Here is a 288,358-nt window from a genome sequence, read left to right as displayed (position 1 = left end):
TATTATAAATATTATAAATAAATCTAATAAATCTCAACAGACCTGCAAAGTGCGCACAGGACAGGATCACAGCTGTCAGATCGTCTTTATCAGATTAGTCAGCATGACAGCTGGAGCTTGTGTCTGTATGTTTATCAGGATCCAGAAAAACAAGGATTAAACAATTCTGATCTATAACATACAAAAAACGCACAAGACCGGCCTGACACGGAGAGAAAAAGGTATGTGTGCTTCAGTCAGAGCTGGGTGGATACACCTGTGCGCAATTTTGTGCACTTCAAACTTCAGAAACACTTTCTGACTCTGTTTCCTACACACAGAGTAGTGTTAGTGGGACAGAGAAGTGAGTATGGGAGGATGAGATGAGGATGAGGAGAAAGAGGAAGAGGAGAAGAAGGAGGAGCACGTATAACTGCTCCTCAATCCGGCTCAAGTGGGCCACCTGATTGAGATGACATAATGATACAAAATCATTTCAAGGTGTTTCAGTGTAAAACATTTAAGGTTCATTTATTTTATGGCTTTTTGCAGGTGTTTACGTAAAATAAACTATTTACACATGAAGCTGCTTTGGAGACGTCCTGCTGTCTCCATATATTGCACACTCTTGCACTTGTGCAGGATATCCCTGCGTCCCTGGAGCAAGCTGACAAAGCTGGATTTGGACACACCTTGAATACATTAAATCCAATGTGCGTCATGTTTTCCACTTGTGTTTTAGATCAGTGTAAGATAGGGCCCTATGACACGGATTTGTTGTTCACAATGTAGCATTATCAGGGAAAAAGTGTGTCAGTGAGTTTACTGCGTCCATTCAGATTGTTATGTGTCCCACATACAGGACACGTACCAAGCTTTCTTTCCCTTACAACCACTAGTATGGCTACTTATAGCTGTCATATCAATTTATAGCTTTTATAGCTTTAATGACTTCATATTTCTCCATTCTATCAGTAGCCCATTACTCTGGAACCCCAATAGTCCAAAAATATGTGACAGAAAATATTGTCCCAATCCTGATGTCCACCCTTTCTGACTTTGAGCTGCATTCCTGGTAAATCTGTGAGGGCTTAGGGCTGTTCCACTGTTAAATCCCGACATCCATGAGGGCGGACGTCTCTCACGGATGTCTGCATTTCTGCAGACTTTACTTGAGGGAATTACCCACATTTTATAGTACTGTGACGTTAGACACGGGGTTACCAGAGGAACCCAGAAGCATTTTTTCTGTCAAAGGTCCTAAGATGACGTTTATTATTTTTATCATTCTATATGCATACTTTTTTATTCACAAGCAGAAATGTGTTAAATCACTACCCAAGATCTCACCTTTTCTCCTTGAACTGAATTATTCAACACTTTGTGTTTTTATGTAATTGACCCTTCACTAAGCCCTGCCTTAGTTACTGTTGCTATGTCTTCCAAGCTTTCCAGTCTTGCATTTGCACAAATGCTGTTTACAGTGATAATGGTGGCACACACTGATGAAGGCAGGGTGGCCTAAAACATTTGATGTGATTTTCTATCAGTAAATATCTTGCTGGATTATATTAGTTCTGAGTGTGACCCTCTTCTCTCTGTACAGTCTTCGATTCCATGCATAAGTAAACAAAAGCAGCTTCACATTTCTGGCTGATGACTGTAAATTTTGTCGTCTAAAATGTTGACTCACCCTAACAGATTTCATAAGTGAGACTGGCGAATGTGAGCTAATGCTAATGCTCAAACTCCTCAAGTGAGATGAAAAGTCCATCTCCAGTAGACTTTTTAAAGTTTCCATCTGAGACATTATAATAAGAAAACACTGTGATATAATATTAATACTAACAGGCTGAAGCTAAAGCTAGCTAACACCCCAGTAAACATCAGTGGGAAGCTTGAGGATAAGATTAAATGCAGCAGAGTTTAAGAGTCACCCAGCCAGACCAGCTGGACCACCGTCACCCCAGACAGCAGGGGTAAGAGCCGAGCTAAACCTCAGAGAGTGAGCCAGAGAGAGATGCTTCTGCAGAGGCTCACTTTGATTCTGCACCAGCCCGCATCCTCCTCCTAAAACCCCCCACATCATAATGTTACTCCTGTGATTAACTCATGCTCGTATGTTAGCCTTAGTTAGCCAGACATGCTAACATTTGCAACTTACATTAAAGCAGGTAAAGACAAACTTCAATCCATTCCTCACATGTGTGCCCTTGTGTTTTATGTTTTGACTATGATTGGACAGTTGCTGTTTGCCAGAGAGGCTTAGTGAAGGGTCAGTTGTTTTGTAACATTATCAAGTTATATTCTTCACATGTATTTGTGTTACTTTCATAGTTACAAAGTCCTGTCTCATTCCTATTTATTCCGACCCCTTGCAGGTGATGTCAGCTAAAGTCCAGAAGGGTTCAGGGCAAAAACACACACACACATACATACATACACTCTCCCTGTTTAGTGACTGCTGGCTCTCTCCATGGTGCTGAATTGGCCGGGTTTTTGCTCTTTCTGGTCAAAACATACACAGAATATGTGCACTTGATGACTTGTCAAACTGCATATTTTTTCTTGACTCGCTCTCTTTTTGTCCATGCAAACATCAACATGATGTCAAATGTTATTGATCAGCTGTATACTTCAGACTCAAACAAGCTTTTTTTTTTTTTTTTTTGCACTTTTATGATGACACTTTCTGTTGGCTGGTCTGTCTGTTCTTCACAACTACTGATCAGCACCCTGGAGGTTGATTCCTAATGATTTTGATGAAAGCTTGATTTTATTATCAAGAACCACAACCACGTAAACAATTCCTTTTTACCAATTTGATCAATTTAAATGCTACTGAGGAGACAGACAGTGAAATTTGCTGTGGATAACAGCTGGGTCATCTGGAAATAGATTGTGTAGCACAATCATCTAATGACATCTATGTCATGAATGGTATACATCCCTTTAATATCAAGCTATTGCTGGCTAAGTGGCAAATCAATGACCAGAACTGCTTTATGGTAATTTATAGCTCAATGTGATGAAGTGTCTGGATTTTCCTGGTATTTAATTCACAAGATTAACTGCAAATAGACGTTCACATCTGGTTATTTTATAGGCAAAATGTGTGTCAAATTAATTTTCAGAAAATGTATTATATCACAATATATATGGACATGGCCATAGAAAATTAAATAGGCAAAAAAGATGATTGTATTGCCCAAAATGAGAATCTACTCGGTTTGTGTGCTTGTTATCAAATTGTCTGTATAATTCTCAGAACTTAAGTGTCAGAGCTAAAATTGCATCCTATAAATAAAAGTCAAAATTATCTCTTACATGTCTATTCTATTTCATTTACAGAACACACACACAGAGATGGCACACAGTGTAGAAAATAGACCTCATCATTAGACACAGACCATTTCTTGCCAATTAGACCTCGTTTCTGCCATTTCATCTAATAGGAAACGAGCCAACCAATCATGATGCGAGCTTCAGTATGTCACATCCTGTTTGTGTGGAGTGTGTGCGTGTGTGCACATGTGTGTGAATGGTGGTTGGCCGTCTCGCCATGATGTTATACGATGTGAGTGGACAGCTGTGACAGAGTCAGGAGAGCAAGCATTTCCCACAATGCACATGAGGACAGAAGGGGGTACTCATGAACTCATCGAGGCTGCCAGAGCCACTCGTCGTCAAATATGGCTGCTGTTGTAGTGCTGTGGTTCTAAATTAACACTGCATGCACACACACACACACACACACACACACACACACACACACACACACACACACACAGAAACACTCACACATGCAGACTTCCTCCTTATTAGACTCATAAACAAGTCAGGGACTGAAAAAAACAAGCACATCCTCAGGGTAGGATGTAACGTAAGCTCTGATTTTCCTGATCACACTTGATCAGCTCAGGTCTGACAACTTCCTATTTTATTTACATCCAACATTATAGAAAAACAAGATGAAATCAAACTCTCCACACACCCAAACTACAGAAAAAGTGGCAGCCCATGTGTAGAAGGTAACTTGAACAACGTTTTAAATAACTCTTGTCTAATATTACTTTAAAAATTCCTCCACGGGGATAATAATTAGTGACATCAGCTTATATTCTGTCCCCACCCACAAGGGAAAAAAACTGTTAAACAATTAACATATATAATTCACAACTTTTATGATTTTTGAAGCATAAATGCAGTCACCAGAAGTAAAAAGCTAACATTGGGCTATAAATGAACTATGCAGGTGCATGATTCTATGTCACCCCTGTAGATGTGACTTGTGTTTGACGTGATGATGTTTAATGTCTGCATCAATCTCTGTACTCTCATGTAGTCACTTGTTAGTAATTACCTTTTTAAAAATGAATAAAAATTTAAAAACTCAGGAGTTGGGTATTCACTGACTGATTTTATGTTATAGCGCAGAATGTGAAACTCTCTTAAGCATTATTTCAAGCAAATATCCAAAAACCATTGAAAAAACTTACTGACTTCTAGATGAGGGAACAAAAAGTGCTAATGTGTTCATTCATTTTTGGGTTTTGGACTCATTCCTGCAACACTCTTTTTCTACATTATTTGATTAAATGGATATTATGAAATATAAAGCATTTTGCTGAGTAAAGTTTACAACATACAAATAATTCCTGGTCCATCTTTTCCAACAATGAATGTAAAGTAAAGGGCCATAGATATACCACCCGCTTTCCATCATCCATCTTTCAATCTTCTTTTCTAACTAGCTGATGTAACAGTGGGCATAAATTTGCCTGCTTTCTTATGGCTTATATCGGTGCGCCGCATGGTGAGTCTGAGTGTGCTGTGACATTTTGTGACAACCATACATTATTATTGCAATATACAACTATATAAAAAGTTAAGAATGGATTTTTTTGTACCGTATCATTACTTTGTACACACATACATCCCAGTACAGAAGCAAATTCTATACCCTAAAAAAATAACACGTCATCTAAACAACCCCCAGTTTTTGTCATCCATGCAGTTGCAGAATTGTAAGAATTATTAGAGTTAGACGCTCAAAGGCTCTAACTTATTGACACCTTGATTTTTATTATACACATACTGGTAGTAAACTAGCTAACAAGGTCAAGTATATAGACCAACTATGTCAAAAAAGTGACGTTGTTGCATGGTTCTCTCCACGGTTTGTAAATCTTAATGCTACAGCACACAATCATAGTTTAGACAACAGTGTGTTTCCAACTTTGTGTCCCTCTCCCATTCACACCACAGACTGCTGGTTCATCTCTCTGTGTGCATTTCGTTGTCAGCCCAGTTTGTGCACTGCTCAGGTGTAGGTCTGTGATGTGTTGTTGAGCCAAAGCTGGCACAGTCTTGCCTCAGTAAACATAGATAACACAGCAGGAATAGGTGTTCCCCCCTTTGACCTCTCCTCTCTACTCCCTTTCCCCCCGTCCCCTCCTCCCCCTCCTACACCTGAATGTTAATTAACCCCAGTAATGAATCCCAAGTTGTCAAACCTCAGAGCCACAGTCAGATTAGTTGTGTTTGAAGTGATATCATGACAGAGACCTCTGGTCTGTATTTTTCTTCACACATACTGAAGTGAGTAATGACAGGAACAGAAAGAGAAAATAGAGTGAGAGGGAAGGAGGGAGTGTGAGAGGGAAGAGAGAGAGGCTGTCACAGTGGTGTGCACAGGGGTGACTCTCTGGCCGGCCCATTTTTAATTTGCGCCAGTGCCCCTTTGAGAGTGTGTGCATATAACTGGGTAGCCATCTAACCTGAGCCTTCCACAGTGACCACAGAAAACACATTTTCACTCCGTCCCATTCAAAACAAACACATATAATCAACATAGTGAATAGTATAAAATGCCACAAAACAATATTCAAGCCATACAAGCAGAAAAAGACAGATGCCAGTTTCACAGAGAGGGCTTAGCTCAAGACAGGAGTAGGACTTAATCTTAACTAGTTAAACTAAGACATTTAAATAGGTTCCATGAACACGTCTTAAATTTGGCATCATTAGTCGGAAGCTATGGAGTCCTGGAGTAAGGTAAGTAACTAATGGTGCTAACAAAACCTGTAATGGAATAGTAAACAATCTTGAGACAAAACAACAGCAAAGCCAAAAAGAATTTGTTTGGAAAACTTGTGAGTATTAAAAAAATGCTACTAAAACAAAATGTGTCAAATTATCCATTTATTGGAAGTGGGAAAAAAGACTTGGGGGCCCGGTAGCTTGGTTGCAAGAGCATTTGTCCCATGTTCTGAGGTTGTGCCTCCTCCACAGCGCCCATGGGTTCGAATCCTGTCTGCAGCCATTTGTTGCATGTCTCAAAAATATATATACATATATAAAAAAACAGACTCATCAGGCTGGCCTCTGTCATGCATGTTGGGTCTTCATGTAGATCAGGGCTGCCAAAAGTGGAAGCTGCAGACCAAAGCTGGCCCACTGTAAAAATCAATTTGGCCCACTGGATGTTTGTAGCTAAAAACATTATGAATCCTGTCCTCTTTTTCCCACAACTCTTCTATCTTCACTTGTCCTGTCCAACAAAGAAAAAAAAGACAGGCCCACCATTAGTCTGACTTTTGGCCCTCCAAGTGAAAAAATCTGGGCACCCCTGGTTTGGATCTTCCTTATAGTGCATGCTTGTTCTGAGACAGAAACCTGCCCATTTGAATGATTAGTTTAGGGTTCCATTTAGTAAGAAGAGAAGCTCTAATTTTTCCCTTTTGCACTTATTTTAATCTAGAACAGGCTAAATCTGACTGTTTTAAGTCTGTGCTAGTTGCTTTGAGCTAAGACAACTTAAATAGACATTTTAGTCTGGGACTAAGCTTAAGACTTGTCAATGAAATCAAGCCTAGAGATCTGATTTAAAAATGGAAAACCCATCAGATGAGCATTAATGAATTTTCAGAAAAAGAGACCTGATCCAATAGGGACAGTGAATAAACCGAAAATGATTAGACCCAATCTAACATGTACTGGATCCAAACAGAAGAGCACTGACACTAGCAGGAGCATGATGCTCTACTAAATAACAACTACAAGTGGAAAAAATGAGCAGCAATACCTGTAATTTTCCCTGCACTTCAGTTAACATCCTCCATCTGCCTCAAGCATATTTTTCTCCTGTCATGTAATTTGGATGCAGCTCCACTTGGGTTACTAATGGACTGGACCCATGAAGACCTCATTCAGAGGCTCTCTGGTAGGAAGAGTTGTCATTAGAATTGGTATGGGAGTTTTCCTAATATCACATTTTTAAGGGCAACCTGACTATTTCACTGTGAAGGGTTTCCAAGAAATTATTGAGCCAATCATGTAATGTTTCCCAGTGCTAGTGTGCAATATCATTTGCTCCTTTAAAATACACTAAATACTAATCCTAGATAGGCAACACGTAGTGTGTTCACACTGGAAAAGTACTAACTTAAAGGTACCCTGTCAAGTTTTCGACCTCTAGTTGCACTTTGAAGCAGTTTCAAACTTTTGAGAAAAATAGCTTTTTCAAATGTTTTATGAACATTCAATACATGTCGACCACAAGGAAAGACTTTTTGGTAACACTGAATGTAAGCAGAAGCTTCGTTTGCACCTTTAATAACTGATTTTTTGACCAATATTGCCATATAATCACCTTGTAAGTTGATATGTCGACTTGTTAGTAAAAAAAAAAAAGTTGCTTATTTACACACTGCAACATTATCATTAGTCTTGAGTCATGTTTCTGGCCACCTGGTGAATCCAGTCCTCCTTCTTTGCTCTGTTTTTGGTTTCCACCAACTGCTGATGGATGTTGCACTGCAATGCTGCACTATGTTCACCAGCTGGGTGTTTTTTTCAGGCATTTTTTACTCAAAAGAGCTGCCTGCTGTAGCTGTTTAAGAAAACCTCAGGACATCGGGATGAATATTAAATGCTTGTGATGGACACTTTTGTCCTGCAATGCAATGCAAAAGAGAATAAGGAACTGCTTAAGGGTGCAAAAAAGAGAAAATACATTGTGGATGGTGGTGAGACATCCCCTGGAAGTTCTTCAAATTAATGTGTCAACTCTTAGAAACCATTTTGCAAGAGCATTTCAATGTCACAATTTGATGTCTGTCATAAGAAGTCTTAAATCATTTCTTGTTCGTGCAACACAGCGAACTGCACTGATTTCTTGTACCATAACTGTAAAAAAGGGAACACAGTGACAATTTGTATGCGGTCCATGTTAGTATGTAGAGCGGAACTGGGACACAGCTTTAGTCCTGGTTTACTTTGGTGTCCCAGGAGATTAGAGTGTTTGGGAAACTTAAAACACACAAAGTCCAGGTGTTCTACACTGCGGATCAGATAACACATCATCACACATGGATCCAAGCAAGAAGCATACGCACAACATGAAGGGAGTGCAGAGTTTGAGTAGCTGTCAAATTTGTCAAAAACAGATGCAAATAAAAGTTTTATGTTTTTTTAATGCAGCATTCAGCCGCACAAGTGATACATGTGGATTTACTGTCAGTTTTAAAGACCACAAATATAGTAGCAACAAGACTGGCAATCTGTGCAATACAGCCTCTGTGCAATAGTTTACAAAAACTGTAAGCTTTTCACTGCTTTTCATATTTATTGGTTCCATATTTATATCTTCCACCTGATATTTTATTTTTCTACTGTATATTTTATCTTGTAAATGCACACTTTATTCTCTTACTGCATGTTTTATTAATATTCTTCTAACTTCCATTACTTAATTTACTTGTTACTTTGTAATAGAGCAAAGATTTTCACATGATTGTACTTATAACTACTATAGTCGCTGTAGTGGTAACTGGTAATCCAGACACTGACTAACATGGAGGACCATATTGTCAGTGTAAGAACATTATTGTTAGAGGACACTTCCCCCCAAGGAGACATCCTGACAAGATGTGCTGTGATTTATGTGTGGGAATGTAATCAACCCCAGCCTCCTCAGCTGAATCCTTTCTGGAAAGCTACATGGACGTGACATTATGGCATACATCCATTGTATGGGTGGACTTCCATTACATCACTGGGATTGTAGCCTGGGGGGGTTTGATGAATCTGAACCTTCATATAGAACCATGGTTCCTGTCTGGCTCGCCTCTGTCTGTACAGCATGTAAGCACTGTACATTTCAAACAAAAAAACTTTTGTTTATAATATTTCTCAAAAGCAGGGTGCTACCAGAAAAGCTCATAAAGAACACCGCAGAGAGAGCAGAACGGCAGACACAAACACACACAAATTAATAAAAAAGTTAGATTAATATAAAGCCAGACAGTAAAGATACACATACAGACAGAATTTATTTATCTCAGCCAGAGGAAGACCTATATGACTGATGAAACGTACTGTAACTTAATACCTGCAGCTCTAAACAAAGACAAAACTTTGGCTGGAAATGTTTATTATGCACCTTTCCATGAAATGTAAATATGCTAGAAGTCTTGTGCATCTTTTGTCATACATTTTATCCTAACTCAGCCTGATATATTTGGTATGAAGACATGAAGATATTAGTACTTTAAATGTCTTTAAATGTACTTTAAATGTGTTTGAAGTAGTGTGTCCCTTCAGAATTGCCGTAAGTCATTAGTTGTTGGTGACGTTACATTTTTGATGTTTTGACTTTTTGGGAGAGAAAATAAAAAGAAGGTGCTGCTGCTGATCACTGCACTAATGTTACATCTCCATGTCACGTTTGTTATTGTACAGATCTTAACGTGTCTGGTTACCTTGGTGGCAGCAGTGACTGTTTATTATGAGTGGCTGTTAGTGTGATTCTTAGTTTAGGTTCGTCTGTATAGCTAGCTAGCTAACATAGTTTCAAGTTTCAGAAGGTGAACACAACTAAGTTACAGACATGCGGTGCAAAGACGAAGACCCTTTCACACCCGGCACAGGGATGTGAGCTGGATGCTCACCCGGCAGGGTTGTGAGAGTTGATCTCTCTGCTCCCTGTCGTTGGTGATGGGAACCAGAGTTTTTTTGGTTGAGTGACACAGTCAGAAGTTGCTGTCATGGCCTGCTCACACCACTGTGGTAACTTGCTGCCTCCAGTCATTTCAATGACGTGAAGGCGGCAGAGGGGAAGCAGTTCAGACTGCGGTGGTAGGCGTAAGAAGCGATTGCCAGCCACGTGAACGTGCAGATTTTGCTCAGAATTCACCATGCTGAACCTCTGCTGGTTGTCGCCTGGCTTTGGCCAGTCAAAAGGAAGGAGGCGGACATTGTGGAAATAGCAGACATCGCAACGCTGAAAGAAGCAAACATGAAGGAGCTGATAATGCTTGTGTCTGAAAAGCTGAAGCAGAAAAGCAGAAAAATGCGGCCTGAGCCACACTCTAATTCGAATCTCTGGCGGCGTGTGCTGTGCACTACAGTACATCAACTCAATACATTATCTCCATCAGTTTAATACAAAGTATTTTGACAGTATTGAAAATCATACCCTGGTATAATGTAACACCTTGATGCTGCCCAAGCCTATTCTGAAACAGAATTTTGAAAGCTATGTAAGTTTTAAGAATGTTTTACTGCACACAGCCAGTTTGTAATGGCTGACTCACTGGTGGGTTAGTGGGGTTTTAGAGGTTAATTAAACCTGGGCCTTCCTCTTGATTAACAGTAATAAACCATATTTCATTCACTTGTTCAGCATTAATCATCAAAAGAGCACAGATCCTCTTTCCTCTGCCATACCTGACTGAGCTACAAATGTCTACACAGTGCATGAGTTACAAACATATTTATATTTATTATATATGCACTTTTACAATTTAAGACCACTTGTATGATTTGTGAAACGCTAACAATACCAAGCAATAATAATATAATATAATAATTCAACTGAAAGGTATTTTACTGTTGTATCTGAATCATACTGTAAGTGGGTGCAGATGAGTATATGACCATGTGAATGCACAGAAATCATAAAACACTGAAGACATACATAATAGAATAACTTGCAGGACAGAATATCTTTTACCGTGATTATAAGCATGACCCTAATACTTGAAATATTATCCATTAGAGAATGAATAAATTACATTTTGTAAAGGCAGGCCCCATGATTAGAGCAATAGATTTTCTGTCTATTGTCACAGAAATATGACTTTGGATTCTGCTGTGAAACAGATGAAACTTGAGATTTTTAATTTTGCTTTTTGAGTGTTATGATTGCTATTGATTGCAATATACTTGTTTTTCTCCAATTTAATTTCTTTTTGGACTTAATTTGTTTTCATCACTCGCTGGCCCCTGTGGTCACAGAGGCTGTCATGACAACAGTCTCTTCCCGACGGCAGTCATCGTCTGTCTCAGCACAATTTCACTGACCAGACATCCAAAAACGCCACGCTGCCGCTTCAGATGATAACAGCATCGGCTAAGATGTTTACAGTACAAATGCTGGCTCTGTTTGAAACACCATCCCTCATTTTCACCACGTTAGTGTGAACAAACTGTCCTTTATTTTTATGTGTTTAGTCACAGACATTTGTGCTGAAGCCCCAGACCCGCAGACATGCGAACAGCCAGGCTGTCGTTCACATAAGTCTAATCAGTGGGGAGATCTGTCTCTGTCTGTCTTGGAAGAAAAGCTCCCTAATGCGCAGCCACAAGTGAATTTGGATTGCTGTCATACTCTGTCAAAAAACAGATTCCCAGACTCTTTTCATAAATTTTTACCAAACAACAGCATTTTGACAACACCAGTACTTTTATTACTTTTTATTTATAAGTTTATTGCTAAAAATTGTCCCATCATAATGATTTAAAATAGTATTTATATCTAATTTACGGGTAGAATCAGAAGGATTTGTCTGAGATGTTCATGAACACACCAGAAAGATAGTTGACTGTAGCGTCTCATTCCCAGGATGAGAAATATCTATGTTTAAGGTTGGTAAAGCACCCAGAGCACAGCAAAATAATGAGAAAATAAGGAAGTACAGGCCTCTAGGTCATAAGTGATGGTTGAAAAGGATTATAATTTGTTTTGTAAGGACCAAATTGCATATTATGCCTTTAATCAGGAATTGCCACAGGGATCAATCAAGAAAATGATTTTGAGGTAACAGAGAATTAAAACTCATTAAAAAACTAAGAATAGGAATCGTAAATATTTGGGTTCTTTAGTCATGCAGCTGGCAAGGTGTTAGCCACAGACAAATAAATAATGGCTGCCACTGAGCATTACAATAGTAATTGGAACAATTAAACCATGCAGCATTAATGTTTTTTGCAGCTGGGTACAAAAGCATTAAAAACAAATGACAGTAGTGATTGTTTTTCAAATGGAAGGAAGTGTTTGGAGCACAATAAATCAAGTGTCTCTTTCTAAGATTAGAAAGTGCAGCATATTATCAGTGTATTTCCTACAGCAGTCATGTATAGAGATGCACTGACTCCAATTTTCTGGGTTTCTGGATTCTGATTTTCAGTCTTTCTAAGAACTATAATTACCATTAACATTCACAAACATTTTTGCAACTTTTCTTGCTAAATTAAATTGGATGTTCATATTAAAACACAGACAATTAAATATTCATTAAATACTGTTTTTCATTTTCTCTTTACTACATATTAAGATTATCTAGTAGAGGGAACATGATGTTGCGAGATCTCATGGATGTTGCAGTACCACAGTTTGCTGTAGTAAAACTTTGCAGTGACAAAAACAGAAGGTGGTGGAGGTGAGATTTTAACTGTCAGTCTGTGAACAACAGTCTGCTGCTGGCTAACATTAGCCTGAAGAGCTAAAGGTTTACAGCTGTTCTGTGACACTGTCAGCTGCTGTGTCTCCTTGTAGACTGTCTATCTTCTCTTTATCATGTTTTTGGAATCTATCGCTAACACCGACTGCATACAAGCATGTGTCTGTGCGTGTGTGGCTGTGATCAGTGCTGTTGTGGGTGTGATGTTATGGTCAGCGTATCTGCTACACTCATGACTTGACCATTGTGCAGAACATGTGTGTGAATATGACCGACGCAGAATCGGACATGTGATGCTGACTGGCCGCTCACTCTGAAAACCGGCCCGCTCCGGTCTCTGGCCAGTCGATCGGCCAGTCATGTACAAACACTGAAGTAAACAATGATAAACAGTGAAATTAAATGGGTGGTGGATTGATTAAAACATCTTCAGACATGAAGATGGTGTATCACAAAACATGACAAATGTTTAACCAAATGAAGGTGAGGTATGTAAAAAATAATCTATCAAACAGCATAGATACTACATGAGAGCACCACCTAACTGCTGGTTTGCCCATTTTTGGATCGGGTGGAAGTCAGGCGGAGTGAGGCACTGCAAATATGACGAAGGGCAGCTCCTTTTATAAAGAGACTTATCAGATCCTAAATTATCCTGCCAATCATCTCCACCTGAAATTCCAAAGGAGCAGCAGGTCAAACGACAGAATCCTGCACCTGAACACTAGAACAACACAGTACAACAAATCACTGTGACTATAGCAATTATATTACTAAATGACAAACAGACAGTACATTAATAGGTCTGGGTATTTGGATTCTGTATACTGTATACTCAGACTGTATTTTAGTGAGTCTACAGACGTACAGACGTGTATGACAACATGAATTTGGGTGGGTATGAATGGGTACAAAAAAATCTAAAATGACTGCAGTGAAAATACATGCATGGTTTAAATGTTGACATCTTCTAGAGAGGAATGCAGAAGATGGAGAAGTTACATCAGTTTTTGTCATTTAGTCTATGGTTTAGATGTCAGATTCTTGAAATGGAGGATAGATCCTTTATTTAGCAATCCTGTATTTTGGGCCTATGAGTATTTGCATTCAACACCCTGACCACCTCACATCCCACATCAGTTTATATTTTATTATTTAACCATGACCGTGATCGTTCACTAAACCGTATTGTTTGTTGCTTTACCGTGTAAAAATGTTAACAGGTCTGACACATTAATTAAATGCATAATCCAGGCTGCAACATGCTACTGCAAAGAAGAGATAAGATTGTCCATTTGGGAAGGAAATCTTTCAAATACAGGTCCATCAATGTGTAAGATGCAGAGAAATGATGGATGGACAGATGCTGCCTTCATTTCAATTATAATATCATTACATGAGCAGCAAGAGGGGCTCTGTACATTTCCTTTCTGATAGCCCAGATTACAGGCATCAGTGATGTGATCCAGCGATGCAGGAGCTCTGAGTCTTAATAGGCTTCACATGATTCAACAGACAGAGCTACAGTCAGAAATGATCTCCTCAGTTTTGACTGAAAGGCAATGCAAATTTTGAGATTTTTTGCAGATAAGGTTTTTTTTTAAGCTACAATAAGGCACTTTCATAATTTGTTGATTTTGGAAGCGCCTTTAGACAAAAGCAGTAGTGTTTCCACCATCATAACCAAAAACTGTCTAAAGAAAAATCCTCCTCCTGCTTCTTTTAAACTGGCTAATATACTACACGCTCAAACTTTGCAAAGAAAAATGTGATCATAGGCTCATTTCATCTGATTTCACTGAGAATCAGACCCTGTAGCAGGCATCATGAATAACTATACAGAAACAGATGATCTTCTCACAGATGGTCTCGTTTGCTTATGTAGGTCATATGGAGGCATCAGTAATAAACTGAGACTGTTTCATAACCAGTTAAAAACTCCTTGAGTAGCTTAAAAAGTTAAATTCATTCAAAGGTTTGCGTTTGTTAGTTTTAAGCCATGTTTCAGTGAATCATTCAGTAATCAATTCATTTGTAAGGAATGCATGAGACAGGAGTGACCTTGTGTTTAAGGTCAGTGAAAACTAGTTTTCATATGGGATCTCATCTCTGAAAATAAACAGCTCGAAGGTCCAGTTACTGATCAGCTTTGTTTACACAGTCACCAGAAGGCATCAGAAACTCATGTTTCCTGGTAACCAGACGTTGGACGAACTCAGTCTCAATGGGATCAGACTGAGGGAAGAGAATTAAGTGGAGTGAAGCCAAATGAAATCTTCTGAGCTGCAGGCGCCCGGGGTTTTTATGGGTGACAGAGGATCTAATCTATGCTAATCAATTTACTCTCTGCTGACAAATTAAATGTTTAAGCAAACTTAACGATCAGTGCATCATGGCAAAGCAGAGCAGGTATAAAGTAATAAAATCTGAGTCAAGTAATGTTTAGTACTTTGCAAGTTAATCATCCTGTAAATATCACAAAAGAATGTCGTGTTGCACAACAACAGCGCTTCCCAAACTTTTTCTGTCACACCCTTCTTCAGAAAAATGTCAGGACTTCCTCACTGCAGACATTTTGACTCGTCATCGAGATCATCTGGGCATTTGAATCCAGGTTGAGCCCTCTTCCGCAACACAACTTTCACAGCCTCCACTTTACTGACATTAACTAAATCACTCGCATGCATTTGTGTCGGTGTTAACAGCTAATCTGTTAACTACATCACCCACTCACAGTCACATCGCAGAGAACAAATAGTGAGTCGTCTTTTGATGCAGGAAATGAGAGAGACACGTCGAGCCAGCTAAACACATGCTGTTCCTGTTCCACCCGTCTCTAATCTGTTTACATGCTTCAGACTGCTGATTTCATGTCCAAACCCCATCAGGGTGTTTACTGTATTTTAACAAACAACTATTATCCGCTGCCAGAGGAAAAAGACCAAATTTTAAATGGAGAGCTGTATTTTTTCTTCTTCTTCTCATGCAGGAAATCATTCCAGACCAGGATGGTTAATGTGTGGTGTTACTAAGTAGAGCCAGGAAAAGACGAAAAAATAATGGCAACTTCAAAAGACGAATTTGTGCAGTATCTGTGCTCGGCATACCTAAGCTTTGCAGTACATGTGCAAGCCTTTATTCCTCACATTAAAGCTCTCACACAAGGAAAAGTGAGATTTAAAATCATTGAATTATTGACTTCATGAAAGGATGGCTCACTCCTCTGTATCTGCTGCATATTAACCCTTAACAATCATGCCTGGATGCGGGAGATAGTTATTTTCTCCATTCCCTGTTGGATGGGAAGAATTTTTTAGGTCTAATTTCTCCTGACTGTCCAAATAAGAGACATGAATAAATTGTGTTACTTTGAAAGAATAACTTGTAACCATTTCCAAGGAAAGCCAATTAACACCAGTAGAAAGAAAAAAGTCAGTCCCAAGTGAATTCTTTCTACTCTGTTGGTAAAGTGATGTAAAAGTTGAAGGAAAATTATTTTAAGTCATGCCTTGTGTCTGCTGACTGGTGCTATGAAAACGGAGAAAGTTGTTATGACAAACTGGATAAACTGAGTTTTACAAGTTAATTTCAGCAATACTTAACAACAAGAATCTCACCATCCCTCTGTCTATTTATAATTGCTGTGTCTTTTCAAAGGTTTTCATCAAAGTAATACAGTAATTAAGTGGTAATAAAGTGGTAATGTCTAAGCCAGGTATTGCGGTCATACAAGGTTGGTGATATTCAAGTCCAATAGCGTCTCCACATCCCGACAGCATGATGCAGTGTAAAGTCATGCGTGAGTGCAGTAGCAGATCTGTCATTCATCATCACCATTTGTATTTACCGTGAGATGTCAATGTCCAGAGATCAGCGGGGAAGATTTTTCTATTGATTCCACAGGACACTGCGGTTTTGATCCACACGGCTGCATGCCACCCTCAGCGGTGTTTCACAGGCATTTGAGCAGCGGAGCGTTTTGTCCACCTGATTACGATGACTTGCTCAGACTTTGTTGATAACACGAAACAGCTGTCCCTGGTGGAATTAAGCCGTTACTCTGTCACATGTCACGCCACTACATCAGCACAGTGCACCTTGGACAAAGCTAGGAGCTAGCTGTGCCATTATTTTCACTTTTTACTTTTTCCCCCAATTTTTCAAAAATGAGTAAGCCAAATTAGTTATTTGAAAACACTTGGAAATTGTTTTATGGATGGATTTGTTTTAAAACGTCCTCAGACAGCTGAGGTGCTGAGAGTGTTGCAGAGAAACTTTTCAGCAACAACCGGCATATTGTGTTCTTTTGAAAACACCAGTGGCGAGTTGGTGACGGCTGTATTTGATGTGAGTGAAAAAAGCAGTCAGTGCAATCATCTAACTAGCCTCATGTGTGTTGGTTCTAGCTGCTGGGAGGTAGTGTTGGTCTATTGTGTTTGTGTTCACATTGAAATTCTGACATTGATTTGATGCCCCTCACTGCTCCACTGTAGTTCAGCCAAAAACAATACAGCTGACACAGATTTCTAAAATGTTCAAATTTGAGTTGCGTAAGTCGAAAATGCTAAACTGGACTGAGATTGAAGGGAAGCTGACAAGAAAAAACATCTGAAGCTGAATGCCCCTCCACTACCCCCCACCTTCAAAACTCATTCTGTCACAGACCAGAGCAATCAAATACAAAACCTGTTTCCCAAACTTACAATAACTTCACTAATCAGTAGCAAACACCGAAAGTTTATTGTTCACATTGTGAAGATTAGTTTTGACAAAATAATCTTAACTCAGCGCCCACTGTCAAGCTTCTTCCAGAAATGCATCTCGTGACTTTCAACTCATCTCGTAGCAACAGAACAAACTCCATAATGTGACGCACATAAAAGCTCTAGAAAAAAACAAGTGGATCTTGAGTTTTTACCTACACTAATTAATGACACAAGAGACTTTCATATAAATAGTATGAATATAATCTGTATTCTCGCATAAACACACACACACACACACACACACACACACACACACACACACACACACAGGGTAAAATAAACTTATGGATGTGGGCTATAGCTAATCAATGTTGAAAATGAACCTGTGTGGCCAGTTCTGTTCTGAACACCATCACCCATAAATCACCTTGTCTATACAAGGCCATTACTGCCAGCTATTAACTATGCAGTAATCAGCCTTCAACTCATTAGCAACAAGAAGATAAATCAACACAGTGGCTGTTGCATAATGGAGCCCTTATCACAGGAACTCCAGTCAGTGATGGAGGCAGCGAAGACGTAACAGAGCTAAAAACTGACACTTCTTTTCTGAGCAGTTGCTGCAAACAATTGTAACAGTCCCTCTGGTGTAGAAATGAAATACAGGGCTATAAATTACAAAGTGTTAAAACAAGTAAGAATGTCCCAAAAACTCACAATCTGAAAACTGAACTTAACAACTGAGCAATCATGTGGCATGTTAATGCATATGAAAAAGCATTTTACACGTGATGAATTCACATACAATCTCATGCGAACAGATTTGAATTTAGACTTTTCAAAATGAGAAAGAGAACAGTACATCTCGCTAAGATGAAAAGAGTATCTGTCTGTACTGTATGTATGTGCAGTTGCATGTCGATTTTCTCAACAACCATTCATCCAATCAACTTCACGTGGGTGTACTGCTGAAGACCCAAGGAAGTGCTGTGTCAAGTGCAGGCTCTTGACATCTACAGGACATATTTATTAGTAGTGTGTTACTACACAGCACAACAACATGCTTGGTATTCGCTATAGTACATTCAAGAACAGGTAAAGACATTGTAGTAAAATCTTGTAATTTTGCCATTTTGTTTAGTTTAACCGAAACATTTCAAGCATCAGCGAATGTGTACCATTTCTCCAGAGCTCAGAGGGTTTCTCATGATCAGGTTTGGTCCGCCTTGTTAGTCTAGAAATGGCAGTAATTGCACTCCATCAGACATTGTCTTATTTGGCGAGGTGGCCAGGTGGCCAGGTGGACAAGAGCAGCTGTTTTCTGTTTGTTTAAGTTGCCTGAGCTTCATGAATTAATGTTTCACATAATTATGTGCTACTACAATTGTTTATATAAATTGGGACAAAGACTGTAAATTAGCTAGGGCTACAAGTCCAATATATATTGCACTGCTTGCCTCTTTATTTTCCCTGTCAAATAAATAAATAAATTAATTAAGGATTAGTTGATTATGGATTATTAGTGTGTTCAACTATTGGTTATGGAAAATGCACAAAATTTCAACCATAGATGTAACACTTTTGCTCCTGGAAATAATCTGGTCCCATACAGCTAGCTGTTAGCAATAACAGCAGCCAGCTGATTATCTCATGTTCGCTATTTTTGCTTGAAACAACCATTTCTAATTGTGTCCTGGCCATCACCTTTCAATGCATTTCCATTGTTTTGTTTAATGTTTTGCACCCAAATGATGTGTAGATTGCTAGGGGATGCAACTACATCATGGCAGGTGTATCTCTCAGGACCCATGGAAGCGCAGTGTTTAATATGAAGCAACTGTCCTGTTCTGAACAGGCGTGTTTTGAATGGGCACTGCACTTGTTAGTCTAAACAGCTCAATTTTTAATGAGAAATAAAAATACTCTGGATTCATTTTTAAAGGAAACAGAGAATGTATGCTTTTCCCTCTACATCCTGTAAAACTAAAGGGTTCAAAAAGATGAAAAAATATTATTCACATATTAGTCAAACATTTCAACTGGAATGAGAGAGGTGGGTCCTGGTGGCGTCAGGTGGGTTGCAGATTGAAATTGTGATAAATGAGCTGGAAAATGAGCAGGTTGTGTTTGGGAGAGTCCTGGGAAGTTCACACATGTGCCACCTCTGCACTCAACCTGCAGGTCCACACAACTGCTGCCAAGCCAGGGGCCAGGGGACCAGCCACTGGAGCCAAACACACACACACGCACACACAAACACACACACACTGACTGCTGCATGTCATAATGTTTTCTCTACAAACTGACTGGACTCCCCTCATGATTAATTACATTCAATACCTCTCTATTATTTACACACCAGCGGCAGTCCTGTGGTAATACATCATCCATCTTCAGATAGCTGCAAGTGCTTTGTGTCATAAAAACAGTGAGGGAGGTGCCATGGAGGACGACATGCATACATGTGCATCAGCACATAAGAACATTACCCACACGTGCACAAAAACAACTTGTCAGTGACTACATCTCGTCTCCCTTTGCCACACCGACCACCCTCCCCCCCTCCCTCCCCTGCCTCCCCCTCTTACACCCTTCATGTCTCGCTGTTATGTTGGTGAATTGGAGCTGAAGAGAAAGCGGGACGCCTTGACACAGAGCTGCTAATGCAGAGCGGCTACACTAACACGTCGTGTGCACGGTCGGGGAGCACATCCACAGGACAGTGAGCGATAGACGGCACTGACACTCCATTCAACACATACTCTAATCCCCCTGAGTGGCCTTCAAATAGAACAACAATACAAACACAAGACAGTTCATTAAGTCCAATAAAATGAACTATCTAAGGGAAAAAAGTATTTAAGCCCATTAACTTCAAACTGATTACATTTTAGGCTTCACTCATGAATATGTTTTATATTTAAAGTGAATCAAATTACTTTAGACATTTCCCTCAATAGGTGGAGGAGACCAAACCAGAGCTACAAGGAGGGTGAATATTGTATATAAATTATTCTTTTGATTGGCTGCCAAACTTCAGGAATGTGGGTCTTATCTAATATGAGTGTGTGTCATATCTAATATAAGCCTGTCAGAGGACAGATGGCGAGGAGAAAAAGAGTAGAGATGATAACGCGTGAGAGTGGTATGCTGCTGATAAAATGCAATGCTTCGTTGAGATCGTGATGGGCTATTGGGTATTTTGATTCAGTTTCTGTCTGCGTCTGTTTGTCAGTCTAAATGAGCTGAAACCAACATCAAGCTCAGTGCCTGGTTGGTTGGCGACATGCACGGGTATAGATTTTAAGGAAGAAGGAGGGACAGGTCCCCCTCAATATATGTGTATTCGGCAATAAAAACAATGAAGCAGTGGATGTTTTTAGATATATTTTGAACAGTTACCTGGCAACTGAAGTTCGGGTTTTCCTTTACATAAATAAAGAAATTTTCGATGAATTGATGTAGAAAAGGCACAAATTAGTGCACAAGAAAATCACCAGAATGAAAAAATTAAACCTATGCCCCTGGTGACCAGAGACAAGGATTGGAGTGGGATGGTCCCAACCAGGGACAAGGGCAGTGATAGAGGAAATAAAAATAATAATAATAATAATAATAATAATAATAATAATAATAATATAAAACTTTATTTATATGGCACTTTTCTTAACAAGGTTAAAAAGTACTTCACACATAAAAAAAGAACAATAAAGCGAGTGAGTCAGATTCAAGGGGTTCATTGGGTTTCATGTAAGGCCTGCACCTGTCTTGTTGGCAACACATCCTTTGTATGTTGCCTGTTCTAGCAGGTACAGTCCGATTCTACACAGGTGTTTCAGCCACATTTTTCAGTCATCGATCTCATCCACATCTGCTTTGATCTTAATCAATACAGCTGTCCACACAGGGTCAAAAATGGCCCAAAATGTTATGTTATGTTATTCTTCAACTCTATTTTCTTCACTTTTTGTGCGTAAGTACAGTGACTGTGCCAAAACGTGGGTGACCTGCACTGAAAACTGTGCCTAAATGCATTCTCTACAGACCTATAATTTCGCTGATGCTCCGCTAACATGGTTCGAAAATAGATGAGGGGAGAGGTCAAACACGCCTTAAATGACCCACAAGGACTTGCAGACCTGTCCTGTGCTCTCAAAGACAGGGTAGTCTTGTAAGTGGAGAAGCTTCATTATTAGTACAGGGGCTGAAGGCAACAAGTTTCTTGCCTGAGCTCCAGTATACTTTGACTCTCCTGTTACATGCTTCAAAAATATATTTTCCACACTGTACTCTTGTCTGCTTGGCTCATTTGGCTGGTGGCTAAATGTTTGTCCACTTTATGTTCACTTTATGTACTGTATGCCGCAGGGATGGAGCTTTAGTCCAGGCCATGTACTGTAAATAGGCACTTCTGATATCTGTTATTACCAGGTGACTGATCTGACAAGGTACAGTGGGAATGGTGCATGGTATGGCTGTATAGCTACAGTATGTTCACTGAGCCTCAAGCTAAAATCTAAGTGTACTTTCACGACATCATGAAGCTCTCTAGATACATTGTTTTAAGTGCCATAGTTCAAGTTCAAAGGCCAATCGACCCATTACTTAGTTCTGATTCTTCTCCTATTTTTTCAAGACCAACTTCATGTGAGTTAAAACAGTATGGTCACAAGTTAAAGTAACTACGTTACTCATTTTACAGCCCTTAATTGCTTTTCATGAATGCTGGCTATCAATGGCAAGTCAAATATATGCAGTAAAATGCTGAAATCCATGTCTCTGATGAACTTTCAGAGAATCTTTATCATTAACGTTATCAATGACACAGGTGGCCGTGACAAGACTGAACATGACTAACCAGCATTATGTTGATGGATGTGGCAAATAAAATTAAGACCTGTAAAGTCCAGAGGCTGTTCTAAGCAAGTAAAAAACTAAGTAACATTACAATTCGTTCACACATTGGCAAAACAAAGCAATTAATACATGTTCATTTGTATATAAATCTTTATGGCACTTGCACTATAAACTTCTCCAGAGTGCATTATATCTGACATCAAGCAAAACAATTTACCAAACTAAATACGTTCTTATGATGGTTGTGACCATACACTCATGCATCCGATGCATAAGACTTTACTGTGTAAAATACGAGTGCATCGGTTCAGACGGCCTGTATCGGTAAAAAGCTGAACGTGAAAAAACAAAAAAATCAATGCAGCACTAGCATATCGATATATATCTTTAGGACGTGCATGTGTTTCATTTTTGGCATCAAGGAGCTGTTGCTGTAGCTTTCCTCCACTTTCTGTCTCCCGCTGCCTCTGCCTGCACCGCTCTCGCTGGACGCCTGCTGCCTCACTCGCACAAAACAAGCGCTCCCTCCTCCCTCTCCTGTCTCTCCTCTTCATTTCCTCAAAACAGACAGTGAAAGAACTGCCTTCGCTCTGCATCACACCCCCAAACTTTCATATTGTCAAGTGTGGAATAAGTTTGGGTTTTATAAGAAAGATGAGGAACACTGCTGTGAAACTATCAGGATTTATTTTTGCTATTAACAGTACCCTACACGTATGGCACAAATAGAATCAAAATGTAAAGATTAAGGCATTGCATTATCTCGTATTGCATCACATCGTGTTGTATTATGACGAGGTTGAATCATATCGGATCACATTGTTAGCTCTAAGATGCATCTTTATCATTAAACACGTATTGAGATGCATATCAAACCGTCTCAGTCAGTGAGATGCACACCCCTAGCTCTTGCAATAACATTTTGTTTCCCTTTAAATAAGAATTTCATTTGTTCCTATGTGAAATGATTTGGAGACAGTGCCATAAATTTAGTGAATATCCACAGAGATACCTCAAAACTGCTGCAGACTAACTGGAGTCTACTGCAGGCTTAGCAAAGACAGAGCAAAGTATATGAGTGGAGAAGGAAAACACAATCGTCAGAGACAAAGGTGAAGGAAGAAAAATATTTTTAAACAGTGATGGGATGAGTTCACGGGAATGAATAAAATCTATCAGCTGGACCTGTTTACCAGCTGGCACTGTGCCGGCAAGCTAACGTGCGTGAGTGAGTGAGTGTTTGTTTCAATCTGTTTGCCAGGCTGGAACGTCACACTGTTTGAAAACACACAGAGCCATAAAATATGAAATGTGCACAGGAAGACCTTCACTGCAGAATGAGATGTCATCATTAGGATGAAGAAAAAGTTATTTTACAAAATGAATATCACTTCGACTGGAAAAATGATAATATCTCTACAGACCTGATCCTCTATTTTCATCAAGGAATATCGACTGCGAATAATGACTTCATTTAATTACTTGGAAGTGAGCTTTCAATATCTGCAGTGATGTGCAGCTTATGGTTCTCAATACGTCTCTGCATTGTTCAAGCACATTTTTTACACTTGCCAATTTTCTTTTTCTCATTTCCATATGAGCATTGTTGCCTGATTTCTCTGTGGAGCTGTAAACCAAACAGGACCTGCGTTGTGGTACCAAAAAGGCTTTTTTGTGAGAAAAGCACTCGCCAGCTTCACGGTCACATCGTGTTGTGATTTACAGCATGCTGCCATAAATCAGATTAAGTGTCTTTTTCTAAATGAATCACAGGAGTTACAGGAAGGCATGTTTAGTTTGAAAAAACACCATCCTCCAACAATGTTGGCTGTTTAGCAGGGATGATAATGGACTCAGTAGCTTGTGTCTGTGCACTGAATTTTGTTCCTTAACTATACCAGGACACACACTGCTGTTGGACATTTCAAATCGGACATTTTTACGTCACAGATGATGATTACAGGGACACAAATGGGAGTCTTAAGACAGGTGTATACTGGAAACAAAGGAGTGCATATAACGTACAGTACATGTTGTCTGAAACATGCCTGAAGGGAAAGGTGCTGTTCTGAGCAGCCACTCTCAAAGGCTGAGTGAACAGTCTGTCGTCATAGTGACAAGACGCAATGAATCATATAAATAAGTTGTGTCCGGGTTTGGCGCTTGGTTGTAGACATGAAAAGTGACAGTTCCTAAAGAATGAAAAAAAAGGAGCTTGCGAGTGAAGTTCAAATCCTTCTTTCTTACCCTCCACATACCTGGCTAGGGATGGGAATTTCTAAGATTTACTGACAGCAGCATGGGAGAATAATTTGGACAATGATTTGGGCTTTGTCAGAACAGATGATCAGTGGGAAAGCACCTTAAAGAAAGTAAGTACAGCATCATTATGCATTAGGCTAGTACAGTTCAAGGTACTGCATCATCTTCATTATTATTATAAAGTAAATGTGTGTTTTAATGTAGATGCTGTCCTAAAATACTCAGTAACTGGAAATCTACTTTCAAGATCCTATCTGATGTTGTTGGACAAGTGATACAACCAATCTTAAGGGAGCTAATCGCACAGTTGAAGCCTTTATAATGTCATTATCATGCAGACTGGTTCTCCTGCAGGGATTGTGCAATAGTTTCATGGTGTTTTTTACCACAGGGTATGTGCAATATGTGTTATGTATTTGTATGTGCAATATTTGTAATGTGCAATGTGGATTATGTGAATTTTTTTTTATTATGTTGTTTGTTTTATCACACTGTGGAGGCATGTTGTGTACAGCATTCAAGTCCAAAACAAATTTCCCTTCGGGGACAATAAAGTATATCGTATCGTATCGTATCGTTAACTGGAAAGACCAACAGCCTCCCAGTTATATTTTATGGTTAAGAGATGTCATGCAGCACTTGAAACTAAAGAAACGTTTTGAGAAATGTGGTGTCTCGTCATGGTCTACGCTTAATCTAAGCTTTAAATCTCATTTCATGCCACTCTCAGTTCAAAAGTCACTGTCATTATCATTATCTTTATTTTATTTTTCAATATACCACATCAACAAATCTCATATTGAACTCCTAAGCGACTTGATCCCCTTCTTTCCTGTGTGTGTTTCTTTTTTGCTTTTTATCCTTTATTTATTCATGTTTCCCCTCTTGCTCATTTTGTAAAACTCCTGTACTTATCTGTAAAACTTACTTTTCTGTAGACCAATAAACACTATAATAAAAAGATTTTATTGACAGTTAATGCAATTATTGATTCTGTTTAACAGTCTGATTCTTTATTGATTCCCCTAATTCCTCATAAATTTTAGTTGAACTGACTAGCCTGAGAGCTAGATGTACATCAGTTTGTCTGTCATCATCTCAAGGTTGCATAGATGCTGGAATTGATAAAAAAAGAACTGATCAGCTCAGAGATATATGATTCTAATGTATCTTTATTCCTATAACTGGCCAAGCAGTGAATGAGCAGGATGTTGTCAGATTGTTGGTTTCAGAAAGTTGCAAAAATTGTCAGATGCAACGCTGAAAATGGGGCTGCAAGTGTGTTTGATGATGCAACAAGCACTTCAGCTGAAGCATACTGACCCTTCTACAGGTAGAAATGAGGATTGGCCTGTAAGCTATTTTAAATATGCATTCCTATGCACCTCGTGTTTTGCACTGAACTATAATGTAACAGGCCATGAATAGTAAAGTAGTCTCATGATTTTAGATGAGCTGTATTGATGAAAAAGCATCAGTAGCATTGCTGGGTAAAACAGCCTGCTCTAGTTCAGCCAGGGACCAAATGTGGCACACTTCAACGAGTGATTTTCACTACTTTCTTGTGAAGTACTGCACTTATTTGAATGGAAAAAAAAACTCACCATGTGTGTCCTGATCATGTCCAGATAGATTAAAAAATACCCAGAGTCGGCCTCACTTAGATAGAAGGAGTATCACAGCGCTCATGCAGTCGAAGAAGTGCTCTCTACTCACAAAATTAGTCCAATTAGTCCACTTTTATTAGCAAATGAGGACAGGACAGCAGCGTGATATATCATTCTGAAAAGGGATTTATTGTAATATGGCAGACTGAAAAGGATTTCAGACAGAAATGTATATTCAGTTCTCTGTTTTTAATAGCATCTCTTCTGGACCTCCTACTTGGTGGTGGTACGTATACATCCCTGTTGCCTTCAGAGAACTCATGTTATATCATCAATATACTGTTAGTAACACTCACATCCTCTCATCTACAAAGACATCTGGCCTTTAGCAGATGAAGTAGATGATGTGTCTGTGTATTAGCTGTGTCTGTGATGACTGAAGTGTGCATTTGTAACACAGCACATGCAATTTATCATGGTGCATTGCTTCCTGAGGCTCTGTCAGAGGCTTCGTGCATGCGTGTGTTTTCACGCTTGTTTGGTGGTATATATTAACATGTACGTATGTGCTTCTGCCAATCATGTCCGCTCGCTGCTGCCTGAGGTTCAGTACCAGCTGGCCGAGTGACAACTTAATGCGCTCCAAAGTCATTTCACAGCTTCCTGTCTAGGAGGGAGAGCAGGTGTGTGTTTGGCTTATACCTCCAGCTAAAGAGACGCCTGTTTGAACATGAGGTCCTATATGACATCTTTGTAATGGGCAGGGAGAGACAGACAGAGAGAGACAGACAGAAAGACAGGAAAAAAAACAGATATCAGGGAAATCCAAACTGACACTGCAGACTTAAAGGTAGAATATGCAGGATTTGTCGCTGCTGCTTGTAACCTCAAAAAAAAGGAAAAACTGAAAAAATGTGAGCCCGTCTTCCCTGGATCAATGAATGAAAGGAGGGAGACAAGACCCCTCGTCTTCTTGCACTTGATCAGGAAAATAAATAAATAAAGTTGCAAAATAAACAGTTAAAAAAAAACATTTGACCACTCAGAGCAATGAGTAACACATTGAGCATGGACATGTGGATGTTAAACTCCGAGGAGGGCAGACTGCTGGTGCTAGCACTGCTACTATTAGCCATGCTATGTGGCAGCCAACGTTATCAAATCTGATATGACACAGTTTACCCACAAGATATTGTGACTGTGTTCAGTCTGAAAATATATCTAATTTAGTGAGCTGTTGTTGTGCTTTGTTATCTATTAATAAATTGTGCTTATTTTTTTTTTTTTTAAGATTTTTTTTTTTTTTGGGCTTTTTTGCCTTTAATGATAGTGACAGCTGAAGGTATGACAGGAAAAGGGGGTGAAGAGACAGGGGATGACATGCAGCAAATGAGCCGCAGGCGGGATTCGAACCGGTGGCCGCTGCAGCGGACTGACAGCCTCAATACATGGTGCGCACACCCTACTGACTGAGATATAGGGGCACCCCAACTGTGCTTAATTTTGACTGTTTTCTGAGTGTTCTCATACTTTTAAACTAATCAACTAGTCTGAGAACATGCCTAGTGTGTGTGTGTCTATCTTTCCCTGCAGCTCTCACAGACAGAGAGCAGAGGAGCAAGACAGCAGTGTAATCGACCACACAATCTGCACACTGTTATGGCCATGGGCTACACACTAATGCCAAACAGGCTGAAGCCCAGAAAGGTTCCAAACACAGAAAAATATGAGCAAATTAAGGCAGAGGGCAGAGTCTCATCCACCACACATTTCTCATGGGTCATACATGACGATTTAGAGGGATTATTTTTCTGAGCCTGTATGTTTTTAAGGTAAATTCTGCATAATGTGACTTTGAATTTTACAAAAAAACATCCACAAAGACCACAGAAACACAACCTACATTTGGCTAATTCCAACATTCAACACCTTGAAGCCAATGAGCCCACTCCTACCATCAGAGCTCAATCTTATCTTGTGCTGAAAACAAGATAAGATGGAGAGACGTCCACTCAGACAGCTGGTCCCGAGCCACAGCCCTCACACAATCTGGACAAAACAAACTAAAGCCAAAGGAAAAGGAAAAGTGCCTCAACTGTTGGACGTCTGCTACTAGTTGCCGTTTGTTTGGGCTGGTGTGACAGCTGTCAATCAAACCCTGGTGAAGAATAAATAACTGGACCGAGACTGCTTGAAAAAGAGAGCGGCGAAAATCTGCTTTGCTTTGCCAGAACAGTTGCAACGAGAAAGCTGCTGTTCTCTGGGAATAAAGCAGTCTTACTCTATAAAGATTTTCTGAGCTACAGAGTGTATATCATTAACATTTCCATTTTTTTTCCGCTACCTTGTACAACCTGCTCTGGCATTACTATAGTTAATAATGGACGTGCTAATAAAGCAAAGTATGCGTGAGTATGTCTGTATATCTATGTGTGTGTGCAGAAGTGAAAGGGTCAGAGTGGAAGAGTGCGCAAGCCTCGTGGATCTGACTGTCATTTATGAGAAAGTGGACATGCTTGAAAGTCACTGGGGCAAGTGAGGAGCGCCGAGGCGAGAGACTCGCTGGCGACAGATCGCACCTCGTCACCATAGAAACAGGAAGGCGACATGACAATGGCTCTGTTGGGCTCGTGGAAGATGCGCGCCAGCAGTGTGGGGAACGAGTACAAGAGTCAGTGTTAGAAAGCAGTGTGGGTGGGAGAGGAGAGAGGAGAGGCGGGAGAGGAGGGCGGGGAGGGGAGGAATGAATCACATATTTATGTTTGTTTTGTTAATCTGACTCTCTGCCGTGGTGCCCGGACATATGGATTCATTTAATGACTATACTATAAGACATGTAAAAATAAACTGCACTCCAGGATGCTGTTTACATGCAGGCAGCCTCTGCCCAGATGTTGATTATGAAATTAAGAGGAAGGGAATCATTTCTAATACAGGAACTCATTCAGTGATTCAGTCATCCATATGTCAGCTTAAATATTTATAATCGTACTGGTAATAATAACAATAATTGGCCAAAAATGGTGGAATAAATCTGTAAACACAGAGAAACTCAGAGAGAGACCATTTTACATCACGATGATCGCAATCACAACCAAACCAGATTGAGGAAAGCATGCTTTCTCCAATTAGACAAGCTGTTCCCAATCAACTGGTTCAAGTCCAACATTTGTCCCCAAATGTGGCATAATTTAGTGAAACACACATACTCTCACTTTCTCTGAAAATCCCAGCATCGATGCTGCCATGGTTCCTGGTAACCATGTGTGTTGACAGCGATGGAGCAGAAAAAGATAATCCTCTAATGAAAGGGAGGGAAGGCAGAGGGAGAGACAGAAAGACGGAGAGAGGAACCAAGGACACGAGTAGCTGGTGAAAAAAAAAGGTTGGGGTGTGTGGCAATATATAATACATACATATAGGGAGAGGCAGTTGTATTTCATTGTATGTTTCTCAGTAGCTTACATCACAGTGCATGAGTCCTGGGTTGACATCAAGACATCAGGGATGAGCAGATTTTACGCATTAAAGGAATAAAAGAACATTTATGGAAATATGCTTATTTATGTACTTTCTTTCCAAGATGAGATCAATATGAATCTATGAATATTTGTGCAGAGCTGGAGTCAGGGTGTCTGCCTACCAACAACACTAAAGCAGCCTTAAAGGGATAGTTCGGATTATTTGAAACAGGGTTGTCTGAAGCAAAGCGAAGCCATGTACTGCTGTGGACAGGATTAGCAGAAAAATATATTTTTGCCACATACAAAAAATGCCCACTTAAAACAATCAATATCAATTTAGGTGTACGCTAGGATTAGAACATTTTTACTTCTCTATCTGCCATCAGAGAGCCTCTTCTGATAGGAAACTGACACAACATAAGCCAAATCTCACGCTCTCCAAAGCAACTAGACTCTATAAAGAGTTATAGTAGTAGTAGTTTGTTTGTGTTATTGTGTGACTTTGGTGAATCTGAGCTAATTTTCTGACACACCCAAATCAGCCAATGACACATAGAAACTAACAGATCGACAGAGTGGTAGACCAGGAAACTCCTGTGTTCTGCAAGGTCAAACTATTGCTGTTGACAAAAGGGTGGTTGCTTTGGAGAAAGTGATATTCGGCTTATATATTGGTGGTCAGGTAAAGCAGTGAAAATATTCAAATATTGTGTACACTTAAATAAAACAAATCAATATGAGTTTAAGGTGGCCTGCATACATTTTGCTGCTGACCCTGTCCATGGCAGTACATTGCTTAGCTTCCTACACCAGAACTCCTGCTGCTTTTCAAAACTGGGGGCGTGTTGACCACCATCTACTGTAGGTAATACACTGACTATTGCTAAGTACCTCAAACAACTCCACTTAGTAATCCTTTAAAAAGAATTCTTTAGATTATTTAGCCTACACATATACAGAAATGTAAAAATGTCAGTTTCAGGGACAGCTATGTGAAGGAGCTATTTCTTGACAAACCAATAAAAACTCTGCTCTCACGTACTGATGCAACAGGAAGAATAAAGATGTATGTACAGCACTACATTAACACACAGAGACCCTGACATGAGCCATAGAGGAGATGGTGGGAAGCATTGTGGGGGTTTAGGGACATCTGAGGCGGCGTTAACATTTAAATGTCATTTGCTGGGATGGGAGGACTTGTTGGCAGCGGGTGACCTCAGGGTGATCGTCAGAGGAAAGAAATGAGAGAGAAACAGAGAACCAGATGAAAAGATAAAGAGACCGACTGAAGGAAATAACCAGAAACACAGAGGAGAAACGTACAGCGGGAGTGAGAGGACGACTTAAAGACAAATAACAGAGTTTTATCTCACACACTGAGTGACACCAAAAAGTGTTTCATTATAACCACAGTCTCTACAGCAAGTAACCAGAAAGAGGCAACAATTTAACATTAATTTAACAAGACAAACATCCTACAGCCATGCTGGCAGCCATACGCTGTGAGCTAAATGCTCATGTCAGCAAGCTAACGTACTCGCAATGTCAACGTGGGAGAAGTTAGCTTTTCTGCCAGAAAGCCCTTCAAACACATGGTTATGTGGTTACCTGGTGTCAATTCTCCATGTGCTGAAAGAGATTCATGATATTTTTTGAGGTAGCTGAGTTAAAATATATGTAAAGTAATAATTTATCATGCAGCATAAACACAATTAGAGGAAAGTTAATTATTAGATTTGAGGCAAAATGGTTCAATGATAATTATGAACATATTCAAATCAAGTACAATTATGGCCCTGACTCTTGTTATAGCAAAATGATCAAGGAGTCAGAGGTGTTCAGCTGCACAGCTGAGAGCAGGAATCCTTCCTCTGAACCTTGAAGTTGGAAGATTTAAAAAGGGTCGACAGGTTGTGTGAATTATGTGAAAATTAGAGGTTGAGAAAGAACCACATTTTCTTCTGTATTGTCTTTTTTATGATGAGTTAAGAATACAAATGGTGTCTGTTCAAAATGCAGAAACGTTGTGGTGCACTGATGATGACAGACAGAGTAGAATGGTTGTTTAACTTTAACGTTTATAAGTTTGGTAACTTTGCCTCTACAGTTTGGAAAAAACATAAGGATGGTTTATTTGTTTAATATTACTTGTAATTTATGTTGATACTGGTTTCTGGTCTGTTTCTCTAAATAATGATGTCTTGTAAGGCTGCTTGGCCTGGCCACATTGTTTGTGCATGACACAATAATAAAAATTAAATTTTAACAATCAAAAAACATAAACATATATATATATATATATATATATATATATATATATATATATATATATATCACTGACATCTACAATTTTGTACAATCTGTCAGTTTTCAGAAAGCACAGTTCAATGGGACAGTTGTGTAGATCTCCTTTCTTTGACTTTCTTTGCACCAGTAAATGAGGTCAGGTAAAGTAAACTGTTACTACTTTATTGAACATTTCACTGTCTCAATTTTACTCTGCTGAACCAATTCACAGAAACATCGCAATCACCTTCTCTTACCAACTTTATTTTCAGAATTCGATTCGATACGGCTGCATGAACAGAGCAGAGCTGTTCCTGCTGGTCATGAAGAGAGAAAAGAATACAGACAGAAGCCGATGAAAAGAGAGACACTGGGTATATTGTATATAATCCAGCCTTTGAGTAAAATGGAAGACAATAACTTCAACGTAACAGAGCAATAAGGACTGATTCCCCACAGGAGCCATTCTGACAACGTGCTGTGATTTATGCCCCAGAATGTAATCAAGTCCTCAGCAGAAACATTTCTGCAAAACTACATGGACATCACAGTACAGCATTTATATATGATTTATACGTGATGGTCACTATATAGACTGCAGCATACAACAGCGACAAATATAGACAGCAATACAAAAACATGTTTGTCTTTATGAACAAATGAATCAAGATAAAAGGAAAATTTACTGTTCAGCTGTTTTATCTTTACACTGCAAACCTGCTCTGTTAAGACTTTTAGTTCCCTGCCTTGTTATACATCACACTTATACACAAAAAATGTTTTGTTTTTTTTATAACTTGTCAGTTTGCAAGAGTGGATGTCACGAAGAGAGGAAGTGCAATCAACTCTTGTCAAAAAAAACCTCAAAATATCAAACGTGAATTTGATGCATGTCATGATTAATCTGCAAACACACGCCTTGTTGTCAGTTGCCAGCTGTGAGCTGGCAGCATATCACACCACCTTGACACCTTTTTACTCTGAAAATGTTTTCATTTTCTGAAGCTATTAAATATTTTCACATCGGTCTGTTGAACGCTGTGAATTAATAACACTGTAATATGAATGAGTACATTATGTATGTCATCTACACTATGTTTATGAAATTCTACCTTTACTTTACTAAGTACGTACATTTGGTTAGAAGATGAACAGACTGGTGTTCATATCCTAAAGAAATGTCTGTCAAAAGATGGACGTAGAAAAGTATTTTGTCCTGCAGCATCCATGTGAAGCAGTAAAAGAATTCTAATTCACCAGATGCACACTGCAGGTATAAGTCCTGCCATTGGTTGCTTATTTCAAGCAGTGTCGACTATCCAAGCTTACAAATTCCCTGAAAAACAAGAACGACCCTCTGAGCTGAAACCTACACACTGAAAATTACTGCCTGGGATGCTAATGGTGCGATAATAAACAAGCTAACAACTGTTACCTTTTGTTTTGCAGTGGTGTAGTGATGTAGTTTATCCTGTTCTTGGAATCTAAAGTGGATATGTGATGCCAAAAAACATCGGGTTCCGGTCTTTGGGCGGTCGATCAGTGCATCCCGAATTCTTTGTGCAATTGTGCAATTTCAAATGTCATTGAAAACTGTTGTGGCTCCTTCCAATTTTCAACGACATTTGTTTTGCATACTGCAGTTTGTTTTTTGTTGACGACTGCATAGTGTTTTGTGCACAAACAAAATAATCTCTGGAATATTTTTTCCAGCTAGAGCTGAGTAATGTAAGATTAGTTCTTCATGGTTCTCTCCTGCAGCTTGATTGGATGCTGTCTGATTGGAAAAGAAAGTGGATCTGGGAAATTAGGTGACGACTCTTTAAGTAACATACTTCTTCATCTTTGGGTTTCAGGGAAGGTATCAAATATTTTCAAGTCAAAAGGCTCAAGTCCAATTCAAGTCATGAGTCATTTTGTGACTTGAGCTGACTTGGGAGTCAAAGTAATGTGTGTAAGCAGAGCCACAGTAAGAAGTGAGTGGTTATAACTGCTGCACTTGCATGAATATGATTGGATGGCGTTAGCCAGCTGGTAGCTAAATAGCTTAGAAATAAGCTACTGATGGTCAAGCAGCTGATGCCATTCAGCAAATGCAAGTGTTTTAGAAGATGATCTCACATGTTGTATGTAAAATTTGACTATGGCTATTAGATAAACACAGTATCAAGTAGTACAATAGTACCTCAAAACTGTACTTAAGCACAGTACATGTATAACTGTACCTTCCACGCATTCTGGGGCTCAACAACAACACTTGTTTGTTTTCCCATGGCAAATAAAATGCTTTGTTGGGCAAGTAAAATGTGGCAACTCAAAAAAAGAATGCAACTATTCTGACAATCAATTCATTGTTAAAGTAAGTAAGTAATTCATGCAAAAAGGTAGAAAATGCTGTCTTCGAACTCTCAAATATGGAGATTGAAACTGAATATCTTTGGGTTTTAGACTGAAAGAATGGACATTTAAAGACATCACAATGGACTTCAACAACCTGGGATGGACATTTGTCTGACATTTATAGATGTTGCAGCCCTAGATAAAACATGACAATTAGCTTTGCATTTGTTATTATTTAATAACCACTAATAAAACAATTTTTACACGAGAAAATAACAGTTGTCTTCAGGTAAGAATATTTGCCCGTCCGGACAAATGAAACAAAACAAAAGAAAGAGAGAAAGAAAGTGAACCATGCATGCCTGGAAGTTACTGCTACAGCATCAGTTCATGCATAATCAAAGAGAGCTCAGTGCAGCGTGGATAAATATCTCATGTGGAGATCTGTATGTAGAGAATCAGTATTATAGTAGAGTTTCATTGTATGGATGTGAAAGCCCTTCAGTAAGACTGCAGTCCTGAGTCTGTGCTAAATCTGACATTCTTTCTTACATGATGTTCTTGTCTATATCTGGCAACCCAGTCAGACCCATCTCCAACTAATTAGTGACCATTCTCCTTCTATCTACTGCTGATCACTGCCATAAGTGAAAATGATGCAGGGCTCTATTTGATCCATCCCTTCAGCTCCTCTCACACACTCTTCCTTCTCTTTCTCTCTCTGTCTGGATGTCTCTCTTTCTGCCTTGATGTCTCTCTCTTTCAATCTCTCTCATTACTGCCTCCCCCCTCGTCCATCTGTCTCTTTACAGCCTTTTCTTGTGTAGCGCTGATACACAGCAGTAAATGAGTCGTGGTGACTAAAAGCCCCCCTTACGACCTCAAATGTAATTCCTAAATATCTGCATTCACACAGTGCGAGGCAGATACTGTGGTGGAAGAGTGGGAGCTAGTGGAAATGGGAGGCAGAGGATAGAGGTATTGATTAAAAGGCACACACAGTGTGGTCAGCAGCACGCTGTGTGAGTGCCTTTATTTTCCAGGAAAGACTGCTTTTAAAAAAACACATTGCTCAAGAGGTAAATAAAACATAATATTCACACTGGTTGGCATGGAGACAAGGTAAATGCATCTCAATCATCACACGCCTACAGGAGTCTGTCTGTCTCACTCGCTGTTTTGGGGTTTTTAGATGATCTATCCAAATATCCAACACTCCTGTTGTCACACTGGGCTTTTGAAGTCCAATCTTTCTTTCACTTTATTCAAAAGCTGCTAATTTTTATTGCCTCTTTTTCACAAGATCTAAGGACAACACTGAGAGGAAAGAGCCCATGTTTATCAGTTCACTTACGGCCACACAGCAGGAGGAGATGGTGTTAATACAAGGAGAAAGGCTGTCTCTAATTTAAGATATTTGAAAGAAATTTATTATTGTCACGACTGCATACACCTACACGATCACACTTCTCACTGGTTTCTCAACCTGGGGGTCCCAACCCCAACTAGGGTTGCCTATATCTGAGCAATTCATTAAGTTCCACAGAAAATTATTTGATATAGATATTTTTAAAGTGTAGATTATCATGTAAGATATACATTCATATAAAAATATCTCACAGGATAGGGGCACAGTGAAGATATAAACACAAGCTATATTCAGAGCCCCCACTTTCTGCTAAACAGCCTCGTTTTGCAGTTGATAAGTATGCAGGTACGACAACTCAAGAGCTAATAGAACAATAGTCAGAGAGAAGAAAATAGTGAATTTCTAAAAAGAAGCCTATTAAGTATGTATGATCATTAAATATGAAAATATATATATACATGATACAGACAGAATTCTGTAAAAAGTTCAAAAAATATCAGAAAATATTACATATTTGATGTAATATTCACAGGATTTAATATACTAAAAACTCATTCAAGTTGCTTATTTTACACAAACTTACAGCAGTTTTTGTGTTTTGGGTTAATTGTACAGTTTATTAGTTTTTCTGTACTGCGTGTACTGTTGTTTAATGCATTAAATATAGCATGAAATAAACTTAGTCAGGTGTCATCAGTTTACTCAATGATAGAAAAAGGCTCCCTTATGAAAAAAAGAGGAGTCTAATTGCCAGTTTGTTGTTCAACCAACATACAGTTATTGGTATTTATATTAAGGCTTTTTACGCCACCAAGATTTAATATTTGTAAAACTTTGTGTGTTGTCATCCCAATGTGATGTCTACAGGATGAGCTGGCGGGTTCAGGGAAGCAGATAGTATAGTGCAGGGGGCTGAACAATGAAGAAGTCAACCGTGAAGAGAAAAAATGACAGGTTGTCACATGTCCACTTGGTTCTTTTGAACTGAGTTATCAGGTCCAAATTATATTCAGTATAGCGAGAAAATTGACCAGGAAGTCCAGTAAGTAACAGATCTGTAAATTTGAAGGCTTATCAGATGCCAAAATGCTGCACAGTGGTTTGTAGTACTCAGAAGAAACAACTATGGAAATGTCATCAAGGCAGCAACAATTTCATTTTTCATTGCAATGATCACAAATTAAACAGCAGAAAAACACCACTTATGTTATAAAGTTATCTACCACAAATGTGTGCTTGGCAAAAGTTGAGCCAGCTACGCCTTTTGCACGGCGCTGGGATTAGAAATTAAGAGACGGGTTGTCACCTGTCCACTTGGTTCCTCATATCTGGGGCACCGGGTCCAAATTAGATTCAGTCTGATCTCGTCGGGAAGGGTCCTCCTGTACTGCCACAGGTCTCAGCCCTGTGTGTCGTTATGACTAACACGCAAGTGAATTCAAGTCGACTGGCTATCAGCTCTGATCATGAGGTGCATCATAATCATGACAGAAGAAAAAGCTGATTAGTTGAAAGTAGTTTCTATGCCTTAACATTGCTTAACATGTATTATTGCTGTTCTTTTCAGGGCCATTAGTTGATTGGAGGCTCTTAATTCTGCTGCCAGCGTTACAATATGTTCATGTTGACAATGATGATTGTCCCTAGGTTTCTTTTTTCAAATTAATTAAATCATATATATCAGGTTAAGGTAAAGATTCAGGTTTAAAGTCAGGTCCAGAATTGTAGACCTTATATTTCTTCCTTACAGTGTACAAAGGGAGAGGTAAAAGCTCCCTCTTCCCACAAAGAGGATTCCTGTTTTAAACACTAGTTATACTTTAATATCCACGTCTCCCTTCACTGTGGTGTGTCTTGTTGTTACACTATGTTTAAGTGAGCTTGTGTGTGTTTGTCTTTTTATGTTTGCATTTGTCATCCTTGCAGGAAGCAACAGAAAGACCCTTCAGAGCATCTTTCTCCAGGACAAACACACTTATTGATCAGCACTACAAACAAGGCTATGGTTGAAGACAACCAAACATAGATAAATACATAAGTATTGATAATCATGACTGACTTTATATTTATAGTTAAGAAAACTGGTATTTAATAAGTTGTTTGAAAATATGTTGGGTAAGGATAAAGTGTATGTTCTGTGTGTCCCCTTTATATGCTAATTTATTAATGGTATTAGCAGCATCTTTTTAGCTTTAGCTAATATAGTGTTTTCAAGTGACTCAGTAAAGTTATTTTAAATGTGTCTCCTCCAGCATAGGGTAGACTGCAGTAATATTGATGCAGACAGTGGCGGTGTTGGTTCCTTGGTGGTTAGTACGAAACACCTTGACTGTGCTTCTTGAAGGACGAACATCCAGCTTGTCTTCATTGGGGGAGAGTGGGCCACTTCCTTTCCCATTTACACTCCAGTATTAGCAGGACTCTCCAGAGATCGGCTGGGAGTCGCACAACACACAGCTCACCTGCTCCTCTCGGGACTTTCAGTCTCAGCAGACAACAGCAAAGACTTTCAACTAGTTTTCTTCTCTTATTCAGTGTTCTATCTTTGGAACAGAGGCAGCAGAGGTCAGCGATGGTGGGGATTGGGAGAGAAAGGTGTTGGGATGGAGATAATAACAGTTAACATCTTGTGTGCTGGGGCACACGTCACATGTGCGCATTCACATACGTATGTGCAAGGATTGATTCGACGCTTGCTTGGATCATATACTATTTCGGTGTCCTCTGGATGTGCTCATGGCCACCAGAGGGTGATTTCTGATCCGCTCCTCTGACCTTTCATGTAGTGCCAACATTAGTTTTAAGTCCCTATGACTCTAATTGGCTGCCAAACTTCAAACTTCTTATCTAGGCCTATTAGAAGTACTAGTATATGCTAGGGAAAGACGAAAATAGAGGAAGGAAAGAGGAGAGGTGTGTTGCATGTAACATAACTTCTTGTTGAGACCATGAGGGACAATGTTGACCACCAACCGTTTACTTTCTGTCTGGACCTCTTTGTAAACTTAAACGAATTGAAACTACCACCAAACTCAGACCACAGCTGGTTAATGGGAAGGTTGTCTGAGATATGGACTAACATTAAGTAAAATGGGCTGTTTGTGTTGGGTTTTGTTTTGATAGCTAATGCAGCTAATCTGCTTTAGCTTCAGATTAGCATATTAGCTGTATTGCTTATTCAACTTCAGAGGCTAACATCTACCAGCAGAAATGTACACAGACACAGCATTTGTGAAATCCTATCAGATTCCATAATTTATCCTTACACTAACGGGCATTTATTGCAAATTTATATATATTTTGGGAGCTTTATGCCTTGAATTTACAGGACAGCTGAAGACATGACAGGAAAGAGGGAGAGAGAGTCAGGGACTGACACACAGCAAAGGGCTGTAAGCGGGAGTCAAACCCACGGCCACTGCAGAGGACCCCAATCACATGGGGTGAACGTTACCACGATGTATGTATACATTAGGAGCATAAAAATGATTGCAAATTTGGGAAAGCAGTTACAAATTCAGTAGGGGCTAGCAATAAGGATTGACCGATGGCCCTGTGCCAGAAAAAAGTTTCACAGGACCAGTAAATAAATCAGCAAGTTGCCAGATCCGGCCAATTCCTGAGTAGAGCACCGACTCTGGTAAGCTTGTTTACTTCATAGATAAAATGACCTTATGTGCTGAAAATGCAAAAAAAAAAAACATTCTTTGTGTCTAGGACAAAAACATATGACTGGATTGAGAATAATGACTCATGGGTACCAAAACTCCGGAAAGTCAGGACAGTTTTTTTTTTAAGAGACAGATAATTATCTGAAACAGCCACTTGAAAGCTACAAAAAAGTTGGCAACATTTGCTGCGTGGTGGTAATTAGGGGCCAGTGAAAATTTTGCTCAGGTCAGTAGATTCTTGACCCACTTGTCTGATTGGGGAAAATCAGACAAAAACATTATTGCCAAAAACATTGTTGTTGGAGCCTTTTCAGGCATTTTTTGGGGGGGCCTGCAATAATCACAAAAGATACTTTCTAAGATCTGAAGGACCTAATTTTTGGTGACCCATTGATCTTTTCTCTGGACATCAAATCAACAACAATCAAACAACATCAAATTAAAGCTTTTCATTGTGAGCTTTCCCCTTTTAACACCAACTTTGTACACAAGCTATCTCATAAACTAATGAGCAGATTACCATAAAACTTGCTGAGCACATTCAAAGGAATGAACCATTTCAACTTTAATTATCCCATGGCCTTTGTACCGCGCTGCCCTCTGAACAAAACATTTTAGCAACATTTTTGGGAAGGTTATTAGAATGACAAAATCAACTTTGTGCTTGAGAATTTAAAGTGACTCAGATATACATGTCTTCCATACAGCTTTGGCGATGGTCACAGTGTTTCAGTGGTTCCAGCTTTGTCAGGCCTTGAACTGTGAGGGACAAACAATGGCCAGGACCTGATCGATCCTTAACATCGCCACTCTCAGAGTGTTAACAGGCTTGTTCAGTCGCCCACGCTGCTGAGTAGACATTTAGCCTGAAGGCCTGCCTCATCATATGGAGCAATAAAGAGGAAGAGATACTCAGACAGCAGATTACTCAAGAGATATCGCTGATTTTCTGCTCCCACCTGGTTTAACCTCAGCGTCCTCATCCACCTAGAATCAATATTGACTTATTACAAATTGGTCAATTGTCGGATAACCACCAATGTTGTCAACAGGGCTTGGCTGCACGGCCAAAAGCTTGTGTTCGGCTAAAAAAAGATACCAGCTTTCCTTATTTGCTCAATTTGCTTAGATAAGAGATGGGATAATTATGGTGTTACAGAACATCGAATTAGCAGCAGGAAAACATTAGCACTCTAACTGCAATAATGGCCGTGCAAAGCTGAAAACGCCTACTGAATTAATGAGTCTAAGGAAGACATACTTGAGGGGATAATTTACACCTGTAACATCTGAAACAACAACTCCAGTTATTAATGGTAACACAGTTTGGAGGTTAGATTTGCACAAATAAGAGTGACAAAGCAAAAAAGGAAAAACAAGGACCAAACTGGGCTTCTCATAGTATAAAGTAATGTCTCATCCTTGACTTGACGGATTATCGAACACGCCTGCTGAAGTGCGTTATGTTCCTCAAACAACTGAAGAAGCCAAAGGAAACTAAACTAAATATTCACACACACATACACACACTGAGCACTGCCAGAGCCAGCGGTCCCTGAAGCCTGGATAACAAGGATTCTTCAGAGGAAGCTCAAGCTGGTCATCGTATCAATAGACTCCACTGCCAGGATCAATAGCTCAAAAGCACAACAAGTCAACACAGAAAGAAGGAGCAGAGGTCAGACCAGCAGAGGCAAAGACTCGCTATACACACTCTAAAGTTTACAGGCCCACATACACAGCCAGCTCAGATAGAAAGAAAGAGTTTGCACTGCAGCACTTCACGAAGACACCAACTGTCACAAGTTAGTCAGTCAGTCAGTCCTGGCTGGTCGTCACTGTGAGGTTACATTAAAACCTGTGCTCACCAACTGTTAGGCTGCCGACACTGATGGATACACTGTTGTGCGTCAACGCTTAGTTTCCTCTAAAACCACAAACTGTTGTTTTTACAAAAGCATGTCACAGTTCTGTTTTTCTACAGATTAAAGGCGGTTACATTTATTTTTAAACAAGTGAGCTTTAGAGGTATTGGTGTAGTCTTTATGCTAAGCTAGGCTAACAATGTCGTCACTTAGCTACTTAACGCGGCAACATAAGATTGATATACATCTTCTAATCTCACTCTTGGAAACTAAGCAAATACACTGATTTCCCAAACAGTTTATCTATTCCTTTAAGGGTAGTGGCAGAAATATGACCATTTGTATCAAGATAAAACAGTATGAAGATTTCATAACATGTTTATATTAACCAAAATTATTAGTATTACTGTGTTATTGTTAAAATGTGTTGAAAATGTTCAAAGGGTACTGATACACACATTGAAATAATTTCATCTTCAAAACCTCTCAATGATTTGAAATGGGATTATGTCTTCTGTGATGTCAGCGTTTTCATTGGTGCAAAACAAACCGATGTTGCTGCTGCATCTGCATCTGAGAGATGGCTGCTAATTTTAGTTTGCTGGACAGTATTTACTAGAGTTGTCACAATACCAGAAATTTAAAGTTCGATACAATACTGGAATGAAAAAATGATACTCTACACCTCTTTTGATGAAAAAAATAGGATCGTTTTTTCCATCTTTAAATGAACAACCTGCACACTGAGCTTGTACAGAAAAAGTCACTGAACACTGTCATGTTTTACTGGTGACTGAACTCAACTGAGGTCTTGAATAAGAACTTAGATCTTTTTTTTTATAGCTTTGGTAATTTTGATACTATCAAATGTTAGTACTGTATTGTTTTTAAACAGGTGGCATTGAAAAGGTATTGACACTTCGCCATATTTGACAACCTTAGTATTTACTGTGAATTTTTCGAAGCACGGTGATAAAAAGTGTTTTTAATGATGGGATATTGCTCTATTATGTCTTGTGATATTGTACTGGTTCTCAAAAACACTTTATTGTGATATTGTCATACATGAAATGATTCATGGCAACGATTCAATCTGTACTATGTTTAAACATCCAACTGGTAGATAACAGTGTTGTTATTTATCTTTACTGTTGTGACTGCATAAAAAGTAAACTTTTTAAACCTCAGAATTCATACATATGGTGGTGTGTTCTTTGTATTATGACAGTTTTCCTAAGGTTAAACAAAACAATTAGCAATATATTGCCTTGCTTACAGTATCACAATATATTGCAGTTTATTGAATTGTAACCTCTGTATTGTGATATATATCAGATTCTTGCCAGTATACAACCCTAATTGTCGGGAATTTTATGCTGGTAACTACTACAACTAGACGAGATCCAATCAATAATTAAGGGAATTAGGCATATACCACAAATGAAAAAATATCTATACATATAGTAACATTTCATAGTGTTTTCATAAATAAAGTGCTCAACATAGAACAAAAAAGTAAAAAATACATAAAGACACAACAATGGCCTATTAGTGACACACAGTATACTCACAGTACACAGTGTACATAGACTCATAGAGGGTACAGTAGAGTACATTCTGTTCCCTGCCTGCACCGTAGACCAGTACAGTGCACAGTGCGGCTGATTCTGCAGAGAGTTGTGTATTGAGTTCACTTTACTGTGAGACGGTTATACAAAAGATGCAGGAAATGGAAAATAAAAAAGTAGAACTGGTGCACATGGGCTCAAAAGTAATATCGTCAGCAAAGAATGAAGTACATAAGGTTATGTATACTGTTTATTGTGGTGGCTAATACTTGAGCACTTTGATCTCAGCCTCTCTTATCTCCCTCATTTTCTCTCCTCGCTGTTGTGCCCTACACCTCTCTGTGTGTGACTCCGTCAGTTATTCCACAGTGAGAGAGCTTACATGGGGGCTGGGGAGGGTGAACAAACAGAGCGCCTCTCCACTGAGGCGAGACGGAGAGAAGACGAGGTGGAGAGGAGGTGGAGAGGAGGAGGAGGCGACGGGTGTTACGGCAGCGGCAGCATCCTCCTGGTAGATCTAATGAGACAGAGGGGAAGAAAAACCGGAGGAGGAATGCTGTTTCTCTCACCACACAGTGCAAACAAAACTCTCCACGCCCTCTGCTCGGCCCGCAGCCGGAGGCAGCAGGCAGCGAGGAAGGGAGATGCTCTCAGTGCCAGAATTCGCTCCATTACGCAGATGTTTGGGAACAGGGGGGGACACCGCAAAAAGCCACTTTCCAGCACTGTTAGGGGCCGGTGATACGGCTCAGAAAACAAGGGGAGCCAATTCATCCATTACACCGGCAATATGACCAAGTGGAGCCCATTTTGTGGTGCAGCTGCTGCCCTTACAGGTGAACTCAGAGGGAATGAGGAGAGGGACGCCGACTGTCTGACTAGAGTGGGACTCAGCTGGATAATTCAATATTCATGCTGTTTCAGTTTCCTTGCACTTGGATTCAGAAGATCTGCAATAAAAAACAATTTGTGTTGTAACTGTAATAACACGGTGGGATGTGCTTGTATTCAACTGTACTCTGTTAGCCGGTCGCAACGCTCTCCTCACTGGTCTACTCACTGAATCTACAAACACCAGTTAAGACTCAACCATGCAAAGCAAAAGGCATATATCAAAAACAACCTCTCTGGGGCCCCATGTGAGATGGAATGATGGAAAGTGTGCTGTGGTCTGATGAGTCCAGATTTCAGACTGTTTTCAGAAATCATGGATGTCATGACCTCCAGGCTAAAGAGGAAAGGGACCATCACCACCAGATAGTTTCCAGTGCCAACTACAAGCATCAGCATCTGTGATGGTGTGGGGGTGTACTGGTGCCCATGGCATCATGGGTAACTGTCACTCAAAGGTACATACAGATTTTGAAGCAACATATGCTGCCATCCAGACATCTTTTTTCAGGCCTTGCTTATTTCAACAACGTTACAACAGCATGGCTGAAGAGCAAAATACGACAACAGAGACCCCGAACTGTTGAGCCCCTGAAGTTTATTTTAAGGAATTAGTACTTTTTCACTTTCTCTTTACTCTAGTATATTTTTGATCCAGTAATCTTCTTTTTAGTTCTCTATATTTGCCATTTATACCTTCATTACAACAAGCTGGCTCAAAATGTGAGGAGCTTCTCTATGAGGTGCTAGCTGCTACCTGCCCAGAAGAAAAATGAGCATCAACTGTCTTTTGACCACAATATGACACAACCAAGCGCAAGATACAGCTTCCAGCAACAATTCCTGGCCACAATTGCCAACAGCATGTCACAATTTTCCGAATCCACAATTTGATATGACTTTTGATTTTAAGATTGCAATTCAATTTGATTTTTTGATTTAAACTTTTTTTTCCCACCGGTGGTTAAGCTATTGTTAGACTATCGCGTTTTGATTTGTAAAGATCAACAGATTTATGGTTTTATGTCCTGACAACTGTCATTTAGTTGCCATAGTTGTCTACATGAATGTACGCACGTGTGTTTATGTTTAAAGGTCTTTCTTTCTGTGAAACACATTGAATCTGAACCAGCATCAGCTGCACAGTGAAAACAAGAACGCCGTCCTAACACTATCAAAATTCCTGTATTACCTCCTACTGAGATCAACAGGGTCTGTGGGATTGATGGAGGAAGTACAGTAAGTGTTGGCGGACACTTTTAAATATCAGTCAGTGTACAAGCAGAAATATGAAAGGGATACATATATATATATACACCAATGTATGTCAAACTATATACTGTCATGTCTTACTCCCACAAGATCTTGATGGACTACATTTCCTGCCTCTAGTGTACTATGAGTTCTTTATGTAAGATTCAGAATAGAAAAACTTAAATGATCATTGATATGGTTATTAAGTTAATAAAATAGTACAAAAACATACTGGAAAAAACTAGATGTATCTGGTAAATACTGCTGTCTGTAAAAACCTAACTGGTTGCAATACAAGAGTAGAAGAAGAGAGGCAATAAGAACTTTTACAAAAACTTCTCAATATTTTTACCTAATCGCAGAGTGAAAAAGAGGTTGTGCAGGATTACTAGTCACAATGGAAAAGTGTAATAAATATTCATTTAACAATGCTGACATTCAAAGCCAAATTACTTTATTCACGGTTGTAGTTTCCATGTAAATAAAAGTGTTGTTTTCACATTGTGGCTCTTCCTGAACCTGAGAATGCCTGCTTACAAAGCGGGGCGGCTTCTTCTTCAGTGACTGATGCTTTTAAGAAATATTCAAGACACCACAGTAAGTTGTGTGTGGGCCTGTGTCACAGGTGACAGTCTGGTAAACATCCTGCTGCTGACGTGTCATTCTGAGAACCTTTGAGGACCAACACGTTCAACATGATAAACGCTGACATTCTCTTCAGTGCTGCTGACTGCAGGCTGAAGGATCCAAAGGTCTCCTGTTATTTACCATGAGCTGCGTGAGCCTCGCTAACACAGCCTGCAGGTTGAAAGCTGACCCTCTGCCTGCCAGTGGGGCACGAACTGCGAAGCTTTCAGGCATGGTTTGGCTCCTCGCACACATCTTTTAACCATTTATGAGATGTGAATTTTCTACATTCAAGTGGATTGTACCACCAGGGCCTCTGGATGTTGGAATGCCCTGCCTTCTGACTGTCGAAACAGATTTACCATCTTTTAAATGACATTTTAGAGTCAGTTAATATATTGGTTGACATCTATTTTTATCATGCAGTAGGTTGTATGTGTGCATGTGTGAGTGACCAATGGGCTGGGGCTGCTGTCCATGTCCACAACTAATCTCACAAACTACTGGGCCCATCAGCCTTTTTGTGTACATTTATGACTGTATGATCGGGGATCTCTTGCGGTTGTGGTGATTCACAGTTTTTGAAAAACCTATTTTAATGAGTGCTGCATTTCATACAAACTGCTGACTCCTCACTCCTCTTATCAGTCGGTAGGGCCACAAGTCATCAACAACTGCTAGACTACAAAAAAGGCTACTAAGTCTGTTGCAGCCCACATTTTGGCCTTTCTCGTGGCTAAAAAACATAGAAAAGTTTTGTTTCATGTTGCAGATTAATTCCATATCTGATATGTTAGCTTCATCACCATCTCTGCTATGCGTCTGCGTGGTTGTAAACTGTTCAAGGTCCCATGGTAAACAAATCAACTGTGACTCACTTAATTCTGAATCAGTTTTCATGAAATATAGTTTGTTATAAACATGAGAAACTGCACATGATATCGGTCACTTGTTGGGATTAATTTCAGTTACTGTGGGAACGATCTAATCAACTCTATGCCACCACATTACCCTTCTGAATAGCCACACCTTCCACTGGGACATGCAGCTTCTGACCCATGAGTCGGCAACATCGAGTGAAAATGACTTTGAATTTCAGCACACTGAGTGCAATTTGTAGTTATCACTGTATTTGTCAAATGTTCAAATCCCAACGAAACCTCTGTCATCTTATTAGCTTAAAATGTTAATATGCAAGAAATTAGCACATTGAAGAAAGAACTACCGTAGAGACTGAGCATGAAAAAGTGTGACATGACATGTCTCCTTTTGTAATGATATTGTTAGACTGATTTGAAATTGCACTTTCAGTCACAGCTGGAGATATTTTTCCCTTGCTACCTCAAAAAAAAGTTCGGAGTATTATCATTGTTAACGTTCTGGTTTCTCTGCTATGTAGAATGGTGTTCTAAATATAAACAGAACATTCCTTATCTTTTTTAGATGTTTTGTGCAGTCAGAGTATCCAAATCCTTCATTCATTTTAAGGCACCATTTATTCCAATAAAAATGGTCTAAGTCTGCCATTCATAAAGTAACAAGGCCAAGGGCCTATTTTAATCTTGCAAGTGCAATGGAAAGTCAAAGCAGGAGGCCTTGGGTGCACGAACTGTGTGGGCATCTCCAAGCACACCTGCTATTTTGGTTCATGTAGGTGCAGCAGTGCAAGGTAGCCTACAAAAGGGCCGAGTTAAGTGCAATCCAGATCTGAGGGTGTGGTGATTAATAAAAATACACTCTGATGTCATTACGTTGAAACAGTTGAGACAATCATAGTGATGCACGATGAAACTTCTTAACAAATGAAGAATCAGCTTCTCTAGGAAATCAGATTGTTGTTTGGTGCAAAATGGCACGAATGAACACAGTGCCACAAATCTGAACCCAGAGGCAGATGATGTGGAGTTTTAACAGTTAGACAGAAACAAATACCAAAAAAATCAAAAAGCTGGTGAAGCTGTGATTATGATCAACCAATTTGATGCAAGAATAAGATATGAGCTGCTGACATCTTTCGACCAGTCTGATGTATGCAGAGGTGTATGTGGTTATTCTGTGGCAGCCTGTTGTCGTCTGCATGTGATTTAATAAAGGAAAACACAGTAGGACAGCTGTGCGTAACGGCACTGCACTCTGACGCAGCATATCAGCTCAAATCAGAGGCTGTAGATTTAACAGCATACGTGTCCTGCTGCCTTCAGATGTCTGCAGGGACTTAATGAAGTGATAGAGAAGCTTTGCATTCAGTATAAAGCAGCTGTGAGAAACACTGTAAGAATCAGTGTTAGTCTAAGATGGGTGCAGACTAATTTACTGACTATCCTGCTTCCACCACATTAAATGTTATTTTCTGATGCAGATCTGGCGAGGGAGAGTTTAATATAGCTGGTGTCTTTACACTAATTACTCAGTAGTCATTACTACATTATTATATTTATGTGCAGTAATCTGGGATCCAACCACACCTTTTTATGAACTCTGCCTTCATTCAACTCAACTATACACCTGTATAGTTTAATGACTGTATCTTGCACAGTGATCGCATAGACAAAAACTGCCTTTGTGGTAGGGATTGCTACACTAAAGTCTCCAAGGCCACATTTTACCATGATGACACACGCAATGACTCACTAGGTGAAAACAATACCAGCCACAAACTGTTGCTGCTGGTAATTACTGGCAGCAAATTGACAATGTGGCAGACACAGACCTCCGATATGTACAGTCTCATGTTTGGGACACAATTTCCACCAAAACAAGTTGCTTCGCACTGCCTCATTTGAGTGTACCTAACACCTGTTTGCGCCTCTCATCCCTCCTCAGCAAATATAGCAAGTCCACAGTCCACAGCCATTCTAGCAGCTCTGTGAGGCTGTAAATAAGCACAGCTGCTTTGACCTTAATGATATAAAGTGTTAATGCAAAAATGCACACAATGACAACACTAACATGCTGATCGTGAGCAAGTACTGAACAATGTTTGCTGTGTTCAGTGTCGTGTTGGAGGAGGAGAAAATAAGAGCCTGTCAATTCCACCTAAACACTTCTATTTTGTCTCATTATGAAATATGTTAAAATGTCCAATATTGTTTTGCTGTTGAGAGAAATTACAACATGAGATAACCTGTTAACTCAGCCTAAATGCAACTATTTCTCATTTATAAAGTATGATTTGTCATTTTTACAAAGTGGGTCCTCAGAAAAAGAAATTAGGGAACACTAACTGACAGACTGCTGTCCACAGAGACATGCCAAATCACATGGCCAAAATCATCAAGATCATAGCTTTGAAAACATTTTCAAATTAACATCTTTGGATGATGATCCAAATCAGGAAACACATCACCTTGGGGACTTGTGAACTGGTGGCAGTTGGAATTTTTTTTGGTATTTTTCACACAGCTGGATTACCTGTAAAATGGCTGATGTTTGCCAGGAAACGACATGTTGTTTGTAATTAGCTACGGACTGAATCGTGTGTGAAGAGGAAAACCTGACAGTCTGCCTCATCAGCTGTGGTGTAGTGCACTTCCTCTGCCTACAGGAAATGACAAGCATCAATTTCAGCCACGCTTGACTGGACCCCTGGCAGCTAAACCAACAGAGACACAAAGTTGTGTGTGTGTGTTTGTGTGTAAAGAGCGATTACTCACTTTTTTATTTTGTGTGTGTGGGGGTCGGGTTTTCAAGCGTCTAGCCATGTATAAGTGCTCGTGTACTTGACTTACATGTGTCTGTGTGTGTGTGCACATCAATTAGTCCATCAGATCTGTGATTAATGTGTGCTATAGTGTGTCTCTGTGTGCTCGCCAACTTCCCTCTCAGCGAAATGAAGTCACGTTATTCTTCGAAAGCTTTATATTATGAGCCATGCCTTTGTACCAGGGGCTGTCTGTCACAACTGGTGCAGATGATGCAAAATGTGACTGTCTCGCCAAGAACCTGCCAAATACATGTCATCATGATAATTGGCTGGGCCACCTCACGTGAAGCCATCTAGCTAACAGCCATTTTAGTCTACAGACATAAATAGTCATGATGGCAGAGGGACAGATGCAGGCTGGATTTGTTACATCCACAGTGTTAGACTGAGTCACCTTGGCTCACTGTATTTCTGTTGTCATAAATATTCATGAACTGGGGTTTGCCTGCTGGTTGGTGTGAGCTGTTATTAGTCAGTTTGTCAAGTCAGTTGTCATGTCCAAACATGCTAATGCTGATGTGACAAATGTCACATCCATGTCAAAATACAGGTTAGAACTGACAATAAGCCTCAGCTCCCTAGTGGTCTCGAGGGTTAAGGTGCCATAAACCACAACTCTCCTGTCTGTCCTATGCTGCATGTCTTTCAGGATCTTTATCTCCCATCCATTCCTGTCACCTCTCTATTGGAGGCTATGGAAAAGAAAAAGGCATAGGAAGGTGCTAAACCGGTGTCAGTATGGGTTCCTGACTAGTCAGTAACAAACAATAATGCTACCTGCACTTATTTATGACAGGGCAAAATGGGTGTGTGGCCTAAATTTAATGAAAATGAAGCTAAATTGTGAAAAATTATGGCGTGTACTATGAATAAGAGTATTGATAAGTATTGTATCAATAATCAGTATCACTATTGATGCCAGGGTCAATAAATTCCTAATGATACCATCTAACAATAAATCACTAGAGACCAATGTCATATTGAGTCGACACTGGTGCGTTGCCATGACAGCATACTTTGGTTTTGCCCCCACAGTCTATGGTTTTATTATGAGAGAATGAGTGTGTGAGGGGTGATTGTGTTACTTCAGTCAGTCATAAAGGGTGTAGTAACTCCTCACTGGTTGCAGTGCACATCTTAACCCTTGACATCAGCTTGACTTAATCCCTGGCAAATCATTAGACCCTCCACGGCACTAACTGGTCAGTTATCTGTTGATTTGAGAAACCGCTGTTACACGTCACAATGCCAGACCAGAGAAACAGCCAGCTCAGTGGAGTGGGTGGATGTGAAGGTCTGGACCCAGGTTGGGATCAATGAGTCAGGCAGATTAGGCTAACATATTCAACTAAACAACCCCTCTGCCCTTGTACTCTCTCTGCTAGTCGGGGATGGAGGGGGGGTGGTGGCAGAATAACAGGGGGGAAGCATTATGACCATTTTGCTAACAAGGGGCTTATCTTTTCATTATTTGCTCTTACAACTATCTTTATCTCTGCTGGGAATAAAATCTTTACACCCTCTCATCATATATCCTCTTATCCTCATGTTCATGACATTCTGAATGTCTGAAGATGGATGATTCACTTTTACTCTGTATTAGGTGCACAGATGATTATTACACTGACCGAAAATTAATTAACAACAATTTTGATAAGTGATTAAGTCATTAATCAAGTGGAACATGTAGACGTATTCCCTGGTTCTCTGATTTGCTGCTTTTCTCTGGTTGTAACTTAAATGTCTGGGGCTTTGGACAAAAAAAAAACAATCTAAAGAAGTTGCCTCAAGCTCTGGGATGTTTTTCACTACTTCTCAACATTTCATAAAATCATTGATCATAAGAATAATCCAATAAATGTTAGTGCTCAATCAGTAATGAAAGGAATCACTGGTTGCAGCTCTGCTTCAGTGCTGTATTCCTGGCCACATCCCTGTGTGAGCGTGCGCAGGAAGTGAAGAAGCTGACTGAGTTCTCACCCGCTGCTCAGAGCTCTTGTGTGGCTGCCAGCAGGCAGAGTGGAGCTGGTATCAGTCTGCTATGACATGAACAACACTGGATCAGGATCGGCAGCACTCAGCCGGCCTCACAGAGCATGCAGTGTTCACTCACTGAAGGGATCGCTAACTGGCCACAAGACACCAAGCAGAACAGCCCATACTGAGAAGACACGCACATATATACTAAAATCTGCACAACCTCAGAGCTGTCAGGTCCCGTAACACATCTGTGATTGCAACAAATATTGAGAAGACGATCAATAACATCAGTGAAAGGGAAGCTCAATGATCACACTGAAACACCCCCAAGGAAACAACTGAAGTTCCCTCTGGAAAAGGGAGTGAAAAGCAAATGAATGAGCAATGTCTGTAAATGTGTTACTGAGAGGATCATGAAACCCTTAAAAATTCAGAAAAAGTAGTTGGACAAATCTGGGTATGAAAATATTAACACTGAAAAAAGGCAGGTGCTACGGACCCAGATCTCAGTAATAAACTTGGTAATGCAATGTTATTACGATTGATAGAAATAATGACTAAAGCTGCAAAAATAAGACCACGTTTGTAATAATGTTGAATTATAAGTTCTGAGTTAACTAATTTCTTTTGTCTATCCTGTGCTGTAAAACTGCTGTCTGTAACGACTGATAAACAACAGGTGTGCAGAAACTCACACATCCAGATGTTTTCTCGACTGACTGAACATCACAGATTGCTTTTAATGTTCCAGACTGTAGGAGTACTTTAAAAAGCTCATCAAAAAGTCTGCAAAATGCAAGATTTGTGACAAGACATTCACAAAAAGATCAACAGATACTTGCTTTCAACAACTGTCCGCTGTAAAAAGTTCAGTAAAACTAAACACAGAGCATTGAAATAAGACAGCCATGGTAGTAGCTCTGTGAGGCTGAACTTTTTATTAATACAGCCATGCTATTTATGATTTAGCTCAAAGCATGACAGTGACTAACACTGACAATGTTGATGTTAAGCAGGTCTACTATGAAACATCTGGGGATCATGAAAGGACTGGCTGACTATTAACTTTTACATTTTCTCCAAAAGTGCTCCAGATTAAAACAAGGCCTAATTATACTATTATATTAAGATTATGTACTAGAGAGAACACGATCTGACAAGATTTTTGCGGAATCTCACAGGATCTCACAAGACATGTTGAAGCAGATGTAAACAAACTGGAGACTGATGGTGCAACAGTTTGCTGTAGTAAAACTTTGCAGTGAAAAAAAAACAGAAGCAGAAGTTACATGAGTCTGGATGAGAAAATGTTTGAGGAGATGCATCAACACAGGTTGTTTATTCTTGAGCCAGAACAGGAGGTGAGATTTTAACTGTCAGTCTGTGAATAGCAGTCTGCTGTTGGCTAACATTAGCCTGAAGAGCTAGAAAGTTTACCGCTGTTTGGTGACACTGTCAGCTGCTCTGTCTCGTTGTTGACTGTCTATCTTCTCTTTATCATGTTCTTGGAATCTATCACTAACACTGACTTCATGCAAGCATGTGTCTGTGTGTGTGGCTGTGATCGTTGTGGGTGTGACATTACAGTCAGTATCTGCTGTGCGCATGACGTGACTATCATACAGAATATGTGTTTGAATATGCCCGGCAGATATGTGACACTAAGCGTGGCTGCAAATTCTCCAAGTCAAACTGAATCAAGCAGCACATGTGGACGAAAAAGGAGCAAAAGAGACGATAAACCCTTATTGTCTTCCTCAAAAAGGGGTGAAAATAGCGTGTTCACCCTGGTGTTGTGTTTACACTACTGCCTATCGGAGCTGGAGACGAAAAGTACCCGTGTCTACTGTCATTTGACCTTTTCTATTACAGAAACAAGCCAGACATTAACAAGAATTAGTGGGTTCTTTTGTCTGATGTAAAAAGGGCTTTAGGGACCATGATTGTCTGTCAAAAATGCCACAGCAATCAATACAATCTTTGCTGAGATATTTCAGTGTGAACCTCAGTCGTGGACCTAGAGACCAAGCAACAGACTAAACAACAGACTGCCATTGCCATCCATAGAGTCACACATGCTCCATGGCTACAAAATACAGAAGCAGATTTGATGTGGGATTCAAAAGAAATTCATCTTAGATAAATCAATGTCACAACACTGAAGTCAAATATGATAAACTGCTGTTTAACCCGACCCTGACCTCAGCACTCGGGTGCAGTAATGCGCAGCACGCAGACAGACACACACACACAGACACAAACCCAGCCCATATCCAGCACACCTGTAACTTCAGCAAGGCCAGGTCTCCATGATCAGACAGACACATTCTGGCAGACGTTCAAAGGCAACATTTATTCATGCTGCCGGGTGCGAGCATAAGCTAAAGTGACCCAACCCCTCTGTAGTCTCTGCAACTATACTTTGAAGCCTCCTATTGTGTTGCGGCCTGTTGCCTGAGAGGCACATGAAAGGAAATCACAACTTTGAAGTCGACACAAGCACCGACTCTCGGCCCGACCACTTACGGCCGGGACTCGTAAATCAAACATACAGATAAATAAATAAAAACAACTGCACTGGCTTCTGTTTCCCTGGAGATGACAGTGGGATTATTGTTCTCAGTGACTTCACCCGGGAGCCTGAGATTGCGGTTGCCATAGAGTTTGCACGGGCAGTAAAAGGCCATTTGAGGCTTTGGTCAATAACAGCAACGACTGGCTATCAAAGGCTAAGAGGCAGAGGAGGTTAAATGGAGGACCACTGAACCACTCGGATGTTACAGACACACATCGACAACAAAAATCATGTGCATATATTTATTCACATCAATTTTTTGGTTAAGATTAATTGCAGGTTTTCTTCAATTATCCAGTTGCCTTGACTTCTGCTAAATATCTGACCCGAATGACTCAGACTCTCTAAATGTTCTCATTTGTATGAGCTATATTAAAGTACATAAATGGCCTTGCCTCAGGAGGAATCTCTCAATTGATCGAGGAGTTTAATAGCAAAGGAGCGACAAGCAGGCAAGCAATAACTGTAGCTTTCCAATGCACAATGCAAACCTTTGGTCAGTCATCTTTGTATGTAAAATTCTCAAGCTTCTTACCATCTCAATTAAAGGGCCATTTTAGTAGCATCTAGGTTCCTTGTATCTAGGTAGGTGAGGTTGTAGATTGCAAAGAGCTTAATACCTCTCGCCTCACTCTCCCCCATGAGAAACTACAGTGACTGTGAAAATACGTCAGGCTGTATTAAGAGCCAGTATTTGTCTGAAACATGGTGGTTCAACATGGTAGCCTCCCATTCCCTCTGTTGTATTTATCAATACTATATTCCATTTCTGCCATGTTCTGCCAATAAACCCCCATAAATCACAAGCAAAGATGTGAGTTGTGAATGGATTCAGTGGTCACATACATGCATACATGGCATTCATACTTACCCACACACAGGTCACATCTATATGTCAACGCATACACACTCAAATACAAAACTCAAACACATAGCACATACATTTGCACAAATGTCATTGCAACACATTCTCACATCCATCATCCAACAGAACAGGTCGATTGCTAGTGACCCCCAAAATAACATACATGACCACCATACCAATGACATGTGCAATCTGTTCTTTTCCTAAGATGGCAAAGGAATGACTGACTTTACTCCACTTCTGACTGGCTTAACTCTAATATTCTTACACTAAGCCTACCAAACTAAATCTTCATGTCTAAACCTACCCTAAAAGCAACAAGTACTCGTCAATCAGAAACAGAGAAGGACACGTCATTCCTTGAACAGTAAAGGCAAACTACACAAACAGCAAATGACAGATCTTACTTTTTCTACCTTTAGTATCTGAAGTAAGTCATGTGACAGTTTGGTTAGGATAAGGCATGCTAGGAAAAGCTTGTGGTGGTTTGGGATAAAAAAAAAAAAAAACTATGTTGCATATATCATGTGACAGAAGTGATATGACGGAACATACACATACGCAACAAAACTATAAATAACTTAACACTGACTGTAGGTTTTACAAAGGATGGGGTGAAAGTCAGGAGAGGTTGCCTCACAATAAATGAATATAGGTCATAATAAGCTGCTTGAACAGGCGACCTATACGCCTGTGACGAACGTGAGGACAGGCTGTTTGTGTGTTGAGCCTATTCTGTTTTTACCCTGAATCTGCTGTATCTATTTGTTTGTTTAGTTGTTTTACCCTGAATCAAAAAGCCTAACTAAGGACACAAATTAGTTTCAGCTGGACAACTTACATACATTACATCTGCTGCATTATTTCTCTTATGTAATAGTGTTTATCTGCACTGTCCCTGTTAAATAATTGAACAAATAAAACAAATATATACAAGTTGTTACTCCTACACACAAGAAGCCTAGTAACAGCCAATTAGTACAATGTTTCAAATGCTGATATCTTTAAAGAACAATGTGGCAATTTAGTGTTGTGCTTCTATGTCAAAGTTCAAAAAAAGTTGCACACAACACAGGCTTAGTGATAGGTGTGTTGGATCAAAAACTCTTTGCCTAATGAAAATCTGAGGACTAAAATCTTGTCAATGGACAATGTTCAGGATGTTTTCTTTGGAATTTACACCAGGGATTTTATGACCCGAAAGTGAATATAAAAAGACAAAAAAAAAAAAAAGACATACTGATATGCTTAAATCAATAATACTAACACTAATATGAATATAAACACCAATAAAAACAATAAAATGCTTAATAAATATGGAATTATGCAATTTAATACTTGAAAAATGGAAAATTAAATGAGACATAATAATAATTAGAATAATAATCATAATAACTATATATATACACACACACACACACACACACACACACACACATATTTATTTATTTATTTCTATATTTAGTTTTGGTCTCTAAAACCCTCACACTCACACTCCACACTCTCAGAGTTTCTGATTGCAATACCCAGGTGATGCCAGGTGATTTTTTTTTCTTCTCAGACTTCACAAAGCTCCTCCAGAACTACGGGAGATATTCAAAAAAGTCAATCATAAGTCCCTATGGTCATGATAGAAAGTATAATAGGTAAAATCACTTTCTTTCAGAATAATGGCAACATTTCAAAATGTAAGAAACCACTTTTCTACACTCTCTGTGGCTTTAAAAATTCTTTTTAAATGAATTGATTCTGCCAGTTTCTGTTCTAAAAAAGAAAAAAATAAAACCTGCTCATTACTGACTGTCGAATAAATGGACTCATTGAGCTCGGCCTCTGAAATTAGAGTAAGTGTGATTGTCATTTAATCCCCTTCTTCTTGGATTTTTTTAAATTTTTATTTTCAGCCGCTGAGTCATGATTCCCCAATTTCTATGAGCATGATGCTTCATACTGGCAAACATTAGAAATGCTCCAGAGAAGAAAATGATTTAGTAGAGCAGGCTTCTCACGCTTTCTCTTCCTGTCACAGACGCTGTCGTGCTCATCGTGTGATTGGCTGTGTCTGCCTCTCCATCAGGGTTCAGTGTTCCTGGGCCGGCCGGCTCAGTGTTCTATTGATTAGGCCTTTGGCAAATGGGGCAGATTTATTCTCTTATTAGGGGCTCCTAATGCCTGATCAGGACAGATTAAAGGTCTGCTGCTGCCTCCAGCTACACCATCATTTAGACCCTCTCATTAGGATTGGATGGCTGTATTGATATAATTATCCAAAGAACTAAGAATTGTACAAAAGGAAGAACTAATGCTGTTTCTTAGCAAATTGGAAAAAGGATAAGATACATTACTGACTTATGGAATTATGATGATTAATAGAGCAGAACTGAGAACCCTATGTACATGATCGATAGCACATGGTCTAAAACGCAAGGTGCTAGGGCAAGTCCCACTCCACTTTGATATTTACACGGTGCATAATATGGGCACAAGGTGGAAAGGGGTTGTATTTAGTCTCTTAATTAATCAGAGGTATGTTTTTGGTGTAACATGATTGAAACCAATCATAGTGTACATACAGCCTTTTTGAACGAACCCTCTAAATCACACATGTCAAACTCGAGGCCCGCAGGCCGGATACAATTATATACGGCCTGTGCCTGTGAGGTAATTTCATGTGTCTATTATGAAAGGCCTGCCAGTAAATAGCACTCCCACCACTCATGCTACAATCCCACAATGCACTGCAACAGCTGCCATGCAAGTCAAGACCTGTGCACCAACCCCTCCTCCCGCTGCTTTAATGGCACACTGATCAGTGGTCAGCAGATGAATGCATCAGTCAGCGCTTTTACAGTGACACAACCCCCAAAATAAATGGCCAAACAAAAAGTGGGTCTTTCAAAGCAGGTGGGAGGCAGAGTACCTGTTTGTTGATATCGGAGGTAAACCTGTGTGCCTTGTTTGTGGAGCTAATGTGGCCGTAATTAAAGAATATAACATAAGATGGTACTATGAGACATAACATCAGGACAAGTACAAAAACCTGGACACACAGCAGAAGCTACAGAAGGCAGAAGAGTTAAAAAAGAGTCTGGTGTCACAGCAGGCTATGTTCACAAAAGTAAAATCACAAAGTGAAGCTGCCGTGAAAGCTGGTTTTGTAGTGGCAGAAGAGATAGACAAATCAGCCAAATCAGCCCGGCCATTTACAGAGGGAGAGCTTTTGAAGCGCTGCTTGATTGAAGTGTGCGACATCTTGTGTCCAGACAAAAAGCAAGCATTTTCAAATGTAAGCCTCAGCAGAAATACTGTTGCTGATTGGACATGTGATCTTAAATATTCTGAGCTGAAATATTCTCATTTTGAGGAAAAAGTTGTTGCAGTCTGGCTGTTCAAATTCATATTTCTGAATAAAACATAGTCACTTTTAGACTGTGCAATAAATGTTAATCCTGTTTGGCCCACGACTTAGACTGTGTTTTAAATTTTGGCCCCTTCTTTTGACACCCCTGCTCTAAATGCATTTTGCTGCTGACCCTGTCCACAGCAGCACATTGCTTAACTTCCTGCATGTGTACTCCTGCTGTTTCTCCAAACCTCAGGGCCATCTACTGTAGGTAATACACAGAGTATGAATCGGTACCTCATTCAACAGCACTTCAAAAAATTAAACTCTGAATTTAATCTCAAACAAAGCAGGATTTTTTTGTTTCTCCTCTCATAGCAGAGCCACCATTAGAACTTCTCAGAACGTATCTTAAATTAGATTTCTGACCGGTAAGATCAATAAAAAACCCCCACCTGTCACTTTTGATTGATTACCCAGTAATATTTTTTTCATTATTCATTCATGCATTGATTGATAGCGTCCAACTGTCGTAGCCTCCAATGTTCATCTGTGGGTTTTTTCGCTTACTGATTGCTTTTTCTCTTGCTGCTCAAAATAGGTAATCATTTCATAATTTATACCATACTTAACTGTAATCATGATCACTAATTGTTGCCTGCAGGCTGTTCCTTCCCTCTCTGGACTACACAGGACAAAGTAGAAACTGATTTTAACACCCAGGTGTGCAGTAAAATCTGTTTAATCCTCTTAAGTTCACTTAGGGAGGCTGAATGTCTGAGGACATGGTTAAATGTCTTTTCCGTCTTTTACAATTTGCCCCTCGGGATCAGATTTTGCTTATACTGCAATCCGGTGAGCCACATACGCCACACCCAGAGGTGATCTGATTGATTTCCAATTGATGCAGGCTTGGTCCAGACACCTATGGCCCACCGATCCCGAGCACAGAGCAAACAGAGCGTCACACACACAGAAACCCCCGATCACGCAGAGGCACATTATCTACTGTGGTTGCCTGGCAACCAAATGGAGACAGACACATACACAACATCATGGTAATTTGTATCCAGCTGTGTCAGCAATGGGTAGCCAAATCTGAAAAGCTATTTCTATAGCTTTAGTCTCTGAAGCTGATTTTAGATATACGACACCCTGTCAACTATAAAACATTGACACACTCCTTTAAACTCATCATCTGATTAGATAGTCTTATTTTCTGACAATAACTTGGCATGCATCAGAACTTATTTCAGTCTTTTAAGTGCGATTAAGCCTCTTCTTTATATCTTGTAAGATAACTAGAATGTGAAGCAACATGCTAAGCACCTCTGCTGTTTTGGGCCTGATGTACAAGGTGTACTGCATGGCACTGAAAGCAGCTGGCGTCGTTCTACATGAAAATAGTGGAATTCAAGTGTTTCGCTCCAAGCAGCGTGCCTCTGTGTGATCTCAGCCGTACATTTAAAGAACGCCTCCTTTCATCTTCCAACACACATGAGCTCTTCCACTGTGTAGGTATTGCAGGGGAACACTAAATCCAATCACAGCTCCAAACACAATCTTCCCACTTATGTACCGTGTGAAAGAGAAAGAAAAGGCATCTCTAAACTGTTAATGTGCTGGCTGTGGCTTGAAACAGAGGAAGAAATGTTTTAATTCCAAACACCAGCTTTCTGAGTGTTGGCTTAACATGCATGAAGTGTAATTTCAAATTCTAATGTTTATTTACAAAAGAATCCGAAGACAATCATCCTTTTGTACCCTGTTACTTCTCTTCAATTCATTTTGTCTGTTTTTCTCATCACCTCAACCACTTGTGGTCACTGCCTGTCTGCAAGCTTTGTTCTGTTCCTCATTCAATATCCACCCTGATTCATTTGCTTATTGACTTTCCAAAAAAGCCATTATTTACAACAAAAACCCAATCTGGACCTCATAAAGCACAAAGGGAGGACAAAGGGTGTGTTCTAAGAGCAATACTATTAAGTATGCCAGAAAAAGATTTAGTATATTCCAAAATAAAGTATGTCAGATGTGGTATTTCCTACTGCAAGCCAGCATGCTTTTCTTGCTATTCTGAACTCTTCAATCCTCTGTACAGACACATGACAGCTCATTGAAAGATGAAAGCACATTTAGGTGTGCAAAAGTGAGTACGTACTGAAGCTGCCCTTACAAAATACACAAAGTAGAAAGAAAAAGTATGTGATTTGATGAAACAGGTGCATTTCTAATGTAGTATGACAAAGGATCATTTTAAAAGTGGATTCATAGACTATTTTTACTATGTTGGACTGCTACTTTTATTGAAGTAAAAATTTAAGGCTTCATCCAGCAGTGAGAGTTAGGGTATATCACCAAAGGTCACCACTATGAAATTGCGGCTCTTGTGGAAGCCACTCTTTGAACTTTTGTGCTGCATGCAGGGCTATGAACAGGCGTGTGGCAATTCAGGAGTCCCTTAAGTAGAAAAACACCTTTATGGGACATCAGAACAAAAATAGGTAGGGTCCCATCAGCATGTACTTTGCATACTGAAAAGGATACTGTCATGCTACTCAGGTGCCTGTATGGTAAAAAAAAAAAAACAGCAACATAATATTAAGAATATTTAATGTGTCACATGTGCCTTTTTGGTGCAATAATACAGCAGAAAATGGATGTGTCCCATTTGGACAGTGACAAGTTGTATTAATAATAATGGTTACTAGCTTTAAGCAGTGCCACAAAACAACATGATGCCTGTCTCTTTTCAAAAATAGGGAAATTGTACACAGTATCTAAAGCTAGAAGGATGCAGTAGGTTACCACAAAGAGGAGCAACTGAAAGTTTGCATGAACAGCAAATGTAAGCCGATGAAAAGCTCACTTGAAATAATATCTTGCATCCAACAACAGCAAAATAAACACCAGCTATCTGATACATTATTACTCTTTTATTTTATTACTCATTATTACTCTCCTCGTTTCTCTTCCTTTATGCTGACAAACTTCTGGTTGCTATCAATGGTTAAATGGTACCATACCACCTTCCAGACAAAGCTTCACTGGTGCCTAAGTTGAAATCCCAGCAGTAATTCCTCAGAACTATTGACCTGACATTGCTCTGTCATTGACTCCTTTCTGATAATAAGAAACACAGGCCATTGCACGTCTCCAAAGCCCCAGAGGGTGACTGCTTCCCTGCCAGGCAGGCAGCAACTCTTGTCCAAGCTCCACAAAAAGCTGCTCAAAAAAAAGGAAAAAAATTACAACTTTAATCCATAAAAGCATCTGTCGTAGAACTCCACTTAGCTAAGAACTTGCAACAACATGTACTTATGTCTGAAACACATAAATCAAATACAAAAAGATGACTTTCCATTTGCCATGTAGACGCTCAGGCAGTAAGGCTTTCAAGCAGGGCTGAGTTATCTGACGTGGTTGTTGAGACAAAAGTTTCTGAGTTTCTGAATCTCAAAATTAAATAGTAAATTATCATCAACCAAATGCATGCTGTACAGTCTATAACTAAAAGCATGTGGACACCCGAGCATAATACCTAAATGTGACTGCTGGATATTCCATGGTAGGGTTGAGCAATACGTTAAAATTTTCCAACTGACCACCACCCGGCCAACATGCCGTGAACGTGTGTCCCAGCTAGGAGATGTGTGTGAGCCATGTTACACTTGCTAAATTCATTAAATAATCAAAATAAACTCACAAAATGTCAAGAAAGGAAATATTCTTTCAAACGTTTTCCTTATTAAACAGAAAAATCAACTGTGAACCCCATGAATTCAAGTCTCTTTTCTTTTCCCATACTAAGCCAAGCTTAGTTGCCTTGTTAATAAGGTTGGATACTGAACTTGGTAATTTTAACGGTGCTGACTGAACTACGTCAGTCCTACTGAGTGGCTTGTTCAAGTCACAGAGCTGAGTGAGTGAGTCAGATCAATAGCATATTGAAAGCGGTCTTTTAAACTAAAAAGAAAAGCCTTAATTCACCAAGTTAGATGTTAGTCTGTTTTCCTCTCTCTTAAATTAGCTAAATTAAATGACATAAATCACCCAAATAAACAACTGGCTTAGCCAATCACAACAATATTCATCCTATTGCTTAACCCATTTCCTTACTGTAGGTGCTCTGCACCGTGCAGACCAGTCATGTTAAACCACATCAAACAGGGGAAACCATTTCTTTATGAACATGGCATTGTTTACGGGGGCACTGTCATGTTGAAACAGGACAGAGTCTTCACTAAACTATATGTGGATATGGTGTCCATATAGTGTAGTCGAGCAACAGAATTAAAATCAAAGACAGAATCTGAAAGACCAACGCAACAAATGTGACTCCTGTCACATCCTTTACAGGCTTGTGCTACTTGTTGAATAACTTATAGATGCTTGTAGGCAGATGGTCAAACTGGAAGAAGGTGATTCCACTACACTCGCTCTCAAGGCGCTCACAGATACACACAAAAGAAACCACTCTCTCACTTATGACTTCCATCTCCAGCTGACACCCAGCGGGCGAGGGACTCACCCCGTGAGGACGACCACGAAGTCCATTACATTCCAGCCGTTGCGGAGGTAGGAGCCTTTGTGAAATGCAAAGCCCAGGGCGATGATCTTAATGGCAGCCTCGAAACAGAATATTCCAATAAAGTAGGGCTCTGTGTCGTCCTACAGAAAGACAGAAAGAGAGAATCAGAGAGGGGGGGGGGGCGACGGGGGGAGATCTTTTTGTTGGAGGTAAGAGAGTGGTTAATGAAGCGTTAAGTGTAAGAGAGGGGGTAAGTAAAAGAGAGAAAGAAGGATGGCTCCTTTCACTCCCTGCACCAGTGTGAACAGAAATGCAGGAAGTGGAGCCTCTTCTTTGGAATGAAAAGAGAGTAAATACTGTGAAAACAAATATTCACACACACAGCATGATCTTAACGGCATTGGTAAATCAATGGAGCCTCAGGCCTGCTTTAATTAATGCATTCAAACATATCAAACAAACTATTTACCTGCAATTGACAGCAGAGCACTATGTGTGGAAAATAAAAAGTATTGCAAAAGAACTGTGTTCTGTCAAAAATGTCACCTTGGGCATATTAGGGGCAGAGGAAGGGGCCTGAATCAAAAGGGGCATCTCTCCTGACTGCATATTTTTAGGGTTTAGGTTTAGGATTTGTGTCCAATTTTCACACAGAGATGTTGTTGTAAGTGGGACCATGAATGTGCAAAAAAGCAAAGGGGTGACCAGAGGGAAACTTAAGTCAACCAAAGGGGTGCTTGTGCCAACCAGAAAGACATGTGGGCAAACTACTTAAGTACCTTGGTCAAAGAAATGGCTGCTTGGTCCAAGCAGAGAGGTACTTGAACTAACCAGAGGGGTATTGTAGCAAAAAACGGGTATGCTTGGGTTGGCAAGTGGGGCGTTTGGGGCAGCCAAAAAGGCACTTGCACATAAGGGCAATATCAAGTATGGAAGCAGAAAATACATGAAGCAAACAAGGCCAGTGGGGGGCTTTGAGGCCAACCATAAGGGCATTGGGACTGACCAGAAGGCTCTTTAGGCACTAGAGGGGACTTTGGACTTCCTAAGCATCAACCAAGAGAGGGTTGTTCAAATGCCTTTCTGGTGTGACATTTAGGCAAAAAAAAAAGTGGTAGGCACCTTAGGGCCACTATAAACAAGGGGGAATGAGGGCCAAAGAGGAGAATCTGGACCAATGAGAAGAGCATTTTGGGGTAACATAAATAGGTAGTTGGGGCTACCAAAGGGGTACTGGGGCCAATGATAGAGGTTCTTGGGCAGTCCAAGTGATCCTTTGGTGTGTTATTGTGACAAAAAGGAAGCATGGAATAGGGAGTCTCTTGGGGCAAAAAGTCATAACAGTTGGGCCAACCAGAAGGGCATATGGATGGAACAAAGTTGTACTTGGGTCAACATATTTCAGGCCAACCAGAGAGGCACTTGTGTGTGACATTAAGGCAAAAATTAAGCATGGAATAAGAGAATTGGGCAGGAACTGATCTGTTTGAGTGCTCCTCTAGCATGATTTGGGCAGGAAGTGGTCTGTTCAAGTGACCCTCTAACGTAACAAAAGCACATCATCCCAACAGAACAAAGACATTCCTGTTTGAAAGGGCACTTTGGCACTCAGAGCATATGCACAACACATGACTGGACATAATTGATTTGGACACTCTGCATTATTCCCTAAAAGTGTCAAACAATCAACACAGTGTCACAGTTTGATCATTCGCACCATGTGGCTAAGTTAACCCTGGGCCTTACTTTAACCAAGCCACTTGGATCAGGCGCGTATGACATGACACTTTTTTCTTTGCCTCCATTAATATCTGTAAGAGCCTGGGGCAATGTGCAGGGCATGAGCAGAGGATATCTCACGCCTGCACTAACCTCTCCCCCTCGATTTTCCTCTCTCGCTCCCAGCATACTACAACCTGACAGTCAGTGTCCCCCACCCCCAGCCTCTAACATAAATAATCACGTAAAAGCGGTGTGACAGGCCTGAGCGCTATAAGAAATGTGACCTTTTCTATAGCAAAGGCTGACTACAGTGAACATCCAGTGATAATAGATATGTTGGACGAGAGTCACTGTATCAAGCGTGAAGGCTGCGGTGGTAAAATAATGATAGTTTGTTGTTGTTATGGAGAAGCAGATAAGCTGTTCCTGGCCAATAAGGGAAGCCACAGAAGCCTGGAACATTTCAAGAATGACAGGCATTCAATGTGACATACAGTATATCCATTTTAGTATGCTGTAAAAAGACAGGATTCGTAGGCAAAACAATTGAATGTCTTATGTAACAACAGGGCCGATGGGCTGTCTGGATTAATGCCTGTACCGGTAGCATGTTAACATTTATTATACATACATTTAAATACTCCTGAATTATAAATATACTTGCAGAAGACTACTGGGGAAATCCCCAGGGATCATGGCGCTAAACACTTACAATGGATCTAAAATACTTTTACTGAATAGCTTCCATCATCGCCTCCACTTACAGCACGCCTCCTCCTCTGTTGACAGAGCTTCATAAATAATAGCTGATCCCCTTGTTCTAATTAAAAGGCTTCTTGTTGTATTACATCCTCGAGGTGGAGGAGGCAGGGAGAGGATGCTTGTTTTCTCCTTTGTGTAACCACTCTAATCACTTTCTCAGGTGCTGAATGCTACCTTTTTGTTTTCCTAGTTGTAACATCTTCACTGCTGAATTTGCATTACCGCTGCTGAGATAATTCGACACATGAGCAGGTGGTTGAATATGAAAGGAATTCATTGACTTTTTCCACATCAAGCTGTTGCTCTTTGTAATGCTCTCTGGCTCCCTATTTTAAGACAAACTCCCGTGAGCTCCAACACCCCCAAGACCACGCACAGCAAAGTGCTGAGGCATGAAGCTACATGCTACTCAGTTTTATTTTGTGTTTTTCTACTGGTACACAGGTCGGGATATGCCACTTCACCTCCCTGCACAGCAGTCTCTCTGGTTTCTCTCTGAGACTGGTTAGCCGTGCAACGTGACTGTCAGAGTTCAAATGTTGGTTTAAACTGAGTGCATATGTGAGCAGCTGTGGGAACAGGGAGCCGGCGCAAGGGATCAAAGCTAGCTCAGCGAGAGGCTCCGCTGACTTACAAGATAGGAGCTGGAGTGGAAAAAAACAGGGACAAACACACAGAGTGTCCCACAGCCTGGTGAATGAAAGGTGCTGCTGCAATTAAGCTGTTAGAAGTCGATCCTTTGTAACTCTGGGACCGTGGCACTACTGACAAGGGTTAGGAAATCAAAGCTGGGACCTGATTACTCTCAACATCTGCTGAAAAGTTCTTTGTCTAAAATGAAGTGAGCTCAAAGACAGGTGTATTGAAGCACTTACCAGACGTTCTGACATGGGTGTCTTGTCACTGGCAGGTAGATGCTGCTCCAGGGCCAGGACGATGCAGTTGGCAATAATTGTAGCCAGGATCATGTATTCAAATGGAGTGTGAGGGTTAAGGAGCAGTTGAAAGTGAAGGTGCAATTATTACATTTCACAGCAGAATCATACAATTTATTTTCTTGTAGGATGTTTAAAGGGAAAATTTGGCACTTTTCATGTGTGGGACTCAATAATAGCAATTGCCCAGGGCAAGTAAAATGCCATATTGGGCTAGTAAATCTCACAGCTCAGTTTCCCAGTTGGGCAAGAGGTAAAAAAGAATTTGACACTTTTTTTTTCGCAGAGCTGATGATGAAAGTAGCTAAGGAGTGAGCTGTCTTGCTTCATTTTCATCTTTGTTGAGAGTTGAACATGTGCATTACTGATCTGGCAATAACAAGAAAATAGCAGTGGGTAAAGACATGGTTCTCAAAGGCACATTAAGTTTCTGTAAAACATTGCTGGAGTGCCGTAACAAGAGCTGATCACATCTTGCTTGCATGGCAGCAAAGAAGGCTGTATGAAATGTGAACACCGAGTCAAATCAGGTAATCACAAACCTGATTACCACAGCAAATCGTGTTTCAAGAAATGCTAGTTACTCGATTCACTAGTTACTTTGTTGCTGTTTGCTAACTGCTAATAAATAAAACAACTACGACAAGTATAAGGGCAAATAAAAATTGACTTCAGGCAAGTAGGTTGCTGAACCCTTTGCCTGACTAAGCATGAAAAAAACATGAAAGAAACCCCAAACAATAATCCCCTGTGGATGTTCAGTCAGTGTTCATAGTTAATGCAGTAAATTGAAGAGATACATTTTCTGCTATATTGACCAAGAAAGCTGAACCGGCCCTGCCAGCAGTGCCTACATGCACCAGAATGCATTCTGTGCCAGCTTCTGACGCCTACATTGCCATGTATCACAACCGTTACTTATAGCTTTACTTTGTTAGCCAAAAATGGCATCAAGTGACAAAACTACTCATCTAGCATGCCCCCAGGCTACCCAGTGGTGGAGACTAAAACACTAAGCCTGTAGTTCTTCCTTCACATAAACTATTTCACTGTGACATCACTGGATGCAGATTTTGCAGCAGGAGGACTCTGCTTTCTCGGTCAATATAGCAGCACTGAGGAATTTATTGCTTCAAATGACTACATTTACTATCAACACTGACTGGACATCCAAATGAAAAGTGCAGAATTTTCCCTTTAAAAACCAAGATAAATGAGTTTACCAGGTGTATAATGAGTAACCAATCAAGGTAACCTAATAAAATAAAGGCAGACAACATAAATTGCACAGAAAAGCAACCCTACATTAACCCTACATTAATTACACTGTATTAAAAAATGCCATTAAAACTTAAATTTGAATGCATTCTGTCCACTAAAGCATAAACCATCCATCATGTTCTGGTTGAAGGCTTTCTAGAAAGAAAGCATCCTATACATGCGCTCATGATCCTTCCAGATGGTTGACCATTTCCAACCATTTTCAATGGTTGGCTCATTCTGCAATCCATTTTCACTGGGTCATTGCCCGCAGGTCAGGGCCTATTGAAGGCCTATGAATCGTAAGGGAATAGGCAGCTTATGACCATTAAAGCCAAGATGCAGAATTATTACCCATAAGACACCCAACTATGCTGATTATGCAACCAGAATACTGTTTTCCTGGCAGTAGAGTTAAAAAGGAAATGAGTATAAAGGTTTGTGTTACGATATTTGCTGAGATTTTAAATTTCTCCTGTGTTTGTCTTTTTTATTTCTGCCCTGTGGAGTGGAAAGTTCAACTTCTACTCATACAGGCCATGGACAAACTGATATCCATTATTGTTCCACAACAGCTAATGTTGTTCTCACTGTCATCCATAGAGCACAGAGCAGCAGAAGCTGTCTTCTTGTGTTTGTCACACAAGCTCTGGCTTCCCAGCCTTCACTGAAAACAAGATATTCGTTTAATCTTGTTTTTCTCATTAAAAATGTGGAAAAACACAACCTTTGCACTTTTTTCAGACCAAACAAGACTAAAATAGCATAAATGGCTTTCACAATGTTGCAATTTCATTGTAAAAGACAATGTTGCAACAGCAGGATTTTTTAGATAATCCAGTGGGCTTTTAAATGACTGAACAAGCAGAAGAAATGTCTATTTTAATCTACAACTGAGTCTCAGAACTCTTAGTTTTTTCTCAAAAAATGCTTATGATCTGAGATGATCTAACTTCTTTTCCAAAAAGATGGCAGATTTCAAGACTTTTCCTGTACTAAATGTCGCTGTCTTCATGGATCGAACATTACTTCAAAATTTAGACACTTTTCCATCTTGAAAAAAGTGAAAACGCCTCAGAAAAACGCTGAATAATGTCACCCTGGCAGAATCCTTCACTTATTCCAAGAGAGAAAATATTAAGATTTCGAGGGTGACCGTGACTCAACTCATTGGAGTGGGCTTTTTTTTTTTTTTTTTTTTTGTTGCAGCGTTGAAAGAGTGGTGGTGGTGTGGAGCGATGAGCGTGGGCGACTTCAGCACCATGGAGAGGGCTCCTAACTAAGACGACGAGGCGGTGCTGCAACCCTGAACCAGCAGTCCCTCTCTCTCTCTCTTTTTTTAACCAAAATAAACTGCGCTTTTTCTTAAGAATGACACGGCTGGAGGAGAGCATGGGGAGTGGAGCGCAGGCAGTGTGAGCGCTGGCTCTTTTACGCACGCAGCTTTTTATTGACTTCTAGTTGCGTCGATCGATAACGATGTTTGATCATTATTAACTAATGCTGGGCTGACTGTGTGCGTGCCCGGTGGACAGTTTACGGCTGACATTTTGACAAAATAACTTATCAGTCGATGTGCACGCCTACGGGCTCTATATAGAGGAGGGAACACAATGGGCGGGTGTGAAGTCTTTTCACTGCTCGCACCTATTGAGAAAACATCTTTGTGTCACGCTGGACAGAGATAAGAAGCGGAGCGACAGGTGCGGGCAGCGTTGCGCGGAGAGGAACAAAAGACGGAGCAGCTCCACAGGGGAAAATAACTGATCACTCAACAGCAACACAACTGAATATAATCCACATCGGCACCTAAACTTCACAGTTTTGACACATGGGCCTGTGGGCGGTGGTGTGTTTCTGCTTTCTACCCATTTCTGTGTGGTTGCCAAGCAGGCACAGCCAGGTTACAGCTCCCAGAAGCACCTGCTCTGGTCAGGAAGGATATGGCCACTCTGTTATTCGCTTTGCATACTTCCTGATGAGGTTGTCCTCCCTGAAGATGAAGAGGGAGCGGTTGACGGTGAAGCAGTTTTGTTTGACGGGGTTGGGGTTGTAAATGGCCATTGTCCGGGCTCTCTGGGCCATCGACTGCTTGTACACCCTCTGGCCGCCCGGAGCGCCACCACCACCACCCCGGGCTCCCCCTCTCCCGGCGCCCGGTCCGCCTCTCCCTCCGCCGCCTGCGCCTCCTCCATAGCGGGTGGGTAGATCTTCTGCGAAGCGAGCCATTCTGGAAACGCACAGATCCGACAGGGAAAATCCAAACTGGTGTCAGTGGGAATGGAGGGGAGACGCATCACAACAAACACACTTCATCCAAAACCAAAGCTTGGCGTTAGAGTGGACAGAAAAAGAAGGTGGCCTCATTTATTAAAACCATGTTCTCTTGATCCCCTCCACTCATTCATCTTCAGAGAAACCTAAAATATAAAAGTTAAAAGCAAAAACGCACTTCAGCCGGAAAATGATTCACTTCGCTGAGGCTGTTGCATCCATACCAGCCGGGCTGAGTGGGAAGAAAATCACGCTGATACAAGAGCAGATCAGCCCGTCTCTGTCCAAAATCCTGACAGCATCGTGTCAGCATCCAAACACCAGTTGAAACGTTCAGCGTGTCAGTCAGAGTAAAGCAGGAGCGCTAGAAAAAAACAAACTGAAATCCCTTTGGTTTCTTTTCCCAGCTGAAAGCAACAATAATACGAGCCAATCCAACAGGAGCGGTGGTCCTGTGATTTCTGTTTGATCGCTCGCTGTATGGGGGCTGAAGGCTATAAAGCAAGTCCCTCAGTGGAATAAGGAAGAGCGCATGTGACCAGAATGAGCCTATCGGTGACTGGAGCGTACCAGACGCGCTCACCGTCTGCTGGCTGCTTATAAAACTAATGAAGTTCAGAAAAAGCCCTGCGGGTCAAAACATGAGCGTTAATCAATACTTCTTTTACCAACGACGAGGCATAAACATGGTCTCTTTACAAAAGAGAGGAGCTTGTAGAAGATGGTGTGTTCCTTCAACATCTTGCACTCAAGTGTCTGCATTCAGATTGAGTTAAAAATCATGGCAACATGGATACTGAAGAAAAAACTTGCATACCTTGCAGACAAAATCAAACACTAGCCTTAGGAAAAAAAGAAGCAAAAAAGTAAATGAAAAATAAAAATGATTGTGTGTGAATCTAAATCAATAGTTTAAACATTGTCTTCATTTTGTTCATGTTTTCATAAATCTTTCAACTATGGAAGCGCATTTCTGCCAGTGTGATGAAAAAAAAAAAGTTATTATAATTAGAAACTTAGTAAATGAGTCATTATTTGGAGAAAGTTTCACATTATTTTGTGATATTAAATAATTATTTTGAGCTAAGTAAGTCATTATTTTGAGATACAAACTCTAGAGCTGCAACAATTAATTGATTCTTAAATTCTCACCAATTATTCTGATGATAAGTTATTCAGTTTGAGTCATTTTTTTGAAGGAAAAACAACTAAAAGTTCTCAAGATTCCAGCTTCATAAATTTTATGGTTTCTATGGTTTTTAAGAAGCTGGAACCAACAACTGTTTGACATTTTTGCTTGAAAACAGTTTATTGGTTATCAGTATAGTTGGCAACTAATTGTTTCATGTGTTATACAGGCTATGCATAAATAAATACATATTCATTGTATTGGCCAAAAGTCATTCACAGACAAAGAAATGTAAACACATTACTGATGTTCAAGGTCAGTTCAACCTCAGGGAGGCCTATTAATCTAGTAGGAAAACACGATCCATGTGTAATGTCATCCCGAAGGTGTCTAGAAAACATTTCCCAACTCGAAATACTGTATTGTCTCAAGGGTTTGGCATCCATCTTTGCGGCCATTTTGGATTTTCAAAGAAAACTGATTTTTTTTTTAAACAAGACGTCATACTAAAACATCATATAAGACTGTATAATTTGACCATGAGAAACTGATTGAGTGTTTGATGTACCTGACCTCAAAAATGAGTGATGAGTGGTCAGTAAAGCTAGAAGTGATGGATGATATTGAGGCATTTACGAGTCTGATGTATGACCAAGCTCATGCACAAGAAGAGGGACGTGGAGGATGAGTAACTGACAACTAAATCCAAGGTGGATCTATCCTTGCTCCTGGGCAGAGACAACATTGTCCTGCACATCAACCGTGTGAACCACTGCCTTGCTAGAAGCGAGCTAACAAATCTGTCTTCTGATGCCCCAAGATCCTGGACAACGCTGGGAGAAAACTGAAGACGGTATCTTGGAACCAGTGTGGTCTGATGGCCCTGTCCTCCCATCTTCACTCATTGAGTTCCTTAGGAAAACTCCTAAGTTATGCCAAGTCACATCAGCTTTACTTACATAGCATATTTCGTATGGTGGGTGTGAACACAATGTGCTAAAGAGGTGGAGGAGGGTGAAGAGGAGGACGAGGAGCAAGAGATTGACAATGAATTGCTTTTTAATAATGAGGACTAAATATTCTACAGCAGCATGATGAAAAATAAATAAATAATCAAACTGCTTACCGCCTCTGTAGCTTGTTGTCGTGCAAGATTAAACTTGTTGTGGAACAGTTTCCTTGCTATTTTGACTTGCTTAACCCATATACTGATGTTTTATCCTCATCACTGTCAATTATAGTTGAATCTCAGGGTTTGTATTGATCATATATTTTGGTATATGTTTAGAGATGTTTTTCTAAGACTCTGGGTGTAAATTACTTTTACATACCAGACTTGTTAAAAATCATTAAAATAACCCACTCAATCTATTCTTCATGTCAAAATTACATTTAAAACATGATTTGTCTCTGTAGGATGTCTAGTTCAGAAGTTAGGCAGATTTTAAATTTTTGTTATTGAGTTGAAAGTAAAATATTTTTTAACTAGACACCTCAAGGATTACAAAAAAATTAAGTTAGAAAATTATAGCAATGGGATGCATAGGGACCCTATGTTTCTAGCTGACTATAACTCCCTGTTCTATAAACCAACTGTTTATAAAACTTTAATAACAGATACAAATACACATATTCAGGATTTTACATGATTAAACCTGCTCTCACTGCACATTATGCCATGATGAAGACTCTCTGAGTTGAAATGCACTGGTTAATCCATGAGTTAAAGGATTTTTATATTCATAATCAGAGTGTCCTAGATTTCTTTCAGACTGCCAACCAATGCCATGGAATTTCATTAAGTGTAAGCTGGACAGTCATGTTTTATTCTTTTCTATTCAACAAGTGGCCATAGCCACGAAGAACACCTGATTTTGTACTTATATATTTCCAAAACTATTTTTACAGACCCAGTACAGTACTTCTTACTTTTTCTTCATTTTTTAGTGGTTTTTTTTTGAGCTGTTAAAGATGGCCCAGGCTTCCAGGATCCCAAACAGCACACAGGTAATTACTGCATTAGCTACCAGCACCAGTGTTCTCCAGCAGAATCTCTGCGCAGAACACTGTGTGTCTGAGAACTCATAATTAGCACAGAAGCTCCTCGGTGTTGTTTCATTTCCTCTTAACTTCTCTATATAACTACTGAAATTATGATGCAAGGCAAAAACTAATTACTTATACAAAAATAAAGATAAAATGATCCTTGAGGGCGTGGACCATGTAACTGCTCTCCAGCCTTGTCTGCTCAAGAAAGGCCAAAGAAAATACAGTCCTCGATAACAAACTCTGTTTCACTGTGAATGTTAGGTTTTAAAGAAATGTATGCAAGCAATGTTTCTATGTCCTTAACAGTTTTGAAAAAGTCAGAAAATTGAAAGTGTTAGGTCACACACAGCCCAGTCTCATTCCAAAGCATGTAACAGAGCCTCTGATCAACAAGACGATACCATGTCAGTGTCATGTTTTGGGTCATGTATGAAGTGTAGTACCATGATGATGATGGGAGCAAAGGACAATCAGTCCATCATCTCAACAGTATGCATGTGATGTCACAACAGGTGAAGTCACTGCGGTTACACAAAAACACTACTGAGTGACAGCATTAATATTCAGCTTGAATGCCACAAGAACATGTAAAACACATCTAATATGAGAAAGAGCTGTTGTGTGATTGTACAAAAAGTTTCAACAAGAAATCGGAGTGATGTTTTTACACATTGCTGAAAGTTTAGGAAAAGAAAAGCACATGGATTGCTACAGTTCAAAGGAACAACTGGAATCCAGGCATTGAAACATGGCTTTGCATTTGCCATTTTATGTCAAGTATTTTTTTTTAACATAAATCATGCTTTAAGTTATATACTGTTTTGATTGTTACTTATGAATTGAATATTTTGCATCTTTCATTCATATTCCATGCAACAATCGCAGATTGCATCGCTTATCCTCATTGCTGCTGCATGTGAACATGAACCACTGTGTCTTTGGTATGTTGTGAGAATCATTATCGAGTCCAACTGCCTTTAATTTATGCAGCTAATCAACAGTTTTATTCCTGGTTTTGCAGGGGCAGCCATGTTGCAGGATGTTTTGCCACTAAATCCGACTGAGAGGGCAAGTCCCGGTGGGAAAGTGACATCAGTGCATACCCACTATATTGGAGCAAGATGGCAATGGTTGTCAGTGTGGCCAGTAAACTAATTAAGAGGCCACAGCTGGGCGCTATGGAGGGTGAGAAGGAAGGTTCTGCATATCACAGAGGAATGTTCTCGGTTCTCCAAGTTTTAGAGGCTAAACTTTAGCAACAAAGAAAATACATAAGTCTTATTCCACAGGCAGTTGGCTTGCTCAGTTCTTGTAGGTTCAGTTTTAATTTGTTGTGTGTCTACTTAGTTTTTATGTACTGTATTTTATTACTTGGACTATTCAGACTGTCAGTGTTATTCATCATAGGAAAGAAACAAACAAGATGTGTTTACAGTGGCTACAGGGATTCACAGACGACTATAAATTTATTTTTAATAGCCTGTGTAGGCTAACGTTAATTACCGTTGGGAACGTTTTGCGTATGGTGTTTACTGGAGATGATGGTTATGCTTTTCAAATTAGATTTAGAAAATTAACTCAAATGCAACATAAAAACTTTTTACTTGGTCATTTGGATCTAAAGCTTGTATTTGTTTTCACTCAGCAGTTTCCATTTCCTGTATTTCTCGCAAGACAGTGTCCCTACTGCAGCTCATAACTTCAGATTCATCTAGTTGTGAGTCACCAATTTGTAATATTCAGAGATTCACAAAATGCTGCATTGGGCTCTTTGTTAGATTAACAGTCTTTTTTTTGTTTTTTTGTCTTTCAATCAGCATACACTGCATGTTCAAAAGTATGAGGAGACACAAACATCACACAGAAGTACACAAAGGTACACGCTAAAGGTACGTGTCCTCATACTTTTGGCCACATAGTGTAAACACTGATACTGTGGGGAGGTGTTGCCTTTTCACACTGAAGATGTTTCAATTTGGGGTAAAACCACACCATGCCATTTATTCATGAGCATGTATAAAGTGTGTGTGTGTGTGTGTGTGTGTGTGTGTGCGTGTGTGTGTGTGTGTGTGTGTGTGTGTGTGTGTGTGTGTGAGAGAGAGAGAGAGAGAGAGAGAGAGAGAGACTTTTTACTGAAATAAATTAGTAATACTACAGTGTAGACATACTCTGTTACAAGTAGTTGTCCTATTATCAAAATAAAACTTAAAGTACGTAAGTATTAGTATCAAAATATACTTAAAGTACCAAAAGTAAAAGTACTCAGTAAGCAGAATGGCTCATTTTCTGAATGTGTTAAGTTACTAAAGCTATCAAATAAATGTAGTGGAGTAAAACATAAAATGACATACCTCCGAAATAAAGTGGAGCATAAAGTATAAAGTTGCATGATGTTGATAGTGATGTGATGATGTGATAGTACTCAAGTAAATTACAAATACTTAAGCAAAGTATTTGAGTAACTGTACTTAGTTACTTCCTACTGAGCCTACTGTATGTTCAGTCTAATTAATTCATTGCACACCAGACTAAACCAGTTGTTATACACTGATCCAGTGTTGTGTTATGTTTGCTGATTATTCATTTAGCATATAAAAATCAAATGTGTAAACATTCAGCCATATCATTAACACGAATGCTCTGGATACAGCTGAGGAGCCATCTAGTGGTTCAGCTCATGTACTGCAGAAAGACTGCTGAACATTCACAGTATTATTGATATTATCTTGTGCTAATATTGCTGAAGAAACTGTGGAGGAAATTATTTTGTTTCCGTTTCCGATATAAATATCGCCAATGCAATATATCCAGAGAATAGTTGTGGGCAATGGGATCTTTTTAAGTATCAAATAATTTGCCAAAACACCAACATTATAATTTAAGAGGCCTGCAGCAAACACAGGTGTTGCCAGTAATACTAATTAAGGCATAATTAGTACTTATTTGTAACACCTGTGTTTATCCTACAGTATGGCTGCTGTCTAAAGGGGCCTGGTATTTAATTTTTGGCATTTATTTATTTATTCTGTATGAATCGTTTCCTTTAACTTCGACAATCCTTTCCAGCGTCTCTTTGTCAGTAAGATAATTTAAATTGAGTTAATAAAAAGCTGTTTGACTTGTTAAAGTTTTTTAAATGTTTGTGTTAAATGTGTGTCTGACCTGCGGGACCATGGCGTGCTGTTGAGCAGCTCGTGCTTCCTGACGAAGCGACGCACGCCGTCTCTCCTCCCCGCGCTGCTCTGCCCGTCCAGGTGCAAAACTGCGTCACACTCCTGCACGGCGTCGGTGTCCACGGGTCTCCATGACGGCTCCTCCGGATCTCCGGTGGCGGTCTCTGACCCCTCCGCGGGCCCCGGCTCCTCCCCATCTGCCTGCTGACCGGGACGGCGACTCTTGTCAGGTGACGGAGCCCAGGTGTCCTCGTACTCTGCCCCCAGGGTGAGCATCCTCCAGGAGCCCAGCGTGGCGGAGCGGACCGCTGGTGGGTAACAGATATTAATAAATAGGCAGAATGCATAGTTTAAGAAATTATGTTTTTTGTTTTTCAAAAAAAAATTGATAAAAAGTTACTGAATAGTATAACAATAACAATGTTTTGTGTATCTACACTCGTCACTAAGGCCTGAAAGGGGTGAGAAAAACGTTAATGGTTTATCTACTGTAGGAGCACTGAACCACATTTACAGCAGTACTTGAGGGTTCCACAGCGGGCTACGGAAGACAGTTAGGGCCAATAAAGATAACTGAACGGTCAGGAGTAGAGTTGAAAAACCATTGTGGCCTTAGTCTCTAAATTTTTCGACATTTTGACTTGATATAGATGTTATTATATGACTTGTTTTATATATTTATTTTCATCACTACTTTATTACATACTTATCTGGCTTACATTTAGACTCTTTTCTTCAAATTAAAAATGATTTATTTTTTCTTAATCCTGGGTGTAATGTGTAAAGTTTGACTTTATTCTCAACATTTTGACTTTTTTTTATGAGAATGCAAAGTAAAAAGATTCTTCCTCCCCTTTTTTCCTAGTATTCTTTGTACAACGGTGTCTCTGGTTCAACCCAGAAAATAAGTTTGCAACTTTGTTCTCAAACACAATCAGTTACCTACAGCTAACTATGAATTAATGCAATGTATTTAGCCATAATTCAGTTCAGCTGGAATCTGATGTAACACCTAAAATATCAGCTGCCAATTAGCTACAATCAATGAAGCATAGGTCCTTAAGTAGTACCTGGAATTACTGATCTGTTACTCCATGCAGGGCAGGTCCAGGTCTCACTTGGGAATGGCCAATCCACCAGTTTCCTACTATCCTCCATGATACGTATTTCAAATGAGGACAAATTAGTCCTCGAGTTAAGATTAAGTTAGGTGAAACACGTTATTTTAAAGAACTTCCATTTGACCTTTTTCATGGCAGCCACAACGACATGAAATATCATAATAGCACGAGAGAAAACGCAGGTGTTACCAATGATACTAATTAAGGTCCTGTTCTGTGCAGTGCAGCAGAGTCTTTCCAGTGAGCCAACATGTACAACAGCAGCACCCTGACTCAGTCTGACCTGAGTGGAGTGTAATGTTAATTAGTATCATAGGTGACACCTGTGTTTACTCTACTGTTTCATATCATGATGACTGCTATGGAAAAAGGGTGATAAAGCCTAAATCTCCCCTATATGTGGCTTGTCCAAGTACAGTACGCTTTCAAGGATTCTGTGGTTTTAAAGGTAGACGAAGCTGCGAAAGGCCTTTTGCACAGACATTTTGACAGATAACAGTAGGAAAAGCACAGGTGTAATTAATAAAATGAATGATGTCTGAATTCCACTGAGCTGCTGCACTTTCAGGACCCTGGAGCTGCACATACTGGGTCACTGTCACACTGCCTCAGCTTATTGAACACAACAGATCTATCATTAAAGTTATTGGTAACACCGGTGCTTGTTCTCCCATAAGAAGATAAAATGTCTTGTCTGAAAAAGGCTTTGTGCTTTTTGCTATCCAGAGTAAACAATTCTTATCAAAAAAGAGCAGTACAAAACTGTGGGGACTGTCTCTCTGTCCCTGTTGAAGGCCAAGCCGACACGTTCAGGTAAAATAAGGTAAACAATGAAGGACAGGGGTTGTTATTCAAACCACTGTAGACTTTTTCAGCAATTTCTCTTGATAATCCCAATTTATTTTTACTGCCAAGTCCCCCAAAAGAGATCCCACAGGCCTGACAACAACATGCATATGTTATTCTCAGCCTAGATACAGCCTTAAGTTCATATGAACACGGATGTGACAATGAACCTCTGAAGTGAACAAACTTATCCAAATGGTTTTCACATGTATTTCCCAGTAATTCACTTGAAAAAGGCAGAGAATCAAGTCGAAAAAAACATTTTGTATTTCGGAAATGTATTGTTTCATGCATTTTAAAGATTATGAGAATTCATATCACAATTCAAGTGACCAAAATGAACATGGTTGTCAATATTATTGTTAAAATGTGCTGAAAATGTTCAAAAAGTCCTGATACACTTGTTGAAATCATTTCAGAAGGTTTTATATAGACAACCTCTCAAAGCTCTCTTGGAGTGCCAGTGTTTTCACTGACTCAAAACAAACCCTGCTGTGCCTGCGTCTGGGAGCCTGTTGCTAACTTTGGCTGGAGCTGAGCAGTATTTTCTGTGAGTTTTTCAAACCGCAATAATCAAACACACTTATAAGGATAATTGAACTTTGAAATGTTAATACTAATAGTCAGGAATTTTATTGCCATTTATCATGAAACCGATCGTTTCATTCCTAATGCATTTTTATTATCTCAACCTTTGCTTTGAGCCCCCACCCTCTTTTTTTGAAGCACTGCTAAAGGATACCAGTTGTTCTAATGGTTATTAATACAATAAAGAAAGAAAGGTGGAAAGAACCAGAATGAACGTACCATAAACCACAGTAGATCGTCTCTCTGCCCATCTGGAGTTGACTGGAACTCTCTTCATGACTGCACTCCAGGGTTACTGAGATGAATCCAACTGAAAGGTGGAGAAAAGCAACAGTTTGGCCCTCACACAGTTCATGTACAGTATATCTGCCTGCAGGAGGATCCCCTGTGAGGCACCAGGGAGGGCAGGGGCACCAAAGACAAAAAAAAAAGTTTCTCCCATCATGGAATGCGGAAAGGCTGCTTCCTGTCCTGCCAGTTAAGAACTCTTGTTATCAGACCAGGAATCTTCAGGGCTCAAGGAGAAATTTCTGATTCAATTATCGACTGTTTTCGCTGCCCGCCCTCATAATCAGGAAGGGAGCAATTATCAGCCTGTTTATGAGACCTGAAAGGCCTGCAGATGAAATGTCACTTGTTTCCTGCTGCTTTTCTTCATGTTGGTGCTGCACGGGACATTTTGAATCCCTATCCACATAATGTTTGTTACTATACCAGCTGACTGCAGTTTTGTATTTACAACTTTCTTCCTTGATTGAGGTCAATTGCAGAGGCGGGAAGCAGCGATGTAAATTTGGTCAGGCAACCTCAAAAAGTTACTCTCAAATATTCCATGTAGGTAGCCCTCTGTTACGACCAAGTTATATCCCCATACTGCCAGCCATTGCCAACACATTACAGTTCCACAAACATTCTGATTCCTTTGCACCTTTTAGCTCAACATTCTTGGAAAAAAGCAAACGGTTCTTGGCACCAGCTCGTCACCGATATGTCAGGGATACTTAAGTAGTGGTTTACTAGACCTAGTAGCCTACTAATGTGTTCCTTAAAGAAGTAGATAACATACAAGACAGACTATGAAAAAACGAGACAGCAACAAAAATTTTGGAGTGAATGAAAGCAGGAAGCACCACATCACCATTCATGGGGAAAATGGACAACATACTGAAAGGGAGGCTGTGTTAAGTTGTATTAAATTGCCTTTTCCTTTTTCTTTTTAAGATATGTTTTTTTTTTTTTGCCTTTATTGGACAGGACAGCTGAAGAGCAGTCAGGAAACAGGGTGAAGAGAGGGGGGATGACATGCAGCAAAGGGCCGCAGGCGGGAGTTGAACCAGCGGCTGCTGCAGAGGACTAACAGCCTCAGTACATGGGGAGGACGCTCCACCAACTGAGCTATAGGGCTGCCCCTGAACTGCCTTTTCTGTATTTTCTTTCCATGTTTCATCTGGGCTACCAAATTTAGGGTGAGTGGTCAGTGCTTAAAAATATTAGATCTAACGTCTATCCCTGTCATGTAAATATAACCCACAGTTACTAGTGTGGCCACCAAGTCAGTTTAAGTACAACTTTGTGGATCTGTATTATTGATACAGTAACATGTAGTACACTTTGAAGGCTCTGCACACCCACGCACGTGTTTCTCCACGTGTTTCCTGCTGATTAGACCTGTGATCATGGTAGACCGCTTCAAGTTCAAGTTATCCTGCCTTAACAGGCAAATCAGGCACATTTTGTACAGGTCTGCACTATCCTGAAACCAAAGGTGTGAAGGACCTTTAATGATGAGTACTTTTATGATGTTTTACATTTAACTGAGAAATTTTAACCATTATGGTATTACTACTACTTCCATCACTCTCTACTTGTAGTTTCTATCTGTTTGAAATGAGCTCTTCAGCAGCTCTCTAAAACCACAGCACAAACGAGAAGCTTTGAAAGTCTAAACTCATTAAAGCAAAGAGTGTGGGAAGTGTCAGCAGCTCAGATGCCACAGCTGCTCAAGTATTTCAGCGCCGGGCCCTGGGCCCGTCTGTCAAAACTGAGCTGCTGCTCGGTTCGTGCAGGGTCAAAATGACTGCAGGCTCCGGTTTGAAGATCTTCCAGTAATGTGTTTGTGGTTGACAAGATAAGGAGCTAAAAAGCAATCTCTCCCTGGACCTGAAGAAAATCTGCAAAATGACAGAGCTGGAGAAAGTGATGTGTCAATTCTACACCAACATGTTTAAGTAACATTGTAGCAAACAGGCTTGACTTCCAAGAAAAACTGCAACAAGTAAAGCCTGTCAGAATAAATGCATTAGTAGTAAATTTATTGAAAAAGATACAACCAATTAGATGGATGGTTCACGGTCCAGAAATATGTAACAGAACATTATGGAAGTGCATTTTTATAACTTTTTTCATTTATACCTTTCAAGACTTTGCACAACAGTCACTGCTTTACTAACAACATTTAAAAAGACGGGTTGGCTTCTGTCGGCAAAATGAATCAAAATTAAAAACAGCCTACCTACAGTAACTACGATTAGAAAACTGGAGTTAAAATTAAACCATAAAAAAACTTAAAACATTCTCTTATTTTACAAACTATGTTCACTTCGGTAATAAAAATGAAAACAAAAGTAAAAACCTTTGTCAGCACCATTTTCATGTTTGTTTTCTACCTCAATTTCAGTTTAATCAATTTTCCAACAACTGTGGCAAAATATCTGACATGCTTAATAATAAGATCAGCAAATTTATTCAGGCTAGAAACACCTCATTTTTGAGGAATGGTACAGCATCTTTGTATCAGACAATCTTTACTCACTTGAGTAGCAAATTAAAAGAAACTGTTAAATTTTTGCACCGTTTCTTTGTCTTTCATATAATTTCGGTTACTTCATCAGTTAATAAACTATGGAAGCAAATGTTGGACATGTCTGTTCAAACACAGCAACAAAGATGGAAGTGACACAAAGAAGTGGCAAAATAATTCAATATTTATCAGCTAATTTTGCTGGAATGGTTGATGATAAATGACCGCAAAGGTCAAACAAGTTTAAACCCAGCTGAACGCTGAGGTTGTCTTTGCAAAAGACAACGATACCCTCATCCCCGACCCCAGGAAACCTTGATCATGACTTTTTAAGAAAAGCCATTTGACAATATCAACCGATCTTAAAAAAAGAGACAAAAAAACAAAACAAAATGCACGGTTCTCCTTCCCTGTAAAGTTATGTATGAAATGTGAAGACTGTTTTTTATTGTCCCTGTGACGTCGCTGCCCCCTGCTGTTCATGATACACAAGGTGAAATAATGGAGCAGTGAGTTCCTCCGGGATTTGATTGTGCATCTGGTTCTGTGTGACCGCCTTTTACGGGTTCTCAAGAAAGTCGATGGTCCATGGTTTTAATGTGAAGTGGAGATATAGTACAAGTCCATTGATAAAAGTTCGGGGTGGATGGAGACAGGCGTCCCTGTGTGTCCGTCAGCTGTGTACATGTAGCGAAGCTTAGTGTGAGGAGGGACTGGAAGGACTGTTGGAAGAGCTGGTGTCAGGTGACGCGCTGGGCTGCTGTTGGTCCTCTGGCGTGCTGTCTGCCTGCAACGACGCCATGGCCGCCGACGAGTACTTGCACAGGGAAGAGCCGCATTCACAGCTGAACAGTTTGCTTTTGACTTCCCAGAAGTGGTCACCGTAGTTAAATCTGAGAGGGGAGGATGAGAGGGCTAATGATTACAGAAAAGTACCGTTATTGAATCAAAACCTGCCTTGAAAAAGAAAGGTTTTCACCTACAGTCTTATATCATATGCCTGAATTTTACACTGTCAACAAAATATTACCTTTCATTGTGTCTATTCTCAAACTTAATTTTAAGCTTATCCCTGGTCACTATATCATTTTGAGGGGGAAAAAACTACAAAGGAATCCAAAATGTCAACCTATATGTTTTTAAAAGTCCAGTGTGTAAGATTTGTAAGTATTTATTGGCAGAATATAGCATAAATGGAATAAAAAAATAAGCCATGTATCACAACTATATTTTCAGTGGTGTATAATTAATTAGAAATAAGATTTGTTTTTATTCATTTAGAATGAGACACTTCTATCTACGTAGGGTACGGGTCCTCTTCCTCTGCCAGGCGAAACTGCAGCTTTATAAATCTGATGGAAAGAATGTGTCTGCATATTTCTGTCTTTGTGCGTATGCATATCCAGGTGTTTATGCTGGAATCACAAAGCAGATGTGGGATGGTATCCCAAACAAGCCTGTTCCATGTGAACCGATAGACGCACCAATCCCTATATCTCATTATTACATATAGGCAAAATAATAACACCCTGTGAGCCACACACTCACTAGAGTATTAGACATTATTTTATATAGCTAAACAAGGCACTGCAACAAATATTTCATAATTAAACCTAGCTAGCTAGCACTTGATGCTAAAGCAAGTGTGCATGTCACAGAGCGTAGAGTTAGTGCCAGTGCATCTCATATTTTTTTTTATTTTAACACCTAGCAGCATATAGCATATAGAGTTAAAATATTCAAGTGAAGCACAAAATGTTCACACTGTACACAACACTTGTATATCATATCATGGTTAATGGCATGGCACATCAACTCTGAAAATATTAATATCAGACTCAAAAATCTACTATCTGTCAGGCTCTATGTATTACACACAGGAATTCTCAACAACATGAGACATGAACAAGAAAAAACATAACATCTTTTTCTTTTTTGGTAAAAAGTCTCACCCAAGCTCCTCTCCAGCCATGATGTTTTTACTGGCAAAGAAGGCAATGTGTGGGAAACGAAGGTCCTGGTGTGTCGTGAACACTCGACAGGCAAACAGGTTGGGCTCGCACATGTGATTGAGGAAGCGGCTGATGTTTCCATAGAAACGGGCATCAATGCAGTACTGATCTTGTGGCTGGGAGGGAAGAAAAATAAAAGACTCAAACTAAAAAATAAGCTGTAAGTGCGCAGCTGAGGGGAATTCTGCATGAGAATACATCTCAAAACCCCAAGATACGAGTTGATATAAAAAAAAAACGTCATTTCAATGTCATGCCATCAAAGATTTAAATTATTTTTTCCATTCATGCCTTCCATTCAGTACTCATACTGTACCTTATCATCCAGGCTGAACAGGTAAGCGTCGTTCTGCCTCATCTCTGCTTCTGCCTCTGAGATGATCTCACCCACGTACCTGTTCAAAGGCAGGTGAGCCGTCAGTACCTGCAGACTGCGCTGAAACATTTTGATGCTGATGCTGTTTACAACATGTCAAGATTTCATGCATGTGGAATTAGACAGTTTCATTCGGGAAGACTGCAGTTCGGAGATACTAAGCTTCAAAGATTTCACAACCCTGCTGCAAAACCTGTGATGTTATTTTCTTTTAAAGTTAGTTCACCCAAAAGGTTACTTTTAATTAAATAAATAACACATACATTATTCAACAGTGGAGGATCACGAGTAGGCGGATGACTCAATTTCAATTTAAACATTTTATAATCCCAAACTAACTGTCTGATATTAACTTCATTGCTTTATTATCAAATTCAGTTTATCGAGCTGTCAATTTATTAATCAAGTTTAATAAATCTGATTTGTTGTACATGTTCCAAGAATCTTTTCAACAAGCAACAGTGAGAAATAATAGCACATCTATGTTGTTCCTTACACAGACGACATGAATGTCTATTCCTCTGTAATAACTTGACCAGCAGCAGACCAACAATACAAACAAACACACAAACAAAAATAGTTCAGCACACAAACCAACAGCAAGGTCAACACTAGAGAGTAGTAAACACACATCCTTCACATGGCTTCTCAGAGAAGAAGCCTTGGCATTCCAGAATAAGTGCACTTTTTTAGCCTAAATTTAAGGTTTTAAATCTGTGTTTAAATTCTGCATGAATTTTGTATTTGTCTCATTATGAATCCAATGAAATGTATTTAAAAAATAAAAAAATGAAGTGAACAATGAATTGATCACGTATTGTGCATGTAGTCAAAGTCTTGCTCCTCTAGGCCGTATACCTGAGCCTTTGTTAAAAAGGACATTGTACATAACCTAAACAAAACTGGTTTAAAAGATTTACATCTTTGACGGGAACAAATGGACTTGGGGCCAAGTGGTAGAGAATTCCACAAGCACCGAGAGGCAGACCAACACTCTAGTGGTTTTGGTCTTTTTTTATATATATATAATTTTTTTTTTCTTTTTGGGGGGGGGGGGCATTTTATGCCTTTAATGACAGAACAGCTGAAGACATGACAGGAAATGGGGAGAGAGAGTGAGTGGGGGAATGACACGCAGCAAAGGGCCGTGGGCAGGAGTCAAACCCACAGCTCACAGCCTCCATATATGGGGCGCACGCTCTACCAACTGAGCTATCCAAGCGCCGGTTTTGGTCTTTTAATGGACTGTACTGACTATTTGAAAAAGTCAGAGCAGGGATGTCAAATGTACAGCAGGCAAAAACCGGCCTGCCTAAGGGTCCAATCTGGCCGACTGGAAGGCTTTTCACATTGCAGGCGAAGAGAGTTTTCACACCACCACAATCCTGCTCCAGAGCAGAGTTAGTCCTGAGTTTGTGGGGTTATCCCCTGAAAATTGACTAAACCCAGGGCTTAAAAGTACCAGTGTGAAACGGGGCTAAAAGAGCAGAGTAGACAAGGATTATTCTAAAATGTCCAGTTGATGCACTAACAGACATGTAACCCAGGGCTAGTGTAAGTGTGAGTCATATGACCCTGAGCTTAACAAGCTTAAACACAGGATTTAACATGTGTATTAACCCAAGGTTAACTCTTAGCCCAGGGTTAAGGATAGCCCAGGGCTAAGATTATGCCGTGTGAAAACCAAAAAATATTCACATTTAAGAAGCTTGAATGAGAGAATTTTGACGGTTGCATTTTCCCCTCATATTTGGGACTCGCATAGGTGTTGGCTGTCAAAAATAGTCACAGCACATTAGCAGTATAGTGACTGGCACATCAGCGAAACACCTCAGTGACATCGACAGCACTTTGTCTCTACACTCACAGTATGAGCAGGTACCATCTGGCAGGAGATACAGAAGCTGCGTATGTGAGAGTAACAGGTTTATCAAATTGGGGGAAATGTGACACAACGTGCCTGTTCTGTCATGCTCAGATGACTAAATAAATTGAGAAAATACATTTTTCTAAAATCCATGACTGATCGGATACAGGCTAAGCTGCATTGCATTGTGGTCTTTTGAGGCTACAAACAGATACTGCCAATACAAACTGTGTTATATATGGAACTTACTCGCAGACAAAGGTCCCTTGTGGTACGTCCTCTAGTGCACGGACACCCCAGCCCTTCTTACTGGTCCTGAAGAGCTGAAGCCTGGACCTGAAAGATCCACAACATCTTAAACTTACAGTTTTAAACAGCCTTATTTATGCAAGATGGTTAAAGGACATTTGAAAAGTGGCTTCTTGTCCATTCCGTCAAGTGATTTCTGTTAATAAGACAACCACATAACCTTTATCTGAATATAGATGCTCTCTTTTCCCAGCAATGTTCAGCTGAAGATAGTTAAATGAAGTTTGGGTATTTTTGTATACATACTGAGATGAATTTTGTATACCTGAGTCCATTTTGCACTACTCGGTTCTTACAGGTCCTCCAACAGGAGCACGCATGGTTACACTCAAAGATGAGAGGAGGCTCCTCGTGGCAGAATTCAGGTAGAAGACGGCCGCTCTAAACATGACAAGAATACATAAAGTTAATGACATATATATAGCATATCCTTCATGGTTATCAAGACAGTATGATTTAAAGGGTTATTTTGGTATTTTTCGACCCCCGTTTTCACATTTTGCTGTGTCTAAGATAGGGCTGCACCAAATTATACATCAGATTGTAGGAAAAGTGAGGTGTGGCCGCCGAAGCAAGCGGACAAATGGTTTTGACTGGCCGTCCAACCAACTGCCCCATTCACCCCCATGTTAAGCGAGAGCCAAAATTTCTGGAAGAAAGCAGATGATCCCAGTTTTTTCCATCGCAGTGGTGGCCTCATTTTTCACACCACAGAAATAAAATTTGCACCATTGCGTTCGGCAACCTGTCCTCTCACTGGCCGTATGCGGTTTTTAGATGTAGAAATTACAGTGTTTCATTAAACAGCTGTAGTTTGAGAGGTACGTTGTCTCAACTTTTGCCTCTTTTTGGAGTATTTAAAATTGAATGTGCCGTTGCACACAGGTGATTGGTCAATTTCACCAGCCTGAGTTCTTTGCAATTAAAAAATCATACAGAGACAATTTAACCTGAAGCAGCTCAAGGTTTGAAATTATTAACAGTTTAAGATGACTGTCTGTCTGTCTGTCTGTCTCTCTCTGTCACTCTGTCTGCCTATCTGTCTGTTTCTGTCTTTCTGTGTCCAATTTTGACATTTTTGTCGGCGGTCTATTTCAACTGTTCATAAATTCAAACCTTGATCTGCTTCAGGTTAAATTATTTCTCTCTTTCAGTCCTTTCAGTATTCAAATTTCTCTGTGCTGTAACATACAGATGATTGGCCAGTTTCACCAACCTGAGGCTGGTCCTGTCTTCTGATTGGTGGATTGATCTAAAGCTGATTTTTGACAGTTAAAACCTCATACAGATAGAATTACACCTGAAACAGCTCAAAGTGTGAAGTTATTAACAGTTTAAAAACACTGCCTGTCTGTCTGTCTGTCTGTCTCTGTGTCTTTCTGTGTCCAACTTGTACATTTTAGACAGCAGTCTTTTTAACTGTTAATAAATTCAAAGTTTGAGCTGGTTAATGTTAAATTCATTCATTCATTCATGAAATGCACATCTTGCCTACACAGTGGATACATGTCCACTCACAGTTGCTGGGCAGAGATTGACAAGGCTGATTGTGATTGGCTTAATTAAATATCTAGCTCTAAGTCTAATATCAGTGGCTGCCTACTGACATTTTTAATGTCAGCCATATTGTTCTTCTGTCCCGCTTACTTACACAACTTCTCATACACACACACACACACACACACACACACACACACACACACACACACACACACACACAAAAGCTGTTCTGTAAGGGGACTTTTATTGACATACACTCTCACCCATATACATACAAACACGCATGATAACACATGCACAGACAGACAGACAGACAGACAGACAGACAGACAGACAGACAGACAGACAGACAGACAGACAGACAGACAGACAGACAGACAGACAGACAGACAGACACACACACACACACACACACACACACACACACACACACAGATACAGACATGCAACCTCAGTGATACATCTATTCCTATTAATACTTCTAGCAATATAGTGGGGATACGAGTCGACAGTGAGCGTCAGGCACAGTCAAATTTTCGTTTGAAATTTTCTAGTTTAAAATATTAATCTATCAATTAATCTATACATTAATCTAACATTTATTTTATTATTCAATTATATATCAATTTATCTTAAATACATATCAAAAACTTGTCTTATTAATATGTCACTATTTTATTCAATCATAATCCTGAAAAACAGACACATAAAGCACATTAGAATAATGATAATAGTGGCATATTTTAAAATTTGTCTAATTTCCACTCTCAGTAATAAACTACATGTCAGGTACCTGATCAGAAAAATACTGGGCCTGAAATTCAAAAGGAGCTGTGATGCATATTAATTTAATAATCACTTTCAACCCTTCATCGAACTGGACAGTATTTTGACTCAAACTTAAACTGGTTATGACATGAGGTTATTTCATCACTGGAGTCATATGCAGGGTAGGATGATCACTGGCAGTGTTTTTTTTACATTAGTGTGAGCCAAAGAAAATATTTTTTGTTTTTGTTTTCCTGTTGACTGATATGAATTACAGACAGTCTGTAACATTAGTTTTACCCATTTCTGATAAAGTGAACAAAAAGTACTAAATGGCAGAATAACACCGTGAGATAACACGTGACGTAAAGTTAACAGCAGTAGTGCGAGACTTGCTCTCTGCAGCTTGTTCTGCTCTGACCAGGCGTAGCAACACATGATATGCAAATTGACGTATTTTAACGATCGATGATGTCGATTACGTCAATGAAACGCCCCAGCTCTAGTCTAAGTGACTACCGGAAACAACAACTTTTAAAATGGGTCCGTCAGTGAGGGAGAGCGCTGCAGACGCGAAACTGAGCTGCAACATAATCCCTCTAGGCAACTGCACACTGTTAAATTACATCCACTAAAAGTGCTTGTTTGTGCCACTGACAGGCTCCAATTGTTATTTTCAGAGTCTAACAACATTTTGGATAAGGTTGCTACAGTGAGACAGACCTTTTTTAAAGGCTGAGATCCTTTTGATTTAACCAGCTACCTCTTTCTGTTCAAAGCAACCACACTCCATTCACAGAAAAACTAATTCTATAATTGTAAAACACACTTGACTGACGCTCAGCAGAAACAAAACAAAAGTCACCAAATGCATCTTGGCTCGTCTTTCCACTGTTCCAACAATCACCAAGTCTAGTTTGTTTGAAATAAGTCGCAGAGGTAGATGTGAAAATATTCTGGCTGTACATGCTATTTCTCAGATGTCCCAGGTCTCTGTTGCTCCTCTCCTGGTATTTTCACATCCAATGTTGTCAATGAAGGGTATATTTCAACCAAACCAGACTTGGTGACTGCTGGAGCAGTTGAAAGACAAGGCTTTTGTGAGTTTATTGCGTTTTAATGAAGATGACAACTGACAATGAGTAAAACTACTGGTTTTGTAAATCGAGCCTGATGGGTTTGGCAAGAACTGCCTTTTTCTGGTTGATAAAACGAATCTTGCTCTTTAACAAAAAGGTGTATTTCTACAGTGATCCTTTCCATAATTTAATTCCATATTTTTAAAATTTATTGTCCCGATTAGTCACTGAGACACATTAACGTGGGAAAATAGAGTCAAGGTTTAAAAATACCAAAGTTAATCGTTAATCTCAGATATTTTTGTGTGCTGTTGGTGTGTTGTTCTTGAAGGTTTGGGGCCCCTTTAGTCCCAATGAAATCTTACTTTGTTCAGGTGTCCACATACTTTTGGATATATCTTGTTAAGCGACGACAATGTGGTCTGTTGATAGATGTAACATCTCATCCTTACCTTGTCGTACCAGCAGCGCAGACTGAGCTGTCCACACATGCAGATACTCGCCGAACAATCTTCCTTACAAACACAGTACTGTTGGCCATGGACGAAGAGAAAGAAAAATGTTGGTCACGTAACATCGCAGAGCAGAGAGAGGTAAAAAAAAAAACTTTGTTTCTTTTCAAATACCCAAAGCAATGGTTTCCAGCTCACCTGTAAGTGTGTTATGTTCCTGTCGATGTTCATAGGGGAGGTGACACAGTTTTCGGGGATGTATTTGTAGTCGTCTGGATAAGGCTCACTGTCGACAGAGTTGACACAGGGAATGGGAACTCTCTCCTGCCCAAGAGCGATGTCACTGTGAACAGAGCAGACTCTGGTTACGAGCTGTCAAAGTTTTGAGAGTCAAGAAAATCTGATGCAGAGATTCTGGCAAAAATAAGGGGCCAAAAGTACAGTGTTTTGTCATCTGATTAGCCTCTAACTTACAGGTGTGTAACTCAGCCTGGCTTTTGTGGATAGCATTTATTTTTTTACCCCAACACAGCTCCTTATTTTTAACAGATATTTTGCAGAGGCAAACCACAGTATAATTTCAACCTGTGAAGGATTTTTTGTTGCTCTGCTCGGGCGTGCCTGCTGTTCCTCTCCCTCCTGTTGGCCTGCAGGGCCGCCCAGGCCTTCGAGTTGTGGCTGCAGCAGTCTGGAGGAGTCTCTCCCTCGCGGTTCTTCAGAAACACATCTGCTCCTCGAGTCAGGAAAAGCCTGAGGAGACCACATTTAACTGATCGTTAACAACAAGCCACTTTTAAATGGCTCTTTTGAGTCAATCCTTGTCTTTTTTTTTAACTACAGTTCTCCAAATATATAGGGGCTTTTTTTCTTCCTGGAGGCAGTGACTCACGTGACACAGTCCAGGCGGTTCTCCCGAGCAGCGATGTGTAGAGGAGAGTCTCCGTGGATGTTGACGGCCTGGAGATCACAGTTGGCGTCCAGGAGCAGCTCGGCGATGTCCACGCTGCCTGAGAACGCTGCCCAGTGAAGGCAGATGTTCTCCTCCTGCAAAACAACATAAATCGACTATTACATTATATTTGTTTCTTCTGTTAAGCATGTCAAACACAGAGCGGACAGAATCCTTAGCCAACCTTGTCCCTGATGCTGATGTCGGCTCCTTTGGACAGAAGCAGCTTCACCTGGTCCACATGCTTGTACTCTGTCGCCCAGATCATGGCTGTCCAACCTCCATCATCCTGAGGAAAAATAACTCGCATTATAAAAAGAACAACAAATCGAACACAGCTTTTTTCCAATCCTAAACGACAACTATATTCAAAAATGAAGCAGCATGGTTAGCCACATGGTGCAAACGTTCATCCGAGGACAGACTGTCGTTACATCACAGCTGTCCTAATGGCTACCTTCTTGCAGCAAGGTCAGACATTTCAAACAAAGACACATCAGACGCACTGCAGTCCTTTCTCTCTGTTTGCAAGTCCCACAGCTGTCTATACCTAATTTACAGGCATCAAAGTGCATCTGAAGGACGCATCCAAATGATACAGAACACTTACATTTAAATACTTATTGTACAATTTTAAAAAGCTATTATGTGCTTCAAAAAGAGCAGCTCTTCAATCAAATTAATTTCTTTTTATCTGTTCCATCTGTGCTCAGAGCCTGGTGTTCTGATGTGTGGTAACCTGAACATCTGCAGTACGCAGCGTTAACTGAATGTGAACTTACCTCCTGATGAGGATGTTTCCTTTTTTCTTTTGTTTTTAGAACACTAATTTTAACAGATCTCAGACCTAAGATCACTTCTTCAGTATAATCCAGTAAAATATTTAAACTAGGTTGGACTTAATTTATTTTTTTTTATCTTTCAGAGTGAAGAGACAAACCAAGACAGTTTTGGTGAATTTTATTTAGTGTCTGTCAAATTTGATGAAGTGTGTTTTAGAAGCTAAATATGAAGCCATTACCATCAACCTGTTCATCAACCAACTTAGCTCAGCTTATCGTAAAGACTGGAAGCTGGCCTGACTCCACCTACAGGCACTTCTAAAGCTCACTAAAAATCCCTGCACCCATCAAAGAAACAGTTTGAGCACAACCTCTGCGTAAAACCACAACTTCAGGATTTTACATTTGTTTGTGTACAGGTTAAACAAATGAGTGAGCTTTAGATGTGTTGGTAAGCAGATTTTGTTACATTCAAATAGAGCCAGGCTAACGGTTTCCCTTTTCTTCCAGTCTATGTATTAAAATATATATGCTTTATGGGTTTTTTTGGTTTTTTTTTTTTGTATTTTTGAGGTCTTAATCATTTTGTGAAATTTCTATTTAGGTAAAGGCTTCAAATAAGCCTGCTAGCTTCTTTTGTTTCTCCCTGCACTGTATATTATTTGTCTTCTTTGACTTTTCTGTGTATTTTTTAAATTGTGAAAATAAAACTAAACTAAGCTAATCAACTTCAAACTCTAGCTCCATAATTAACACACAAGAGTGGTATCAACCAAATACGTTTTCTTCCAAAAAAGTCAAACTGTTCTTTAAATATTGCAGTATTTCCCACAAACACAGACACTTAAGATATACTGTGTGCATACTTTATACTGTTGCCTGTATCATTTTTGTCAATCATTTTCATAGTAAAATAATTAAGTCTAATTATTTTAGCTCATCAAGCCTTGGTAGACAAATCAGGACTTAACTGAACTTTTTTAATTCAGTCAGCTGTGCTGTGGTGAGCCTGACAGAAGTGATTACTGAACTTTGCAGGGTCAATAGTAACAATCAGGTGAATGTTCTCCAATGTTCTCCAATCGTTTTCTCCTCCAGACCAGCTGGAGGAGAAAATGATTGGACAGCAGCATCAAACGCTACTGAATGATGACTAGTGCAAAACTGGATGGCAAAAAAACATTCACACACACAATAACTAATGTAAAAACCTTACAGTGAAATCTCTTTGGCACTGAAAACACTGAGAAGATGAAAACACTGAAAGGACAATGTGAGAATGTACCGACCTGACAGTTTATGTTGATCAGTCCTGTGGACAGAAGGTGCTCGACAATTTTGTAATGGCCAGACTTTGCCGCTAGGTGGAGACACGTGAACCCTTCAACATCCTGAGAGCAGCACAGAGTCTGATTATTGACAGTTTCTCATGTCTCAAGCTAAACTTCTAAATATATGTGCAGTTAAACACTGAAGAAAATAAATTCTTTCAGTTTTGCTTTCTCTTCTATGACAGCTGATGATTTTACTCACTGCAGTCAGCTCACAAAAAGCTGTGATACACTAGAGAAAACTGGATGCAGGTTTACTTTGTGCGTGGCGCTGGCTCCAGCTCTCAGCAGGTACAGGACCGTCTCCATGTGGTTATTCTCACAGGCCTCCATCAGTGGTGTTCGCTGATCTTCGTCACACATGTCCAAGTTTGCACCGGCCTGAAGAGGCAGACATTGGAGGGCTAATGTCAAATTCTGTCATTAAAGAACTTTTGCAAGTAACATTTTTTTTTTAAGCTTGAAATTAAAGATCTAAAGCGACTGTATTCATTACCACAGGAGTAGGGGTGAACAATATTGCCAAAATCATATATATATTAATTTCAAGTGTTACAGGTTTAAGGTTATCAGGTGCAAATAATTTCCAGCCTGGTTAGGCTGCCCCCAGCTCTGTGTTTACACTTCCATTATCATCCTCCATGTCTTCTTGCCCCTCTTGTCTTCTGTGGCAGTTTATAAACCAGCTTAGAGGTATAAAACCACCACTAACTCAGCTCAGCTTTATTTATATAGTAACTGTCATACAAACAATAAACATGCAGGCCAAAGTGCGTCACAGAAAAAAATCAAACAAGACAGACAGAAAATAAACAGAAACAAACAAACAAAAAAGGAATAATAATAATAATAACAATAATAATAATAATAATAATAATAATAATAATAATAATCAACAATATGTTGCTGTGGAAATAAAGACTTGATTGAGGGGTGAAAAATGTATTTGGTATTGTTTGGTATAAAGATTTTTTTTAACAATCTATTAATTGTTAATAATAACAAATTATACTTAAGTGCTTTCAATTAGCAACCCAAATAAAAAACAATGATTAAAGCTTAAAAGGCGAAGATTATGACATTGCTCCTACTTAAAAATGAAAAGCCAAATTAAAAAGATCCACAACAGATCAAATGTGAATTGCTGCCACACTGGAGAGGGTATTGTCAAATCTATACTGACAGACACGTTCCCTTCATCACATGGTATACACTGTCATATCGTCTGATCCTACTCTGGAGTTACTACAGGGCAGGACTGACAGACGGTCAGTAGAAGAGTCTTACTTGTACGAGCATATGGCAGATGTCTTTGTATCCTCCCTCTGCTGCAGCGTGGAGTGGTGTGCGCTTGTTCTGAGACTCCATCTTAAAGTTTGGGTCGATACCGTCCACTGGGAGGTAAATGATTAAAAAAAAAATTAAATGCATGTATACACACAAGATTGAAAGGCAAGATGATAACAGTGAGCTGAAATTTTTATCAATAAAAGGGCTGATGAGGCACAGAAGAAGCTAACATACCCAACATGAGCAAGACCTTCTTGAGCTCTCCCTGTTTGGCTGAGAGGTAAAGTTGTTTGGGGTGAAATCGCAGCTTCTTGGGCCTGATCAAAACATGCACAAGAAAAAAACAATTGAACAGTTGATCAAGTTTGTCTTGAAGTTTTTTGCTCATTCAGATAAATGAAGATGACACTCTGAACTTACTTCTCTGTGTCTAGAGCTACAAGGATGCTCTCCAGAGTCTCTCTGGACGGTCCGTGATGGACTGTAGGTGGCTCTGTTGTTCCCGTTCCAGCCTGCAGTGCTGTGGTCCTGGACGACCCGGGAACAGCAGAGGTGTCGAGGTGTGCAGAACGAACTGAGCTGTCGGCCCTGCCGCTGATTTCAGCCCCGACAGCCAGACGAGAAGAACTGGAAAACAAAAGGAGAAAAACGATTTTAGTTTTGCAGTGCAGGAATGATTTTTCTTTGGGGATCATTATTTCATGGTGTTTTTCAAGACATTTGTCTAAAAATGTTCATTTTTCTTGCATATTCACCAGTAAACTACCAACATAAACATCATACATCTTTTAATGATCATGTCAGGTAAGGTTCTGCCTATTTTGACCCCACAGTCGGTAGATTACCTGCCAGTGGTGGTGTCCGCTCGGCCCTCGTGGACCCCGGGCGTGGCAGGTCCGTGTGCGAGCACGGGGGGCACGGTGGAGGTGGTGTCGGCCTTGGCAATGGTGACCTCCTTGGCCTTGCTGGCCTCCTCTCCGCAGTGGGGGCAGAAGCTTTGACCTTTCAGCACCGAGGCACAAGCACGATGGAAACGGTGAGAGATGTTGACGTCTGGTTGGCACTCCATGAAGGTCCCCTGAACGAAGAAAAACAACAAGTCCGGGGATAAATGTGCTGCAATAGTCTGATTTCTTTTCAGTTCATGGCTGCAATTAATGATTAATTTTATTATCAAATATTTTATTAATGAAGCTCTTGAACTGGGACGTGCACAGCCTTGGCCAACGTTACGCTCTTTCAGTCAGTTTTAAAGCTAGAGTGAAGATAGTGGTATCACATGAAACAAGATGATATTGGGCATCCACTGGTATCAGGCATGTCATGTTGGCTTGTCAGGATGGGGGTAAATAATGCTGCTAAATTAAGCTAAATTTTTGGCAAAGTAAAACCTGTTTGACTGTGTACTCACGGCCCTGCAGAAGAAGCCACAGCCGGGGCAGCACTGGTGCTTCACCATGCCGTTGCGGTGGTCCTCGCAGAGAACCAGCAGCTGAACGGAGTTGGAGGGACGCATCATTTCATGTTTCAGTATGGCACCCTGGCAGCGGGTCAGCTGTCCGTCGACGCTCTCCGTGGCCATGCACTTCCTGTCTGCCAGGATGAGAATCTCTCGACTCTTTGGAGTCTCCATGCGGCAGCTGCAGAGCGGAAGCTCCTGAGCCTCCTCGATGGCTAACCCTGAAGTGACTGCAAAGAGACAAAGTCTGATTTACTTATCTCAATATCGGTTTAAATTTTTCAGTTAAATCAGCGGAGGAACTGACTCCTATCATAGGTTGACTGGAAAATACAGCAATGGCCTCTCCATAAGATATACAACAATGCCACGTTTTTAGTCGATACTTGCACTTCAAAACTAAAGACAGGTAGACAGACTGATGCTAGTGCTAGTATGATACCAGATTTTCTTGCACAGATACCAAAACAATTCTTTGCAGGATAAACATGTTTTACTACAAAGCGGCTTTTTAAAAAACAAAAACAAAGCCAAACTTCTTTTGTCCCAAATAGTGTCGAAACACAGTGGCAACTATTGCAGTTTGATATTCTACTCTTCTGCCTTACATAAAAAACACACAGTATGGTGCTCTGAGTAAGAAGTGCTGTGACATTAGGAGAAAAGCAACAAAGATCCTGAAAAAGAAAAGTTTGTTAGAATTGACAATGATCTGTACGATGTACCAGACATTGAAATATGGCCTGGGTTTCCCAGCATGTGGATTTGCTGTATATTTTCCCTTCTGAAAAATATTTTTTGGCCTTTTTGTCTGTATTCAATAGTTGACAGTCAAGAGAAAGGTGAAACACTGGAGGAGAGAGAGGATAGGTTGTGACAAGGACTTCATATGATATCCAGCATGATAAAATCTGTGGGCAGGTTTGAAAAAGATGTTTAGCACGTCCCATTCAGAGAACCATGTGCCTGATTGGTTAACATCATCTTGTCTTTCGTCTTTGTGTCTGAACTCTTTCTGACTCTATGGAGTCAACTGCATTACAGCTCCTTAAACCCACTATAGACATTTTCTCATAAGAACTCCTGACAAGATCCAAAGAATCCAGTTTGGACACTGAGGTTATCAGATTGGCCCAAGCGACTCAACTGAAGTAACCGCTATCATATTACATTTTTCAGGTTTATACCAGACCAAATTTCATGAAAATCATGTCAGAATTAAGCGAGTTACAGTCAATTTTGTAGTGAAGTCTGCATCACTGATTTGTTTACTAGATGCCCATGAATGCTCCAATATGACGACCACACAGATAGTGGAGATAGCAGCAAAGCTAACAAAAGAGGTATTCATCATTCTCACACATGCATTAGGAGATTGTCCACATCAGACATGTTCACAGGTTAGGAATAATCTGTATGGTTTAGGCGAGGGGTGGTGTCTGCAGCACAAGGAGGAGGAGGAGGAGGAGGACTCATCCGAAATGATATCTGTATTTGTACTGATATCAATACAGAGTCTCGAAACTAACAAACTGTGATAGAAGCTTAGAAAGATGATAGACTGACTGAGTCAGCTGAGTGCAGTGTGCTGAATCAGTAGTGATTATTTTTTCCTCAGGATGGTGAAAGCATGTCATGCCTTAGTCTGACATCCCTTTGGGGGGAAAAAATAGTTGCAAACTGGTTGGAGAGACACATCGTGGTGCGCTACTTTTTTTGACTGTATTCTGATATTTTCCCACCACAGATGATAAAGAGAGGCATTAAACAGTGAGCTCAAAAATACTGGACACACACACATGGCAGCTGTGCATCACACAGTGTCATCAACACTCCCCGCTCGCTCCGGACACTTAGCTGCTCCTGTTCACACATGCAGCTCACCCAGACTTAGCACTAGAGAGTTGGGAGGGTCAGATTTGGACATTTGTGTCCAGCTTCTCCAGGTAGCTTCTAGATGTTGCAGCATATGTGTAAACAGGGTTTCAGTGATGGTGGCTACAACACATGGGCTGAATTACTATGAACAAGTATAACAAGATTCTTCTTAGCTCACCTTTGTTCTGAGAGGGAGCCGCCAGCTCCTGGGGTTTGTTGAGGTTGACAGACTGATGTGAGGGGATCTGTGTGTACTCCTTCCCATCGCCTGCCCGGGCATGAGCTGAAGCCTGAGGCTGATCCGCTGCCTCTGGTTCTAAGCAGAATGACAGCGATCTTTAAGATCCATTTACCATTAAATTCAAGCAAGTGACAAAAAGAAAAAAAAAATAGACAATGCAACCTTGAGCAGCAATGCCATAATAACTGCTGCAGAAGCTTTTGTAAATGTGTCATTTGGGAAAGATGGGCTGCAGCTAAGTCTGACATTTCTTCATATAATGAAGATCTAAATAAAGTAAACCAATATAAAGCTTTAGATACCAGGAAACGTTGCTAGCTGCCTTACTTAAACACAGTTAGAATTAAGTTAGGATGCCTCTGTCTGTGCACAATTTAGTGTGACAAAATCTTAAAATTAAAACGATGCTAAATACATATATATAGTAAAATTTGTTTTTGATGCATTTCAACCAATAAAACTGATTTATTTTCAGATAAAAATTCTAAAAATATGAACATGATTTAGAATGCCAATTTAAATAAAAAAAAAAAACCAAAACATTTTCCTCTTCTAATTTCCTCCAACACAAGGACAAGTTTAGAGCAACCTGTAAACTTTCATATAAATAAAAGTAGCTAATAACAGAGGCAGTTTCCTCCTGACATGGACCACATGTGAGCAGGTGGATGATCCTGTACAGGCGCGAGTGTGACAGGATCACCTTTGGCCTTTATCCTCCTCTTTCGTTTCCTGGACGGCCTGAGCCACGCGCTGTCTGCTTTTGTTTTCTTTTTCAACTTCTTCTTCAGACCGGACTCTGTGCTCTGAAACAGACAGAGTTTATTTCAAAACGAGATATGGATTTCAGAAGAAGAGACAAAACATACACTCTAAGTGCACTGTGGAGTATTCAGGTGGAGTAATGATGATTGGTCTTACCAAGTCAGACTCCGTGCCCTCCTCCTCTCCTTCTTCTTCTACAGACTCCTCAGACTCCTGCTCATCTCCCACCTCCACCGCAAACACAAAAACAGACGTCGTCACCAGCATTCAACACACAACACAACAACAACAGGCTTCACACTCTGATATATCAGAGTCACACAGTGATAACTGGAGGGAAATTCAACCGCTGTCTCTGATGTTCTGTCTCAAGAACATGCAACTTTTTCAGCTGACAATAACTTCACACGGGAAATTAAAATCACGCATTTGACTGAGTGCTTGCACCTGACATGCTGGTTATCAATCCATCTTGTCAACACAGATATTAGTTAATCACCGACTGATTCATCGCTCCTTCCCAAAGGGCCACCCAACAGTTGCTACCTGACAATTATTAAAAGAAGCTCTGTCTACTTTCTGCACACAAAAAAACATTTTTAAACATTAGCACTGCCATCATGAGACCTTTAAGTTCAGTAGTTTGCATTAAACAGAAAAGATCACATGTGAGGAAAACACTGTTATATATCCAAACCTGAGAGATGGCTCCAGATGATGCTTCCTGGACAGCAGTGACAGGTTCACCTGCCGGCTGCTGTCGCTCCTCTTCCTCAGACTCCACCTCCTCAGATTCCTCCTCCTCCGACGCATTTTCCACCTTCTCCCCATTTATGTTTGCTGCCTCTTTGGTCTGTAAGACGAGAAAGGACTAGAGATGAATATAACAATCTCAACTTGAGATCTTCCAATACTAATTTTCCATCCCGTTTATTTTTTGATAGCTGTATACCACTAATTGTTGCATGACATGGCTCTGGTTAAATCCTTTGTAAAAATTGAAAAATACAGAGAGAAAGCATACCACAGAACAGGTCTATTCTACTGGCAGCCCCTGGGCCAAATCCGTCCAAATGACCCTGGTTTAAGTTTATGAGTGTTTACACTTTTTATTACAACATCATCATTATATTAGTGGGTTCATTTGCCCATTCAGTGGTTATGTCTACTGTTAAGCAAGAGGAGTTAAATGCAACATTGTGTTATTAAAACAACAAGCTACTTGTTGGCTGCAGAAAAAATAAAAAGGTACATTGTTTTTCATTCATTTAAATTCCTCACTTTACAGGCCAGACATGAGAAAAGTAAACGTCTGGACCCTGGCATTTTACTTTTTTCAAAACTGGCAGTGTTATCAGCAACAACAGAACAACCCTAATCTCAAAATATAAGATCTAAGACATAAAAAATGTGTCTGCAGCAGCTAGGAAAAAGGTGCCATCAACTGGCTGATTTTTTTACTCTGATGAGATAGTTCCTGGTTTTAGATATTGGATGGCTGCCCACTACTATAATCTGATAATTTCTCTCCATGTTCAGACTGTCTGGTCCTGACTGGATTGGTTTGGTTTGAGTATCAAATGTCTGATACCTCTGCTAGTATCCAAAAATTTTAAATGACACTGAGCCCCATGTGTGACACCTTTTTCTGACATTCAAGAACAGTTTTTAAAAATGTATTTGACATTACCTCAGAGACTCAATATTGAAAACAGAAAGGTAGTAGACTGTTAAAAATGAAAAAAATATGGTAATTTTATTAAATGTGAGGAGCATAGACCTGTGGACTCTTGGCAGACTGTTGTAGTTCCTTAAACATTTCCAGCACAGTTCTCTGCTTGAGCACTTTGGTTTTCTTCCTGGGAACCAGACTGTATGTTCCCATCCTCCTCTTCTTCTTACGGGATGACAACCCTCCTGAGTAAGAGCCTACAGCACAAGAAAATAACACACACATTTACAGTAATACTCTCAACAGAGACGACGCTCTGATGACTTTTCTCTGAAACCAAAAAACAAAGGCAGTTTTTCTGTAACTGGTCAGTTTTTGTCTTGTGTTACTGGAATCTGTCTGGACCTAAATGGAGTTTGGCCGGAGCTGAAGGAACCACAGGAGCCAGAGGAGCTGGAGAAGCTGGAGGAGCTGCAGGTGCTGCAGAAGTTGGGGGAGCTGGAGGATCCTCGTGTGCTGCAGGCCCAGGAGAACCTGCGGGTGCAGGAGAGGCCGCAGGAACCGGAGGAGCCAGCGGAGCTGGAGGAGCTGCAGGTGGAGGAGGTGCTGGCGAGGCTGATGAAGCCTTTTGTGCTGGAGCTGGCGTATCCGGTGGACTCTGAGGTAGATGGTTCTGAGTGGAGGAGGACTGCTGCGAGGATTTCTGAGCGTCAGGTGCAACGTGGGTCTCCATCTTCTCCATTTTGGCACTCTTTGCTTCTCTTAATTCCTTGTTAAGAAGCTGTAAGTGAAAAGAACCAAAAAGCTTTTATGATCACTGTCCAACCAAGTGAAGTTCTGGTTTGCTTTACTTTGAGCAACTACAAGGAGTTTTTAACTGGGTATGAAACAGTTTGCTTAATTGTGATGCCTCTATATGACCGACATAAGCAAATGACACAATCCATGAGAAGACTGGCTATTTTTATATTGTTTTTCTTAACGTCTGCCACCAGGTCGGATTCTCCATGAAATTAGATTAAATGATCCCGTGTTTCCCAGTTAAAACGAAGCAGGAGGAGGTTTTCATTTAGATCATTTTATTTTTTGACATTATAATTTAAAACATAAATGTTACTTGTGGTAGCTTTAAAAGCTATTTGTTAAAGGGACATTTTCTGTTTGTTTGTTTTTTTGTTTGTCTGTTTTTTCCAATTTACACAACAACCCAATTTGTTTCTTTTAGCCTTGCAATACCAGACAATCAAAGATCTCCCCCACCTACCCACTGTCTGGGGATTTCTGATTGCAAGGTAGTTACTTAACAAACCTACACCACTTACATTTTTTTCAAAGACACGCCTTACAGGTAATAATGCTCTCCCCTCAATCTCCTCAGGCTTCGACGACTTCTACACCTCATCCTCCCAACATGAGTTTAGATCGGTTCTGCAATGCAACCTTTTGTTTCCACACAGTTTTTGCAACGAAAGCTGAGAGATTATCTTTAGTCTCTTTTGACTGAAGCATTTAGAGCCTGACTTGTGAATCACTTTTCGGTAAACAAGGTCAAAAAAGCTCAGAACCCTCTCCTTTTCTACAGAGTATTGTGGGCTAACAATTCACATTCACACCACAACACTATGTGGCCAAAAGTATGTGGACACATTGTTTACTTCTGATAGGGCTTTCATGGTTTTGGACCCTTAGTTCCAGTTGTGGGAAGTCTTAATGCCACAGGATGCTTCCAACTTTGTGCAACATTTAGTGTTCGTCTCTCTCCTCTTTCAACAATTCCCTGTCCACATAATGGAAGAACATGACTGGCCTGCACACAGTCCTTATCTCAACCCCACACCAGTGGGATGAACTGGAATGTCAACTGCAAGCTGGAACCTCAGTCTTGAACCTCCCTAATACTCTAATGGGAGCAAATCCCTGCAGTCAGGCTCCAACGTCTTATGGGAAGTCCTCCCAGCAGGGTGGAGGCTGTTACAGCAGCAGATTACCACCCATGGTTTTGGTATGACACTACTCCATCACATATGGGCGCAATGTCACTGTATCCTCACACTTTATTTAACATTAAGTGTATACTGCTATTATTTTCATGTATTCAGTATTTTGTTAAAATGATTTCAACTGTATTACCCTCATAGAAAGTAATGATAGAAAGGGTCACAAAAATGCTAACATGCTGCTATTATTACACCAGATTCTGATGGTTTACCTTTTGTGCCGGGCTGACAGCAGGTCTGGACATGGTCTTGCGCGCTCTGTGTATCATGACAGGTGCTGGAGCTGGCGCAGGAGGTGTTGCTGTGCCATTTTTAGTGTCTGGCGTCCCTCGTCCCGACGTAGTCCCTGTGCTGGGGTCAGTCCTTAGTGCACCTGAACTCTGTGCACACCCAGATGCCGGGGCAGGGAGGGGTTTGGCCGTGTGTCCCCCTGTCGGTGAGCCCGAAGGCAACCAGTTAGTCCTGTGAGGGGAAACTCCCAAACCTGGCGTTGGTGCAGAGCCACCTTCCTGCTGCTGCTTAGTAAGAATGAATCCGTTGCTTCCAGTAACTGAACCGTGCGGCGGCTCCGTGTCCGACGTGCCATTTTCATTTACTAACAGTAAAGTCTTGTTGCTGCCTGTGGCAGAGCCGTGTGTCGGGCTCTTGTGCCTTTTGTCTTCACATTCTGTGCCGTTTAGCATTGCCTCTGTTGCAGGTGAAGAGGCCAGTCTGGCTGCTAGCTCTTTATCTCTATCTGTGGAAGAAAACAAACAAAGAATTAATGCAAATTACAATGTAAACAGCTGATTTTCATTTATTAAAGAGCTTTCAAGTTTAACTTAATTAATACCTGGCTTCTCCTCTCTGTTGCTTGCTGCATTGAGTTCTTCTTTCTTTGTGGAGGCACCCTTATCCACGCTGCCTTTGGCTAGACCAGCAGGCTGTTCAAAAAAAACCAAACAGAGATCAAATTAACAATTATTTTAATTTCAGTGCCATTTAAGGATAACTTCTACAATTAATCAGTTATTCTGAAAATAGTCTGAAATGCCTAAAGACATGTTCCCAAAGCCCAGAGCTGCTTTAAAGTGTTTGTTTTGTCAGACCAAAGATATTCAATTTATGATGTCAGCACAGACAGCAAAACTTGATTATTTAATTACTCAAGTGACAGAAAATTAATCAGCAACAATTTTCTCAATCGATTAACTGTTTACATCATTTATCAAGAAAAAATACCAAACATTCTCTGTGAGGATTTGCTGCTTTTGTACGTTTTATATCATTTGTTGATCATCTGTCAAAGTTGGCAGATTAGGCTAACTGACAATAAATAATATAAAATTTGAGAAAAGCAGCAGAATGTGTGACATTTTTTTTTGCTTGATTTTTAAAATTTCTGTTAATTCATTTTCTGCCAAATGACTAACCAACACAATTCACAAATTTATGATGTGTAAAAAGAATCCAGGTCCAAGAAGCAAAAGTATCTGGATACATCCATTTTCTATGGTATGTAAGAACCTCTTACTTTTTGCTTTTCAGTAATGTGTCTTCAAAGACTACAGAGTATGCCGAGAGAATGAGGGCAACCCCCATTCATGCACTCTCATTGTCTTTCTTCTCCCTTTCTATGCTATAGTCGACCAGTAGACGCACTGCCGGAGCTTCAAAAGAAATCCCAACCACCCACAGATTGCCTTTACATCTCACAGGAGGAAGCAGTCATAGAGGCAACACCAGAAAACATAAACCTCTCTCTTCAGCCTCGTGCTCACTCTGGGAAAACGGGCCTGAAGGAAATCAGAGGCCCAAGAGAAAAACATGACACTCTTCACATTTGGGGGGGCGTATTAGATCAAATGTCAAAGGGAAGAGGTCCTGGGTCAGCTTGTCATTGAGGAGCAGCATACGTAGGACTGAACAGGGAGGTTTACACCCCTTGTGGCCTTATGTGAGGCCCACACCAAGCAGAGTTGTGGTAGGTATACAGACAGATGTGCTGATTGGGGCCCAGGATCAAAAGCAGGTGCTGAATCTGACCTTTCCCCCAAACTAACCCAATCAAAAGATCTGCAAGAGGCAGAGGCCACAGAGACAGTGGAACCCTCAGGTTTAACAGACAGCGCGCGTCCTGAAACCTGCACACAACCTGAGTCCCCAACTAAACATGCCATCAGGACAGATCTCCCAAATCATTCTCCCAACACGTGCTCCGGAGTCCCTGAGCCGAACACGAACATGCACCTTATCAAACAGCAACAAGGTCAGGCCAAAGAGCCGGGCTGAGAGCACAAAGACTGAGGGTGCTTCCCAAAGAACATCTAGTCTGGGCCAATCCTCTGCTGTGTATGTTCTCAAGGAATCTAGGGAACACATGTGAGGGTGGAAAGAAGAAGACTCCTTCAGTTCCCTTTTTTTTTCATGGATTGAGGAAATCCAGTTACAAAAACACCAGCCTCATTTCTCCCCCTAGTGGTGGAAAGTGGAACGACCAGACTGGATACTGAAAGGAGAAGGGGGGGAAGGGAGGCACAGAAGGCTGTCTGCAGATCTCCGCCATTTCGCAACCAGATTGTTTACTGACACAACGTGGCCATTGCAGCACTTTTCCACTAGATGGAGAACGTAGGGGTCTGGAGGCTCGTGGATAGGGATATGGGTGCTGCTAAAAGAAGCTCCAAATGTGAAGCCAAGGCTCTGAAGGCTGATCAGGAACCTTACAAAGCACATTTAAAAAATGTATAGATGTTACAATAGACCAAAGCTTCAGACATTGTTGCAGTAATAAGTCTCTAGTGGTTCAGAGTTTATTATCTAGATTGGACCTTTTCTGAAATTGCAAATAAGCTTATTAATTAATAGAAATAAGCTCTTAATAGATTATATCTACTACCTCTATTTCTGTAAAATACTCTAATGCATCATCATTCATTGCCTCTACAACATAATGTGAACCTGGTGTGTGACAAGGCCTGGATGCTCGCACTAATGTGACTGATCCTAAAATCTACTTCAAGAGGCCTGAAAACAAGACCTACTTAAACATAAAGCACAATCACATTACACAATCAGCTGTTTCACGGCCAATGACAACCACAAGGCGCAGACATACGAATGAGATAAAACAGAGAGAACAGTGGATGAGTGAGTTGCCTTTCTGGCCTTCTAAGGCAGTGATTTCCCCATTGTTGTCATATGATTCCTTTAAATGAGGCAGCATCCACTCATCCTGCTGTGAGTGCTTTGACCGATGAGTGATTTTCTCCTCAGATTGATTCGAATGAATAGTCCGTTAAAGGTCTGGGGAGGTGAAACTACACAGTATTTCACAAGGGAAAAAAACAAGGACTGGAGAAAAGTTTTATGAAGCAGAAATCATTCTTTGGTTTTGCTATGTAATTAATCCTCTTGCAAAGATTTATAGAAATGTGGTCAAGAAAAAATAAAGATTCTTGGTTTTGCATGTTCTCAAACATGGAGCTCTCCCAGTGGCTTAATGATCTGGCACTGGGGCTGCAATTAACCATTATTTTCATCATCAATTAATCTGTTAATCATTTTATTGCTTAATTAATGACTTGTTTAGTGCATAAAATGTCAGAAATGTTGATGTCCTCAAATGTCTTATTTTGTTCACAACCCCAAAAAATTTATTTTACTCTCACAGAGGAATAAGGAAAACAAAAAATATTCACATTTGACAAGCTGAAATCAGATATTTTTTCTTAAAAGAAAAATAAATAAAAACAATCAACTATCAAAATAGTGATTGAAATTGATTTAATAGTTGACAATTAATAGATAAATCAACTAATCATTGCAGCTCTGACACACTGACCACGCATTCCCAACAACCCCAGTCTGCATCTGAGTTCTGACATCTGACTATGACTTTGTAAAAAGAGAAACACTACATACTTTGCACAAAATCTTAAATAAACTACAAGAATAGGCAAATAATTTATCTGCCCAGTTACTTTGCACAGGTTGACTAATCAAGACATGAAAAGTCTGACCCTCAGCCAGAAAGCTGCTCAGAAGATCAAATCCTGCAGGTGGTAAACAGGGAAGCTCACACCGCAGCCCTTTGGATTGATAAGCAGTCACCGCAGCTTTATGTTCCAGTGGATTCCTGGTCACACAGCCTTGACTGCACATACATCCAGTCCCCAGGGAACTCATTATACACTGACCATGAGGGATACAGTATATACAGTAGGGATAAAAGCAAAAGATGTTACAAAAGGAGGTTGGCTCTGAAAACAACTAGTCATTAGGGTAGTTTCCAGATGTTGAGGAGGTCAGATCTGCATCTTCATGTACTGAGTCACATCATATTTCCCTTGCTGTGGTTGCTCTACATGTAGCTGTTTAGCTAATCCACAAGGAGCTCTCTCCAACAACAGGATCCAACACGACACAATCAAATCTGTCTTTGATAAAACAGCACTCCTACCAGAAAAAAAAAAAAAAAACATTGCTCCACAAGATTAAGTCCTCGATTTCAGGAAACAGTTGCTGATAAAGCAGCTGTAACTGTCTCGAGAAGCAGCATCTTAAAAAGTGAGAAACCACCTCATCGAGAAGACAGCAAGAGCTTAAACCCATTGATTGTAACTTTACTCTGGCTAAAAGGAGCTCAGAGGCAAGACTGCATCTCCTCAGACCGTTCCAAACAAGGGTGAAGAGTATAAAGCTAACATGTCTTTTCCCTTGTGTGCCTCCAGGAAGCATCATACCTGCTTTCTTCTCATGGCCTCCATTGAGGAGAAGAAGGCGACAGAGAGGGAGTGTGTGTGAGGGAGAGAGTGTGTGTGTGAGAGAGAGGGAAGAGGGAGGACAGAGAGAGGGAGAGAGAGCGAGAATGTGTCGAACAGATTGTTCCTCTTTTCCTTTTCTTTCCCCGCATGCACATTCACCTCGTTGGTCATGTGACCTGGTGGCTCCCTCTGTCGGTCCTCCTCTTCAGAGGGTCTCCACAGAGCATGCTCAGTCAGTTCAAACTGTAACACCACTCCATGTCTTTAAACTGGAAGACCTCATTGCCACTGAAGACATCCACTGAAACAGACTCACCTTACAAATACTAAATAACCAATAAGACATTGAAAAAAAACCTGCTTGACACATACCCTGCTATGTTTTTTTATCTCACACTTCATGCTAATATTAGTGTAGTTTTATTTAAAAAATAGCTAGAATCACTCACTGATTTTCTTTTAATATCATCCCCATGTTCTTATTCTACTGCTGCTACTTCCTTCCTTGACGATTGCCACTCATTTTTTCTTGTTGTTGTTGCTGGGAGAAAAGGGCTTCATAGCCGGTGTGTTTGCACAGACACTTCAAGAGCTTCAACAGAAGAGAGAGGCGGGAAAAATGGTAGGTAAAAGAGTAAAAGCCCTGAAACAAACCGGATGTAAGGAGCCTGGGGAGCCAAAGGTTTTCAATCGTGGACATCAGGCCACATCCGATCGTCTCAACAGGAGAATTCTTTGTCTCCGCTGAGCCCGAGGCTGGTGAAGACAGCAAAATGCAACGCTGCCAGGCCATGCAACAGATATTAAGACACAGATGAAGTAACAGGCCGAGCTGCCATTGACAAGGACAAGTTCCAAAAGCAACCACAAAAGGAACAGAACAGATAAACACAAGTATTCTGTTGTGCTCAGAAAAAACTGAGTGAATACAAACATACAATACTAGAAGACTTTCTATTGTTGTCAGGTCTTTTATTTCATGAGGTCTCTTGCTGATTGTCTGATTGTTTACATTCAAGACTACACCTAATAATCATAATAATAATCATGTTTTGGTTTTCCCACATTAAAAAACAAATGAGAGAAAAAAGCAGCAAATTCTCACATTTGAGTTACTGTAACTAGTGAATGTCTGGCTTTTTTGGATAAACTGATAATCAGAAAATAGTAGAGGGCTGTCGCTTTGCAAAGTATGTATTTTCTCCTGAGGGAACATCTCAGACACGTAGGAATGTAGATGAAGAGATACTGGCTGCTTCTCCTGTTTCACAGCTGAGCAATGACATTTTTTATCAAAGGTTTATTAACTTTCAAGACTCAAGGCTAAAACAAAGTAGATAATAAAGTTCTCCTCTCCAATCATGGCAGAGTAGCGAGAAAGTAAAGATACAGAACGCTGTACAGATACTGTACACGGGATAGGTAGAAAGCGAGGTGTTACGTTAAGACATAATTAGGCTGCTGAGCAGTTACCTATGAGCACTGGAACATCCACAAAACAAAAGCAGGACACTCACTGACTGACAATGACAAAGCCTCACCCTGTATACAAGAATACCTGGGGCATTACTGTAATGTGAAACCCATTTTAACTACAGCATAACAAATGTTTGTGCCCATATGAGTTACAAAAAGGATTCAAAGTTGATGTCTATAATGTTGTGTGCTGTGATTATACACGATGAAGAGACAGATCAGAGGTCTTACTCAATGGCAACAAGACCACAATAATGAAGCCAAGCAGACGACAGACTGTAACAAGGCCTCCTCTGTAGTCATATCAACAGCCCTGCTGTGGAGTTGTTTGGCCATGGTCACAGCATGGCTCTATGGAGCACTTTGGTCCAGCCTGAAATAACAACTAGGCTGCTGGATGGACTGCCATGACATATTGCTACAGAAATTCATGGTCACCAGAGGATGAAGCCAACTGATTTTTGTGATCCCCAGACTCGTCCTCCAGCACCACCATGAGGTTAACTTTTTTGGTTTGGAATTAAATATGTTGACAACTACTGGATGGTAGTTGTGTCCTCTATGAGTTTGACATATTTGGTTTAGAGTGAAGTGTGTCAACTATTGGATGGACTGACAGTTAGATGCCATGATTGCATTTTTCTGCTGCTGATCCCAATTGCAAATCATGTATGAGCTATTTCGGACCATACGTGGCCGATCCCAATCATGTTTTGTTACAGGTTCTGGCATCTATATCTAGGCATTTGACTACAGACGCACCGATTGCAATTTTCTTGGCTGACTCCGATTTTTGACCTTATAAGGGTCTGACCTGTCAATTCTGCTTTTGGCGAATTCTGATTTTCAGTCTTTCTAATAACTATAATTGGCACAATACATGAACATTTTTGTAATGAAAAATAAAATAAATAAATAAAAAACGTATTTTATATTATTATATTGATATAATGTAGCAGAGGGGAGCATGATCTTGAGAGATCTCATGGGAAACATGAGTTCACGTGATCTTGTGGAAGCAGATGTAAACAAACCAGAGACAGACGTGGTGCAACAGTCTGTCTGCACGGTGAGAAAAACAAAAGAAGTTAAACAAATCTGAATGACAAAATGTTTGAGGAGACACATCAACACATGTTGTTTATTCTTCAGCCAGAACAGGAGGTGAGATTTTAACTGTCAGAATGTGTGCAGTAGTCTGCTGCTGGCTAACATTAGCCTGAATAGCTAGAAATTGGCAGTTGTTCTGCGAGACCATCAGCTGCTCCATCTCCTTGTATACTGTCTTTTCTTTATCCTGTTCTTTGAAACTGGCATTAACTCCGACTGCATGCACGCATGTGTCTGAGTGGCTGTGACATTTGTCTGTGCTGCTGTGTGCAAGATGTGACCATCATACAGCAAAGAGCTAGATATGCAACGCTGACCACCTGGTCACCAGACTGGGCCAGTCATACTGAAAACCAGCTCCTTCTCTAGTCAGTCAGTACATCCCTAATCATGCGACTGACAAGCACCACATTACCACCGGTCATACTGGTCATGTGATCCGTACCGCGGGGCTGAGCTCATTACCATCATTAGGGTTATTGCCATGATTGATGCCATCATCCATCATGGTGGCTGGTTATCAACCACTGAGCCCTCTACCATCGTAACATCCCGATTTAAAAAACATCTGTATTTGAGGTAGTGTGTCTCCTCAGAATGGCCATAAAGTTGTTGCCTAAGTTCATGACATGTGGGAGAGAAAATTAAAAGAAGCTGTTGTTGCTGGCCATTGCACTATGTGTCCATGACATGTTTATCATTTTCTCTTTTAAACACAACCAACTTACAGACATTTGGTGCCTAAATGAAAACTTTAAGACCCAGCAACTATATCATCATCCATCGCAATGTTTCACCATGGACGTCATCATATTCCAATGTGGTAGACATTACCCAACACTATTAGCCAACACACTGTAACCTATACTGTACATTTACTGCCAGACTTAGAGCATACTGCTCTGCTCTGCTAGCAGCACCATTACTCTCAGTCCACTGCTTGCTTCCTCTCCCTCACTTGCTTGCAGCACACAGCCCTATAAATCCAATAAAACATAATTATTTGGCCAGTTGTGGGAAACAGCCATCCTGCGGGAATATGTTGTTTTGTCACTGCATAAGAAAAAATACATATCATCACAGCCCTATCTATATCTACTGCCACTACAGATAAGTTTGACTGATTTGTAGGGTATTGGGAAGTCCACTAGGTTGCAACAAAACCTGGACTATAAATGCTCTGTGACTGCACAGCTCCACATGCATGTGTGTGTTTATCTACCTATCTTTCCACCAGAAATTATTTCACTAGCAAGGTGTTTTGGAAATATTGAGCATATGAATAGATAAATAGTTTAATCACAGGAGTACCATCAGCTTCCAACAAGTTTGGATCGTGTGTTTTCGATTCAGTCTATAGTCAGGTGGCAGCGCTGGTTTGCAAGGTTAAAAAAAAAAACTTCAGGGAGTCAAGGCAACACTGGGTAACTGATATTGAAATCCTTTTGGGGTGAAGTGCTACTTTAGGTTACTTAGCATGCAACGACATCAACTCAGCTAAGAAGTGTCTCAAGAGTTTTGTGACATCGATTGGTTCTCACAATCGGCAACTAGAAAGCACTCATCCCCATTGGTGATCAATCATTGTGGGGCCTACCTTTTGGGTATCTGTCAACAGCAATCTATACTAATAAATTTACTTAGTTGTTGCCTAATTAATCTGAGACACCTAATTTCTCACAAGCTTGTTGATCCCAATAGCCTACCGAAGGTCCTGATTCAAAACCATAGCTGATAAGCTGAAATCGCTGATGTGGTGCGAACAGCTTATCAATGTTGGAGTTGTTTGAACACCAGCAAAAACTTGATTGTTCAGTGGTGTTACAGAGAAAAGGTTTTCCCCTTACAAATTATCTTTGGCTGAGGACAGACACCAGCTTGCAGAAAGCACTTTAACCAGACAACAGCCAAGTTTCATTTTGGAATAACAAGGTACAATCAAAAAAAGGATCCAATCCATTCATATTCATTAATATCACCTCACAACATCTCTAATACGGACTTATTCCGTCATGGAAAAAGATCATACCAGTGTTTCGCACATTTTACTGAACTTGAGACTGTGATGCACTGTATACCACATCATTATATCCACCAGGTGTAGGAGGACATTTGATCGTGTTTGTGCATGTGTCCATCTGCAGCTAACCTCTACTAACCTATACTACTGGACCCATCAGCCTAATATTTTCTGTGCTACCTCTCATGGCTGCATTGACAGGGCTCAACAAGAAAGACTGCCCACTTGCCTGGGGGCAAGTAAAATGCTACGTCAGGCTATTAAACCTAGCAAATCACTTGCCCAATTAGGCAAGTCTTAAAAAAAAGAATTAAACACAACATGTCTAATGCAAGGGCTCGCACAGACATGCCCAGTCAAATTCAGCAAATACTCCTAACTTCAAATAACTGTAAACAGTCCACTTATGCTCAACTGAGAGCTTGTGCAGGCTCGTAAATTAGCATAATTAACCCCTCAATAACACCATATAAGGCCCCACTTCCTTATATGTTCGGAGTTTGACATTCTGGTTCAGGTGATAACATAAGGGTCATAAAGCAAAATCAGTCATTTTAATAGTGTCAGCAGTAAAATCAAGGGATCTGCTAAAACAAAGAATGGCAAAATGAGTGCTTTTAAGGCCATGTTACCTGAGGGTCAAACTAAAATAAAAGGGAAAAAATGTCTCGATATGAAAATGGCTTCAATGAAAAGAAAAAAACACCTCCTCAAAGCAAGGGGCGATCAATTACTGCAATGGGAGGAGGGAGCCAAGAAGAAGTTTCCATTGCTGAGACAGAGGACACAATAAGGGAGGATGTCCCCATGGACAGCAACTTCATAAATCTACATTTGAAGATATACGCCGATAAACCTGACAGTAGGCAATAATACATTATTAAATTACTGATGATAGGCTGACTTGAAATCAGTCAAACAGAATAACGTCAACATAACTATGAAGTGCGAGTTATTTTTCAGACTCAAAATGTCTTCAAACTAATGACATATAAGGTCATGAGTGAAAAACTTTGGTTTTGATAACAGCAGGCTAACTCCACGAGTCCTTCAACAGATCTGGATCCTCGTAAATTGTGTCTGCATCCGAAAGAAAATTCAAAATACGAGAAAACTGGTGAATGCAACAAGTCCATCTAAATCACTCATACACACAAGTTAAGAACAAATCTGTTTGTACGAATGGTTCTTGCATGAGGCCCATTGTTTTTTTCAGCAGATGATGATGGAAGTACCTTAGGGATGAGTAATCTTGCTTCCTCTCACCTGTATTGCACATGCGCAGTAACATCTGAGCACTTGCAAAAAAAATGTCGACAGGTAAAGACGATGTTAATGAGCTGAAGCACAAGCAAGAATTTCAACTATCCTGAAAAAGGACTTAAGTTGGGCAGCGTTAGAAGATTATGGGTGAAACTCCAACTACGTATTGCACAGTTTGCCGCAAATCTGAGCGCAAAGCAAATAAAATGGGGTCGTTTTTCAAAGGCACGTCAAGGGCCCTTTAAATGTTGCTAAAGTATCATGACAAGAACCAATAGCATCTCACTTGTACGGCAGTTAGGAGGGCTGGGTAAGAACTCCTCTTACGAGGTCTTGCCGGTGCTTGGACGAAACATGAGGCAGGCAGTTATTAGTTACTAGGTCCTATTTGTTGTTTTTTGATAATTGCTATCAAATAAAACAATTTGAATAGGGGCAATTAAAACTGACTTTGGGCAAATGGATTTCTGACCCATTTGCCTGACCAGGAGAGTGAAAGAAGAAGATGACATTGAAAGTTGAACCCTGAGTTGACATCCATAGAAAAATTTGGTCTCATCTTGATTTGGAGTATCTGAAGTCCATACCCAGTATGTTATGATCCACATAAGTAGCGCATGATACCAGATTTTAAAAAATCCCCATTTTTGTTATTTTCACCATTTTGACTATAAGGAAGCCAGAAGGAACAACTGAGGGGGATTCCGCTCTTCTTTGTTTGGCAGTAGTCTGGGATGTAGGGAGGGATCTTATTTTGTGTGGTCTGTTACAACATTGGACACTGTGTCTGAAGTTTGACTCCTGATAGCCTGTCTTCTCTGCTTTCACCTTGATAATGTAACATGCATATTGTCTCCTCCTCTCCCCATTACTCTCATCATAACACACTGGACACACAGTCTGGCCTGCAATCCCAGTTCCCCACCCATATGACCCCAGACACACCTGGCAGAGATCTCTACCAAGTGTGCTGTTCTAGTTCACTCATGCCTTTCAGTCCACTGAAGTGCATTTGAAACAATAACTGGCTGTTAAGATAACTGATTACAATGACAGTAATGACAGACACAACCCACAATGCAGGTCATTTAAGATGCAATAGTGTTTTCTTTGCCCTATCAGTGTTGGCTGGACATTTTATAAGGGTGAGCAGCACGTGCAGGTTGAGCAACACTTGTCTTCATTAAAGACAGGCAGGCTTACATCTAGTGGGTGCATGTAGTGCATTGCACTGGACCCTTTCCACTCAGTTACGCCCTATCTGTCAATATAGCACTGTAAAACTATAATCTTAATAATGACATACAAGGATCAATTTTGGAAACTGAACTGATTCAGAGTTGTTGAGGATAGAAATTGCAATTCTTATGCTAGTTGATTTTCTTCCAAAGCCCTTGCAATCAATCAAATTGCATCATATCAACTATACCTGATGATGTAGGGATCTGTTTAATGAATGGTACTGGTCTTACAAATTTTTTGCAATGTCTGAAAATATTTGTGATAATTTTTTGATTGTTACTAGGGATGTCTCGATCCGATCATTTGATCAGAAATCAGGGCCGATCACGTGATTTTCAAATGAGCAGAATCGGGTGGAAATTATCAGATTTAACCTTACAAAACAACAAGCATGGCCATGTTCACGTTTTAAATTCATCCTGAGGTACAAAGAGATTGTCAAATGGAATGACAATGGCTTAGTTTTAATTTTATTAAGTTCCACAACATCAATATTCATTGCTGCACAGACGGAAAAAACACCGTAAACATCGCAATTTATGGCAGGCAGGAATTCAGACAACATAATAGTAGTGAGCTGGTAGTTAGTAGGCTAACGCAGGGCAAACGTGTCACCTTGGGACAGCGAAAATGTCTGCAGTTTGGAGGTATTGTAAACTGGACAGCGAAGGCAGTGCAACAGCCACTTGTAATGTGTGCAAATTGGGCATTTCGCATGGTGGAAATGTGGATGTGTTCTCTTTTTTTCTTCTTCTTATTAATGCATTGCTGAAGTATCGGATCGGGACTCGGTATCGGCAGATACTCAAAATCAAATGACTTGGAATCAGGGGGCATCAGGACATCCCTAATTGTTACACATAGCCTTGTAGCAGCACCATTATATCCATATAATTCTTGGGAGATGTGTGAGAAGACCTGACATTAGCAGGCTGGTATCTGTCATATGGCCATTTCACCTCAAAAATGTTCATCAACTGCAGGAGTCCACAGCACTGCTTGACATTCAACCAAGCCTCTTCTGCTGCTGTGTCTCCTGTCTCAATGCACACATGAACTGAATGCTCAATGAAACCCATACATACACACTGTACACCAAGAAACCAGGAAATTAGAAACACCTGTGCAAAGTAATGCAAAGCTATACAGGCACCCTGTACTCAATACGACCTTACCTCAAACAGAACTCTATTGCATTTTGTTGATTATGATAATTATTGGTTTGCTGATTTGTGTCATCTGCATAATGGAGTATTGTAGACGCAGCTGAGGCTGGACCTGAACTTTTATTGTGAAACAACTTGTTGTTAATATCCTGCTAATCATTCTCTGGGTAGCCATCTGCTATCAGTGTGAACAATGCAAATGAAGTCTGTTGAAACTAGGGCTTCACACAGGAAGTAAAATGTTTTCCTCTTTCTTTGTCATTTCAAGTAGTGAAATTAACAATACAACCTCAATCACTAACACACATTTCAACTATCCTCAAAGACGAGCCTTAATTTGAATAAACTGACCTATCGGAATAAAGTCCTCGTCATAACATAACTTGTACATGGAATTTATGATGCTGTTAAACTGCTGCTAGACCACCTTAACCACCAGGCACCTGTCTCCCTTTGTGTGCAGCAAGTGGGAGAGCAAACAGTCTTTTGACAGCAGTGAAAATGTTGTGTTTGAAAGGCTAAACGCCAACAAATATGGACTGACACAGACCATTTTGTTAGAGAAAACCATGTTGTGAATTTTGAAAGTAATTACATGCATCTCTTTTCAATAAATTTTGACCTTTGGACTTCACCATGCTCTGGAGTTACTGGAAATGTTTGGATTACATGTGTCAGAAACAATCCTAAACAGCCACCACTGGACTGTAATTCTATCTAATCTAATATCAGTCTAGTCTAATCTTTCTCTGCAACTGTACAGAAATAACGGGTTTAACCAGAATGAATAGACATGCAAAAAAGAAAAAAAAGCTGCACTTAACTACAAGTCGGTTTAGAATTCAAATGTCATGCTATTGTTATTAGCATTATGAACAAAGCGTCTAACTATTTGGTGCAGCCCTCTGCAGAGACAAGCTGCTGTTAAGTTTTTCAAATGTAATTTTTCAGTGCTTTGAGCACAATGAAAATATATTCAAAGAAATTCAACATTATCAACCAATTAAATCAAAACAATCTGCATGGATAGATACTAGGTATGAACCCGAATCCAAACAAGTTATTCAGGAAAGCACAAGTAATGCAATGGAAACATATTTCATCTATCCAAAGTTGCTCATTATTATTCAGAAAAAGTCAGTTCCCCCGATTACCTGGGTATAGCTAAAAAAGGTCTTATCTACCTTCCTTAGTTATTCATGCACCAAGATTACTGAACTGAAGGGTATTTTGTATACTTGTATATCTGCAGTGTTTCTATTTACAATGCAGAACAGAATCTTTGGATTTATAAAACCTTTTGTCAGTATCTGATTTTTCACAATCCCCAAGTCAAAGAGTGGTGGACAGTTCAGAAAAAGTTTAGCTTAAAAATAAAAAGAAAGAGAAATATGAAAAGCAGGGTTTAATATTGTGGATATATGTGTCTTAATTAATTATATATCAATATTAAATCATTTTGATCCTGTCATTATAAGCACAACAGTTGCCTTGCTAATGAATATTATGTTGAAAAAATACAATTGCATAACTTCCTGCATATACCATGAGCACTTCTGGTCATCTATCAACATACTATATACAGAGACAGATAATTTATTTGGTTGAACAGATACATGCCATAGGAATTTCACACTAATGCTTCGAATAAAAAAACATTTCAAACAAATGACATGTCTGTGCACTAGAGCTGTGTATTGGCAAGAATCTGGCGATATGGTACATCTCACGACACAAGAGTTAGAATTCAATGTACTGCGATATATGACGATACTGTAGGCAAGAGGATATATAGCTACTTCATAATCCAATTTTAGGAAAGCTGACATTGTATTAAGAACAAAACAAACTACATATACAATTTGAGTAAAAAAAAAAAAAATTTAATGTAATCAGGGAAACTAGGTAACAGCACTGATATCTTGCAGTGCTATTTAAACACAAAATGCAAAATTAAGTATTGACATGACTCTTTGCATGAATTACGATATCACGATACAGTGTTTTAAGAATCGACACGGTATCACAAATATAATGTCGAAATACTCCATATTTTCTTACATCCTTACTGTGCACCTCCACTAGTTACCACTAAAAATAAAAATATGCTTTTAGTAATTAAGATGTGAATTGATCCTTTAAGGGCACCCACTGTATGTATGTGTCACATGCACCAACCTATCACAAGCAGACAAGACAAAGTTGTGAGTGCAAAGGAAGTGACTGCATAGCTCAGTGCCCCACACCTTTCTTTGCAACACATCAGATACTCTGAGCACTGCTGAGCAGAGATCATCTCAGCGCTGTTCGAGCGACCTCTGCCGAATAACACTGGACCCTATCTCTGACAAAAAGAAAAAGAAACAAAGACTGAATGTCTGATACATTTGTACACTTTAGTGCTATTATAGGCAAGCGATCGGCTCGATCGGCCCACCTTTATTTGATGAAACCTTCTTAAAACGCCAACAATGCAACTTGTTACAGCCAAATCTGGACTGGTTCACTCCGACTGAAAGCCATGACAGTAACTGCAGACAGATAACAAAAGACAAGCCTGTGCCAGGAGGATAATGCCTATTAACAGCTTAATATGAAAAAATCATCATGCAAAAAGCTACAAACCCGGTTTGTTTACAGCGGGAGGTTGTAGGAGCACCGCCAATGTTGCCTTCATTTGACTGCATCAATTATCATGTAGCTAACAGACTTCACATCATAAAGAAACAGAACAATATCAACAGATCATTTAGTCGTATTAGTGCATATTACACAGAGACTAACCACTCTCATTAAAAGAAGATGTTAATCTCAAGAATCAGTTTTTGGTGTGGATTTGACAAAGTGTGCACAGTCTGCTAACTAGCACGGCTGCTAGCGGCTAGCTAAACATCAGTGTGGCTACAACCTAGCCACCAGGAAGCCGGTGACAGACAATACAGCGAAAACCATGAATAATATTGGCTAAAAACGCGTGCATATGTATCCACAGTTTATTTTGAACCGCTAAAGCTGGACACAAGCAGGACAGTGACGTGAACCTGGACCATGAATGATCAAACTCCAGAGAGGACCCCACAACGCGCCAGGACGAATCATACAGGTTCCGGGGTGCAGCATCTTCCTGCACATTCAATTGCCCTCCGGTCCAGCACAAAAGCAAGAGACTCCAAGCTGGCAGCGGGCAATTTACGACAAAACCACGCATCCGCACCGACAGTTCGTCCGTTTAAAGGGTTGTCTCTGGCTGCCGGGGCGAAACACTTTTTCCAAGGCCCGTAAAACAGTATGAAAGTAAAACAAGCGCGAGGTAGATAGGGCTCACACACTCACCTCGGGTCCAACCGAAGCCATGGTGCCTGAACGTAAACCCCGCCCACCCGCGATTACGTCACATTTATTGATTCGCAGGCGGCGTAATACCACACCTGAGTATGATTGACAATAATATTAATATTCACAAAATAATGATAACAAGTCTTCAATGTTAAGATCACAGAAATGTGGATTATGTGATCACACTAATTAATGCAATCAGAACAGAAGTTCTCAATGTTTTCTCAACTAAAAAAAATGTGGGTTTCTGATTATTTTAAATAAGCCTTGTATAAGGCCTATAAAATGTATATAGTGTGTATAATAAAATGAAAGGTCTAGCATTGGACTTAAATGTGTTAGAGAGAGCTAGTTTAATGGGTGACATGCTTGACTGGTGAGACTATTTTAGATTTCAAAATTCAGATATTATTTGTTATTAATTATGGAGCCTTTTATAAATACTACTATTACTACTGCAACAACTACAACTATTACTAATACTATTAGTAGTAGTACTACTAATAATAAGTCTATTTTATATCATGATTTAAATGAATGAATCTGAAAATCTCTCATAGACGCCTGGACACCTATTTGAGACCACTGAAATGAAAGTATAGAAGACAATACAGTAAGATAAGATAAGACAAACTGTATTGATCCCAAACCAGGTGCAGCTCAAGAGTCAAAAATATAGGTAGAAAAACCACAATACTGTACAACGACAATAGAAATAGAAAGATATGTAAACTATACCTTTCACTTGTACAGATATATGGATAACTGGACAGAATACATTGTAATACACATATGGTGTGTAGCATTATACTCAAGAAAAAATGCCTTGTGAAATGGATAATTGCAGAGAGATTGGCCTGGATACAAACAGAACATTCAAAGGATGGTTTAACATACATAAATTTAATGGCACATGATGATTGCACAGTATAGATCTAAAGAATATACTGTATGTATAGATATACTAGACTTAGACTGAACATCATTCAAACAGACAAAGAGACATCTAGAATACATAAAGCTGTCACAGTCATCTTTTACAAATTTTAAAAAGATACATCGACTATCCAAATGCAAACAACTGTTGTCCCACCACCAGACATGAGATTGGAATCAGTCAACAGAGACTGACTGACAGGTCCTCTGATCCAAAGATAAATGATGCTCTGAAATGTGTTTTTTCTTTCTTGTTTTACCTCAGTGATTTTGGTAAACAAAGTCATGGAATAGGACAGCAAGATTTTGGAACCCAGCTGCAGAGATTTGTTCCCGTTCTCTCACAAGAGCATTAGTAAGGTTGGTCGGTGATGTTGGGCGATGAGGCCTGGCTCGCAGTCGGTGACGGGGTTGACACTGTGGCGCTGTGCAAAACAGTCACGTTCTTCTGCATCAAACTGGGCAAACCAGTTCTTTATGGACCTGCATGGCTTTGTGCAGAGGGACATTGTCATGTTGAAACAGGGCGGGTTTTTCCCCTAAATGTTGCCAAATAGCTCAAGGTGTACTATTTTCTAAATAATTCATTGTATACTTTCATATTAAGATGTCCCTTCATTTGAACCAAGAGCCCCAAATGATCTGAAACAGACACAGACAAGAATAAGACAGGTCCATTTAACCACTGAAGAAGGTTGAATCTATATTATTATCACATCTGCTCAGTGTAGACCTGGAAAAAGTAATGCTAAATTATCCCAACACATCAAAGTAGGGAAAGACACACAAAAAATTGTCAAAGAAAGATGTCTTAACCAAGGGGCTAAGGACACGTTTTGAACGTTGTTTCAAATATGAGTCCACCTGTGAAAATCAATGGCTCCAGAATGTATCATATAAACTGTAATGCCTCTTTTCAGAAACAACATAATATGATGAATATTTAGATTCACCTTAACTTTGGGAACAGCAGTTAACAAAACTATCTCACCACATGTTCCAATATAGTGGCTCTTCTGGTCCTTTCAACTACGTGTATCACATGACTGTCTCCAGCAGTTGCAGTTTACCCATTCGTCACAGATTTATACACATTTTCATTTTTCTGATCACAATCTCGCCTGTGTTGACTTAAAAGCTAAGAAATGGATTGATTGAATTTGAAAGGGATTTATCATTTATATTTATTTAGATTAGTGAAATAGTTGGTTAATGAATTTTAATTGATTAGAGACAAAAGGGAAGCCAAAGATTAGAGAAATGGACTGAGCAAAATAAAAGCATGCAGGAAATTAATGTAGTTACTTTCTTTCTAGTAGAAAGGAAGATTTTTTTGTTTGTTTTTTGTTTTTTGTTTTTTTTTAGTGCCATCTAATTCTATTACACTGGAGAGAAGGCAGAAATCTCTATTGCTGATATCTCCAAAACTAGGCAACTCGCACCAAAACACTACAGATAGATGAATAGAACGAAAGGCCCAAGGAAAAATATGTATTTGTGATTATTTGGGTGAACTATCCCTTTAAAACAAGATGTGCTAAGTTGCTGTACACCTAAATCATGGAGGTAATGGGAGAAAATAATGTTTACAGCAACTGGTAGCTTGATAGATATATATAGAAACATATGAAGATACTGATACTGGTTTGTATAAGAACATACAGTTTATAGACTGTACTTTTTATTTTTTTTGCACAGAAAAAGACACAAACTCCACCACCACATTAAGGTGGCTGGGTTTGTGTGTTTTTGTGATCCTGGGAGCTGTGTTGTCTGGTGCATTAGCCCCTGATAGCGTGCTCATTGGAGAGGAGACCCCGGAGTAGACCCAGGGATTACATATCCCACCTGGACTGAAAACACCTTGTGATTCCCCTGGAGGAGCTGGAAAGCCTTGCAGGAGAGAGGGACATCTAGAAAATCATGTTTAATCTGCTGCCACCATGTCCTGACCCCAGACATGGGGAATAAAATGAATGAATGGATGGATTACTTTTCATGGATGGTATATAGACCATTATTACAAACATTTTGGCATTCAGTAGGAAAAGCCCAAGTGTAAATAATGAAATGAATGCTGGCTGAATTCCATTTAGTCACTTCAGTTTGAGGACCCTGGTACTATGTGTATACTGTTGTATATATTGTATACATATTCTTATAATTTTACACTTCTTATTTTGTTGTTTCTCTATATTGTTGTATAATAGACTTATTCTTATTTTTACATACTTAGTGGTTTTATTTCTATCAATAAAGTATTTCTGATTCTGAATTTGCTGGTATCAGGCCTGATCACCCACAGATGTCCTTCTTTGCTTAGTCTAGTACCTCTGATGACAGTCTTACATTCTCCAAATAAAATATATATATTCCTCTCACCTGTGTTTATGTCAGATGCCTGTTTAATTTGCTCTCTTTGTTCAGTTCTTCATGACTGGAGTGAAACTAACAACTTTAAATAGTTGAACAGTCCTTTCTAGAGGCAGCACATAGCCTGATATAAGGTTGAATTGCCATTTCCATATTCAGAGCAACAGTCAAGTTGACAGACAGTTTAAACACACAGTATAGCCACCACCTGTATAATTTTAAATGCACTCAGTGCACTCTGTGAAATATTAATTCACATGAATAAATTGAAACTTAGCAGCATAGCAGTACAAAGCACATTAGATTGATAAAAATGACCAGGGCAGATTTTTAGCTTATGGAAAACATATTAGAAGTTTTCATATTTATATCTCAAGTTCATTCAGGGAAACTAATTCATGCATTTGCCTCAATCAGGTTGGAGTAAGGTAGGCTAGTATAGTTTGCTTTTATGTTGAACACATGATTTCTACTCATAATATGGTATTTTGAGTGTGGTTTTGCTACTTTTATATAAGCTAAGGATGTTAATTCTTCTTCTACCACTTTACAATAATACTTTTCCTTCCACCACTGCTCACTGTCTTTGACTGGACCAGATCTCTGCAGATGATCAGGTGATGTTTTTAAACTGTAACTAACAGGATCCAGGTCTGCTGAGAGGGTGTTTTGAGTTAGGCTACTTGTGGTCTGTTTGCTGGAACAAACAGCCTGGTGACATGAAATCTGTCACAACTGTGTCCACATTAAAGGAAGCAGCAAAGCAAAGCAATCTGAACCCATTTCTATTTTCTATTATTAGTTAGTCAACCCTGTATGTGTCTGTTTGTTTGTCCATGTCCATTTTTTTCCTCATTATACTTACATGCTTTTACTAAAATAACATGTTCAATCAGGACTTGCATGGTATTAGTGAAGTGTTAAAAATATTCAATGCATAAAATGCCCCCCATGACTGTCATATAATTACATATTATATTATTATTATTTAGGTATTAATGTAAAAGCAGTATTTTACTGTAGCTGGTTGAGGCAGAGCTCATTTTGAACTTGATAGGATATTTCCCTTATGGATTAATCTGCTCATTATTTGCCCCATTTATCAGTTGATATGCAAAAATTTTGAAAATGGTTTTCCAATGTTTTTGTCAAACCAGCAGGCTAAACCACAAAATCATTAAAAAAGCTAAACACGTGTGATCATTTGAGCTGGACTACAATTTAATATGTTTTCTGTGCAAAAAAGAGTAGGCTACCTACAACTAGCTAGTACCTGAAGCTGCCAAATAAATGTAGGGGGATAAAAAAGTGAGGTTCCAGTATTTCCCTTAGATTAGAAATGTAAAGTAGCACGGAAAGAGTACAGTACTTGAGTAAATGTACCTCTTTAAGGCACATACTTGGAATGAAAAGTGCTATAAACAATAAACACTTAGCTACAGGATATTTAACAACGGCCACGAGGGGGCGCAAGCGCATCAAATTAAACATGACGCAGCTGAATCCAGAGGACGAAGAAGAAGAAGGAGCCCGGACTGCCGGCAGGTCCCTTCAAAACTCCCGGTAGTATCTTCGGTTCAGTTGTCTGGGAAACCCGCCATGTACGAGCTCTTCGTTTAAAACACTCTTCTGCACAAAGGAGCGTTTATATTTGGTCACGAGTGTGAGCCCTGGAGCTCTTGTCTTAGCGAGACAGATGACAAGCTAGCGACAATTTAGAGAACAAGTCACTTGTTAGCTAGGTTAAGTTAGCTAAAGCGGCGTCTTGCCACGGTTGAGGCTTAGTAACGTTAGTTGACGTTAGGTGGACGTTAGCTGAAGTTCAACATGACCCAACAAGCTGCTGCTCTGCAGACCTACAACAATGAACTTGTCAAATGTAAGTAACCTATTTTCTTGTTAGTTAAGGTGTAGGTGACACTTTTAGCGGTGTGTTTTCACTAAAGGAGTAGTTTGCATCAATGTTAAACGTTAAGCTGGTAGCTAATATGTAACTGTGGACGTAGCTAGTAACCTTTGTATTTTAGAAACATGGTACTTAAACCCGTGATACTGCAGCTCTGTGCTCTGCTTGTACTGTTCTAGTTCTTGACCTTTCAGCCACTTTAATTAACCAGCCGACAGGATACTACTGTACAATCAGATTAACCTATACGGATTATGCTCTCAACAGGAAACCAATCTTTAACCCCGCATCTGTGACCTCAGCTATCATTTTCAATACCTGGATCAGGGTTTAATCTCTTTACCAAATCTGCTAAAAAAGAGCCCATTTGAAGGTCTGGTTTATCACTGGTTAAAACTAAACTGGCTAGAAATGTTTCAAACTGTCAAAACTGTATGGAGTTAAATACCTGTTCAAGAAGTTATTCAGGTAATCAACATTTTTTGTTAGTATACAACATATCTGCTGTTTTCAATGTGAGTTTGTAAGCAATGTGAGGAAATATTAAAGTAGTTATTTGACATGTGAATTCTAGCTTTAGAATGAATAACTGTTTCTGAATTATATAGCAAATTAAAGCAATTTAATAACAATAGTTAATATTCTTTTACAACGTGTAGAGCTCCAACTAACCATACTTTTTAAATCAATGAATGTTTCAGTGATCTTATTATTGTTTTTTAATTGATAATCTATTCTACTAAATCCTATTTTCCTCGAGCTCAAGGTGTTATTGTCTGACTAGCAGTCTAAAAACTCACAGATATTGAGTTTACAATGATATGACCCAGAGAAAATAAATTAATTTAGAGTTGCAATGATGAATCAATTAGTTGATTATTTATCAATTATTAAATTAATCGCCAGCTATTTTGATAGTTGATTAATTGGTTTAACTAATTTGGTTAAATTTTTAAGGAAAAAAAGTTATACCTTTATGACAGTAAACTGAAGATCTTTGGATTATGGACAAAAGAAGACATTTGAAGCTGTCATCTTGGGCTTTGGGAAACATTGATCAACATTTTTCACTATTCTCTGACATTTTATAGGCAAAAAACTATTAATTGATTAATTGAGAAAATAATTGGCCGATATTGTTCATAATTTTTGCTTGATAATACTTAAAAAGATTTACCCATTATCCAAATTGTTGGCTAACTTTCTGTTATAGTAACAGCCCTGTCATCATACAGGCACAGGATGATCTGTCACTGGCCTAAGCTGATCCAGTGTGGTTAAACGTTTTGTCTGCGTCAGGTATTGAGGATCTGCGCTCCAAGCGGGAGGAGCTGAACCGTCAGATCAAGCAGGAGGAAGAGGAGAAGGATCGTCTGCAGCAAGACATCCGAATCCTCTCAGAGAAGCTGAGCAGAGTCAACGAGAGTCTGGCACAAAGACTTGCCGCCCGGACCACCTTCGACCGCACCATCGCAGAGACTGAGGCTGCATACACCAAGGTGTGTGTCTCAAGTGTCTACAATACTTATATTGATCAGCAACATGGAAATGTGTGAATTATGGGATAATTAACCCTTTTGGGCAATTTTAATTTGCTGGTTGTGCCCAAAATGTGTTTATAATTCTGAGGACAGAAAAATAGATTTGAGGCTTTTTTTTAGTTTGTATTGACCAGGAAATGTGGAGTCAATTTAAAAGGTCGGTCGGTTTAAAAGGTTTGATTCCAAGACAATCAATAAAAGGGTAATAAAACCTTTATTTCCTCTTGGATTCACCTTTTTCTTTTAAAGATGATGTCCAATGCATTTTTTCCACTTAAATGAGCTGGGTTTTTTGGGGTTTCCATCAAGTAAAAGAAAATCCTGATTGTGTGGTGAACGTAGCAGAGAGTCAAACAAACAGAAATATTTCAATCTTTATAAAATTCAGATTTTGAAGTTAAGGGAATTAACTTATTTCCAACTTGTCATTTGTCTCTGTCATATCCCCATAAAATTTCTATTTCATACACTCCTCATGTGTTGGATATAGTTGATCAAGGTGGGGAAAAAAAATCTTGTCACTAAATCACATCTATGGAGCGCTGCAGTAGTTCATGCAGGTACACAGGTCGTATCATACCTAGTCTGTCAATTGCAGATAATTCTGTTAAACAACTGGTAACAGACAGGGATAAGGTGAGAAGATTATCATGTACAAAACTGGATGTTTTGTTATCAGTTCAGCTAGTTCCATCAAATAACCAAAATGTAAACACCAGCAGCATTTGGTACAGTATTCACCACATTTAATATTGATATTCAGCTTGTTTGTTGGGTCAGGCCTCATGCAGCTCATGGGGGCAACATGCTCAGAAGCTGAACATGTTTATGGCTGGTGTTAAAAGTCCGTGCTTTGTTGCTGCTGAAAAAGTTTGTTTGGTAGGTTGTGAAGCTGCCTATTAATCGACAGTTGGCCAACAGAAAAGTAATTTATTCTAATTCTATTTTGATAATCGATTACTTGTGTTTCAAGCAGTAATACTAAGTAACTGCAGCCTCTCAAAGAAAGAAGTTAGTTGCAGTCCTAGTAGTGAGATGTGCAACAGTCCTGGCGAGATGCTGGTCACTTTGGCTATATTACTTGCACTGATAAGCTCTGTGTTTGTTGGGTGTGTGGCTGCAGGTCGGGGGGGGGGGGGGGGGGGTGGGGGGGGGTCAATGAATGTCAGGGTAATGAACTGACTTTGCTGCCTTTTGGTGCACCATTATATTGTTTTCTCCGTGGCTCCTACCTCATAGTCAGTGATGCAGCATCATGTTGTCCTTGTGCCGCAGTTTGATGTCACACAGACTCATCCCACTTATTGATGCTGAACTCCCCGAGCACTCACACTAATCACTGCAAACAAACCCTCCAAAGCTGCTCTTATTAAAAAACAACAAGACCGGCAGCACTGCTGGGCCCCTTTTTTCAAATTACCTGTACAGTACACACCATGCTATCAGCTGTGCATCATCTCTGTAATGTTTTTACTTCTTCTGCTTGTAAGTACCTCCAGTATATTTGATGTGATTTGTTTTGTTTTTTTTACCTGTAGATCTTGGAGAGTTCCCAGTCTCTGCTGAGCGTTCTGAAGCAGGAGGCAGGAAACCTCAGTAAAGCCACAGAGCCCCGCAGGAAGGAGCACTAATGGCACAGAAAGGTCACTGAACTCTCATTTTGACCACAACAGGACACTTGACTCTGCACTTAACATAGTTTATACTCCACTCTGGGCCATTTGTAATATATGGGATTGATTTCTTGTGAATTCCTTATTCTAATAAATGTGTTTCTTATCACTCCCATGACTCTTCCTCTTGATAAATGGATATCAAGGCAGACTTTCAATAGATGCACTAGGTCACTGGTTTCCAACCCTCTTTTTTATCACTGAGTAAACCGATGACCCTGTACTAAGTGACATATTTTATGAATATTTAATATTTCATTCAGTGCATACCAATAAAAGTACAGAACAACTGATCAGCTGTACAATTAACCCAGTAGTGAATGCAATAACTGCAGGAAGTTTGCATAAAACAAGTGATTTGGATTAATTCTAAGCACATTATTTCTTTTGAATATTGCATCAGAGATGAGTTTTCCTGTTAAAATGCTGTTCCTCAGGATGAAATGACACATACAGTATTTACATTTGTTCAAGTCTTCTATTTATTGAGCTTTCATTTGTACAAGTATGACATCACTTTGCTTTTTTTTATTTATTTGCCCAAATCATTGACAATAACTTTACAGTAAGCACATCTGCTGCGATGTAGATTTACAGACGAGGGGGGAAAGTAAAGGGGGGTATCAAGATGGAGCTTCTACCACAGAGTCGCTACAGTGTGACCGACACAAACTGCTCACTTCGCAACAGGAGTAGACAGATGGGAAAACCCTGCGGTGACAGACCGCGTGTACACTTCAGAAGTCAAGTGGTGTGTCTCTGTGTTCCAGTAATGGCCATCAGAAAAGTTCTCGCTGGTGTCATTAAGACGATCAGTGGAGATTCCCACAATCCACTCTGCCTTTTTTTTTTTTTTTTTTGGTCCTTCAGTTCACAGAAAGACAGAGAGCTAAAGATTCCCAAGAAGAGGAGACATCCTCTTTTGGGGTTTTGGTCTTTGAAGGCAGCAGCTACCACAGATGGATCCACAGGCGTGTCATGTGACCATTAGCTACGAATCCACAGCAGGTCCAAGTTAAGGCTGTTTATGGGCCAAATGAAACACTAATGTGTTTGGGGAGTTTAAGCTCCTTCATTATAAATCATATGTACTTCATATTTTTGTGAAACCATTTTCATGCCATACAGTTTTGTGGTTTTTCTACCTGTTTAATCCTAATCTTTTTTCATCTATTTGATTGACAATTTCTGATTTCAGTGAAATGTTGCCAGTTTGAGACTGAAAAATAATTGTTCTGCTGCTTGTTTAACATTTAACTTGAGAAGTTTGATATGATATGATATGATATGATATTTCAGTCTAAAAATGTCAACATTGGCAAAAAATGCTCAAGACCCTTCATTTGCCGTCAGAAATGTCAAAGAAAAGCAGCAAATCCTTACATTCAGGAGCTAGAAACAACATTTTTGCTTGAAAAATGACTGAAACGAGGAACTGATTATCAAAATAGTTGGCAATTCATTTTCTTTCATTCAAATAATTGTTGCAGCTCTAATCTTAAGAGTCTTCTAATAGATTTTCATATGAACTTCAGTGCAAACCAGTGGACATCTGGAATGATTAAAATGCATTCAAACTTAAAACCACAGTAGCTCGGTTTGCAGGCTGGTTAGCAGTAATGCACAGTATATGTGGTTCATACAAAATGGGCTAAAACATGTAAAACCACTGGTATGGTCCTTTTTAAAGCTACTTTATGACACATTGGGCCAACTGGCCATTAACAAATAAACAGAACGATTAGTTGGTGTTTTTTGGGGGGGTAATTTCAGGGCAAAAGTGAAGCCCAGGGCACAAAAGTAGCACCAGCCACCAACCAAATGCTGGTCGAATATGCAAATGGAAGGCAGATTTACTTCACTCAAGAACCAACCAAAAAAAATCAATGCTAATCTACTGAGTGGCTGGTAAAGTCAGAATATTCACTAGCCATTTGGCCCTCACACCCTGCCTGGACCTGTGTGGAAAACTAGACTCGGGCTACAGTTTACGGTCACAGCATCAAGGCCGACAATCATAAGACTTTTGATGCAAGGCTGTGGCAAACAGAGTAAAAAAAAAAAGTGGACATGGCATTCATCGGCAGTGCATTCATCATGTACAGTTGAAGAGTTCTATTCCAAAACGCTATTCATTCATTTTGATAATAAAAAAATTAATACCTGCAGTCTAAAAAAAAGTCATTCAGCCAACCAAGGGCTCAAAATTCTTACTGTATGTGACATACAATCAGTGGTTGTATAAAAGCAGGTGTCAAGAGTGGCTACTGTTTCGAAACAAAACTCTCCAACTAGACTTCTTGTTCTCGTAAGTGCACATTTCCTCTGTCGCCTACTCCGCTCCTTGTCATGAGGTGCAAAACAAAGCTAAAAGCATGACAGTGCAAAACACATTTAACATCCAAGACTCCAGACAAAACAGATGATTCCTAAATTCATCGGACAAAGAAGACAAAACGTCTCATCTCCTAACACCAAAATGCAACTGAACAAATTCCATCTGATCAGAGAAATAAAAACAAAAAAAGTGACAGGAGTAAGAAACACATGTTCGTACGTATGAAAATACGGTGGACACTGTACAACAATACTGGCCGAAGGGTCGATCCTGCGCTGGGGGGTGGGGGGGGGGGGTTGATCCTGCGCATGTAAAGAACGAACGTGAGGCCGTTACAGCAACACTTTAATCCGTTGGCATTATGAGTTTTAAAAAAAATCATCTGGAAACTTGAAGTATTCTTGTATATAAAACAATCTTAATTTAAAAAAAACCTTCACATATTCTTTCAAACACACAATCTTGCATTCGCGCTCACAAACATGCCATATTATGAATGATCATATCACTGTTTCCTTCATTACTTCAATGGACCAGCTTCTTTCTCTGTGGAATGTCAAAGTACATGAGGTCCGACTGGAAAAAAGAGTCACACTTTCTATGAAGGTCAGGTCTATGATGCATTACAAGCACATGCATAAGACATTATCATATATTTATAAGGCTTGACAAATGTTTATAATCAAGCATGACAACTTACAACAAGGTTTCTAAAGTATTATGTGTGTTGGACATACTGTGTTTTAAATTCAGCATTTATAATGCTTTATAGCTCCATGCTAAAGTGACAACAACAAAAAATGTTTGTGAGTCCTGGGTTATAACTTTAGCTTGTTATAAAGACACATAGTGAACTGCTTGAATGTGTCATAACAGATTATGAATTTTAAGTTTCTGAAATGGAATAATGTCTTATAAACATCAATAATATGCTCTTTGAGAGCTTTAAGTAAAGTGACAGCACTGTATGAGGTTATTAGCAATTATATGATGTTTATAAGACATTACTCCATTTCAGAGACCTAGAATCTGTTATGATACGTTAAAGCAGTTCTCTCTTTATCTTTATTTTTTAGACTCAGATTGAGGCACTTTAAGGCATGGCACCATCAAGCATTATGCAAGTTGAACTGAAAATGCATTATAATTCTTTATACACTTTGTTATATGTTTTCATGCATTATTTTAAACATTAATAGATGTAATAAAGCCTTAAAAATAATTATAATGTCTTATGAATGTGCTTACAATGCATTATAGACATAATCTCAATAGAAAGTGTTACCAAAAAACAAAAAAAAACGTCCGGTGGGGCTGTTTGCACCAGTCCGGTTCCTTCCACTTCTGCAAAATTGTCTTTACAAAAATGTCTTTTGTACATGAGCAGGTCTCAGACATGCAAACTTCAACTTTAAGCAGGAATAAATACATGAGAAGCCAGAAAAGGGGTCTAACAGCTTCCGATAAACGTGACACAGATACTTTGATAGGAGGATATACAGAAACATTCTACAGTATGATGATTTTTTTTGTTTGTCACCAGCAATACGGACATACAGACATTATTGGCCAAGGTCACTTTTTCAAGCGTTCAATCAGAAATCAGAGCTGCTGCTGATTGACAGAAATCTTCCCTGGGGTGCATATTTTCCCTCGTAACAAAGAAGGGAGTTTGTGTTGAAGTTTGCTTGCCGTTAAAAGACTCTTCTACTGAATGTCCAGCAGCTTCGATACAGCATAGTTTGCCAGAAAAGATACAAAAACTAAAAGGCATACAGAAGCTTTACAGTAAAAGAGAAACAACCGAACTGTCGGCTGAAATCAAAACATGCAGGTACAAAAACAAAAAAAGACAAAACTACAATTGTGGCACCCTTTCACCATTTTTTTGTTTTTGTGTGTTGGAGTCTGCCAGCGATCTACACAAGCGGACGCGTCTTCCACGTCCTAATGACATGTTTCCATGCTAACACTGAATTCCGTCACCGTGGCAATACCTATACATGGGCACTGGCGGCTTCCTGTTCTGTTAAGGTCACTCGCTTTCAGCTCCTTTACGTCAACGTCTCCCAAAAACCTGATGCGAATGTTGGAGCAGAGGATCGCAGGAGGGACGTGAAAGCCTGGCGAACTTCTTCCAGAGTCTGGAGAGGAAGACAGACGTCTCTACAGATTTTGATAATGGATCTCATTCTGTCGGAGAGGAAGGAGGGAGGCTGACAGGTCAACTGTCCGGGATCGTGGGGGAAAGACAGTCCAGCTGCTTTTTTGGAATTTGTTGCATCAGGTCAGGAGAAAGGAAAGCTGTTCTGCTCTGATATGCAGTTGGTAACGTGGCGTGCAGTGATAACCGTGGCAGGAAATCAGCCCCCCGAAAAGAAAAAAAACAAAACAAAACAAAACGTTGTGTCTCCTGTCTGATCAGGAAGATGTGCTTAGAGACGGCTGGAGTGTAGAGGCAGTTCAGGCCCAGGTGTGACAGACCTCGCTGGGCTCTGGGCTGCAGTCTGGTCCGACAGGTGAGATGCTACTGTACAGCTGATTGGTCCGACTGATCAGAAGTAAAGAGCGGGCTCGCTGCTGTAGTCAGACAGGGAGGAGCTGTCTGCTGGAGTGAGCTGAGGACAAAAGACAAAGTTTATAAAGCGGACATCTTTTCTTCATACTGTTCAGAATCACATTTTTTATGTCCTGCACCTGTACACTTGTGATTTAAAGGGGCAGTTTAGATTTTTTTTTAAATGTGGTTGTATGAAGTATGCACCCACTTGGATTAGCAGCAAAATATATTTTAGCCACCTATACAAATCAATAGTAGTTAATAGTTTATTTAAAAAAAATAACTGATCAGGGAATTGCTTGACAAGCAGCTCCCACATTTTACGAATTAAAAAGACTGTTTTTGCCAAGGGAGTTTTGTTGCTTTGGAGAAAACAATATTATGCTATATAACGGGTTTCAAGGCATGCCAACTGCAGTCTACTGTGGGTAACGCACTGACTATTAAAGAGTACCTCATAAACAGGAAGTGTGTAAACAGCTTTAGGTTCGTTATACAGCGTGTGTTCTCTCACCATTACTTCCTCTGTCATCTGTGTCTGCTGGGAAGTGGTGTCCTCCTGGTAAACACTGTCTTCATGTTTGTGCTCCTGCCAGGCGCTGAAGTCCACAGAGTGCTTGGGCACATAACTGGAAAGGTCTGCAGACAATAAAAAAGACATCATGTGTTACCAGAAGGTTAAATCTTTTTCCCTATGTGTGTTGCTGCTATTGTTAAACCTTAATTTAACATCTAGCATGCTAATGTGTTTGTACCTTTCCTTTTTTTGGTACTAGTGACACACACATTTTGTTAAATGTAGTTCACAGTTTATCCAGTAGGGGTCACTGTCATCATATTTAATGTTGTCTGTCTCTGGTACACTTGCATTGTGCACAGGAGGGCTTCAAGAGTGCTTTAAGAGTGGAAAACAGCAATTTTATGTGCATTTTTTATGATTGCCCAACACAATGTGAGAAAAATGCACCATGGCCGAACTCTAATCCTTGATGACAAGGGTTGGTGGATTTAAAATGACCATGAAACTAGACTCAAAAATGACTACAGAATCAGCTCAACAGCCTCTGTGACTCAGTCTCAGTTTAAGCTGCGTGTAAACATAGGCCTGGGCAATACAACAATAATGATATGTGACACTTCATCAATAGCAATAAGAAAACTGTTCAATAAAATATTCAGTAGATTCACTATTAGCAGGTTTAAAAGTCTATTAAGTCTATTACCTGTGTCTTCATAAATAAAATGGTTAATTTCAAAATAAAGTATTAAATGACTTTCAAATGGGTAATTAAAAATGATCAATAATTATTGATAGCGACTGAAACTAAATATTTTATCGAGGTCAGTTTTTCAGCCATGCTGCCCAGCCCTATGCAAACAGCATCATGAGGCAGGCATGTGTTAAGGGATGGGCTGCTTTATGTAAACTGATTAGACAGAATCAGATATTCCCGCGCTCCTCTTCCACTGCCTCGCTAATCTTTTTATTTGGTTCGTCAGTGGCCTGTAATGGGAAGTGTTGAACTGCAGAGTGAGAGGCTGATCTTCACTTCATCTCTCAGAACAAGAACTGGAGGATTTCTTTATTAAAATATACACCAAGGTACCACTGGATACAGTTCAATACTTGTTTACAGTCATGCCTTGTACACACAATACAGTATGTCCATCAAAATGCTTCTGCATACGAGCCCCGTGCCTCTCGTCTAAATAAAAGCACACTACATGATGCTGTTTTGCAGCAAATCTCTCCATAAAGTGCACTTCTGTGACTTTAAGTACAGTAATTGCTGTTGATCCTGCTCTCTATTAACAGTTTGGGTCTTGTTTATTTGCTCTCACCACTGCAGAAAACTGTCCTACTTTTAATGTTTTAGTTTTTTTTCCCTAACCAGTGCTTCTAGTTTTATTTCCTCATTATGTATTTTGTTTTTCTTGTTCTTGTGTCCCAGAAAAGCAGCTTTCTATCTCTGCTTTTACATAAGTGCTTCACAAATACCCTTAATTGCAAGATTTTATTATTTAAATCCAGAGAGGAAAGCTCGTGGGATGTCCAAGATGGAAAGGATTAATCTGTCAATTCATTCCAGAATTTACATTTTTTAAGTAAATGATTGCATCAGAGCAAAGACCAGAGGTTCACCAGCCAAAACATGAGAGGATATGTCCTCTAGGAGCTATGAATATCTCCAGTGACATTAAAGATAAAATCAAGGTGGACAAGTAGAATTTTTGACCTTATGGATGTTTCAATGAGTCTCTTTTTATCCTCTGGGGGCCACAAATATTTGCAGGACAATTGAGTTCTGTGTGTCCAATAGCTGTAGAGATGTCTAGACCAACGTACTGGACAAAGACAGACATTTTAATGCTGCTTGAGGGGTTAAAAACACACATCTAACCCCTACAAAATTATAAGATTGACAGTGTTGCCACTCTATGTCACATCTCGTGTCGTCTCACCGTTGCTGTTGGTAGTGTGCGTGGGCGAGGTGGTGAAACTGGGTCGGGGGATGTGGATGCGTCCCACCATGCTCGGTTGTTCGTCTGGCACCTTCTCGTCCCGTTTCTCCTCCTCGTCCTCCTCCCCGCTGTCCCACACGCTGCTCTCTGACGGATACTCGTATGTACTCGCGAGACTCGACTCGTTGAAAGAGATCTTGAGCTGCAAAGGACAGACGGGGACAGAAATATGAGAATACAGCAAATATCTCTTACCTTTGACAAGTTATTATACCACTTTGATTTAGCAATATTGTTAATTTTTGAGCTGTCCTGAAAAAGTGTTTTTTTAAGTAATTAATTGACCAAAAAACTCCAAAAAATGGAGAAGAAATGGAGAGAAACAACAAACTACCACAGGTAAATGTCTGACAGCTGACTTCCCCTGCCTCCATACTTTATTTACACTTCACTGGCACAATATGAAGACAATAACAGAAGTTTGGTTGTGGCTGGACACATGCCTGTTTGTGATCTGATGTTCATGATCATTCTCTCTGACTTGGCAAATAAGAGAAGGAGACAATAAGGTAGCTTCCCCATAGCAACTACTATTTTAACAAAATAAAGTTCCCCTCAAATGCCACAGTTCACACCTCAAGGACACATTAAGCACCTTGGTCACAGGGTTAATTTAAGCAATTTTATGGCTCCATGCAAGATTTGATCCCCCTCATCCAACCACAGTGTGTGCAAAACTGCAGATCACGCCCTCATGTTCCCAAACTTTGTATAGTAATTCCAAAATTCTCCTCCAAATTATATATTTGACTAAATAATCTTAGCGTAGGTCTGTTTACTAGCATTTCCCAGGGCTTTAAACCACACTTCATGCCTTCATCAGTGGATGGCGCTCAGTTGTACAATCAGTGAACAGTATATAAGTACCTGTTATCATGTGACTGAAGGTACGTATGTGGGTCACATGATGACAACTGAGCCATATCTCTCTGCTGACAAAGGCTGTAAACTGCAGTTGAAAACTCAAGAAAAAGCTGATAAGGAATTGTTTTTTTTACATATATTTTTCTGGGCATTTCTTCCTTTATTAGATAGAACAGCTGAAGACTTGACAGGAAACGGCAAAATGCCAATGGCTGGAATCGAACCGGGGCTGCTGCAGAGGACTGACAGCTTCAGTACATGGGGCTCACACTCCATCTACCAAGCTGTCTGGATGCTGCTGGTAAGTCAATCTAGGATTATGATTTTTTGGCAAATTTTAACCCAAATTAGTTCCTTTATTTAAGTCAAAAAATTGTGCTCCTACAGTAAATTCCCCAAACCCTCTCATCTTGTTTGGAGTACAAAACATAAAAGTAGAGGTTAGAGGTACAAGTAAGGAAAAAGCAGATGTGGGTGATGCTCTCCCCTCCCTCAACCTAAGGGCTTTAAATGTAGCGATATCATCATGCTGAAACCTGTCAGGTCACGTGGAAAAACTAGGGATGCACAATATACATTTTTTTCAGTAGCATAACTGATAATTACCCGTCTTCTCGTGTCATTTTTCATTTTAAAAAGAAGTTCATACAACCTGTAGTTTATTAAGTTTTAGTTTTATGAAGATAAAGAAAGCTCAGAGTGCTGGCTCTTCAAATGTTCATCAAAAAACTTCACAAATATGCTCTTTTAGAGAGCATACTACCTACAAATTCAAATGAAATGCTTTGACATCTGTCAAATCAGATGTTATTATAGCTGATATTTATCAAGAGTAACTTCATTATCATAAATAATGAATAAATAATAACATACATTTCCAGTTACTGGCTGAAAATGTATTGGCACAAATATTTATCATGCACCTCAAGGGAAGACGTTATCAGAAGGGCTTGGGAAAATAGCATTTTGATGCTAAAACATACGTGCTTTGGCTAGAATTTTTATGTTCATGATTGAGATACATAGGGAACACTACCGGGAAGCTACACAATTATATGAAAACCTGAAAAAAATAATGGACCTGCCCTTGAACGAATGAAAATGGATAAAAACACGAGTGTGACTTGGAGTTCTCATCAATCTGTGTGGGGGCCCGTGTAACTGTGGGGCCCCAGCAGCCTCTGCAGACAAGCTCTTTGTTGACAATCCAGATGTGTTTACCAAGAAAACACACCACCCGCTGTCGACTGTTTGCTTGCTGAATTGTCTTGTAGAGAGGCCAAACTTTACAGGCGTCAGCCGAGATTTCAAAGAACCAGAGATCCTCTCATTTAAAAGCACAGAGTCTAACATCATACTGACATCAGTCTCCTTCAAGGCCTCTGCATTTTATGAGCACAGTAAACATTAACAGGTTATTACTTCCTTATTGCTCTGTAATGAAACCATCTATACTCACCATTTTCACATGTCTCAGCTCTTTGCTAACGCTGCAGTAATGCCAGTTTATCTCAACATGGACCAACTACCTCATAACTTATTCAACAGAGCTTTTAATTGGGAATCTTAGAGAGCCAGCTGCAGTTTGTTTAGGCCTGTCTGTGGCTTCATGTACTGTACCTCACATGTCCTCTAAGTGGGACAGGTGGCAGCCTTGCAGGAGCTCGGGGCCTGTGATTGATTGTCTCAGAGTGTTCCCTGTAAGACATGTCTGTTTGGCAACGCTTCAGTGGTCTGCAAACATGGATCCGTGGGGTGAGACGGGCCCATGTAATCCAACATGAATGGCAACTCTGCGACCAGAGACATGGGCGGTTTTAGCTGTCAGTGAGCACACTGACTGGCGTTTATTCTCATAGGAGACATCTCGCTCCTTCAGAGGGAGAATGTGACAGGTTCTCTGAGAAGTTACTGCTACTGTACAATTTTCAGGATATCTTCTAAGTTTCTGCTGTAACATTCGAAGGAAGTTTAAATATGTTTTGAAACTTTTAAACTGAACAATCGACATTTGTCGGTTTTTACAGAAACTAACAATATTCTAATGATTATTTTCAGAGTTGATTAATCAGTCAATTACTTTCTTGATTAATCAATTAATAGTTGTTTGTTTTAAAATGTCAGAAAATGGTCAAAAATGTCAATTAGTGTTTCCCAGAACCTGAGATGACATCCTCAAATGTCTTGTTTTACTTACAGTCCAAATATATTCAGTTTGCTGTCATAAAGGAGAACAGAAACCAAGAGGCTGAAATCAGAATTTAGACTTTTCCTTATTAGGAAATTACTAAAATCCTCCACCTCTTTTTCCCCATGGTGTGCCTTGCCAAATTTTTTGTATGTGCTGCATCAGTTTCCAGTTTTATGTAGATGACTCCCTGATCTATCTGTCATTTGATTCCAACATACAACCCTGTCTTACAAATGATATAAATGGGCTCTCTAAAAACTTTCTGCAGTTAAACTCATCTCAATTCATAAATCAGAAACCATTATCATGGGTCCTGACCCTACCAGTGAGCATCTCATGTCTCACTTACAAATCAGAAATATCTTTATTGTTATTATACTCAGGTACAATGAAATCGTGAATGGCTTACCTCAGTATCAGAAAAATATAGCATATAGCATTTAAAAATATAAAAGACAAATAAAAGCAGAAACAAACAGTAATAATATCAGCTTCAAAATAGATTAAAGGTTATACAGATTCCTGACATATTGCAGGTTCTTTAGAGGTAACTAGTAATAATTTGAATAAATAGATGCTGGAACTACTACTTACAAACAAATTGTGCAAATTGTGTCTGAGGTTCTTTATCCTGGTGCATCAACATCCAGTGCAGAAATCTTTGATAATAAACTTAACTTTGATCACAGAGCGTTAAGACTATTGTAACTCACTGTATTCCCGTCTCACTCAATACAACCTCTCCAAACTTCAACTAGTTTAAAGTCTACATAACCCTTATTTTAGCATCACTGCACTGGTTACCTGTATGTTTTAGAACATACTTCAAAATTTTTATAACTTTTAAAGCACATCTGGGATTGACCCCCGATTATATAAATGATTTACTAACCCCTATGAGCCTGAATGCAGCCTGAGATCCTCCAACAGAGGTCTGCTTGTAATTCCTAGGTCAAAACAAAAAACCAGAGGAGACTGAGGTTTTGGAGTCTGTTTCTTCATTTAAAAAAATACTTCTTAGGCACTCCTGTGGTTCAGTTGGTGGTGCATCTGTCCCATGAATTGAGGCAATCAGCCCTCTGCAGCGGCTGCAGGTTTGTCTCCCACCTGAGCTCTTTGCTGCCTGTCATCCTTGCTTTCCTGTCTGCTCTTGCTTATAAATTTTACTTTATTAATTCTTGTATGTTATTTCTTTGGTTTGTATGTATTTGTAAAACACCAACTTTTTTGAAAAGTGCTATATAAATGAAGCAACTGTTACTATTATGTAAAAAAAAAAAAGAAGAAATTACTGGTAAGATTTCGTGCTGTAGTGCTGTTCTCACTTCTGTCTTGGCTCTCACAAACCTGACGGATACAATTTTAGAATGACACCAAGACCACAAATGGTTTCTAATAGGTTACCATTCAGGCATTATGGCCACATGTAGGCGTTGCAAACTCTGGTTTTATTTTTTTCTCCTGAGTTGCCATGGAGATGACAGCCGATACACATGCATATAACAGCAGGTTTGTCAGTCAGCTGACTGCTCTTAACATACAGTACCTGGCTCCATCTACGCTGCAGGCCGTGATCTAAATCTGCCCTAATCTCCATCACAAGGCCACAAGCCAGCAACAGCACGTCCGACTCAAGATACCAGTCAAAGTATGCGCTTAACCTCAATTTCAAAATGTCATGTATGTTCAATATCCTTTACACTTCTTCTCTTGGTTTGTCTCAGTAATTATGGTGAGGTCTGTGATGGTGAAGTGAGAGTTGAATCAAGGGGAATGAGTCTGTGTGTCAAAGATGTGCGAATGTATCACAAGATTCAAAATAAGAATTTATAGGTTGAGGATGAGAGTTTCAAGAAGTCTTCATAGAAAGAAGACAAATAAGAATGGAGGTCTATAGATTGAGGAAGAGGGAGTACAGGGTATGGATGTGGATCTATAGATCACAAATGAGAGTCTGAGGGTCAACATGCTAGTCTGTACCTTTAACAAGAGGGACTTTAAACTCAAGAAAGATGAGAGTCTATAAATTTATAACAATAGACTTTCCTGTTCTTCTTGCCTTTGTACTTTGTTTTTTGCACTTACACCATTTTTTATCTGTGCTGTTTTTTATCTTGTTCCTCGAGTTTCCCACTTGTGATAATAAAACGTCTGATCTCACTCACACTGAAGGACAAGGGCCTATAGATTTAGCACAAGAGCCTATTCAGGGAGACTCCGGACTTCTTTAGTCTTAAGATAGCAGAGAGCCTACAGATTCAAGGTTTAAGGTTCAAGACTTCCAACTATCACAAGCTAACATTACCTATCGACCTCAGCTAGTCAGCCAAACTGTTAGTAACACAGGTATTTCCTTTGTGCAACAACAGTAGTCCAGCCTTTGGTGGACGAAGTTCAGCTGGCAAGCACCTCGTCCTAAGTAGTGATAACGATGCTTACCACCGTCTATGGGAAACTCTGATGAGGGTCTATAGATTCTGGAAGAAAGTCTACTGATTCAGAAAAATTGTCCATAGGTTATGAGGACAAAAGTCTATATATTTATGATGATTCTATAAATAAAGGTCATGGGTCTATAGATTTAGCTCAGGATGACACATAAATGACAAAAGTCCATGGACAACTGACTAAGGATAAATTGAGAACAAAGACCAACAGACGGACTAGAAATGTTCAGAATTTCAGGAAATAAATCCATTTAAGCATCTCCTCCACTTATCTCCACTAGACATCTGTAATCATGTTTTGATGATTTAATTGTTGCTGATATCTGATTAGGGCTGATAAAAATATAGATCGGATTACATCTTTTCAGATAATGATATCAGTAAGGAAGCTGTATTGTTTTGCTTTCACATTGGTATTCATGTCAGACAGCAGTGTGGAGAAGGACAAGGGTTCACTGAAGTCAGTCTGTGAACTCTGTCAGCTAAACAAGGAGCCTTTACAACTGTAACCTTTCAACCAGTTACTCACTAATGTCACCTAATGGTAAGTTCTACAATGTTTAGTCTGTTTTTTGGATTTTATCCTCATCATCACAATATTCAGCTACATAGATTTTCTCTCAGTACTGTTTTTTAATTCAGCCAGACTAGTTTTCCACATTAGTACTCTGCCACAGTAACAGTACAATCCTCAAATCCTACTTATACAGGCTGTAACACTATATTACCATCTCTAAAAGGGCTCTCAGTACCAGACATTGCCTATTTTTAGCCCCAAAACCTCCTTTTTTTAGTTCCTGTGTTAAACCTTACACCACACAAAGCGTTTTCCCTGCTAAACTGCATCCTGTCTTAGAGGAAGTCTCTGGATGCCAAAACAGCAAGTCCATCAATAAATCAGGCTAGCTGCTGGGCTCGCTTCCTCTTTCACTGTCTTTCACTTTTCTTTTTGTCTCATCTACCACCACTCGTCTCGCATGAGACTCCTCTGCAGCGCCTTAGTCGATGTCCTCTCCCTGACTTCATATTTTAGCTGGTTCGCTGCAGCATTAAACCAACTTAGAGGAACAGAAAGAGGAACAAAAACATAACAGAGCTGTTATCTTTCATGTATAAAGGGCCGCTCCCTGCCTGAGCTTCAGTTGTGGGTCTTTTTCATGTCTGTGATAAAAGCCTGCATCGTGGAGGCAGAAGTGATTCGTCTTCTGTCCTCGGGCTGTGGGACGGGACAACAGGGGCCTGGACTCGGCCCCGCTGTCCCTCTCATTCACCACAGGGTGCTCAGACAGGAAGCTGTGGCATGGACAGGCCACCTACCACTGACTAATTATTCTGCTTTTGTTTTATATTTATCAAAGACTGACTGTGTATCGCAGTACGTGTGTGTGTGAATATGTGTGTGAGAAGCTGCCGCTTTGCATCAGATGGCATTCTGGCATTTAAATAAAACGATGAGATGTCTTTTCTCTGACATGCAACTTGATTTGAAAACTGTGCTTCCTGTTCAGTGACCTCCAACTCCTTCACCTTTAGGAAAACACTGTTTTTTGTTTTAGCAGGTTATTAGTATTATTATTAAAATGGCCATTGAATGTGGCAAGTCTTCCAATATGACTGGGGTGGATTGATAGGATTTTATTAATATAGATATCAAAATATATAGCAAGCAGAGTCTGTGGTTTGATGATGCGTCATACACAAATGATGTCAGATATCCAGCTTTTTATGCAAAGATATCAACCATATTATCATCCACATATTGTTGCTGATGTTTAAATTCAATCTGATGCAAAGAATAAAAAAAGAATACACCACTGAATTTTCTCCTGGGTGTATATGTGTATATGTAAGTGTGTAAATAACTGTATTCTATTTTGTCTTATATTTTTTATTCTATTCTATTCTTCTCTTAATGTAATTATCTGTATTGCGTATGTAGTATAAAGGAACAACTCTCATTTCATTATAATAATAAATAAATAGTAATAAATTACATTGATACTGACACTCCTTATTGATTGATACTTGTCCATACTCTTATTGATAACATGTTCCATAATTTGGTGCAAAAAATAAAGACATGAAATGGAAAGATGTAAAAAGATTCAAGTTTCCTGAATTCTTGCATTTAACTGCATTTTCATTCATTCAGTAAAGTAACCTCACACTTTTGAATATTTTGTTCTGTCAGCAAGATATGTAACACTATATAAATACTGATATCAGTATCATTTGTCCAGGAGATTATTTATATTTTGTATTGACCAGTCAGGAACCAGCACCAGTTCTTGGTGTCCATCTTCAAATATGACTGGTTTCAAATAGTGTCATTTCAAAATATTATGCTATGATTTATGTATGTTGTTGTACAGGCTAAGTAAAGAAAATCTTGTGTCTGCATGAAGATAAATAAGTTTTGGAAGGAGAGAGTGAAATAAATAGCAGAAAATAGTGATTATTCCCCTAAATCTAAGGCACTTCTGTTTCACTTATAGCCTCCATCTTAAGTTGCGAGTTCATTAACATATGTGTATTGCTGGGAAAGTTACTGATTGACCAAAACTAAAAAGAAAGCATTGGTGTCTTGGTTAAAAATATGGGGCAATGTGTAGGAATGGAAAAACTTACACTTTGTGACATTTCTTGTTTGTGGTTTACGTATGAAACAGGAGTTAAAAGTTAGGGAAGAAGGGAACGAGAGGGAATATTCTTACAAAGAGACAGAAAGGGAAAAATCTCTTGTGACACGATCAAACTGTTGAGGAAGCTAGTAGAATCATTTCAGCTCTGTGGTATTTTTTTTGCTTGGTCTGTTAAAAAAAAAAACAGGAGTTTTGAAGCTGAATACAAAATGAAAACGACTTGTTAGGACTGCGGTTGTCTGCAGAGTCGGGAGCTGCCGGAGCGGCATCGACACAAGCACGCCGATACATCAGACGGAGGGAAGCCGGCAAGCAGAGTAAATAATATTTCTGTAGAGATGTATTCCACAAGTTTCATCAGCTCAGTTTTTTTGCTGTTTGTATGCTGTGTATGAGGCACAAAGGGACATGAGGAAGACAGACAAAAGAAGAAGTGAGGGACAGAGGAAGAAGAAGAGAGTCGGCAGATGAGATTATGTCTTCATGAGTGTGCTTCGGCCAATAGGCGAGATGGGAGCTGTGCCAAGAATTTTTTCCAGGCCACCCAGCATGGCGTGTCCTCGTTTGGTGAAAAGTGGTTCCTACTGAATGGACACACACACACACACACACACACAGAGAGAGAGAGAGGGAGAGAGAGAGAGAGGGCGAGTTCCCTGGCAGTGCCGATCGGGTTGGACTCGAAAGCTGCTGAGTTACAGTGGAGCAGCAACACAATAGCAACTGAGGGTGTAGCAACATGAGTCTGCATGATGTGCGTCTGACTGGGTGTGCATCTCTTTAAAGTGTGTTTCTATATTTATCTCAGTGGAGACAGGTGACACAGGGCGTGGTGTGCACCTGCTCATATGAATGTATAGAAAAGCATATGCTGTAAAGGTAAACTATTTGATTTAACTTTAAGAAACAATGTCCAGGCTGCCTTAAAATTTTAAATTGACTGAATTTGTAAAGACAAGTTGAGATTATCTTGTAATGACTCACAACAAAAAATAACTTGTACTTCAATAACTTCACTTGTACTTGAGAAAATAATGTATTAGAGACACACAGCAAGTTTCCATCATATACATTTCTTAAAACTATAAAAAGATGTGTCTCAGGAGAGTGTTTAATTTACTGAGTTGTTTGAACTTTGACTGTGGGGTGGACTGCCCCTTTAAGAGTAATGAACTTCAATAAATACAAAGTTAATAAGAAAAGATTAGTTGATTCCTGCTTTTTTACAGTGTGCGATGCCACTTAATTATATGAAACTTTTCTCCAAAACATTGTCCCTGTTATGGGAAGTTAAAGTCCTCTGAGAGGACTAATGGTGCGTACCTGCCTGAAGGAGACTGACCACACCAGGTGCCTGATTAGAACTAATCTCCAGCCAGGTAGATAATATTAGAACAGCACCACAATGAACCGGCTGAGGAGCTGAGCTGCAGCTGCATTAGCTCTTAAAGAGAGGGATAATAAAGCCTACATGTGCTCAAACAAAGCCGCTGGTGTACGTCTCCACTGAGCTGGTGAGTCTGGATAACTAAGCATGAACCAGAGGACCTCATTTACAGAAACAAAGTGGGAGCATCAGTCATGATTAGATGCACTTTCTTATCCATCGTTTATCATGTTCTATACAGCTGCACTAGTAAAATAAGCTTAAAAGAATATTCTGACACTTTGAGTTGTATTAATGAGGTGTTTAGCCTCGCTTAACATAAACACTGTGAGAAGGAGGGAAACTGCCATGACATAGATGTTAGCAGAAGTATTTAAATAAAGGAGAAATAAAACACTGCTGCTATGCTAATATTTGTGACATTATGAGATGAAGGACATTTAATCACATAGAACTACAAAAGGATTTCAAAATAATGTCAGAGATTTTACCATTGTGGTTCCTGATGCTACGTTTGTAAAGACGCAGGGATCCGGGAATGATGAGGCAACATCACAGTAATACCTACAGTATATCTGCTAAAAAGATAATGTATTTACATCTTTACTACAGAGAGCAAATACATTCACTCTGGCACCTTTCAGGACAATGTCAACTGTAAGTAGCAAATACAGATAAGTGACTTTATAACATAAAAAACAGTGGACAAACCCTTTGTCAGCCCTGAGTATTGTCTGCAGGTATTCCCTAACCCCTCAGGCTCCATACAGCCCTAACAACCTTCACCACTACACATGCCTCCAATCCCAGTGGAAATTACACCCTTGATTGGAAGCAACACAAACAAAATTCCATTCATCTCCACTGTACTGGGGTGGACAAATAAAACTAAAACTATCATCATGGACAGATACCAGGAGAAGGAGTGAGAAAATCAGGGGTTCCCCCTTACACGTGGACCAGGAGGACAGAGTGCACAGCATAGGTGCATTTGAGGAAAAGATAAATTCACCTCTTTGGCCTGTTTACACTAGGGCTGCACAGTTAATTGCATTATGGCCAAGTGCAATATCCATATCGCAGTACCAGAACCAAATTGCAGTTTTTTGAAAAACAAAAATGTGAGAGAAACCCGCATTATAACAAAGTGCTCCGGTGCTGCAAAGATGCCCTGGCCTAAAAATATGACTTTTTTTTTTACCATATTATGCAGCCCTAGTTTACAACTGACATTAATTTTTGGGTGATCCAATCACAAGAGAACAGCTCGAAATATGGGTGTGAATTCACCCAAGATGCATTGAGGATGCATTGTCCGATTGATCAGACCTATTGATGGGAACTGAAAAGATTTTATTGATACAAATGCCATTATTGATTCTGCTTACCAGTCCGCTTCTTTATCAATTCCCTCGTCTTGCATAGTCAGACTGGAGAAAGGCCTGGCTCAACGCATACACTTTCTGCTTTCTTTGCATTTCTTTAATCCAGTCACAAATGTTTTTGGGCAGTGCTAAGCCCAGGAAGCAGCAACAGTGCTGCTGCAAAATAGTGTTGAGGGGGAACTTGTTTTGGTGGAACATTTGCACATCGGGAGCTGAACTCTGGCATTAACACGAGTAAATACTGAAAAGAAAAGCTAACAGCTGTTAGCTTTGTTTACATGAATACCATTAACCTCCCAGGCGCTAATTTGCTTTTTTGAGCATGTAGAACACTGTGCTTGAGTCTTCTCTCCATGCTGCATGAAGTAAAGATATTTGATTCTTCAGAGAACTAGCAACTCTCACAATTAAGATGAAGAATCTTTACAACAGAGGACTTTGAAAACGTAGATAGCAGACACCACAATGCTGCTTGAAATGAGTGACCAATGGCAGAATTATACCCATAGTGTGCATCCAGTGAGTCAGATGAAAGGACTGTGGGCTCAGCTGAAGTCTTCTGCATAGCAGTGGTACACACTCATTTCCACACACATGGTGTCATATTAAATAGAAAAAAAAAAAAAACAGAGGAAGCCACAGTAATAAGCAAAATTTTGGGGCCGAAGAGAGTCAGTACAGCAAGAATCAGCGCTTGATCTTTATTGGCATGTAGAGCAGGGAAGTTAGAGCCAATCACAATTGTTCACTTGGGATACATGTGAAGACACATTTTAATGACAGTGAACTGACGTACTTAGAGTTGTGCACTTGTGATCGGATCACCAAAGATGCATGTTAATGCCAGGTATAATCAGGGCCTGCAAAGCATTGTGAACCCCCCAAACATAATAATACATCACCACAAATACAGCATCATTGGTAGATTATGATATTTTTTTCCGCTGAATTTATTCATTTATTCATTCATTTTCTGTAACCGCTTATTCCGTAAGGGTCGCAGGCTGCTGGAGCCTATCCCAGCTGACATTGGGCGGGTGGCGGGGTTCACCCTGGAGAAGTTGCCAGTTCATTGCAGGGCTGACACATAGACAGACAACCACTCACACTCACATTCACACCTACGGGCAATTTAGTGTCACCAATTAACCTAGCATGCATGTCTTTGGACTGTGGGAGGAAGCTGGAGAACCTGGAGAGAACCCACGCAGACACGGGGAGAACATGCAAACTCCACACAGAAAGGCCCTGCCCCAGCCGGGGAGCTGGGGGAAACTCTGAAGATACTTGAGCAATACTGCAAACTAATATCACCATAAAAATGTGTCTTTTGTTATTATTTACTGCAATGACTGACTCTTCTGTGTATAATAATGACTCAAATGTCAACACTAAAAACACACATCACTAAATGACCCTCTCCTACTGTATAAAACAAGACTGAAGTTCTGCCAGACTTAAACAGCGCCCAGATTTTTTTTAAATCATTAACTTATGCGGGTGCAGCATTGTGATCATACCAGTAAGCACATTCTTTGCCTTAATTATGAGTAATTTGCTGCATGCCAACAGAACCCAGCTGCCAATAAGACACACCTAAGCAGGAAATTACCTTGAACAGAGACATACAACAAAATACCATATTGGATGCAGGGATTCAATCCTGCAATGTCCAGGTTCAAAGAACAGACCCTTAGCGAGTACACCTACTGAAGACCCCTAGATGGATGTAATCGCTGTAGTAGGTTTTGTGAGATTTCTCATCACACATGAGGTTAAATCAGTTCAACGTTTATGTGGAAATGCATCAAGTGCTATAACCATCATTGGTCAAGTATCACAACACTGATAAAGCTGTGGAAAGTCACTAGCGTGTGTAGGTGGTTGGTGCTCGCAGCTTGGGATTGCGGCGTGGGCTGCAAGCAGTGCAAAATCTGAAAATGTGTGTTTACACTGCCATGTCTCAAGACTGCGTGAGTCACTGCTGTAATAGTATGCCCTTTGTAGCTGTGTGTGAGTACGAGTGTGTGTGTGTGTGTGTTTAGGTCTCCCTGTGCTATCAGGGGTGGATTATCTGACTGATAAGAAAGAAATGAAAGAGAAGACACATTCTTCCCCAACTATTTGTATCAACAAGCCCTCCAAATAGATGTGTCTCAGACCAATTGAGCTGTTACAACAATATTTTGTCCCACCTAAGGATATTTTCGCTGTTAAGAATGAGCTGGCACGTACCGATATGACTGCCCACGCTGTACATGTAAGGTGATACCAGTAGGGTGGAGATCGAAACCAATCAGCAATCCACACACTGTGGGAGCGTTTAATACATAAAGGCTCACTTCTGGATTGTCAAATCAAAGTTCGGATGGCCAGGCATGTCTGAAAAGCCACAACCAGGACAAAGGACAGGAGAAGACCCCACACATTTAATCAGGAGGGAAGATTCTCTGAAGGAACATCTATGTTGGATCAGAACCAAGAGAATGGTTTTTCCATTTCTAAATTTTTCTACCTTCTAATTCTCAACCTTTAGGAAGTTAAAGATCATGGAAAGCAATAATAAATGTGTGTCACATCACAAAAATGTATGTTATTAACCACCCAACCAAATCTGAATGATATAAAAAGTTGTTAAGCGTATAAAATTAGATCTCAAAATCAGAAAAAAATAGCAGTTTTCTCTGATCTGAAATACTAGAGACATGTCCGCTCTGTTGTCTCACTGTCAAAGACCACTACAACCTGAAAAAAATGCTCCATGGATGCTCTAACAGATTTATTGGACATGTCAAAGCAAATTCAATCCAACACAGCCAGGGGATGGTGACGGGATGTTTTTTTTTTCTCCTGTATCAGGTTGTTGGAACTGAAGTGAGCTGAAGTGAACTGCTGGGCTGATTTGGATCTGATTTGATTGAGTCTCCGAAGGTACGGTCATAAATGACTGTTAGGGAGGGTGAGGAGAGTGGGACGTGGCATTGTTAGTGTGTCGGTTCGTGGGGAACCATGGCTATGGCACTAAACCGAGCCATGTTTCAGGTCCAACCAAAAAATCCTGAAGAAAGAAATCATAAACAAAGTTTAACAGTATAACGCCACAATTCCCTACATAGTTCTCAGTCTTTTCATGTTTCTAGCAACTATTTTCTAACATGTATAATGTGTTTAGAAGGAAAAAACTTCTTTCTTTACACAATCTTAAATTTTTTGGTGGACACCCCCATAATTACTTTTACAGGTCCCAGGTATGTCCCTCACTTTCAGGTGCCAATGCAATGATCTTCTTACACACGGAGCTCAATGGTTTCACCGTCACTATCTCCAGTTTTAAAAAGCAAAAGAGTAAAAGAATGATGAGGCAACTGTTTCAGTGATCTTTGGGACAGAGATTAATCAGTGATTGACACAGTTACAAGGCAGTAACACAGTGAACACGTCACATACCAAATAACATGGAGTGCACACACCCAGGACAAAAACAGCATGAAGAAGATCTCAAAGGTCAGATTTTTGAAACCATAAATATTTTTTCCAGTGAGCTAACATTATTTAATCTGCAGACCGCTTCTCCTTTTCCTTTGAATGATGTCACATTGATATTACATTTTGTTGGTGATTGGTATGAACAGTGTAAACACTGATGATAAGAGAGGTATAAAGTGCGCAACCTGATTTGTCATGCACCTGTAGTTCTGTTTGCAATAATTGCTTTCTCGTTCTTATAAACAGACCTCTTAACATAGCCTAATAAACACAGCTGCAGCTTATAAAATGAATAAGTGGTATGGCTCATTTAGGTGAGCTAACAATCAAGCAATGAGGGAATGCATTAATGTCAACACTTACTAAAACTTCTACATTATGTTATGCACTGAATTTGGGGAAATACTCAGATATGAGGAACAATGTAACTGTTGTTTTTGTGCATTTAGTAAAGAGAAAGTTCCATTTTTATTTTTATTCTTTTTTTTTTAATTGTTAAAGCTAAGTACTAACTTGTCAACATTTCGACAGTTTACTGTAGCACATCAAACTTTTTTTTTAATGTCTCGCCCCATCCAGGCTGTGATTAGTGGGTTCATGAAAAGACACTGTTGATGCATCAACAGTTGATGATTGAACATATTTCAACAAAAGGCATCCGATATAGCTAAATATCCAGCCAGACAAACCTAAACCTTGCTGATTTTATCATAATCATAAACAGCCTGTTCTTCCAGCGGTTCATACCAGGCTGGAAAGTGAACCCAAGTCTGGTTATGCATGCTGCGTTTCACTTGATGTTGCCCAATAACAACTCAGAAGCTCAACAAAAGACACTGCTGTCTAAAAGCTGCATTGACGGGAAACAGGCAGAGGAGGAAATGTTGAAATCTGCTGGGGCAGTACAGACGGGGAATCAAGGCCATTGTGGCCTCAGGGCAGATAATTTTTTGAGGGGTATAAGGCCAAACTGAGGGGTCAAGGCTGCCATGGATGGCATGGCCCCCATGAAATTCCTGCACTGGCATGCTGCCATGCTAGCGTTAGTGCAGCTGTCTCTAACCTCAGAGAACCACTTGCATGGGGCTGGCTTAGCTTTGTTCTTATGTTAAAACAAAGAAGGCATATATATAAAGGCATATACTGTATACTATTTTTTCATCGTTTTTAAGGGAGCAATATGTAGCAATTGCGTGTGCCGAAAATGAGTACAGCAGTCTAAATAGCAAGTTGGAGCCTTGGACTGTATATTAAATGGGCTGACATCCTATTTAATATACAATCTATTGTTGAACCAAGTTGTTTCCCCTGAAGTTCAAGCAGGCTGCAGGAACAATGCAGGAACGCAGGACGCACACATTGTAAAGTGACAATGACAAGCGAGGATAATCCTACACTGAAAGTTGATCATTAATTAATTCTCACTTGTCTGTCAATGTAAACCAAACCTGTTATCCTGAAAACACTGCTCTGAAAATACACCTTCTGGAGTCTGAGTTTGTTCACAGCCTACCAGACTCCATTAACATATTGCGCAATTTAACCACTGTAAACATCTACTTCTTCTACAAGATAATTAATGATTTCTCACAACCCATAAACACAGATTCACTCATTCAGCGAACATTCAGCATTAGTCTGAACTCTAATAAACTCTGCAGCTGTCATGTTGTTGTCAAAGAAATGAGTATTTCAACTTAACATGTTTCCTTGGTTTTTATGATTTATTACAGTAAATATATTACAGATTTCCCCTTTAAGTCTCAAATTTTGTTAATATAGACAGGATCTAATAAAAACATCCTCAACAATAAGATGATAGAAGTAAGAAATAATCCATGTCAAGGTTAACACACAATGCAAGTGAACTAATGAAAACAGAAACATGTTTGAAGACTTTTTCAACCCTGTACTGAAATAACTGACCTTGGCTTCACACTGGGCCTTATGAAAACACACCAGCCCTCTCTTAAACATCAGAGGGCTGAGCTGTTTGGGTCTCCACCCACAGAAACACTGATTTTAGCTTTGCTGATTACAGAACGCGCTCAGCAGACAACCCCATTCAAAGATCTTTATCAGGCGATGCTTCACTTTTACAAGGGATTCCTCATGACAACTATGTGTCCACCAATCACAGAACCTGCAACATCCACGCTGATGTAACAACATGTATGTGTGTGTAAGACAGACAGAGAGAGTGTGTGTCCTTATCCTGGAATCCTAATGACAGGATAGAATGGCCGCGGCCCGTGTTGCCCCGGCGACAGGCACCATGGATATGTGACAGAGGGAAACGGGAGAGCGGAGGTGGAGGCAGGCAGTCAGAGTGAGGCAAACAGTGAGACAGACGGACAGCTTTTGATCATGTAAACAGGAAAACAAATTATTGAGGGTATCAATGATTCACACAATGACAGATAAAAACATTGAGGCAGATTACACGCAGCCTCCATGGAGAGAGTATTTGAATAAAATTTACATTGTGCACAAAAAGCACCACATAAAGCCCCAGATTCCCTACAATGTTTTGCATTTGTAACCCAGGAGAGAGAACTGGATGTATTCTTCAGTCATCAAGGCATCTGGGCGGGTTACCTTCCAATTATCAATGCAACCAATCAAATTGATCTAGGAAAGATGTATGTCACAGAAAATGATGGAAACACTCAAGGCTTCAAAAGTCAGTGACTTCTACCTGACTCTTTCACCCGCTCACTCAGTTTCTTTTTATAAACTTTCAAAAAGCCCCGTCTGTTAACATCCTCCGCTTTTAGTCCCTTCATCTTCTTACTCATGCACTCTAAAGCGCTACACACACACACACACACACACACACACACACACACACACACACACACACACACACATACACTGAATTAAACATGACTATGATAGTGGGGCTTTGCTGGCTGAATTCTAATTACACTGACTTTGCAAGGTTGCACATGTGCCTGAGGGCTATGTGTGGGAAACCTGCAAGTGTGTGTATTTGTATGTGGGTGTTTATGCAGAAATTAAGCATGGCTTGTGCATGTGTGTATGCAAGTGTCCACATCCTGCAGCCACAGAGCCCTCAGAGGAAATGACAAGCTTGTTAATAGGAAACCATATTTGCAGCCTTATGTGATATCAATAATAAAAAGAGAACTAACACCTCTTACATCTGACAGTCAGCAAGAGACAAAGTCATTTTGATTTTTTTTAAAGACGCTGGTGGGATTGTGACTCAAGGACACCTTCATCTAAAAGCTAACACAGCAGTTCAGGAAGGGACACCAGGAAGTGAGAGGTAAGAAACACACAGTTGGATCCAGGCCTAGCCATCGCTCTGCTCTATAAAGTCCTTGCAACATAATTTTTTTTGGTGATGGTCATACTTTTATTCAGCTGGAGAGTCACATATTCCCCTGAAGGTGGAGCAAACTGTCTGACTTTTAGGGTTCATAAAACCTTTCCTGATCTCAAAAGGTTAAAGCATGGTGCCTGAAAGGTTCGTCTCTTCAGATTTACAATGTTGTAAAATGTTTTGTGGCAATTAGAAATAAAACAAGACCAGTGTCATCATGGAAATAAAATAAAAATGAAAGCAACTTTAACTTCAAACCAGCAGAAGATAGCCTGTATGAGCAGTTTAATGGTGTGTGTAGAAATTGCAATGTGTTTAGACTTTAAAAACTTAATTTAAAGTTGCACTAATTGGTATTTTGACTTGTGTACCCATGGATTATTGTACCCAGTGCCACAACACATGGAAAACTCATCCAAGATCGGGCAAAAGTTGAGATGTAGATAAAACTACATGCATGATGAAACAATTAGTGAGCACAAGAACTCCATCAGGCGAGAACTATCCTGTTGCGTGTGCTTTCAATTAATTTTCACCCCCTATCTCTCTCATTTGCTTTCAGGGCACTGAATGCATTGAATTGCCAAGAGGGGGCTACGGAAAGATATGCCAAAGGTAGCTCTTGGCCTTAACAACGATTTTGATACAAGTGCTGTGTTATTTCTGGTTTGAGGTGCTTGTTTTTCTTATTTTTCTAATAGATCTGGGGATCTCAAGTCTGACCCTTCTCAAAAAATTTGCCACATGATGCAATTGTATGGTACTATTATAAGGAACTTCCTAATTGTATGTGTTTTTCCTATATCAACTGTGTTCCAGCCTTGTTTGCATTTTATAATGTGTGGTTTCCATTTGTATGCCTCGTGGTGTTCCAGTCAGCACATATAAACTACAAATACCATGAGGTGGAGCTTCTACCACCAGGATGTGCATAGGTGTACAGCATACTGCAATTGATTTGAATGGGACTGGCCGTTTTTTCACCTGCTTGTCCATTGTTGATTCATGTATCCTGATGAAGCTCAAAATAAAACGATACAGTGTGGAAATCTCCAAACAGTTTGGTCACAGTGATGCTTCTAACGTCTTAGCAAAGAGTGGTGGACATAGTGGGGCTTTTAGCAGCTAGACATTTTTCCCTGAAGTTGGCGGAGACCAAACCAAAGTTAAAAATTGTGTTGATATTGGACTTACATTAATCAGAAATCCAAAAAGCACAACTCCAAATGAATGCTAATGTTGAATATGTAAACAAGAAACCACTTTCTGCTAACATACTAGCCATGACAATTCTATAAGGCAATAATATGTCCAATTTCAGACATCATATCACTCTGCCAGGTGCAATGTTAAATAATGTTAAAGAGCAACTGAGCTTAGCTTGAAAACATTCTTCTCACTTGCTTTCAAACCCAGACTCTTGATCTGTATGCAAATGTCATCCCTGGACGCTCAACATCACCATGAGCGCCGATTTCTGTGTTTATATGTCTTGATTGGAGGGTGTTACCCTAATGAGAGTTAACATGACATTACCTTGGACTTCGGGGATAAGAAGTACACAACAACATCACAGATCTTAAAATAGATTTGGTTTTGCTCTACAGGGCAGCATTACTTAATTACCTCTGGAAAAAGAGCTACTAATGCAATGAACATGACTAAGACTGAAACGGATATCTATCTATCTATATTTTTATTGAGTAATAAAGCAACTAAGCATATACTGTATTAACTCAAAAGGATCTCGTGTTAAGTTACTGACACAGTTGCTTGTTAAAAATGCACTGTGCCAAGGCTATTCTTCTTGGTTTGTACAAAGTGAGCATTTAAGATATTCAATGCACTTCTAACCTGAAGCATTTCTCCTGTCGCTTCAGCTCAGCTTCAATAAAGGAAAAAAGCACTCAGGATAGTGGGCAGCCGGCTGTTATTTTAGAAAAAAAAAAAAAAAAAAGAAAAAGAAAATTTAAAAGCACGGGGGTGGGGTGGTAGGTTTTCAGGAAGTGTAAGGGAGGAGAGATGGGGAATGTCTGCTGGGTGGTAAATAATTAAACACAATGGACTTTCACACCTGTAGCCCAGGCGCACAATGTAAATGTAGGAGTGTGCCCTTTCCTTGGCCTTCCTGTGTTACTGAGAGCTTTTAACCATTTAGGTTTGGTTATTTTTAACCGGCTGCAAGCCTGACATTTAACTACAAGAAAAAAATGTGGTGTTCTCTAAACACAGATATAGATCAATGCACAGAGGTGGAGAGATGTAGTCATGCTGCAACAAAACACAACTTTGATATGACTGGTGCAGAGGAACAGAGGTCTAACAATTTGCATACACACAATATAAATAGATTTATATTGTTTGTCTTGGTACTACAATGTTGCAGTGTAGAGTATATTTTAAATTTAGGTTGCTTTCACACTTGCAATTCTGTTTGTTTAGTCTATAAGAAATAAATGATGATCGCCCTGCATCATCAGTGCTACATGGACCCACAATCACTGACCTCGAGTGACTGACTTTACTGTGCCGCATGTGTTTCTCTGGTAACATTAAGAGCTCAAAAATTTGTAAGTAATTTTAGCCTTATTAGTCAAGACTGCAACTGGATGTATCAGAAAAAAACTTGCACCCACGTGCTGACGCATATGTGTAACCATGGTTACCAAATGATCTAGCTGCAATGTTTATACAGACCACTTAGGTCAGTGGTATCACTGCTATTTTTATCCCACCACAGCGCTATAGGATGGGTTCAAGTGCCCATAGACAGATGGAATATGTATTTTTATTTTTGCTGCTAGTTACTGTCAGTTTCAAAGATGGTGTTAAGCTGTTACAAGGGAATTAAGTCAGTGGGAAACCCTGCAGTAAGTCCTGTACATCTCCTGCCTTGAACAACAGTCGTTCCAGATACCCATGCTAAAGTACCCATGGGGTACAATACGTACCCGTGTTGAGAATCATTTCCCCAGGTAACCACTTTCTCATTAAAACTCATCCCCCTTTTAACTAGTGCTTATTCTGCAATTAGTTCAGGCCTCACACCTGTTAACATTATCCTTGTGGTGGGCTGGTCTCAGTCTCATCAGAATCTTTCAACCCTAGTAGTTACAGGCCTAGTCCATATTTGTCCTGCCAAGTATAAAACTGTTACTTTTCTAATAACTGCTGCATTTTATAATCTACATGTGCCAGAAATTTTGTCACTAAAATTTGATTTTCTTTGTCTGCTCCGAACACAGCAACACTCTCTCCTTTCTGGGAGAGGGAGCCCTCCTCTGAAGCTCTGCCTGAGGTTTCTTCCAAATTTTCCCTGTTAAAATGGTTTTCTGGGGTAGTTTTCCTTAACTGAATCAAGGCTCTTAAAACAAATTGTGATCTGTGATGTTGGGATATCTATAAAAAATCAGATTTGACGCAGCAGTTGGATTGAATAGTAGTTTAGCTTTTAAATGAATGCTTAAAATAAAAATACCTAGGATTATAAAGACATGTGGTTGGTTGCTTTACTTTCTACAAACAAACTTCACCAGAGTCTGCTTGGAACCATACTGACATCCTCTTTCACATGTGGTCTCCTTTCAGCTCTGCACCAGAGCTACTTAGTTTGACCTCTACCAAACAGGTTAAGCATGAAAGCACCATTAGATTAGTGAGTTCAGTCACAGCTGTATGCTGATTTGAGGTTAATATGAACTTAACAGATTGATATCTAAATCCCAAATCCCATTAGACAAACAATCCATCTGAATAATTAGCACTTTCAGTAACAAACATGCGATCCTCTTCGCCAAACCTAATTATTAGCTGAACAGAATGGTCATAATTACAGATAAACATGCTGCAGCAGTTTACAAAATCAGTCATCTGAGTGGTTCCTCTGTGCGAATACACAAACACTGGAAAAAGGCGGGTAAGCCCATAAAATCTCTTCCTCTCTCTCGCTCTCTGGATGTTGTGCTGACAAACACATGGGACGGTCACCCTTTTCCCATAATAACCAGTCATAGGGAGCAGAGACTTCAAAAACAAACCACTCTGCCCCTTCCAATGTCTTGCTGCCAGCTGTATCTCTGCTCAACAAAAAGCGACGGCATCTCCGGCAAGGAAATAAAACAATCTGTCAATCCTGCCTGGGTTAAGTCAAGAGAGCCCAGTCCAATCACACTGCAGATGGAAACTGAGTCAACCCCAGCCTGTGTATTTCGCTAGAAAGCCCAAGTCGATTTTATGCAAATGCAGGAGTGATGCGGTACAAGAAGCTGCACTTGACCTACATAGCTCTTCCACAATTCCTTCCCCAGTAGAGAGGAGGAGATCACAGGAAGCTGGAAGCAAGGGGACAGGCCTTATTAACTACCACCACACAAGAATAAAGCAGTGCACTATGGGTAAAGGAAAAAAAAAACAGTGGTGCTTGGGGAGCGATAAAGACAAGAGTACAGGAGAGATTGTGCTGGATGTGCTCCAGCATTCACCACTCATGCAAGAGTTCAACAATCAGAACATGCAGCAAGAGGGAGTGTGAATACTGCAAAATATTTTTGGAAAATCTAGAGGAAGAGTTGATGATCTGCTTTGGTCAAGTTCTCGAGTCCTGACGTGCATATGGAACATTCTTTTTCAGCCAAGTTCCTCGTAAAAAAATGGTTTGTTGGGAAAAAAAGCGCTCAAAAAACCCAATCCCAGACCAGAGCGCTGAGCTGAGGCCATTCTCGGAGGCTGCTCTCACACAGAAGCGGCTCCGAACAAAAATTCCACACAAATTACACAGGCCAGGCCAAGCCTCGATGCTTTTGTAATTGCCTGCGCAGCCCTGCCCAGAAAAGAAAAGAGGAGAAAGAACAAATCTGGGCCTTGATGATGACGAAGAAGAGCAGACAGACAACAAAAGGATAAAGTGTTTGGTTTGGGAGGGACAATGACAAAGGACAGGATGTGTTCATGTCTTGTGGCCATGGTCACTAGTAGTCTACATGTGCAGACAATAAAAATGCATGCACCGCAAACTGGTTGCATGGGTTAGACTTACTGTCACAAGTCAGCAGCTGAAATATCTGTTATTATAAAGTCATGATCTACAGGAAAGCATAACTCAAACCCACAGTACTTTATTTTAAATTCTAGTCAAGATGCCAGAATTGCAATGGTGAATTTTAAGGAAATGCGGAGAGAATGCCGCACAAAACATCTACAAATCACCATTTATAGCAGTAGTGCATACAAATTTTGGCAATGAGTTTTAACTGAGTATTTACGCCAGTTTTAAATGTTTCAATAGTACCATAAATATGATAGTAGAGTTTCAGTTCTGACACCAAACGTTTCTGATACCTTCCTTTGAGGTATAAAAACAGGCATCTTCATTTTTATTAAATTCAGGGTCGGGACCCAAAACGTGTAACGAATTGGCAAATGAATAAAATGTGTTCCACATTTCCTCAAATATTGACAGCCAGTGTGGAATAACATACAGAAAGTATCTCTCAGCAATGTCAACCATTTAACACAGCACACAATAACTTTAAAACACAGTAGTAAAATAGAGCTGTGGTTGAGTGATGGTTATAACTATAAACTGGTACAAAAATGACAATTGGGCTACAAACATAAACCACCATGTTTTGAACAAAACATGGAGCCAGCATTAACAAGAAGTAACATTTGCTCACTAACTTAATAGACTATTCTGTCCATGCATGATAGGAAATGTGGGCCACCACTACAACATTTTAGTACAAAGCCTCATTTTGATCCACTCCCGTTTGCCCTGTTAAAGTTAATGCATTATGTTGTTTAGAGCTGCAACAATTAGTCATTTAATCTTTTTTCCTGTCAATGTTAAAAGAATCGTGAACTATTTTGATCACTGATTAATCGTTTTGAGTAATTTTTTAAGGAAGAATAATAAAAAAAAATAAAAAAAAAATGAATATGTTTGGGTTGAGGAAAAAACAAGACATTTGAGGATGTCACTCTGGATTTTTGGAGACACTGATCAACATTTTCCACAATGTGATGCTGCAATTCATGATGTATTTTTGTAAGTTTGGGTCCTGGGAAGATTTCTGTTTTGGGTGTCGAGCTGAAAAAGTCTGGGAACCCCTGTTCTAAATACAAGAATTTTGCCTCAATAAAACTGTCTAAAACTGGTAAAAATTATCAGCTAAGAAGAACTGAGATTCAGGAACCAACCCTGCACAGTACAGATGTGATACAGTTTCAGTAAAGTGGTTGCAGAGTCTGTGCATTTGCTGGTCACTGTTTCCACTTGATCAAATCGTGAGTAGCCTGAGCTTCTTGCCCTGATTGTAAAAGGTAGTTGGATTTACTTGGAGAGCAGAGGATTACGGCAGACCGGGTCGAGGAAACAGGACCGCAGGCCAACGTCTGAGTGGCTGACACACCGGCCCAGATTGAAAAGCTGCCAAAAGGCTCCAAACATTCAGCATTAGAGGCGATGTGGTGCTTTCTAGTTCACAAAGAGTAGGGTTGTGATGTAACTGACAGCATCCGAAGACTGTGGAAATGCTTTTTTCCACTTTGGCAGGCAGAGTTGAGTAGACTATAAGAGGAAGGGTGAGGGATGACATACGCCTAGGCTGGGCTCAAACCCAGGATGCTGTGGTTAAACGCTCCACACCCTGCGCTTCTGAGCCACCATGATGCACTTAATAATGTGTTATGTTAGGTAAAAATTCAAGCCACAGGCAGGGATCTTTGGCTGTCAAGAAGAGTAACATAAACACCATCATGCTGAAAATAAGGCTCCGGCTGATCCCGAGCAGCAGCCTGCAGCAACCTCGCAAAATTAATTAGAAGCATACACTCATATTTAATTAATCCCTAATACAGATGAAACAGTAGCAATTTGCAGCAAGACCTTGGCCAAGAAAGCACTAGATATCTGATTATGATTATAAGATAAGTGCGATGCCCAAAACACAAACTTTGCTATTGTTTAATTATGATTTAGGACCCAGCCTAGGGCTATCTCCACTCTCAACCAAAACACAGATGAATTCACCCATAAAAGAACCAATAAATTTGTTCCTCAGAGGCTGGGACAGGTCAGAGCTGGCCCGATTCCCCCAGCCAAATCCTGAGAACTGAATACAGCCTTGATGAGATTGTTCAGTCAATAGGCTTGGAGGGCCACCTAACCCAGTAATACGCTCTGCGACAAATAACATGCCTTTGTGGGACGGCAATCCACAGGAAAAAACCCTGCGCGTCATTCCAAGTGGCTGTGTAAACACACACTTTTAATCCATCAGGCCTGAGAGCAGGTCAAGTGATGGGATGTGGAGATTTTCAGAGTAGCTGACACTCTCCCTCACACCACAACCCATGAAACCATGAAAATAAATTGGAGGATTAACCATGAGGTGGAAATGCTGGTCGAATCCCTAAAAAGCGCAGGTGACCAGAGTGCAGTGGCTTGGTTAAAGAACAATAAAGTGACAGATGCACGGGGAAGAAAAAGAAAACAAAAACACAGCCTTTCCTGTGTGACGCTCAACTACTAAATTTAGATCAGAGGAAACTTTAATGATCCCTCTGGGAAGATTTGGCACATGTTATGCATAAGATTGGAGGCACACAATATTAACCCTACTTACTGTGTGCTGCAGTGTTGACATGATCTCACAATTAAGAGCTGCAAATACCAATTATCTTCTTTACTGATGAATCTGTCTTGTGTCTTTTTGATTAACTGTTTTATCAGTTGGTCTTTTAAATGTCAGAAAAAAAAGTTTAAAAATGCCCATCAAAAACTCTAAAGTGATGTCCTCACATGGATTGTTTTGTCTGATAGACAATCTAAAACCCAAAGATTTTCAGTTAACAATCACATAAAACTGAGATAAGAAGCAAATCCTCACATTTGAGAAGGTGCTCCCAGCTATTTTGAGGTCATTTTTGCTTGAATCTTTTTTTTCGATTGATCCATTGATCAACTAATCTTTTCAGAACTACTCTGTGTGTGTGTGTGTGTGTGTGTGTGTGTGTGTGTGTGAAACTTGTCAACAAAGCCACAAAGTGTGTTTCTGCTCTCACCTTCTTGCCTGTGGAGCCTGTCTTGGAGAGGCAGGATTTTGCGAGGGAGAGGTACCCTCCGATGACCTCAATCTCCTCCACAGCGGGGTAGCGTTTCTTCAGCAGGGAGCCCAGCTGAGCGTATGGGGCCTGTGGGGGCGTGGACCCCGGTGGAGCTTCATTTGATGCTTCCTTCTGGAGCTCAGGTGAGCCTGGCTGGGCTTCAGGCTCCACCCTACGTTTAGGCACCACAGTGAAGGTGTTCCCCTTCCTCCTCTGCACCATGGGGCTGGGAACGGGGACATGCTGCGGGGGTTCCACTTCAATGTCATCTATGTTTGTTACTGGTAGGTGATCCACGGGAGGTTGCTCTGGAGCTGGGGAGGGGGTAGAAGGGGCCGGAGACGGGGCAGGAGAGTCTGAAGGAAGCGGGGAGAGGGAAGGTGAAGATGGGACAGCCGGAGAAGACGGGGGTGAAGACAGGGCAGGTGGAGAGGAGGGAGCTGGGGTTAGAGCAGGCGATGGAGACAAAGGTTCTGAAATGGGAGCAGGTGCAGGACTTGTGGCAACAGAGGGAGACTGTTCAGGCTTGGACGGCCTTGCCGGTGTCTTGATTTCCTTCTCCTCCTGAACTTTGTCCTCACTCCTCTTTGAGGGTGTCAAAGAGTGCGTAGGGGTGTGGGAGGTTGGCACTCCTGGCATGGGCACCTCTGCCACTCTGTGGGTGGGGGAAGACTTGACAGGGCTGGACGGTGTTGGGCTGCCTGTTGCAGCAGGGCGGCGCTTGGGGATCACTGTGAAGGAGTTTCGAGAATTCAGGCGCAGGTTTGCGAGGGCCCGTGCCTGGGCGTCCCCATCAGGAATTTGGGCAAGGTCTGGCTTTGGGGAGGGGCGGATCTCAAAGTCAGGCGAGGAGCGGGACATCTTGGATGAGATGGGGCTTGAGGGGGACTCAGCATGGGCACGAAGGGTCTCCGGAGAGCATGGCACCTTGGCTTTGGGTGGCACCTCTGCACCCTCCCAGTCTCTCTCTCTGTTGGGCTTGGTAAGCCCCCTGTCTGGCTCATCTCTGGGGGCGACAGCTGCTCCACGACTTCCACCGCTTTCCTCAAACCGTTGACGGAAGGAAGACACGGATTGTGGGGACCCAGGGAGGCGCTGGGGGCTGCCTTGCTCAGAGACAGCAGGCTGTGGCTTTGGTTTGGAAGACCAAGGACCCTGGAAGACAGGCGAGGATGGCTGGCTGCTGCCCGGACTTCTGACTGATGGGCCTGGCTTGGGCTTTGGCACCAGATCTGGCTGTGGCTTGGGCCAGAGTCTTGGCCTGCTGCTGGCACTACAATCCAGGTCGAGCAGGTTCTCTGTGCTGTGAGACTTCTTCTGCAGCTTCCCATAGTTACTGTCAAACTTCTGCAGCATCCGGCTCACCCTGCCTTGACCCTCACCTGTCTCATATGATGAGACTTCATGATCAGGGCGGCCCAGGGTGCTCAAGTTCTCCTCACTCTTGCTTAACGTGGTGTCATAAATTACCACTTCCTTGGCTCTTATCTCAGTAACAGCACTCCCTCTCCGGTCGAGGAGGTCGTTCAGAGAGCTGTAACTACTCACACCGTTCTGCTGCCACTTGGACCCCGGTTTTAGACCTCCAGCTTCAGGGAAGTAATCCGGATCCGACTCAATGATGATGATGTTCTCTGCGCGGATAGTCCGTATACCGGGTACGCTTCCGTACAGCTCCAGGATGTGCTGGACCGGTCGAGCGGTGTTTTCTCGGTCCTGTCGCCTCCTCCGCTCCTTCTCCAGCTTGATGAACGGGTTCTCCTCCAGCGGGCCCAGGCTTTCCTGTAGCACCAGGCTCTCATGTCCGTCGTCCTCTCTTGACAACGTTCTATCGGCTGCCGTCGGCCGGGGCTCTTTGTTGTTGCTGAAGTGTTGGCTGGCCGTGGTGATGGTGTAGTTCCTCCCGCTTGCCCCGCTGTCACTCTTGGCTCCGCCGCTGCTGCCGCCGCTGCCGTTCACATTTCCCGTCAGCTCGCCGTTTGTCCGCTGCGGGCCCGCCGCACCACCGGGGCTTGTCTCCGCGGCACCAGCTCCTCCAGACCCACCGCCCTTCGCTTTCCTCCTCTCCAATATCTCTCGCTTCCAGGCCGGCATCCTCGGGCTCTCTTGGCCGGGCTCTTGGCGGAGGACGCGTACCTCTCCTCCGCCGGACATCGCGGAGGGTTGTTCGGAGGGGATGAAGAGGAGAGAGGCAGGCTCCGGTGCGGCTAAAAAACCTGTATCCGGCTCGGAGTGTACCTGCAGCACCGTTCACCGTACACTCACACACATCCCCACCGTCTCTTTTTTCTCTCTCCTCTCCCTCTGCCTGCTCACTCTCCGGCTCCCTCTCTCCACACAGCCCCTGAACGCAGCCCCGCCCCTCCGCAGCAGCACGAGCGGCCTCGGCAATCCCATCCGCTTCCCGATTGGTCGTTATATCTTACGGACACGCCCTCTCCCGTTCTGTAGAGCGCTGCACATTGACGCAAACCACTCCCGTTTCTATTGTTGGCTGGGCAAGGAAGGCCTGTCAATCAAACGTGTTGCGTTCAAGTTCCACCCGCCCCTCAACCAGTATTTAGGCTATATTTAACGCTGTCAGTGGATACATGTATCTTTTATTGAGTGATTAAATATAGATTTGTCGTCAATACTGTTTGTACTGAAACCTACTGCTTCATTTAAGGCCTATAAGAAGTACTAACCATTTAATTACAACCAAAACCACCCTGTGACGGTTGCAAGACTAGTTCATCTCCCACATTAGAAATATACTTAACATTTATTGCCAAAATCCCGTAAAAACTTAATTTACCTCTATTGAATCTATGTAGCCTCATTCTTTGTGCTTAATTTTTATGTTCCAAATTCATGTTTTCTATGGTATTTGTATAGTTGTACAGTATCTGTAACCAGTGTTACAGGGATACTGTTGTCCACAGGTGTTATTGTGTTATTGTATTGTGTGATAAGTAGGTAATATCCAGTGGCTGGAAGAGGCTGACGGCTGTTCATTCAGCATTTGCTGGTGATGCCACCTGTCGATAATCCTGCCACAGTAAACACATGAGCTGAGAAGTAGCTAGCTGCTGCACATGAATCAGCACTTAAAGGGCTATTCTCGGGTACTACAGAAGATTACTGTAGCTCATCAAACATTTATCACCGGCCCATAATTAAGTACACAAAGTGCTAAAGAGCAGAGAGGAAGTGTGCATTTCATGTTCTTAATTGCATGAAAGAAATAGATCAAATGTACCTTTGTCTGCTCTTCAAAGACAACGGTTGAAAGATATGAAACTGGAAAACTGGTCTTACTGGCATTAATAATTTTCTCTCTGATTCTAGTATTTCTTATTTTAAAATGTAGCTGTTTAATCTCCAATACCACACTGACAAAACTTTAACTTCCATTTCAATACTTAATCCTAGGGATGCACAATATGGACTTTTTCAGCCGATACAGAAGACAGATAATTGCCTGCTTCTCATGGCTGATTCAGACTTATTTACTTTGGATTCCAATTACTTATTCTTATTTTATTTCTTACTGCATTATACTGCTGTGTCAAATCAAGTTCATAAGAGCTGTAGTTCATGCACACCTGAGGCTGAGATGTAGTGTGCAAAGATGGATGATTTCATATACTACAGCGCTGACTGAACCAAATCTAACTGACATCATTATTACAACAAAAACACAGTTCTGACTCATCATATTTTTCTTTATTTTGTCTAGTAACATACATCAAAACACTTTACAAATATACTTTGGCTTTTATAGAGAATTTTGCCTAAGAATTCAAATTAAATGCTTAGAGATAATCTGTTAAATCAGATATTATTGTTGCCAATATTTATTGGCCATACTTTCATTATTGCAGTAATTATATAAATTGCATCCCTACTTAATCCACCATCGAACGTGTTTGCATGCATCAATATTGCTGGCTATTTTTGATAGAACCCTAATAAAAGTATAGGATATGCAGTCAGATTAATGCTGGATATCTGTACTCAGTACTTTTAAGGTATTGATTGAAATAACCTTGAACCAAGTGGTAGTGAAACCTGCATGCAGTCAGTCCTTTTTATACCAAGATCTAGAAAAAATGGCCATTTCTATGATTTTGCTTGCAACCAATCACCACAAGCGTTCGTCATGAGGAACTGAACGAAGTACTCAGTTGGTACTGGTATCATTTTAAGGCTACTGGTATTGGTGCTGGTTTTGTAATTCTTTAAATAATATCCAGCCCTTAGTAAGATGCATCTTATTGAGGCCCGTTAATGGATTATCACACTGTGCTGTATGTGTTGTTTAACAGAAGCAGGAATCATCAGTGATGTGCATTTGTATGTGGGATAAATGTGCAAAAACATAAATGTGGTATGGTCCTTTATGTTGTGATATACCACGCCCATACAAAAGGCCAGTGGCGCCTCCTTGTGGCTAGGAAGGGAAAGACCCAGTAAGAGACCAGATATCTCTTCCTCTATTGACCCAGTGGTGGAGGAAGAACTCAGATCATGTACTGCATTTAAAGTTACTTGAGTAAAAGTATGTAAGTATAATCAGAGAAATGTATCTAAAGTATTCAGACAAAAGTACCCAATGCAGAAAAATGTCCTGTGACTGTTATACTATTAGATATTAGCATATATCATTAGATTATTATGACTCATGAATTAACGTAAAAGCAGGGGAAAAAAACATTTTGTATAGGACTGCACCTAATTATTGTTTTCATTATGGATCAGTCTGCTGATTATTTTCTCAATTATTCATTTGTTTGGTTTTCATAAACTGTGAAAATGGTGAGGAATGAAATCACCATTCCCAGGGCCCAAATGGACACCACCACAATGCTTGTTTTGTCAAACAACACCATAAGCCTTAAAATTATTTTAAATACATTAAAATGATTAAAACAATTAAAAGGAAAAACAGAAAATCTTCACATTTGAGAAGATAGAACAACAAAATGTTTCTACATGAAAAATTACTCATGTGACACTTAGAATCATTTTGTATCAATCAACTAATTGATTTATCAACTAATTGTTTCAGATGTACTTGTACATTTACCTGTTTTTTAATGCACAAATTTTAATTTGTGATCACTTGCTTGTGTGTGTGAATGCAGGCGTGTCCACAGCTAATCTCAAATACTGCCAGAGCCATCAGCCTAGTTTTATTTGTGCACATTATGACTGTAAGCTTAATGACCTCTGTGATTCATAATTTTTGAAAAATCTCGAAAACTCTTCAAAAACTTTACCTTAACATTAATTTCTTCATGCCAGCAACAGCTGTGGCCACAGGAATTATATTTTGAAGTCACTCCATTCTTGTCAATGTCACATCTCAAGAATGTTTTGTGGGAATTTATTCAAACTTGGCACAAATGACCACTTTGGCTCAGTTCTGCCCACAACTCAACAATGACACACTAATTATGACAAAATTATATTCAAATATCTAAAAGGATAAAATTATAATGTAATAATACTTTATATCCAAAAGGTCATAGGTCAACTTCACTGTAACATCATAATGATCAGCTCTCCATCAGTCCTCTGTAAAAATAGTCTCTAAATGAAGACAGCATGTTTCTCACTAAAAACCTCACTGAAAATCTGTACAAGTACAAGTACTGTTACTTTACTAAAAATATTACTCAATTACAAGTATTAGTTACTTTTTAACTGATGATGTCATTGTAACTAGTCTGAACTAGAGTTGCAAATTCTGCACATTTTCCTGAACCAATAGTTGAAATTGATTATTAATTGTTAATAATTTATAAGATACAAATGGATTTGTTCCCTTCTTTTTCTTTTTTCAGTTTAAGTTTCTTTATTTAACAACTATTGATTAAATATTAACATTTTTAATTGGCTAAATTTTTGATGGCAATTATTGATTAATGATTAAATCCTTACTCTAAATGTGTGCTGCCGCAGTGTTTTTTGTTTCACTTGATATTAATTCAAATTGTACTCAGTGCTCCATTATGATTTTAAAAGTAATTAGATTACATTTTGTAATTTGTACTTAAAGTACGAGTAAAAGTACAGATTTGAAAATCTACATGGTACGACAATTGACAGCTGACTTTTGACTGACTCTTTCTTGCCTTGGGGGAATCTGCACTCTACTGAGCGCTCTCCTCTAGTTTGTGAAGTAACTAAAGCTGTCCGCTAAATGTAGTGGAGTAAAAGTACAACATTAACCTCTTGAGATTTACTAGAGTAGAAATATAAAGTGGCATGAAAAGAAAATAGTCAAGTACAAGTAGCTCAAATTAATACTCGAGTTAATGTGCTTACATTCTACCACTGTCGAAACTCACTAACATGCTTACATAGCTATTCATTAGATGACTCTGGTTAAATGTTGATGGTTTATTTACATGTATATACAGATGACAACAAGGGTGCCATAACAAGAACATAAAAACATAAATAAGATTTGGTGAATTTCTTTCCAAAATCAACATATACATATTACACAGAATTTCACATCGGAATTACCTTAAAATGAGGCCTTAAATACATGCAGCACATACATATGGTAGGATTATCACATTACATACTGTACAAAATAAACAGCAATATTCAGGGAAGATGTGCGCACACAACTGACTGCTTGTAGAAATCACATTCAGTTCCTCTTCATTGGGGGTGAGGCTGTGAGCTGACAACAAGTTTCAGAACCAGCTTCTTGCTGTTCAGACCATTCTCAATGATGGAACTGACAACTTGGGGGGGAAATTGCGTGACCAACGCTCCCGGCAACAGGCAACAAAGTGAGACACAAGATAATAAACCTAGCCAAGTTGTGCTGGCAAGCGATCTCTTCCTCCGGTGGAAAAAAAAAGCAAAAAAGCTGCGACAACCCCTTGAGCTCTGTTACCCATGACAGTTTCCAAAAAGGGAGCCTACTCAGGCATTACAGCCTTTTAGTTTCACCAGTATTAAATTTACTTGTGTGCATTAAAACATAACTCTGGTATACATTTTCCTCATGGCTCATTGTCTACCACTGATTGCACAATGTAAAGGCACACCATGTTCAATATTCACATTTACTGCTCTGACCCTTTGGATTTCTTAATGAATCAAAAACTTGTAGCCAAAATCCATCTTGGTGACAAAGGGACAAACAACTAATTCATCATATAGTTACAATCCACTTCCATACAGTCTTCAGAATCAACTTAAAGTTCACTGTAATAATATTAAGAATCATTAGAGGGAAAATTTGGCACTTTTCATGTGGATGTCCAATCAGTGTTGATGGTAAATGCAAGTCAACTGAAGCAACACATTCTTCAGTGTGTGCTACTTTGAACAACTGAGTTTTTTCTGCTCACAAAGCCATCCAGCAGTGCCTACATGTACCAGTATGCATTGCGGGTGAACCTGTGGCTCCCACGCCGATGTTTCCATGTTATTCCAATCTAAGTTATGACTGAGAGCAGCCCTCCTTTGGGTGAAAACAATCACTGTAAAGGTGGCCTGTCAGTATATGTGTCTGTGCCAAACACTTCATCACAGGTTAGTTAATGATGTTATTGAGTAAATGATATATGTGCCGATTATATCTGTAGATTAAAGTGAATCAGAAAAGAGTCTTACTGAGGGTGTAACTGTTTGTACTCTGAATAAATATGTCCCTCCATAAAACAACTGCTTTTAGAATGGAGTTTGGTTTAACAGTACCAAAGCAGCAAAACAAGGTGTAAATGGAAAAAAAAAAAAGAACGACAAATGTCTTAAATACACCCAAAGATTCAGGAAGGTAGCTGTATATCAGGTTTGTCCACTTTGATGGAGGCAGACTGAAAGGACCCCTATTTCTTTCATTTTTTCTATGTAACGACACCGATTGTTGTATGGGCAAAGACATAACATAACTGCTAACCTGACTGGCCAGAGGATTTGGGTTCCTTATAAGTAAACCATGATAAGTTCTTCTTATTTTATGCGATTACACTGGCAAAGACCTCAGAATTTGTATTGAAGCAGGAGCAAAGTACCCAGATGGGTTGCTCTCATCCATAGTTATGACTGTGACAAAAATACTCATCTGACACAAAACCTGGCTACCCAGAGGTGGAGACTAAAATCCAACTGAAACAGCCAGTAATTCTTCCTTAACACCAACTACATCACTGTGACATCACTGGATGCAGGAAGAACAAAAGATTTGCATCAGAGGAACTCACTTTTCTCAGGGAATATAGCACACATTGAGGAATATATTGTTGCAATTGACTATTGATTGGATATCAACAGAAAAAGTGGTGATTTTTTCCTTTTACGTCTGTGTAAAAATATGATTGTTGTCATTCCAAAACCAACAACTTCCACTCTTTGGATGTCAGGCTTTCCACAAGGTTTAGGAAGCCGGCTGCAGGGATTTGGTCCCATTCAGCCACAAAGGTGTTGAATGGGTTTGGAAGTCAGTCAATTCTTTCACACTAAACTGGGAAAACGATTTCTGTATGGACCTGGATTGAGGGCACTGTCATGTCAAAACAGGAAAAGGCCTTCTCCAAATAGATGCTACAAAGTTGGAAACATACTATTGCTGAAAATATCACTGTAGGCTTAAAGCAGTAATACTTCCCTTCATTGGGACAAAGGAGTCAAATAGCCCCAGACCTAATGTAGACAAATGTAGTATATCAACAGGGGTGTCCACAAACTTACAGTGGTTCAGTGTATTTTAGAATTTAGAACACACAGAGTAGATTGTCTGCTTTTTTCTTTGAAATACTGCATTGTAACTTAATCGAGCAGTGAAAACTTGTGTTCATTTTGAAGCTATTAGAAAACTGGATTCTGATGAGACCTGGAACGTGTTTTTGTAAAAAAAAAACAACAGAAAAAGGTGGCAATGAGCCAGAAGAAAAAAAAAATCACACCACTGTTATGTTTTAAATCTCTACTGGCAGATGAAGATTGCTCTCTGTTCCTGTGTTGTCGGTGATGTGAAAGCACAACCATTAACGCCTCTACTCAGTTGACGCGGCACGCTCGTATCATCAGCAGCTGCAGCAGGATGAAAAGCGGCGAGACGATGAGGCCGAACCACAGGTCTCTGGCTTGCTCCTGCTCCGCCAGCTTCTGGCACAGCAGCACCTCGCACACCAGCTTCAGACTGAGTACCGTCAGCACCCAGAGGAGACGTAGCACCGCCAGACGCTTCTCATTCTCCTGGTAGAGACGGATGGACACGATGGCAGTGAAATAGGTGCTGAGGCCATCGGCAGCAAACAACGGGACGAACACCAGCCACCAGCTCAGCGTGGGGGTGAACAGGTCAGCTCGCAGAGCAACCAGCATGCTGAAAACCAGCAGAGCTAGCAGATGAAGGAAGAGTTCGAAGGTGGCAAAGCCCAGCCACTGGACCAGTTCCCTCAGGGAGAACAGCATAGCTGAGGACAGCAGGGTCTTTAACCAGGGACGGACTGACTGAGGACGGCCGAGTCACACACTGGGCAGCCCTGGTCACAATGCTCCAGGGTGAGGCTGGCGGTGAGAAGTCACTGAATGCTGAGGTACTGCAGAAATGACCCACTTCACCCTTGGCTACATCTTCAAATCCACCCTGAGGAGGATGATCAGGGAGGTGGCTGCAGGGGGTGCTCCCAGTCTCAGCCTCTCTGGAAACGCCTTCCTGATGTATAAGAAACAAAACATGGCAGTTGAAAAGATGATACAATATGCTGCATCTGACAGAACCTATGAAGAAGACTACTGGGCACACAGTCTGTAACTTAAGAGCAGACAGGGCCCAAATCACAGCTCATTACATCAGAAAACAGCCAGTGAGCAGTGATTCCATCTATCTTTCTCCATTTCACAGCTCTGTCAGTTCAATATTGAGCCTAACTAACCTCAGTTAGATATTAAATGATACTGATACACTGACACACAATGAAATATTAACGTCACAGCTCAAGTTGAGCAACAATTACCACGATGATACAAACTGCAGACAAGATCATTGTAGGCTACGACAATGCAAGCTAACCACAGACAGTCATAGATGATACAGCCCATCTAATTACAGTCCACGACGCACGGTCGGACATGTACAAAACGTATTTTTTGTGACCACACATTACTTTACCTTAATAGCAGTGAGGCGTTTTCTCCTCCATCTACCTGGAAGCTAAACTGTCACAACACAAGGCTAACAAGCCGTTAGCATCAGGATAGCATCGTAGCTTCGGCTTTTTTTCTCGCTGTATGGGAAATATCGCGAGACTAGTAAAAACTGGCTTGTACGGTGGCCGAAAAGGTGTTTCGTTAATGTGCAAATCTTTCCACTAGTGTTAACCGTTTGTGCACCATAACTCCATCTGTAACAATCACCAAAAGATGTATGTTTTCTGTTACATATCGATATAAAAATAATATAAGATTATCTATTTGTGTACTTTCGTCATACAATAATGTTAAGAAGACTCCAGTCAATAGGTGGCGGTAGTGCTCCGACATTTCGCCCGCGAACAGTCGGTCGAACTGAAAGAAGAAACGCTTGTCTTGAATTGTATGGAGGAGTCAAGTCGGGAGTTCGCGTTGTCACAGGTGAGTACACTGACTATTAAGTATTTATGTAGTTTATATTCATATCTTTTAATTGTAACCTCACATTTATGACATTAGCCACTGCGGGTTGTGGTCACAACTGTTCCCGTTCATTACGTAGTTAGTATGTATTTCCCAGCCAAGGTGACAAAGTGACAAAATGTCCTGGTTAAACAGCACATGAGCAAACTGGCAGTGAAAATACCAAAAAGACACATACGCCTCTTAAAAGGCGAACACAGTGGTCATTTTATTGTGTTTCAAGCTATGTCAAATCATATTTCACTCTTCCATGGAGCAGAAATGGCTTGTCATCTTAAAGTTGCAGTTCGGTATTTGCTTCTGTTGCTCTCCTTCACAACCGAGGTCATACTGTAATGAAATTATATTATAGTGTAATTGAGCATTGCAATATCGCAGCATGGTACAAGTGATACGATGTTGTGCATTACTTAGCATATAGAAATTGTTTATGATGTTAAATGTACTAAATTTAACACATAATATAATTAGATAAAACTCTTGATGTGTTAAGAAAAACTTTTATAAAATAATCATTAGGTTGATAATCATAACAGAAATGAGTAAAATCACAACACCATAAAACCATATAATAACACCGCAAGTCAGTTTATGGATATTGAATATTGAACTAGGGCTGAACAATTTAGAAAAATACCTAATAATGTTGCAATATTAGAATACTGCAATTCAGATATGCTTTGCTGTAATACAGGAATAAGACATTTTACATAATCACTCTCATTTTAATTGAGAAATATCAAAATAGGTATGGTGTGACTTTTTTTTTTTTTTTGTAGGGATCTGTACCAAACAAAAATGTTCTCCTTAACATCTCTGCAAAACCACAATATTTAATAAAAAATGGTAATTTGACACACATTTTACCTTTAACAAATATTGCACATCCTGCAGTGTGAAATTGCCGTTGGCCATATTTTGATTTCAGTAAAGTTTTGATTAATTATTCAGCCCTATATTGAATTAATGTTCAGCCTTATGGTCCTCCACAAAAATGTATTCACAACTCAACACAATGATCCTTGCCCTGTGTCATAGGTGCTCAGAAAATGCACATGCATGGAGAAAAATGGTAAAATATTGCCCATTAAGATAAAAGGTTCTTTTAATAGAGTTTGGAAACCTGCAGTCTGTTGACTCTGCAGTGCGACGGAGCCAAGCTGCTGTTTAGAGAAGCAGCATCACGCATGCTTGGTCAGTTTGAACGGTGACTGAGCTGAGATGAAGCGCAAGAATGTGAAAGTGATTGTATTTTTCTGTGTTTTGTTACAAATGGTGTCACTGTCCCAGGGTCAAGATGCAGACACCAGCCGAGTCCATCCTCCACAGCGGCTATTTCCACCCAACGCTCCGATACTGGCAGACCTGCGTCGCTGATTTAAGACCTGACAATCTCATCTACCCCATCTTCATCACGTAAATGAAAATTCAGTGTTTACTACATATGTGTTCAAATTATAATCACATGGAAGAGCAAGTAAAAGAAATGTACAGAAGTTTCACTCATGTCACAGAGATCAGGATTCATGTTTTCACAATGACAAGTAGAGTACAAAACAATATTTTTGGCATTAGGTCTAAAGAGAATTGATCTCATTCTTTGTCACTCTCCTACAGAGACAGTGCAGATGCAGTGGAGCCGATTGGCAGCCTGCCAGGACAGGCCAGGTAAGAGCCATAGAAACAAATTCTGTCATAGCCATCCCATAACTGCAAGCTGTCAGGTTCAAACAGAGCACCTGTTTTAAGAGCAATTTACAGAACATATTTCTCCTCATAAGGAGAACAAATTTCTCAGTGCACTACTGTGTGGACTGGGGGAATTAAAGTGTGCATTTAAACAAAAATCACCTGAACACCAGAGTGTCACCCTGCCACTGTGAACCCACTGAGGGTGTTGTCATCAGATAAAAGCAGTGAAGCAGGGTGGACCCAGAGCCAAACACTGGACCTGGACCAAGATAAGAAGAGAATCCGTTAGACACACACAACAAAACCAAAATGCAAATTTCTCAACACACAACTGCACTCATTTCTTGACGATCCTGTTTGAAATGTACCCTTTGTGACAGTATTTACAGTAATATACTTTTTAAAAAAAATAAAACTTGATTGTTCAGATAAAGTACACAGCAATTTCACACCTTTCTTGAAAGGCCTTTTTGTGTTTTAATGTTGCTTTAATATTATATGTATTCCTATCCATAGATATGGGGTGAACAAGCTGGAGGGCATGTTGCGGCCACTTGTGGAGAATGGCTTAAAATGTGTACTTATTTTCGGTGTCCCCGCAAAAGTAGAAAAGGTATGTAAAAACAAAGAGTGGAAAAAGACACGTTAACCACATATATCTATATATCAACAAGTCTTTTTATATGTCAGTTTCTCTGGTAATTTGGCAAATATGCAGCTTGCTGTTTTACCAAAAGTATGTGGACTTAACACTCAATACTTGCCTCCATATCAAATTTTGATACCTTCGGAGTAAATCTTCAACTTGTGGTTTAGGTTTTATGTTGTAAAACTGCTTTCAGTGAAAAGAATGTGCTGAAACATAGAACTAAAGAGCTGAAAGAAACAACTTCAAATTTACCAAATTGTGGAAAATAGTTTTATATTTATATGTTATGGACCTGCCTTGAGTGTGCAAAAAGGAGCTAAAAAATGAAATTGAAGATTTGTGCCATAATGTGTCGTGTAATTTTCCTTTTGTTAAAGATAGATTCAGTAGGATATGTTTGAGCTGTTCATAAATGCACAGTAAAAGTAGTTTATTGTTGCGTCTCTTCCAAAGATGTCAAATAGCAACATTTTGGGTTGGGAAAGTGTCTCCCAAGCACAGCAAAATAATGAGAAAATAAGGAAATAAAGGCAGAGGACAGGGTCTCTGCGGATACAAACACCACCACGCACTTTCAGTGGGTCATAAGTGATGATTGAAAGGGATGTTTATATAAGTCTATCCATTGTTTAAATGATAATGGTGCACGCCTTTAAATTGGATATTCTAAAATTGGTATTGAAAAAAAGTATTGTTTTAATAGGTATCATTATCCATACAGATATAGAGGAGTGGAGGCTGTTGTATCAGCAGAGTGATGCAGATGGTTTTGGAGTCAGATGCTCTGAGTGGCAGCAAACCTGTTTCTTTACACGCAAACATACAGTGATCTTTGTCTTTCTCTCGTCAGGATGACCGGGGTTCAGGTGCTGACACAGACGACACGCCGGCCGTACTGGCAGTGAAGAAGATCAGGTCTCTGTTCCCAGAGCTGCTGGTGGCGTGCGACGTCTGCTTGTGTCCCTACACATCCCACGGACACTGTGGTCAGTGGTTCCCCCACGACCTTTTGCCCTCATTTCACATGAAGAGCAGCAGTTGAAGGACAGAAATAACATGCAAATATTTCTCTCTGCTATTTTTCTTGCAGGTATCCTGAACGATGACGGTACTCTGAACAATGACGCCAGCTGCCTGCGCTTGGCAGAAGTGGCGCTGGCCTACGCTCAAGCAGGTAATTCTTGTTTTTAGAGCTTACTTCTATTTTTGGAGTGCAAGCATTAAGCAGTGCGACTCTTCCTTCTTCTCAGTGAGCTTTTCCTTTAAATGAACTTGGAAATACAACAAAACGTTGTGGAAGTGTTTGTCACCTTTTCATTCATACAGGCGTTATACAAATGGAAATACATTACACACATTCAGTTTTTTCCAATAATGAAAGATTTTATTAACCCACAGATTTTTCAAAAAAGTAATTCTCTCCATATTTTGAACATCAGTGATAATATCTATCTTGTCAGTCTGTTGCAGGTTTGGTCTGTAAACATTTTTATGTTGCATCTTTTTTGCTGGCTGCTAATGATATGTTTGATAGATATTTGTATTGCACCTATGAATGAGCTGCAGTACTGCCCAAACAGATTGTAGAGAGGGAAAACAGCAAATTCTGTCCCCCAAAATGTTCTTTATTGCTCATATTATCCCCTGGCAGCTGGACTGATTGGCTGGAAATGATCAGCCAGCTGTTCTCCAAATTTCCTCCAACATGGACCCCTTCCCATCTCACCTGTCTGTACACATTTTAACTTGAGGCTTATGAAATATCTAGAGAATTCACTCCAAAGACTAAAACTGGTGGAAGTAGACTGTTCAGAACGCACATTCAACCAGTTTTCCTCCAAAATCACACGTATCGAAGTCCTGATTCTTTCTTCCATTTTAGTCCTGCCTTATTTGTTGAATTGTTCTTAGTGGATCGAATATTAAGTATAATTTTGAAACAAGTTTCCAGCTGTCCTTATTTTAATGCATGTCAATAAATATGCCATTTAAATTGGTATCACATTTCTCCATAAATTTTATTTTATTAAGGTAAGCCCTGGTTTGCAAATACAATACAATTCTTCAACCTCCCATCAGTCCTTGCTGGCTTGTAGTCCTGGTCAAAAGAGACCCATCTAGACTGTTGACAAGTTGTGGTGATTAACATTCTTTGAACCTCTCTTTTAGATTTTTGATCTATTAAAGTTAGAGATGCACTGTTTCTTAAAAATACTTGTTTATTGAGCCTTTATCATCACATATTTTCATTAAACCATGTGTGCTGGTATGTTTTGTAGGATTATAAACTTGACAAACCTTTTTCAAAGTTAATTTTTGGTCACATGTTGTTATGCAGGCTGTCACATCATCGCTCCCTCTGACATGATGGATGGAAGAGTCCGAGCCATAAAACAAGCCCTGATATCCAATGGTTTGGGAAACAAGGTAAAGGACTGAAAATCTCAGCAGCTCGAAGAAAGGGACGACAAATTATAAAGTCACGCATACCTCAAGTTATCAACAGCTTACAAAAGCTCACTTTATTTTATCTTTTTAAAGTTAACCAGCCATGAAAGACCCAACAATGTGTTCTTTCAGTTCTGTCTGGCTTCTCTACCCTGTTGGTGGCAGTCAGCTCCAAGCTCAGTGGTTCCTACTGAAGATGTAGATCTTTAAATCCAGCCAGTATTATGCAGTTTCATTTTCTAAAAGCCTCAGTAATTTCCTAAAACAGCTGGTTGTAGTTTACTAAATGTTCCAAAAACAAATGGTGAATCATGCTTTTGTTGGGGACTATTTTCAGTGGTGGATTAATACACATTTGGTGATTTAGTGACCTTATTTCTTTGGGCATCTCTGCCTTAATTTAATAGGAACAGCAGCTGAAGATATAACAGGAAAGGGGGTAGAGAGAGAGGATGACATGCAGTGGCTGTTGACAGCAGAAGGATGGTGTATGTGGAGTTGTGTTGAAATAAATTACAGTGTATGCATTCAAGATGATTAAGGAGCTGGTCACCCTGTAAAACAGTGTGGTTCATGAAAACAATTAAGATATGTCGCACAAAGGAATAAAATGTGCGGGTATTCATTGTTGTTTTTTTGTCTTTTCATGAGATTTATTGACAGTAAGAAAGATATATTATATTGCAAAGGATGTAAATGCAATAAGATGTTTTTAAAAAGAAGTTTCTAAGGATTTTTTTTCTCTTTCCTCTCTTTCTCCAGGTTTCAGTTCTGAGCTACAGCGCCAAGTTTGCCTCTTGTTATTATGGTCCTTTTAGGTGAGTAAGCGCTCCAGGAGGAGGTGTTAACAGATGAGTGAAACAGCTCTGTGAAGTGAGAATACACTCAAGCTCCCTGTTGTGTTTGTATACAGAGATGCTGCACAGTCTAAACCAGCGTTTGGGGACAGACGCTGTTACCAGCTGCCTCCTGGAGCGAGAGGACTCGCCGTGCGAGCTGTGGTGAGTCGATTTGTGTGAGTGCATTTAGGTTACGGGTGTTTCGTTGAAGCAGCTGCAGGAGGTCTCACAGTTCATTGTTCTGTGCTGCAGGAGCGGGACGTGAGAGAAGGAGCTGATATGCTGATGGTGAAACCAGGTCTGCCCTATCTGGACATCGTGAGAGAAGTCAAGGACAAGGTCTGTAACTAAGTCAGTTAAGGTCAATGAAGAACAATGCTGCAGCAGTGTGTTTTGGTAAACATGCTCCTTTGAGGAGAATTTCACATGCATATTTTTCCACATGTTATTTTGAAATATCATTCTGTCTTTTTATCTCTTTAGTTCCCCAGTCATCCTCTGGCGGTGTACAACGTGTCCGGGGAGTTTGCCATGATGTGGCACGGAGCGCAGGCTGGAGCCTTTGACCTGCGGGCTGCTGTGATGGAGGCCATGACCGCATTTCGCAGGGCAGGTGAGGATTGGAGGGGGGGGGGTTCAGATGACCTAAACAAAAACTGACTCTCACCAAGGTAGCTCTCACACCTAATCTGTTTGGTCAAGTTGAAAAGGACCCTGCTGTATTTGTCCGTTTAGTCTGATTGGTTTCAGCTGATGTGAAAGCTGATTAAACCCAAACAACTGGTCTAAGGCTGGTTCCAAGTGGACTCTGGTGCAGTTTGTTTGTGGTGTTGAAGAATACAAATCAACCATAGAATTTTATGATGGCAGATATGAGTTTAGCATGATTTGAAAAGCTAAACTACTAATAAATCCATCTGCTGATTATGAAATCTGCTCAGGAAGCGATCTTATATCATAGGCCATGAGTCTTCAGTCATTATTAGTTCACTAACCTACTGAATAAATGCTGCACCTATCCATAGCAGTGAATTATAGACCTATGGATCTGTGAGCCACAATAGATCTTTTGAATCTTCACAGCCAAGAGGCTCTGACATACCCTCCACCTCAGAAACCACTAGCGAAAATGCAGAGGCTGAGGCTAATGCAGCTAACAGTAACCATATTTCAACTGCTGCTGACTTCGCAACTACAGGTAACCACAAACAAGGGAAGACCAGAATATATCCAATGAAAGATATGTGTAGGGGGCCCCTGCCCTGTCTGTTTCCTCAAAAATAATTTAAAGTATTTGTCTGTGAATGCATTAAAGTGGCATTCTCAATGACTTTCATTGAAATAAATGTCTGTTAAGTCACTATATATCCTTGAATGAGGTAACAAAATAGTAATTGAGCCTATGGCCCACTGATGAAAGTGTTGCATTATTATGTCTTTGCAGTGTTACAACCTGGATATCTTTAGCAACATTCCCAGAAAAATTATTGCTAATGTAATCTCTATGACAGGATATCTACATATGAATGCAGAATGCAAAATCATTGTCAGACAACAGCCAATAGTGTCCAAGTTTTCTGCTAATGCAAAATGAATATTTCCTGCTGCTGCAGCTTCAGCTGTAGGTTGACTTATATTATGAAGTAGTCACAGGAAATGCAATATATTTGTCAGTGAACTCTTATCACGGCTGTCCATCAAAAATGTGTCTACAAAACAAGACAATGGGCATTTGTTGACAGATCAGTTTGAAATATAGATAAAACAAGGAGGAGCAGCCACAGTAAGCTGTTAGATGAAGAGCTGCAGGCGACAGGCTGCACACCTCCTCTTCTCAGGGAGGTAACCAACTCCTTTCACTGTAAAATCAGATCACAGCTGCTCACATAATGATGGAAAAAATATGACGTCTATTAAAGCGACAATAGAATTCTCTGACCTGCAATATTAAACCACATTTGCTGTTACCACCAGTAACTACAGGTCTTTTTTGTTTTTCAACCAGGACTAAAATCTTTGGGACTGCCACAAGTACACTAGTATTTATGTATATCAGAGTGCAATGACAGTTTTGTTCCCAAATTTTCATGTATGTTGTTTGTAAGTTTATATCACAATAAATCCATATCAGTTCAGCTCGAGTTGTCCCTTTGACTTGATGCTAACAGTTTTTCCACGCTCTGTGATGCAGGTGCTGACATCATCATCACTTATTACACACCTCAGCTGCTCAGCTGGCTGAAAGAGTAATGAAGCAACATCTAAGGCCAAAGGACATAGAGACGGACCTACAGACGGAGCAACAGACAGACCCCTTTAAAAGTATAAAGTATTTTTAGACCTTATTTTACTTTTTGTGTTCAGCTTTGAAATAACAATTCAAATAGCAGAACGCGCATGTTTGTCTGTGTATCAGGTTGATTTACAGCATTAATCACTTTTAAAGTGAGTCCTGTGACCAAGATATTTCTGTTGAAGCTTTTTTTAAGGGCTAATATGGAGCTGAACACTGAGAATGTAAAAGTTGACAATCTAGACGGTGTTTTTTAGCAGGAAATGTTTCCTGTGTGTTGTTGGGATTATCATTATATAAAGTCAGTCTAACTAATGTGATTATGGAATGTATATTTGTATGAGTTATGGCACACACCCAAATGTTGGCTATATATGTGGCTGCTGCCTCAGATTGAGCACTGTCATCTCCTAAGACTCTTATTGACTACAGGAAATAAAATAATTCATCCAGAGCAATGTCGATGTGTGTGTGTTATTTAAAGTTGATGCATGTGGAGTAATGACCCTCTAAGGACCTCTACCTGTACACAAATATCATAACGCTCCATTAAAAACCTTTAAGCATCTGTCATCACATCACAGTTAAAACGGCCTGAATCTCATTTCAAGGGAGTTAAATGGACGTTAATACGTTAATACGTTAATAGAGGGATCAGTTCTATGTATGTAAATGTTAAAAATCCTTGCTGCTATGGATGTCCTGGGTTGATTATATTAAATTCAAACTATAATGTGAAATGGAAAGTGAATCTCTTATTAGATTTAGATCTTTTATTGTTCATATTGTTGGATAACTTAGGTGACACACAAAAAAAATATCAGAAAATATTCAGCCTTACAAATTGACTATAATGTAAAGGTACTACAAGGAACTTACATATTGTTAATTTGGAGCCCCCTGTGGACAGATGTGGTAGTGTCTCCACCATAATAACTAGAAAACTGTAACTGTAACTTTACCTGGGAAAACGTAAACATGGACTTGTTTCATCTGATTTCACCGAGAAACCCTGTAGGAAGCATGAAGAATGCCTGTATAGAAATCACCGGTCTTCTGGTGGAAGGCTTTTATTGTCTTATCCTGGTCATATAGAGGGATCAGTATTTAAATAAGACTGTTTCATAACCAGTTAACAACTCCATGTAGTAGCTTTAAAGCGTGCTACTTTGGCCATATGTGTTTAATAGCATAATTAGACTAGTAATAACAGGTAAGAAGTACAAATTGAAATATTCTGACACATTATTATGTTATAATTTCTTGTATTTTAATACTCCTATTCTCACACTTAATATCTAGGGTTGCAATGGTATAGGAGTTTCACGGTACAATAAGCAGTGGTGGGAATAGTTCTGAAAATCTGTGCTTAAGTACAAGTACTTATTTGCAAGTAAAAGTACTGGTGTTGGAAATGTACTTAGGTATAAATACAAAATATTTGTATCAAATCTACTCAGAGTATTAGTTACTTTTAACCACTGATGTGACCGTCACCTCTCCAAATGAGGGTTGCAAATTTTGTGTTTTCCTTCACCAGTAATTGAAAATGCTAACGACTGATTAATCATTGATAACTTATTAGATACAAAGCATGTTTTTTCCTCTCATTTTCAGTATTTGTCTGTCTTTTTGTAATTTTTTTTACTAATTTTAAGTCAAAGGTTAATTTTCCTTATTCAACAAATGGCTTGCTGCAAATTTCCGCCATATCTATTGATTAAATATCCATGAATACAAATTTAATTGGTTAAATTCTTAACAGCAATTAATTGATTAGTGATTAATCATTAACACCCTTACTCCAAAACTGTTGTTTTTTGTTTGCATGTCTTTTTCATTGGCCTGTTTGTGATCACATCACCTGGTTGGCTAATGATGAAAGGTTTGGATATTAATTCAAATTGTACTCAGTGCTCAAGTATGATTTTAAAAATAACTAAATAGATTATGTAGTGTAATGCATACTTATGTACGGGTAACAGTACAGACTTGAAAACCTACTCTAATTAGTCACTTCCACCCCTGACATTAACCCTCAGAAAATATATGTTATAATGACCCTTAAAAGACTGCAGACAAAGATTTTTTTGGTTGAACAAACAATTAAAATTTCACAAAATATTATGTCAGACATGAAACTTGATATAAACTTGAAATATAGTTTTTAAGTGCTGCTAATATGGTAGAATTCAATACTGTAGACAAGCAAATGTTCCAGGTATGATAACTGTGAATTTTACATACAACAATATACTGTGATACTGGTGTACTGCTGCAAATATAACTGGAAATATGAGTACTCTTTACTCAAATTACTCTTCCAGCTATGGTGGATATCTAGAGTATATTAAAAAAATATTATATATATTAAGGTATATTCATAATTGGCATTTAAATATACCCAGAGTGCATATAAAAAAGTCTGTTTCAGTGCACTAAACGTGCAATTTGCTTTTTTTTTAATGGGCATAGAGCTGAAGCTCTTTAAAAAATAATAAATTAAAATATTGTTTCCACAGCAACAAGTGAAATTTAAGATTTGTTGTTGTTTATTTATTTATTTAATTTGATGGATTTGTTTTTCTCTGCATGCTGCAGAGAGATGATCTCTTCACTGCTCTGGAACATGTCTGTGTTGATGACAGTAAAATGACTCGTTTCTAAACTAAATGCACTAGAAGGTGGATGTTTTTGCAGTGTGAAGCCCTTGACTGCTGACACCTGAGTTGCTCTTGAAAAGCTTTAAAATGATGAGCCATTAAAGTCTTATTGAAGGAGCTTCTGTGTGGGCTAAAAGCGATTACAGCCAGACAGAAAAACAGAAGAAGAAAAAAGTGTAGCTAAGCAGCAATCAGCAACGCCCGGGCACATGGTGCTTTTTTAATTGGCTTCATGTCACTGAATACCGCAGGTTGTGTCCTTAATTTCACATCTCTTCTCAAGCATCCTTTCACATCCTTTTTACAACAAGGATGGCTGCAATGCTTCAGCTCAGTTGTTTCCATTTATTGTTTAATAAAGTCATATATCTGGATATATTACTAATGCTACAGTAGTCTGATCATGACTGCATGTAAGCAATGAAGCTTACAACTGCACCTGCTATTCCACTTGAACCAAACTGTGATTAAACAGAAGAAAATTGTGTCCTTTGAGTCTGTTGGTATGTACTTTGACCAACAACACAGTGGTACAGTTATATGACAAATCAATTAACACAGTTTTTTAAGGCAAGAGACAAAATGAAACACAAATAATCCTGCAACTCCGAGTCAAGAGACAAATGAACATGAGCTTTAACTCGTTTGAAGTAGTAGGAAAAAGGAACAATGAAACCTTCTATCCCTCTTGTTGAACTTAAATGAACTCTCAAGTTCTTACAATCTAAAGGCAGAGCTGAATTTCAAGTAAAATGACACAATATGATTGCACAAGATCCTGCCTACTGCATGGCCTGTTTTGTTTCCATATATTAATTAAAGTAATTTTGAATAATCATGGACCTTATATTTACATTTTCCCAGGCAAAGTTACAGTGAGTAGTACACTGGACAGTTTAAAAGAAGCAGGGGGAGATTTCTATTTAGATACTTTTATTTTGACGTTGTATTTTGTAGTTATAACAGTGGAACACTACCACTTCTGTCCACAGAGGGCTTCAAAATCAACAAGATATTTAAGTTCCTTGTAATAGCTTTAAATTTAGATATTAGTTACAATTACTAGTTACTTCTGTCGAATGTTGAATCACTTTATCAGTTGCTGCATATAAGTAATTAGTTACTGAGGAAAGTAAATTTTAAGATAAGCATTTCAAGGATCAAAGAAGGAGTGAGTGATAAATAGAATACCAATAAAAAATAGGATAAAAAAATTAAAAAATAAGTGTTAAATAAATATATAAACACAAGCTATAGATAATATACAATCTATACATGTTTCTCTTATACAAATATACAGATATATGTAGATAAATGCACAGGATAATTGCACAGATGTTGTGATACACACATGGTGTGTAGAATCATCAATCAACAGAATAGATAAAGGATATTGCCTCATAAAAATGTATAATTGCACAGAGATACATAGATTGGTTGTGCAGGATGCAGCAGCAAAATTTTTTTGCATTACTTTTAAATGTCTTCTTCTACTCTTATTAATGCATACATAACTGTATTGTTTTAGTGACAACTGTCAGATTTTTATCTCTCATTGTAACCATTATCACTGATAGGAATTATTAAAGCCCCCGATCACCAGAGGGCAGTAACGACTAGTGTTCCTGCACTGTCGTTGCATTCAAGTAACAGGATTTGTTAGAAGAGGACCATGGTGGACATATGGGCTCTGTTATAGTAGTTAATTAATTAAATGATGAACAGTTTAGATTATACTTCGATAAAAAGCAAGTTTACATATAAGTTTGCTGTCTTGCGTCACCGTATGGCCAGGTGATGTCCTTCTCACTGCAGCCATATTAATATTAAATAGCAGGGCGGGCGCAGGTGTTACTACTGACGCTAATTAAGGACCCGTACCGTTTCATTTAGTGTAGCAGAGACAATTTCAGTGAGCCAACATGCACAATAGAAACACTCTGAACCTTCATTAGTATCATTAGTAACACCTGCGTTTATCCTGCTAGTTCATGTCAAAATGGCTGCTGTGACAAAACCTTATGCAGTGTCTGCTGTCTTCTGCAGTTGGCCACTATTTTCAGGTAAGACAAAAATAATGAGTAACAAGGCCATTTCAATTTTAGAAATTTTAACAACGATATTAATTTGAAAAAGTGATTTGTTACTGTGTAGCTACCGTCCAAAGTAGTGGAATTACAGTACCCTGTTACCTTGTAACTGGTTGATACTATAGCCTTTTCTTTCTTTTTTCTTTTCTTTTTTTATTGACTTTTCTGTATAGTAACATTCTATAGAGGCATAAAACTAAACACAGTAACGGGGGCCACCATTTATGGGCCAAACTCATGGTGAAACCGGTCGGAAACCTTTCAGCCATCGAGAAGATTGAATTTCTCCAGGAATTAGACGCTGAAAATCCATTCCAAACGCATTTCGATACATGTAAATATACAGTTGTACTCTATGATGAAAAAAAAAATGTTTATTTTTTTTCCACAAAAAATAAATTAGCTTGTTAAAAAATCAAATCAAAGCACAAAATAATAAAAAACAACACTGTACATATTTTGTATAATTATAATATTTATCCATATTTTATTGTCAGTTTTCTATTTTCTGCTTGTGCTTCTTGACATGTAGTACTCGGTCTTTATTTTTAGTTCAGTTTTTCTACTTGCTATATTCATTGTTATGCACCAAAATCACCGAGACAAATTCCTCGTATGTAAAAACTTAATTGGCAATAAACATGATTGTGAATCCAACTACATTATACCCTTGAGCTATACTCCAAGACAAGGCCAGCAGGAGGAGCTGTTCAGCGACTTTGATCGATGTGCTGCCAAGCCTATCAAATCAATCAATCAATCAATATACAGCACAATTAACAGGCAGCCACTTACTTACTGTACAATAGAAGCTGACTTTTAAATAGTCTGTGAAAACTGTATGAAATCCAACACTTTACTTACTGGTGACACTTAAACACATTTACAGAAGCACGTGCGTGGTCCCATACAACACAATGGCTAATTCAGCACTAGAGACTGTTGCGGACCTACACTGTAGTTTACGAACTGTCCAGCAGGAGGCGACACTCGCCCGTTTTGAGAGATTGATTAATGCGCTGCAAAAAATAGACATGTGTCATGTTTTAACACGTAATTGAGTCGGTCGCACTTTGCTTCACAGCCAGATTTTTTTATTCAGACATAAATAACTTGTCCACACATGATCCCCTTACCTTGTGCCATATGCAGTTTCATTTGTTAAGTGTTTTTGGAGGCACAGACATTAGGCAGGATCTGCGTCAGTCTTTGAGGAAGTAGAATAAATTACATCCCTCCCTTTGTAAGAAAACTTTTGAAATATGAAATCACCGAAATCACTTTACTGTAAACTTTTGTGTTATTTCTGTAATAATTAATCCCCTTAAAGCCAGTGGTCAGCTGATTAATGACAGCGGACTTTTCTTGCAGTGTGTGACGTGTGGGGGCCGAGCAGAGGGCTGCTCTGATTTAAGTTGCAGTCATCTGGATGGATGTTATCACTCTCCGACAGACTATCAGTGTGAGGAGCACGCTGCGCTGGAAAACTCGCTGTGGGAAGTACGTGGAGTTCATTTAACGTGGATTTTACGCAGCGGGGACGCATGGCACAGCCGGGCTGGCACGACGGGATGACGCCTTTACCGACTTTGTTTGACTTTTGAGAGAGAGGGAGCCAGAACGAGAGGAAGACGGATACTTATGTTTTGGTGTCAGGGTGCCTCAGCCGGCCGTGTCTCCTCTCCAAACGGTGCGCTGCGCTCTCCGTGGCCCAACTTTCATCTGCGGGACTTCCACGCGGCTGGGACGCGACATGGGATGCAGAGGCGCGCTGGGATGCTGCCTGCTGGCGGCTCTGTCCTGCTGCCTCCTCCCTGGGTGCAGAGGGAACATCACCGTGGCCGTGATGCTCCCGGACAACCACCACAAGTACCCGTGGGCTCTGCCGCGCGTCTTCCCGGCCATCCTCATGGCGCACGAAGACCTGCACGGTAAGCACGGACTGCTGCTCGGCCGCTACATCAACATCCTCAACTACAGCACCGAGGACCCCGCCGCGGGCTCCTGCGCAGAGAGCAGAGCGCAGGTGGTGGCCGTGGACGCAAAGCTTTACATCCGTCCGGACGCGTTCTTCGGACCCGGGTGCGTATACCCGCTCGCCTCCGTGGGGCGTTTCGCGTCCCACTGGAAGCTCCCGCTGATCACTGCTGGAGGACCCGCGTACGGCTTCGACAAGCGGGAGGAGTACCGGACCATCGTGCGCAGCGGGCCGTCCACTACCAAGCTGGGCGACTTCGCCAACGTGCTGCACACGCACTTCAACTGGACGTCCCGGGCCGTGGTGATCTTCCACGACCTGCGGCAGGACGACCGACCGCACTACTTTCTGTCAGAGGGGATCTACCTCAACCTGAAGGAGGAGATGAACATCACGGTGGAGGCGCAGCCGTATGAGGACGACTACAAGTACTACAAGGATCTGATCACTTTCATGAAGGAACGCGGGAGAAGTAAGTTAATACTGAAGGGGAAAGTGGGATTTAAAGTTTTTAATCCTGGGAATTTTTAGCTCATGAAACACTGTGATTCTTAAATGCGGAAATTTAGGCCTGTGGCGTTTAAATAAAAAAATCACATCAGAAACAACTGTTAGTGATTTTGATCAACATTTTAAAAACATTTATTTTTTCGTTTCCTGCTGCATGAGCTACTTTCTTCTTTTAAGTAGGGGAGACTGGGGGCAACTGTAACTTTTTTCCTTTTTTTTTTTCACATTTTCTTTAATAGCTCACAGATTGCTTGAAATTCACCCGTCAACATTTGATATAAAAACATTTAAATGTGCACTAATTAATAATACAAATGATGTATTTTCACTAACAAGGACTGTAATGTTAACTTTAATGCAAGAAGTCAGAGTGTTACAATTATGCCTTGGTGGCTGGAGTTGTCACAGTGGTTGAGGGTGATTGTAACACTGAAAAAATAAGTCACTGTAAGTAGAGCTGTTCCAATACAAATGCAAAACTAGAAAAAAAGATACTCAGTAACTCTTTTGACACCATGACAAAAAAGAAGAAGCCCTAGGAACACAAAATAGGAAAGTTTATTGACAACCTGCAGAAATTGCCGGTTTTGATAAATATTGGGGTATCATTATCATTAATATGTTAATAATACCCATCTGTAAAAGTCACTGAGCACTGGTTTTGCTACAGTTTCAGGCAGAACATTTGTTTTTATAATTTACTCTATATTGTACGACGAAAAAAGTATAATGGAAAAAGAATTGAAGTATCAATACTTTTGACAACCTTAAAGTAACCCACCACAAAGCAATCACATTACTGCTGTAGCATGTAATAATTTTACCTCAGATTTTTTTTTTTTTTTGTATATGGTTCAATATCTTTTAGATGTCAGGCTTTGTATGCATTCAACGCCAACTGTTCTAATGGTAACTAGATTTTAATTGAGTTAAAAGTAAATGTACATGAACTCTTAGTGAAATATGTTCATGTTCTAACAGAAAAGTATATCAACACAGACAAACAAGGTGGTTACATTAAGCCATGTGGCTTGGGGTAACAGTGGCCCCAGATGTGGCAGAAAAAAATAAAATCTTGCACATGCTTGCAAGTCGGGCTGCAACTAGCAATTATTTTCATTATTGATTAACCTGTGAAGTACTTTTTTGATTAATCGATTAGTTGTTTGGTCCATAAAATGTCAGAAGTTGATCAGTGGTTCCCAAATTCTAAATATCCTCAAATGTCTTATTTTGTTCACAGCCTAAAGTTATTTGGTTTATACTATCAGAGAAGAAAGCAGAAAATATTCACATTTGAGAAGCTGAAATCAGACAATTTAGACAATTTTTGAATTAAAATATGACTCAAAAGATCAGTTATCAGTTTAGTTGGCAATTAATATCATAGTTGATAACTAATTGATTAATCGGCTACTTGTTGCAGCTAGCAACACTTATGTTAGCAGAGTTTGTTCATGTTAATTTTTATGTAATAACCTAAAGATAAAATTAATGTAAATTTAAATTTGCAATAATCTAAACTTAAGACAGCAGATGAAAAATACTGTCCATCCAAAAAGTAACTTCCATACCTCAAAATCATTTTTTGTTGAAAACTTTTGCCGATGTGAAATGACCTACTCCTGTTCCATGGGCAGAGAGAAAATCCTACTGAGCATGTCAAGCATCATCACCCTAGTTTGTTTCTGATTGGTGAATTCAGTGTGTTACAGTTTTGCCCTGTTACAATTGCCCTGGTCTCCCCTGACACGGCATTATCTGGAAATAGAGCAGATCGGCAGCTGGCTACTATAAAGATAAAGTCAGTGGAAGGAGAAGGAAGTTCCCTCTAACTGGATGATCTGCATGGGAAACAATTTAGTACAACTGTCTGGTCGCCTGCAGGCAGATTTCTATCTCTTCTTTGAGGGGAAAAAAAGAGTCAATCAGTCGACCTGTGCCTTAGGCTACAAAGAAGGAAAAATATTTGAAAATATATGTGTCTATGTAATTTGGAGCATTTATCTGAGGTGTCTTACAACCTGCTGAAATGGGAGATTCCTCTTTTATATAATGAGGTCACAGTGAAGTTTTTCCCCCAGCAGGTATAAACAGAGGTGGACTGGAATAGGTGCCGGGGAAAGCCTGTTTATTCCGGAGTTATTACACAGGAATGTTTAGGCTGTGGGCAGTCTGCTGCTGCTGCTGCTGGTTTATTGCCTGTGGAGGACCACCACCTGAGTTTTTTAAAGACAGAGACAGAGAGAGGCAGAGGTTAAGATCAAATGGGTGCCCTCTCAGCCACAACGTCACTTGAGTGTGTGGTTCACTTCATGCATTATTGCTCCTGCTGTTCATTCACTTGTAATGAAACTCCAAAAGGAGTTTAGTCAGTACACACTCATGCTGTGAAGCCAAACGTTATTCAAATTTAAAAGTTTACTTTTTAAATATTAGTGGGGATGCCAACGATTCCAAAGATACCAAACATATCAGCCTGAGTTTTGGGGAAATTTGCGTAAAATGATGCAAAAGAGAATAAAATATTTCTGTTTGATGGAATGATGCAGCTATAAAAAACATGGAGTTTGAATATTTCACTCAGTGGAAACAACATATAGCTATGATGAGGAGCTGGAACAAGATGATACAGAATATATATGATGCTGTCAGCAGTGTGGAATAAGATTTTCCACCCTTCAAGCTGCATAAAGGGTAATAAAAGGAGGGAAAGAAATTAATTTAGAAATATTCATAAAGTTTCAAAACAGTCATTTGCTTTACAAATCAAAATAAGAGCTGTTATTTTTTTCTTTGGCTGAAGCGTAAATCACACAGCATAGCGGCTGTTAAATCACTCGTCACTGTTCTCGCCTTAAGTTTAATTAACTGGAAACATTGTGAGGCTGACTTAATGATTACTGCTGTTGTGAAAAGTTAATTGTGTGACTGAGAGTCTGGATTGTGGCTTGTGGATGTGCACAGCTGCACATGTGTTTGTGTATGAGAAGAGACAGAGATCAACAGAGCTGAAGTGCATTATTTATAAAAACTACAGAGGCAAAGTGTGCAGAATGACATATGTTTCTAAACTGTAACCAGTGGCTTTATTAATGGTAAATAATGAATTTACAGATGCTTTATTATTCATAACCCACTAACTGGAACAACTTGTGTGTTTCCAGGTTGTGGAAAAAAACCCTTTGACTTATCATTTCACTCAGTAATATTATAGTTATTAATATTAACACCTGACCTGTGTGAAACCAAAAGTCACAGCTGACTTCTTTTTAAGACATTACGTAAGTTATATACATTAAGCTAAGTTAAATACGTGAGCTTATCTAAGTAATGTACTTACTGAACCCAAACCATGATGATTTCATACACTTAACCTAAACCTAACCAAGTAGTTTTTGTACCTTAATTTTCGAATTTTATCTAGATGTTGCATATTTATCATTGTTAATTGTACTGCAGAGCCCTGCCTATGCAAAACTGCTGTACCAAGCTGCCATATTTGACAAGTTTAGAGTGAGACAGTGAGGTTGCCAGTTTTGTTACAATCATACCTGCAAAGATCAAAACCAAAACTGCAGTCACAACAAGAGATACTTCCAGCATGTAAAACTATAATCATTTTACATTCTGTTCATGTACAGATAATGCAAACAAGAAACAATGTGTTAGTAAGTCTTCATTCAAGATCTCTGGTCAGTTTAGTCTTTATTGTCCTTTCTGACATTTATGGGTTATCTGAGATATTGAGTATTAGAGCTGCAACAATTAATTCATTAATTGATTAATCAATTAAAGAATTAATTGCCAACTATTTTTGTAACTGATTAATCATTTTGAGTAATTTTTAAGAATAAAAGTCAAAATTCCCTGAGCTCTGCTTCTTAAATGTGAATAAGTTTTTAAGTCTCTATGACAGTAAACTGAATATCTGGGTTGTGAGTAACAAGACAGTTCAGGACATCACTTTAGGCAGTGGGAAACATTTATCAATATTTTTGACCATTTTCTTACGTTTTAAAACAAATAATTATTAAGCAGTTAATCAAGAAAATAATTGACTGATTAACCAACTACGAGAATAATCATTAGTTGCTGCCTCTCTGAGTATTGTGTGTGTTTTTTTTGTTCTTTTTAAACAAGTATTACGTCCTAGTTTAAAATTCTGATATTATGGCAACTCTATTCTCTGTTTCTCTGTATATCTTTGGAGAGAACCACACTAGCTGTTTCCCCATGTTTCCAGTCTTAATGCTAGGCTAGGCTAATCTCATTCCTACTCAAGCTCTGTCAGTGCTGCACAGACATGAGACATGACATTGTTTATTTCTGGTTTTATATTCTTTTTAGTCAAAGAGATTTTCCACCACCTGGCAAACAATAAGTTATTCTTATTAATTATCTATAACTGATATATTTGACAGTTATCAGTGATTGTTTTTAACCACTAATAAACCCATTAGTTGCAAGTTAAACCTCTATATAAAGAGTGTCTTACTAGAAATTCTTATCCATATTCCTAAATGTTGGATCACAACTTTGTTTGCAGCAATGGAAAGTATTCTTAAGTGAAAGAAGAAATACAGCAATGGAAAATGCATGAAAATCAGTCCCCTGCCTCACTACTTTAAAATAAGACTAGCCTCATAAATTATTTACAAATGGTTTATAATTTGGTTATTAATAATGTTCCTCCTATCTTCAGTTCTGGATCGTGCTATCAGAGAAGTTAGATATATTACATGTTCCTCTAAGACTGTATTCTCAAGAAAAAAACATGAGCATCAGTCTTGTGCCCAAACCAAACTAAATTTTAACCATATTTGGATCACATTGTAATGTTTTATTGTGTTTGTTGAAGTAATTTATGACAGTTTTGGAAGGCACTGACAAGCAAATGGGTGCATCAGGTCAGAAAACACTTGTATGAATCGCTTCCAAATGACTTGTTTTGTCCTTTAGTTTGGAGAACCTGTTGGCTCCTCTACATGTTCAGATGCTGCTCGAAAGTCACTGCGTTACGTCATCACAACATCCAAAGTTTATATATTCTAACAGCTATATCTATCACATTTAAGATGAAAAATTGGACTGATTCTGCAAAGGGACTGGTAATAAAGAAAATACTTGGAAAAAAAAGGTAGAATATTTCTCCATGAAATGTTTCAGAGGGCTTCCCAACTGTGCTTGTTTGTTACATAACTGACTCACAATTATGCCAATCTGTTGTTCTCCAATTGGAACGCTTGTGTTTGAATTAATAATCAGGGATGCATCTGATCCTGATATGCAGCTATGCATGGGTGTGTTGCAAAATATTTATATCCCTATACTCCCGGGAACGTTCGTAGGGAATAATTTTTGGAACCAGCTCAACATCTCAGAGCGAAGTATTCTTCCAACCAGTAAATCTTGGAGTATTACACTTCCTGGCACTGTGAAACAAACAGTTTTAAACCTCTTAATCTGTTGTTACAGTAACGGCATCAACAAATAATGGAATAAACACGGTGTAAAGGTAATTAAAGGGTGGTGCAGCAGCCATGGAAAGAGGTGAAAGGTGCAAACCGCCAAACAACACCCTGCCCCCCCACTCCCCAAATGAATTATGGCGCTGCCGCAGAGAGCTGGAGGTCAGGGAAGCTAATGGTTTTGTCAGGGCTTGTCCTGGCTCGGCATTCAGCTCACTTTTATCCAAGCAGATAACCTCCGGGCTATCGGCTTTGTAATGTCACCTGAGTGCAGACTGGGTTCAGACGGCAAGAGGCTGAGCCAAGGTGAGAAAGGAAAACCAAGGCTTTTAATGTAAAGCCACACATCATTAGAGTTTTGACAGATAACCAAGTAATTGCGTGCTGTTGCAGAGTGAAGCACCCCTCCCACCAGCACCACCTCTAATTCTCGAAATTCCTCCTTTCAATACCTGGAAAATGCAGATGCAGGATGCAACCCTGTGCACTGACTCAAGGTTTAAGAACTCATACCTTTCTTGAGTGTTTTCCATTATGTGGAACATAGTACTCCACTGCATTCCTTTTACTCCTTACTGTACTTTGTAGATCTCATTTTACATTGGATATCAGCAAACACACAGACTCTCAAGACCATCAGCAGTTCCAGCTTCCAGCTTGTTTTTTGGTGAATTCATTAATTGCAAATTTCAAAAGGAATGTGTACCAGTAAAGTATATCAGCTAAGGGAGGTCCGACGTTATAACATACTGTAAGGCTGCATTTCTTGGAAGGCGGAGCTGGGAATGACATTGCCCCCTGAGTTGACCACATTCCTGTACTACAATTTGGAAAACCAAGATTGACAACTCCACGCTAACCACTGTTGTGCTTGCTCTTTCGCTCACACACAGTCCTTTAGTCAGAAGAAACATAGAAACATAGAAGTTAGACAGTACTGTGTAACTGATTTAATTAGACAAAGACAGAAGTGCTAATTAATACTATATCATTACAGTTTTCACATACTGTTGATGCATGGAACGGCCATCTTGGATTTTAACGTCAGGCTTAGTGAGTTTTTCCAACTTTCTGAGTCGGAAATCCGACTTCAGGGGCGTTGTAGTTTAAATTTCCAAGTGGAAACTGAAATTCTGACTTTGCCTTTCAAACAGAACACACTACAGGTTTGTGGCTGTGTGTTGTGGAGGTTCCAGACCTCTGAATCAGCTCTGGTGAGGCTGTGTTAGGCTAACTGGACAATACTAAAATTCATTCATTCTGTTTCTCCCTTTTAGCTCAGCAAGAAAACAATCTGGGGATTCATATATATGAAATGTTACTTACAAATGACTATAAATTTGGACTTTACACCTTTCAACAACTCTTTCAACCAGTTCATCCAGCCATAAAAAATTTCAAAATGTCCAAAATGTGAACACTTCAGACAGACATTGTTGAAGTTGATGCAACAGTGCATTTAAGTTATTTTAGACACTTTTTTCATCCTGTAGAGGAGTGTGTAACCTTTCAGCTGATCTAAAAGTATGAAAATCTATTCCGTTATTATCTTAAGTTTGAAAGATATTCATAACACTCTGACAGAGACATTCTTCACACTTGAGAACATTTTACTGCTATGAATTTCTTATTTACAACATAAATGCAGGACTCTTCCTTGGAAAGAACAGCTCATCCTGGCATTTTCACTCCCATCACGTGAAATACAGCAGCTTGTTCAGGCCCCGTGCTTCAACCATGACACTGTAGGTACCCCTCTAAAGACGTTTCTGGAGGTGCTTCTCTTTTGATGTGCCGTCAAATTCAGGGGACGTAGTATAAAGAGCGAGAAAGTCTGCATATGGAGGAGGTGGGGTGGAGGATTGGGTCAAACAAACACAGGACTGTCACCGAGGAGACCGGGGTTCAAGCTCTGTGTGAACCCAAAAGTCAGTGATGACTTCTTTTTAATATGTCACTGGGGTTTGTGTAGGTGGGCTATATAATTCATGCAATGAATCATGTAACGTAAAGTACATATGTCATGTTAAATACGTTACGTACGATAACTTATTTTGTGATCTTTTCCTAAACATAACCAAGTAGGTTTTTGTGCATTTATTTTGAAAGTCTAAAGTGTAATTTTTTAGTTATATTTAAACATGGAGTCTGGCACAGGCAGAACTGGTGCTAAAGGACTACCTACACTTTCATAGTTTGAAGCATATGGTGAGGGTTAGCTGCCGTATTTGAGCTGGGAGTGAAACCATGTTGGAGTGAAGTACTTCCCCCAAACCTTTTTTTCTGCACCCCACTGTCAACAGTTTTAATTACTGTTGACTTTCTTTTAAATGTAACTTTTCAGTGCTGTGAACATGGTGAGTGAAGTTCCAGTCCATGGATATCTAAACTGTGGACAGATAAAACTAAAACTGTCTGTGTGGCTTTCTGACCCGTTAAGCACAGGTGTGCAGTCCCTCCTCCAGCTCTGGCGCAGTGTGAGATGAAAGCAGTGCTCTGAACACTGTGAATATATTCCAGCTCCCATCACATTGCCCAGTGTCACTCTCGCCTTGATGCTTTTCAGTCCATTAATGGCACACAAGAGGGAAAATTTCAGCTGTATGAGTGGAAGAATACATCAGGCTTTGTTGCGTTTTCTTTTTTTTTTTCTTCAAGTACATATGCCAGTGGTTTGTATCTCCCAGCGAGTGATGAAGAGCGTCTCTTCACAATGCAGCTCAGGCAGTGCCTCTGTGTAATTACAGAAATCCTGTTTCCCGTGAAAACACTCCCAGGATGTAACAACAGTGGAGGGTTAGATGAACTACATGTTGCTTTCACGGATTCAGTTTTGCAAAGATCTATGCACGGCAATGCTGCAGAGGCAAAGCTGTAAGTCATGTATTTTGCAACAGAGTGGTAAAAGCCCCCCAGACAGATTAGAGCATGAAAAACAAAGAACTGGGGGATAATCTTCTCTGAAAAAGACACAGAGTCGTGTTAGAACAGCCAGCATAATCCATTTGAGAAGGCGACAGTAACACATTGAGTGCAGTAATTGGCTGGCTTTCTGTTTGTGTACTTGCTTGTGATTATCTAGGAAGCCATCAACAGTGAAATGTCCCAATTTACAAACCAAACCAAACACAGTGTAATTAAGAATTTAAATTGCTTAAATTATGATAATGAATGTTAAAATGTGAGGAATACAATTTTGTCCATTGGTGCAGATAGTTTGGAATATAGTTTTGCCTGTACATTAGCTACAAAAAATCTTAACCTGTACCAGCTGTCTTTACAAGTCTTCAAATCTTATTTTCATAAAGTTTTCTTTAAGATGCATAGAATAGTGTAATAGTTTTGTAACCGTGCATCCTGGGTTTACCTAACTGTATAAACATAATAAGAAAAACAATAAATGGGACGATAAGTCCAAACTTCTCAATTAACATGTTGTCATTTAAAACATTTTGCTATTTATTTAGAACATTACAGGTGGATCATAATATATCAGGCATAGAATTAAACTGTGGACTAGGGCTGAAAGATTGTGAATAAATATCTAATTGTGACTATTTTGACTGATTCTGTGATATGATTTGTGATATTAGAGGTAATGATAATTTTTCAACATTATTCTTTATGACATGATAATGATAATGATAAATGATAAATTATGTTTTTTTAAGTGTGTAAAATCAGATTTATGGGACGGGACATGTCTGCCTTGTGACATTCATTCATTTAAAAGTTTTTTGACACAGATTTTGTCTTTGACAAATATTGCCCCTCCTGTGATTCGAAACTTGCAGGAAGCCATATTACGATTTTGATAAAATTTTGATCAGTTGTGCAGGGCTTCTGCAGACTCTGTGGTTTAAGATGAGATCAAACCTTTCTATGGATGTCACTTTTTAAGCCACCACAAAGGCCAAGTTGTGTCATGCAGATGAGGTAAGCCTTGTTTTTAGCCTAGCAGTTGCTGAACTGTAGCTCTTACCAGCTGGTTAAGAGCAGTGAGAAATCAGCAGCTGGCATAAAACAGAACAAAAAAGATTTTCAAAAACTGTGATTTGTACTGGAGGATAATAATGCTGTGAATCCCTTGTATATTGGTAGGTAATCTGAATTTTACATGGGAATGGAAGACTAACACTAACAATTAAAACTGAGGTAATTACAGAATATGAACAATGGCTGTTACTGAAAAAAATCCAACCATGTACAAGATACAATCATAAGGATTATAAGAGCTCTGTCAGCCCCTCAGAAAAACGTATTCTTTATTGTCTAGGTAAAAGTGGAATACATTTAAGGTTCAAGGTTCATGTTTTCGTCATTCTACAATATATGGTTGCACAGTGAAATGCAAGTTGTATTTTTCCCTTTATGGTACACAAGAGTATCCACAATGCAGTGTTTTTCTAAAAATAAACTCTGCATTGTGGATGTGATTTGACGTTGATCCAACCTTGCAAAGCGAAGAAATGTGGTCTTTTGACAAATGCACTATTTGTTCTTGCAAATATTACTTTATAATCTTAAGAGAATATTTGAATTTTTAATATTCCAAGTTTTCTCAGATTATTATCCCCCCCTCCCCTGTCTCCACAATATTTAGTTTCTTCTTTATTTCCTTTAACCTAGAATGGCCCTAATATGCCATTGCAGGTCTGGCATTCATTCTTCAGGAAGTAGTTTCCTTATGCAGTGGGATTATGTTTTATCACATTTTCTGTGCTTTCCTTGGCACAGTTCTCTCTGTTTTACTTGAGTGTCGTTATCGTGAAACATGGCAGACTGCCTTGTTATCGGGTATGACGGGCTCAGAGAACTCATGCATCTGTCTACAGGATATGTGTGTTATTGTCTCATTTTAATAACTGATGCTTGAAATCTAAATTTGCATTCAGATCTGAGTCAGCATCAAAACACAGAATATCAAGGGATGTACATCATGTGTCAAAAGAGAAGTAGTTCATGGGAAAATAGCAAATATGCTATCTTGTTAAGTTAAGAAATCATTTTGAAAATCCTGGATTTACATCAGAAAACAAATCACATGTTCTTTGGCTCAGTCTGAGAAATCCGTCAACATGTTTTTGAGATATCCTGCAAAATCTAAAACAGTGCTGAAAACACCGAGACTTGATTATGTAAAAGTTAAGACAAATTCGTCTCACAAAGATAGGAATTTTGGACAGGCTAAATTATACAAGTAGTGCAGAGATTAGAGCAGGAACAAGGCTGATTGGCATCCTGGAGTCTGTCAAGTGGAACAACTTCTACCAAACAATTTAGCATGCTTTTGTGTAAAATTAAAGCCACGGCAGGTCTGTATACTGTATGACTGCTACAACACAGGAGGACATTTTCCCCCGGCCGTGTAGCTCATTTATTTTGGGAGCGGTCCAGGAGACAGCGGGACTACTTGGCATGGTGAACCATGTTGGAGGAGATGAGGGTTGGGGTCTAAGCAGCAGCCGACTTTGGTCTAACACATGAGGAAATGTCTGCTAACTGGGAGGACTGCCTCGCAGCTGGCAGCAGCTGCTCTGACATACGCTGCGAATGGAAATAATGCTACGTTTTTTATTCATGACTCAACAGCAGGAGGGTGTAGGTGGCAGGGCGAAGGTAGTGGGTAGACACACTGTCAGAGCCTTTAACAGAGGGCTCAAGTATGATTCCTACAACAGTGAAGAATGAAGTGTTCCCTGAGCAAGCGTCTACCTGCTCACTGAGTTTAAAGCTAACATTTATCACTTTCTGTTCATCTTTGAACTTCAAATGTCAAGTACTGAAAATAGGGTCTTAAATTTTGGATTCTGTTATATGAAGGCAAAGTTCTTGTACAGCTGCTTGTGTTCAGACAACATTTAACATTTGAGAACTATGGGTTCTTTTCTTTAAATGGAAAAAAGGATTTCGTAGAGTTGTTTTCTTATTTGTAGCGCAGATAATGCATTTTCTAGGATGATACATACAAGCAAAGAAAACTGTTGTCTGATCTTACACCGCTGTGGTTAAGATTTGGTTAAGTTTAGGCACAAAAAACCCCTGGGGAAATATCATTGTTTTAAAATAACTACTTCATTAAGATTTAGGGACTTTCATTGTCATGGGTACAATAATAATGACTTGGTTATGGTCAGGGAATAATGATGATCTAGTAGTTAGGAGAAAAGCACCATTGCTGTCAGTAACAGGAAATGAACAGTCCCATATGCCTGGGAGGCATATCTGCTCACTATAATACATCATCTCAATACAGCATCAGTTTAACAGACAGAGAAGCCTCTGGATTTTTGACTGTACTGAAAATTGCAGGATTTTGGATTTTAAAACCCTGGTATACCATAATACCTTGATACCGTCTGAGCCTAAAGTCCAGCATCTTGTTGACCCATTCATCCTCCCCGATGTTCTCCATCTGTGAAATTTGCTGCTTTATATTAACAACCAGGTCTCTTCAATCTACATACAAAGACAAACACAGTTTTACACTTTCAAATTTCATGCAGTTTATACACCAAATCCAATTTTGCATGCAGGTAATATGTCTACTCTTCCAATAACTTGTGTTGAGAGCAGATACATTGTCAGGTGACCTTTGTCATCCTTAGTCAGATGACCTTCCTCATCATGTTAACAACAACAACAAAAAAACATGATTAACATTGTGAAACAACTGCAGTTTGAATAGGTTTTGGCAATAAAATTTAATTATTTGGGTTAAAATAACTATGTTATGGTACAGAAGTTAAGTGACAATGTGACCTAAAACTTTATATAACTTTTGATTTCGCATTGTACACAAACCCCACCCTCCACGTTGAAACTCCTGTGATTGTTTAGCCCATCCAACCACCCCACCTCCTCCACTTTCTTGAACTTTATCCTACGTAACCTAATATTTTTTTAATGGGAAGGATTGGTGTATCGCCTGCAAAATTGTAATGCAATTTCATAGTCTAAAGCTGTCAGTGGTGTTATTTGTAAGCAGACTGAAGAGAATGGACTCATTCAAACATCACCTGAATTTGTCTTTTGCACTCAGTGAAAAGTCATAACTCATACAGCCATGAAAAGGCTTTGTCACTTTAGCATAAATGTTGTTTGAGGGCATTTACTGAAGGGACTGGCGCTGTTGTTTTTCTTGGGAAGACTAATGTCTGGTTTGAATCCGTTTCCTTCCTTTGGTTGTTTACACTGTGAGAAGTCCTCTGAACCAATATTCGCCCTCATCTTCAAATGATTTCTGTCTTACTTCTGGCTTCTTTGCTCTCTCCTCTTTTAGATGATTTATTTTTGCACATGCTGCAGAAGACTGTGTCAAATTCTGACATCTATCTGAATCAGAAAATGTAAGAGTTGAACTATGTGTATGCTATCAAAGTATATTACCCACTACTCATGCCATTCTGTTTAAATGTGTTTAAATTCAAAGAATGGTGGAAAATGTGTCACTCAAATCTGGATATAACAGACATTACTGGAAATGGTAGTGAGCAAATCCAGCCACAGTAAGTGCACCATGCACACAACATAACATAATAATAAAAATGACAATATTTTAACCTAAAGAGGTCACAGATTCCTGCTTCAAAGCTGGTCTTGTATCCTGAATTTCTCCCCCAAATTTTTTCCCAGATCACTGTGGATGTTTTGAAACTCAACACAGCTCACAGCTGAGGTTCAAAACATCAACACAGAGCTAGCTGAAAGGAAATTTGGGGATTTGGGTGAGCAGCAACAAAATCAAGCAGTGTATCTACTAGCAGAGAGGCCAGTAAACCCCTGCCCACTTGTTACAGGCTCCTGCCACTGCTCCAGTCCTCTCTCCAGCCTCACTTATTGTGTCTGTCCTGTTTATGCCTGTCACAGATGAGGATCTGGCTCTGCGTATACGCACAGCCTTACATCTGGTATTTATTCATGTGTGCACAGCACTGGTTTTGAGTGTAAATAATCAAGTATGGCTCACTGTTGAAACTAGAAATAAACATGTGGCCAAATAAAATCAGATGTAGACAAAAATTTAGAACAATGTGTCATATCCTGTGGTGTCAGTGTGGCCTTTGACTTTGCAACCCTTCATCGTATTGAGCTTGTTTTGGCTATTATTGAGGTACCAACAAGGATTCATTTTAAACCTGGTTAAATGATGGCTTAATTACAAACTATATTGCACCAACCTTTAAAACTAGCTTAAAATGATGACGAGTTCAATTTAAACCTCTCTTTAAACCTCAGTTTAGTTTTTACTTTAAAATTAGATAAATTAAATTCTCTTGCACTAAAGCTTTAAATCCCAGTATTAACTTTAGTCTTAGACGTAAGGAGGTTTAACTTTTAAAGTGGCTGTCTTTTTGAGATGGATTGAGCAAAATAATCCTGCTCCTTCAAGAAAGTAAAGGGACAGACTCACTCACATGAGTTTTATGATGCGTCTCTTCTTTCTTTCACTCCAGTTGATGTGTTAAAACAGTTTGCCAGCTGCTGCCTGTCAGTCTCTTTGTTCCTCACTGTGCTGCTGTCCGATTTTTAATCTTCTATTATTTGGCCATTTTGCTCCATTAATTTAGCCAAAAGGTTTTACGCAAAGGAGGAGAATTAGAGCTTCTCTGTCAAGCCATCATGAGTAGGCTAACCAGCGTAGTATTAGCATAGTATTAATCATTTTAAACCTAATTGTGCTAAACTCAAATTAGAATTAATCTTAGATTGAATGAACAAAGTCTGAGAGTCTTGTTTACTTGAAATAAGCGAAAAGCTAAATTTCAGCCTGTTTCAGTTACAAATCAATTTTTTGATTGAGTGTAAGTATCAGAAGGTAAAACAATGCAGATTGTGGCATGAAAATAAAGAAAAGTCACACTTGAATCCAGAGACTGTTTAAAGAAAAGCAATATTGTAAAGAAGCAAGTGACTGATTAAGATTACATCTCGTTTTTTTTTGTTTTTATTCTGTCTGCAGTTGTATACATCTGTGGCCCCCTGGAGACTTTCCTGAACATCATGAAACTGTTTCAAAGCGAAATCCAGGATCCAGAAAACTACGCCATTTTTTATCTGGATGTTTTTGCTGAGAGCTTGGCGGAACGCAAACCGTGGCAGAACTCTGACTCAGACTGGGCTGATCCCATCAAGGTCTTTAAGGTACAAACAACTCAAGAACTACATACACATGCCTGCACATAGAAACACACATATACAGTGTGCCGCAACAGCCATGCATCTGTGTGGGTCACTACTCTTGATAAGTTGTGTTCAGATTCTTTGTAGATTTATTGAATGTGGACTGTCACAGTTTCCCCCACATTGTAATTGGAGGCAGGAAAGACTAAAACCACCATCTGGCACGAGAAATTGGTGTCTCTGTCAATGGATATTTAATTTGCTGTTTCTGTTCATTTTCTCCCTAAATCCTATAATCTTTATCAGACTTACTTACTTAAACAGAACAAAGTCTTTAAATGTAGCTGAAAGCTGTAAGTTGGTTCAAATACATGCTGAATAAATTGTTTCTGATTAAATATCACTTGTTCCATGAAGATGCTTAAAACAAATCAGAGTCAGGGCAAGCTTTTATGGTAATGACAGACAGGATTAAGAAAAGCTTATGTGGACTTTAACTGATGATCTTAGGCTGCATCACTTTTGCCAACAGGCAAATTGACAAAGACCCCTCAACTCTTTCAGTTACTTAAAGGACTGAAATTCTTGCATGACATTAATGAATGAGGCGATGTGTTTTCACAGGAAGCCATTTAGCCTTACAGATTAGTGCACTGAGACATAAGAGAGCAGGCACAGACGTGACACTCGTCTAATTTATCTTCCTAAATGTCACAGTAGCTTCTCTTAATTCTCTTTAATTTACTGTTCACAAAGTTTGAAGGCGAACGGCTTTCTGAATATAAATCTGGCATAATATTAAATTAATTATGGCATTTTCTGTTGTAATGGATGTGGAACATGTTTAAAATACAGTTTAAACATTAACTCCGGAAATTAATGGACATTAATGTCTTCCTTTGCTTTCCACATTTGTAAGACTTAAACATAATTTAGTGCCTGAATGCATAATTCTCCACACCTCCACCTTTAATCTCTGCACATTTTGAATACCCTCTTAGTTTTGTTCTTCCAAAATGTTTATTAGCTAACAGCAAACTAATACTAAAAAATATTTCTATTTGTTCAATCAAAGCATTTGAAAACAACGATTAAGGATGGACATTTTTACTCATTTTATTTGCTGCTAAAGTACTTTTTTACACATTAATTAAGCACATCAGCTGCTTTGCAGGGGACTGCCCATTGTTCCAACGGCCCCAAATGGTCTACGAAACCCCAATAGTTTGAAAATGACCCACTGGCCCAAACGCCCGTTATCTGGAAATCCTCAAAAGCCCATTGCTCTGAAGGTCCATTGGTGTGAAAATACACACTCTCCTTGCAGTTGTTGGGGTTAGTGTGTCACCGCAAGGACAGCCTGTATTTTTGAAGCAGTGGGCCCTTGGAGCAGATGGCTTTGTTTTCAGGACGTTTACTGTGTTTACTTGTTTTAATGGGATTTCGGTCCAATGAAATATGGCAGCTCTGCCAGTGCCCCTATTAGCTTCAAACTACGACATTGTAGGTACTCCTCTAGCATCATTTGTAGAGGAACCTCTTTAACATTATTATTGGTGTGCCGTTGAAGTTGGGCAGTGTAAAGAGTGTAGTGTAAAGGGCGACAAAGTCTGTGAATGGAGGTGTGGTCAAATTAACAAAGAATTTTAACCCTTTCAGGAGACCAGGGTTGGTGTCCCATGTGAAACAAAATCAACCTTGATTTCTTTTTAAGGTATGTACATAATGTACACAAGTTACATAATGTACATACCAAAAAATTTTTCTTGAAAGAAATCAAGTAGTTTTGTTTCCTAAACTTAATCAAGTAAATCGTGTGCCTTTATTGTAAAAGGCTTCCTGGTTGTTGCATATTAACTTTTGTTAATTAGACCTGCTAAACTGACGCTAGAGGAGTATGTACATACTTTAAAGTTTAAGGGTACTGACTAAGCTGCTGCATATGATGAACAGGGAGTGAGAATGTGTTGTCCAATGGGCCATATTTCAGACTATTGGGGTTTTGGAATAATTGGCTGATTGGACGGTGCCAGGCCATTAGAACAATGGCCTGGCACCGTCCAATCAGCCTGCACACATTCAAGATTTTTGAGTCATGATACTTGTGCCTGTTTACAAGGGTTGGAAATATTTCAAGAAGAAAGCAATTTTAAGATTGGACACAAGATTTCATGACTAATTCAAGGGATTTTTTTCCAGTGATGAAACCATGTATTGGTATGAGCTTTAGCATGAAAAACAGTGATCTGAAGATCTGTTAATGTGAATATGACCTGCTCCTAACCTCGGCTGGAGAACGAAATTTTGGCTCTCATCTTGCTGAACACACAAAGTGTTAATTTGTCTGCAAGCCATAACAGGACTCATTATGGCAATATGTTTCCTTCAGAGCAATAATTGCTTTGTGGAAGTTTGTGGTGGAGTTTCTATAACTGTTGTGACATGAAAAACGATGCATTGCTCTTCCAGTTAAGAGCAAAGCTAGACAGCTTCATAGAAATGTCTAAAACTTGTTGTGATAGCAGCAAGTACATCGACAGAATCAAAGGTCACTTGAGGCAAATATTTGGACTGAAATGTGAATATTTTATTTCTCTATCCAAACACTTGTGTAAATGTTAAACAAGGTACAAGGTTAATTTATTGATTATTTTACAACACAGGATTGGATACTGTGATGCTGGTTGTATTTCCTTTTATGCACATGTACATTCAACCACATTATGTGCTATATAAACAATGCTTTTATTTTTATATGTTTAAATTGTAAGGATCTTAAACTGTTTCCAGCTCGACCATCATGGATTTTAAGGGGGCATTATCTGTAGAGATTTGAAAAAAGTTTCTTCCTCCTCTGTAGACTAATGAGGTGGTATCCTGCCGAAATAATCGTCATCATAATAAGTGACTTCATTAATATTGGACAGAGTTGTTAATACCAATCAACTAGTTTACTATATATATTATACCTCGTTTAGACTTATATCTATAGTGAAGTTACATTGTATAAATACATTTGGGTGGTTTATAATGGTCTAGTGGAACAAATTTCCACTAATGCTGCATTCATGTTGATGCAGGCAGATGTGGACAGCAGATGGACAACACCTACAGGATGGCACGTGAAAAACAAAACAGTACGATTGAATGGGAAGATGGCAAAACTAAACTTGCATGATGATATGTCGCTCTGCTGATGTTGTACTGTTGACAAAGAATGGAATAATGTGTAGTAAAACTGTTCTGTGTGTTTTTTTTATGTTATTATTCTAGTAAGCAATAATAGTTGAGTAGTAGTAGTTTACTCATTGTGTGAGGGTGCGACATAAGATCTGGTTGTAAATTCTGTCACAGAACAGCAAAAATGTTAAACTTTGAATAGTAATGCTGTCTGCTGTTTTCACCGCTGATATTCTGTGCTGGCCTCACCTGGTCTTACCGTCATGCTCTCATCCACTAAATTATCTGGTTTGCTGTCTACCATCTGTGGGAATCCATATGAATACAGTTGGGCTGCATCTACTAAAGATTTTCTTCATCGACCAGTAGTCATCAGTTCAAGCCATTAGGCGGCTTGTCATTCGGTGTTTATGATATTAGTGTAATTATTTAAACATATGTTTTTTTGGGCACAAAGTGAGCCGCCTCTTAAATGCTAATGGAAAAAATGGTTGGAACAACCAGCAAGGAGATAGAACATTTTGTCAACTTATTTTAACACAGTATAACCTTGTTGTTCAGAACACAAGAATTAACTTCCAGCTTCACAAAAACAAATATTTGCAGGCTAATCGACATGATGGATAATGTATACTTAGCAATTAACTTGCTAAGTTACAAACTCGCTCCTCAAACACTTTGTGCCTCCCCACCTGAACCTGTCTGAGGTGGGTTTTTCCCACGACTACCGAATAAATGAAAATGGTTCAGTCGGCTATTGGGGAGCAGCCCCAGAATGCAGCATAAATCTTGCCTGACTCTATCTTAGGTTTTTACAAATATAGTTGAGCAGATGTTTTGTCATTTACATTCAATATGTGTCTGATATCAAATGACTGCAGAAATATGACAAATACTCTAACAGCTCAGGAATGACTTTCAGCCTTGGTTGGACTGTTAGCATAGCATGCTAAAAACAGAATGATCATTAGCTGGTACAGCTGGCAGCTGCTTAGTCAGCAGTTTGTGACCCTCAACCACAAAAAACAAAAGCATGTTGCTGAACCCAGAGTGTATAGTTTGGGATATACTATGCTGAAATACAAACGTCACAGAGAAATAAATTTAGACAAATCGAAGATACAGTATGTCTACCAATACTGCATTACTGTAGGTGTAATTTCACAAAAAAAAAAATATTAAGGATGAAGTTGAGAGTAATTTATGGATTTTCGCAAGGCTTTCACTCGTCCTTCATTTGGACATATTTAGATAGGATTCAGTGCCTTGTTCAGTCTAACAAAGACAGACATGCTGGATGTTTCACAGATCAATCCTAAGTCCTCTTATTTCATGCTGTAGTTCTTAAAATGTTTTTCCCTCTCTGTGTCTCCACCAGTCTGTTTTCGTCATAACGTATCGGCCTCCTGATAATCCAGAGTACAAAGACTTCCAGAGGAGACTCCATGCCAAAGCTCAGAGGGATTTCGGTGTGCATTTGGAACCATCACTGGTAAGTTATAGCCTATGAAAACCTTATGTGTTCTCAGCAGCATCACAACCTCTTTAATCTTTTATTAGATATTGTGTGCAGAAAAATCCCCACTGTGCTGTGTAATTGCAAGCAGTTAATGATGAATGATGTTGACGATGTTAGCAATTAATACTTTTTCTTTTATTACTGCTTTCATCTCAACTATTTAATATGGGAGTTTCACAAAAGAACATTAGACTGTACTTTTGAAAAAAAAAAAAAGTGAATTTGCTGGTGTTTGCCAAAAATCACATTTCATTGAAGCATGCTCTTGAATATTGGCTGAAAGATGGATTTCCACTATAAGTTGTTTTTATTCTATCACGAGGGTTCTTAATCATGAGTGTGTGTATTGCACAAATTCCTTTTGTTTGACTGTTCAAGATTACATCTTTCTTCTTGCAGATGGATTACATTGCCGGCAGCTTCTATGATGGTTTTGTGCTGTATGCAAAGGCTTTGGAGGAGACACTGGCAGAGGGCGGAGCCCAGAATGATGGCATTAACATCACGATGAGGACGCAAAACCGCAGATTCTGGGGTAAGCAAATATTGGTGATGTGTTTAAATTTGTAAGAACTGTTTCATATATTAGAACTGATGTATAATACAATATGGTATATACCTAATATATATAATACATATATATATTAGGGGTGGCATGATTCCCCAAATCCATGGTTCAAATTGACTTTCAATTTTAAGAAGCTTATTCAATTCGATTCAACTGGCTAGTCTTGCTCTGTAAAAATCATCAGGTTATTAATTCTATACCCTGAGTGTCATTTATTTTCAAATTCTTCTTTAAAAAGATGAGCTGTTGTTCTTTTCTTCTTTTCTTTCCAACACATGGTCAATGCATTGAGTAGATGGGGTAAAAAGAAAAAAAAAAACTTTTTCGATTATTTGTGGTATCCCTAAAATATACTAATTTACACTTCACTACTACACACTCTCCTGCACTACTTTGTTGGTCTTGATTTGTGCACTACACCGATTCCTTAGCTGCAGATACACATGTATGTGACCTCATGCAAGATTTGATATTGATAAATATATTAAAGTCTCCGCCTCCACTTCAAGGGACAGTTGCACATTTTTCCTTTTATTTGTCATGCTATTGATCTATCTAGATAGTTTTTTGTGTGAGTTACGCAGTTTTTAAGATATCGGCTGTGGAGGTATCAGCCTTCTCTGAAGTATAATGGAACTATGGCATTCACTTGAAAAACTTAACAGCATTGTCTCTTTCTAGAAATCCAGTTACTCAAGATAATCTGGATACTTTGTTGTGAGCATTTTCACGTATTTTTTATTTTTATTTTTTTCCAACCAAACTACACTCCGCACAGAGGGAAGTGTGCATGTACTCATGGATGAGAGGCTTCTGCTTGTGACAAAGCAGGATGTATACATAAATCCTCTGCGGCTGAGCTCTAACATTAGCACCAGTGAGCTAGCTAGCTCAGCGATACAGTTGGTGGGTGTAGTTCGGTGGAAAGAAAATACAAAACTGCTCACGAGTTGTGATTCTGTGGAAAGAGACATTGCTGTTGAGTTTCTCAGATGTATTTGTTGGAGCTTGGAGCACCACAAGCTCTGTGTCATCCAGCTCCTTTATACTGGAGAGATGGGAGACGTCTCCACAGCTGGAGCTCCAAAACTCGCCACCTCACACCAAAACTAGATGGATAAATAGCACTACAGGTAAGAGGGAAAATGTGTATTTTTGATTTGGGGGTGAACTGTTCCTTTAAAATGCTGTCAGTCACTTTTGCTGTAAAGCCATGGCTGCCTCTTAGATAACAGAGAACAGTGCTCTCCAATAATCATGCAGAGAGGCCAAGTGGCCGGCCCAGCTGGCTGTTATTGGAAAGCACAATTGACCCCAAAATGCGATTCAAATATACCCTTTCAACACAATAATTATAGTGCTATTGAACAGTTATCACACAACACTCTGGTTAATAGTCCATTTAATGCTTAATGTGGGTGCTCACACACTTCCTTGTTTACTTCGCTGGCTGCCACATCTGCTCTCACATCATATTGGAAGAAGTAGAACAATGGGATTTTGTTGCTTCAGCTTAAAAGGGTTGGTGAGGGTTGTTTTACTCAGCGTGATGGAAAAAAACAAAGAAAACAGGCACCCCATGTTGAAAATAATAATGGAAACTTTCACTTCATTATTGTAAAAGGATTTTTTTGTCAATGTTTAATGCTACCTGGTTTTATAGAAGAGAAAATCTTTTTTCAAATATCCACTAATGGCTCAGCAAATGCATTTTTTCAACTTACAGGTCACATTCCAACTATTTTTGAACCTGTACTACAATGATCTGTAGTGAGAGACGGGAAAAATGCACCCTGTAAAGCTATAAAGTGACAATTGCTGGAAATTATCCTGCTACTGTCATGATTTTGAATATTATGTTTGAGTAGAGCTCCATTACAAACTTGGGTGACCAGGTCCCAACAAACCAAGCGTGGGACAAAGAGTATGTTTGAGAGGGACAATGTGGGACACGTTACCAATGCTGAGAGGTAGTCCAAAATCCTAATATTAAAAAATAGGCCCTCTGGTTGATTCAGTATCACACAATAGACCATAGATAGCTTAAGTAGTTTTACAATTAATCTGCATAGTTTGTGACTTTGCTACCCTCCACCTTGGGCCTATTGTAGCACTTGACCCACGTTTTCACAGATTGACATCAAACACTGCCTTGTAATGACAGACTGCCCCACTTCCTTCATATTTTAGAAAAAGGTCTTCCCTGCTGTGGTTTGTCTTTTGAAAACCAGAGACAGTATGGGACATGGTCTCAATATGTGGTACGTGGGACAAGGAATAAAAAATGCTGTTACAGAGGTAAACCTTCTCAGACAGCCCTCTCTGATGGGAAACTGAAGCAGTTTTATCACTATGTTTAAAACAACCAGACTCCTTTGACAAAAACATAATTTTACTTTGTAAAACACAGGTTGCTGGTCTTGTGTGGCCTCGATCTTGTTTGTTTTTGTTATTGTATGACTTGGTGTTTTAAAGGGTTAGTTCACATCCTAAAAATACTGAAATTAGCCTTTAACAAACCCTTAATGGGGATATTGTTTTTATTTTTAGGAGTGACTGGACTTGTTACCACAGACCACAAAAATGCCAGGGATATAGATGTGAACCTGTGGGCGATGACCAACCAGGAGACCGGAGAGTACGGGGTAAGTCACGCTGTAATTTGCTTTGTGTTTAATGTGTTCACAATCTTCGACAGGTGAATAGATCACTGAACTGGCAGTTTGATGTGGACTATTCCTTTAAAACTCTTGCATGAAGGAAAGGGATGGTTATTTTCTACTGGGGAATTAAATGTTTTTACATGAAACAGGAGGGTTGGCACAAGCAAAGGCTGCAAAATAAACACATTTTGCTGCTTTTCTTGCTTTTACTGGTGGTAGTGATCATTTACATGTTGTTATTTCTTAGTTTTGGAACTGAGGTAAAGAGCAGAGAGGTTGGCTGAATGGACCAAATTTTAGTAAAAAAGGATGTAAGATTTTTTTTTGTGTGTTTTCTCTGTATCTGGACCATAATGATAGATGGTGGAACAGTGCACCCAGAGGCACACAGATTGTCACATAGAGCTGCGGCAGTTTGCGAACAGATTTGGCATGGAGACATTTTTGTTGTGCATGGACTGGGCTGATAAGCAAATGAGGATGGACTCAGTAGACTTTTGTTCTTCCATCATGTTGTTTTTAAATATTAGAGCTGATATCAGAGTTTTCCGACTAACAACACTTTTTTGAAACCTTTTGTTGGGGGCACCATAACGTGGCCAAGGGATTTAGGTGCCAACCATGAACCACTATATCCCTGGTTTGCATCCAGTCAGGTGTTGCATGTCATTCCCCATTTCTCTCTCCCCTCATTTCTAATAGATCTTTTTCACAGCAGCCATATTGATATGAAATAGCAGGATAAACACAGGTATTACCAGTGATACTAATTAATTTCATGTAGCAGAGCCTTTCCAGTGAGCCAGCTTAGACAATATGAGCACCTTGGCTCTGTTTGACCTGAATGGAACCTTAATTAGTGTCACTGGTAAGACCTGTGTTTGCACTAATTCATGTCAAACGCTGTGTGTCCTTTTTCATTCAACAAAGGAAGTCAGAGTCCCCAAATGTTAAATGCTGTATAAGTACAAGCAGTCATACACGAGCTTTGTGTGAATAAAATAGTCTAGAAGTTGAAATGAGTCAGGAACTGGCTGATAGTATACAAGATGAGAAGTCTTAGAATACAGTAGATACTTTTGGTACTTGACAGTTTTCATTACTCAGTGTGTGGCTGGACAATTACTGTAATATGCGACTAGATGTGTTACATTTTGGATATTTTTATATCATCATATTGCATAAGTGTTGTCTTTTCCTGGTTTTAAATGCTGCATTACAGTAAACCATTTACCTTTACCCATTTAGCAATTATTATATACAATATTGATTTTTTATTAAAGGTTTTGTTATGTTAATACTTTGTGAAATTACCAGTAGTCCTCCCTGCAATATTGTTGCAGTGTATTGATATATTGAGTTTTTTGGTCAAAACTACTGTGATATATAATTTTGTCCATATTGCGCAGCCCTAACTCAGTGGTACAGATATATAACATTTTAGTTGTTAAAAGAAGTTAGGTTCAGTGTCCAGGTCTAATAGACAGCTTAACAAAATAATATTGTAAAGAATATTTAAATTTCATTCCAATTATTTTTAGTGGAGAATTTGTTAACGATGGCTTGATTTTTTAGCTCATTTGGCATAGAGAAGGTTAAGAGGAATGAACAGGTTAAATAATAATAATATAATAAGTAAATAAAAGGTAGCTCTAGATTTTTTTTCTTACATATTATGTTTTTTTTCCCCATATCCTCTACAGCAATGTTTCCCAAACCTTCGTCCTTGTAGGGCTGGGAATCATTTAAAAAAATACAATACTGGTACCAATCCCCTTAAAGTGATACAGATACCAATAAAGTACTTAATCAGCATGCTGAGCTGCCAACTCCAGCTCAAATACACCATGCTCGACATCACCATGACAGATTGTATGTAGCTGGTGGCTGTAGCTGTGGTAGTGGGTCAATCACATGTTGCATTAAAGTGAAGAATGTTTGCAGTGATTGGCTGTGAGCAAAATCATAAAAATAGTAATTTTCCTCTAGATTTGGGCACAAAAAGGATTGAATGCAGGTATCTTTTGACTGGAGTATCATGCAGAGGCTTGATGACGAGCTGATCATTTGAATATAAAGTATAAAGAACTTAAGTTTTTTTACTCCTGTTACTATTTCTTGTTGAGTTTGTCCATAAGATAGATTGTGTTTTAAATTGTAAACCTCCTTCTGGTAATTTCTTTATGTGTTGGAAGAGGGAAAGGACAGTGGGTCTTCAGGACCAGGGTTGGAAAGCACTGCTGTAATGTCATGTCATGCTTAATACAGAGCATTGTTGAGTAAAAAATCTTTTGAAAAGCTTTTCACTTGTCTCTGTTAATATTAGTGCTTATAATTAATGTAGTGTTTAAATGTGTTTAAAAAAATAGTCTTCGCTGTCAACTCTCCCACTGAACTCTTTGATAGAAACTGTATTGCTTATTTATGAATCATGCTCAGTCCCAGTATATAAAGCTGTTGACATAAAATATTGTCTGAAAACAATGCAGGACTGATCCACTTCATATGTCTCTAATTATTCGAATGCTTTTCAGCATAATGTGTGTAGCTTTAAACCTCAGCCTTTGCTTGTGTGTGGCCATTGATCCAGTGAAAGCAAATGGATTTTACTATCTGGGAGATATTCTGGGGTCCTGACTTCTCTAATGATAAGATGCATAAAACCTCAGATTTCCCTCACAGTCCGATGAAAATATTTGTGTATGTCGCGCTCTGCAAATACTGCAGTGAACTGCTTTAGTGTGTTTTTTCGTCTCTGGGGGCGGCAGAAGTGGGTTAGCTAGATTTGACTTCAGTTAGAATTTCATAGCGGTCCTCAGAGGCTGTCAGCGGGACTTCCTGGTCCCATTTATCCTCGGCTTTTAATTGGTCGATTCAGATGGCCGATTGACCCGTGTAGCCAGCCAGCTGCTTGAAAACATCACAGGCCGGTGTCAGCTTTCAGAATCTCAGACTGCTGAATATAATAACAAACTTTATCTTCAGAAAAGACCATCCATCCAGCAAAATGACTGATACTGACACCGATTAATCAATGGGTGTCTGATTATATATATGCATGACTATGCAGCTTGTATTTGTCAACAGTTACAGAAGAAAGACATTTGGTGTTCTGCCTCAATAGATGTAATTTGTAAATTATAAGATATTTCATGTGTGTTCATACATCTGCACACATGTTAATATGGTCTTACTGGAAACTTCTTATGTTTTTGTCTTACTTTGGATAAGGATAAGATGTAACCAGCAAAAACAGGGAGATACACCATATGACCAAAAGTATTGGGACACCACTGTCCTCATACATCAGTGTGTTTTGGTGCGGCTCTGTTTTTCATGGTTTTTGTGCGAGGCCCCAGTGACATCTTAGCACGGATTTAACATTGCACCCCTATAAAATTGTCACACTCATAATAAAGGCTGCACAGAATTGAGGTTGAGTTGTTTTTAAAATTTAATATAAAAAAAATTGTATGTGACTAATGAACAAAGAGTGCAGTTAAGACAACTATTAGGGGACAGCCCTATACTTTTTGCAGTGCAGTGCAGTAAACACAGCCCCCTGAACTGAAATACTGAAGCTATTTCCGAGTGTGCTCCCTCCGCCCCTTCACCCATCACATTCTGCATTGTTTTGATGACCCTCTGTAGGGGTGATGGCCTTCAAGGTTTTAGCAGAGAGGACACAACATGCTGGGAGCATGAGTGGAAAGCACAAAGACTCCTCCAGCCAGTTAGAGACACAGGAGTCATGTTTCACAGCAGGACAACAGATGCTGCTCGTGAGGCTGTACCATCAAAATAAAGCTCACATCACACACACGAGCTATCCAGGATGATGGTCAAACTTTGTGTGTAGATGTAAGGGGCCTGATGGAAGCATTTGTTTACAATGAAATTCTTGATTAAATTAAATGTTGTAATTATATACCACAGAATTGACAAGACACTTTTCTTTTAAAAACATCATCAGTCTTAACTACTGAATTATTATTTAAGTCCTGTTGTAGTGGGATCATTTGAGTATGTCATTATCTTTAAATATCCAATTTCTGTCTCATGATTGTGACTTAGTAATAGCTAATATAAGGAGTTTTTAACTGGTTATGAAACAGTCTCAGTTTATTACTCATTAAGTTAACAAGAAACTTGGCTGTTTCAGATGAAGCTTAGACCCCTGCAGGGGGCATGGATGACCAGAGGAGAGAATTGAAGTTGAATAAATAAAATACAGTTGAATTAATATGATGTATGGAGGGGAAATCAATAAACAAATGTTTGCTGATGCTATCATGAAGATGTTTATTTCACAAAAATTAAACTTGAATCCTTTTTTTATCGTTCCCTCCCCAGTTATAATTGATGGGGTCAGGGGTGTGAGCTTTTTCTTCTTGCACTTAGCCAAGCCTCTTCTGAAGAGGGGAATACCAGAAAGTTTGGGAACTGCTGACATAGGCCTAATTAAAGTAATTAGATAATTACATCTAAAAATTGGGATAAAAAGAAAATATTTTAACTTGTGGTAATAGTGTGACATTTTGAGAAATAAATGTATTGACTTTCTTGGAGTCTTGTCATCACTTTGAGGTTAAGAGGGAACCAGCAGAGACTCCAGGAAGTCACTGCTCCTGGCCAAGATATAGTTTCAGCATCTCACTACCCATAACAACTCAGCTTGTCATTTTTGATTTCACTGTTTATGTATGGATCAAAAGATACAAGATGTTAATTATTGAAATTTACAGGTGCTCATAGGCAGAGTTTTTAAACTCTAGAAAGAGCCAAGCTAGCTGTTTCTGCCCATCTACCATCTGCCCCTTTATGCTAAGCTAAGCTAAGCAGCAGCCACTGGTGGTAGCTTCATACTTACTGTACAAACATGAGGGATATTGATCTTATCATCTAAATCTTATTAAGAAATCATATGAGCATATTTCACAAATGTCACTATTCATTTACAATTCTTGATTTTATATAGAAAACCAAAACTTCTCCCCAAATTAAGAAAATCTCATTAAAAATCACAGAAATTTATAAAATGGTAAATTTCAGTCTTCCGCCATGCTAATGGCTCTGTGAGGTGGCACTAAGGCAGAGCAGTGCTGTGAGTTAAATGCTAACTTTAGCATGCAAACATGCTGATGTTTGGCAGGTAATCTTTACCTTCTTAGTTTAGCGTGTTAGCACACTAACATTTCCTAATTGACAGTCAACAGAAAATATTACTGAAGCTGATGGGACTATCTTGAACCGAAGCAAAGTGTTGGACAAACTGAAATTTTGACTCCATGATGGCGTCACCAACTGTCCAACAATGACACTTCTAGACAGAGCTAGCATGGCTTACAATATATTAGAAGAGAGTGGGGATGGATATGGATAAAGGAAAAACAAACTGATTCAGCACCCAATGCTAGGTATGAAACATGCTTTTAAAGCATGTGATTGGTTGAATCCACCCAAAAAGGAAGTGGAAATAAAAATGCAGTTTTAGTGATGACAGCCTTAGAATGGACAGTAAAATCAATAGAATTCACTCTCTATTTAGACATGATGTAATTGTGAATACTATTTTATATAAAGATTGAAGAAATGTAGCCTGAAAGACGTGTGAAAAAACAAGACTACTCGCACAGTAGCCTGTTCACATGACTGCTGTTATATTTATTTGCTGACATATATTTACCATACTGGTAATTTTTGTATTTAATACTTTGTATATTAACAATGGAAGCCTGCACTGTCCATGAGCAAGGTGTGGACACCCAGTGTAAATGAAATGAAGTGCGTCACAGTATGAGACTGAGACAGCGCTGTGATTATTTGTGTGATCACTCTGCTAATGAAAGTTGTGACAGACCCAAGTCATCATGCTGCACTGTTCCATTTTTCCAAATATCTGTTATGATCGCTTTCATTTCTGCCTTTATAGCGTTATTGTGTTAGATAGGAGATTTATCTGCCTTGCCTGTTTTTTTTTCTTTTATGAAGCGCCGTATAACATTGTTAAGAGAAGCACTATATGAATTACGTTTTTTTGTTATTATTATTATATGAGGGCATCTCTAATGAGGCTGACCACATTCATGATTTTATCTGTAGCATTTCATTAAGTCACTGTCATTCAGCGTTTGTAGAATATTTCTGCTGCTTTTTTGTGTTCCAGCCATTTTTTTCCTGCACTTAAGAAACTCTTAAGCTTGTTAAAAGTCTCCCTCCCTACTCCCAACAGTTTTTCACCTGAGGAGCTCTCTTTAGGGCTAAGATGCTTTATGAATAACTTTTTATCTTCACCAGGATCTTAAAAAAACGTCATATTTCTAAGAATTTTCTTGAAATTTCATCACTCAGAGCAACTCTTTGTACTAGGAGGCTTTGTGAATATGGCCCTGGAATACATTTCAGTTTTTCAGACCAATGACAGAATCCCACATTGAGAAAGCGTATTAATTCACACAAGCTAATGGAGCGGCTAGGTGAAGTGACACTTCCACTCTCTCTATTGTTGCACATCAAATGATAAACTGTGTTATCAGCGATGTCCTGAACACACAGCTGAGGTCTCTTTTTCAACAAAAGATTTTCCTCATTAGACTGAAATGGAATCTCACGGTCCAGAATTACCTTTTCCCTTATACATATACTCAAAATACTGGAAAAAACTAAACCATAAAATCCAATTGCAAAACACATAATAAAGATAAGCAGTGATGTAAAAAAAATACGTAGAAGAGACACATTCAGTATGACAATATAGTCAGATATGAGGTAATCAGTTCTTTGGAAGAGCAGATCCAACCTTTAAATTATGGCACTCTGAGAGACTTCAAATGATCCAGGACCTTTATGTGGCAGACTCAGATATATTGATGTGCTATCATAATGGAGTTTTACAATTGGCTGACATCTTGCTCATCTGAAAGTTCAAAGTATAAGTTAATTGCCTGGAAGGAAACCAGGCTGTGAAATTTCAGGTGAAGAAAATCTATGAATACACGCCTTGAACTAATACAGTATAAATGGTTAATACAAACATACATGACACCAGTGGAATTAAATCAGTACGACAAAAACAGCAGACATACGCACAAAATGTATGGAAACTAGAGGGCCGTTGCTTCATTGTATTTGGCAATGCACAAAGATTACTCCAAGAAGATAATTTCAAGCTTTCCCTGCTGGGCTTATATCCAGAGAAAGATAATTATAGTAAAAGTGAGCGAGCATTTATGGACCTCAGCTCGCTGTATGCCAAAAAAATGTATAACACAGTTGTGGAAAAATATTCACAGACCAAGCAGCGCTCAATGGATAAGACAGATGTTTTCAAGCCTTTTGTTAGAGAGGATAACCTACATATTAAAGGCTAAATAGCACATATTTGAGAATATATGGAGGCCCTTTATCGATTATTCTGATTTATGATGATCAAGATGACTCATTTTTGTGGATAATGCAGTTTCCAATGTTTTATACTTGTCATATTTTGCTTCTTTGCAATTAGAAAAACTCATTTGTACAGTGTTTTGTATAGATTATTGTTTGTTAAAATAGGGAGAGCAATCTTGTTTTTTTAGTTTGTTCGTGTGTTTGTTTGGTTTTTAATTTTTTTTTTTAGAGCTGCAACTGTTGAGTGACTGGCTGCTAACTTGAATTAATAGCAACAGATTTGATCAGCGATTGATTGGGTTGAGTAATTTTTTTTCTTTAGGTCGAGGTTCTCTTATTCAAGCTTCTAGAGTGTTTACTGGTTTCTTTGGTCCTCTGTGACAGTGGGCTGGATGTCTTCAAGGACATTTTTTTTAATATCATGTCATTTTGGTATTTGGAAGGAATTGATTGACATTTTTCATAATTTTCTGTCATTTTGTGGACTGATGGCTGATTCATTGATTGATCATGAAACTAATCGACAGGATTGATGGACAAAGAAAGAAATCATTAGTTGCAGCCCAACTTTCTTTTTTGTTTTGTGTTAATGCAGCACTTTTGAAATCGAACTGAAGACTATTTCATAGTGTTAAAATTATAATAAAAATATTGTGGGGGAAAAAAAACGTTGTCCTGAACAATAAATGAATAAATTGATTAATTGATGTAACAATCCATTTAAACAAACATTTTCTTCTGTGTGTTTGCAGCTTGTTGCGTACTACAATGGAACAAACAAAGAGATCATTTGGTCCCAGACAGAGAGGATCCACTGGCCCAATGGGGGGCCACCACTGGATAACCCCCCCTGTGTGTTTTCCTCAGACGACCCCTCCTGTAATGATGGTATGACAGCTCTGCCACATCTTTCACAACAGCACACTTAAGCCTGTACTCAGAGTTAAATCTGCCTACAGACGATTACACCTGTTTTTGAAATGAAGTAATTTCAAGAGCGAGCAACATAAGATTGACTAATGGACACCCTGTTTTCAGGAAATTGCATGAAAATAATTATGACAAGGAAGTTCATGGACAGGATTGACGTCAAGTGAAATTATCCTACACTTGATGGCAGATTTCTTTTTGCTTGCCTTAGAGTAAGATTGAATCACTCATCAGATGGATATTACAGTGCACTAATGCTTTGTTTATATCATCACTGTCATCTCTGCAGGGCTTGTGATATTTTCATTGATGCTTTGATGATAAATGTGTTGTTCTCCCTCATTTTCATCCCATATCTTTCCCTCAATGAAGTGAAAGCAAATGTAGTGGAATATTTGCTCGAAAAAACAAGCAGTTTGAAAGATAAGTGCTGGAACTGGTCTTTGCTGAACGAGCAGAGCGACAGTTTCAGAGGGAACTGTCGCAGATGATAAACTGAGGAGGAAAACCGCTGCAATTATAAATGCATTTTGGTGTGAAGGAGGGATAATGACTGAGGGAGCAATAAATCTGACTCCGTCCCAAATCTGAAGCCATCCGCAAATAATTTGCAGAGTTGAGAGCCTGGATGTCGCCTTTTCCAGTGTTGCTTTCAGCACCAAGGACAATGAGCGCTCAGGAATTTCTTGAAACATTTTGAGGAGGATTTAACAAAAACACAATGACAACAGTGTCTCATTAACTACTCTGTATTCATAGTAAAGAAATGGAGAAGGCCAGTATACTGTGTGCTCTTCCACTCTAATGTTAGTAACATTTTCTTAAAGAGAGTGTAATCATTGAAATGAATTATAAGCATTGGAGAACTGCATTTAATTGCAAAGCCTGTAATCCCCAAAACACAGAACCCAATAAATATTGAGTGGCTGGAGCGTGCAACTATTTTAGTGAAATAAAAGCAAGTTAAGTAGGATCATGTCTAGATGGTAGCCCCAAACCTGCAAATGGTCTCTTGAGTATAAAATGATTATACTCAAGACCAAACCGTGAACTTTCCCTGATCCTAGTGTTTTTTTGTCCCTAAATCTAAGCAAATCTTAACCACAGTCTTATCACATTGTAACATATAATCAGTTTGTTCAACATGCACATTGAAGAGTTTTGGAAATCTAGGGTTCCCATACAGACACAACCATCAAGTAGTAACTGCAATATTGTCAAACCTGACTGGTCAATACTATTCGGTCTACAAATGGACAACAAACAGAAACCTGAATTCTTCCACTACCAAAGGTTTTGTCCCTTGCCTACAGATTTCTGTATTCATGTGCAGGGATCAGTTTATAGAGATTTCATGAGATGCTGCCCAGAAGTGCTGGACGGATGGTTAAACTGTTGTATAGTCAATAAATAGTTTCAGCATGGAAGTCCCCTTAAAACCATACATTTTCATTTTATATTTGTTTATGAATGGTTGGACACAGTGTGCAAAAATGACAGCTTTAGAGGTGTTGGTACTTTTGTTAGTCACGCTAGCAGCATACCAATGTCTACAAAGGGGTGGCAATATCATTTTGTCCACCACTTTGGTCCAGCTTTGGTGATTCTCTGACTTCCATTTAGCCACATCATCAGGTCAAATGTCAATTTGTCCATTAGGCTTTCTTTGGTTTGTCAAATACCTGCAGAACTAATTACATTCCCAGCTGTGCGACTGTGTTAAGTCCTAATTAGCAAATGTTAGCATTAGCAATGATAGCATACTAAACTAGAACATGGATGGTGAACATGGTAAGAAGATTACCTGCTAAACATCAGCATGTTAGCACTGTCATTGTAAGCATGTTGGCATGCTAACATTCACTTTGGATACAGTCAGACTAGCTGATTTCTCTTGCCTCTAGCCTTTTTGCTAAGCTAGGCTAAATGTGTCCTTACTCCAGCTGTGTAAATACCACAGTCCGTATCAAACTTCTCATGTCATTCTTGGAATGAAAGCAAACAAGTGTGTACCCAAAATGTTGAACTATTCCTTAAGCGGGTGCTATTTTAGTGCATTTCAGAGAACATAAACACACTTTTTTTTTTTAACACATTTTTTGTAAGCATGACTACAGGCAACATAGACAATGAGATATTAACAAATGCTCATCTGGAGGACATTATTGATTTATTTTTTAAATCCATGATATTGTATTGTCATCTGTGAAGTGATCTGTTTTCTGACACATCTGCACTAAATTTGAACAAAACTTAAAATTGGTTAGTAAGTTAAAAATCTTCAGTTCCGTGTTTCATGCAGTGAAGTGAAACATCCTCTGGTGTTGATTAGTGTTAGAAATGATATTTCTCTAATGATGCGTATCAGCTTTTTCTGTGATTTACAGCAAGTGGTATAATTAGTCTCCCTTAGGGTTTTAAATATGAACCAGGAAAGTCAGAGCTGTGTAATTGTGTGAAATTGTTGCCGGTATTTGTGGTTGATTGCTGAAGCAGTGTAGCTGTACTTCAGGAAGTCACAGCTGTGTTTTTCACAGCACACTGCTTTTTTTTTCCTTTTCAAAGATATGAATGTGGACATCTGTTGAACATATGAGAGACAACTGAGCGCTGAATCCTTCTTCTGTTTCCAGGTCATCTTCCAGTTCTCGGTATTGTAGCTGTTGGATCCGGCTTAGCGCTCATCATTTTCGGTATCTCCAGTTTCCTCATTTACAGGTGAGTTTGATTACATCGAGCCGACGTCTCCTGTCTGTGCTGCTTTTAGCTCCACCAGCAGAAATGCAAAGATTCATTTTTTATTCCCGTCAAAGAATGAAAGAGAGACATGTTTGAAACAGGATTTATGGATCATGCTGCTATAGGTGCCAGTGTGGTATTTACACAATTGTTGCTACGGCAACAGCTCAGCAGGTGACGGTGTTAAGACAGCGGTGAAGTGTGCTCAAGCTGCCAACTGAGCTCATATACTGCTCCCAAACAACCCTTACTGTTATTCTCACTTAATGATCATTAGTGTGTTCATTAGGGTTGTTTTCTTTGCGCTGGATTAAAGTTAAATGCCACCTGTGTTAATAATTCACACACTGCTGATGTCGGTTGAAGCGTATCAGTCAAGGTGATCTTTGTGTTACGTGTTTGTTTAATGGTCTTAAGGCTTTTAAAATGCTGTTAAAAGAATGTAGAGATGTCTGAACAAACTTAAACACAACAAAAATCTCGATCCCATGAAGCCATTTTTGCTTGAGTCCTTAAAGTCATAGTTTTTTTTAAACAACTGAAAAAATCTGACTGTGGTAAAATATGTTTGGCAACTCAACTGTTGCAAAATGTGTAATCAAGTGTCATTTCTTTGTGTTGTAGTGCAGTTGTCTTATTCTGTTGTTCCCTGATAGATACTGATTGTCACATTTCTTCTTGAAACATGAGGGACATGAGGTTTCTTCACCGTTGAAGTTTTTTTTATGGTTTGATGAGGAGGGGGATTTATCCAAACTGGATAAAGGATGCCATTATGTCTGGAAAGATTGTAAAGCCCTTTGAAATTTTGATTTCAGTTAGTTAGAGGTCACGTCCTCAGTGTTGTTTCGTGGAATTTGGCAATTTTAACATCATGTTTACATTCTGCAATTATAATTTGTCTTAGGATTTGTGATTGGTCTCATAATGGTATTTAAATGACTTGAGCACCAAATTCTCACAGGTCTTACAAACTAAGACTTGATCCATTTTTCTTGACATTTCCTTTTCTCCTCAAGCATACACTGTCTTTTCCATCTCACTTCCTCATTATACTGTCTACTGAAATACAGCACTAACATTGATGACACAATGTAATTCCTGTGATACTCTTGAGGTAGTTGTTCAGCCCGTACCCACGTTTTGTCACTGGCGCTCTGTGAGTAATACAGACAGGCTTTCAAGTGCCTTCGATGTAAACCCATTCAGGCTTTGGGTGTAGTATAAAGAGGAAGAAAATCCATGTCTAGAGAAGGTGGGGTGAATGGATAGCTCAAACAAACACAGGACTTTAACCCAGGAGACCAGCATTCATGCCCCGTGTGAAAACCAAAATGTTATTAAAAGATTTAAGCTACGTGTCATGTGACTTTCATCTCGCAAGTAACTTAAGTGACGTCATATGATGTACATAAAGCCTAAGCCTGCTGTACTCACACTGCCATCATTTCACTAAGTTAACTACATGTTAAAAAGACTTTCTGGTGGCGTCTCATACAGCTGCTAAAGGGTACCTTGTTCTTTGGTATGAGACACCGTGGGGTGGTGACAAAACGTTGGTATTTGATGTGTTAGGATGAGATCAGGTTGACCTGTAGGGTTCTACATGTTGTCATTCCTAACCTGACCAACACTTGTTGGTGGGGCACAGTTTTGACACAGTAGCTGAGTGTTGTATTAAATGTAGGCTGCTGAAAGATAAAGTATTGAAATGGACCACAGATCATTAACCTGTAATGCATGCATTTCATGTTATGTTTGGAGGCCACATAAAATGTTTCTGAGGGCCTCCACTGGCTTAAGGGCCACACTTTTAAAACCCCTGGTTCAGACCATCATGTGGTTAGAAAAAATTACACAAAAGTGAACAGTTAAAAGAATGAATATACTGTGAAAGAAAATTTACTGAGTGTTTTGAGGGTGGGGGTACGGTGTTTGCACTGGAGGAATTTGCTCTCCTGACCTCAGTAGTTCTAAAAATCCTTGCTATGGCCCTGGAGACAAATTGGCTTGTATTGAAAGCAGGTTAAAATAATCTTACTGTCAGATTTTCTCACTTGTTTCAAGAAAACAAAACATTTATGACTCAACAACAGACAAAAATAACTTACTGTAATGAGATGGACTTGTTTTGCAGTGTAGTCACTCATTGAATCCAAAACTGCCAAGAGTTGAATATCACGAACATCAGGTACAACTCAAGTGGCATCAGCATCTTAAATATAAATCTTACAGACTGTGTGTGTGCTATTGTCTAGATTGTTTAGTTAAAAATAAAGGGAACTGACTATATGTAATTAGGTGTTTAAATAAGCATTAGTTTTAATGGCCGCCCCCGTGCAGTTGTGTATCTTTGTGATGAAATAATTGCCTGCCGCATTTCTAATGGTTATAACTTTGCACTTGGCATTCAGCTGTAAAAACAAATTCAAATGAGATTGTTACAGTGTCCCAAGTGGCACAATCTAAGACTTGTACATGTTTATGGAAATCACTCTGAGTATTAGATTGAGTCTCATTTAATTACACGAGAAGTTAATCATGCATGCCCTAAGCAATTAAGCTACTGGAAGGATTTCTAAATTCTGGGTAATGTCACGGGTGAAATCTGCATGTAATGAAAGAAAATGAATGTTTCTATTTTTCCCCTTTTTCATCACTTCTTCAAAGATGGCAGTTAATTGTGTTCACGATGAATAAACACAACGATTCTTATGTTAGGAGGAGCTGATTTATACATCACTACGCAGCTCTGACTAACAAAATCACACCGGTAATCTAATCACTTTTCTAATACTGACTATTAACACAAACAAGTGTTAATCACCAGCCAATCACAGTGGATTTTAATCAGAGGAATTGTGGAAGAAAGACGGAGGAGCAGCTGTCCACTCGAGGTAAATCCCCTGAACCTGAATCTGAGTTGATCATGTTTAATAATTAGACGCAGAGTGTGCGCTTAATTCTGAAAACATTTAGATCTTCTTTTCTGTTTGTTTCAGCTTGCTGTTCATCAAGCACGGCATGGTTTTCCTAACTAGCTAGCTAGTTTTCCCGGACTCTTGGCCAGTAAGTAAGTCTTCTCTCCTCAGAGATCTTTTTTTAATAAAATCTGACATCCAAGCGTAACATTTTTGGCCACTTATGAACACAAGTATCTATTTCTGTTATGAGAACCCAACAGGGAAAGTCTGGTGCTTTTTTGGTCCTGACCCACAGTTTTACACTCTGCTCTACTCAACTATATTTAAGTTCATCATTTATATAAGTGACAGTTTTATATGGAAAGATATGTTGCACAGAACTGAACATGTCATCTTTCATTAGATTTTAATTTGAATTCATGCACACCAAGGCCATGAAACTGTAAATGTAAACCTGCGCTTCAAGTAAAAAGCATCAGATACATCACTGGTAGACGTTAGATGTCTTTGTGTGACGACTGTTTGATAGCAAACGCTAACAAATCACTTCCTGTTTTGGCAGACACCAGTGGAGCTATGCTGATGGACAGAGAGGCAGATGGCAGAGCTGTTTACAGCCGTCTTAAAGATCATCCAGCTGCTGAGAGGCCTCCTTGTTCACTACTTGACCTACAAAAACACCACTAAGACGTTCAAAACACTTTGGAGTTCAGTCACTGTTCGTAGTTATTCTCAGAGTTTCTCAACCTTGGGGTCGCTTGATGTGCGTAGAAGGGTTGCAGTTTATAAGACTGATGCATCAAGATTCAGATATTTATTTTATATATTTTTAATAGGAAAAAATAACTAGAAAATATATGATTATTTCTATCCATTATATAATTGCTGCTGCTTAGGTCTTTGTTTTTTAATACAAGATCTTTTTACTTGGATTAATTAAATTTGTAATTGGGATAAAGGGAATTTACAGATATATATAATATATATATATATATATAAATATAGTTCACAGGGCAGAAAATAGTCTCCAATAAAATGTGGAGGCCCAATATTGTGAAATTTTGGTGTATTTTTGTATAAGACATGGGTGGCTGGTTGGATCATTTTGGTAATAGGCTGCAACTATTGCCTGTGTAAAATGTACACAATAATAAAATTTGGTGAATTTAATTAAAAGCATCCTGTGTTTCTTCGTATTTCCTGGTGGTAAAATGTGCACCGCAAAGGGATAGTTTGATGCGGACTATTTGATGTAGGTTTGTATGAGGTACTTATCGATAGTCAGTGTATTACCTGCAGCTGACACACCTCCAGTTTGAAGAAACAGAAACAGGTACCAGCAGTGGCAGTGAGGAGGTGGAGCATTAAACTGTTGTGGACAGTGTCAACAACAAAATGTATTTTAGCTACTTAATAAGGTCCATCCAAAAAATATCAACATTAGTTTAAGTGTACGCCATAGTTAGAATAGTTGAATCACTTTTCTTTGCTGTCGGACAGCCTTTTCTGTCTAAAAACCATCGTTTTATAAGCCAAATATTGCTCTCTCCAAACCAACCAAACTCCGTAGCCAAAATCAGTCATTTTACCTTGCAGAACACAAGACGTGCTGGTCTACCACTACCTTGATCTGTTAGTTTGTGTTATGGTAAGAGTCTGAACTAACCCTCAAAAACACACCATAACAAACAAACTAATAGATTGAGCCAACGGTAGACAAGCAGCTCCTGCGTTCTGTGAGATGAAATTAGTGGTTTTGCCTCTGGAGTTTGGTTGTTTTTGAGAGAGCAATATTTGACAGTTTTCCATTAGAAAAGGTGGTTTGATGGTAAAGTAAAATGATGAAAATGCTCTAATAATATAGTCTACACTTAAATTGATATTGTTTTTTTAGGTGGACCTTTTTGTTTAAAGTGGCTAATGTTTTACTGCTGACAGCAGCACCTCATTACTTCTTCTGTGCTGGTGCCCTTCTCTGCTTCCCCAAACTCGGGGCGTGCTGACTGGCATCTAATGTAGGTAATACACTTGCTAAATACCTCATTCAACCCCACTTCAAATAATCCAAATTATCCCTTTAATCTGTAATTTAGCCTCAAATTGAACCTTTAAGTCTCATTTTTCTTAGAAACATGAGAAATATTTGCTGGAAAATTCTTGTTTCATGAAATAAGTCGGAATGAGGCAGATGTCTGCACTGGTACAGTATTATTGAAACAGGTGGTTTAATCCAGTTATTTTTCAAGGCCAAATGACTGGTTAAGACAGAAATGTTTTTTCAGCTTACATATGCAGCTTTGTCAAAATAAAATAAAGCTAACTGCTGTCTACTTTTCATGAAGCGACTGCTCAACATCACGCAGCAGCACGCAGTAGATGTAACCAGGTGGTCGGTCGCTCTCAGTTGATCTTGGAGTCTGGCGTGCAGCAGCAGTGTGAGGGGATGTTAAGCAGCAGAGCAGCAGTGGCTCTGTTGTTTTAATGGAGGGGTTGGTCCAGCAGAGGTATTCACATATGGGACTTATGAAACAATAGGCCCAGTGTGGAGCCCCACACTTTGCCCCTCTGGCTGCCAGAGGTCTCTAAACGAGGCTCCTTAAATAGAAAAATACCTTTTTTTTTTCTGCTGGGGGTGGAAGTGGTGCTGGAGGGCACCAGTGGTTTAATGGTGTTTCCTGCCCTGAAAATGGTTGCACATAGGCACAACCTGGAGTACGTGTAAACACAGACAAGCTCATCAGAATCCCCTTTAAATTTCTAGACTGTCCGATTACACAGTTCGTCCTGATGAAAGAGGTAAAATCAGAGGAAAAAAAAGGAGACACATTGGGGCCAACTGAGATGTTTCGAGGAAAGGCTGAAACACGGTGATATGCAAACGCTGCAATAATTTCCTGCAGACATCTGGAAGTGATTTACACCTTTTAGATTTGGTTGGAATGTATGGGCTCTGCTCGTTTTTCATTTCTAAGTGTTTCAGACTGAAAATGAATTTCCTCCTCTTTCTTAAAAAAAAACCCTCTCTGGTTTTCTCAACTCTGGACTAATAGTTTTATTTGTGAAAGTGTTTCTGCTGTAAATCATTAACTGTCAGAAAACAGCAGCTCCTCTGAGATTTGCCCCAGATGTGTTGATTCGCTGGAATGCCTCTTTCCCTCTGTGGTGCTCTCTGACTGCCAGTCAGACTGATGCTCAAAAATAATACTCAAAACATGTCAGAAATACAGCATAACTTACATAAAAAAATATTGATCTGGTTAGGATGTGCAGACATTTGGAGGTTGTCTGCCATTGTTTACCATTTTCTACTTTAATCCATCCATCCATAATGCAGCATACTTTATATATACAGTATATATACTTTGGAAAATTACAGTAACTAAAACAAAGGGCTGGAATTCCCTGCCAAAACTGTTTTAACACCGTGTAACATAACATAACATACTATAACCAAAGCTAATTGCGACTCGAGTTGCTAACCAAAAACATTGATATTTGGCAGCCTGGAAATGAGATTCAACAATCATCTATCTTTCTTCAGAATTGCTTATAGCTTTTTTTTTTTTTTTAACATAATAATATTAATATAGTAACATAGTATAACAGAACCCAGTGTAGCCTAACATAAAAGTGTTAATATAGTTCTGTGAAGTAACATAACACACCATGATCTATCATAACCTGATGTACTGTAATACATGTAACACAATGTAAGCTAATGTAAAATAACAGTTACCATGTTCAATTTCTCATGTTTGTAAGAAACCAAATTTTACAGAAAATCGACTCAGAAAACGAGTTAGAGTCGATTTTGTATCTGCATCTCACAATACTCATTGTATTTGTTTACTAGTGGTGACAAACAGCAGCAGCACTGAAGTACAGTCAAAAAGGTAGCAAGGCTAACAAAACAGATTTTTTTGCATCTTGTATCACGCTTAACTAGTGGATCATAACATATCAGGTATGAAATTAATTTGCACATGCTTCAGTTTAAGATTAGATCAAACTTTTTTATAATGTCAGATTCTGAATGATGACAAAGGTCAAAATGTGGCCTGCAACAGACTACATAAGCCTTGTTTTTAGCCTAGCGGTTGTTGATGACTTACTGGGCAGTTAAGAGAAATCCGCAGTCGGTATAAAACACAGCAGTCAATAAAATAAGTTTTTCCAAAATAGTGAATCTCCACAACCATGAGAGGTCTTTGAGCATATTTAGTCTTAAATGTGCATAAAAAATACGAGGCTGATTGGTCCGGTGAGAGTATGAGAGTAGCTGTGAACAGTCGTCACACATGCAGCTTTACGCCTGCAGGAGATCATGATGATGATCCATAATGATGGAAAGTTGATTATGAACATCTGCAATGTTGTGAAGCTTTGATAAAAATGGTGCATGAAGCATTACCTGTTCTGATACAGCTGCTTTCACTAGCATGCTATGTGAGACTTTAAGCCATAAATCAGACGATAACAGTTTGTGTTCTATGTTTGTGTTTAAAAGTGAGCTAATAATCATAAAATACTGTAAAAGACTAATTCACTCTTAAATCACTTGTCTTACTGGTCCAGTTGCACTCATTCTTTCAGTTTTAAGTAACCATATTTATTTATTTATTATTTATTAACAGTTTTTAAGTTGGGAGTTATTTTTGAACCAGTGTTAGTACTAGGATGACATTAAAACATCTGAGTCCGCTCTCAGTGAGTTTGTTAAAAATAAAAAGCGTGGGAGTAAGAATTGAAGTGGATTCTAATCTTCATCATGGTTAACGTTGTTTTTCATAGAAGAAAAGACCTATGAGTCATCATCATGTACCTTCATTTAAAGAAGAGGAAATAAGGGAAGAGTTTGAACTCAAGTACAGTGCATGCTGGGAGATATGAGGACCTTCATTTGATAGATTCAGTGCATGTTCAGGATGACATTCGGTCAGCTCATCAAGTCACAAATAAGTTTTTGTGGCAGGGGTCTGAGTGGTAATCAGTTGGTTACTGTTGATTTGACTTTTGATCGAGATTTCTATTTACTTAAAGTTACTCATTTAAAATCTGCTTCACCAAGTTCCAGTATGGGTCTTTATAGAGTAATGTTGTTGCATATTTCAGCATGTGTTTGAAAGAAAGAGCCCTTTGTCCGGGACTGTAAAAAATCCATCTAGAAAAGCAGTTTTCCACTTTGTCAAAGTTCAATAAGTGGAACATATGGATCAGTGAAGTTAAAATCTAATAAAATGCAAACACATAAGCCTGCATGCGTCAGCACACATACATGCAAACCCAGGACGTGAAGGACTCTGCAGTCACATCTGAGCCCTTCATCTCAGGAAATGCCACCAAGACTTAAACCAGGATAGACTTAACTGCACAAATGAAGCAATTAACTCTTTGTTTAAGTTGACCTGCCAAATTAAATCCATGTTGTTAAAATGTCATACTCTGGCTGCGTTGCATCAACAAGGATTATTTTTAAACCAAATTAAAGTGTGGCTTAACTGTAATTTATGTCCCACCAAGCATTTAAACTAGCTTAAAGATTACATTTAATCATCTGTTTAAAACTCATTTTAATTTTCACTCTGAACCTTAAAACTTTGAACTCTAATTCATGTGTATGATTCAGTATTATCAATAAACTTCCACTTCAAGATGTTTAACTTTTAAAATGGCCTTTTTGAGATGAATTCAGCAAAATAATCAAGTTCTTGAAGAAAGTTTAAGGACAGACTCAATCCAGTTGAATTTTAGGATTCATCTCTTTTTTTGAAAACAGTCTGTCTCTTTTTTCTACTTTATCTTCTATTATTTAGTAATATTTCTCCAGTAATTCAGCAACAAGTTGTTTTCTAAGGAGGATAAATTAAACTAACTAGACCTTTTTTAGCAAACAATGTAACATTTTGCTAACTTTTTAGCTAGACAGGAAACAATGTAGTGTTTTGATAACTTCTTTAACTAGCTAGCCAACAGTGCCCCCCCATGTATTTAGTTCATATGAAAACTGAAATGAGAAAAAAACACTATTGCCTGTGAGATTCAAACCCACAAAGTCACAAGTTTGTGGTGAAAACATCATCCCACTCCTTCCGCAAAAACCAATCCAACCCAAAACCACTTTACGTGAGATTGTTCCTCTGTTCTTTGTGCTGCTGTCCTTGTTGATTTCACCACCTGTTTTTTCCCTTTTTGCAGGAAACTGAAGCTTGAGAAAGAACTGGCTGGAATGCTGTGGAGGATTCGCTGGGAGGACCTTCAGTTCGAGAGTCCCAATAAATACCACAAGCGTGCCGGCAGTCGGCTCACCCTCTCACAGGTAGATGATCATCTCAAGCAGTGCTGCTGTCAGTGAAGATTTATGTAATTGCACTCACTCTAAAACAGTAGGTTACTAAACTACTGGTTAGGATTAGTAAAGTAAAGTAGGTAAACTACAGCTTGATTACTGTAAAAAAAAAAAAAAAAACAACTTGTCAAATGAAAACTACTTTCAGAACGTAGTTCAACTACATCCAAACTTACCTACATCTTGTGAAATGATCACAATCTGTGTGTTGAATTGAACAGGCACTGAGTTAAGTGTAGGTGTGTTCGATTTAGGGACCTAGGCAGGCCAATCCTCACTCAGCCGGAGGGGGTGTTTTAAGGAGAGGATAGGGACCTATTGTTGAGTTGGAATCAAGAAAATACTAAGTATGTTTTCATTAGTGTATAATCACATGAAAATAAGAATTGTTGCGTTTTTATTACCTTTGAATGAGCTGCTTATATCTACAGAGGGCCTGGGTTCTCCTCCATTGAGGCTGCCCTGTTTCTACAGTAGCCCAGAACGGACAAACCAAACACTGGCTCTGGAAGGCTCTAGAGCCTTTTGTGTTTTGCGTGAGTTTCATGGCCAATGTAGGTTCTCCTAGACATTGCAATCTTCAAGCTCACCACTGCCACTAAATCCTAGACACTGGTCTTTGAAATGACAACTGTGGCCAATGAGGATAATATGAAGATGTAGTTTGTAATTAACTAACCTAAACTACATGACCCAAGGCAGTTAACTACTGAAAAAGCTACTGAGATAATAATGTGGTTAAACTACCACCCAACTAGCAGTTAAAGTAGTAACTGAACACCCCAACACTGCTTACCTTGATAGACAAAATGTATTTAAGATGTGCAGGTGAGGTGGAAGATGAAGCAAAGTGCTTCCTGACTCCTGAGGGTTAAAAACTAAATACTACACCCACATGATCTCATATTAAAGCTGGCAGCTCTGAATGTTTCTTCATAATTCCGAGCTTTATATCGCCTTTTTATTCCGTCAGTGTTGCTGGCGCAGCCTCCAACGTGTGATTAACAAGTTGTTGTTCTTCTGGCAGCTTACGTTGCCATGCCTGCCAGTGGGAAAGACTGAACACTCGGTCCGCTGCTTTCATTCATATACGACTTGATTATCAGTCTCGAGATGTCGCTGCTGTAAAATTGGACCCACCAGGAATCGAAAATGCTAATTTGGCACATTTGAAGTTGAGAGCTTTACCTTGTTTACACGCCGTGTGCTGTGTATTAATGCACTTTGGGGGATTTTTTCTTTAAAAAAAGCAAATCTGCAGCCCTGAGTGAGTCCAAATCCTTTTGTTAGTTTACACATTCCTGAAAGCTTTCCCAGTGGTTTATTGAAGGTGGCTGGCTTTTGCGGTGGCAGACGCATATTTAATGATTGTTAAAATAAGCCCTCGTCTGGCCCCACTCCCTACATGTATAATACCTCATCACGTTCTTCAAGTATCAGGTTCTGTTGTCTGAGCTCTAATGCATCTCCCTTTGGGTTGTGTTTCGTCCCACACGTGCAAGCGTTCATGAAAAGCACATGCACACACCTTTTTCATTACTGGTTTTTGGTCCAATTGCCGGGATAATGCGTGTGTGGAAAACACAGTAATTTTCCAGACCGATGTCTTTTCCAGTGTGCCATGTGCTGCCAATATTTGCATTCTATACAAATGCGTAGTTGACTGTGCTGGCTGTCTGTATGCAGTGCGCCCACTTGATTTTTATTCACTCTCTGTGCACTGCAGACATTTGCCCAAGGACTCGAGTTGGTGTTATAAAAATTGAAAACACTTTTATTTTCTCAAATACAAAAGAAAGGCAATTTCATGTTTCACAGAGAGAGCTGTTTTGGATAAGAATGTCAGTGGATGAACCCTCTTTAGGAAGCTTTGTTGCAGTGAAGTGGAAGCACAGTTTTAAATGACCAACATTTAATCCTCTTTGCTCTAATCTACACATTTTTTTTCTCTTCTCTTTCTCCTCCCTGCCTCTTTCCACCTTCTCAGAGAGGCTCCAGCTACGGCTCCTTGATAACTGCCCATGGAAAATATCAGCTATTTGCAAAAACGGGCTATTTTAAGGTAAGGCTTAGTGAGTTCTGACATTTTCAACTCCTGCGCACTCCTTTCCCACCCACACATGTGCACACTCGCAGAGAAAGCCAGAGAGCTGGAGAGGAGAGAGAAAGAGAGCGTGTGGGCGAATTTAGGTAGTTGGTTTTAATGTGAGCTGCAGAATGCGTCAATTTTCTTCTTCTTCTTCTTCTTCTTCTGTTTTTTTGCTCTCCTTTCTTTGTTTCTACGCTCCCGCCTCGCAGTCTGGACATGGCCATCAACTTGTTGCTGCGGTTAATTTATCCGTTTAAGCTGGAGGAGGTGTGAGGAAATGGGACAAAAAGAGCCCTCAGAATAATGAGATGGCTGTCTTTGTTTTGAGCTGCATGATGCAGGTTTTATATAAATGCTGATGTCACGGTACAGTTTGACCGCCGCATGGATCATGGAGGTATTGATACACTTCTCAGATTCAAAGGTGATTAAATCTGACACCAAAGATGAAACAGAGAGGAGTGCAAGAGCCTTGAAAAACCTGCAAACACTGAGAAATTTCAGAATATATCAAGCCTTCATCAGCTTCTAACTGTATATTTTGTTGTGAGTAAAAGTTAAAGCTCCCACATGGTCTCAGACATGAACTGCCGGCTGTGTTTCAGTTTCTACGACAGCGTTTTTCTGTCACAGCTGTGGCTATGAGATATTCCCCTCGCTTCTTCCATTTACTGATCCTCACATATCAAAGCGACAGATACAATTCTTCTTCTGCAGCACACTGAAATAGGCCCCCAAATGTACCTGTAGGCTATACTGCGAGATGCTGTTCTCTGCTCTGAATGCAGCTTGATTTTCCTCTCTCTCTCATTTTCATGCTCCTTGTTTGTACTTTTTATAGCATCAGTATGTTGGTGTTGTTGTTTTCCCTGCCTTATTTACATCTAGAGCAAAGTGCATTCTCGTTTTTCACGTCTTGATGTTAAAAACAGCCGTGTACCTATAAAGTGAAGTGTTGTTCCTCAGACTGGATTCATGGCTCTGTCTCTTCTTGTGCTGCACACAGGGGAACCTGGTGGCCATCAAGCATGTCAACAAGAAGAGGATAGAGCTGACCAGACAAGTTTTACTGGAGCTCAAACATGTAAGTGTTCAGTAAATGACAGATCTTTCTAGAGCTGGGACCAATCATTAAGTGATGATTAAATTAATCCTCAACTATTTTGATAATAAATTGATCGGTTTGAGTAATTTTTTGAGGAAAAAAAGTCTAAATTCTCTGATTTCAGCTTCTTAAATATTAATATTTTTTTAGTTTCTTTACACGTCTGACTGAATATCTTTGGGTTGTTAATAAAACAAGATATTTGTGGACGTCATCTTAGGCTTTGGAAAACAACGATTGTGATATTTCACAATTTTCTGACAGTTTAAAACAAACATTTATGAATCATTTAATAGACCAGATAATTGACCGATTAATTGATGATGGAAATAATTGTTAGTTTCAGCCCTAGATTTTTCTATCCTTTTGCACAGGTAGGTTGATTATTTTGTATTAATCGAGTCAGATTTTTTTTATTTATACAGCCAAAAATCACAAATGTGTCACAGAGCATTAGAAAGAGAGGTTGTTGATACGTTTTTTTTTTTCAGGGCCGATAGAAATCAAGGACACCAATAACCAATATTTGAAACTGATGTACTTTTGCAGTAAAAATTAAAATCCTTGTGTCAGAATATTAGAATAACACAAACTCAGAGTTTCTTAAAGTTGACTTGTATATTTAAAAAATGTGAAAATATCCCCTGTGTTTAAGGAGTTCTTGTGATGCACTGTTTTTAAATGTTTTGTGTCCAGTATATTGAGCATTTAGTGAAAAGGCACCCAGTCATCTTTAATAGGTCCAAAATACAGCTGCAAAGCTTTTCATTGGAAATAGGACAGAACAGATTACCCCAATTATGCATACCTTCACTGGTTTCCAGTTACAGTACTCAGGGAATATGGTTCAAAAGTCTTCATATGGAATTAAATCCACATTATATTTCTGACCTACCAAACCCACTGTGTACAATGATGCACCCCACCGTCAGCAGAGAAAAGTTTTTTTCACAGATCCTAAGTCTTCATTTTTCTAAAACCATACATTTGCACCAGCTGCCCAGCTCCAAACCACTGACAGACAATGTTAGGGACTGACTTGTGAACTCTTGAGCATTTAGCAGCTGGAGAGTCAGATATTTTTGTTGGAGCTGATGGAGACCAAAACAGAACTAAAAGAGAGCGGCAGGATAAACCCTGATGTTTTTGGTCCCACACCATCTTTATTTTAGTGTCACAATAAAAGACAATATCAGCATTTAGTAGGAAGAATGCAATTAAATTTGCTGAGCTCATTTCTGCCCCTTTTATTTTAATGACCTCATAAGAAATGTATTTTTAGCTCCGCCTCTGGTACTTCATTAAAATAGTATTTTGCTAAAAATAACAAAATATTTTTTTGTTTTATCCAATCTGTCTATATTTTGGCATGTAAGAAAGGCCTCTATTCTGCTTGCAGTTTCACTTTCAGTCTTTTTTCTTCAGAAGAAGAATCCAAAATTCTTGCATTTATCCATGAAATCCATCTGTGAAACCGCTGGCTTGTGCTGTTGTCTCTGGGTGCTTTCAGTGGCCTCAGTGTAAAGAGAGCCATGCACAGAGACCTTGAGGGTGAATTGTTTTAAAAAAAAATCTCCTTCTGAATAAGTTGTATTCAGCAAATCATTCATTCATCCGCAAAAATAAAACAACCATGAATTGAAATTATTGCATTTGGTTTCACTGCAGTGAAAGACCTTCATACAAGGTTTAGTCACTTCACCTTCTTCAAAAACAAGTAAAGAAAAAGTGGAACTATCTCAACATATAGGTATATAATACATTTTCTGACTCATTAGGACAGTGAAAACTTTATTTTCCAGTGTCACTGAAAAATGTTGCTTGTTAAAGAGAGTTCACATCCTTAAAAGGACAGTTCACCTCAAAATAAAAAAAATATATTTTAATATATTTTTTCTCTTATCTGTAGTGCTATTTATCTGTCTAAATTGTTTTGGTGTGAGTTGCTAAGTTTTGGAAATATCAGCTGTAGAGATGTCTGCCTTTTCATGCTCAAGGTGCCAAAAACGTTTGAAAAACTCATATGAAATGTCTCTTTCCAGAAATCACGACCCTGTTAGTCAAGAAAATCCACAGACCTTGTTGTGAATAGTTTCATGTAGGAACTGTTTTCTGTCTATCAAACTATTCCCGCCAACTGCATCAACACGGTCGCTCGCTCAGTGGTGCAGCCTTCATCACTTCATGTTGTTCTCCTGCTGCCCCCAGCTTCATGCATCCCCGAACACATGCACTGAAGTTGTTAAGAACTTTCTAGTGTAGAAAAAAACATCATGTATAGCAGATTATTTATTTAAGTGGTGTAAGTGCCGCAGAAAAATTTGTGACCGTTGACAAAGTTTTCAAAGTCATAACAGTTTGTTTTGTTTTATATTAGAGAAAAACTGCAACTAAATTAATTGACTGTCTCAAAATGTTTCATACCTGCACATTAAGATGGAGATAACCTTGAAGCATTTTTTCCATCAAAGCAGAATACCTTTGTTCTGGTTGTGAAAAAATAGAAAGTATGGGAACAATAAATCAAATGCACCCTTCCATGCGCTGTGTGTGTTTAGGAAGTAGAAATGCACACCTGCACCATAATTATGTCACAGAACAACCCATCACAAAGTCACATGTTTGTCCATGTTGTTGGAATTCAACTAAACATCATGAAACATCACAATTTTTTTTTTTTTGTCACATCGACCCAAGTAAATTGTCACTCGCTAACTTACCTTAAGTACCTGCCAAAATCCCACAGCTTTGGTATCAGACAGTCAGCTGCAGCTGAAGTTGACATTTTCCAGTTGTAATTAAACAGTTTTGAAAAGGCAGCGGGGGTCCGTCCAGCAAAGATTAAACACCCACCAGTCTGTGCTGGGCGCAAACACACTGGAACAATTCAGAAGTAATTTATGAGAAAGCTAATTGTTTTTTAATGTTGACCTCATGTAATCAGACCTGTTTCCTTTTTGGAAAAGTGACTGTGGCGGGTTGTTGTATGTGAGTTTTGGCAGGCAGGTGCTGTCTCCTCTTTTCAATACTGTGCACAAGCCCTGATTCTTTTAGTTGTACAGAAAGCTGTACCGTACCACTGACTAATGTTGCAGTTCAACCAAGGAGGACGGCATTAATGTTTACATCCTGTGTTGAACATGAGCCTCTCTTTCATGAGTACATGCACACTTCCTTCTGTGCGGTGATCTGGTCTGTGGATTATCTTGAGTGACCAGTTCAAGATTTCTGGAAAGAGACAATGCTGTTGTTGAGTTTCTCAAATGTATTTTTGGGTGCTTTGAATCCCACATCTAGTTTTAATATATTTGAGGGAAGGCAGACATCTCTACAGCTGACATCTCCAAAATGCCGCAGTCAAAAATTTAAAAAAATTAAGAAAAAGCACTACAGTTAAGAGGAAAAATATGTATTTTTGAGTTTGGGGTGAACTGTCCCTTTAAATTGTCAACATCATAAATAGCAGCTGTTGATAAAAGAGTCCCTTTGGCTGGGAAATATTTACAAGCCTTGTGATAAGGAAGCTGAAGGAGAAAAACTCCACACAATTTATGTGGTTTGGTGATGGAAACACAGTGTGGCACAGGGAAACCCATAAGTCGGAAATTACACGGGTGCTCACGAACAAGATGGATGCTCGTGGGGGAAGATTTTTGGCCATTTCTTCACTTTTAACATCTCCAGCTTTCTTTAACTCAACTCCCTTTCTCAGCTCTGTATTTTTGGTCTTATTTTTTTGTTGTGTGAGTTGCAGCAGCCCAGAGGAGGAGAGCAGTTTGGGCTTCTTGGATGCCTCTGTGGCCTCTCGGTCAGTCGGCAGGCACACATGGGAGCGAGGCTGCTGCTGTCTGAGCTGGCAGCTTCTCAGACGCCCTGGGGGCCTGATCGGCTGTCAAACCTCAGCTCATGAAAAAGCCAACCAGATGGGGGGAAGAGACTGGGTTGCCAGTGGAAACTTAACCACTTGTCTTCCAGCACTCCTCCTCCTCCTCTCCTCCCCTAGTGGTTCTCCCCCCACCTCTCCCCTGAGTGCAGCAGGGGAAATTATATAGGCCAAAGGGTAGGCTAACATCCCCGGAGCCGTGAAACAGAAGCGACTGACTCCCTGGTTTTTGGTGTGAGAGCGGCTGTCACTCACTGAGCTCAAAGGAGTAAAGCACACTGTTGAAATTATGAACGCTGTATTTGAAGTTTCATTCTGGCTGCAGAGAGATTTTCTTTTTTCTCAGCTCTGCTTCTGTCAGCGCTGATAATGGGCTGGAATGAAGCAGGAGGAGGACTTCCATGTAGCTTGTTTCTATAAAAGAAAATGACTGGGCTTTTTCACACTTTCTCATAAAAAGAACCTGCCAGAAAATGTTCCCCAAACTCCCTCTTAATCACTTCACCACAAACATCTCTGTTTTTTTAATATTCAAAGTGATTCACGTTTTGGAAGACGTGTTGCATCGTAAAAGCCGTGTGTGATTATTTTCCATGTAGAGCAGCTTTACACGTTCTGCCTGCTCTGCTCTGATACTCCCGCTCGTACGTCCTCTCAACACCTCAACGATATTTTTTTTTCATCCTCCCCGACACACACAGGCTCATTCATAACCTCCAAGGCCAATTTATGCACATGCACATGTTTCAACCGGGTGCCCTGGGCAGGAATGCGTCTCAACACGTAGAAAAAGACACTGTGCCAAACTAGCCGACTGCAAATAGACTATTTTGATGAACTGCTGGCAGCGTTATTCTCAAAACTTTGTGTATATATATATAAATGAACCGTCAGTCCTCTACCCCCCTGTCCTGTGTTTCCATGGGGTTTGGGAATGTGATGTTTGGAAAGAGTTGCACTCACAGTTGCAGTGTGTTTGTGTGGTTATTTTCAGATGAGAGACGTTCAGTTCAACCATCTAACCAGGTTCATCGGGGCCTGCATCGACCCTCCCAACATCTGCATCGTGACAGAGTACTGTCCCAGAGGCAGCCTGCAGGTAACGTCTCTGATACTACCTCTAGACTTTCACAGTTATTCATTACTTCTCTACTGATGAAGAAAGACGTCACAAATGGCTTCCTGTCAGTGTCAAATGTCCCCGTCAAAAAGATGTTTTATTTATTGTTACATCTCTTGGATGTTTGAGCTTTGTTGTGCAGGATGATGTATGAGCAGAGCTTGACCTTAGAAAGAAAAGTTTCTCCTTTTTGCAGGATTCTGTGACATCACAATGAGTTTTCAAACCAATCATGGTCCAGTACAAAACTTACAGGGCCCTAGTCACGCTCTTTCCAATGGACCACCATGGGACCTAATTTCGGTAAAAATATGAACTGTAGTGATGATTTTCCAACATGTGTTGCGACACTGTTGAAGTATCAGACTGTGAAGATACATAATTAGAAAGACTGCAATCCCAGAAGTCGTGTAAGTGATATAATGACATTCTCCCTCCAAAATCTAACGTTAGCCATTGAAGCTACGATGCCTGTGTGTTTTTGTGCCAGGATGTAGTCACACAACAGCAGGTCTTACTTATTATTTCTCTTAACGGCTGATAAAAGGACCAGAAGTCACTGGATAAAACACTTAAGGTCAGATAATGCCATCAGGGACAGTAAGATTTGTGTTGATGAGGTATATTGTGCGAGACGAGAGATGTACAGTAGTTCACTGAGGATTTTCATACTAAACTAAAGTTCGACAAACCTGCAAAACAGGCAAACTGAGACAAACTGAGACTTTCTTGACTTGTAAAATAATACTTTAAATTGACAAACATCATATGTGTAATGCATGGCACAGTTCAAACAGAATCAAAAATGTATTTGTCTCGTCATAGACTACTGTTCATATGTCCAAATTTAGTTCCCATGGGGCACACTGGAAGGGGCGTGTGATGTGTAAACATAAGGCCACATAGACTGAGAATGGACTTTTCAGGGAAGTAGTAGACCACTCTCATGTTATATCTATTTTGTTTAATCCATACAATAACAGAAATGTCAAATGGCAGCTCTGTGATTTCCTGGAGTTGACCTGGCAGCCTCATAGTGATGTAGGTGCCTCCTGAAAGTCACTGCGTCTGACCACTGATCACACAGAAATAGTTACAGGTTAACAACAATTTTGATAATAGATTAATCCTTTGATTGTTTGTGAAGCAAATATCTCAATCATTCTCTGGATCCACCAGTGTAGTTTGTGGATAAATGGATTTTACATCTTTTATATTAGAGCTCTAACAATTAATCAATTAATTGATTATCAATTGTTTGTTAAATTTATCACCAACTATTTTGATAATCAATTAATCAGTTTTTTAAGAAACAGTCAAAATTTCAGTTTCTTAAATGTGATTATTTTCTGGTTTCTATAGTGCTTCTTGACAGTAAACTGAATATCTTGGAGTTGTGGACAAAACAAGACATTTGAGTTTGTCGCCTTGGGCTATGGGAAACACTAATCAGCATTTTTCATCATTTTCTTACATTTCTGACCAAACAACTAATCGATTAATCAATGTAAGTAATCAACAGATTAATCAACAGTGAATATAATTGTTAGTTGCAGTCCTATACACGTGCCTTATTTCTTTTATGTTTAGTTAAGTGAAATAGTTCATGTAAAACAGGCACAAGAGTCAAAAATGTCTTACTCACAAAAATACAGACATACTTGAAGAAATTCCTGGATCCGCACCTAAAAACAAATTTGCTCATAACCAACAACTTTCACTGAAATCTATCAAGAGGTTTTTGACTGACAGACAAAAAACCAGGACTGAAAACAGACCCTCCTTAGTGGAGTTTACAGTTTAATGAGAGAATTTGTTAGGTGGGGTTTCTGTTTATTGAAAAAAAAACTGAAGCTGCTTAGTCTTAAATACGTGAATACATGAAAGGAGTGAGGTACAGCCTAATGAATTACTGAATGAAAAGTCTCTAACAGAAGCCAACTGACGGGCTGGTCTTGTTGCAGCACCATGAAGTAAACAGTCATACTGTAGCATAGACAGCCTTGTCAAACTGCTATTCCTGGCAGTGTTTGTGCCGAGCTCTGCCCACTGAACTCTACAATCACCTTATTTAGTCTACAGTCAGCTTACAGTTCGTGGCTCGCCTTTGAAATATTTTTTGTCTTTGTTTTGTGTTCAATTGTTGAGATTTGTCTTTTCTAAAAATGGACCAGCTGGAAAATGACGGGAAACTCAGCCGTCATCAGTCACACTTGTAGAGAAGGGCTTGTGTGTAAAACACAGATAACTGTAACTAATGTGATATGTCTGGATGTCGAAGCAGATTCCAGTAACTGGCCAGCTGCAGGGCCTTCAAAGGATATTAATTAACGTCATATGGGGCTAAATTTGTGCCCCTGAGACTGACAAAGAAATATCTGGAATCTGTACTGAAGGTGGTTCTGTATTTACTCCCAGAATAAACTTTTGGGTGCGCTGGCTGCTGAGAGGCTCTTGGGAATTTAGAGGATAAAGCAGACTGTAAAAGTTTTCTGCCCTATTTTTGATTTGTTTTTGTTGTTTTGTCCCAGGACATTTTGGAGAATGAGAGCATCAACCTGGACTGGATGTTCCGCTACTCTCTGATCAATGACATCGTAAAGGTATGTGGCCGTCAGACTGAGAGCGCTGTAAACAAAAACAACAGAAATCGAATGCAGGATTGAAGCATCAACTTATATGATGTTTTCATATAAATGTTGTCAAAAAGGTCACTTTTCAATGCTATAATAGATGCTTTGTGTGCCTTAGAGACAGAAAAAAATGTCTCAGTTGCCATGGTTTCACATGGAGGGTTTGTGAAAGAGTGAGTGAGGCAGAGAGCAAAAAAGAGCAAAAGGGACCAACATGCACAAAAATGCATTTTTGGCAGAGCAGAGTGGATAAAACTACAGTAAATATTGCTGTTATATAGTGTAAAATAGGACAGAAACATAATCATAAACTTTACTAAAATTTCCTTCCAGCTGAATCAAAACTAATCACGGACTTTACTTTGGAAGATTATTTTTAATCTGGCCTAACAAAGGGGCTTTTTGTCAGGAGAGGAGAGCGCTCTCCTGGATGGATTCGATACTGAACACTGGCTAAATTTCTCCACACAGATAGCAGCGCTCTGCAAAGAGAAGAGGCGCTGCTGGTGAAGCTTTGAGGGACGTTTGACTCACCGTTTCCGCAAAATATTGAACATGAGTACATTCAGTACCCACCGTCCCCCTTCCCGAAGGAATTAAGAGTAATTTCACAGAAATTCTCCCGTGACTGTGCCGCCGTCCTTGAAACACGGCTTCTTTTCAAAACCTTCTGCATACATCCACTTGTCAGAGTGTATTATTTCCATATGTCTGGATTTGTGTGTTTTCATGTATGATTTGCTGTAGAGGAAAAAAAAAGAGGAGTGAGAGGGAGAGAACACCCCTTAATGCTTGACTTCACACTCCTCTCCACTAGGGAATGAACTATCTCCACAACAGCTACATTGGCTGCCATGGAAATCTGAAGTCATCTAATTGCGTGGTGGACAGTCGATTTGTTTTGAAAATCACGGATTATGGCTTGGCCAGCTTCCGCTCGTCCTGCGAAAATGATGACTCGCACGCACTCTATGCAAGTAAGTTGAGTTCATTTGTACGGTAACAGAGTCTTTTCATTCACAAAATCGTCAGCTCACGTTCTGTGTCAGATGTTTTATGAGCGTCTCTGACTCTCCTTGGTTTTGCAGAGAAGCTTTGGACGGCTCCTGAGCTGCTCATATACGACCGCCATCCTCCTCAAGGGACCCAGAAGGGTGATGTGTACAGTTTTGGGATCATACTGCAGGAAATAGCCCTGAGGAATGGACCTTTCTATGTGGAAGGCATGGACCTCAGCCCCAAAGGTAAACACAACTGTCTTTTATAGGCTTCAGCTGACCACCGGGGTCCTTTAAATCAGCAAGCATGCAGTAAACAAACATGTAAGACATGAACACAATAGGAAATCAAACATGACTCTGTTCATACAAAACCACATCTCTGTAACTTTATGAAGTTGTAACTAGTCTAAGAAATATGTCTGAATACTGAGTTTCCTTCATCAAAGAAATAAAAGACAGAAGTTCACATGATAGGAACTTCATTCACAGGCTTTTCACTGACATTTCAAAGTGGACCTCTGTAAGGTCAGACTACTATATGGTGGCCCTGCAGCTGTGTACACAAACAAAGAACACATGTTGGCCAGATGTCAAAGGCAGGTGGAGTCACAAAAAACCAACCCATCTCATGTCTGGAACATCACAATATAAATGCTCCTAAGAAACAACACAAACAAAGCACAGAAAGGGAAAATTAATAATAAAAGTAAAATAAGTGAAAAAAAATGTACGATTTTGAAAACATTAAGTTGGGAAATCTGCTCTGGTTTGTACTGATGTTCATCCCAGATTATCTGGTTATGTGAATGGTTTACAGATCCAGTCTTAAACCTCCTGACCTGTTCACAGACTTATCAGGGCAACCCTGATCATTTTCAAACATGTTTGATATTTACGAGTTAAAATCTAGATGTTTACATAAGTACCTACAGGCAGGATGACAGTAACCAATGAAAGAGTCTTGATGCAGCTCAGCAGCTGACGGTGCTGCCAAACAGTGGTAAACATTTTAACCGGTGATGCCAACATTAACCAGCGTACCACTGTTGACAGATATTAAAAGTGACAGTTTCTCCTCCTAATGCAACCAGATTTTCAAAATCATTTTAAACTCCTGTTGTCTGAGTCCAGCTTAAAGTAAATATTTTATCTACTAATCCATTATTTATCTAGAAAGGTGCCAGTGATTAAAACAAAAGACCCTTGAGCTAACAAAACACATCTACCTCCACAGGACAAGAGGACTATGTAAATAATTAAGGAGTAAAGAAATCAGAGAGAACTGAAATAAAATCAAAGCTGATGCCCTCGGTACAGTACATAAAAAAGCAATCCTTTCACAGAATGAAACTCACTACAAGGGGAACACGACTTTCTGCATGAACACTAATGTAAAACATTTGCTGCCGAGCCATTATCAATGTAACTCCTAGAGATTGTGGGCAAGTACATATCTGCCCAACATCACCTTAAAGGATAGGTTTTTCAAATGAACACAATCTTCACATGCACTAATTGTTGGTCACTTTAATTATTGACCTCTCCATGGCTGCGTGGACATCCCTTTCTTTAAGTGATTCATTTCAGTGTAAGCGATGGGTGAGAAAAATCTTATTACTTTGGAAAAATTAATGCCAAAGGTCAACCAAAGCTAATAGGGTGCATCAGCAGTCTGACACACATCAAATGGACACTATCTTTGAAAGATAAACACTTTATTAGTCTCATTGAGACTGTTGAAGCCTCACATCAATTTCAGGTGAATGCTGGAATATATTTTTTGCAAAGAAATAGGATAGTGAGTTTTGTCCCACATCACTTACATTGAAATAACTTTGAAAAGGTGTCTGCTCGTGGCTGGAATGGACAAGAGGAAAAATTCAAGCAGATAAGAGATAGGCTTGGGGAAATGTGAATCTGTTCTTTAACAATAATGCTGAAGATTGTGTGTATTTAAATTGGTAGGTTGAGATTCAAAAGCATTGTCAAAAGAAAGAAACAGAGAGAAGCTAATGATGCCATGATAATGAAAATGATATCTTTGAACAACATCCTTTACTGAGAAACATTTTGCTTTGCTTTGTCTCACGGGAAAACTCTAACACTTTATTGTTATGTTTGTAATTAACTAAGACTTAAAGAAAAATCAGAGCTTAATCACTGCTGACACTTTGGCTCTTCAGCTTCCTGCACACATGTTGCGGTTCGACCGATTTCTTCATCTACATTCACCTCCGCTGCTGGTTCTGCTTAGTGACAGCAGGAAAAACTTTAACCTCAAGAGCAATCCAAGATCAGAAGTTCAACTTTTACACACCCAATGTGGATGTTTAAAACCCTCCTGCAGCAACATCCTCCATGCAATGACTTTCATTAGCTTTTTATTCATAGTCACGCTCAGTGCTGATTGTACAAGTGGCTGATACTTATCCATTAACAGGCTGAGAGCAGTGAAAGCCTGCACCTGTTCTCTTGTGTCTGAATGTGTTAAATCCAGACCTGTAATTGGGATATTGTGGTTTAAAGTAATGTTCGAATCTTATAATTACATTCATTGGTCTTTAATGATTATACTAATTACATAGGAGAGGATGTGGTGGAATCGTTTTAGGAAGGATGTCTCTTACAAACTTTTTAAATGGCATGATTAATGGATCAAGGAGGAGAAACCAGCAACAAGAGTTGATCTGCACTGTTGAATATATTCAGGCTCATACAGCAGAAATAGTACATTAGCACAGATACAGAACTATCAGAGGAATATTAGTATTCCTGAAAACAGTCATCGAGGTTTGGAAGTTCAGTTTGTTTAGCCGTCAGAGTGCACCAACTCCTGCATGTAGAAAACAGAGGGAAACTCAGATGCCATTCTGAATTCCCTACATAGAAATCAGTAACACTGCAATGGTATTATGAGATCAGTGAGGAGTTATTAGTTAAATACAAGCCCAGTAAATGTTGTGCAGCTACTAAAGTAGTGTAAATGAGGAAAGGATGTGTTGGTGGTGGCAAGATATCAGAAAGATCTGATAGAAGAAGCTTTTAAAGCCACTGGAAAACTAAATCCATAATATCCTTTTAATTATGTAATTTAGAGTCTTATGTACATAATAGTAAGCACCTCAAAAGTATTATAAACTAGTTTTAATCCAAATTTGAAATATTGCCATTTAAGATATAGTACATTTTCCTGATATTGGGTTTGAAATAGGCGTGATTTTTTGCTGACCCTGTCCACAGCAGCACATTAAGGCTTTAAGGCTCAGCAGAAATAGCACATTAACAGAGATACAGCAAAAGAATATCAATATTCCTGAAAACAGTAATCTAGGTTTGGAAGGTCACTCTGTTTTGTAGTCACTGGGAAATTCAGACACCATACTGAATTGCATAATGAGCTCAGTAAATTGTAAATTGTAAATTGTATTGTGTTATTGTTGGCTAAATATCAAAAAGACCTGAGAGGAGTAGCATTTAATGCTCATCTGAAAAATTTTAAATCACCAAATTTGGACAGTGATATCAATAGAAGAATTGCAGGCAGCGGAAATAACCACTGAGCTGAAATGACACCTCAACAAACTCTCAACAAAAACTGAGCTGGTTTGAGTTTTGTTAACTGCAGTGTATTATTAGGTGTTTCCATTATTTTGGCCACCTCTTGTAGAGACATTTCACACTGCAGTGTGCAGCTGCGTGGAACATCAAGTCCCAATGAACAGAATGAAATGTGAAATGAGTCTGATGATTATAGCATACCACACACACACACACACACACACACATACACACACACACACACACACACACACTACATTTGCCTCTCAGGAACACACGTTTTGTCCTCTGTCCGCTGCAGAGATCGTACAGAAGGTGAGGAACGGTCAGAAGCCGTACTTCAGGCCGACCACAGACAACAGGTGCCACTCGGAGGAGCTGACCATCCTAATGGAGGGCTGCTGGGCCGAGGACCCCGCAGAGAGGCCCGACTTCGGCCACATCAAGATCTATGTGGCCAAACTCAACAAGTGAGCCTCACACTTCACTTCTTTTCACTGATCATGCTTTTCCTTAAAGAGTCACTTAAATAACAGAAACAGTCTCAGAAATTTCAAACACAAATATCTTGGTGAACAATACCCAACTATCTGTGTGGGCTGGAAGTGAGAAAATATTTTTTGTAATTTGGGTAAACTGACCGTTTAAATGGCAGAATTAATTTATGCCAAAACACAAGGAGCTGGAAGCAATCCTGATTAAATTAACATTTTCTACGCTTCCATTCTCGTTTTCAAAGCAGAGATAATTTGACAAATTGAAATCAACGGAGGCCGTTCTTTCCCAGGCTATCAGTATCCTCCCTGCCAAGCTCAACATGCGAACACAGCGTTGAGAACTCGATGTCCCTTTGCCGGCTGCGCAAGCTGATACATTTAAGAGATTCAAAAAGGCAAACAGCAAAGAGAATCATGTTCTGGAAATCACCAAGACAATTTTAGATAAAGGGCTGTTTGTAATTCCTGACAGGCAGCTCGAGACAGGAAGTGCTCTTTCTTGCCTTTCTATCTCTCAGTGTGTGTGTGTGTTTGTGTAAGAAAGGGGAGTGTGTGAGTCCATGTTTCTGGTATTGTTTTCATGATCCCATGAATCATTCATATGCATATTTTGGTTTTATGTTGACGCAGGAAGGGAGGACCGCATGTTTTCCCTTGAGTAGGGCAGCTCTGTCAGAGAGAGTTACTGTATAAGGCATCCCTGCTGATACAAAGTGACACTGAAGCACACACACTTACACACACACTCGGAAATACAAAATTTATAGCACAGTTTTGGATTTGAGCTGATTGGGAAAGTGTACCATACCACTGTGTACAATATAAAAATAGTTCACTCTGTAAAAACAATCACACTGAAGAAATAATACACACTTTAGAAAGATGGTAAAAAAAAAACCCCAGAAGTGTGACCATAAGAGAGAAGTTTACTAGTACTTTACTAGAACAGCACTTGAATTTTACTCAAGCAAGTATTACATAAGAGTAAAACGTATATGAGTATCAAATATAAAATCATTAATATTCAAAGACAGCTCCATGTTAGTTCTTCTCTTCATTAATCTGAAGGACTTCTGGCTCGCATGAGCTGCTGCAGGCCAATCCTCTCCCTCTCTCAGTAAGGTGACTTGAATTTACTGTATTTCATTCACATCACCTACAGTTTATAAGTAAATGAAGTAGTAATTTAGGCCATTGCATGAATCTAAAAGTGGCATTAAACTTAAGTCTTATAAAATGAAAATATTCAAGTCAAACCAGACATGAGCATACGCCCCCATGTACCGAGGCCATACTCCCTTTGCTGCATGTAATTTCCCCACTTTATCTCCCCTTTTCCTGTCATAAATTAAAGATATGAAGTCCCTAAAAATATTTTCTTTTAAAGTTAAGTCACACATGGAAGCTCATTGCATTCACCAACGGAAAAAAGGAGGCTTTATCTCATAATTATTACTTCATTAATGAAATTACCAAAACTGTTCTAAATTTGGCAGCTGCTGTGTTCAAAGCGATAGATAAATTTTACTTGATTTTTATAAACTTTATCTGAAACTTGCAAATAATATAATCTGACAGTCAAACCAGATATAAGATCCTTAGTAAATTTGTGTAATATGAAACTTGGAAGCACCTGTATATGACAGATATATGTAATATCCAACTTATATGAGTTGGGCAACTATCAGTGAAAGTGAAACTTGTTTAAAATATTTAGTTAGAAAATACAAACATGTGGTGTATGTTTGCATGCACCATGCATTAAGACATGCCATTACCGTACCCACACCAAATCCCTTTCCTGTCATAGCCTTATATGGATGATATGGAAAATATAATTTGCCATGCACATTACTTAAAAACAAACATAATGTTTATTTGATTCACACTTAATTCTTGTAATTATTTCCTATGAGAAAAGTGCCCACTGTCAATCATAGTATGAGTCTCAAAAGTCTTATAAGACATACAAGAAACATTTACTTTTCTTTGTCAAAACATCATAGAGCTTTAATAAAATGTTGGAACAAGACATACATACAGTTTGTGTGACATTTCCATATGTATGACGTAGAAAAATACCTATATTTTTTCAGTTCCAAGCACATTAAAAGGTATATTTAAGGGTAAAATGAGGGTTAAGCAGAGTGCCTGAATGAGTGCAGTTTGCAGTTGCCAGAGGTTGAAACGTTCTGCCTGCCAGCTGCAGTTGACCTTCCTGTCCTGTGAGTTGTGACATGGAGATCAAAACACAGGTCATGGTTCATTAAACTGAATGGCAGCTTGGAAGCGTTTTGCTTCTAATGTGGTAATGTTGTGTGGTATCTAGCACAGCTTAAAATTGAATTATACTTGTGTGTCACAGTGTGCGGTGGTCCTGCTGTAGTTGCCTCTGGTAAAGGAAGTGATTTAAAGTCCAGTGCTGCATTTCACCTTTTCATTACCAGCAGACAGTTGTGTTGTGTATGATCAGCCTATCTGCTTTAATAGCATACCTCACAGTTGTTTGCATTCTTCAGTTCACTTTGTGGTATTGAGCGATGACGTCTCGCTGCTGAATAGGACACTATCGCTGTGCAATCAATAGCCAAAGCAATCATGCTGACATTCTGTCATTCACCATAACAGAGAGTGGCAATCACAGTGAGCAGGAGGTGTGCAGTGGAGATGGCCTGTTATTGAAAAGGAGAAAATCACTTCCTTCACCTTGATGTTGTCCTCTTCATCAACAGTTTCTACTGGCATTGGAAATGTGTAGGAGAAAACATTTGAAGCTCAAATGGACCAATCACAGTTCCTCTTGTCGCCACACAATATCTCCAAAGCCACATTTATAAGGTTCTACATGTGAGCTACAGAGGCTGTATATATACAGGTTCATTACCTATGCTGAAGTTTGTCAGCTCTTAATTATAAAGTTCCAGCTTTAGCCATGTGTGATCACAGATTGTCCAGGTATCAAAGTACAGTTCATGAACATCAGTTTTGTACCTGCTGGAACTAGTTAGTTAATATTATATATATATATATATATATATATATATATATATATATATATATATATATATATATATATATATATATATATATATATATATATATGTACCTGAATCGTAGATGCTCTGTCTAGCAACTTTATTGGATGTTTGAACCACCAGATGACTGTGATAGGATGGTATTGTTTTTTTTCTTCTGTGTCAAGTTGTTGGAACTGAAGTGAGCTGAAGTGAACTGGTGGGCTGATTTACACAAAGAGAATCACTGAAAGTACTTTAGGGAGGGTGAGGGTGGTGGGGGTGGTGTCGTTCATGTGTTGGATTGTGGGGCTTTTATAGTCTAGGTGGACTATGGTACCTGCATGTCGTATTTCAGGTCTGCACAAAAAATCCAGAACACAGAAAACATGAACAACATTTTAATGGTCTGACTCTACAATTCAGTACAACATAGTCCTCAGACTTTTCACATGTTTTCAGCAACTATTTTCTAACATGTTGAATGTTTTGAAGAGAAAATCTGAGTTCCCTTTCCACAGACTGTAAATTAAAGGAATTTGCTGTTGGCTTAAATGACCCTCTTTCAATCAGCACAGATAATAAAATAATATTTTATGTGTAGCCAGAGAGTCAAAGAATTGTGTTTGAAACAAGTAATCCATCATGGAGAAAAATCCCTCTCTTTTATATTTTTCGTCCAAGTGCTTCACCATCACCTATTGTAAGCATTAGACGCCCTTTTTGGTGAGTTCAAGGCCACTCTGACATAAGAGAGTTGAGAGTTGGATGCCAAAGACCACTGCATTCATGGGCTACATTGTTGTCAATTTCAAAGCTGCATTTCTTTGTGCAGTCCTTTAGTGTATAGTCACAGCTCAGCCTTGAACCTTGTGGACAAACAATGTCCACATTCAGAGGTGATGACTAGGATACTGTGAATGCATTAAAGGCTTGGTGTTGAGTTGTGGATGCCAGACCATCGTTCTCTAGTTGGATTATTTGAAGTAGGGTTGTTTGAGTTACTTATCCATAGTCAGTGTATTACCTACAGTAGATGGCGGTCGGCATGCCCCCAGTTTGGAAAGGTATCAGGAGTAACAGTGTCGAAGCTAAGCAATGTACTGCTGCTACTGATCAGCAACAAAACTTGAAAAAGTACTTATCAGTATATATCAATACCAGTTTAAATGTAAGACATGTTTAGAATATTTTTACCATTTTACCATTTTTACCATTTTGCTGTCAGACAGTCCTTTCCATGGACTCCTTTGCCAAAAACGGGAAAAACACAGATTACCTCATCATCTACCACTCACTGTGTTGTTGTGTGAATTCTGTGTTTCAAAAGGTTAGTTCAGATTCACTAAAGTCACACAATACAACAAATAAACTAACTGATCAAGGCAGTGGCAGACCAGCTACTTTAAAGGAGCCTGGTTGCTTTGGAAAGAGTAAAACTTGGCTTGTACAACAGCGGTTTCCCATCTGAAAAGGCTGTTTGATGTCAAAGTAACGTGGTGAAAATATTCTAAATATAGTGTACACTTAAACTGTCGATGATTTTTTTAAGGGACTAAAATACTGCTTCTCTAAGCTGGGCTCATGTCGACCAACATCTACTGTAGGTAACACGCTGACTGTGAGTAAGTACTTCATACAACCCCAGTTTGAATAATCCAAACTATCTCTTTAAGATGCAATAATAATCAGCAAACACTGACAACAAGTATAGTAACTGCTCAGAAGATACATATAAAAATTAACTCTCAGTTTGATTGGCAGAAGTGTAAAGTACATGAATCCAAATTGTACGACCCTTTAAAGGAAAAATTCGGCACACATGTGGATGTCCAATCAGTGAGTCAGAGTTTTCCTGCTTAAAGAGCCATGCCTCGGTGTCTACATGTACCAGGATGCATTGCGGTTGAGCTTCTGACACCCATGCCCATGCTATTACTTTGTTTGCCAAAGCATAACATTAGGTGACAAAAATACTTGTCTAGCACGCCCCCTGGCTACCCAGAGGCGGACACTAGAAAGTCAGGCTGATATAGCCTGTAGTTCTTCCTTAACCCCACTGAATACAGGAAGAACAACAGATTTTTCAGAAGTGAACATCAGCACTGACTGGACATCCACTTGAAAAGTGTTTAAGTTCCTTTTAAAGACAAAACCAGCATGACAGCTGTACAACACTTCAGACGCACATGTTGGTTTGGTGAAGAAGCGAACTAAAAACAGGTGGTTTGGTGAATCTCTAAACAGATCTGTGTGCTTGGTGTGTTTTTCCTCTCAGCCTGACCTCTCCTCTGTGAGCTCTCATAGGCCCGGTGATGTATAGCTCTCCATTTGCAGTGGCTTGGAGTAAAGAGCTCTACATGATTGACATCCTCAGAAGCACTCAAGGATGCTCTTGACAGCTGCATGCAAAGCGCCTCCTCATGTGTATGAAGCCCCTCGCCACAGAGGCCTGTGCGTTAATGCACTGTTTGCCGGTTATTTTCATTAGGTAAATGTATGTTGTTGACATGACGTGATGGATTGGCTGTTATTTTTGGTGTGTGTGTGTGTGTGTGTGTGTGAGCTTGGGCTTGAAGGGCGCGGTAAGAAGAGGGGTGTTCAGCAGTAAATGCTTGAACAGACAGGGAGCTGACACACTGGCCATGAATAGCTGACCTCCCCCCGGCCGCGCACATCAAGTCTCGCACTGTTTGCCGTCACAGCTTGTACCGCTAAAAGGATTTATTTCATGTTCTGTTTAGCACTGAAATGCTCCTTTTGACATGTCATGAAATATTTTGTGTTTTTCTGAAACAACCGCCACATCTGTCCACAGATTTGATGTAACTTCCTAGCGCATGTTTAGCCGCTTCGTAAACAAGAAAGCACTCAGAGTACTCATACCGCCGCCAAGGCTAACACAGCCATCTGCATTTGTGTTTTAAATAGTAGAGAATGTTTTTAATTTTTAATCAGCGTCTGGATCCAGTTCTTCATCAAAATACACAGTGATAGACAAGCACACTGACTGGCTGATGACAGACCAGATTTCCTGTCTGAGATTGTACAAGTGACCCAGACTCATGAGATGAGTTATTTAAATTGATTTATATTTACCAAGTTGCTGTTGGGTCAGACAGGTGAAATGCCATCATGTTTAGCAGGATAGTTCAGATTTTATTTGTTTGCGTTTGCTGATTGATGTGTTAGTAATTCTGTGGAAATAAATATGTGATCTCAAACTACAGGGAAAGTGGCGTCTTTAGCCAAAAATCTCTGGATTTTACACCAAAATAAATAATTGTGTATTCAAAGGCACAAAAACACCCAAGGCACTTTTTTAACAATTAAAATGCTTTTATTGTTTTGACATAATCATGTTAGATGTTAAAACAAAGATCAACGCTTCGAAGACTTGATGCCGAAATGTGTCCAAGTTTGTTTTAAAGGGACATTTCACCCCAAAATCAAAAATACATATTTTTCCTCTTACCTTCAGTACTATTTATGCATCTAGATTTTTTTTGTATGACTTGCAGAGTTTTAGAAATATCAGCAGTAGCAGGATGTCTGCCTTCTCTCTAATATAATGGAACTAGATGGCGCTCTCTACGGTCGATATCTCCAAATCTTTGCAACTTGAACCAAGAAAATCTAGATTGATAAATAGCAGTGCAGGCCAGGGAAAAATGTATTTTTGATTGTGGGGTCAACTGTTCCTTTAAGGTCTTTGAAGACTTGACACTGATACACATCAAGACTTCGAAGGCTTGATGCTGAAACCCGCTGGAATTTGTTTTAAGGGCTTTGAAGGCTCGACGCTGAAACATGTCAGAGTTTGTTTTAAAGTCTAAGATGACCACGCTGTAACAATAAAGACATTTGAACTGTTTTAAAAGAGAGCGCCTTGGAGTTTCTTGGATTTTTGTGTACACATATATCTTTATCCAAAGAGGACCTCAAACAAACTCAGCTTGTCTGTAGAACAGTGTCAGATTTTGTGTACCAAATTACATCACCCTTTCCATTTTTCCCTGGGAAATTGTAGGAAATAAAGCGAGCAAACTAGTAAACTCATCCAAATATGTTATGAACAAAATCTTGGTTGAAATTGTTTGGAGGATTCATGAAAAATTCCTTTCAGACTGCGAACGATTGCTGCTGCACAGTGATTCTATATTTTGATCGGGCAGCAGCAGCATGGTGCAACTAGGTGCAAATCTAACGCTGTAACAACAGACTTCCTCTGACTTCATAGCTTCATAAAGCAGACTGTACTGAAGTAGAGGGAAGTGTTTGTATATGACATGATTAATGAAGCTACTTTAGCTAATCACAGTGTTTATCAACCTCTTAGGATGATGTTACTCTTTTCAGGTGATTCATGGCTCCTGGATAGTTTTCCTCAGTGCAAGGTTCTGTGGCCGGCATGGTTACATGGCACAAAGGTTCAAGCATTGTGAACTCAGACGTCAGCAGCAAATAACCTTGAGATATAAGAGCCTTACCGCTGACCTTGGTTTCATAGCTGGTAACTGTATGTGGTCTGAAAGCACCTTTAAGGTTGGAAAATTCAAATAATAAGTGCCTTATAAATGGGCAGATGATGACACCAAAAGTTTATCAGTTGTTCCTTGATCCATGGCCTTCGATCAACAGACAAACAAATGGTAGAGGTAACACAGAAGAACATGATTATTTTGTGTCTGTTTAGCATCACGCTCACCATAGAGATGGTTCTGTTTCCAACGTTACTATTAGTTTGGATGAATGGTGGGAAAATATGGACGTCTGTGATTCTGGGTGCAGTAAACAGAGCACAGCCTGCGTGATTGCATTCAGTGCGGTGATACTCATCACTGTCTTTCATGTCTCCCTCTGATGTTTTGTTCTTTAAACTTAAACAACATGTGGGTGTGTGTAGGATCGGTGACCCACAAGAAACGTGGCAGGGTGCCAGGCATTGATGCTTTTAGCCGCCACGGTGGTGTGGATGACTCACTGTCTTGCTCCATCGGAGTAAATGCGTGTACATGCATGTGTGTGTGTGTGTGTGTGTGTGCGTAAGCATATGAATGTAGGAATCTCCTGAGACACATATTACACAACACATGTATTATATAATTATAAAATATATGTGAAATGTTACGATCACAGCAGTAGAGACGTAAATAGAGACCTTTCGCAGAATGTTTGGAGAGTCTGTATTTCCTCCATGTTGGGAGGCAACAACAGCTGCTGTGCAATCATATGTCAGAGACACTGTGTACAAACAAATAATATACAAAAACAAACAGAAATGTCATTGCAGTTATATGTATTTGTGGTGTTTTTCCTGTTTTACAAGGGCACAGGCAGAGTTGCCAGTGGTCACAGGCAGAGAGAAAGCTACAGCACTCAAAGCCTTTGAATGATTAGATTTTTACCTCAGTCATGAACGCTGCCATTTAACCTCTGCAGCCCCTGTAATTATTACATTAAATTATTAAAGCTGAGAGAGCCAGTGTGTCCCAAACTGCAAATCTGCTCACCTATTAAAGGGGAACTCCAATTTTACAATCAAAGCTCTGTTTACTTGACATGGTTAGTACCACTTAGCCTGTGAAAACGGTTTTATAATGAATGTCTTTTGTGGGTCTGGAGGAGGTTTGTCAAGTCTGAGAAAATAATCCTGATGATGTCATCACTGTTATCTCAGACTGGGCTAGGAGACAGAAAATACTTTAACAGAAAGTAGTGTTAAAATCTGGGAATTTACCAGGTAGGGCAGGTCCCACAAAAAAGATGCTTGTGGTTGCATTATGGGTTCCAGATGTGTGTGAAGACTCATTCATCCAGGTCATGGTTATCCAAGACAGGGTGAATCAAGGGCGACTGTACTCGATTGTTGATCCTTGAAAAGTTTGGCTTCTCATCCAAGGGGCGTCTTCATTTCTAAATGACTGGTAAGGAGTCCCAGGTACTTATCCTCTGTGGGGGCACTACTAAAGTCACCGATATCACTTGGTTTGTTTTGAATGTCCCTTAGATTCCCCGGATCTGGATCATGATTATCAAAGAGCTGAAGTCTTACACCTGCTCTTGGGACATCATCCCCACTAGTCTGTCATTTCTTGTTTTTCATTCAATGTAGTGAATGTTAACACATTTTTACTTCTTCTCTCAAGTGTGCTGATTCCATTGGTAGTTTTTAAATTTTTGGGTTTCACAGGTATCAATTATTAGACTACTTCTGACATTTACAGGATTTGACATTTACAGTATAAACAGTAGTTTCCACCATGAACAGAACAGAAAGATGTTTTATTTTTATTTTTATGCATACAAAAATATGGATTGTTTGTCACTCAGATATGATTGACGGAGCTTATTCATAAAGCAATTACATTTTACATGATGAGTGCAGATAACCAATGACTTAAAGGGGTATATCAACAAAGGGGTATAATAACAACAATTTTTGTGGATATATGTGAAGTCTGATGAATTTGAGTAAGCATTCAAATGTGAAAATGAAAAAAAACCAAAACCTCCAAACAAGAAGAAAGAAGCGAGCTCACCAGATCTCTGTACTCAGCTCCTCATCTTTGCTTTAGGCCAGCCACTACGAGCAAAATACCCTTAAATCTCACATTTTCAGCATTAGAATTGCATTGTGGATGATATAGGCACAGGGTTTTGACAAGGACGATGACTGCATGGAATTAAAAAGAAGATATCTTCTGTTCTGTGTTGTTTTAATCTGACAGTGCCATAGGAGTGCTAAATCAGTGAAGTACTCTTTTATAGGAAAAGATCTCAGCAAAACTTGACTGCAGTATTATTAGGGTTATTATTACGGATAGGAATCATAGACAACACCACTAAAAAAGACCCAGGTTGTATAAAACTTGAATGATCCTATAAATACTGAAGACGTGAGTTCTTCACTGACCAGGGGCTTGTGTGTACAAAACCTAATTGTGCTCTGTTTGTGTTTTCCACAGGGAGGGCAGCACCAGTATTCTTAACAACCTGCTGTCCAGGATGGAGCAGTACGCCAATAACCTGGAGAACCTGGTGGAGGAGCGAACACAAGCCTACCTGGAGGAGAAAAGGAAAGCTGAAAACCTCCTCTATCAAATTTTACCGCAGTAAGAAAAAATTACAATCACTTTTGCACTTTTGTCCCCCCCCCCCCAAAAGCTTAAAACTCCAATTAACCCAGCAAATAGAGTGAGCGTAACCAGACAGTTTGTCAATTGTGTTAAATCCCTGTATTAATTAAAGACTGGAAATCCCTCCCAACACCACATTTTATTAACAGATACACATTTCCCTGTGGTGAGATTTCACTGTAGATGAAAGGGAACAGTGAGAGCTGACAGGCAGACTGCTCATTAAGACAGAACAGACAGACATGATAGTGAGTTTAGCCGTACTTAGATAACACCACAGTAGCAGATCTTTCTCACCCATTATCCTCTTTTCCTGTTGAGGGAACTTGTCTCGTTCAAAGCCATCAGACAGACAGACAGAGCAGGGCCTGAGACAAAGGACAGATGTCATTTCTCACTAGCTGACTTCTGCCACAGTAGTTTTGTCTTTGGTTTTATTTGATTAGAGGAGAGACAATTAATGTGAACACAGCAGAACTGGCAAAGATAAACTGACATCCATTTACATAATTGAACCTGCCAGGCGTTCTGTAGTTGTCCTCCAAGGACACATCTTTTAGTGGGAGTTTTAGTTTACTGAAGAGCTTTAGGGCCAGGCATAAGGGGAAAGAAAAAAAATTGAAATATTAGGAATAAATTTGAAATGTCTAGAATGAAGATGAAATGTCAAGAAAAAAGTCTAAATGTCAAGAATAAGGTTGATGTTGAGGATAAAGTCAGTATATTGACAATAAAGTCAAAATATAATCTATCATCTTATCTAGAATAAAAATGAAATATTGAGAAAAAAGTCAAAATATCAAGAATAAAGTCACAATGTTGAGAATAAAGTGAAAATGTCTTCAATAAATAAAAAACAAGAATAAAGCCAAATTATCAAGAATAAAGTTGAAATATTGATAATAAATGTCAAAATATCAAGAATAAAGTTGAAATATGGAGAATAGAGTCAAAATGTCAAGAATGAAATCCAACCTTCTGTAATAGGGCAAGACACAAGAAAAAAATAAATCATGAGGAGGACATTTTTTTCTTTTCATTTTGAAAATTAAGTGGAAATGTTGAGAATAAAAAAGTCAACATTCTCAACATTTCCACTTTATTATCATAATTTGCAATAAAAAAACCATCTTCATCTCATTTCTCCCCCTCCCCTGGCACTTATACTCTTCCGTATGAATTAAATCAGGATGTCAACAAAACAGTGTCTTACTGACTGCATTATTTTACTTTTTAAGATTGTTGTTTTTGCTTCTTTGACATTTTTTCTGTCTGCATGCAGTTCAGTAGCAGAGCAGCTGAAACGTGGGGAGACGGTGCAGGCAGAAGCATTCGACAGCGTCACCATTTACTTCAGCGACATTGTGGGCTTCACGTCCATGTCTGCAGAGAGTACACCGCTACAGGTACGCAGAAATCAAGCCACTGCAATCCTCTCATGAACGATTCCCACTCTGCAACTCGCTGTTTCGATCTGATTTGAACTGACAAATTCCCCTTTTCTGACTTTCCTCAACATCTACTGTACCAAGCTCATCTAATCTTTTAAAAATCACTATTCGTGATGACACTCACAGTGAATCCTCTTTCTCTGTTCATGCATGAAAGTGCTCACCAGCATCAGGTCTCTACCTACAGTGTGTCTCATAGTTCCCACAGTGTGTGTTCCCACACACGGGCTGCAACTCAAAATAGTACAGTTGTTAGATGGAAGAGTGTGTTGACGCAGAGTTGAGTCACATTATGCCACCACATATCTCCCTCTCACTAGAATGCCAAAGGGAGGTTTCTAGACCAAATGCATTATCATGTCACATCCCTGCGGAGGGTCTGAAGAGTTGATGGACAATCTGACACCTTCACATGGAGGGGGACCACCACAAGAACAGACACTTACAACTTCAAAAATTAAATGGCTACTTACTATGACTATGTTGTGAAATGAAAAAAAGCAACACTGTCCAGTCTGTAACATGTCAATATTTCATAAGCAGTTCAACTTGGACATCGGCAGTTACAAGGTTTAATAGCAAAGAGTTTGATCTTTTAAAATATATCTTCCCAGGATAATTGAAGTGTAATATGATTTTATCCCAGTTCTCAGAAATGAGTGTTAAGAATGATGTGATTTAAAATCACATGCCAAAAAACAGAGGAGGTGGAGGAGGTGACGTCCTCCAACTGTTCCTGTCAGGCTGCATACAGGCCCAAAATCCTCCAACCCCCCCCCTCCAGTGGAAATATACATGTGGTTCCACCATCAGTCAGCCAGTCAGTCAACACTTCACCATGTGCTGACCTGTAATTGTAGTGGCCCTCCTTGTGCACTCGGTAGCCGTTTTGAAAATGGTGAAGTGCATTAGTGATTGTCAGCATATGAAGGATGTCATCTCAGTGTAGACTTCACAGTATAATGCAGTTAGGTGCTTCTTTCACCCTGGAAAAATATATATTTTCCCCTGGCCTGTAGTGCTTTTTATCCATCTAGATAGTTTTGGTGTGAGTTGCAGAGTTTTGGAGATATCAGCCATAGAGATGTCTGCGTTCTCTCAATATAATGGGACTAAATTGGCTTGGCTCAAAGTGCCAAGAAATACATTTGAAAAATTCAAAACCAATGTCTCTTTCCAAAAACCATGACCTGGTTACTGAAGATACTCAATCATCTGATTGACAGCAGTTTCTCATTCTGTGTTTTGAGTTTGGGGACAGGGTAGCCATTTAGTCCACATTTGAATCACTGATTTTGCCTGTAAAAGTTCAGTATGGAAAAAACGATCTAAAGTTTCTCACAGTTCTGATCCCTGTCCATCACAGTTTAAATGTTCTCATTCACTTAACGCTGCTCACTCACAAGTGCAGCACAAAATGTCCTGACCACTGTAGATGAAGACTGGGCTGGCTTTTATTTTAGGTGCAGATGCAGTTATGAAAAATGAACATTTAAAGATGACAACTAAATAATAAATTGGTCTTAAAATAAACATCCAACCTCTGACATTACAACTATTACGCCCAACACTTTGGTAAATTACAGATTGTGTTTGCAATATTCCATCTGTGGATTTGATTTATAACCCTGTAAATGTATTTGTCAGTGAGCCTCAGCAGGCAATCGTCCAGTGACAGACAAACACAGATAATGTGGGAGAGTGTGAGGTTTTGCAGACACACTGGCCTCCATGTTGGATTTAAAGACTTTAAGACTGTTGATTTAAGCCACAGTTCTTTCCGTTGACATCCAGACTTTAAGCTAAATATTTTCACTACTTATCTACTTAGGTTTTGCAGAATTGTAGCTTTACTTTAGTCATATAGTTAAAACTTCTCTGTCTTTTTACAGGTTGTCACATTGCTCAATGATCTGTATACCTGTTTTGATGCCATCATCGATAACTTTGATGTATACAAGGTAAGTCAGGATGATCAGTGTGAATAATTACAATAATAGATTTTAAAGGGGTAGTTCTGATTTTTTGAATTGTGGTTGTGTGAGGTACTTATCCATAGTCAGTGTATTACCTACAGTGGCTGGTATGCTCCCAGTTTTGGGGAAGCAGCAGGATTACCAGAAGCTGGACAATTACTGTACGGCTATGGTAAGGTTCAGCAGCAAAAACATATTTTAGCCACCTAAAACAAACACTGTTAGTTTAAGTGTACATTATATTTAAAATGTTGTTACTAGATAAGGTAAAGAAAATGGAATGGCTGTTATATTCAAGGATTTAAGGATTCAGGGACATTTATTATCACTATACAACACAGGTTTCTACAGGGAGATTAGAGTTGTAGTTCATAATACACACAAAATACAACACAGATGATTATTTAAATTCAGAATGGAATTGTACGAAAATAGAAAACAAAATAAATACACATGTATACACCCAGGAAATAATTTTGTAGTGCATTTTTTGAATTTGTGTCAGGTTGAATGTAAACAGCAGCAGCAGGGTGGTCGATATCTTCACATAAAAAGTTCGATATCTGGGAAATGTGCTTCATCAACTCTGACTGTGATTGTGCATGAAACATCATCGACATAAACATAGTAAACACGCAGTCCTCTTCCCCTCGTCCTGCCCGAGTCATGGGTGTTGCGCCCTATCAGCTCAGAGTGCAATCTGCCTCTCAGGTGCAACGGCCTGATCCAGGATGCTTTGGAGCAGGTCTCGCTGTATGGGCAGAACAGTGTCTGGTTTCTCGTTGCTTGGCCAGCTTGAGTCACGTTTCATTTTCCTGACCGGATACTATCCAGGAGCAGCCTGAAGTCTTACCCAATCTCCTCCTCTCCTCCTGAGGTGGTCAGCCGTGGGACTGCATCCAGCTACCTGACATTTGTTGATTATCCAAGTTTCCACTGTTCTTTAATCCAAACCCATTGTGACTACGAGTGTAGTCACTGTAACCAAACTGCACTGGCAAAATCAGTAATTTTGCCAAACTGGTCTACCACTGCCTTGATTATTATTAGTCAGTTATTATTGCGTGACTTCTGTGTTTCAGAAAGTTCATTTGGATTCACAGAAGTGGAGTGTGGTTGATATAGAGACAACAATATTTGGCTTAAGTAACAGTGGTCTCCCATCTGGAAAAGGCTGTCTGTAGGCAAGGTCAAGTCATTGAAGTATTCTAAATATAGTCTACACTTAGACTGATATTGATTTTTTTAAGGTGGTCCCTTTTTTAAGTGGCAAAAATGTGTTTTGCTGCTGACCCTGTCCACAGCAGTTCATTGCTTCTCCTAACTGGGGACGTATCGGTGTCCATCTGCTGTAGGTAATACAATATGTGTAAGTACCTCACACAACCCTACTTCAAATAATCTGAGCTATCCTCTTAATGCAAGAATGATGTATAAGAAATGTGCAACTCAAATATTTGAGATCATGCATTTTATAGCTTGATGCTTTGAGTAGGAATCAACAACAACAGTCTCGTTACGTATTGGTGCATTTAAGAATCCTCGGCAAAATAAAAAACACAAAATTGTCTGAATTTGTCCCTCAGGTGGAGACCATCGGCGACGCCTACATGGTGGTGTCGGGGCTGCCTGTGCGGAATGGAAAACTGCACGCCAGAGAGATCGCAGGGATGTCACTGGCGTTGTTAGAGCAGGTCAAAACATTCAAGATCCGACACAGACCCAACGACCAGCTGAGACTCAGGATAGGTATACACACAGGTGAGTGTGAACCCTCAGCCTGATCAGAAACTGTGGGCACCAAGGTCTCAGATTCAGTCTCTCAGAATGTCTGTCATCCGTCCTGCCAAGATGTCCTTGACCAAAGCACTGATGAGTCAACACTATCATTTATTTTCTTATAGATGCAGGGAATTTCACACACAGTGCGTTTCAATAGCAGCGTGATAATGTTAGTTTATTTCTCCCACTAACAAAAGATGTAGTTGCTAGGAGCAGCAAACGCAACAATCAAAAAAGTCAATTTAAAAGTCCACTTACAACAACGTGTGCAGCTGCATCGATCTCATCTGTGCTTGTCCCCATTTTTGAGGCTATGTTGCTATTTTATATTGATCTAGCCATTTTTCTCCTTCTGGCAGAGCAAGATGACTATCTCATTCTTACTCCTGCTTTGTGTCTATCAGCAACTGATTGACTTCTGGTGGGAACACAGTCGGTAATAAGCACAACACCAGACCTTTTTGAATCGTTGAACTAATCCCAAGATGACAGGCAGTCATTCACAGGTCTGAACCAGGCTACTTGAATATTGTTATTATGAGAACTTATTTAGTCCTGGCTTGGTCACAAGGAAGTACAAGCCCTTTTTACACAGAGATCACCCAATACTGCTGCAACAAAGGCTTGTCATTATGCCGCCTTTGCTTTATTACACTGGACAAAATAATGCTGCTATAACACTGCTAGCAGACCAGTGTGCAAAACAACAATGTTGAGTTGTTGTTTTGCACACAAGGAGAATAGATAATCTTTGAATTTCTAACACAAGGATTTTTTGTGTTTTCCTGCGAGAAGGGATTTCTCTCCTGTCTGAATGTTTGTGTCTGCTGGTCTCTCTTGCTCTTTATTTAGACACAGCTGACAGATTAGTGAAATAAGTACGTAATTTGAAAAACTCAGAAATGGCACTGAATGTCCTGCTGGCTCACTTTTTTATATAGACATAAATTCAGACCTGTTACTAGCTCCGGTGCTAGCTCAAAGGTGGAACAGTTATGCCCCCCCATTGCTTCTTTGTACCTTTGACTGCGCATACATATAAAAATAAAAAAGACAGCTCCCCAAAAATGAAGGAAAAACATCTTGATCGTCCGCTGGTGGCTGGCTGCAGTATAAGTCTTAAAACCTGCCCCCTCCATCTTAGCAGATGAGAGCCTTTTTGGTGCTTTCCGTCCAATAAAATTACTCAGCCTGATCTGTCTTCTTTTACTGTTTGGATTCAGAAGTCTAATCAGCCACACAGAAATCTCATAATCAATCATAGTAATGTCAGAGCGCCTCTATAGCTCAGTTGGTAGAGCGTACACTCCTCCTCTTCCTCTGCAGCGGCTGCCGGTTTGATTTGCTGCGTGTCACCCCCCCTCTCTCTACTCCTTTTCCTGTCTTATCTTCAGCTGTCCCTATCAAAATATAGGCAAAAGCCCCAAAAATAATCTTTATAATTATAGTAATGTCACATTTACCGTAACTGGTAAATGATTCTACATGTTTAGTGTGTCTGAGGGCAATAAACCCCAACTCTTCTTCTCCCTGTTCATCACCGTGACTAATAGTTACTGGATTTGAACTTGGTGAATCATAAATAGATGGTTCGACTGTATGTAATTAAGTGGGGCACTGGATTACAGTGACAGTGTCTACATATGAGGATTCTGTAAAACTGTCAAATCCCCAGAGTCTTTTCCCGGTAAATCCTCCACGTGCTAAGCTGTGTTTCCACCCAAAGTACCAGAACTTTTAGCCCCAGGAACAACTTTTCAATGAAATAAAGGGGTCATTTCACCTGTTGTTGTCGCTGTTTCTACTGCATTCTAAAGACCTGCAAAGATTAGGCAAATTACTCTGTTAATGTACAAAAATTACAGCTGTTTTTACACTTCATTTTGCACATGATTATGCAGCAGTTTCGTTGTTAGGCCATCTACTTTCTTCTGTAACTCCATATTGATCTGCACACTAGGCAGAAAAAAAACTGGTTTGTGGCTGCAGATTTTTAAAACTGGTAACTGAAATAAAATGCTATGAGTAATTGACCAATCTAATGTGTGCAGCACTGTGAGCTCCACCCCCAAAATTCCTATATTTTTGGGAAGTACTATCCCCTTAGCAGGGACTTTTTGGGGGTTAAGTAATGTCCTCGGAAATTAAACTAGACCCTGACCTCTGCAGTGGAAACACAATGAGTTCCTCCTTCCTCTTGTCCCTGGAAAAAGTTCCAGTGGTAGGAGAGCAGGATTTATTGCAGGACTGTTATATTAGCCTTTATTAGCTTTAGCTAGGTGTATCTGATAAATTGGCAGCTGAGTGCAGAACAAGTGTAGAGCACTTGTGATTTGTAACTTCCCACCTCCGGGTACCGACACACTGACTGGACATAAACACTCCGGATGTTTCATCTTGATCTGTCTGCAGCATTTAATCTGACGTATGCTCCTGACACAGTATTTAGTCTGTACTGGCTCATGGCAGCAGTGTTTATGTTCTTATCCAGACACTTGACATGCAACAGAAATGGTCCAGTGTGCGTAGGCTGGTACTTAGCATTGTCAGAGTAATTTAAAGCATTCAGTGCACAATATTAATTCACTAACACCTCTGTTGTCCTATTTAAAAACATTTTCACAATGACAGCAGCTTCTAGCATGCCAGATATATATATTTTTTTGTCTGCTGTAAAATGTGACTATATTTGATTTGTGTTTTATAGGTCCAGTCTGTGCCGGCGTGGTCGGTTTGAAAATGCCCAGATACTGTTTGTTTGGAGATACTGTCAACACAGCATCTCGAATGGAGTCCAACGGAGAGGGTGAGTGTCACTGTCAGTTTATGTTCTATTTTTTGACCCCTGTGCCTGCTGGATTTTATATCAGATGTCTCTGCACAGATCTGGATTTTCAACAGGAAGGAAGATGTTTCATACCAGTGCCCTCTTCTCTTTCCCTTAAAGTGTTTTTTTTTTCCTTTACTTTCATGAATCGATGGTCTACCATGTACCTAATGACAGTTCAGGTTCATAATAATTTCATCTGCACATGCAGAAATGGGCAGTATTTCAGTTACATGTGTTTAAAATACATATTTAATTACCTTTGAGTATTGTGTAATTTGTATTTTGCTGTGCATTTGTAACAAAATACTTGAAATACTTATTTGCATATTTAAAAGACTTAAAATACATTTGTTTAATATGCCATTTTATTCTCATTTGTATCCTCTGGTTTACTCCATAGAAAAACAAACTGTACAATTAGCCCAATCACAGTCTTTGGCTAAACACAAGTGAATCATATTTCCTGGTTAGTAATGCTATCTTTAGCAGATATCTCTGCAACACAGTACATACATGTCTTTGACATAACGTCAAAACTGTTTCTTCAAATTTTGTTGATAATTTTTTGCTAATTTTTAAATGCTTTAAACTAAAATTCTTGCATATTTCTTAAGGTCAGACCCATATTAAGTCTACTAAATACCTACAGTGTCATAATATCAGTCAGTACAGAATGTATTTTTTGCATTTTCAAATTACAAATTTCTCATAGCAGTATTGCATTTCATTTGAAATACATTTGATGCACATGTATTTATTATTGGTTACAAGATACTTCCTGATGTATTTGTGCCTCTCTGAGCATGTGACACATGGTTTACACACAGGGTTTAAACCTAAAGCAGCTAAAGAGGTTATTCCTGCTTTTTTCTTTCTGTCAGTCTACCCTATCCTGTCTGTGGCTCTCAGTTCTGAGCCCCGTCCTACTGAAGAGTCACTCATTTCCACAAGTACAGAAGTCTTTAACAAATGTTACTCAAATCTTAACTGCAAAGGCTCATACACACCTTTAGTTTCTTGTAGACAGGTGCGCAGGAGGAAACATCTATAGGCAAGAGAGGAGACAGCTTCTGCACGGTCTTTTACATGCAATAAACTTTATTAGAGATACAATATTTCTGTATTTGGACCTTCAGCAGGTAAAACTCTTTTTCTCTTTTGCCATCAGTTTTACCTGATGAAAGTCTAAGGACCTAAATATTGTATCTCTGATCAAGTTTATTGTACGTAAAAGGATAACAAATGTTACTTTAACTACAAAGTGTATTTGTTGGGACCTATTTTCAGCTGCAGATTTATACTAATTTGGTGCTCTAGTGAGTATAAACACTAGCAGGATGGTAGGTGTGATTAAGTCATTATAAAATACAGTGTGTGTGTTCAAAACAGTGTGGCTCACTGTGGTGTTTTAACAGTTTTTGGACAAGTGTACTGTGGCACAGAGGACAAAGATATATTAGGCTTTGATACACAGACTGTCACTGACTGATGTATCCTCTGACTGTGTTTGGTGTAAAGGTGGTAAGTTTAACTGAGAATGAGACATTTTAACTATGATTAACTGGATGAATTGTCAGTTCAAGTATTTTTTGATTATACAGTTGTTTAGTAATATGGACCTTGGGAAGAGTAGTTGTTGCCAAGGTAACAGTTTTTTGCCAGTCTTTTCTCATTGAGTTTTACACATTAGATGTAAACAAACATTTCCAAGGTAAAAATTAATCTGATCCCAATAAAGAGTAAAGAAGCATTTATCTGAGCAGTTCATTAAATCTTCAGTCCACAGAAGCTCCTCTGTGATTCTGTCTTTAATGAAAAGTCATTTTTCTACCTCTGCTAAATGAAACATTTTATATGTCTGATTTCAGGGCTGAATATGAGACATATTGACCTGCTGAGTCAAATCCTTTCTACACTGACATTTCTGTTCTTAACTGGCACCGACAGGAACTAGTGTTATGAAACTGTGGTTGGATATTTTGCGAGCGAATCATCGGATGTATTGATTAACTACTGAGTCGCTTCCTGTATTGTGCCTCCACTGGTAAATAATTGATAGCACTTACAGCTAGGGGCCCTTAGCCAGCGATAAACTGAGCTGCCTGAAGCCTCACAGGCAGGAATCACATCTCACATCTCTGCACTGTGTGCATTAATTGGACAAAACAGTACAGATTTTCATCACCGTTAGCATTTCAGCTGCTGGCGTCTGACGGGACTGAATGCATCGGCTCGTCTTGCTGCTCAGTTTCCTCCTCTGCTGTTCGTCCTGAAGATAAAAGCAGCGTAGTGGTAATTTAAATATTGTTGGATTGTCACTCACAGTGTGAAAATGCTCAGTCTGTTCTGTTGTGGTCTTGATGTGTTTTGCAGCCTTAAAGATCCACGTTTCCTCGGCCACCAAAGAAGTGCTGGATGAGTTTGGCTACTTTGATCTCCAGTTACGAGGAGATGTAGAAATGAAGGTAAGAACCCCTCCTGTGCTTTTTCAAAATTGATTGAAACACCAGAAAAAGAGCAAGCATTGCAGTAAGAAAGGCTGCCCCGCTTGTGTTTGTGACCGCTAAATAAAAACATCCGTCTGTACAACTCATTTGGCCTCAAACAGAAAATTCTGCCAACAGGGTGAAATACTGACATTTGTTGCTGTGCAGTTTGCCTTGTTTCAGATATGTTCTGGAAATGATGGAAAGTTCATTTGTACAGAGAAATAGAGGAAAATTTCACTATGTTTCACATGGATGTCCAGACAGTGTTGATGGTAAATGTAGTCAAATAAAGCAATAAATTACTCAGTGCTGCGATACTGACCAAGAAAGTGGACTTCTTTTTGCAGCAATAGTACACAGTTTTCTTGGTCAACATTACACAAACTGAGAAATGCTTTACTGCAATTGACTACATTTACTATCAACACTGTTTCAACATTCACATGAAAAGCATTGAACATTAAAGGACCAGTACGTAGGATTTAGTGGCATCTAGTCGTGAGGTTGTAGATTGCAACCAACTGAATGCTGCTCATCTCACTCTCCTCTTCCAAGTATGTGAGAGAAATTATGGTGGCCACAAATCTTATGTGAATGACTGTATCTACAACCAGTGTTTGGTTTGTCCATTCCGGGCTACTGTAGAAACATGATGCCTGCTTTAGATATGAATGTCTTACACTAAGGTAACAAAAGCACAAGGATTCTTATTTTCAGGCAATTATACACTAATGAAAACATACTTATGACTATTATATTCTATTTCTGCCATATTCTGGCTCTAAATCTTACACACTGGACCTTTAATACTAGACACATTTTAAATTGTAAACATCCTGCTGTATAATGCATCTGCCAGGCACATCGCAAATTGGTAAGCCTTTAATGTTCAAATAATTGAAGAACCTAATGCTGCTTTGTGCACTGGGCTGCAGCTACAGATTACTGGTGGTGTCATGTCTTTTATTATTATTTAAATGAATCAATTAATTGTTTAGTCTATATGATCCAGCCTGCAGCTACCATTGAGGACACTGGTGATGTAGTATGTGTCAGTGTTCCTGGGAATCTTGGGATTTTAATAATTTAACATTTATATTATATTATGCAATTACAGACATGAAACACATGGATGTTAAAAGTCTGAAAGTCTGAAAAGTCATGTTTATCATGTGGACAAGGGAAACAAGGTTTTCACTTGACTTGACAGTGTTATTTTGTTGACTTTTTAAAATGAACAGTATGGTGATGTGGTTCATTTCCCTCTGATTATGTGTAATGCTTCACTTGTGAATAAAGGTGGAGGTGTAAGCTGAGCCGCAGTAACCATCAGGGTCACCCTTAAACGAAGGGCAGCCTAATAGAGGATATCACCCCCCACCCCCATGCTTCATCTCCATTGATGAACCTATTGATTTCTGTGTTTTTCCAGGGCAAAGGCAAAATGAGAACGTATTGGCTTCTTGGGGAGAAGACTGATGTGTATGTTATCTGAGAGGCCTGCTGATAATGGCAGCAGCAGTGGAGACGACAGCAGAAGCTCCGGTGGCCGAGCCACTACTTTATTTGTTCTAGAATAAGTCCTTATTGGTGATTTCCGTGCAGAGGAAAACAGAACGACAACATATGACAAAAACAGAGGGAATTCCAGGTATATTTATTACCTGCATACTGTAACTGCAAAAAAAGAAAAGAAAAAAAAAAATAGAAAAAATATTGTAAAAGTTGTTTTTTGTATGAAGAACCTTTCTGTCCTAAGAGTGAGTACTTTTCACTGATAAATTCTTATTTTTTGTGCTTTCTATATTAAGATTTGTATAATGTGTTTGGAAGTCAATGATGTATTAATATTTCCTTGAAACATCCATCGAGGTTTGGAGGCACAGCGTTACAATTGATGTCACTGCAGGGGTTCAGCAGCCGTGTTACACAGTACAAGATAATATGTATATATGTATATCCAAGATACTGTAAGATATTTTGTTCAATAAACTGAGTAAAACACTCTTTTTCCATTGATGGACCAGGCTGTTTTTATGCTTGTGTTGTTAGTTATTGATGTTTACTTCCATAATGGGTGTTACATGAGAAAGGCACAAACAAGCCCTAATCAATCTGTTCTTTATGCACTAAAGGGATAGTTCAGATTATTTGAAATGAGGTTGTATGAGGTACTTATCTATAGTCAGTGTATTACCTACAGTAGATGGTTGTTGACACACCCCTAGGTTGAAGAGGCAGCAGGAGTACTGGTGTAGGAAGCTATGCAATGTACTGCTGTGGACAGGGCCAGCAGCAAAACAGTTCAGTCTCCTAAAAAACATCAGTTTAAGTGTGTTATATTTATCGTATTTTCACTGCTTTACCTTGTTGTCAGACAGACTTTTCCAACTAAACACCACTGTTAAGCCAAATATTACTCTCTCCAAACCAACCAGATTGCACTCGCAAAATCAGCAATTTTACCTCACAGAACAGGGGAGTTGCTGGGACACCAGTGCCTCGACTGGTTCGTGTGTTTGTGTCATTGTGTGACTTCAGCGTTTTAGAAGGTTATTTTGGATTAACCAAAGTCACACAATAATACAAACTGATCAAGGCACAGTAGACCAGCAGCTACTGTGTTCTACAAGGTAATATTTCTGATTTTGCATTTTGCTATGTTACTTAGCTTCCTACCCCGGTACCCCTGCTGCTTCTCCAAACATCTACTGTAGATAAGTACCTCATAAAACCCCACTTCAAAAGAATTTCAAACTATCCCTTTGACTTTAAATTCGTCTTCATGCCGTACATGTGACCTCTCTGAATATATCTGGGCCATGTCCTCCCTACAATTCTCACCCAAATGTTTTCATTCGAGTTTAACCCAGAAAGAATTTATAAATTACCCTGTGCCGTGCCCCCGAAATATTGGATGTCCCGCTAGAATTGCACATTTAAAAAGGCAGGAGGTGCTCGCAGAGCTAATGCACAAGAGTAGCAGCCAGTTCAGCAGAGGGTCAGCCTACCTGGTGTAACCTTTTGGGAACGTTTGCTGAAATTAAGCTGCCCTTTCAACATGTTATTTTCTATTTTTATCTTCTATTAAATATCAGCTCTGCGCTTTTCCTTCCGCAAGTCATGACAATTAGTTCAGGTTTATCCGACCTGTATTAGCCTTGTCGCTTTACATTTCACGATACTGCCAGCACTATAATATGATTATTGTTTAAAACATAGCAAGTGTGCCACAGAGAAACAGAGCATTAAGCATCTGGAGCCTAATTAACTGCCAGCAGTTGTGGACAGATAAGGGAAGGAGTGGAGAGAAGCTGGCAGCAGCAGGCAGCTGTGTGTTTGTTGTAGTGACGTCACCGCTCATTAGATGCTCATTATCAGTTGTGGAACGGGTGCATGGGCACCGTGTTGGTGTGTGTGTGTGTGTGTGTATTTGTGTGTTTCATCTCTGCAGGAGACCATCTTCCCCTCCTGCACGGCTGTAATTACCTCCCACTTTCTTGCAGTGACACACCGCCGGCGCCTGTTAGAGCCACGGCGAGCGGAGTGAAGGTCTCTGCTGAACCCCGCGCTGACCCGCTAACTCTTCTCAACTGACCAGGCTGCCTGTCATCTTGTCATATGTTATTTTCTGCCTTTTCACACAGCCGAGACCTTGAAGTACAAAGCCTCCGAGCGCACTGCAGAGAAAATGTCTGCATAACTGAAATAATTCTCAAAATCACTTTAAATTACTAGAATATTTTAAATTGTTGGGTGATTTCATGTCTCATGAGCCAGTGCTAACATGCTAATAGGTAACAAACATTAATAATTCCAAGTAAACACTGATTTGGTGATTTGGTGAACATGGTGAGTGAGAACTGGATGAATTGTTTTTGAGTATTTTGGGCACTTTAATTAAATAACAGTAATAGGAGGGTTGCAGTGATATAGTCTGCTGGAATCACAGTATATGGTGACATCAAAATTTCTTATCTACGGTATTAAATTCTACCCTATTGTAAAAAACATACTTTTACTGTTATTGTAACTGACAATAATATATAATATAACAGTATAATACTTTATACCATGATGCCCTGAAACCACAATATTTTCTGAGATGGTTATTTTATTGTGAAAATCTCATATCCCTGCAAACCTAGGCTGGACACTAATTGTGGACGTTCCTATTATATGACATGGTCAGCAGATCACTAGGCCACCAGGTTACATGTGTGTCTTTTTGTATATACTGTTATTGATTTATTCATTGCTGTATTTTTTGTGTTCATCTGTGTTCTGTGTGACTACAGTCTTTAACTCACTTGACTCCACTTTATACAACATTTGTTGCACTTCAAGAGCTGCATTTCAATGTGTATTTAATACTAAGACTCAGACTGTGTTTCACAATTACATTCAAGCATCCATTTTCTAAAAGATAAAGCCCTGGCAAAACCCAGAAGGTCACTTACTGTTCTTCTTCGGTATTTCCACAATTCTTAAAGCCTCTAACAAAGACTTTAACAACTACTTCACAAAAGAAAAAAAATAGTTTGCTAAGTGGCAACTCACCAGTAGTGAAATGTTTCCTGGGTCTGTACCACACAAGAGAAGTATAAAGGCGTATTAGAACCTTTGTAGGTATAAAAAAATAAAAAATAAAGAGCGAAGTGAGGGAGGTAATATTCAGAGAAAGAACTCATACATTCTAAGATTAAATCTGTAAATTTACAAGAACAAAAAAATATTCTGAGATTATAAAGTTGTAAATTTGCATGAACAATGCAGATTTTTTGGGGATTTAAGTCAAATTTACAAGACAAAAAACCCAAAAAGTATTCTCAAAATTTATGAGTTTTTATCCTGTAATTCTTTCTTAAAAAATATGACCCCCCTCACCTGGCGCCAACCCACAATGGCCCTCAGACACAGTCATATTTTCTCGTGTTGCACAAACTTGGCTCTTCTTTCACTAAATGTTGTGTACTATGGGTCCATTGTGTCTGAAAATATAAAATAATGAACAGTCACATTAATGTAGACAAATAGAATGAATAATATCACCATTTTCATTTGATGTACACATAGAGCAAGGGCTTATAGTATGAGGATCAGAGTATTTATTTTACAAAGAAGCAGATGCTGACTGGAAATGTAATGGTAATATATATGAGGCACAGACTGAGACTAGGCAGGACCTGCCTTTGAGATATAGACACTTCAATGCTGTCAAAAAAACAAAAAAAACAAAAAAAACAGTTTTAAGTCTAAAACATATCTTTTGACCTGTGAGTCAGCGCTCACTGGATTATCCGAGGGTTCATATCAGGAATCTTAACCTCATCTATACAGTGTGACATAGCTCCCCTCAACATCTTGTTTTAGGGCTGAATTTTCCCCCCGAAAGACCAAAATGATACACAGACCTAAAAAAAAAAAAAAAAACAGTCACAACACACAGAGTCACAACTGAAGTTAGACAAAATGAAATTTGCTGTGTCGCATTTCATTTGAGAACAAATCTGCTCCAAGGCCTTGTGTTTCAGAGACAAATTGGTTTCCCTGCATTATCCCATGAGATAATGAAATGTTTGGAGAGAAAAGCTGCATAAATATACGCTAAAATTACTTGTCGCCATAGCTACCGCCTACTAATCCCTGCTGAAAGCTCAGAAAGGCTCAGCAGCATCTTGAATTGTCCTCTGATTGACAGAACACATATGTGCATCTGTAGCATGCATGCAACATGTGATTCCAAACTATGTATTGTGTTTCGCATCTGCATGTGACAAGCCTGTGAGCGAACGTCTTTGTAAAGGTGCAGGAGAAGTCTCCGAGCTATTTTCTGAGCCCTGATAGGATTTCTTGTTATTTTCTTCAAGGACAATGGCAAGATATTTACCCGGTGTAGGAGGAAAATGTGGCTTTTTGTTCCTCTGCACCACTCGATAGCAATAATTAGAGGTTTCAAAAGGCAACAGAGAAATGATAGAAAAAGATGAATGAAGCCTGTAAACAAACTGAGCTGGCTGGCCAGACAGCGCGAGGAAACAGAAAGTGTTTCATTTGCTCTTACTTTGAAAGAAAAAAAATGGATTGTGTCACATGAGGAGGGTTACACCCAGGACAACCTTCTGTAAATCCAAGTTTGTGTCAAAAGTCCTTCACAAATTCTCAGTAACCACTAGCTTGTTTCAAACTAGAAGTTCACTAAATCAGGCTGCACTATAAAAGGAAAGATCTGTACTATATTTACTGTAATAATTCATAAAAATAACCACAATGTGTAATTAGAAATAAAGGAAACATGCTGTAGCTGCTGTGTCCCCCTTTAAAGGTTCCATTCAGGACCAGAACACCTGCTTTATATGTCTGTTTTCAAATTTATGTTGAATTTTTGCCAAATTATGAGTGTCTGTTTATGATTTGTAAGATATCATTAATAATCTTGAAGAGGCCACAAATGTTTATAAATGCTAAATTGAGCAGAATGGGGTTTGGCAGACAGTGAGACAGAAAGTCACTTCTAAAGCCAGAAAAGAGACCAGTTCAGACCAGTTCAATTACATTATGCTTGAAGGTAATTAAGGAGCATTTTTGCCCATTGATGCAAAAAATAAACTGCATACACTAGCTTTAAATCTTACAGAATTTCATAACTTGTAAAGACCACAATGATGTGAAAATCAGTCGCAAGGAAACTTCTGTTGCACTGGCCACCTTCACCATCCTCAGCCTCATCCTCATGTGCTAAATTTCTAACTCTGGTTGATGTAAAAGGTCCAGTGGTCATGTATATATGTTAAAGGTGGATTAGTCCTCTGAGAAAAATTTATATTCCTAAGAGCCCCACCAAGCACAACAGTCTTTTCTACCAATACTGACTGTATAATCACTCACTATAAATGGTTGATTCCTTGACACATGCGTCTGACTGAACTGTGGCTATGTGTAAATTAGTTGCAAACGTCTTTAGCCAACCACAAAACAATCACAATTACGGTATATTAATAACAATGTTAAAGATGAACTGTTTCAATCTTAGCTCCCAAGCCTTTGTAAAGCTAGCTTGCTTTTAGACCTTAAGTAGTTTAGACTTAATGGGGAAATTCTAAATTACTTAACAGATCTTATTGTCATTACATGATGCAATTTTATATTCAAGTAGTATTTTGGCTTCCAGTGATTATGGAAAACAAGATAACTGTGAGAAAAAAAAGATTATCTTCACCCCCTCTTCTTTACAGTAGTCAGCTCTGGCCCCTTCCTAAAAGCCTAAACTCACTCTCAGCCAGACTGTGGCATGTTTAGTTTAGCTCACAGTGGTCAAGTGAGCTGTCAAGTGCAAAAAACACTCAAGCCAGCTGCCACTTCAGTTTTGAGGTGCATCTATCTGTGCTGATGTGGTACTGGTGCAGAACGAGAGAGTCGCATTTCAGCAATCCTTTCTCATATTTTATATACCAAATAAAAACAGCATTATAATACACAACATAAATAAGTAATTTTATTTAGCATAAATATTATTATATTATTATCATACTGTATGTTATTATTCTTATTATTTTATAAGAAATGTATTATACATATATATTTAAAGTTAAAGGAAATCCACTGTCAATAAATGCATGATATTTCCAAAGTCAAGAGTTAATTGTTAAATAATTCTGATCTCAGTATTGACCAAAATAATTGTGATTTTCATTTTTGCCATGATTGAGCATCCCTGTATTCTAGGTGAAATTGTTATATGTAATAACATTACTTTTTTTTTTTTAGGTTACCATTGCTGTCACTCATCATAGTTTGACAGGCAACACTGTAACTGTAACTCCCATTAAAACCATTATTCAAACAGCATGTCCATCTGTATGTCAAATATGTCCTCCATATTCTCTCTTCCACTCATTCCAGTCATGTAATCTGTTTTTGTAGCACGCTAGTTTCATCAGATGGTTCAGTCAGCTGCACAACAATTGGAAGTTTGTATGTGTAAATATGTAGTACCAAGTAAAGACCTACTTTGTGTGTTGCAACCTGTTTTAATCTGGTGATGCAGAAATCTCCATTTGGCACACATTTCTAGCTAAATTGCATCTGAGCTTAGGAACAGCTGGTGCAACCAGCCACAGATGTCGATACACTAACAGTGACAATAAAAACTACATTTCTAATTAGGCTCCATGCTAATAAATCCCACTTCTGCCACTCAACTTCTTGAAAGCATTTACAAGTGGTTATAATGTTACTCTTAAATGTGTATTTGCTGGAAATGATGTGGTTAATATTTGCAGTTTGACTCAACAAACAAAGGACACATGACACACAGAAATCTAAACTCAGAGGAAGTCAGAGGAAGACCAAAAGAGGAGCAAGGTTAAAAAGAATGAGGGGCAATGCAGCGACATTTCTTCATTCCTTTACTCACTGTTTACTGGTTGCAGTCCACACTGTGTCACCGTTAATGCTTTTGGTCAGTACCAACCAGAGTTACACACAGTACTGACAGATACAGTAAATAATTATTTTTAGGAAGCCAAACACGGGGGCAAATGTTCCCCAGAAAATCCACACAACAGAAACCTGGTAGTGTGTTTTATTAAGCTCAGAAATGGTTTGTTTGACAGGTTTAAAGTCCAAATGTCAGTGTACATCTCTCTGTGTTTTGTCAGCATGACATCAGCTTTAGAAGAAATATCTTCATACACAAACGTAGTGTAGCTATTTAAAGCCTCAATGCTGCCCTGTGCTTGTTCTCAGCTTTGGTAATGACAGCTAATCACCAGAGGGGTCACTGTTGTTGAGAATAACAATAACCATTAAAGTGGATTAGCTCTTTAATATTAACTGGTAATGAAGTGATGTAATGGGATCATCTGACATACTGTCTCAGTTATCAGGTGGGAGATCGATTTCATCTAGCCGCTCACTGATCGGTGTGCTAAACAGGGCCGACTTCCTGAAAGGTGCCTTCAGGGTCTGTACGGTGGTCACACCCTGTGACAGAAAACAAGACAAAAATAATGTTAAACCATCATCAATCAGTTCCTCAATCTTCCTGTACATGTTGTTTGCTTAGGAGACATGAGGACATAATGAAGAAGGACACTTTGTACAGAAGAGAGTGGAAATAAAAAGGAGGAAGAGCTCTGAATGCAGAGTCCTCCTCCTCCTGACCCAGGTGGATATGTGCAGCTCTTAGAGCTGCTGCTGCTGTTGTTGCTGCATTCTCCTCTGACATTATGAGGGGCCATTAGTGGAGTATGTTATTTTTAAAGAAGACACTAAGTACAGACAGACTACAGTTAGAAGTGTACTCTGATAAACCCATGGAGGAGGGGACATTTCCTGCGACCTTGTGTAACGTTCCCTAAAAATTCTCTAAAAGGTGATGAGTTTACAGAACATTTGGGACGTTCTTTTTGGTTATGAAAGTACTGCAGTTCACTATTTGATTTTAGGTGGATGTTCCATTTTCATTATTTTATGGTCACACAGCAAAATTACAAAGAGGACATTTAGGACGCAAACAGAACGTTCCCATATGGTCCCCATATGGTCAGATCTAAATAGGACCAAAAAAGAACATTATAGTTTGGTCCCCTAAACATCCCTGTAATGTCACTAATGGTTCTATAACTAACGTTATGGGAGCACACTGTAGAAACCAAGAGGGAAGGTCCTATAATAAAGGTCTCCTAAATGTTCCTACAATGTCCTCAGTGTTCCCTGAACGACTGCCAATACCATCTCTTTTGAAGACTTCTGCATCACGACTGTCCAGGAATATTCTGGGAATGTTACAAGCTGACATACTTTACACCATCAGGGATATTCTTGGAACGTTCTGGGGATGTACAATTCCTAGTTGGGTAGATCACATATTCCTTTCAGCCCATGAATAAATCACTTAACGCTATAATATAGTATAAAGTATAAAGTAAGTAAGTATAAAAATGCTATGTCATATATTTTGCTGAGTTGTGTACTTACATCATCCAAAAAAATGGCACATTTCCTACTAGTTTCCAGAAAAACACTGGATACACCAGAGTGAGGAAGGAAGTCTATAAATGTGACAAAACCTAACTTGAATTAAACTTAAACTTAAATACACTTAATATTACCTCGTCCATGAACATGATTCTTGCCTGAGTCAGGTCAGACAGATTCTCATCTGCTATAATTATTATTTGACAATGAAGGCAACAACTCCCATGATCCCATGCTACGTCATGATGTCATGAAACCACATCATTTGTTATTGTTTTTATTAGAGAGATCCCTAGCGGCAGAATTTATATATTTTGTGTTTAAAAGGAACTGAAAATATTTAAACACATATTTTTATGTTTTTAGTATTGTAGTCAAACAAACGACAAAACATTACATCATATGTCCAAAAACTTATCTGACATACCTGTATCCTCTGGCAATTTTCACTCCAAAATGTGATCGCCTGGTCAGTTTTATAATCATGAACCTGGAAGTGACACAACAAGAGCAGGGAGTCAAGTAAATGGGATGATGGGTTTCATCTTTTTTCTGCTAAAAGCATTCAATTAACATAAAATTATTTTTTTTTTTTACTGATTAGCTGTTTGTGCATAGATTGAAGAACATTTTTCCCAGATCTCAAAGTGTGGTCTTCAAAGGGCTTTTAGTTCAGTAAACAAGACCAAAATTACTTCATTTACACAAAGAAAAAAAGATTCATTTCAAATTTCAGAAGCTGCAACCAGGGATGTTTGATATTTTTACTTGATAAATGACTTTAAAGTATTTATGGATTACCAAAATTGTCATTGATTAGATTTCTATGAACCAGCTACATTTGTCCTTGTAACTCTTTGTCTCCTTAAATGGGTGCAAGCTCAGGCTGAGCACTTAATCAAAATTTTATGAAAATTGCAATATGGCTTTCTGCAATTATTAAATCACAGGTGGTGCATTGTTTGTTTATTAAGGTAAAATATGTGTCGTGCTGCAGATGTGTCCTGGACTACACATGTTGTACAGATTTAAGAAAAAATCTTTGTTTGGTACAGATCCCCACAAAAGTCACACCATAATTCTTTTAATGTTTCTCAATGGAAATGAAAATAACGAGATCAATAAAAATGATAATTCCCTCCAGTATCACAGATCATTTGCAACTGCAATATCAGGCAAAAAGATCACAATTAGATTCTTTTTTTTCCAAAATTGTTCAGCTCTAGTGTAAGCTGATCTTTTGAAAATGGTCCAGAATCATAATTCTTATCTGTGTCTCATCTAAAGTTGATACAACAGAAAATGAGAAACTGTTATTTTATGTGTGGCATTCCTTCTTCAAGGACATACTGTGTGTTTCATATCTCAGAGGAACTGAGACACATAGACTCTAATAATAGGAATAATGTACTTGTGATCTGCATTGTTTGCCTTTTTACTGTAGTCCTCCCAGAGGCTTCTTTGTGTTTGTTTGTATTGTCTGTTGGCCTTCTGTTTGTTTATGTTTGAGGAAGAAATAAGAGTAAAAATACCAGAGGAGATGGAGGAAAATCACTGAAGAAACTGTAGGTTTTGAAACCAGTCAGAGGCTGAGCTGCCACACAGGCACACAAACAAATAACTACAGTTACATATGACAAAATACAGCTTTATTTGTAATTGGTACATTGGCTGTTTGGGATGAAAATATATATGAATTGCAAAAACAGAAACATTGAAATTTATGCAAATAAGACAAGGCAGAAAACTGCTTTGCCATTGGTGTAACACATCTTCCCTATCACATAACTGGGTCAACTAGCAAACTTTGTTTTTTTTTTTTTTTCATTCATTTCAACAGGATCTTGATCAAGTGTCCACTCTGGGTACAAAACAGGATTTCTAACAATCAGACAAGTTGTAGTTTATACTAACAGACTAATCTTGATTAGTTTGCCACACAAACTGATGCTGACAGCATCACATGCTGACAGCTGCTGATTAAAGGCACAGTAAGAGATTATGGAGAAAGATAGTCGATTGTTGAGCCTCAGCCCCAGATCATCAAATTACCAACACCTGATTGGTGATGATTGGTGACTCAAAGATGGTTGATTGTTGAGTGTCAAATACTACGTTGTCAAATACTTACTTTGTGGGATTGAGACTCAACAATCACCTGTCTTAATGGCCTGTGATTGACCAAAGTCTCCAGTCATTTTCTAAAGCCTGAAAACAGAGGTAAGAGTAGGGGCAGAAGTCTAATTTTATTATGTTTAAAGGTTATTATGGGACTTGTGCACAATGATGCCAAAAATAAACTGTCTACGCCAGCTTTAATTGTGCTCAGTTTCTTTCTTTGAGTTTCTAACAGGATCCTGACAGCAAGGACAGCTTTTCTCTTATTCTGTCTCTGCAGCAGCTCAGGATAACATTGGTTTTATCAGCTGCACAGAGAAAACCCAGAGTTAACTAAGCCAGATGATAACCAGTGTTAAACTTAGTGAAACCAGATAACTCATAAAGACCCAGACTATGTTGAACCTGCTTGGTGATGCTGGTATTGTTCATGTCACACCTAAATGTAATGCTGCCATTGTTAATGGTATTACTTCCTCATGTGCTTTTCCCACTGTTCAAGTCAAAATGTCTGCCATCAGAATTATCTTTGCATTAATTAACTAATCATTTCAGCAGTTTATCCTACAACTGAGTCTGTAATCTAATGGCAATATTATAATATGCATTCAATAAGCACTTACTCTCAGTGGCTAATGGTGTTTATTTACAATTATGGTGAATGGCAGGAAGGAGGAAAATGCCTGTTCACACTATGGTGGGTGTCTACTTTCATTTAAATTGGCCAGTAATATGAAACAGACAAAAGACAATTATATGTAAAATAGATGAAAACACATGCCTATGCAAATATACAAACAAATGAATCACCCAAAAATCTAAGTGATGCAACATATTGGGCATAATGTTAATATCAATCTCAATATTGATGTGACGTTATGTTTATGGCACTTATCACAATAAATTGTTTTAGACTCAAGGAGGATATCTGATCTCACCACTGTTAATGTACTTGCATACAAATATGAAGTGGATATCACACTACATACATATATACTTACTTGTGTTGTCTCAGGCGTTAGAGGCACAAATCCCTCGACACAGAAATCCTTCTGAGTTGTGGAGCAGAAGTCAGTTTTGAGAGTTGGTGGTTTGCGTTCAGCTTTAACTGTCTCGCTGTGAAAACAAGAAGATATCAGCCTCAGTATTCGACAGCGTTGGAAGAAGATTTGCATCTTTTACTTAAGTCAAAGAAGCAAAACCACAGTGAAGGAACACGTTCTTACAAGAAAAAGTCAAGCATTCAAAATTGAACTGACCTTTGACTTAAAGCTACTACAAGGAGTTTTTAAATGGTTATGAGTTAGTTACTTTTATTTTTTCTTGGGTACTTGGGCACCAAGCAGCCGCACTGATCTGGCTTCCTCTTTGTGGTCAAGCATATTTAAGTTTGTCTTAGATAAATGTTTAATTACTACACGATCTCCTCAGAGGTCCTGAACACCCACACAGGTGTTTTCACCTTTTTTGGATGAGTAGACTTGCATGAAGTCACCATAGTTTATGTACTAATAGGTTACATGCTAATTCACTTATTTGATCATTCCTCGCTCCCGGCGTGATCTGGAAATCATCCACCATCATTAAAGATGTTCCACTGCTCTTATTTCTGCTTTGAGGATTGATGAGCGAGGAGGGCTGAGGCTTTAGCAAAGACACACCAAACCATCCCACAGAAAGTCTTTTATCTGTCTGTCACTGCCCTTTATTGGAAATGTGCTGCGGCTAATCACGCTGCTTTGAAGCCACATCACCACAACACTGCATTTTAAACCAGCATGTGCAGACAAATGACAGAACCAAATCAGGTGTATTATTTCTCTCAATATTGCTTTTTCATATTGTCTGCCTCACCATCTGGTTACAAGAAGTAGATCTGTGGATGCAATATTCACTTTAATTTAGCTGCACTTGTCATTCTCAATGGCTGGTTGTGTTTATTTACAATTATGGAAAATGGTAGGAGGGAAGACAATGCCCGTTCACACTACAGCGGATGTCTGCTTTCATTTAAATTGGCTAGTCATCTGAAAAAGACATCAGTAATTATATGTAAAATAGATGAAAACACACACTTGTATTTGCCTCTGAATAGTAAATGGAAATACTCAAATTAAGTACAAGTACCTCAAAACTGAGCTTAAGTACAGTCAGAATCCTCATCTAGTCACAATAAGTGGATCCAGTATTAAGATTCATTTATTCAATCAGCTGAATGAAAAGGAGAAAACGTTTATTTGTGTCTCATTTCACTTGCAATAAAAACTATACACTATATGGTATGACTATACAACTACTACTGTGTGTAACCATCTTGGAAAACTCCCAAGTCAGAATCAAGGGAGGTTTTCCAGTTCTCATTCTTCCAACATTGTCTAAATGCAGCCCATATGGAAAATAAACAGAAAAAAACGTGACCATTGTCTCCAATGGTAAATGTTTAGTTGTACTGTATGTCTTACAAGACATATGTCTCATGGTGTGATTTCCACATGAAAGTTGCCACTTTAGCATTTTTTGCATACAACATAATTATAAGAATGACATACATATCAACCAAACTGGTTGAACTACATAGTTGTAGTTTTTAATTGAGCTAATAATAAAACATGTCTCAGTTATAAAGACCTATGCTTTTTATACATATAAATATATATCATTATACATATGTTTCATGTTTTTTATGTGTTTGTCTCATCATACATATGTCTTGTAAGGTGTTTATACAATACTTGCAAGGTTGTGGTTTCACTAGTGGTTGCCAAATTCATTTAAGTTTGATAGTGCACATATCCACTAAGGATATTGTATATTACTGTCATATATAGGACTTACAAGTTCCCAAATTATGTTTCATATGACACAAATATGCTAAGGATCTTGTATATGGTTTGACTGTCATATATACTACCAGCAAGTTTCAGGAAAAAGATATTAACATTTAGTAAAATGTATCTGCAGACTATCTTTTCCATATGGGACAATAAGACACAAGTGATGACAACAAGGATGCAGTTATCAGGCATGTATCCACAGAAATGTTGTAAGGTTAAAGTTGTCTGACACTAACAGGTGTAAGAAGAGCACCACAGCAGTGAGGAAGACACCAGTCAAGCACAGTCTGTTCATGCCCACACAGTCCTGAGAAGAGGTCTAATCAGAGCAAACAACTGTGTGGGTGAAACAACAGTATGAAGGGCCTTTAAGAGTGATGATGTAAGACATTCATTATGCCTGCACATATCATTTAATGTCACTCAGTGGCTCAGTGGTCATAATATACGCTGTTAATTTTCCAAATTGAGTAAATAGAGAGTGATGTAATACTTAAGGGACAGTTCAACCCAAAAATCAAGAATACGTATTTTTTTCTCTTACTCAAGGTAACCCACAGACCTCCACAGTCTCAAATCTATCTACAACTGTAGATGGATAAATGGCACTACAGGTAAGAGGAAAATATGTATTTTTGATTTTAGGGTGAACTGTCCCTTTAAGCCATAAAAAAAGAGGACACTTCCATTCTTCAAACCTCTTATCTGGCTAACTCTGTTAATTCATTCATTCAAAATTGTATTGTGTGAAACATTACAACTGATCAGCCATCAGAAAATTCTTGAACCGTCATCAGAAAAGCGCTCTGTGCTCTTTGCTGGACTGGAACCTGGTATGAATCAAGCAGCGTTGGAGTGTTCTTATAAAGTCCAGGAAATTTAGCGTATGGCTCAGGACTGAGTGATGAGACACTGTCTACTGTTGGACACGCCATTTTCATCGAAGACATGAAGCTTTGTATTCTTTATGAGCAGTTAACTCGTGCGGGATGTTAATAACCACATCTGTGGGGATAGACTCTATAAAGCCCATTAGGATGACTGGCCTGCATGTAAAATAACATCATAAAATCTGATTTAAAGGGTATTACAGCTGCCATTGAACAGTAAAACAAACCCAGACGTGTAAATATTACATCACTTTCACCCCGACGTGTTTCTTTTCTGTTTTCTTTCCTCGAGACACAGTCAGGCAGCGTTCTCCGTTTCCATAAACAAACCACTTCCAGCAATATTTTATTTAACATCAGAAGACTTGTTTCATAGTTGAGTTACCTTATCATCTGGGTGATATGTTTTTCCAAAAGCTCGCCTCTGATGCCTGGACCATGGAAATATAAAAGAAGAGATGAACTGAGCATGCATAGCAAATCATCTGAAAAGTATTTATTGAACAGTAAAATATAAAACAGAAATGAAATGAAAAAGAAAAGGTCAAAGTAGCCTTTAGTGTCTATATGACACTCCTATCTGAATAAAATCTTTTCAACTCTTTTGAAATACATGTCTAGTTTTTACATGGATTATAATGGCATGAGACAAAATAGTTTCTTTCTGTGGCCTCAGTAAAATAAAGACATACCTTGTATCCTCACCCCTGGACCCTTTGGAGGGACGTAAGCTGCTTTAAATGTGGTGACAGTCTCCATTTTAGACTGCTCATCCAGTGTCAGAATCCCTCTGTGTCCATGTCTCTGGATTTGTGTCCTTGTCTCCTCTGTGTCAATAGCTGCAACAGCCCTCTGTGTAAATGTACATACAGGGCTTAGATGAAAAAAGCAAACACATTACAATGTAAAGCAAAGCAATAAATGCTACCCTTCTAAAGCCCACAATGTTTGACTGTCAGCTTCAATTAAAGATAAAGATAAACAACTCCGTAGCACCAATTTTGATGAAGAAAAATAACCATTAGCTGGTTATAACTGTTTTACAACAGATTTTCTGTTTTTCTTTGTCTTAAATGCTTGCAAACTTTTGAAGAGGACACCATGGGCTTTGGGAACCTGTGATGGACTCTTTAAGCCCTATTCAGAATATCTGTGGTCTTGGTATTGTGTGTATTAGCACCTACTGAGGCATAAGGTTGAATACCTTTTATAAGCTTTAATAGTGTGACAGACAGTATTCTTATAATTAAGTTTTTAAAAGGATAGTTCACCTAAAAATGAAAATTCAGTCATTATCTACTCATCCTTATGCCAATTGATTGTCAGGTTTAGTTTTTTAGGGTTAAAAAACAACTGTCCCCCAAGAAAGACACAAAATGCTTCCATGATACTCATCTGGCATAATCCAAGTCTCCTGAAGCCCCAACTTCAATGGTTTGGGAGATTCTGTATCACTTTTTTTCCCGTGAAACGTCAGTGTTTTGTGAACTAAAGAACTAAACCCGACTTTCAGTTGGCATGAGGGTGAGTAGATAATGACTGAATTTTCATTTTTGGGTGAACTTTGTGCTTGTAATGTAGCAAGCCCAAAGAGCTCAGCTATTATGACAAACAAATTGGCAAAAAATGAATTAAAGTGGGCCCACAATCACTGTATGAAAGATTGTGAGGACACACACACACACACACACACACACACACACACACACACACACACACACACACACACAGGTTATGGTATGAGAAGTATGTGATCCTACTACCAGTACTAAAAAGTACTGGGTCACTATTTTTGGTAACAGCCACAGAAATACATCTGACTAGTTAAGGTTGGCTGTGGCAACAGACATCTTTTCATAACAGCCATATTAATATGAAACAGCAGGGTAGACACAAGTGTTACCAATGATACTAATTCAGGTCTCCTTCCATTCAGTGTAGCAGAGCCTTTCCAGTAAGCCAACATGCACAATAGCATCATGACGTGACTGGAACAAAACTTAACTTAGTATCATTGGTACCCCTGTGTTTACCCTGCTATTTCATACCAGAATGACTGCAGTGAAAAACACCTTCCACAGAGCAGTTTGACGTGTCTAACACAGGTGTAACTAATGAGATTAATTAGCAACACTGTTCTAATTTCTGCTATAAAAAATAATTCATTTGGCTATTGGGTCGTTTGCTCCAAACTTCAAAGTTATACATTCATGTCACGTTTTTATTGTTTGCAGTTTGACAGGTAGTCTGGAGTTAACCTAACTACGTTGTGCTGTTAGCTAACATTAGCGAGGCTAACTAGTTCACACTCATTTCACTCACCTCTTCTGCCCAGTTGTGTAACACACACTTTCCAACTTTATTCTCAACAGTGGCGGGTTGTTCGGTCATTGTAGCATTAGTACAACTGCTGAACCTTTCTAAAATGGGCCAAGTTGGAGACACATAAGTTACTGAAAAGTCTGTGTGAACCCTGTCCTCTGAATGAACGAATACCTCCTAGCAACGGGACTCAGTTGACGGAAGTGTCGCCATGGCAACAGCAATACTTTTTCCGGACAAATTTAAAGCAAGTACTTGCAGTATAAATGATAGTTAAAGTAATGTAAGATATTGTAAAAAGAAAGAAAGAAAGAAAAATCCCGTCCAATTTGTAAATTCATATTTAAACATGAAACCAAACCAAAACAACTAAAGTTAAGAAAGAAAGCATTTTTATCCCCTGAGTTGTTGTTATTGACGTTTGCAACAGTTTCTTAAGGTGCAGATTCAAGGTATTTTATATCCTCTCCAACGCCAATATCCTGACAATACAGATATTGCTGCAAAACCCAAAAGTATTCTTTTGCACTTGCCTGATTTTATGCATATTTTAAATTTTAGTATAAAACATAACTTCATTTTATTTTTTAGGTCTAGATGAAAAAACAATGGTGAGCTTGTGATAGTGCAATGGAAAAAAACCTAAGCAATAAATAAATAAATGATGTGCATGAAATGTGACTAAAAAGAGACTGAAAGCAGGGGGTCAAGGGCCCCCCTTTCTGATTAAAATTATGAATGCTTCATCATGCAAGTCTATGATTCTATTAGATATTTTACATTAAATAGTAGCCATTTAAATGAGTAATGTATAATAGTTCATGACAGAATGTAAAATTTCTGGTGGGGCCACTGACTTAAAGTAGAGGCAAACAAAACAAGATCTGTGTGCGATGAGAAGAGACTGTGTTCCTCAGATAATCACAAGACACAAACAGAAATGTCATATTTACATCATGTTTTCCTCATTATTTTCCACCATTGACAGACCTACCTGCACTGTTTTAGTTCTAACTGATACTGACTGTTAATTGTTGTCCCCTCTTCTTCTGCAATGGTTGAATGGCATCAACAGACAACAACTAATTATTTTGATGCTCTCAGCTTCTAAGCTCTTGCCCCTTTTCTGTATATTGTGTTAAAAATTGTATTACATTTTGGATGCAAACTTGGTCTTTTTCTCCTTTGTTTTGTTGCTTGTGCACTTTCCTGTATGTTATGGTTTGTTAATTCTGTGCATGCTACCTGTTGCTCTGCATTTAATGTAATGCACATTGACTTTACCTGTATTGACGTGCACATGATAAAGAAAATTGCCTTGTCTTAACTTTTGAAACATCTAAAAGTGATATGTACTGTAACACAGTAGCACCTTATTGTTTCTCTTAATTATTCTAAATGGATACAAGGTACATCTATTAGGTCTTCTGGCTTTTCATCAGTATTATTCTGTCCAATTAAAAAAATCTCTTTTGTGAATTTGTAAAAGTAACTGGCCATATGTTGAATACCAGCCGCAATTATAAAAGAGATAAAAAGGTTTTTTCTGATATGAAGGTGAGGAGATGAATAATCTCCCTCACATTCTTTCAGGTGATCACAGAAGCACATCCTCTTGTCTCCAGGAGACAGCTGTGGGTGAAGGCATCGTCCCCTGAGGTGCAATTAAAGTGAGCATAGATGACAGTCCTTTCGTTTGATCACCTGGCAAAATGTCTTTACAATACGTCCACTGATTGATCCATCTAATCGTCACCCATTGTTACAGCCGTCCTAGTGAGTCGGGGTTGTGGTGGCAACTGGAGGAACATCACAAGTCAGATATTTTTCCCTTCCCATGTTCCTCCATTACATAAAGCACAGCTTCCTTGCCATTTATAGATGGTGCAGGTCCTCTTCCATGGAGTCCAGAACCGCCGTGTTTCTGCAGTATCCCAGAACAGACAAACCAAACACTGGCTCTGTCAGTAGTTCTCAAACTGTGGGGCTTGACCAACTGACGGAGCATAGAGCCAGTGCAGGTGGGGGTGGATGACCAGGGGAAAAATATGAGCAAAACTAAGCTGAACGAATGTGATATGTAGGGGAAATAAACAATCAAGAGTTTGCTGATGCTACTGTGCTGAACTTAATTTGACAAAAATTCAACTTGAATCCCTTTTGCTTGTCCTATCATTGTTAATGACTGACTTAAAAAAAAAATTGTGCGTGTGAAGCGTAACCCTTTTTTTGGCTTCTAAAGTGGGGTGTGACAGAAAAGGCTTGAGAACTACTTCTCTAGATCAAGGTTCATTCATTCATTCATTCATTTTGTGTAACCGCTTATTCCATAAGGGTCGCAGGCTGCTGGAGCCTATCCCAGCTGACATTGGGCGAGAGGCGGGGTTCACCCTGGACAAGTCGCCAGTTCATCGCAGGGCTGACACATAGACAGACAACCACTCACATTCACACCTCCGGGCAATTTACAGTCACCAGTTAACCTAGCATGCATGTCTTTGGACTGTGGGAGGAAGCCAGAGAACCCGGAGAGAACCCATGCAGACACAGGGAGAACATGCAAACTCCGCACAGAAAGGCCCTGCCCCAGCAAGCCGGGGGATCAAACTCAGGACCTTCTTGCTGTGTGGTGGCAGTGCTAACCACTGCACCACTGTGCCGCCCTAGATCAAGGTTATTATAATTAAATAAAACTAAGCCAAGGTGCCTAGGTGTAAAAAAAACATTTCAGTTGACTGAAATAAAAATTAAAAACAGACCAAATAAACTAAATAAAATTAACAGAAACAATGTTGTGTACTTTTTTTTGTTTTTCAATACCTGTTCTGAACTTCTTAGATCTTGACAAATACCACCATGTAATAATAAAAAGAAACTAACTCTGAAACTAATAAAAAATAAATCAAAACGGAACATTTCAAACAATAAAAACTTAACTGCGATGAGCAAGCCAACTCTGAAAACTATAAGGAATTAAACTGAATGGGAAAAAAAAGAATAAAAACAAAATAATAAAAATACAAAATTATTCTAGATTTGGCCTTTCATATTTTTCGCATATTTTGGGACCAACGTAGTTTCTTCGACACACTCAGAAGGATCAGTGAGGTGAGTTGGTTGCAATCTGAAATCTCACCACTAGATGCCATTAACTCCTACACACTAATCCTTTAAATGCAAAGTTATGTTAAAATCAATTAATAAAGTCCATATGAAAGTTTAGGAAAGTGCACATTTACACTGAGACAAAAAAGTACTTAGCTTTTGAAATCATGAAAGCAAATTGTGAAGCAGATTTTAACATGTAAATATAATTCAATCTGAAAAAAAGAGATTTTTCTACTATTCTTCTAATCTATTCAGCTGCATTGGATTTTGTTTTTCTCTGTTTTCATTTCACCTACAATCTGCAGTGTCTGTCTACAGCAGAATCTCACTCCACATTTCCAGAGTGTGTGCTGCAGCTCACTTGTTATACCCTGAAGGTGAATGTAATTTGCTGCCCAACCAAAGAACAACATCATCATTTGGGAGAAAAAACTCAATCTGAGGATTCATTTATTTGCTCAGTAACCTTGTTGGATCACTTGTTCATTGAGAAGCGCATAGCATTTATTCATATCGGTGCAAACCCGGCTAAATTTAAACACTCTTGCTTGTTACCGTGGATATGAGACACAGAACAAACCACGGAGTCTGTTGCCGAGAAACGGCAGAGGAGTTTTCACTGTCAGACAGCCAGAGTGTCTGGAACAGTCTACCGCCTCAGCATGAAGCACAGTCAGAAATCTAATTAATGTTTTATGGACGCTAGACTGTCAAACTGTGCCTCGTCATGCCACGCAAACTAATCTGTGTCCACCCATTATTTTACAGTGATGTGTGATTATGTTGGCTGTAAATACCACATGTACTGTAGAGAGTGCTGCAACAAAAGCACAATGTGATGTTGATGTTTCGTCACAGGAGGAATGAGATCATCACAAAGAGTACATACCTTTACAGAAGAATCAAATGTCCAGTGTTTCTTCTTTTCCAGTTCAATATTGATTAAATGAATTGTACACACGGAGACAATAAGCAAAAGAAAAAAGAAAGAACAAAACAGCAAAATGCCAGAAACATACATGAATAAAAAAAGAAGCAAAGTCCCTACAATAGAGCAATATACTGTAGTTCATACTGCTATTCAAGAACTGTGTTTTTATCAACAAGTGTCCACAACCATGCTAGCAGCTCTGTGTCACCTTGGCATGTTGGTGCTTACACCAGACAAGCAGAATGGAGACATTTCATGCTTTTTTTTCTCTGTTGTTTTATTACATGTTAAAACTAGTCACCACTCAATTTAATTGTTTGGGAGAATGTGAACTAAAACGACTAAACCTGACTTTCAATTTGCATGAGGGTGAGGAAATAATGACTGAATTTTCATTTTTGGGTGAACTATCCCTTTTAAGTAATACAGCAAGTGCACACAGAGATCAGCTATTAGGACAAACGAAATATCAAAAAAATGAACAGAAGAGGGCCCACAAACACTGTGTGAAAGACACCATTTAACCAGAACACTCCACAAACTGCAAGGACTATCCAACTCACTGATTTTAGACATGTTAGACTTGTTGTGGTGTTTGTGTGCACAAAGTACCTCAAGTACAAAAAAGGTTTTTCCAACTTGTTGTACTGGAACACAGTTAACTTGGGTGCGATGCCTTTCCCGGCTTTGACTTCTGACCTCTGAGGTATATAGAACGTGCCATAAGGGAGATAAATGCTAATGTCAATATGCTTATATGCTCACAATTACAATGCTAACAGGCTGGTGTTTAGGTTTAATGTTCTCCATTTTTGGCTAATTATCACTATACACAAAGTACAGCTGAGATTGATGGTAATGTCATTAGTTTTGCATTGTGTTCATATTTTTTTTTATAAATCAAAGAGAAACTAACATTTTGACCTGATTAGATGATAAGTCAGAGCATCACCAAAGTGACGGCAATGCATCCTGAGGGGGGCATGAATGTGTGTTCCAAATTTCATGCATTAGT

The 288,358-nt window shown here is 39.3% G+C and overlaps 9 protein-coding genes across 11 annotated transcripts; 3 read left to right on the top strand and 6 right to left on the bottom strand.

The window, feature by feature from the left end:
* Positions 1-62,491: 62,491 nt before the first annotated feature.
* LOC146308143 (voltage-dependent P/Q-type calcium channel subunit alpha-1A-like) lies at positions 62,492-65,955 on the bottom strand. Its single transcript, XM_084746198.1, has 2 exons — positions 65,855-65,955; positions 62,492-62,635 (listed from the first exon to the last, which is right to left on the bottom strand). Exons 1-2 carry the CDS (start codon positions 65,945-65,947, stop codon positions 62,492-62,494), a joined length of 237 nt encoding a protein of 78 aa, XP_084602324.1. The 5' UTR covers positions 65,948-65,955.
* Positions 65,956-68,197: 2,242 nt separating this feature from the next.
* Positions 68,198-70,209, bottom strand: LOC146308142 (voltage-dependent P/Q-type calcium channel subunit alpha-1A-like). The gene has a single exon (XM_084746197.1). The coding sequence runs from the start codon at positions 69,401-69,403 to the stop codon at positions 69,107-69,109; it is 297 nt and encodes a 98-aa protein (XP_084602323.1). The 5' UTR covers positions 69,404-70,209; the 3' UTR covers positions 68,198-69,106.
* A 10,430-nt stretch (positions 70,210-80,639) lies between these two features.
* On the bottom strand, positions 80,640-118,278 carry ehmt1b (euchromatic histone-lysine N-methyltransferase 1b). 3 transcript variants are annotated; one of them, XM_084745555.1, is made up of 26 exons: positions 118,237-118,278; positions 102,714-102,804; positions 102,094-102,617; positions 100,290-100,665; positions 99,993-100,141; positions 98,910-99,065; positions 98,369-98,440; positions 98,151-98,253; positions 97,385-97,522; positions 95,281-95,558; positions 94,715-94,947; positions 94,290-94,496; positions 94,104-94,186; positions 93,867-93,973; positions 92,838-92,960; positions 92,538-92,639; positions 90,651-90,755; positions 90,407-90,561; positions 90,103-90,267; positions 89,716-89,860; positions 89,518-89,595; positions 85,984-86,099; positions 85,659-85,745; positions 83,483-83,561; positions 83,107-83,282; positions 80,640-82,047 (listed from the first exon to the last, which is right to left on the bottom strand). In XM_084745555.1, the coding sequence occupies exons 1-26, from the start codon at positions 118,255-118,257 to the stop codon at positions 81,852-81,854; spliced, it is 4,065 nt and encodes a 1,354-aa protein (XP_084601681.1). In that variant the 5' UTR covers positions 118,258-118,278; the 3' UTR covers positions 80,640-81,851. The 3 variants fall into 3 exon arrangements, with proteins under 3 accessions (XP_084601681.1, XP_084601682.1, XP_084601680.1); XM_084745556.1 differs by lacking the exon at positions 118,237-118,278 and adding an exon at positions 117,945-117,968; XM_084745554.1 differs by lacking the exon at positions 118,237-118,278 and adding an exon at positions 106,606-106,740.
* A 4,789-nt stretch (positions 118,279-123,067) lies between these two features.
* ssna1 (Sjogren syndrome nuclear autoantigen 1) lies at positions 123,068-126,778 on the top strand. The gene is made up of 3 exons (XM_084746596.1): positions 123,068-123,427; positions 124,754-124,953; positions 126,534-126,778. The coding sequence occupies exons 1-3, from the start codon at positions 123,376-123,378 to the stop codon at positions 126,624-126,626; spliced, it is 345 nt and encodes a 114-aa protein (XP_084602722.1). The 5' UTR covers positions 123,068-123,375; the 3' UTR covers positions 126,627-126,778.
* Positions 126,779-130,521: 3,743 nt separating this feature from the next.
* tprn (taperin) lies at positions 130,522-162,274 on the bottom strand. The gene is made up of 4 exons (XM_084746529.1): positions 159,905-162,274; positions 134,030-134,231; positions 132,081-132,205; positions 130,522-131,624 (listed from the first exon to the last, which is right to left on the bottom strand). Exons 1-4 carry the CDS (start codon positions 162,098-162,100, stop codon positions 131,562-131,564), a joined length of 2,586 nt encoding a protein of 861 aa, XP_084602655.1. The 5' UTR covers positions 162,101-162,274; the 3' UTR covers positions 130,522-131,561.
* A 6,540-nt stretch (positions 162,275-168,814) lies between these two features.
* Positions 168,815-169,641, bottom strand: tmem203 (transmembrane protein 203). Its single transcript, XM_084746123.1, has one exon. It carries the CDS (start codon positions 169,373-169,375, stop codon positions 168,959-168,961), a length of 417 nt encoding a protein of 138 aa, XP_084602249.1. The 5' UTR covers positions 169,376-169,641; the 3' UTR covers positions 168,815-168,958.
* A 2,186-nt stretch (positions 169,642-171,827) lies between these two features.
* alad (aminolevulinate dehydratase) lies at positions 171,828-178,953 on the top strand. Its single transcript, XM_084746437.1, has 11 exons — positions 171,828-171,994; positions 172,196-172,246; positions 172,787-172,883; positions 173,770-173,905; positions 174,010-174,093; positions 175,258-175,346; positions 176,130-176,185; positions 176,281-176,368; positions 176,459-176,545; positions 176,690-176,819; positions 178,398-178,953. Exons 1-11 carry the CDS (start codon positions 171,876-171,878, stop codon positions 178,454-178,456), a joined length of 996 nt encoding a protein of 331 aa, XP_084602563.1. The 5' UTR covers positions 171,828-171,875; the 3' UTR covers positions 178,457-178,953.
* A 5,729-nt stretch (positions 178,954-184,682) lies between these two features.
* On the top strand, positions 184,683-267,178 carry npr2 (natriuretic peptide receptor 2). Its single transcript, XM_084745354.1, has 22 exons — positions 184,683-185,702; positions 200,174-200,355; positions 204,893-205,006; positions 205,433-205,568; positions 208,152-208,246; positions 216,406-216,541; positions 219,217-219,301; positions 228,442-228,562; positions 230,580-230,654; positions 231,688-231,765; positions 236,664-236,768; positions 239,321-239,392; positions 240,240-240,399; positions 240,511-240,666; positions 244,283-244,451; positions 254,461-254,607; positions 255,914-256,037; positions 257,975-258,043; positions 259,645-259,819; positions 262,548-262,646; positions 265,044-265,135; positions 266,592-267,178. The coding sequence occupies exons 1-22, from the start codon at positions 185,006-185,008 to the stop codon at positions 266,652-266,654; spliced, it is 3,150 nt and encodes a 1,049-aa protein (XP_084601480.1). The 5' UTR covers positions 184,683-185,005; the 3' UTR covers positions 266,655-267,178.
* Positions 267,179-273,727: 6,549 nt separating this feature from the next.
* spag8 (sperm associated antigen 8) lies at positions 273,728-283,490 on the bottom strand. Its single transcript, XM_084746211.1, has 6 exons — positions 283,305-283,490; positions 281,675-281,834; positions 281,368-281,413; positions 278,260-278,374; positions 275,568-275,630; positions 273,728-274,144 (listed from the first exon to the last, which is right to left on the bottom strand). Exons 1-6 carry the CDS (start codon positions 283,371-283,373, stop codon positions 274,037-274,039), a joined length of 561 nt encoding a protein of 186 aa, XP_084602337.1. The 5' UTR covers positions 283,374-283,490; the 3' UTR covers positions 273,728-274,036.
* Between the last annotated feature and the right edge of the window lie 4,868 nt (positions 283,491-288,358).

Source organism: Lutjanus erythropterus, chromosome 20 (genome assembly GCF_056507025.1).
Source record: "Lutjanus erythropterus isolate fLutEry1 chromosome 20, fLutEry1.hap2, whole genome shotgun sequence".
Classification (NCBI taxonomy): Eukaryota; Metazoa; Chordata; class Actinopteri; order Lutjaniformes; family Lutjanidae; genus Lutjanus; species Lutjanus erythropterus.
This window is presented reverse-complemented; position numbering and strand designations above follow the sequence as displayed.

What these genes read in the sequence shown, in the direction of transcription:
- LOC146308143 (XM_084746198.1), bottom strand. Translation starts at nt 65,947, where the DNA reads ATGATCCTGGCTACAATTATTGCCAACTGCATCGTCCTGGCCCTGGAG. An exon ending in CACCCATGTCAGAACGTCTG is followed by an intron (nt 62,636 to 65,854) that starts GTAAGTGCTTCA and finishes GTCTTTCTGTAG; the next exon opens with GACGACACAGAGCCCTACTT.
- LOC146308142 (XM_084746197.1), bottom strand. Translation starts at nt 69,403, where the DNA reads ATGGCTCGCTTCGCAGAAGATCTACCCACCCGCTATGGAGGAGGCGCA.
- ehmt1b (XM_084745554.1), bottom strand. Translation starts at nt 106,629, where the DNA reads ATGGAGGCCATGAGAAGAAAGCAG. An exon ending in GAAGGTCTTGCTCATGTTGG is followed by an intron (nt 93,974 to 94,103) that starts GTATGTTAGCTT and finishes TTTACCTCCCAG; the next exon opens with TGGACGGTATCGACCCAAAC. An exon ending in TCTGCCATATGCTCGTACAA is followed by an intron (nt 92,961 to 93,866) that starts GTAAGACTCTTC and finishes CTGCCTCTTCAG; the next exon opens with GCCGGTGCAAACTTGGACAT.
- ssna1 (XM_084746596.1), top strand. Translation starts at nt 123,376, where the DNA reads ATGACCCAACAAGCTGCTGCTCTGCAGACCTACAACAATGAACTTGTC. An exon ending in CAACAATGAACTTGTCAAAT is followed by an intron (nt 123,428 to 124,753) that starts GTAAGTAACCTA and finishes TGTCTGCGTCAG; the next exon opens with GTATTGAGGATCTGCGCTCC. An exon ending in CTGAGGCTGCATACACCAAG is followed by an intron (nt 124,954 to 126,533) that starts GTGTGTGTCTCA and finishes TTTTACCTGTAG; the next exon opens with ATCTTGGAGAGTTCCCAGTC.
- tprn (XM_084746529.1), bottom strand. Translation starts at nt 162,100, where the DNA reads ATGTCCGGCGGAGGAGAGGTACGCGTCCTCCGCCAAGAGCCCGGCCAA. An exon ending in GCACACTACCAACAGCAACG is followed by an intron (nt 132,206 to 134,029) that starts GTGAGACGACAC and finishes TATTGTCTGCAG; the next exon opens with ACCTTTCCAGTTATGTGCCC. An exon ending in AGATGACAGAGGAAGTAATG is followed by an intron (nt 131,625 to 132,080) that starts GTGAGAGAACAC and finishes TTTTGTCCTCAG; the next exon opens with CTCACTCCAGCAGACAGCTC.
- tmem203 (XM_084746123.1), bottom strand. Translation starts at nt 169,375, where the DNA reads ATGCTGTTCTCCCTGAGGGAACTGGTCCAGTGGCTGGGCTTTGCCACC.
- alad (XM_084746437.1), top strand. Translation starts at nt 171,876, where the DNA reads ATGCAGACACCAGCCGAGTCCATCCTCCACAGCGGCTATTTCCACCCA. An exon ending in ATCTACCCCATCTTCATCAC is followed by an intron (nt 171,995 to 172,195) that starts GTAAATGAAAAT and finishes ACTCTCCTACAG; the next exon opens with AGACAGTGCAGATGCAGTGG. An exon ending in TGTTATTATGGTCCTTTTAG is followed by an intron (nt 176,186 to 176,280) that starts GTGAGTAAGCGC and finishes GTTTGTATACAG; the next exon opens with AGATGCTGCACAGTCTAAAC.
- npr2 (XM_084745354.1), top strand. Translation starts at nt 185,006, where the DNA reads ATGGGATGCAGAGGCGCGCTGGGATGCTGCCTGCTGGCGGCTCTGTCC. An exon ending in CAAAAACGGGCTATTTTAAG is followed by an intron (nt 230,655 to 231,687) that starts GTAAGGCTTAGT and finishes TGCTGCACACAG; the next exon opens with GGGAACCTGGTGGCCATCAA. An exon ending in CATGGACCTCAGCCCCAAAG is followed by an intron (nt 240,667 to 244,282) that starts GTAAACACAACT and finishes TGTCCGCTGCAG; the next exon opens with AGATCGTACAGAAGGTGAGG.
- spag8 (XM_084746211.1), bottom strand. Translation starts at nt 283,373, where the DNA reads ATGACCGAACAACCCGCCACTGTTGAGAATAAAGTTGGAAAGTGTGTG. An exon ending in TACACAACTGGGCAGAAGAG is followed by an intron (nt 281,835 to 283,304) that starts GTGAGTGAAATG and finishes ACATTTACACAG; the next exon opens with AGGGCTGTTGCAGCTATTGA. An exon ending in AAAATTGCCAGAGGATACAG is followed by an intron (nt 274,145 to 275,567) that starts GTATGTCAGATA and finishes TTTCTGTCACAG; the next exon opens with GGTGTGACCACCGTACAGAC.